Below are 288358 nucleotides of genomic sequence, written 5' to 3' on the forward strand. Positions count from 1 at the left end.
CAAACATCTTTTTTTAAATCAATACCTATATATTCAATTTCAAGGATTACTATAACTCACATAATTCTTTAAATGGTGCTAATCAATAGAAGAGCACCCGCCTTATAAGAAGTAGGTTCGTGGTTCGATTCCATTGTTCCCTAATAGGAATTAATTAATGATATTGTAGTTTATTTAATTAAATAATTTTTATATTCATTTATTTGAATAGTGAAATATTTTTCTAGATTGATTGTTTTATATCTCTCTATAGAGACAAAAGTGATATTGTATTGTATTTAAATAAAGAAAATTATTGTCTCTAGAGAGACAATAGCTAGGGTTAAAGACATATTGTCTCTATAAAGACAATAAGTCTTTACTCCAATCTATCGTCTCTAAAGAGACAAAAATGAAAGAAATGTCTCCCAAGAGACAATAATGTTTGTGTTATATATTGTGTTTATAAAGATTTTTTTAAGACAATAATTTGAGACACTCGCTTAAAGACAATACACAAGTTTTTTTTGGTCTCAAGTGAAGGCAATTCACCCAAAAATTGTCTCAAATATTGTCTTAAAATCCCCCTTTGTGTTGTAGTGCTCCATGATAGATAACCAATCTACTAACATACCAAGCGTTGAAGGCTCAGATACAGAAGGCAAGGCGATTGCTACACTACCTACAAAGGTTTGAACTAAAACTAGGTCACATCAATCTTGATGTCTCATTACTAAGCAATAGAACTCAACAAGTACTTGGAAATAAAATAAATAAAGTATATGTATCCGAGAAAAAGTGATTGTTTTTTTCTTTTGCCTATTTTGACAAACTAAAGAAAGATATTGAGAATGCCAAAATATAGACATAATATTAACACTTTAATTGAAAATGTATGTAGTTGTTAATGCTGATAATTTGAGATTATATGATCCTCCTTTGATTGATGATAATGGAGAGCATGTTCAAATTCCTTTAATAGAAGTTTTTTCTCCAGAATTTCTTAAAGAATTACAACAAGACACCATCCTTGATAGAAGAACAAGAATTTCAACACAACGGAATGTGGATTACATTTGTGTTGGACATTGTTGGGATAGGGTTCGTAGGGTTAGTTTTGGGGTTAGTTCACCCAAGTTTGTATATTTTTTTGTAAAAGATGTAAAGTCTCCACGAAATGTGGATGCAGAGCGCATAGGTAGATAAGAGTCAAAGGGTCTTAGCGCCTTGTTTGGTTTGGTTTTAACACCACAAAAGAAAAAAACTTAAACCCATAGGCAAGAAAACCTGAAACCCATAATTTCCAAAACCAACATGCAAGAAAATCCACATACATAAAAATGCAAAATATATTTCCATAAAAAATTTAACGTGTTTATAAGAACATATAGGTCCATAGGATGGTAGGCGTAAAATCCTAGCACTAAAAGAAGCTCTTATCAACCCATTTTTAACTTCAGATAGCATATTTTTTTTTTTAATATCATTATGACTAAACCCTCCATGGTTTCCATGTAAAATTTTGATGTTATTTATTAAAGTGGCTAAAATGGAGATAACAAAAATAATTTATGCTCAACTCACCTTTAGTTTGTTCCCACGTGTAGAGAATACAAAAAATCATCTCAAGGATTTAATTAGTTGCATGTAACAAATGGTTTGACACCATAGACTATCACAAACTAGAATGGCATTGACGAGAATGGCATTGTTTATTTCTCCTTATACAACTAAACAACGAAAACTGAAGGACAAAATCCAATACCAACATGGGAAACAAATAACTAGATAAATATGAGGGAGTGTGTTTCACAAGATATAACGATATAAGAAGCAGAAATAGGGGACACATAATGACAACTTCTTGAATAAGCTAACATGCTATGGGTGGAAGAAAGTGATTCCATCTATATATATGTGGAGCTAGTGTATATGTTAAGATGGTGTTCCAATGTTTTAATTATTTGCAGAGTTGACTAAGACCAATCAAGTTGTGAGCAAAGCAGGTAAGCGAATTGGTTTAATGGCAGGAGGGATGTATAGCAGGAATCAAGTGTAGGTAAAAGTTTAATATGGATGGTTGTCTAGTTAGTTTGACAATTATGGATCTAGGGAAGGATCCCTCATTTATTGAAGACGTGAGAGTAGCCTTTTGGTGAGGTTATGCGACATTTTTCAATGTTGTTTAGTAATTGACTCTGGAAAATCCATGATTTAGGGGTTCAAGTGTGGAATTCGGGACTATAACAATCATATAACATAAAATAATAAAAATTTCTTTCACTTAAAAGACACATAAAATACACAAACATATACATATCATTATAAATAAAAAATAATGTGGATGCATAAATATCAATGTCATGTCATCTAACAAATATATCATATTATAAAAATAATACAATTTATAGGTACATTTTAAAAAATAAAAATTTTGAAGCATCTTTTCACATTTAATTAAACAAACACATCCATTTCACATATCTTATAAAAATAAAACAATTCTACTCATCAATACATTATTTTATATCATCCAATTTCCAAAAGATAAATAATTACATATAATAAAATAATACAACATATCCTTTCAGATTATAAACAATTAGATGTAAATCAAAAAACTTCAATTCACAAAATTATTGCTTTCATTATTATATAATTTCAAATCAATAAATACTTATACAAACACAAATATAACTAAACAATTAAAATATAATAATTAACTAAAAAAATCCATTGAGTAATAACCATCTAAATATAAATAATTTAAATCAAATACTATAAAGTATAAAACAATAATTTTAATTATATGATATTAATTTATTTTACAATATATAAAATAATTTAATTAAGTCCATAGGCATCCCTCCTATTGGAATTTGTCACTTTAATCATTTTACTACTTAAAAAAATTGATCTGACAGTTTAAATTTAAATATGACAGTATATTCTAGTCATTGCCACAATATCAATGGATGGAATTCACACCACTAACTTCCCTGCATATATAAATCACATGATTAAACCTTGTTTAAATTAATTTTTTACAAACCTTGATTAAAAATTTACCATGCCATTTGTTAATTGACACCTATCAGGATTAATGAGAATGGGAAGACTACAAAATGTTACACTTGTCATAGTAGTGGAAAGGTGTATTTCGGAAAAAGATTATCTCTTTCAAAACATAGATAACCATTCCATCAATTTTAACCTTTCATGTCTTAATAATAATTTGTAAAGAGATAATGTGAAAAAAACAATTTTTTTATCCAAATAAATTCATTTTTTCATTCAGGCTTTATAGCTTTAAAATTAAAAGTGCAGTACTGTGCAAAATTTGTAAAACATTGTAATAAATGTGAAAAAATGTAATATTCTAATTTTTATTGGACTAATTATAATTTAGCATTTTGAAATTTATATAATGTAGTTATGCTTCTTAATTTGATTGTTATTAGTTATACAACATTTCCATTTCACAAATAAATTCATGAAAATTGATAATGTATTTCAATATAAATTATATTGATAATATATAGTTTTTTATTTTAATTTTTATATTTATAATTATTTGTTGAGATTAATTAAGGTGTTATTTTTAGCTTTTAATATTTAAATTTATTTTATGACTTTGAATTCTATATTTAAATTTGGAATATAATATTAATGTTTTCAATACTAAGATTACTTTAATATTAATATACATATTTTGCGTTCCATATATTGCCTTCCATATATTGCTTTTTAGTATGAGTAATGGTTCTTTTATTGTACATGTTTTCAATACTAATATTTATTGTGCCTGTTATGGTTCATTTGCAATGTTTTGCATGCTAAAATGTGGAGGAATATATGGCAACGTGGAGGAATAAGAGCAAGGTTTATTGGCTGAGCGTTTCAAATTGTCATTAAATATTTATTGTTATTCATCACCATGTCGTTAAATATTATGTTTTATGCTTTATTACTCTGCACTCCATGTAGGATTGTAACGTGGAGGAATAAGAGCAAGGTTTCTTAGCTGAGCATTTCAAATTGTCATTAAATATTTATTGTACATATTATTCATCACCACTCCATCTAATTAGTGTTCCCTCAAGGCATGCATTTCTTAGTGCTTGGGTTGTTGGAAATATTGAAGCAAATAAATATCCAATTATAATTTGCTCGAATGATTTGAAGGGGCTCTTCTCTACTTCTATATGCTAAGAAAGGTGCACAATCTTTCAGAGTCTTCCTTTTCTCGCCTACTAGAGTTGTATACAATAGTTTTTAGTCTTGTAGTTCGACATGTGATGCTTATAGACATAGTCTTAGAGAGAAAATAATTATTTTTCCTACTATTCTTCTAGGTTAAAATGGTAATGGTAGCAGTAAGAAGTAAAATTCCTTTATCATGAGATTTCTTGAATATATGTATTGATTGTCTTTGTTGGTATAGCCATTAGAGTATTTCAATTTTAAAAAATGACTTGTTAATATCTCTTATTCTTTCCCATTTTACAACATCATGCAATAGGGCAGGCCAGGGTTGCAAGAGAAGATGTTTAGCTAGCCATAATTTGCCTAGTTTCTAGACTATTCTTTGACAGACATCAATTGATAACAAGTGAGTACACAAACCATACCCTTCAATACTTTTGTGCATACTTTAAGCTTTCAACATTAAACCCAGATCAACTATTTCTGAGGTTCTCTATCTTTCCTCTAGCACCCATAATAAGGAAGACATTTTTTTACTTTTAAAGAAAATATCCTAGATATTTCCTATCATAATAAACATTGTTTAACTCTTTCCTTTTCTTGTTAAAAAAACTCCATTATCTCATTGCTATAACTTAAATGAATTTTCTTCTTTGTTTTGTACCAATGTTACTATCTCAACAATTTCCATTCCTTATTACTACACAAAAGACTTATGTAAAGAATTAAATTCCCTTTCTTCTTATGACACAAAGATTTACTTTAACATAATAACAATCCTTTTTCATTATAATGTAGAATTCTTCTATAAAGAAACCATAAAAGGAGTTAAACATCACACAAGTACTTATCTGTCCTATCTAGTCTCCCAGGAAGATTAATGGGGAAGGACAGTACCATGAGACTGGAAATCAGATCCAATTTTCTCCCAAGATTTCTCCCCTGAGATTTTTCTCTTTTAGACAGTTTAGAAATACAATTTTGATTTAGCTTGTTCATGATCCTCAAGACCATACCACTCTAGTCTAGAACTCTGTACTCAAGGATCTTTTTCCAAAAATTCCACTAGCTCTATATCCAAGGTTCCACTGGCTCTATGTCCATCTCAAAAACCAGTTAGCCTTAGCCTCTCAAAGTCTTGCCAACTTTCACAACTTCTTATGCAAGTTATAAGCCCAAATCTTATTTTCTCTCTATCCTCCAGCCATCATCTGCCACTCGTGGATATTTTCCAAATGACATGGGGTTTTCTTTCTAGAAGATTAAAAATATATTTTTAATTTTTCCTTTATTTTTATTTTTGGTTCACTTAATGTCGTTCCATTATATATCGTTGCTGCTCCAAACAATGATCAATACTGCTCCGAAAATGAGTTAACGCTCCTCAACAAAATATATATTAATGCTCATATTAACGTTGCATTGTATCCAATGCTCAATTCTATTGCCATATCAATGAACGCTCTCCAAAGTTGTTTATACAACCCTACTATTCTCCCCCCCAATGTAGTTTATTCATGTATACACTACATATATAAAATAATGTTGCTCCATATAAAAAATAATGTTACTCCATTAAAAATTGTCCATTAAAAATTGTGCGTATATCATGTTAGGGAACAAAACCCTAATTTATAAAAGTACGAGTAATATCTCCATGATTCCATTTCATACGCAATCCATGGCTTGAACGTTGCACACCATTGAAAGGTTCCAACACAAAAAAAATGCAATGGCATAGTAAAAGTTTCAGAATATAAATAACTAGCACCAATATATATGAAGAATGTTGTATTCACATTATATTGCATTGTAATGTGGTTGGAAGAGCGAATTGCATTGTAATGCAACTCAACTCAATTCAACACATTGCATTGTATTGAGTATATAACTGTATAATGTTGTTGGAACTCAATTCAACCCATTGCAAAAAAATGAGTATATAACTGTATAATGTTGTTGGAACTCAATTCAACCCATTGCAAAAAATTGTACTGCAAATATCATTGTCCTCAACGCACTCCAACGCTGCCATTAGAATGAAACCACCATTAAGTGAAAGCTGCCCATTAACTATTGAATATTATCCATTGGCTAACGCATTATGAAAGCAATATATATGAACACTGCTCTCCAAATGCATAATGCAACTCCAGTAACATTTAACGTTGCTCTAGTAACATTTAATGTTCCTCCAAAGTGTGTTGCTGCTAATGGATATTAACGTTGGTTCTGCAAGAATAATAATGTTAACTCTAGTTCATTTGCTTTGTAATGCAATTATATATATGAATATCTTCAACAGGTTTTGGCCAACACATTATAAGTGGAAGTTATATACGCTGCTCCAAATAATAACCAACGCTGCTCCAACATGTGATTACAATTATATTGTATGTAGTCACAACTTTGATTACAAATTTTGCTTGCTAGCTGGAAAATAAAAACTCTCTTGATTTTTATTATTGGCTGGATAGTAAAAACTCATTTGACTTTTATTGTTGGCTTGATAATAAAAAACCATTGGATACAATTTTTTTATTCCTAGCTAGACAGTAAATGTAACTAAAAAAATGTATTGCCAAGCAATAAATGTGTATTACTAATGTATTAATGTTCCAATAGCATTAATGCTCTAATTGTATTTGTAATATGTAATATATCAAACCATTATTTTTTTGGATCTTCAAGGTACTCATTCAAAATATAGGGTTGTCTTATTCTTTCTTGTGCCAATAGATTTGTACAATTTCTTTAGAGACAAGACAGTAAGATTAATATTGAATGATGATGAACAATATAACACTAAGAGTATTACAACACATAAAAAAAGATATAACCCCAATTAATGAGGGTACTAGCAATATTCATTGCCTATGTCACTATCATCTGCTTCTCTATCTCTTGTTATCTCTGCTCCTATCAATTTTGCATAGTAAAAATTATACTTATGTTCTCTGCATTACTTTCTACCTTAGCCTTTGTCTGTCACTGTCACCTCATACGTGACAACTATTCTTTGGGTTCCATCCTTGCTAATCCTTTTGTAGATTATATATGCACATTCTTCTGGTAATTTACTTCTCTTTAGGCCAAAGAATTTTTTCTTTTCTCTTTGTGTCCAGATGCATGTGGATGATTTGTTCTGAGACTTTTGTTTTAGTATTAGAAGCTTGCACCAAAATATCTGTGTCAAGGTCATTCAAAGTCTATTGGTCTCTATTTCTACACATTCAAATTTGATATTTTGCCATCTTTTCAAAAAAAAATCTCTTGTGGTCAATTCATACAAAGTGGATCTGGATCAATTCTTTATTTTTAGGGGTTAGCCTTATTTTCATTTGCATAGGTTATGGTATCCTATTATGCTAGTTTTTCTTTGCACTTCCTTTGCAATTGAAGTGTCTTTTGATAATTCTATTGCAATGTTAGTAATTGATAGATCATGAAACTTCCCACAAACCTTTGGATGTCACATTATCTAATTTTGAGCTCATTGGGTCTACAACTATGCACAAAAACCAATTGAATGGACAAATTTAGTCTAATTTCAATCTCAGGAGCTTCCCTCATCTTTTGAATCATCCACATCATCTGAATTAGTTATTGTGACTAAATGCTTTGTATTTTTTTTATTGTGTTTTCTTTGTTTTCAATTATATTATTTTTATATGGCATTTTTCAACTCCATAAAAAGTAGTGAAAAAAATATTTTTTCTCTTTACTTTCAATTACCTTATCTCTATATAAAGTGGTTGTAAATTAACGTGGAAATCTAAGTATTTTATTTATGATGTACCTTGATTTTTTTGTTATTCATCTCTATATAAACGGGTTGTAAATTAACTTGGAAACCTAAGTATTCTATTTATGATGTACCTTGATTTTTTTGTTATTAGAATATTTTGTTAATTAGTTATGGAATGTATTATTTTATTATTTTTAAATATAACATTACAATATCGAGCGTTCCTTATTTAAAATGGATATTGGAATGGTTTATTTGATTGATACCATATTTTTATCTTAATAACATATTTTTATTTTAAATATTACATGTTCACTAAACCTAGAATGAATATTTTATTTATGGATAACAATATTTGTTTTTTTGCTTTTAATATCAACATTATTTTATTATTTTTAAATCTATGATCTTGTAGTGCACCTCTCAACTAGAAATGTTCCTAAAAAATATTTATATAATAAGAATTATCTCATATAATAAGAATATCCCCTTATACAATATTTCATTTTTATAAAAAAAATTGTTATTAATATTTAAAATGTTACATATCAACTCCATATTAAGAAAAAAACATAACAAATCTAAGCTATTAATGGAATAAAAAAATTCTCTATAGATAAATTCGATATTAAACATTTTTGTATTATTAATATATCCTAAATGTTATATATCAGCTTGTTGCTAAGAATGGAATAAATTACATGTATTTCTTACAATAAAAAATGAATATATAAACTCCCGATCACGGTGGCTGCCCGAGGAAATAGGCCAGATATGGTTGTTGGGGAAATAACATGATGAGTACAACACATGGCATCCCACGCCCTCATGGTGATGGGTGTGGTGGCATCCAAGATGAGGAAGTACAGGCTAGTACGGAGAAGTGGCAGCCAATGCCAGGGTAGTGACAGAGGTTGGAAGGACACGACAGGAGTATCTGTGGGACAGAGGAGGAAGAAGGGGGAGTATGAAGGAAGGAAGAGTGATCGGAATAGTATTGTTGCGAAGGAGAGATGGGAGACTAACGAGGAAGATCAGCTCATCAACCTGCAATGGCACCTTCGAAGCAGCACCAGGTATGTAATCTGGCCATATTCATTAATTGAAATTCTCCGTGTGTGTTTACATGGAAGGGGAATGAGAGGTCCTAACAGAGAAGAAGGAATGCAGGGAGGGAAGGGGAGTGAGGTTGAACCTGTAAATGGTATCGCGAGGGACCACCAGGGACCGGAATATGAGGGAGGCTAGGCTAGTAATTTAGCCAACCAAACCTGTAAGGTGGAAGGAGAGAAGGGTGATAAGCAAATGAGAGGCAGGGCAATTGTGAGGAACAAAGAAGAGCAGAAGCACTCAGGCCAGAGGAGAGGGAGAAGGGAAAGGAATTGAGGGTAGTAATAGTAATTGTATGGTTTGAGGGATGGGAGGGTAAGGCTGTAAGCATCATGTGAATTGAGCACTAGGACTCTATCTGCGAGAACAAAGAAGAGAGGGGAAATTCCCAAAAAGACAGAGGGTATAGTGCATGGAAGGGTAGGGGTGTTGTTAACTCTAGCAGAGAGGCTATTACATGGCAGGGGAGTGGTGTTGTTAGCTCTGGAAGAGAGGCTATTGCATGGCATGGGGGTGGCATTATTATCTCTAGCAGATAGGCTATTGCATTGCAGGGGAGAGGCCATGCTACTTCAGACAAAAATGAGGCAACAAAGCAGTGGGCAAGGGGGCATCACACCAGAGACGGGAATGGTAGGAGATGTAAGGAGAGGGGCAGAGATAGAATGGTGTCAAGGCTGGCAAATGTAATTCATAAGCTAACTAGACTGTTGTGTGAATAGGTGAGCATAACAGGTGACATGGCTAGACCAACACGTGGTAGATGACGCAACAGAAGGGAAGGGAGGAGCCTCGAGGTGCTAACCTAGGTACCTCAAAACCAAAATGTGGAAGAAAGCCAGTAGAGAGACTAATCCATGAAGAGTGAAAATGTATAGAGTAGGGACGGATGAATGCATCAGGAAGATTTTAGAAGACTGGGAGGAACGGATAAAAGAGGAGGCAGACTCAGAAGAGGAAATAGAGGCCTGGTGAGAGGTAATCCTAGACCCAAGAAATACGAGGGGAAGACTAACACAATTTAAGTAGACTCTATACCTATACTAGCTCATGAAGAGCCTGATGGGGAAGGCCACGGACAAACTATCAATCGGGATGGCAATGACCCTCCACGACATGAAAAACTACAAGAAGGACCTGTAGGCCATATAGTTTTAGTTGTGCAAGCAAGAAATCTGCCTAGAACGAATCCAAAGGCATATCCCTTATATGATTGAGGTGGCGGATGCACCATGAGACTTCGCTGACGACCCTGATTGACTCAGCCTCAGAGGACCAAAAGGAATAATCAAGTTCCTGACTACTTTTAAGTTTTTAGCAGATAGCATATACTTTTATAATGTATGCTTATGGTAGAAAAAAACTCGGACTCGTATTATGATATAGATGTATATATAGCTTGGGTAGATCACCTGAAACTATATGATTTTTGGATGGCATATAACATGGATAGGTGTCCAATAGACCTAGTTTCCCACTGGGCAAGTTGAGGCCACCTATCTCATCTATGTAGTGTAAAATTGTTTTTCATAAATAGAAAATGGAGGTCCTACCAATCTTTACAAAAAAAAATGAATATATAAAAAATGTAAATAAATTGTTTTCTTCTTTTAATATAAACTTACATAAAACTATATTATTATTTTTTTTTTTATTTTTTTTTTCTCGGTAAAGGCTAAATCTATTAAGAAAATAAAAATATGTACAGAGAGGTTACATTTCGAGAGGAGGCCTCAGCCAGTCCTCAGCTGGAAAATCATGGTTTTTACCATATAGCACATCAGTCACGATTACATTGAGGTCCTGCATACTAGATATAGCATACCTGTGGAATTCTGGACCTATATTGACAACTAAAACCAAAAAGTCTCTGAAGTGGACAAAAACAGATGACAGGGTATGCCAGTATTTAGCATTTAACTTCCTATCCCAGACTTTGAAAACAAAAATACAAAACATGAGAGCAGGATGGCCACACAGCCAGAGATTACTGATCTGAACCAGCATGATTCGGGGATGATGGCGCTTTCTCCCTTTCTGGACTGGGCGATGCTAACCAGGTTACACCACCTTCTTCGTCTAGCACTGGCTCGCCGTTGGGATGAGTTACCAGGTGCAGGATTCGAGTGTATCCATGAGAAGGACCACCAGAAGGTCCCTCTATCCACGCTGGAGTCGAATTTGGGTTCTGATCCTGAACCAAGGCATTCTCCTTGGCGAAATGCGGTGGCTGAATTTGTTCAGAAGCCGGAGGGTCTTCATGCTGACGACCCGCGCGATACACATGCCCTGACAGATCCCCAAGCAGGATGCTGTCATCTTGAGAGGGGTCGTTGTCAGAGGGAGCCGAACTGGAGGAATTCCTTTCCTCTTCTACCACCGAAACAGTAAAATTGATAGTAATGATAGGCCTATTTACCTCACTCTGGAATGAAAAACTAGAAGTCTGAAGCGAGCTGTTTGGATGAGCCCCCTCGGCTTCCAGCGACAGAGGAGAAGGCGGAATTGCAGAAATCGGATTAACAGTCGAGGGAGCCGGATATGCTCGACCTCCTCTATTGCCATAGTTGCTGCCTCGCCGAGGAATGCCACGCCTGCGCATTATGATTGCGGGCACAGAGAGCTTGTACAGGCAGAAAGAACTCCAGTGGCGTAACAGGGAGGGAATTCTATGAAACTCCTGGAGCCTTCCGCACCAGACATACAACATACTGCGGCAAGACGGGAGCGGCATTGTATTAAAGAGCCAAGGGGCATTAATGCCATGACTTGATAACAGTACCCAGAGCCCATGCGCCTTCATTGTTACCATGCGTGAGGTGAAGTATAACTGGTTTCGAGACAGCTCCATAGTAAATGTGAATGCCTTGAGCGTATAAATGCTATCAACCCCCTGTACCTTGCAGCACGCCCGACTGCCAGCAAATAAGCCAGCTGTTGTTTCGGTGATGTATTGCATTGTTATCTGGAAAGAGCACCCGCATCCGGGTGGGTTCTTTTGAACTGAGCTATGTCACTGAGGACAATCTCCTGAATTTTGACTATCTGATCCTCTGTATCAAGGTTAGATATAGGACCTTCAAAATGACTGTTTTTGGCTTCCACTCCAAGATTGGCAAGAAGGTCGGCAAGCTTGTTGCCTTCCCTCCTGATGTGTTTGCAGGAGATTGCTTGATGCTGAACCGTCCAAGTGTAGATTAGCTCTAACCTTTGAGCCATTCGCCAACTTTTGCTTACTTTGTGAGCAGGAGAACCGTGCAGCATTTTAATGAGCATTCTGATTATGATTTGTGAATCCCCTTCGACAATGAGAGGAAAGAAACCATTTTTTTGAGCTAATTTCAGACCTCTCCATAGACCCTCCAATTCCGCTGAGTTATTTGTGTCCCAACCTATTGATCCCAGATAAATACATTGAGGAATGCCCATGTGATCCCTGATGACTCCTCCATATCCGGCCTTGCCTGGATTTCCTTTAGAAGCGCCATCAAAGTTGAGCTGGAACATGTTTATGGGAGGCGGGACCCAAGTATTTGGCTCTGAACCCTGCATTGCACTATTCTTTATCCCTGCTACTATTTGATTTATCTGAATCCCCCAGTTATCCCATATTGTTTTTTCCTGAGGTGTAGTAGGGAAGTCTTCTGCATGCCATTCTCTGGTTGAAAGAGTTTCCACTAGGTTTTGCTGAATTTTAGTCCATATTTGCTCTAGAGGCAAAGATTTATTTTTGAAAATTCTACTATTGCGCTCTTTCCATATATTCCACATTAAAAGTCCTGGTATTAGATGCCAGAGAGCATTGAGTAAGTTGCTTTGATAAGGCGGTTGTTCCCATTTGCACATAGTCGCTTTAATGTCTCCCTGAACTCTGCCTTCTTTTTGGCATCGAAATGCTGCCTTCTCCCAGAGTTTTCTTCCGATTTGGCAAGTCTGCATCAAATGTATAGCAGTTTCCTCCTCCTTCATGCACATTAGGCATATTGACGGTCCTGAGAAGCCTCTTTTCCTGAGATTATCCCAGGTCAGGATTCGGTTGTGACAGAGAAGCCATAAGAATGTAGAAACTTTCGGCCAGTTAGCTGAGCGCCAGATGACTTCCCAGATTTTATCTTTGTTGAGCCGATCTTGGATAATGATTTTGTATGCTTCCTTTGCAGTGAAGATTCCTTTCTCTTCATATCCCCACCTGAGGATGTCCATACCCTCTGAGGTTGTGACTTGTCTCTTTTGAAGTTCTGCATTGAGGTAATGTTTCGTTTGCTCAGGGCAGTTAGTTAAAAAATGAGCTGCATCTTGCCATTGCCTATGCTCTTGATTGGTATCTATTTTCCAGAACATTCTGACTGTGTCCTGTGGTATCATTTCTCGTTCTGGAATTTGATGATCTTGTAAAATATCCCTTAGCCTAGGTAATTGTTGCCATGAATCCTCCCAGAATCTCGCTGTGGTTCCACTTTTGATTTCCCAAAAACTGTGTTCTTGTATAAGGCTCCTTTGTTGTATTGCTGAGTTCCAAAATACCGAACCCGTGCTTATCTCAGTCATTCTTATTCTTTCTTCCATAGGATAGTTGCTTGTGTACTTGGCTGTCCAGAGAGTGGCCCATGGAGTGTTGGGATGAGCAAGCCATCTCCACCAGATCTTTGCTCCCATTGCTCTGTTGCTGTGCTCAGGGTCCCTTAACCCAATACCTCCTGCTATTTTGGGAAGACAGACTTTGTCCCACTTCACTAAAGCCCATTTTCTGTTTTGCCCCGAACTTCCCCATAGAAAATTGCGCTGCAGAGTCTTGATTTCTTTGAGTACCCATTTGGGGGCGGCAAGGATGGAGAAGAGATAAAGGGGCATGGATTGAAGGACCGCTTTAATAAGAACAATTCTACTGGCCATATTCAGAGCTCGATTGGTCCAAAGAGTGAGCCTCTCCTCAAGTTTTTCCAGGAGTTGCTTCCAGGAAGAGTGCTTAAGGGCAGAGTCCATTAGAGGGGCACCTAGATATTTGGATGGCAGAGAGGCAGTGGTGAAGCCCAAGATTCTTTCAATGGATCGCTGAGTGGCAGCAGGGGTGTTAAAGAAGAAGATTTGGGATTTAATTCGATTTATGAGAGCTCCTGAGGCATCAGAAAAGGTTGTCAGGATAGATTTGAGGATACGAGCTTCTTGCACTGAAGAATAGCCATAAAGCATATTGTCATCTACAAATTGCTGATGGGTATAGACGGGAGAGTTATTGAAGGAAAGGCCTCGTAATTGCTGGGTAAGTCTGGCTGAAGTGATGAATCTACCTAAACCCTCTGCCATGATGACAAAAATGAAGGGAGATAAGGGGTCACCTTGTCTTATGCCTCTGGAAGGCCGGTACGTAGCTGAAGGAATGCCATTTATTAAGACAGAGTAGAAGACTGAAGATAGAAGATTGAAGATCCACCTTACCCATGAATGAGCAAAACCAAAAGCAAGAAGGATTTTTTGAATATAAGCCCAGCTAAGACTATCAAATGCTTTGGATAAGTCTAGTTTGAGCAACATACCTGATTTCTTGGATTGCTTTAAGGAGTGAATTATCTCATGCGTTAGAATGATCCCATCTGTTATTTGGCGACCTTCAACATAGCCCGATTGCTCGGGCGATATGATCAGAGGGAGCAGCGGTTTTAATCTTGTCGCTATAACTTTGGAGATTACTTTGTATATGATATTACACAGCGCAATCGGTCTATATTTGTCTGGAGTGTTGGAATCTTCTCCTTTTGGGATTAAGGCTATGAAGGTAGCATTTAATCCAGGATACATCCATCTGAGTGCTCTAGATTCCTCTACCACCTGCCATACTTCCTCTTTTATCAAATCCCAGAACTTGTGAAAAAAATTGGAAGTAAAGCCATCCGGTCCTGGCGCTTTGCCTTCCTTCAGGTTCCGCATTGCTTCTTCAACTTCTTCTAAGTTAATGGGTTTGAGGAGAAGACTGTTGTGTTCCTCTGTAATTATCCTTGGTATGTTCTTGATCACCTTATTGATGGCTGGCATTCTATTGATATCGGGTTCCTGATGCGCCTTCTCAAAGTATTTCAGGAATTCCGCTTCAATACCTTCATGCGTTTCCACTTTATTCCCCTGTTCATTTTTGATATGAGAGATGTGATTGATCATTCTGCGCTGGACCGTCGTTTTGTGAAAGAATTTAGTATTCTTTTCTCCATTTTTTAGCCATCTGATCCTTGATTTCTGTCTCCATAGTATTTCCTCCTGTTTAGCTCTTTCTATGATTTTGGATTCTAAGACTTGCTCCTGCTTGGTTAATTCCTCTGTGCGCCCTTCAGAGATGATGATTTGCTGGATTTTTTTCATTTCTGTATTAAGGGAAGCTTGTTCCGTGAAGATGTTACCAAATGTATTGTGATTCCATCTTTTTATCACACTTTTAAGGTGTTTAAGCTTTTGTTGAAATCTCGCCATCCTGGTGCCTTCAGATGGATTGAAGTGGAGCCAAGTGGATCTTACTAACCTTTCAAAGTCCGGGTGAGTGAACCAGAATTCTTCAAAACGAAAGGGGCGTTTACTAATATTACCTGGCCTGTTCCATTGCAGTTCGATGGGCCAATGATCTGAACCTGAGACAGGAAGTATGGAGGCTGTGAATTCCCCCCCAAGATGAACTGCGTTGTCTGAGATAAGGAACCGGTCAAGGCGCGATGCAATCTGCTGCTCTCCCTCTCGTTTATTGCTCCATGTGAAGATTCCATTACCTGTTTGGATATCCATCAGCCAGTTATTTTGAATAAAGGTCTTTAGTAAATTTCCTTCATTATTTGCCTTGGTTCTGCCTCCACGTTTTTCTTCTATACTCGTTGTCATATTGTAATCACCTCCCGCAATCCATAGTGGATGGGGTCTGTTTGTGCTGAGATCTGAAAGTGTATTCAGGATCTGTGCTTTTTGAGCTGTATCCTGAGGAAAATAGACATTTGTTATTAACCCATGTGTATTAGAGCCTAAGAGGTGAAAGTTTGCCTGAATAAAATTTCTGTTAGCTTGAATATTATGTATCTGTATGACTCGCGCATCCCAGAGGATTGCAAGTCCACCCGAAGCGCCCTGAGCATCAACTGCTATTACATGTCCCCCTGGCCATGCTTTCACTGCTATTTTTTCCAAAAGATCTGAACCACATTTCGTTTCCTGTAAGAAAAGAATGCTTGGTTTTTCTTGCATCAGCATATTTTTTAATAATCTTCCTTTCCTGGGGCTGTTGAGCCCTCTGATATTCCATGATATTAACTTCATTGAGAACTTTGGGGGTGAGGATTAAAATACCTGGTCAGTTTAGCATACCTCCCTGACTCCACTAAAATCTCTCCAACCTTGATTGTTCTTTCCAGAGTGGATTTCCTACCTCTTTTCTTATTGTCCTTTGTGATAAATTTTCCATCCCATGGACTTCCTATTTGGACCCCTAGCGAATATTTCTTCTGTGCTTTGTGCAACACTTCAACTAGGTTATCCACTTGCTTTTCTGTTATTTTTTCAAAGTTCTTTGTCTTGCAAGCCTGTTCCAAGCCCAGGATATCCAGCTCCCCTATGTCTAAGGGTTCCGGATCTTCTTCCATAATTTGAGGTGCTTGCGAGGGATCCTCTCGCTCCTGTGAGGATTTCTCATGAGTCTGCGAGTATTCAACATCCATACCTTGCGTGTGCCATGGCAGGGTTTTTGCTGGGGTGATTAACTTATCTTGCTTTTGGTTTTTCTTTTCTCCTTGTCTCGATGTCTCGCCTGGCTGTTCTTGATGGGTCTCTTTGTCTTTCGCCTTTTCCTTCTCCTGTTCTTGCTCATCCTCCTTATCCAGTGCTTCGAATCTATTGCTAGTTGAGGGCTTGGTTTTGTTGACTGGATTTGCTTTATTGTTGCCTGTAGATTTCTTGTTTCCTCTTCTACGATTTGTTACCTTGGTATATCCATCGGTATCTTGATTATCAGAGCTATTTTGGGGAGCAGATTCTTTGTTTTGAGGACAGTCTCTGTAAAGATGCCCTATCTCATGGCATTTCCTACATCTGAAGGGCACATATTCATAATCTATAACTTGTGTCCATTCAGAGTCCTCATGAAAGAAGCTTACCGTATCCGGCAGTGGTTGCTTGAGATCCATATAGACACAAATCCGGGCATAGGATGTATAGCTGCATCGCTTTGTTTCTTCTGCGATCTTGACAAACTCGCCTATAGCGTTCCCTATTTCTTGCAGAGACTTTTCCTCCCAGTACTCCCACGGTAGTGAATAAAGCCTTATCCACACTGGCGCATAGGTCAGATCCTCCTTGTCTGGGTTAAATCTTTCAACCCAGCCTTTCAAGTATAGTCCCGCTGAATTAAAGAAATACGGACCCTGATCCAGAATCCTGTTGCGGTCCTCCAGGCAGTTAAAAACTACAGTGAAGAAACCTTTGGCTCCTAAATGGAGCGAAAGATGTCCTTTAGGATGCCATTTAGTATTTATCCAGCTTCTCAGCGCTCTCTCCGTTGGCCAGATTCCTATGAATTTTCCGATTAGCGCATGATCTCTCATGTATTGTATTCTGGCATTGATGCGTTCGCTTGGAAAGTCCACTCTTGGTTTATGGACTGCCACAGGTTTGCATGTTGATGAACTTGCCTTGCTTCTTTCATCGGCTTCTATATCCTTGCTTTTCTTCTGTCCATTGTCATTGGCATAACCTCTGCTGCCCTGTTCCCTTTCCCTGTCATCCGTTGTCCGTTCGCTGTATTCCGTATCGGGGGGAGGCCCCTGGCTCTCCCCCTGCGGGGCTTCCATTTTCCTTGAACCGTATGGTCTCCCCTGTTTGCTTGTCGGCGCTGCAATCTCTGCCCTCTGTGCGCAGTAAGTCAGTCCTGCCGTGAGCAGATTTGCAGGAACCCTAGGTTAGGTTTCAGCATCGCCCGCTCCCGTCTCCGCCTAGCCCCCATCCAAACTATCTTATTTAAAATGGTCATTAAAATACTTTATTTATGGCTCAGGCCAACACTTTTTCATTATAAATTGTCAAATGCCATAAATTACACACACACACACATATATTTCTTTATTTTCAATTAATTTATCCTTATACAAAGTCTATGCCAAATTAAAGTATATTATTTTTACATGTCATATATCATTTGGTATGAAGGGGTGAAGAATTAGATAGATATACATATATATTTCTTTATTCTCAATTATTTTATAAGTACTTTATCTTTATACAAAGTCTATGCCAAATTAAAGTATATTATTTTTACATGTCATATGTCATCTCATATAAAGTGGTGACCAATTATATATATATATATATATATACAAAGTAGATTCCAAATTAAAGTGAAAAATTGAAGTATTTTATTTATGGTACCAAATTTGGGGTTACATGGGAGTAAATATGCATATAATGAAACCCTATTGTTAACTAAAGCATTCAATACACCAAACTTTAATAGAAGTGTCATCTATTATATGTACTAGATTTATGTAAAACATTTTTTTATATATTTTAAATAATAAAATCTATTTTATGTAATCCAAAAATTAGAAGAAAAAAAAGGCATAGAAAAGCATTTAGAATTTAGTTCATTTAGATTTAAATACAAATATTAAGAATGGATGTCAAAATTGTGTTGATAGTAAACCACTAAAATTTCTTATTAATTTAATTTTGTGTTTTCAATATAAAATCTATTTTATGTAATAGATTTAAATAATACATTTGGTTCATTTTGATTTGATATAAAATATTTATATATTAAAATTTTGTTCATTTAGATTTAAATAAATAATTTGAGAAACCATGCAAAACATGTATTCAAAATAAATTATGTTAATCCTTATTAAGTCAATTCATTGTATTCAATATAAAATCTCTAGAATATATTAAACATCAATATATTAATATCTATTTTGTATTAATATTAAATATCAATATCTCTTTTAATGTTAATTATTATTATTATTATTATTATTTACACATTATTATTATTTTTATTATTATTAAATATAGATATTAATGTTAAACATAGAAATCTATGTAAAAATATATTTTGCATCTATACATTGATGTGAATATTTTTTTATGTAAATATTTTTATTAAACATTGCACTTAATAACTTTAGCTTTATTTGGGTTCATTGATGTTAGGATTAAAATATTTGGTAATTTTATATCATTTGGTTCATGTAGCATTGTGTTAATTTATAACATTAGGTTTTGAAGTTTGGGTTTTTTAACATTAGAAAAATTGGTTTAATGTTAATATTTATATTCAAAATGAAAAATTGATATTGATATTATAAATATATTTGTAGAAACATTATAACATAAATAATAAACATAGACCTTATAGGTTTACTAACATTAATAATCTTGGATTATAGAGATTAGGTTTAAAAAATTGTGGAATTTTGTTCGGTGTTGTAATAATGTTATGATCACTCATTTGATTTTATACAATCTGTATATGTGAAGTTTTTTTGTATGTGTAGATGGTAAATTATGTATGTATGTTAATTTTAATTTTATTCAACATTAAATTGTTTTGTTGATATCAAATGTGTTTTTCTTTTTTCTGTTAGGTGATTTCATTGTTTGATCATGGATCCATGTATTTCGAGTTGTCTTCCATTTGAAATTCTTGAAATTGCCTTCCTTTGGCCCCCTTTATTGGCTGTGATAAAGTTTAGCACTATTTGTAAGAAATGGAAGAATTTTTTGCAAACCCCTTCTTTCTTATTACGTTGCAAGCATGCATGTACAAATGAATTTGGATTTATGGTTCCTTTCCTCAATAATGAAGACAATTATTTTGTTGTTGAACACCTTAATTAGAATGGGCACATATCTTATTTTCATTTGCAATTCATAGATTCAAGATACACAATAGAGATTATTGTTGGACCAATGGTGGTTTTATCCTTACCAACAGAATTCTCCCATACACACAACTATTTTGTAATGAATCCATTTACAGAGGCCTTTAAAAACATAGGGCCAATACGAATTGGAGAATCGAGATTCTTTTCATTATTGGAAAATGTAAGCAAAAAGAAATATGAGGGGGTTGTTCTAAAACATATATATGACAGAATGTCGTATAAATTTTATGTTTGCAATAGTCTTGATAGGGTACAACAAATGGCTCATGTTCCATTTGGTGGCACTTCACCCCCTAAGAACGTAGTGTTATATAAAAGTAAATTCTTTTGGCTCTATCTGGACAAGGAGTATGAATATTGTCCTCGGTATATGTATACAATCTAATGGTTTGATGTAATAAAAAATGATGGGGTTTTTCATTTGCTCCAATCACTCAAATATGTTGTATGTCATTAGAAATATACATGGATCAGTTGAAATGCCTTGTTAATGATGGCTCCACTTCTATATGGTCAATTGAAGAATTAGATCATTTCCAATTTGGTCAACTGTGTGTTGAACAAAGAATTGACTACTTTGAGGATGATTGGGTTTCAGATGGAAGTTTTTGGAATAAATTTATACAAATATAAATAGCTAATGTCCTAGTTATCTTCTATTTCGAATAGTCCATGTTGTGGTTCTTATGTGCAACTACAGTGAAATTCCTTTCCTATTATATGACATGATGAGTAGCATTTTTTTTTCCAATAGATATTTATAATTCAACTAATGAACATATGTCTAGGTTTTGGTACCCAATGCTAGAGGATTGCAATGACTTGTTTGAGTATGGAAATGTTTTTGCAATTGCTCCCCGTATGGATTTTGTTGATGAGATTCCACCATTGGATATGGATAAGGATTCTTAGGATATTAGTATTCTTAGGAGTTCCTATAAATATTTTCATTCTATATAATATCTATGGTTGTGGAAAATATTTCCATTTTTGGCTTTATACATACTTTGGTTCTTTATGGTAATACTTTAAAATTATGCTTGTATCGATCTTTAGGATGTAAAATATTTCATATTGTTTCCCCTAAAGTTTTCTTAATTACATGTAAATGTGTCTAGATGCTATGTATTTTTCTTCGTTTGTATAATTATAATTTCTATGAGTTATGTTATACATGTTATTTGCATTGGTTTTGTCATTGATTCTTAAACAATGTTATATCATTATGTACATTTTAACATTTGCATTTATATTTTGATAGTATATAGTTCCAAATTTTTAGATACACTTCCTAGTCATATAATTCTTAGAGCATTGTGTCCCAATAGTAGTATGGGTTTTGGTTTGATTCTAATATGATACATGCAAATTTAGAAATTTTTGTTTAAACCATTTGGGAGAATTCATTTATGTTTTTAGCCATTTCAAAAAATTCATTTTTGTTTTTAGCCATTTGGAAAGAGCCTTATAAATTTTGATAAGTTTATATGATTCCATAATGAATATTTTATTTTTTATTGTAGACATGTCATCTGAAGGCACAAGCAAGCATACAATAAAAATAAATATGTCACCAACATCACGTGACAGGTCTAATGAAAGTCATCATTTACAGTATCAAAAAAATAAGGATGCCATAAATGAGCATAAGAGAGCTACATATCATAGAAGAACAAGTGAAGCCACTCTTGAAAATGATTTTATAATTCCTCGCAAGTATCGTACTATGGATGATATAATGGAAAGAACATTTCCTGTTGATAGTTCATTATCAAAATATGCTCCTCGTCAACATAATGTTGTTGTTCGATTATCTCCTAAAAATACTCATAACATTGGGGAAACATCTTGAAATTGGGAATAACATCATATCGATAATGTGGATGCAAATTTCCCCTAACCCTTTTGTGCGTCCAATTGCATGTTTTGACCAAGGCCAAAGGTTGCAAAACATCCATGGTGGAGGTAATGATGACATTGTGTGTGATGATTTGGATGATAATTTAATTGGCCATTTGTTTGATAATTTGGAGCCAGTTGCTCGAAACATCAGATCTTCCAATCCCGCTTCTCAAAGTAATGTGGTCCCACCAAGAGAATCAGTCATCCCTGATAGCATTTCATGTGGAACAATGGAGGTAACACAATGATATTTTTATTTTTGCTGCAATAGTGGTTGTTTTATTACATTCCTCTATTTACAAAGTTTTGTTTACTAAACTTATAAGTTATTTTATTCTCTTGGAATAGGATACAACTCGTTTTAATAGAGGTCTAGAAATTAATTCCCAAAGTGTTCCATCTACTAATCTGAGAAGTGAGGATGAATCATTTCATAACCTTCATGTGCATTCTCCCCAACAATGAAATTGTCAAACTAATTTAAGTTTTAAATGTTTTTTATTTTCTTTTCATTTTATAAGTTTCTAGTTGTTTGGACATTGAATTTTATGGCATATTTTATTTTCTTCAAACGTGACACAACTCATTTCAATAGAAACATACAAACTAACATCGTATATGTTCCATCTACTAATGTTAGAAGTGAAGAGGAACCATCTCATAGCATTCATCTACATCGCCAAACAAATCTAAATGTTGAGTGCATTTGATATTTTTCTCATTTTTTCATTTACAGTTGGTTGGACATTGGATTTTGTAAACATTTATGGAGAAACCCTGATTTCATCTCATTAGGTTGGAGAATTGTAATCCAAAACATCAAATTGTAAAACTAATGTAGATGTTCAATGTATTTCATTTCATTTCCATTTTTGAATCTTTATTTTTTGGAAATTTAGTTTTATAACGTATTTTAATTTTTTGAAACAAGAAACAACTCATTTGAATAGAAGCATAGAAACTACCTCCCAAGATGTTCCATCCACTGATGTTAGAAGCCAAGAGAAGCCATCTCATAACCCTCATCCACATCGACACAAATGTAAATTTTGAATGAATTTGATTCTTTTTCATTTTTTTCATTTATAATTAGTTGGAAACTAAATTTTAAAATCTTTTATGACAAAGAGACCTTTACATCCTCTCAGGTTCTTGAAATGTAGACCATAAAATATGAAATACCTTGTCATAGATCTATTCCACATGCTTCAAGTTTGGAAAGTGAATCTCATGTTCCTGAAGATGAAGTACATTTTAGAATAAATTTTACTCTTACAAATGGTTCTCAACATGGTTCGGCCAATAGAGATCATATTCATTTTTATGAAAACATGATTGCAGTGCATAAAAGATTTCGAGAAAAGATAGATAGCTTGTCAGTTGTCCAAATGTGTCACATTCTCCAAGAATCATACTCGGGAATCGAGGTTTTGAGACATTCTGAAGGACTTATCTGTAGTGTTAGCTATGGAGCCTAATTATCTTTTTTGTTCAGAGATATCTCTACATTGGACCCTAGTTCGTAATGTGGCGGCAACACTGCCCATAAAATGTGCACCGCCAGTGGGGTCTAGGGGGATCAGGGGTAGCACCCTTAAAGCTAAAAATAGATGTAAAATTGCCTTGTCAAATTTTGTAATTTTGTAGTTAATCTGAGTCATTCATTAGGTAGCGATCTGACGATAGAAGTTATGCTTAATTTAGGGGTTTTTTTCCCTAGAAGAAAACCCCTCACTATATATGAGGGAATTGTATTACATCTATGTAGATCTTTAGTCTAATTGAGAAAAAGAGAGGAGATTGTGTGAGAGCGAAAAGGGAATGACAACGGATCTATTGTAGGTTGTATCTCTTCATTTTTTTGGATAATATAAAAGGAATAACTAACTATTTCTCCACGGACGGAGCCCAAATTGGGTGAACCACGTATATCTATTTCTCTCTTGTTTTATGTCTTTTCTATGTTTATAATTTCTAAAATATATTTTAGGTGTTCCATTTCTCTATAATATATAATTTTCTAACAACTGGTATGAGAACCGAAGGTCTATTTGGCTTATAAACTCACGAGAGAGAAGGGTTCCTAGTTCGAGTGGGAGCAATGGTAGAAGATGGTAGGTTTAGGGTCGAAAAATTTAATGACCAAAACTACCAACTGTGGAAGATTTAGATGGAAGGTTATCTGTGTCAGAAATATTTGTACCTACCATTGAGTGGAAAGACAAAGAAGTCGACAAGTATGACAGACACAGAATGGGATATTCTAAGTAGAAAGGCACTTGGAACAATATGACTATGCCTAGTGGCATCAATAGCCTTTAATATTTCAAAGGAAATGACAACAGAGGGTTTAATGTCGCATTGGCGAAACAATATATGAAAAACACTCAACCTCAAATAAGGTATTCCTTATGAAGTGTTTATTTAACATGAAAATGTTAGAAGGTGGATCTATTGCTGATCATTTAAATGAATTTAATACAGTTACCAGTTAGTTAATTTTTGTAGGGGTAAATTTTTATGATGAACTTAGGGATCGGTTCTTTCTATGCTAATCTCTAGAAAGTTGGAATGGTTTAGTTATTTCCATTAGTAACTATGTCTCTGGTTCTAGTACTTTTAAAGTTTGATGATGTTGTTGGTGCAATCCTTAGCGAGGAAATGTGACAGGAAATCTTTGGTGAGACATCAGGTATTTCTTTGACTTCAGAGACTAGGGGAAGAGAAATGGAAAGAGGAAGAGCCTAGGATATCGCAGTAAGTCAAAGAAAGGTAAATCCAAGTCCAGATCGAGGATAGTGTAATGGAAATGTAGGAAGGAAGGATACCTGATGAAAGATTGGAAGTCTCAGAAGGGAAAAGAAGGAGAGGCGTAACAAGAAAACAATCATGACACAAATGTTACAGGTGATGTGTTACAAGATGATTTGATTCTTTCATTAGAAAATATTATTGATTCCTGGGTGGTAGATTTAGGGGCCTCATTCCATGCCACACTTGATAGGAAACATTTTCATGATTATGTTCAAGGAGATTTTGGACAGGTTCAATTGGGTGATGATAAACCATGTAAAATCATTGGAATGGGTACAGTTTTCATAAAATAATAGAATGGAAATAAATGGTTGTTGAAGGAGGTAAGGCATGTTTCAGATCTAAAGAAAAATATAGTTTCAATAGGGTAGTTGGGAGGTGAATTTTGTGTAACTACTTTTACAGATAAAACCTGGAAGGTCACTAAAGGAGCCTTGGTAATATAAAAAGGAGAAAAGATTGGTACATTGTATTTATGCAATGATATTTTTAATTATATTAATTCTTTAACCTCTATAGGAGAAGATACAACATTGTGGCATGATAGGCTCGGGCACATGAGTGAGAAGGGGATGCAGATTCTTCTCTCAAGAAATTTTTTGCCAGGTTTGAAGCATGTTGATTTAAAATTCTATGAGAATTTTGTTTGTGGAAAATACAAGATGCTCAGATTCGTCATAGTTGGGAAAGAAAAGAAGAGTGAAAAACTAGAGCTTGTGCATATAGATGTATGGGAGCCTGCTTAGGTATTATATCTCAATCGCTCTTGTTATTATGTTACTTTTATTGATGATGCAACTAGAAAAACATGGATTTATTGTATTCAAAATAAATATGATGTATTTGATACTTTCAAGAAATGGAAATATTTGGTTTAAAATGAGACAGGAAAAATGTTGAAGTGTCTCAGATCAAACAATGGAGCTGAATATTGTAGCAAAGAGTTTGATAGGTGTTGTTTACATAATGGAATTTGTAGAGAAAAGACAGTTCCAGGAACACTACAAGAAAATGGTGTGTCACAAATGATAAACAAGACAATCATGGAGTGTGCAAGGTGCATGAGATTGCATGGAAGACTGCCTTTAAAATTTTGGGCAAATGTTGTAGATACTATTGTTTATCTAATAAATACAGGGCCTTCGGGTTCCTTGGATGGTGGTATTCTAGAGGAGGTAGGGATAGGTAAAAAGGTAAACTAATCATTTTTAAAAACTTTTGGTTGTGAAGCCTTTGTCCACATTAATAAAGAAAACAAAACAAAACTTGAAGCAAAATCAAAGAGATGTACCTTTATTGGATATGGTGTTAATGATTTCGGTTATCGCTTTTATGATTATGAAAAAAAAATCATTAGGAGCAGCGATGTCATATTCAATGAAAAGGTTTTGTATAAGGATCAGATAAAGGAAAAGAAATAGGAAAAAGAAAATAGAGAATACACAGTGTTTGATGAGACCATAAAAAAGGTGAAGGTGCCTAAAAATCATAACGATCAACAACCAAAACAACAACAACATCCACAACAAAAAGCACCTCAAATGCCTGGAAGTGGTGTTAGAAGAACTACTAGGATAAGTAGACCCCATGAACAATACACTCCTTAATTATATTATGTATTGTTGACTCATTCTGGTGAACCAGAATTTTATGAAGAAGCAGTGCAGGTAGAAACCAGGAAGAAATGGGAGAAAACCATGAAAGGAGAGATGGACTCCTTAACACATAACCAGACTTGGCACTTAGTCAGGTTTCCTACAGGTAAAATAAAATTGCAGAATAAATGGGTTTACAGGTTGAAGGAAGAAGATGGAGGTAGTAAAAGGTATAAAGCTAGACTTGTGGTGAAGGTGTTTACACTGAAACATGGTAGAGACTTTGATGAGATATTTTCTCCTGTTGTTAAAATGACTTTAATAAGAACTATTTTAAGTCTAGTAGCAGTTGAAGATTTGCATCTTGAGTGGTTAGATATAAATACAATGTTTCTCCATGGGGATTTGGAGGAAGAGATATATATGCATCATCCGCAAGGATATGAGGTCAAAGGAAAAGAGAAACTAGTGTGCAGGTTGAAAAAGAGCTTGTATGGCTTAAAATGGGCTCCAAGGCAGCGGTATCTAAAATTTGAAAGTCTTATGTCTGAGCAAGGTTATACTAGATGTCACTCTAATCATTGAGTTTATCTCAAAAGGAAAAATGATGGCAGCTATATTATATTTTTATTGTATGTAGATGACACGCTTGTTGTAGGTTTTAACATGCAGGAAATAAATGTGATGAAAAGAAAATTGGCAAACTCATTTGCAATGAAGGATTTGGGTGTTGAAAAACAAATCCTTGGTATGAGAATAACTAGAGATATGAAGAATTGAAAATTAACATTGTCTCAAAGTGAGTACATAGAAAAAGTGGTGAAAAGATTTAATATGCAAAATGCAAAACTAGTTAGTATACCTTTGGCTAGCCATTTCAAACTAAGTAAGGAGGTGTGTCCCAAGACTCTGGAAGAAATGGCTTATATGTCTTAAGTTCCATAAGCATCAGTAGTTGGAAGCTTAATGTATGCAATGGTCCACACAAGGCTTGATATTTCACATGTAGTGGGATTTGTAAGCATGTATATGAACAATCCAAGAAAAGAACATTGGATGTCAGTGAAGTGGATTCTTAGGTATTTGAGAGGTACCACAAATCAAGCATTATGCTCTAGTGGTTCAAACATTTCTCTACAGGGATATGTTGATGTAGATATGGCGGGTGATAGAGATAATAGGAGGAGGACCACATGGTATTTGTTTATTGTAGGTGGAAAAACTATCAGTTGGGTTTCAAAACTGCAAAGTTTTGTTGCACTCTCAACAACAGACGAAGAGTATGTTACTGCTACAAAGGCTAGTAAAGAAATGATTTGTTTACAAAGGTTTCTTGATGAATTGGGTAAGAAGCAGGGGTTGGGCAGGTTATACAGTGATAGCCAGAGTGCTATACATCTTGCAAATAAATCTTCATTTCATTACAAGACAAAACATATACAACTCAAGTACTAGTTCATACGGTCGGTGTTCGAAGATGGACAATTGAAGCTAGAAAAGATTCACACTAGCTAGAATCCTGTAGATATGTTAACAAAAGTTGTAACCAGGGAGAAACTAAGATTCTACTTAGTTTCAATTGGTCTTCAAGTATGATGAAGAATATGAGAAAAATCCAGGTCCAAAGTGGAGTCATTTTCCAACAAATGGAGCACTGGTGGAGTTGTTATAATCAATCTCCAAGTGGGAGATTGTTGGGTGTCAAGCCTAATTATCTTCTTTATTCAGAGTTATTGCTGCATTGGACCTCAATTTGTAATGTGGCAACAACGCCGTCCATAAAATGTCCATCGCCAAGGGGGTCCAGAGGGGAGACAACAACTATTTGGAGCCCTCCCCTGGGGCGGGATCAAGGCAAATGCCCTCGAAGCTAAAATTAGATGTAAAATTACCTTGTAATGTTGTAATTTCGTAGTCAATATCGACCGTTCATTAGGCAAAGGTCTAACAGTAGAAGTTATGTTTAATTTAGGGTATTTTGTTTCCTAAAAGGCAAACCCTTGCCATGTATGAGGGAATTGTATTGCGTCTATGTAGATGTATATTCTGAGCGAGAAAGAGAGAGGAGATTGTGTGAGTGCAAAGAGGGAATTACAACAAATCTGTTGTAGGTTGTATCTCTTCATTTTGTTGGTTAATATAAAAGGAAGGACTAGTTGTTTCTCCATTGACATAGCCCAAATTAGGTGAACCACATATAGCTGTGTCTCTCTTGTTTTATGCATTTTCTGTGTTTATATTTCTGCAATATATTTTATGTGTTCCATTGCTCCGTAATATATAATTTTCTAACATGCAAACAATGTAAGAATGAAATAGGAGTCCATCGTTTTTGTTAGTATAATTACATGAATCTTGGTGAGAAACCTCATATTTTAAGAGTTCTTACTCTAGTAGAAGAAATACTAATAGCATGAGTGCATAGAAAATTTTAGGGGCGAATGTTCGCCCTTTGGCGAAATTAAGGGGTTTCAAATTTTTAGTGGGCGAATATTTTGTATCATAGCAAATTTTTACAAATCACCTCAAATAGCCCACCTTATTTTAAAGGAGAGGGTAAAAAAGGTAAATTTAACCCTTGAAACTAGGATTTACAGTCTTCCATTCGCCCATTTTCAAGAATAGGTTTTATTTAAGTGAATCCATTCGCCCATTTTCAAGAATAGGTTTTATTTAAGTGAATCCTATGGGCCAAATACCATATTTATAAAAGAGGTATGGTAAATTAATAAAAATATAAATAAATGAGAGGTATGGTAAATAAATAAACAATTTTTTATATTTACTCCATAAGTCACCTTATATACATGCAAGGGTGTAAACAAATAAAAATATAAGTAAAGTGGAGGTATGGTAAATAAATAAAACATCTTTTTATTACTCAAAAGGTATGGTAAATAAATAGAAATATAAATAAACCAGACGTATGGTAAATAAATAAAACCTCTTTTTATATTTAGTCCATAACCCTCATTCTATTTATGAAGGTTCAAGAAAGAGGTTTTATTTAAGTGAATCCTATGGGCCAAATACCATATTTGTAAAAGAGGTATGGTAAATTAATAAAAATATAAATAAACGAGAGGTATGGTAAACAAATAAAACATTTTTTTATATTTACTCCAAAAGTCACCTTATATTTACGAACACTCAAAAAATGCATTATATTTAGGTGAAACCTATGGGCAAAATACTATGGGACAAATACCATGGACTAGATTGTTATTAATATCATGTAAAAAAACATTATTAGCCCTAACATTGGTATTAATAAAAATAATAATGGCACATGGTATTGACCCATGGTATTCACCAAAATGGAACATGGTATTGACCCATGGTATTCACCTGAAATGTAGCCTATTTAAATGGGGGAATTAAACCAACGTAGATCCATCTTTACTCTGGATCTACTAACCCTCGAGAGGTATCAAATATCGTGATATGCAAACTAGCATAGAGTGAAAAAATATTTGATCCCTCTCGAGGCTTGGTGGATCAAGAGTAAACATGGATGTTGTAATTTAATGTATGTTAAACATTTTAGCTTGGTTAAAATGAAAAATAAAATAAAAGTCAACTATTAATTTTTATAAATTACTAATAGTAATTTTTAAGCTCCAGGTTTATGATAACCCATGGTATTGACCCATGGTAATACCATGGTATTATGTGAGCATAGACTATTTAAAGGGGAAATTCTATCATCTTAGGTCCATCTTAATTCTGGGTCTACCAAGTGCTCAGAGGGATAAATAGATTTCATTCCCCTAAGAGTGGTAGATGTGGAGTTAAGATGGATATAGGTTGGTTTTTATGATAATGAAGATATTAAATAGACTTAGGAAATTATATTGTAAAAACATTTTAAGGTGAATGGTTAAAGCATAGACATTGGACAAGTATATTTGTATACTTCTGTTTTAAACTGAAACAAATCTAGGGCTCAAAGGAATGGATTGATTGCACTAGTCATCCTTCTATAACTTTCCAACATATGCTGGAGTAACCAGATTGTAATTTGGGTAATTTTTCTAAGAGCAAAAAGGAACATACTTGTGTATTGGCAGGGTGGTTACGAGGTCCCTAGAAGTGATGAATTTGAATTTTCTTGGTTTTATATATAGTATTAGGTTTTTTCTCATGCTTTCTGTGAATGACACGGGTGAATTTTATCCTACACCCACTAGGTTATCGATATGTAATTTTAGTAATTTTGATTTCAAAAGATATTTTAAAGAAATGCAATGATTTCATTTGTGTATTCAATAAACACAATATTCTAATGGAACTTTGCATTTGTGGTTTACCTATATAGATTCCATGGAGAAGTGTTAGTGGTGTGACATCAATTGTCCTCAAGCAGAGGCCTTATTTTTACTCTTTTTCGAAGCAAATACTTTCCTCCAACATTTTTGAGTTCCATGAAAAATTTGAAAGTCCTAACAGTATTCAATTATGGGTTCAAGAGGGACATAGTATTCAATTATGGATTAAAGAGATCCACACTGAATGATCTATAGGCCTTATCTTCACTTAGTTTAAGACTATTCACTTGGAGAGCCTGCATGTGCCCCCACTTCAAGAGCATAGTAAAGTCATGTAGAACTTAGAGAAGCTATATTTAAGCTTTTAGTGAAGAATGGAAAAATGTTTGGGTTCAATAACAACCAGTCGAGCATTAAGCTTCCAATAATGCTAGATTTTAACCTGGAGCACTTTTGTGATTTGTAGGAGATGCCCCCTTGTATTTGTGACACATCTTCAGTTGTGAATTGGACTATTACTAACTGTCATTTCCTTCGAAAGTTACCTGATGACTTGGGGAACCTCAACTCTTTAAGAATGTTAAGGAAGGAAAGAAAGTACATTATGCTAAGTTCTCTTATGCTTTTCAAGTTTTTCTTGGATATCTACAACGTTACAGGTAGGAAAGTACATTCTGTTAATGAAAATTTCTCTTGATAGAAAGGCCCAATTTCAAATTCTAATGCTTTCAAAAAACATTGTATAACTGTAATGTTTCTAAAAGGAAAGCATATTTTTTCAATTTAAGTATCATGATCCCATATTCCAACTTATTTTTCAGTAACCCATTAGGCTTTGTAGCTTTGAATAAATCCATGTCTTTTGATAAGATCCTCTTCCAAATTAGAACGCAGTTTCCTTTTGGCAATAACCACATACAATGCCTTGATTTTGTGATTGAGAAAATAGAGGTTGTGAAACAAGCTTGTGCCATACAAGGACTTGAGTCATTGATTATGTACCAATTATGGCTCTTGATGTAACAATGTCTTGATTTTGTTGCTTGAAAATAGAGGTTACACTTTACTATTTCACAGATTTTTTTACAATATTTCCATAAGTATTGATTTGTAATCTCAGTCACTGAGGGATGATAGTAATGACAAAGGTAATATTCCATGGTTTGAAGTTACCCTCTTACTAAATATTTAAATATATCACCACAATTTAACTGTTAGTTAAAGGAATTGTATTTGATTTGTAAACAATTCATTGCTCGATTTATATATTTTGATTTTTTCCCATTTTTATTTTTTTCTCAGATTTGGTATGAGATATCTTCCAATATTTGGTTTCCCTAGTTTCCCCACCATAGCTATGAGGTTTAGATGCTATCATTAAATATTCTCAGAACGTTACAACGTTTCTAGTAAGTGTACTTTGAAACATTGTTGTTGCTTTTCCATGGTGTTAATGCAAATAAGCACTACAACTAGTGCCATTATTTAGATTAAGTGCCGATTTCTAGGTGGTCTTGTAATGATGGAGTGATTATTTTCTAGCTACTAAGGCCATATGCATTTTTATCTCTTTTGTTGTCCTGAGATATTCAAATTTAGAATAAAAATTGAGGTCTCGTTTCCATTGTAGATTGCAGTCAGTTTCTTACACATAATATATAGTAGATTATATTTTACTAATCAACTCTGGATGTGATCCCTTGCAGGAAAGGAAATTCAAAGTGACTTTGATTTCACATTGATTTGTCAAAACATCCAAACAAGAAAGGAGATTCAAAGTGACACTAATTTCACATTGATTTGTCAAAATGGAGGCAAGAGAAAAGGAAACTTTGTATTCAACAATGCTCTTAATTTCATATGTACATGCACAGACATATTAGTAGAAAATATTGAAGGGTTGCCTAAGTAATATTTTCCATTCCACTATATTATTTACAACTTGTAAATAAATAACTCGGAACAATTCACTACACTAGTTATTCTTTATTAATCAGTGGTTAAGATTTTGATATTGAATTGGCTAAGATTTTTCTTCCTTCTGTGAAATTGTGTGTTCTATAATGCTTCTTTTTCCATTCACTATGTATAGCATATAAAGTGTGTCTAATGGAGTAGGAAGATTGGAAATCCTTGTGATCCTTGAACTATGTTACGAGGCAGAAACCCAACGGGGTAGGGTAGGTGCATCCCCACAAAGGGGTCACAAATACCAAAGTTGGTATTGGCTAGTGCCTTGAGCTAGAAAATTTCCTTTACCCTTCTATTAATAGTGAATCCAGAGAGGATTCTAATATTATCTTTATAAGATTTATATTAGTTAAGGTTGACGAATAAAATTCATGAGACATGAGCTAGGATGTCCTTGCAAGGTGGTTGTTGATTATTGGAAGCTATGATGGTCATTATGTTAGGCTAGGTGGTTGCACTCCCTTTATCGTGAGAACGATTGTGATCAAGATGGAAGACTTCATAGTCTAGATTGATTGTTTAGCAGTGATAATTAGTGGGCTCATTCACAAAATCTTCTATTTCACTAATCCTTTTTATAGAGTTGTTAGATTCAATTTCCAGAGGTTTTAATTACACTATAGAGTTGAATTCTGAGAGAGTTGTGATTCACAGTGTTAAGTATAGCAGCTATGCCACTTGAATGAAGACAAGCATAGTAGATGTATCAGACTCTGTTATAAGCTTACCTGCATATTATAAGGGACTTGGTTGACTTTTTTATAATTTTATAAACAAGTTCCATTTCGTGGAAATGTGAAAAAAATAGTGATATTGCCACCATGTGGCTCTTGTCATATATGGTTTTATACTTTTTCAAAAAATTCTCTAAGAGTTCACAATGCTAAGATTCACTAGGACCTTACAAAGTTTTATTATTTAGTGAAAGACACAACAAGATCTTACAAGATTTTATAATTGAGTAAAATATTCGCCATGCCTAGTGAGAGATTTGTCAAAAAATTATATATACATATTATATTATTGATAAAATCGCCTTCCATTTTTCCTATATACCATGGAGATTCGCCCATTTATTATACATATAAATTTGGGGGGGTTCTTAAAATTTTCCTTGCATGAGTGAATCCTATTTTTCAAGTGACACATGATCAAGGTCGACATTATAAGTATAGTGGTCATACAAGTGACTTTCCTCAAGATATTTCTACAATTGTACAAAGTCTTCCCCAACATGTTGAAGATATTGACTTTCTAATTGTGAGGAGACATGCCTCTTGGTATAAATATTATTAATGTTATGTCAAAAGATCTCGAGTGATGGCTGCATTTCTTTTCAAAATCCAACATGATCAATATTATTGAGATGTTGTATTTCACTATGATTCAGTGAAAACTTTGCCCGAAATATCAACAGACGTCTCCTCCAGGATTAAATTTGTTGATTGTGATATTGAAGAATTTGAGATCAATGAAACAAATAATGAAGGGTTTTCTATTGAGCTTTTTCTGTCTCATCCTTCTTCTTTTGTTGCTCGCCTCCCAAATGAACAAAGGGAAGTGGAAGAAATTAGAGAATTTATTGATAATGTTGATTGTTCACATGTTTAAGACATGGATTGTCCTAGTATTGGAACCTCTCCAGTGAATGGATATAATACAGAGGGGTTATTAGATATGGAATTCCCAACATTGTTCCCCACTGGTGATGCTGATTGGTTGCAACCACATATTTGTAGTGTTGAAATTCATGAGTATGCATTGCATCTTCATAGGTACTATGATCAGAGATTTGCAAGCCATTCATGCTTTTGATATTACCTATTGAACATGATAATGCGTATCAGAGCCTTTTGTAAAGAAACATTTACATGATAACTCGCCTACAATAATTGAAGAGTTGTGTCACCAACTATCTTATTTACCAGATAATAAGTTGGTTGAGCATCTTATGCAGTTTGGTTCTTCTCTTAGAGGTACCAGGGCATACTGGACTAAGTGTTGAGCTGAATTGACTGACATGATTACTTAGTTGGGATGTCCATATTTATTTTTTACTTTGAGTACAACTGACACAAAGTGGCCAGAGTTGCATAACCTCATGCCCATACATTCGCGTTCTCATTCTTTGAATGAGCATCATACGAAAATTGATAATGTTATTGAGTACCCTCATATTGTTTCCAAATTTATGCACGATAGATTCAATATTTTTCGAGAGGAATTTATCCAAAAATATCTTAAAGCTAAGGACTTCTCGTACAGGTTTGTGTTGTTGAATTAATTTTCTATACTTTGTCAACTTTTATTATGATTGTATTTATATTGTTTGTAGTAACTATATGTTCATTTTCTTTAGATACGAGTGGCAACATAGAGTTTCAACATATGTCCATGGTTTCCTGTGGTTGGGAGACGCTCCTCACATGGAAATACTTGATTGCTCAAATGGTTCTGATGTACAACTTGCAAAGAGATTCTTTGACAAATATGTAACTACTTGGAATCCACGTGACATACATCATTGCAACATAATGGTTCCACGAAGCCTCAATGAGGACCCTTGCCTGTTTAATATTGGTCATATTTTCTCTTGTAATCCTCATAATGATTATGAAGAATTTTTAAACCGTGTCCAAAGGCAGAGAAAGTGTAGTGTAGAATCATGTTTGTGCAAAAAAGGCACTATTCTGACATATTGGTACAATGTCCATGGGATATTTGGGATGAATCAAGATTGTTCATAGATGATCGAGGAAGAAAAAAATATGAGCCAACAAGAAATGATGACAGGCTTAATGTACATAACATTGACCCTCTAACAATGTGACGTGCAAATGTTGAGTTCTAGCCAGTGCTTTATTGCTATGTTTTCTTGAAATATATTGTTAAGTATGCATCAAAAGTAGAAGAAAGGTCTAAAAGTTATCATCATATGTTAAATAGAATTTCAAATGCTATTGGCTCTAAGGATCATGCTTTATGTGCATATAAAAGGTTTCTTGCAGAAACGATTTTTGACCATGACAATGGAGCACAAGAAATGTGCCATATGTTGCTTAAGCTACCTCTTGTTGTTTTTAGTCAAAAATTTGTTTACTTAAATGTTGGAAGAAAGGATTTTAGGAAAATCTCAAAGGATGGCTTGCAATGTTCATCTAAGAATAATTTTGTTCAACATTATCAGAAGAGACCTTTTTTCCCTACGCATATATATTTGATAGAAACAACAAGATCTTGGACATTTGATAGCAAGTGTAAACAAGGTCCATGGAAGCCTAGAGATGTTCATGCTATTGTTCGGGTTTGGCCACGATTTTATTGTATTCCTGGTGAGGCTTCATATTAATTTGAAACCTTTTGGTTGACATAATTTCTCTTATACAAGCCAATTCGTGACATTCCTATAGAAATTGGCCTTTCAGCTGAAATTATTATTGAAAATTGGAGGAATTTCAGATATCCAACATGGCATGTTGATTGAAATCCATCAATTGTTGAAAATAGAGAAGATGATGAAGATGGTGATTTTTCTAACCAGGAAATGAATCTTGAATATGATTTTCAAGAATGGAAAATTTTCTCTCGCTTTGTTCGACTAAATGATGTGAAAGTTTATGATCTTCACACCCTTGGTCAAATGGACTTTGATATATCCTTTGTCTTGGAAAGTACAACTATTTATGATGATGTTGGAGAAGAAGCTATTAATTTTATAAGGAATACAAAATCAAGGGGCGATATTGTTGACCTTTTGAATAGAACATTTGCATCTCCAGATTCATTGTTGGAAAAACAACGACTTGCTTTTGAAAAAAAATTAAAGCACTTTGCTGAATTTGAGACTTGTGAAGCTCTTCTTATGATTTTTTAGGGCATTACAGGCACTGTGAAGTCCTTCCTTATCCATTTTATTTTTGAAGCTCTTTCTAATTTTTTAAGTAATGGAAGAAGCAATTTTCTTCTTCTTTCCCCAACAGGGATATTTTCTTTTAATATACATGCTAAAACAATACACTCAGCTCTAAAAATTCCAATTAAACATATGCAGCCATTATAGGGGTAGTCACTTGCAGTATTAAAAAAGAAATGCAACATGTTAGATATATATTCATTGATGAAATGAGCTTTCTAGGGTCAAGGTTGTTTATGAAAATAGATGCTCGATTATGAGAAGCATTTCCAGAGAGAAAGAATTTTCCTTTTGGTGGCAGATCCATCATCCTTGTGGGTGACCTTGGCCAACTTCCTCCTCTGAGATATAAGCCTTTATATGCAGGTAATACAACAGGGAAAATATTGTGCAACAAATTCAACATTGTTGTCACTCTTGACACAATCTTTCGCCAACAAGGGAATAATGATAAACCATTTTTTTCGTAGAGTCCTCAAAAACATAATAAATGTAAAACGTATTCTTGAATATTTGGAATATCTTATGTCACAGGCTGATATGAGGCTTCCTCTTAGAGAAAGAGATTTATTTAATGCAGTAGTTCACATGTTTCCAAAAAATAATTTGGTCTCCTTCCATAATAGGCATATGTTAAAATCACTAAATTATCCAGTTGCATGATGTATTGCTGATCATTTGAGGAATTCATAAATCATTGGTGTTGATGATGATCAATAGGATTGTGAAGTTTTGTTGTGTTGTGGTCAACATGTTATGCTGACATGTAATTTATAGGTTTAATTTGGCTTGGTAAATGGTGCACTTGGTTATGTTAAGGATATATTTTATACACCTACCTCTAAGCCACCTCAACTTCCAATGTTCACAACTGTTGTTTTTGATAAGTATGTTGGTGTTCCATTTGATGCAATCAATCCAAACATTGTGCCTATCACACCTGTGATAAGAGGAAATTGAAAACAAATTCCTTCGAAGAGGTCATGGGCTCTTACAATCCACATGTCACAGCGATTGACTTTAAAATTAACATTAGTTGATATCGAGAATAAAGAGTAGCAAGGCCTTACCTTCATAGCCATATCAAGAGTGAAATAAATAGATGGTTTATGCATTGCACCACCTTTCTCTTTTCAATTTTATGCCAAGATGAAGGATAGTGCATATGTTACAATTAGGAAGAAATAAGAGGAGAGATTGAGGTCCATATCGTTATGACACACAAATTATAACATTGTGACCTTCTTTATAGTATGTTTTTTGATCTACTTTTATTGTCCTCTTGAGAAATTTGTTTACATCATTTTTCATGTTGTTCAATTTACTTATTTCTTTTTAAGTGTCTATTGTTCTTTTCTTTGAAACATACCATTCAAACATAAACAACGAGTCATATGAACAAATCATTCAAAATCATTTTTATAACTAGTTCATATTGATATTAATATTGTGGATTCATATTACATCGTGCAATGCAAAAATGGAGGTTTTGAATATTGGCCATCACCATGGCCAATATTCATTTTTTCAATATTAGCCATGGTTTTATTTATTTCCATGGTTTTTTCTATTGTATTGTGAAATGAGGCTTATATTTGTATAAATGTTTATATCATTTGGTTCATGTAACATTATAACATTAAGTTTCTTAACATAAATACAAATGGGGTGTTTTGTTTTATGTATATACATATATGTGTGTGTGTGTGTGTGTGTGTGTGCTTATTTATTTGAGCATGTCTTTATTTATTTTGATTTTGTTTTTTTGTCTTTCAAATGTAGATATGGACAATAATGATGTCATCGATTATTCTAGAACAATGCGCAATATTGCTGGAGTGATAAGTTTTCTTTCATATCTTTGGAACAAATATGATAGAAAACATGGGTTCCATCATGCTTTTATTGATGATCATCTTCGTGTGCTAGATGAAACGAAAACACATGTAAAATACTTGTTACATGTGCACCAGAGGGAGTCTGAGAGGAGAACAAGAAGGAATTGGTTGGAAAGTGTTAAGTATTGTGATCATTATCCTGCTGACTTGAATTGGTGCTGCTTTTGTCATCGGTGTGGTTGTGTTTTGGAAGAGGCCACTCCATAGATGACTTTTGATGGAGTGTTTCAAGTTCAATTTTGTAGTGGAATTATTTTATGTAAAGAAAACAAAAAATATATATTAAGACTCAATGTTCTTTTTGTGGTTAGGCTATTGGTTAAATTGAATATTTTTTCTTGTTATTGTTGTTATGTAGAAAATTGTATATCCATGGTATTAAAATGTCCTATTATGTTGTTCTTCTTTAAATCCAATGTGTGCAATTTAGATGTGTTTTTTTCATTTATGTTCCTTTGCTCCAATGGGAGTGTTACTATTTTTTTTTTCTCTTGCATTTGTAATTGTTGTGGTCTCTTGTGTGGATCCCTTTATTTTTTTCATCTCTTTCATAAACGAAAATATTGTTTAACTTATAATATTATTGTTTGGCTTTCATGTTCTAGCTGTTTATATCAATATTTTTTATATTTATACTATTAATACATTCATGTGATGATATCAATGTATTTATGGCTTAAAATTTATTTAATGTTTATAATGTAGTAATATAAATGTGTTATTATTAATGTGGTGATGATTTATCATGTTTTAATGCTTTATGGTTTACAATGTGGTTCTTATATTGGTTGTGGTTTATGTTTTTTATTACTGTTTTGTGTTATAACATTATTTATGTTTATAATATTGATGCCATGGATTTACGGCATAGGAGTTTTAAAATATTTAATATGACATATATTCTCTCATCTTCAAAACCAATCTTTGTGAGTGTTTTCGAACATTGCATTATAACCAAGATTGTCTTGAGATGAAAACCATAATCAACCATCGTGAATAAGGGTCAACCATGGTTCAACATCGCATTGTAACAAAGATTGTATCAATATGAAAATCAAAGATTGGTAAGGATGGTCATTGATATTTATTTTTCGGTTTATAATATTTATCATGGGGTTTAAATAACTTAGATTTAAAATATTAATTCATTGGGGTTAAAATATCAATCCTTTACATTTTTAATATTGATCCCTTTCATTTTTTGATCCCCTAGGTTTATATATTTTTCTCTTGGGTTTATAAGATTAAACCCTTGGGTTTATTTGTTCTTTGAGTTTATAATACTAATAATTCCTTTCGTTTATCATTTTATCCCTTGGGTTTACTAATCCCTTGACTTTAAAATATTAATTGCTAGGGTTTATTAATCGTTTATGATTTTAATATTAGTTTGTTGGGTTTATTTATTCCTTGCGTCTATTGATTTCTTGGGTTTATTAATCATTTTTTATATAATATTAATGCCTTGGGTTTAGAAAATTAGAAATGCATTGGGTTTATTCATCCCTTTTATTTATAATATTAATAATCACTTTGATTAATAATAATAATAATCCCTTCAGTTTATGAAACCTAAATATTAAGGGTTTAATCCATTAGTTTTATAATTTTTATCCCTTTAGTTTATTTATTCTTTGGTTTTATAACACTAACAATGTCTAAGGTTTATTGATCGCTTGGGTTGATCATATTAATAATCATCCAACTTTATCAATCCTTTGTTTCTAGAATATTAATTCCTAGACTTTATGAATCTCTTGTGTCTCTAATATTGATCCCTTGTGCTTCTTGATCCCTTAGGTTTTTAATATTTATCCCTCTAGTTCACTAATTCATTGGGTTTATAATATTAAACGATTGGTTTTACTAGTTCCATGGGTTTATAAAATTAATAATCCCTTTGGCTATTAATCCCTTGAGTTTAAAATATTAATTATTAGGGTTTATTAATCTCTTCAATTCTTATATTGGTTTGTTGGGTTTATTAATTCCTTGGGTTTATTAATCCTTTGTGTTTATAATATTATTTTGTTGGGTTTAATATTTCCCTTCAATTTATTATTTCCTTGGTTTTATAATATTAAATGATTAGGTTTATTTGTTCTTTATGTTTGTAACATTAATAATTCCTTGGGTTTATCATTTATTCCCTTTGGTTTATTAATCCACAATATTAAGGTTTAAATAATAGTCCTAAGGTTTAATATTAATCCCTTACGTTTACAATGTTTATTCCTTCAATTTATTAACTTGTTGCTTTCATTACATTAACAATCCCTAGGGTTTATTGATCCCTTAGGTTTTATAATATTCGTAGTTATGTGGATTGATCAATCATTTGGGTTTAAAATATTAATTCCTATGTTTTATTAATCCGCTTTGCTTTTAATATTGATCCCTTGGAATTTTTTATTCTAATATTTTTCCCTTGGGTTTATTAATTCCTTAGGTTTATAAAATGAAATTCTTGGGTTTCTTCATTCTTCAAGTTTTTAATATTAATAGTTCCTTTGGTTTATCATTTAATCCCTTGGTTTTACTGATCTTGTGAGCTTAAAATATTAATTCCTAGGGTTGATTAATCGTTTGGGGTTTTAATATCAACACATTGGGTTTATTGATTCCTTGGGTATATTCATCCCTTGCATTTATTAATTATTTGTTTTTATAATATTAATGCCTTGGGCTTCTAATATTAATAATCCCTTGGTTTTATAAAACCCCAATACTAAGGGTCAAATATTTCTCCAACTATTTATGATTATGTCAATATCACAATAGACTAATCTAATATGGAAATCAACCATGGTCAACCATGTTTATTTTAGGGTTTATAATATGCATGTTAGGGTTTACCAATGTTGGGTTTATAATATTAGTCCCTTGGGTTTAATATTGTTTCCTTGGGTTCATCATCCCTTGGGGTTTTAGTATTAATCTTTTGCATTTATTATTACCTTGGGTCTATAATATCAGTCATTGTCACCTTTATTAATCTCTTGTGTTTGTAATATCAATCCCTTATGCTTCTTTATCCCTTAGGTTTTTAATATTTATCCCTTGGGTTCACTAATTCCTTGGGTTTATTAGTCCTTGGATTTATAATCTTAATAATCACTTTGGTTTATTATTCCTTTTATTTTAAAATATTAATTCTTAGGCTTTATTAATTAAACCATGTTTATTTAGTACTTTTAATATTTATCGTAGGGTCTTTATACCTTGGGTTTATAATATTAGTCCCTTTTGTTTAATATTATTCACTCAAGTTCATAATCTCTTAGATAATAATATATAATAATATTATTATAATAATAATATAATATATTTATTATATTATTGTTATAATAATAATATTATATTATTATTACCAAAGGGATTAATACTAAAATCCCAATGGATTATGAACCCGAGGAATAATATTAAATAAAATGGACTAATATTATAAACCCAAGGTATGCAAACCCTAAAATAAATATTAAGAATACTAAAATAAACATGGTTGAATTAATAAAGCCTAAAAGTTATAATATTATAATAATAATAATAATAATAATAATAATAATTATACCTGGATGCGAGTGGCAATCAAAGTACTTAATGAAGATTAGACTAGTAGGTGGCGAGAGGACGAGCAACATGGCCGTCAATATCCCATCCCATACTAGATTGAGTTGAATTCATGGCCATCTGAAAGCAACATTTAATGATTTCTTGGGCCAAGAATTGGCCATTATGCGCCTAGAAATGGACTCCCCTCGCCATATTGTTTTCCGTCCTCCCCTGCTCCATTGCAATTTCCCGCCCCATGCAGTTGAACCCTACTCTCGCACCATCACCACGCATCATTACTGGTTAGTGTGCTGCATTGATCTTGGCAATGGGTATCACTATTCCCATTCTAGACTTTGCAATTTAACCTCCGCCCCGCCATCCCTCATTCCTCCACTGCTCAATTCGTCTGCCAATTATCCCTCTGTAAACTTGGCTAGGCATTCCATCATGGTTCGTCATCACATGAGGAGCCGCAGAGGTGGTACTTAGGGTGGCAGTGCCTACCTTCAAGCGACGCTAAGTCCTAAACCTACCGCCTTCTCCTCCCCCTGAACTTTCTTAACCCCATAGCTCTGTTTTGAGTAGGTATCCTAATACCCACAGCAGACGGGGACGCGCACAATCTCTAGATGGAGGCTGAATCGATGTCATGGTTCACACTGCCAACTTCCCTTTGCCCCCTCACCTAGCTCCTCAGTCGACCTAATTCAGATTCCGCAACAAGCTGAACAGACCGGTGATTACTACCACCATCACCATCGTCTTCACTGAAGACAATGAGCAGCAAGCAGCCCCAGTGGGAGGTACTGAAGCACAGCAAGAGGAGGCTCGCAGACATAGAAATGATCGAGATACTGGAAAGCATCTGCTGGATGAGGGAATGGAAGCTCTACATGGCAGGGCCATGGGTGGTGGACAACATGCAGCGAGAGGAAGTTCTGGAGCCACGCAACCACCAGGTGGCAGCATGACTGATGCGTTGGCTCCGCTTGCACCTGCTGGCAACTCTGGTGGCATCCAACCGGCATGTGGACCACACAGTGGCGTGACAGAGGAGGATGATGATTGGGATTAGTATGCATGTCTAGTGGAAGAAATACCCATCCCTCATGAGTTCAAATGACAATGCATGACAACCAAGTGTTGCCAGTTGAGAACTCCTTTGCTGATTGGTATTTTTCTGTTATGTTTGTTCTGCTGGAGATTTTTTGTGTTTATGTTTATCCTGTTGGGACTTCTCTTGTTTTGGTTTCTCCTGTTTTAAAAATTGATATTCCACATCTCGGTATTTTTTGCTTTTGTGGACTGGTTTCCCCAACGATGTGGTAGTCAAGATATTCTCTGATAAACAATGTTCAGAACTGTTGAGGCTTGCACCTCATTGTACTCATATTTTGTTACATATTAATAGATTAACTTTACTTAGAAAAAAAAAATCTTTATTATTATTATTATTATTATTATTATTATTGTTATTATAATAATTATTATTATTATTATAAGTTTATATTATTATAATAATATTAATATAGTAATCATAAATATATAAATATATAAGAATATGGTTGTTATTATTTATATAGTTATTAATAATCATAAATAGTTGGTCTTTAAAAAAAAAGCACATAATAATTCCCTTATCAGAATTCTAACTATTATTGGATCATGGTTATTATTATTAGTTATTATTATTATTAATTGATATTACTAATATTATTATTAGTTTATATTATTATTATAATATTAATATAATAATCATATAATAATATATATAAATAATATGGTTGTTATTATTTATATAGTTATTAATAATCATAAATAGTTGGTGTTTAAAAAAATACACATAATAATTATTAATGTGTTTGATATAAGCCTATTGGCATATATCAACCACATTGGAAAATGGGTTGTATATATGTTTCATATATGCCTATCAGTGTATATCAACCACATTGGTAAATGTGGTTGGGGTTTTAGTATTAATCCCTTGGGTTCTATTGTAGCATTGTTGGGTTTTGGAGAGTTACAATTTATTAGTTCAAAAAATGAATGCTATGAAAAAATGAAAATATATTTTAAGAAAATGTTAAGTTAGGATATGGAGAAAAAAGAATAAAGAAACAAAATGTTAGGAATATTTTGATGAATAAGTCCATATCAAATAAAATGTTAGAATAGATGCCCTAAAAAAGGAAGGTAAAAATAAAATGTTAGATTAGAAGTAAAAGAAAAAATAGTAAATTTTGAAAGTGTTTCACATCCAAATGCCACTACCCTTAGTCAATTTTATTTTTGCAAATAGAGTTGTGTGCAGATTATTTAAATGCCACACTAGTTCATACAATCCAATTGTATAGTTTAATCATGATTGGATTAGATTTAAATTGTTTGTTAATAGGTAGCAAATGAAATTGGCTCAATAGTTTAATCTGAGCCAATGGAAGCAATAATGGATAGAAGTAGACTAATCATTAAAAGGAAAATGTTGAGTTGTTAGTCTAAATGCATTCGGGTGACTAAGATTGTAAAAAATGTTAGGAAATTTAAGGGTAGGTAGAGAAATAAAATAAAATTGGAGCATAATAGGATTTTTATCCTAAGTTAAAACATTGGATATATATGTATGTAACGAATGGTTTTAATTAACCATAATTTGCTAAAAAACAATGATATTCACGCTTTATCCATTGATTCGCCCCACACTTGTCACAACCACCATATATATTTCGACCCCACCATCACCTTCCACATCACTCCATTAAATTCCCTCCATTTTCCCTTCATCCCTCGCATCTCCCTCCGATCTAACGGCTTATATTGCTCCTCGGCCCTCCCTTATCATCCAAATGTTATCAGCGGAGGGGTCAAAAGTCAACAATTTTTGAAAACGCCTTGCAAAATTGCCAACCCCCACTCCAAGTTGTTAAGGACTTAAAGTCAAAAACTGCTTACCACCCAAACTCACCCCCAAACGTGGTTTTCAGCATTCTCCTTCACCGTCACTCCCATGTCACTTCTTCTGTCCCATCATCCTTACGTGGAGCAATCTTTCACTTGTCTACACGTTATCCATTTAATTCACCACCCCTTGCAAATCAATATTCCATCAATCTGTTTCTCAGTTCCGTTGGAGAATTAATACGAATTTAGCCATTGATTAACAGACCTGCTCCATTTTATGCCTTATAAACCCTATTCTTTTATAGAAGTTCTTACATAGTGCATTCCCATAACTCAATTGATCACTGGATACATGTAGCTTACAGTCAAAGGATAAATTCACCATTCAAGTGAATCTTTTGTCCTGTTCACAAGCAAGCCGACATCCAATTTTACTCAATCTATTTCAATTGTACTTTTTTTTCTGTTATCAATGTATTTCAGTGAATCCTTCCCATTTCTGTCACCTTTAGTTTGTAATCCAATCACCAGAATGCCTCCTAAGGGGAAGGAAGTTGCAGAAACCCCAAATCCTCTCATTCATCCACAAGTTGATTTCCATCATACTCATTTGGCTTACAGAGACTATAAAATCAATGAGTCCTTGCCCAAATGATGCGGGAGCATTCAGCCCAAAGGGAAATTATTGTAAATAATAGACATAGGGGTCATGATATTGTGGAATTAGTTTAATATTTAGGCTTTAATTAGATATTCTCAAAATAAATAAATTAAACTAGGAGAGATTTTAGGCATAAAAGGAATGGATAGGGACCATTAAGTGATAAGGAAAGCTTTTCTATTTTAGAACAGGGAAAAAGACGGAATAAAGCTGAAAAGATGCTTTTTCCATATGTATGCATTGCATGTAGAGTCTTAGAGCTTTAGTTGAGTGATTTTAGGATTTTTAGATCATGCTAAGTTTAATAAATTATGGCGCTCAAAGGCATTGAGAAGGAGTGAGTGTGAGAAGTGAGCAAGGATTCTCCTTGGGAGCCTTCGAGCAGTTTGTAAAAGGGCCATAGATTTGCGTATCTAGCCATGAAGAAAACTCTGTGTGAATGTTTGTTTTATTGTAAATATGAATATGATAAATTCAATTCGATACGAACATGTTGCGTTTGATAAATTCTGAGATGTGGTTCTGCACATGGTTGCAGAAATCGATGTTATATAATGTTGAAATCACATGGGTGCTGATGGTTCTATTTTTCTCAATGCGCAATTGTTGTATGTGTTAATTATTGAATACGCCTTAGCCTTTCGTTTCTCAATACGCTATTGCTGTGTGTGTTGATCATTAAATCTGCTTACCTTGCGTGTGATGATACATTGCCTTGGATACTAGAGTTACGCAGATGTTTTCTGAGGAAATACCGCGTTGAATTGAATCTTGCCCTCGCAGAATTCTTAAATCCCCATCTCTGTTTATACTTGAAGCTTTATCATTCCTGATTGAGACCTCAACCGGCGTCAAAGACTTCTTGAAGCTATCCATCGTGTGATAGAGTAATCAACGATCACTGGTTTGAACGCATGTATGTGCATTGATAAATTACTGTTAAAGGATAACAGGCTTCAAGTTAAGTAAGGCGAATATACACAGCGATTCCTCCTTGAAGCGTTGCGCCCCTACCAAAGATATACTGCGGATGAGCGTATCGGACCAGTTGTTTGTTAAGCAAGGAACATAGAGGCAGAGATATATAGCTGTAAGCCGATGCAATATACATATAAACGAGTCTTTGTACATGATAGCCGTCCAGCCTATATTTCCGACGCGATATCAAGGAGGAAGGGAGAGTATGCTGTGGCATATATAACATGAATGCACATGTGATCTGTGTGCGTAAGTCCACAAATCATATGGTTCTTTTAAAAGGATTTCATGAAGAGCACGAGAATGTTTATTATAGCACCGTGTGTTAAACAGGTATGGGTTTAAGCATTATGTGTTAAACAAGCATGTTATAAGTCATGAGATTACAACGATTTGAAGTAAGCTTCCGAAAATTCAAGTGTACACTCTGGCGTGTGTTGAAGTGCATGTTTTATATGCATGGTTGTCAGAGGATCCTGGTATTTGCGGCCTGGGCTGCATCAGGTGGTATCAGAGCGGGAATACCTTGTTGAAGAAGTTTGTTTTATTGAATGAGTACAGTCGAGAACTGAAGTGTGTTTCTTTGAATGTGTGATGAATGATTTTTAATCTGATATGCAAACTACACGAGTGAACAGGATTGCAGAAATAAAGGGAGGACGAGATCATGCAAGATCTTAAAGGTAAGATGATTTCCTGATTTGAAATTTGTGAATTGAAGTTTATGGTTGCAGAGAAGTGGCAGTGAACCTGAAGAATCCAATAAGGAATTGGATAAAGAAGACAACTGAAGTGTTCTCAGGAGAGAGAAGGAGATTGCAGAAGCCTAGAGGGAGCAAAGGTGTTGCTCAGGAGAAGGTTCCAGACAAAGGACTGTTCTTACCAAAAGACTAAGTAAGGAGAGCTTAGGAGGACTAGCTGTTGCAGAAGTTTGTTGCAAAGGAGAATCAACAGAGGTTGAAGAAAGTTGCAGATAAGAGAAGCCTGAAAGAGTAGTGGAGAACGCTCGAAAGGTTCGAGGAGAGGACCAATGATTACCAAAAGACCAGATCCGGAGGGAAGGATTGGTGAGGTAAGTGGTAGCAAGAGAGTTTGCTGTGGTAGAGGCTTCATGCAACTCATAGGTGAGGAACTCATGGCGAAGGAGAAGATGACTACTGATAGTCATAGCAGAGGTTCAGGAAAAAGCCACGGTAGAGGACATAAGAAAGAGGATGCCAAGGTAAATGGCAAGAATATAAGTCCAGAGGAAGTTGAAATGGAAGAATACATTTGTGAACCAGAACAAGGAGAATTTCTGGGAGATAGTGAAGATGAAGGCTTGAAGACTGAAACTTCAAGTAAGACCAAAGGGTCATATATTTTTAAATCTGACAATTTGTGGATGTTTGCAGGTGAAAGACAATTGGCTGATATTGTCATGAAGAAGGAAAAAGACCAGCAGAATCAAAATTCTATTCTGGAAAAGCAGAAGGTGGATGGGTCTTCTACACAGCTGGAGAAGTTGATCATGGAGAATTAGAGAAGAAGTCTATAGAAATGGCACAGAAATGGGATGACTACAGGAGTTCGAGAAAGAGATATTGCAGTAATGAGGGTATAATTGCAGGTACAGGAAGAATGGCTACAAGAGCAGAAAAATCAAAATAGAAAATGGATCTTTCCACTGAAGGGAAAGAGAGTGATTTGGCGACAGTTGCAGAGGAGGTTGAGGCAAATTGTGATTGCCTTGTTGAAAAAGGGACTTAGAGTTCTTACGCCAGAGTCGGAGTTTGAAATTCCCACATGCAGATATATTAAAAGAAAAATGTTGAAGCAAGCAATCAAGACTGAAAAGTCTCATGATTTAAAAACTAATGAGTTGCGCATGTTTGCAGGTACAGAATAGGAAGATAAACAAGCTTTAGAGTTTGTGCAAGAAGAATTGAACCTGAAGGCTATTCAGATCGATAATGAGTTAGAAAGATCTCAGAAGCAGATGGAGAAGAAGGAGTCTAATCAGGATGTTGATGCAGAAAGAGAAGGACCATATGATGATTGGTCAAACACTAGTGGAGGTATGGAAAATCATGTGAAATTTCCAAGGTCTACTCCTAATGAAGTTGTTGAATTGTATAGGAAACTAGATCTCCAAAGAAGAGAATTGGAGAGACAGAGGACTTATTGGATGAAGAAACAAGGGAAGAGAGTCTTTATGAATGACAGTCATAAAGCAGGAGATGGTACGAAGGAAGGACTAGCTAACAGTCTCATGGTGAGAGAGAATCAACATACTGATGTGCTGATTGGGATGGAACAACATACTGAGATGCTGGCAGAGGGAAGTAAGGCACTGATGCCTTGTGATTTTAATTTTAACATGTGTTCTGTGAATGCAGGAATTGTCGCCGGTGCTGAGAGACATTTGACTCAGCTGAACAATCAATTGAAGGGAAAAGAAGTTCTCTGTTCCAGAAGACAAGAGGGGGTGGATGATCGGGTGGCAGTCAGAACAGAGACCAGCATAGAAGCAAGAAATCAGCAGCTTGAAGATTTATTGGACAAGGAAATTGAATTAATCAGAAGAATCATGCTGAAAGTGTCTCAGAAAAAGACATCAGCAAAGAAGAGAAGTAGCAGAAGCAGCAAGAGGAAGACAACAGAAGATTGCAAGAGTACAACTAGTGGAGCAAAGCAGCATAAAGTGTGGAGACCTGGAGAAGAACAACAGACAAAAGCAGCAGCAAATGCAAAGTTACAGTACAAGATATGGGATCCAGGCAAACATAGATCTGAACACATGATCAGGAGATCATGAAATTTTTCTACCTTGGGAGTATGATGCGGGAGCATTCAGCCAAAAGGGAAATTATTGTAAATAATAGACATAGGGGTCATGAAATTGTGGAATTAGTTTAATATTTAGGCTTTAATTAGATATTCTCAAAATAAATAAATAAAACTAGGAGAGCTTTTAGGCATAAAAAGAATGGATAGGGACCATTAAGTGATAAGGAAAGCTTTTCTATTTTAGAACAGGGAAAAAGACGGAATAAAGCTGAAAAGATGCTTTTGCCATATGTATGCATTGCATGTAGAGTCTTAGAGCTTTAGTTGAGTGATTTTAGGATTTTTAGATCATGCTAAGTTTAATAAATTATGGAGCTCAAAGGCATTGAGAAGGAGTGAGTGTGAGAAGTGAGCAAGGATTCTCCTTGGGAGCCTTCAGGCAGTTTGTACAAGGGCCATAGATTTGCGTATCTGGTCATGAAGAAAACTCTATGTGAATGTTTGTTTTATTGTAAATATGAATATGACAAATTCAATTCGATACGAACATGTTTCGTTTGATAAATTCTGAGATGTGGTTCTGCACATGGTTGCAGAAATCGATGTTATATAATGTTGAAATAACATGGGTGCTGATGGTTCTATTTTTCTCAATGCGCAATTGTTGTATGTGTTAATTATTGAATATGCCTTAGCCTTTCATTTCTCAATACGCTATTGATGTGTGTGTTGATCATTAAATCCGCTTACCTTGCGTGTGATGATACATTGCCTTGGATACTACAGTTACGCAGGTGTTTTCTGAGGAAATACTGCGTTGAATTGAATATTTCCCTCGCAGAATTCTTAAATCCCCATCTCTGTTTATACTTGAAGCTTTATCATTCCTGATTGAGACCTCAACCAGCGTCGAAGACTTCTTGAAGTTGTCCATCGTGTGATAGAGTAATCAACGATCACTGGTTTGAACGCATGTATGTGCATTGATAAATTGCTGTTAAAGGATAACAGGCTTCAAGTTAAGTAAGGCGAATATACACAGCGATTCCTCCTTGAAGCGTTGCGCCCCTACCAAAGATATACTGCGGATGAGCGTATCGGACCAGTTGGTTGTTAAGCAAGCAACACAGAGGCAAAGATATATAGCTGTAAGCCAGTGAAATATACATATAAACGAGTCTTTGTACATGATAGCGGTCCAACCTATATTTCCGACGCGATATCAAGGAGGAAGGGAGCGTATGCTGTGGCGTATATAACATGAATGCACATGTGATCTATGTGCGTAAGTCCACAAATCATATGGTTCTTTTAAAAGGATTTCATGAAGAGCACGAGAATGGTTATTATAGCACCGTGTGTTAAACAGGTATGGGTTTAAGCATTATGTGTTAAACAAGCATGTTATAAATCATGAGATTACAACGATTTGAAGTAAGCTTCCGAAAATTCAAGTGTACACTCTAACGTGTATTGAGGTGCATGTTTTATATGCACGGATGTCGGAAGGATCCTGGTAGGAGCGGCCTGGGCTGCATCACCAAATTTGACTTGTTTGACATCTATTGGTGGATGGAGGACCAATTCATTGATCAAATAGACGAAATTGGACTTTGGGTCTCCCATCTTCCTCATTACATCTTCCCTCAAACCCATAGAGCACTTGAATTTTTTAGAAAATGTCAAGCATCTTATGACCCCAGTCAAAGAGCTATTATCTCACCTACAATAAAAATCGTGTGCTCATTAATGCTCAGTCCATTGACTAGATGTTGCAGGCCCCAACTATTGTGCCAAACACTCCTTTTTCTCATGATAGCCTAACAGAAGCCTATCAGAAATTGGATTTCACTAAAAGAGCTCAAACCCTAGAACTTTTCCTAGTCGTAGATAACCCTTTGCCTAAAATAAATGCTCCCTATGATTCATCTATATTCCCATACAGAACCAAGAAAATTACCACCATTCTCTCTTATCTCCTTCGTTACTATTCTGACCAATATGTAAATGAATCCATCATTGGTTTCTTGTCTATCTTTTCTGCTGGTTCCAAACCCACTTTTCTTTTTAACTTTAGTCAATTTCTAGCTAAGGCCATTCATGAAAAATTTATCTAGTTCAATACTCAAGAGGTAATCAAGTATGCTTCAATACTTGTATATCCTTTTATCTATTTTCACGGAGACAAGTTTCCATTCACTTTACAGAAGCTAGATGAAGAATGGAACCAATAATCAATTATCTTTTAGACTTCTATGGGAATGAAAGAGAAAGAATAATTTCCATATAAACAATTCATAGAATTGTTTGTTCATCAAGCCATTAATCTTGTGAGCAACAATCTAGAACCAAGAATTAGTGATGAAATTGTAAAAGTTTTGTAGCTAGTTGACCAAGCAACAATAGGAGATTGGTAACTTTACCAAAATTATTCAGAAATCAGAGTCTATGGTTGTGAGCTTCCACCTTATAAGCTGCCTAAGTACCTCCCTATGAGAATTTTTGCATTATAATATATTAGGCAGATGCTCAATGCAGATGAAGTGCATTTTGTGGCTGCAAAGAAGAAATCACAGTTTAAGCTAAGGACTCAGGTTGGTCCATTCATCTATAACACTAGAGTAGCAAGAGAAGAAGCAGGCAGGTTATTGAAAGATGTGAAGTTTGGCCTTGGCTTTACCTAGTCTTATGACCCAATGGGAGTGATTTCAAAACTTAGAATAGAAATTAAATTTACTCCATATCATCACACAGCTGAAGAACATGCAATATCTACTTCAAATATACAAACTCCAATTGCATAGGAAACGATAGACAAATCAGGAAGGGAAGAACAGTCATCCCCTACAATTGAAATAATTAAGTTTCTAAATTCTAAATACATCTATGAGCTTGAATAATTGGGTATTGATGACACGAAAACAGCCATACTCGAAGTGAAGAAAGTTATTACAAAGAAAAATCTCATTCTTTAGTTGAAGGAAAAGTGCAACAATGTCAATGTCATAGTTCAACATTTTTTCAGCAGGTTGGAATCCTTGACCAACAAGGGTTTGCCCTCCATATTTGTGATAAATGATAAGTTAATGCCTATTGAAGACTATGTCCGGAAGCTTAGAGAAGTTGCAGCCAATGCGGCTACAGTTTCAAATATAAAAGGTACAGTAACACCAAATCTTGTGTTGAACATACTATGAGATACCTTTTTCATCCTTAATGAAGTAAAACACATATTTTTAGTAAAACCTACTTTTACTAAATATATAGAAATGGATGAGTTTTATCGAAGGGTAATTAAGTTATCTATCCCAAATGAAAAATGTTGTGAACAATTAACTGATTTACTTTATTGAAAGAGAGATCAACAACATTCGGAATTTTGGGGAACAATCATCAACAATTCGACACCTAAATAGTGACAGATTGACTATTAGTTCACTTTTCTAATTTTGTTTTAAGCTATTTTTGTAAAAAATTTTAAGATATTTTCTTAACACTAAAACTTGTATAAATAACTCTCTTTCACGAGTTATTAAGGGTTGCACCCTTGAAGAAACATTTGTAAGCACTGAATGTACTCAGCTTTTTCTGAATCACTAATAGAAAAGCAAAGGATTCTAAATTTTGATTCATACAGTTTCGTATTCCTTGTAATTTTTTCCAGTTTTCATTCACTGTGTTTTCTTCATATTATTAAGTTTTACAAAGATAACCAAGTAGGAGCAGTTGTGTCTCAATTACTCCTAGAAACTCTTTGAAGTGATCAGATATAAAGATAATGAATTACATAAACTGTTTGTTTAAGTAATTCCCTCTAAATCGTAAAATTATCAGTCTCTTTGTAATCTTGGGCATATTTTGTTAAAACTTTATGAACATTGTTTGAAGGTTTTTCTTATGGTTATTTTATTTTCTATTTAAAAACTATAATAGCCATATCATCTTTCTATTTCTACTCATCACGAGATAAGCTTAATTACTGTGTGGATTTTAATAGAATCCATTTTTTTAAGTATTAGTATTATTAGAAAAGGTTGGCATCACTATTATAAATCTGTTTCATACATTGGTCCTCCAAAATTAACAAAACGTTCAAAACATTTTAGATGCTTTGGCATGATAGCTTACCATTATCATCTCAGAGATACAACAGGTTCATAATATCAATCCCTTGGGTTTATTATTAACTTGGGCTTATAATATCAATCATGGTCAACCATGGTCAACCATAACCAACCATGGTCAACTTGGGGGCACTCTAATTTTATAACTTAAATTCAAGTTGGATTTTATTTAAAACTAATCACAAAAAATGGGATGAAAAAGGCTATTAGGTCTAAAGAAATTTTATAGTTGAAAAAATAAAATAAGTAAATACACAATAGAATATTATTCCTCTAATTATAGATGTAATTGATATATTTATGCCAAAATGTGATTCCTCACATTATGGAGGTAATTGCTAGATATTCATGCCATGACTTTTCATTATTAATTGTAAAACTGTTTAAAATTAAAAATGTTGAAAATAGTCGTACTCACATAAATGACATACTTACCATCCATATCAAGGAAGCATTTGCATAAAAAATGGATAGGAATAAGATGTAAACAAATATACTTAACCACCATTAAATGTGCAAACTTACTACTTGGTACTACCCACCAAAATTTATGCAAGTCCTTATCCCTTAGTACGCAATTAATTTTTCCACTTCATAATATGTTATTTTATGTCAGTGCTTGGTAGATCTAAGCTGGTTTAATTTCCCCCATTAAATAGGCTATATTATGTATGAATACTATGGGTTAATACCATAGGTTCTCATACCATGCCCCAATATCCAGGGCGAATATCATGAATTTTTTTTAACATTATTTTTATTTTATTATGACCGAGTAAAAATGTTTTCACATTATTAATTTTATTTTATCTTATTTTTATTTTTGTAATTTGACCGAGTCAAAATGTTTACAGGATAAGATAGGACAAGACAAGACATTACAAAATATAATGAGCAATTTCAAATGAGTAAACCAATATATCAAGGACTTTAGGTTTTTTTACATAAAAGTTTATATGGAAGTTTAAATAAGAGGTTTTATATTTTTAAATTTTATATCGAATTGTAAATATGTAGAGTTGAATATAAGAAATATTTTTACATAAATGTAATATTTAAATTAAAGTTTTTTGAACTGGATTAATTTAGATGATTTAAAATTTAATATGAAAAATGATAATTATTTTTTCTTAAAAACTATAAAGATTTGAAAATATAATTACACACCAAAATTTACCACTTACATTATACTAAACACACATATAAACACATTAATCACTGGCTAAAGATAGAAATTCTATCTTAACCACACAATCACTTAGTTAGTTGAGTAAATATCTCAACCAAACACTAAACTACGAATCATCTAAACAACTCCTAAATAACAGGAGCAAAATCCTTTACTTAGAAACCAAGACAAGTAAGAATTATATTTTCCAAGTCACCCTCTTAATTCTAGGTGTTTTCAAACATGACAAAAGAATATGTCTACGCCCATATAAAGGAACAACCATCCACTAGAATGCATGAGTGCCCAACTGCTGCAACCGTCACAACCACTAGTCTACTAGGATGTCATGCGCATACATGATTCTGTCAACCATTATAATTTTCCATCATTATCAATTCGAAATATTCTATGCTACTAACTCCATGAATTTGTCTCTTAACCCTTGAAAAAATGTAGTAGGCAAATTGGATTCCCAAGTTCCACCCTTGAACTCCCGAATGATGGATCTTCCACAGTCAATTACTAAACAACATCCCAAATTGTCGCATAACCTCACCAGAACGCCACTCTCACATCTTCAACAAATGAGGGATCCTTCCCTAGATCCACAATTGTCAAACTAACTCGATAACCATCCATATTAAGATTTTACCTGCACTTGATTCTTTCTATAAATCCCTCCAGACCATTAAACCAATTTGCTTACTCGGTAATAATAGGAATTACTGCTTTGCTGACAACGTGATTGGTTTGGTCTTAGTCATTATGCCAACTCTGCAAACAATTAAAACAATGGAACACCATCTTAACGTATACACTAGCTCCACTTTGCTTTCCTCCAAGTTTAATAGATTTAAGAATCTCCTTGCTAGGTCCAATTCTATTCTAAGAATGAGGTCCTCATCAGCAGTCTCTTCTTCTAGGTTCGTGTTCTCCTATATCATTGATAAACACTGCTCGACAACAACTTCATTTATACCATGCCTCTATTGCACTAAGACAAAAGGGACTCATTCATACAAGTTTATGACTTTTCAAATGTATGATGTCCAACTTATGCCTCATGTGTACACATAAATTGTGAACACTCACGTAGATCTCATGCATGACTCACTCTTGCAACAGAAGAAACAACAACTATTTGCAACAATATCAATTCACAACAGGACCCTATCTTCAACTTCGTCAATCATATTGTTAGCTGTGTCAATGAATTATTGCAGTTGTAGGCCATGATTTCCTAGGCCAATTACTAGAATCCGATAAAAATTCTCTGTCATTGGTTACTTGTCCGCCGATCTAACTGCCAGAACAATTGGGCAGCAACTTCAACATATGATCCCCTGCCACCAATCATATTCCAAGTTTCGTAATCCCTATCTATGTTGAAGGATCCCTCTTGGCATATCATGGAGGGGAAACCATGCAACATTATAGGATGTGTATTACTGGAGCAGGATTTAAATTGTGAGGACTATAATCCTCGTACCAACAGCACAGTGATCAGTCTTACTTTATCGCTAGGCTTCAGTACTCACTAGTGCATTCAAATTCTAGACGCATCTCTTAAGAGAGTGCGACTGTTGTTTTCAATACTCTGCACACTTACACACCAAAAAGATAAAAAACTTCACAACATAAATTACATACAAAATAATTTATTTTAACACACCCCTTTTCTAATCAGATAGCAAATAACTCTCTCATTATGCTCGAATTTTCTTTTATGGAGTTATCGATAGAGTTACTCGCTTTTATACTAATTTGAAAATTTAATTGCACATTAGAATTTATCACTTACATTAGATTAAACACATATAAATACATGAGTTAAATATAGAAATTTTATCTTAACCATATAATCACTTAGTTGAGTAAATATCTCAACCAAACAGTAAATTAAAAATCATCTAAACAACTCCTCAAGAACAAGAACACGATCCTTTACCTAAAATCCAAGACAAATAAAAATTATATTTTCCAAGCTAAAATTTTATTAAAATATATTTATATAAAATAAGAAATAATCTAATTTTTTTTTTAAATTATAATAAAATATTTTAAAAAAATATTATAATAATTTTTTTTATTAATATCATTTGTGTACTCAAAATATATAATTCTCACGCATTGATTAGAAAAAATAAACCACACACACACACACACACACACACACACATATATATATATATAATTTTCCTACATTGATTCAAAAAACTAATAAACCCAAAAAAACTCTTAATTGAGATCAATATCAAATATCGAATTCTAAACCTAATCCCCATGATCCATGCATTTGCATATGCCTATACAAACTAGTGATCAAGAAAAGTCATGAGTCTTCATACGAGATTATTAAATTCTACAGTTATGAATGTGAATGGATTGTATTAAATTCTTGTAGGTATGAATATGGGCTGTATTATAATATGATTGGTATTTTTTAAGTAAAATATCTGAAGTTTTAGATGTTTTTTTATTAAAACCTTGTTTTCTTGCACATAGGTATTATAATTTACATCAAGTCCGATGCTATACAAGATCATGTAAAAGTGTCGTACATGTGATCTTTCACTATTAGAATAGCTTGCTAGGGTCAATGATTGAGCTCGAGGTCGAGGTCTCCTCCCCATGTGTTTTCAGTGATAAATTTTTGGACAACTCAATAGGTGAGCTATTTCTTATGTATATAGGTTCCATTATTCATAGAGAAAGAAGTCCCATAAATGCATGTGTTATTCATCTAAAAGTTGTACAAATTCTAGTTAAAATTAATAGCTTTTATATATGGTTCATATTCAATTGCAAATAATATCTAGATGGGTATTAAAATGTCTCAAAATGTATTGTTGTGATTTTATTTGATCAATAGTATTAGTTCTAATTAATCTCTTAGATCATCCCCATCAATACCGCATTTGGCTACTTTGGCTCTTGAGTTAGTGATTTTCCTCAACAAACATTGCCTCGCTTGGTATGGAAATGGTGTGGATTATTGTTCTCATCATGTGTATCATTACAATTGATGTTTCAAAAATGCAATGGACCATGGGGTTTTATTGATGTATTATGTCGAAAGTATAAATTTTAAGTGATTAGGGGATAAAGACAATAATGTTTGAGAGTATGTTGCATTACATTTATAGAGATATCCTTCCTAAAAAAAGTCATCCTCATCACTAGGTGCAAAAAATTAACGAGACATTAAATGCGAAGTTTCTCATTGCAACAAATATAAATTATTTTCTTCCATCAAGGTTACTTTCTAATTCAATATTATACAAATGCATTTCTATAATTATAGTTCCTCCATTGTTCCTTATTGAGAGTTACTGCACCACTGATTTGAAAGTCGTATCTCTCAATATTTTGGTACAAAATTTCGTGAGGGATCATATGTTCAAAGGGTTTTCAATATTCAAAGGAGAATTATCATTTACTCCAGTTAGAACTCCTAAAGATAGTTTTTAGCTCTGAGATTTGATATTTCAGTGTGAAAATTTGTTTGGCACACCAATACATCAAAAAATATAGTTAGTGTTTCATGTACATTGATGGTGTGAAGCAATTATTTGTGATTGGCTGTTGGAGAATGTTGCTAAGGATGTAAATGGTTATGGTATTTCCTTCACATATAAAATTTCTTCATAAGTTTCATACGTGTTGGGGAATACCTCATTGAGGTAGTGATAGACCTTTCTAAACTCAAGGGTGTTAAACTTTGGAGTAGATATTGAATGAAAACCAATTGGGAACACAGGGGACATTGCTATACCTTCTCACTATTAAATATAATTTACAATATACTATTTCTCTTATTTCTCTCAGAGTTTGTTGACATTTACTAAAGGAAGAACTAACTTCTTATTTCTGCTCAACAGAGGGACTTGCTATCTCAAATTTTCCACTTGTTCATTTACTAGGAGAGATGGAATACTACTATCTATTACTTCATTCTCTTTATCTCCTAGATATTTCTTATGAATTTTACATCCTTTCTCACCACATATTTCATATCGATTAGAGTGTATGGTTTATATTTATCTAGATTGTTCATTGTACCCAATGAAAATGTATTTTTCACTCTTATTGTCAAGTTTCTCTCTTAGTTAATTAGGGACATGTCCATAGGAAATACAACCAAAAATTATGAAAGGGGAAACACTTGATTCTATGCCACTCCATGCTTCTTGAGGAACTTTACTTTTCACATTATTTGTTGGAGTTCTGCTGACTATGTAGACTGAATGAACAATAGCCTTACCCAAAAAATAATTAGGAAAATTGATAGCTTTTATCACACTCCTTTCCATGTTCATAATGGTATAATACTTCCATTTATCCATTCTATTATGTTGTGGTGTATATATAGTGGTAAACTACCTTATAATTCCTTATTGTCTATGAAATTTTGTGAAAACCTTTGAGTCATACCCTTCTCCTCCATATGAGCTGAGCACTTTGACATATTAATTATGAATTTAATTAATTTTCTTTTAAGTAAATAAATCCAAAATTTCCTCATAAAATCATTAATAAATGTCAGAATAAAAAACTTCTAACATTGGAATGAGTTTGGATTGGTCCACATGGATTTATATGGAAACATTCTAGATATTACTTGGTTTTTTAGGAGGCTTTTTGAAAATCATCTCTTTTATGCTTTCAAATAATGCAACTTCCACAAGTGATGGTTTCCTCATTCAATATGGTAACTCCCTTAACTATTCATTTTTTCTACTAGAGACTAAGTCTCATAAAAGGTAGGAAACCATACATGAGATGTTCTCATATTTAATGGGAAAATTATGTTCTTATTCATTTAGACCTTTGCAATATGTCTTGTACAAGGTGATTTAACTAAGATTGTGAATGTGAAGTCCTTAGATATAATGTCATAACCATGTTGAATCAGTTATCCACTACCTAACCAATTATGTTAAGATTCGGTACATAAAAGACATCACAAATATATTTATTTGCATTTTTCTTAGTTAGGAAAATATTCACACCTTTACCTATGGCCTTGACATGATAGTCATCTCCTAAAGTAATTCTAGATTGAATAGGTCTACCAATACTAGAAAACAATGTTCTGTTACTTTATGTATGATCAACGCATATTATTACCAATAAATAAATGTCATCCTTGTTTTGATATTCATTAGAAATTTCGCATGTGATGAACATGGACTTAGATGTCTTATCTTTAATGTTGGACGCATTCACCCCGCCCTTATTCAAATATGATTTCTTCTTCCAACATTCACTTTCATAGTTTTCATGCTTTTTACAATAATAACATTGTACATTGGACTTGTTTTTCCATCTTGTACATTTTCCCCTCTGATTCCAAGAGTAACTAGGTTGATTTTGTTGCCTTGACTATTTTATGTAGTTCTTCTTTATACTTGGTAATTACCTCTACGTTCCTCTATATTTTCCTCTACTAATGGATGCATGAGTCTTGAAGGCATGATATAAGGACTCTGCCTCCATGTTGATTCTTGATTCATGGGAAAAGAGAGATCCTGCTAATTTTCCTACTTTTAATTTGGATAGATATTTGGACTCCTCTACATTAATAAAACCAATCTTGAATTTCTTCAGTAGTCTTTTGTGAAAATTTTCCACAATTTTTGATCTATAATCATCTCTCCATGAGTCCTGAGTTGATTCACTATCACTCTAGTCATGTACTGGTCAATGTTCTTTGTCTCCTTCCTCCTCAATGTTTCAAGCTCTCTCCTAATGGTTTGAAGCTTCATACTCTTCACTTTGTCATTACCCTGATATGCTAACTCCAAGATATTCTAGGCTTTCTTTGCACTAAATGTTCTCATTATTTTGGGAAAAATTAAGTAATCTACTAAACTATGGATCCAAGACCCCCTTTATTTTTTTTATTCATTTATGCAAGTTGTTTTTAGGGAATTAGACATGACCTACCGAATTTCTTGATTTAGCTTTGTGAATTTATATCCCACTACTTCCCAAAATTCCTATACCTACAAGAAATTATTCATTCTCATACATTAAAACTTAGTTCCTTCCATAAATTTTGCCTCAAATTACATGTAAAAGCCATAAAAATTTATTTTATAATGGCAAAGAGAATTCTTTTCTTTTATGTCTCAAATATTTTCGCAATCACACTCTTTTTTTTAACTAAAAAATAAACAAATATTTGAATAATGTAAAAATAAAAACAAACCCCTTCTCACAAATAAAGTAAAACTTTTCACCAATAAAATAAAACTTCCTTGAAAAGGAATATCCCCTTTTGCCACACATAATAAACAAAATACTAGAAATTTTAAAAGCTCATTTTGGAGTTAAGGAAGACTTGGAAATAATTCTTACATTAGTAAATTGATAGATTAGGTTAGTTGGTTGTTGGAATTTGTTAGAGATTTTCTCAACAAGCAATTCCTTGTTTGAAATCTGTTGGATCTCATTAACATTATTTATGTGGCTTGCTTTGATTGCAATATACAAATTATTTTGTGTGTAATCTATCCACCATGTATGCTCTACCAATTTCTTATGGAAGTTATGGGTCTAATACATCCATCGTAACCTTCCAATCTAAAGATTGTAAACTTGTAGGATTCTAAGTCTAAAATGTATTTGAATGGCTTTCCTCTTTTGTTCTAAGTCTAGAATGTATTTTGATGGATTTTCTCTTTTGTGCTAGTTGTGGGGGTTAGGACTTATGACCCTTTTCATCCAACCTATAGGGTGACCTTATTGATTAGTGATGACAATGGAAAATGGTAGTTGTGTTCCTGCATGACTACCTCCACTACCATTAGCAGTGGGTTTTCTTACTACTAGGTGGAAGCGACTTTTCTTACAAAAGAAGAACCTCTGCTCTTTCACGTAGAACTCATTCTCACGCCCTTGGATCTCCTCCATGAAAATATGATCTACAATCTTTGAATATTATTAAACCCATTTTGACACCATGTTAAACATTCAAGCTAACTCAAAAATGAAACCATCTCGAAACTTAGGGGTCATTCTCATTATTAAATAGAATATGATCTGCACTCTTTAAAGTTTATTAAACACATTTTGACACCATGTTAAACATTCAAGCTGACTCAAAAAGGAAACCATTTGGAAACTTAGGAGTCATTCTCATTATTAAATAGATTTTATAATTGACTTAAAAATTATTTTATAATATACTAAATTGAGTTTATTAAACCCATTTTGACACCATGTTAAACATTCAAGCTGACTCAAAAAAAGAAACCATTTGGAAACTTAAGAGTCATTCTCATTATTAAATATATTTTATAATAGATTTAAAAATGATTTTATAATATACTAAATTATTTCTAGAATTATTTAGGAATAACCATTTCTAGAGATATCCAAGAATACAAAAAACTTTCCAAAAATCTGGACTAGCAACTTCTAGAAATATTTTTCTAAGATTATCTTGGATTGGAAACTAATTTCTTAACTAACTCTGTTAATGAGATTGGCTATATTTTAACAAAGGTTTTTATTTGAGTGCGCATTATTTTTGTTAGAAGTTTTACCAAAGAGATATTTTCTTCTACTCTAAATATGGGATGCATGCTAGAAGATAATAGTATCATAAGCCTATGTGGCATCAGATATTATCCAAAGAGCATCCTATCTATAGATGATCATGCCATATTTTGGAGGTTTGGAGAAACCTTATGGAAGGAGAGGGAATACCCTCTATTAGAGTGGTGGAATTTCTAATTTGATGTTGGAATCCAATTATGATTTCCTAATCTTACCCTCTATTTTCATTTTCCTTTCCTATTTTGGTCATAGTGTTTTTTTTTACATAACTTAGAGTATCATTAACGTAGTTATTGACATAAGCAGTCCTTTCAAAAGTAAAGAGAGTTCTTTTTCTTTTCAAATGAAAATGCAGCTCTAGTCTTCAATGACACTAACTAATGTAACATATTGGTGCAACAAAATAGAATTGTGTACTTTTCATGAAATGAAAAATATAATTTTTTCATAAAACACTTCAATGAAAAAGTTTTCGAAACAATCAATCCTCAAACAAATGAAAAGACACAAAAATAACTTCTTCCAAACTAATGATGCAATGATTCTACCAAAAACAAGACAAGGAACATGATCTATGCCGAAAAAGAGACATTTAAACAATCAAACGAAACTTTTCAAACTTGAATGATGGAGATCAAAGTAATAAAAGGACTACAAACGAAATGCGAGTAAATTCACCAACAACTTGACTCACTGAGTTCAGAATCAACTGAACGGATGAAAATATAGATGTCCTAGAGCCATTAACCATCCAAAGACTCAATAAATCAAGCAAAAGAAAGCAAACCAATAAGCACATAAACCAAGCCAAATCAAGCTTCCTAGTTAGGGAGAAATAGTCTAAAATAAGCAGAGAGGCAGAAATCACGAGACCAAGACACACTAATTCATATATGGTGTAAACCCTAATCTCCACATACAAGCATCAGCATGACTGCCTAACTAACAACAAGCACCAAAAGGGGGTCGACGTGACTGTTTTTGAGAAACTTGATCCGATCGATGTGATTGTTTTAGAAAAAACCATGTTGGCTGAGGATTCAAAGGAAAAAATAAAAATTTCCTCAGGTAAAAACCAGACTTGCTATTGTAAATTTTAGACTCAGAGAAATAAACCAGGAAAAGTAGACAACACTAGAGGGAAATGGTGATATTAGAAAATTTCACCAAAACCATGAAATTACAATTAATTAAACAGAAGGATTGGCTCCCCAGTAGAGTCGCCAATTTGTGATGTAGGTGAATTATAAGTGTGGACACAAACAATTCCTCTAGCCTGAGAGAGCGGGTCTAGTCACAAACAAACAATCTATGGAAGATCTCCTAAGCTAAAATAAATTAAGAGGACCTACCTCTTAGAACACTATTCCACTTGGTGATGATCCTGCTTCCTCGCTCCAACTATCTTTTGTTTCCTTCCCTCAAACACATGAAACAAGCAAACAACAACAAAAAACAAACATAACATCATACAATATTGTATTCAACCTACTTAACAAATCAAGAAACATTAAGCCACAAATATGTAAAACGACACTTCATGTAGGGAAGCAATCAATAGTTTCATTTATATAAATTAGAAAGAGATTATAATCGGTGCCTTGACATTGCTGGTCTTCTTTGACATATCCGGGTTCCCACACTTCTGCTAGCACTTCATGGAAAACCCCAACAATAGAGGTTTTAATGCCTCTTTCCCTCTAGTCTCAAATCACACCAAAGCACACTATTCTCCCTCAAACATACACCAAAAAACTTCAAACTATAGATGTCTTGCTGATTATTCTAACTCCAAACTAAAAACTAGTTTTTGCTTGGGAAAAAGAGAGGTTTATATAGCTTGGATGGATGGGAGATGGTTCCTCTCTTCATGGGAGAAGGTCTTATCTCTTGAGTTTGTTCCATCCTAATAGGGGAATGGAGCCCAAACTGAGCTCCTCAGCTCCATCTGATCTAACCATTTACCAGACTTCCGTTACGAAGCTTCTAGAGCTAGAAGCTTTGGCCCCATATTTAAAAAACTTTCCAAAAGAGGATTGACTGAGAAAGGGCTCATTCGATATGATCGATGCTAGAGACAATTTTAATCCCTGCATATCGGCGTGAGGAGGACCCGGGTTGTTGTAGCATCTTTTGGTTTTGGTAAGTTAGTATCAATTACTCAAAAAATGAAAATATATTTTAAAAAATGTTAAGTTAGGATATGAAAAAAAAGAATATTAAATAAAAAATGTTAGGGATATTTGATGAATAAGTCCATATCAAATAAAATGTTAGAATAGATGCCCTAAAAAATGAAGGCAAAAATAAAATGTTAGGCTAGAAAGAAAAACAATAAACTTTGAAACTATTGCAAATTCAAATGCCACTACTCTTAGTAAATTTTATTTTTGCAAATAAAGGTTGTGTGCAAATTTTTTAAATTCAAAACTAGTTCATACAATCTAATTATATATTTTAATCATGATTGGATTTTATTTAAATCATTTGTCAATAGGTAGCAAATAAAATTGGCTCAACAGTTTAATCTGAGCCAATGGAGGAAATAAGGGATAGATGTAGATTAATCATTAGAAGGAAAATATTGAGTTGCTAGCCTAAATGCACTTGGAGAACTAAGTGAGAAAATGTTAGGAAAGAAAAAGGTAGGTAGACATATGAAAAATAATTGGAGCATGAAAGGATTTTATCCTAAGTTGTAACATTGGATAATGCATGCATACGATGTAGCATTTTAAATTAACTATGAATTCTAAGCACCAATGTTATTTGGTAAACACCCTAACTTCATTAATTTATTCCCCCATTACTCAAAATTGTCACATCCGCCAAAATCGTGACCCCACCATCACTTTCTGCTCACATGTTAAAACCTTTTCACCTTACCTTACATCCTGCATGCTCCCCCGAGATCTGATGGTCCACATCGCTCCTCGGCCCTCATTTGATGTCTGAACTTTATCGGCAAGGGGCTGGGGGGGGGGGGGTGGGTCCGAAGTGGGCCATTTCCGAAACCGCCTTCTTAAACCACCTTATCCTCATTTTCGTCTTTTAGGACTTAAAATCCCGAAACAACTTACCACCTCAAGTTACTACCAAACATTGTTTACTTGTGACTGTTTATCGTCGCTCCATGTTAATATCCACGTCTGCTCCATGTCACTTCTTCCATCCAACCAACTGCCGCCTATCCGTTATTCATTCAATTCATAAATCCCATGAATTTATGTCCCAAAGACCCGTTAATTAATCTCATTGGATAATTAATACAGATTTAACTGTTCATTCAACAACTTCGCTCCAATTTTTCCATTAAAAACCCTGTTCCTCCATGAAAATGTTTACACAGTGCATTTATGTAACCAAATTGATCACTCAAATATTTCCTCCTTACATCTCAAAGACGGTCCGACACTTAAGTAGCTATTCTATCCTCCTCAGAAGAAAGCTGACATCCAGATCCATTTTGTTTCTATTCAGTCATACTGTTTTTATTGTTATCACTCTGTTTCAGACCATTTTTTTCCATTTCCATCACTTTCAGTCTACAATACATTTGATAAGAAGCCTCCTAAGGGAAAAGAAATTGTAGAAATCCAAAATCCTCTTATTCATCCCCAACTTGACTTCCATCATACTCCCCTAGTCGACAGAGATTGTAAAATCATTGAGTCTTCATCTCAATTTGATTTATATGAAATTTACTGTTGGATGGAGGATCAATTAATTGATCAGACAGAAGACATAGAATTGTGGGTATCCCTCCTTTCCCACTACATTTTTTCTCAGATACACAGAGCACCTCAATTTGTTAGGAAATGCCATGAGTCCTATGATCCCATTCAAACAACAATAATTTCACCCACAGGGGAAATCCTCTATTTCATCAATGCTCAGTCCATTGAAAAGATGTTGCAAGCTCCAACTATTACACCAACCCATCCTTTTTCTCATGAAAGTCTGATAGAAGCTTATCAAAAGCTAGATTTTATTAAAAGATCTCAGACTCTCAAACTTTTCCTAGCTATAGATAGTCCTCTGCCTAAAAGAAACCCTCCCTATGATTCATCCATGTTCCCTGATAGAACCAAGCAAATAACCACTATTTTTTCCTATCTTCTTGGTTACAATTCTGATCAATATGTTAACGAAGCCATCCTAGGTTTCTTATCAATATTTTTTGCTAATTCCATACCTATTGTTCTCTATAACGTTATCCAATTCCTAGCTAAAGCCATACATGAGAAATTTGTCCAGTTTAACACTGAAGAAGTATTCAAGTATGCTTCAGTACTTGTATACCTTTTTATATATTTTCAGGGAGTAAAATTTCCATTCACCTTACATAAGCTAGATGACGAAGGCACCCAACAATCAATGATCTTTTAGACTATAATGGGAATGAAGGACAAAGAAGATTTTACCTATAAGCAATTCATAGAATTGTTTACTCATCAAGCTATTAGTCCTATGAGCAGCACTCGGGTACTAAGAATCAGTGATGAAATTGTGAAAGTGTTGCAGCTAGTTGATCAAGCCACAATAGGAGATTGGTATCTTTACCAAAACTACACAAAAATTATGGTTTATGGTTGTGAGCTTTGACCATAAAAACTTCCCAAGTACCTCCCCATCAGAATATTTGCACTGGAGTATATTAGGTAGAGGTTAAATGCACATGAAGTACACTTTCTAGCAGCAAAGAATAAATCTCAATTCAAGCTGAAATCTTAGGTTGGTCCATTCATCTACAATACCAGAGCAGCAAGAGAAGAAGTAGACAGGTTACTAAAGGAAATGAAGTTTGGTCTCAGTTTCACTTGGTCTTATGACCCAATGGGAGTGATTTCTAAAATCAGGGTTGAAAATAAGTTTACTACATATCACCACATAGCTAGGCTTGAGATAGAGTAGTACAAAAATCAGTTGGAATGGAAAGAGAATACCCTTCAAGAAGATAAAGAGCAGGAAGTTTCTACTTCAAATGTGCAAACTCCACTTGCACATTAAAAGACAGCTAAGAGATCAAGGGAAGAATAGCCATCCCCTACAACTGAAGAATCAAGCCAGGGATTTGGGATTGTTCATAGGAAAAAGAGACCTAAGATCTCTGTGATTGTTGGAGCAACACATGAGTCTCAAAAAACAAAATTCGATGGAATTGGAGAGACTGTGCTTTATACACAGTCTGGTGGACAGTCTAGCCAGTCCCCAACTCATTCCACTACTTTACATAAACAGCAAGTAATTCAGACCAATGGAAGTATTCAGAAGGACAAGGAGGAGTACATCTTTCATGTTTTTAGTGATATTTAAAAAAAGAATGAAGAGTTGAAATTGAAAACCTACACCACGTTCTAGAAATATTCCTCCAATTCTCAGGCCAGACTTCTTTCAGTCTTTGACTTTGAGAAAGGGAAAATGCAGATGGCTTTCCTACAAGATTAGATTCCATAGCCCAAGGCTCATGCACATTATTAGAAGCAATCCTCATTTGAGTTTAATGTAAAGGATGTGCCTCCAGTTGATCAGATTGAGATGCACAAATAAACTGGATAGATGATTTCTTCCACTTTAACTCATACTGCCATGAGTTTGTCAAATTTGCACATCACCTTGGCCAATACAAAGTCAAACCTTAAACAGGAAAATGTTTCCTCACTGGCAAAAGACACCAAGATCAAATCCTTGGAAGAACTTGTGCTAAAGATGGGATATGATCCCTCAAACATAAATGCAGCAGAAGAACTTGTTAAGAAGAAAAATGTTGAGCTCTCAGCATTAAGGAAGCAACTGAAATTGTTAACCTCTTAGGATCTAATGACTACGGAGATTGAAGAAAATGAGACTCAGAAATATTACATGACGAAGCCCATCATGGAACAGAATCTATAAATAAAATAGATGGAGGAGAAAATGGAAAAATTGGTCAAAGAGAAGGAAGAAGTTGTCAAGAAGGCTCAAATTCCAATGGATGTAGTTCCTCTTTCAACAGTCTCAATAACCAGGGTTTCTACTTCAGGAACAACATCAACTACAGGTACAACAGAAGGAGTTGAACAACTTGCAGAAGTTGTTCAAAATCTCTCCATTCAGACAGTTGAAATGAAGAAGTTGTAGGATGAATTGAAGGAATTAAAACATATGAAGGTAGTTGTAGACAGTTCACATGTAGCCGAGTTGCAGAGGACAAAGAGTCAAATTGAAGTTTTGCAGAAGGAAATCAAAGAGTCCTACCTTGGAAACAAATTAGGTTTGGTAAAGGAAATTCTATGCAAAGAAATTACAAAATCAGTCAAGGATATCTGGCCCTATATCAAGATAATATTTGATCAAAAAGACCTGTTCGAAAAATTTTAGGAAGCTGTTGAAATTATTCCTAAAGACATTGAGGACATGCCTAAAATTGCTTCTGAAATAATCAAGTTCCTCAATTCTAAAGATAGACATGAGCTTGAGGAATTGGGTATAAATGAGAGGACAACAACTATACTGGAAGTAAAGAAGATCATCACTAAGAAAAACCTCATCCTTTAGTTGGAGGAGAAGTGTAGCAGTGTGAATACTACAATTAAAAGGTTTTTCAGTAGTTTAGAACCCTTGACCAGCAAGGGTATGCCATTTATTCTTGTGATAACTTACAAATTAATGCACATTGAGGATTATGTTAGAAAGCTTATAGAGGTGGGTACCAATGTTGCTTCATTTTCAAATATAAGAGGTGCAACAACACCAAGGGTTGTGTTGAATGCACTCAGAGATTCCTTTTCCATCCTAGATGAAATTAGGCATATATTTCCAGTAAAACCCACTTTCACTAAGAATATAGAGATGGATAAAGTTTATAGGAGGGTAACTAAGTTATCTATCCTAGATAAAAAATGTTGGGAAGAATTATCTAATTTACTTGACTAAAATGGTGATCAAACAACATTCAATATTTATAGGGACAGTCATCACCATCTCAACAATTCTCAATTTTTCTAGCAACAATCATCAATAGCTCAGCGCTAAAATAGTGACATATCGACTATTAGTTTATATTCTTGATTTTCTAATTAGCTACTTTTGTAAAGAAGTTTAAGATATTTCTCAGTTCTATGATTGTATAAATAACTCTCTTTCACGAGTTATTAAGGGTTTCACCCTTGAAGGAGCATTTCTAAACATTGAATTTACTTCACTTTTCTGAATCGTTAATACAAAAGCAAATGGATTTTGAATTCGGATTCATAGAGTTTCATTTTTTTGTAAGTTTTTCTAGTTTTATTTCACAGTTTCTTCTTCCTATTCTTATGTTTTACAAATATAACCAGGTAGGAGTAATTGTTTTTCAATTATTCTTATAAGCTTCTGAAGTGATCATCTATAAATAGAATCATTTATATAAATTGTTTGTTTTATTAATTCCCTCTAAATCATAAAATCATCAGCATCTGTTGTAAGATTAAGCATACTTTATTAAACCTTCTGAACATGGTTTAAGGGTTTTCCTACTTATGATTATTTAATTTTTCAATTTGAATATTGTGATAGTGATACCATCTCTCTATTTCTGCTCACCACCATGCAAGCTATATCATTGTGTGAATTTTAATGGCAGACCTCTATTTAAATATTAATACTCTTCAAAGGGTTAGGCATCATTGTTTTAAATCTGTTTCATACATTGGTCCTCCAAATTAAAACAAAACCCCCAAAAAAATCATCTTAGATGCCTTGGCATAATAAATGGCCATTATCATCTTAGGGATACAACATAAAATTGGTGTCGTTGTTGGGGATTCAAATTTCATTAAGTTTTCCTGGGTCAATGATATTATTCCTATTCCTTTGAGGTGATTAAAGGTCTAGATAGGTCAAAATATTTCAACTTCCGACTCCACTGTACAAAATTGGCACCTTCTAATCACACTAGATCCCATTCTGAACCTGACGTAGTTAGTCCTCTATTAGATCCAGAAAGACTTGTGAGAAAGGCTAGTTCTAGAAGAAGACATCAAACATCTTCTTCTACTTTAGCCTTGCAGTCTGAAGATATATTACAATTTGATCCCTATACTAACATTCCATCCAATCCAGAGTACACTCACCTATCACCTAGGGTTGTTCAACTCTTAGACAGGGGAGGTCATTTCAAATAAACTTTCCTTATTCATTCACTTAAATCTCGTCTAGAACCCCCACTTCCACCATGATCACCTAAATCTAAGTCTGACCTGGGTGTTCATCTACCCCAATAAAAACCTACAAACTTTATATCCCTTACCATTTATTCATTTCATTCCACCTCTGAACCACCAAAATCTTCTACTTATAAAACAACCTGAAGGGTCCTTTTCTATATATTGAAATCCACTCTTTGAAACTATAGAGGATATTCATTCTTAGGTCCACAAGTTGGTTATTAAAACTCCTTTAAAATAATTTAGGAAATATCCACCTTCTTTATCTCCTCATTCTTCACCCCAACATAGTAATTCTCCCACTCTTTCACCATCTCCCTCTTCCTTATCATCATCTTCACAAACATCTCATTCATCATCCTCTACTATGGCATTTCAACCCATTGTACAGGAAAGATCTATAGCTTTAGTTTTACCTCTAGTCCTTGATGCTTTCCATAATGGATATTTAAAGCACCTTCCTAGATATAATGGAGAAATAGGTCCCTCAATTGAGGATCACCTTCAATCCTTTCTATAATTTACAGATAATATGAACATAGAACAAGAAAATGTTTACATGAGGTTGTTTGTTCAGTCTCTTGAGGGAAATATCAGGACTTGGTTTAGGCAGTTACTTGCCAATTCCATTATGAACTAGGAAGAATTAACAAATATATTCAAAAATCAATGGGGAGTGAAGAAAGATGCTCTTTAATTTTTGAATGAGTTTGAAGAAATTAAAAGAAACTTTCGTGAACATGTCTCTGATTTTATCAAATGGTTCAACAAACTTTATCGTAAGATGCCCCCTAATTGCAAACCACCTATAGTAGCAGCTAAATCTAGGGTATCAAAATATTTTGAAGATGAGTTTGTTGTGATGTTAAGAGAAAGAACTTCAAGGACTCTTTAAGACATGCAAAATAATGTTATAGAGGTGGAAGAAAATAGGTCTTCCTCAGCCACTTTAAAAGCTAAAGAGGAAAAAGGCCAAAGAAAACTTAAATCAAGTCAAGAGGCCTCAACTTCCTCTAAGACTAAAACTGAAGACTCTAAAATAGATGAAATAACTTCACTTCTTAGAAATACATCCAATATAATTTCCAAGATTGAGACTCAACCTAGAACATTTCAACAAACAATCACTCGACCCAAAAATCAAAATCAAGGTCAATACAAAAGAAATGCACCAGTACAAATTCTTGAAAGGCCTAGTAATGATCAACAGGTTCCAACTCCTTCACTAATAGATGATTAACAACCTGATGACAATACTATGACTATAACTAAAGAGATTAATAATATAGATACCTCTTTCAGTCAGACTGCTATTTTCCTCTCTCATAACAAAAGCAGGTTCAACAAGATCAAGACTCCTCACAGGCTTCCAAATACCATGCCTTCTCTGAATTCATAATTGCAGAACAAAACAAAAGATATGATCCTAGGCCTAAACCTAGTCCAGGAAGACCTCATAAGGAACCTACAACAATTGAACCTCGTACCAAAGTTGTTGAAACTCAAAAGCCTATTATTCGACCATTAAATTAGTCAATTGATACTACTCAAATTGAAAAACCTATTTTAAATGCATTTAATGTTGAAAATGAGTTAGAAAGAGTTAAAATCCCTATAACACTTTCAGAACTTTTCAAAAACCCTGGATATAAAAATAAAGTCTCCAAATGGATAAAAAACACCTCGGTTGATGCTGAAAGTGATATCATTAGTCTTCAAGATGAAAAACCAATAGTTGTTTTTGGTCCTAGCTCACATATGGTAGATGAAATAGTACCCCCTTTCTATGTGACTCTTAAAACAAAAGATTCTATGTTTAATTGTATGCTTGATTCTAGAGAATCACATAATCTTATGCCAAAACCTATCATGGATCATTTAAATCTTGACATAACTAGATCCTATCATGATTTTTACACCTTTGATTCCAAAAGGGTGCCTTGTCTAGGACTGATTAAGCATTCAGTAGTCACTCTCACCCAAATCCAAGTAAAAAGTGTAGTATTAAATATAGTTTTCATGGATATCCCTCCAAAATTTGGAATGTTCCTTTCAATGTCTTATTGTGCCAAATTAGGGGGAACTCTTCAAATGGACATGTCTTATGCCACTATTCCAGTTTATGGGGGAGAGAAACTAAGGCTATATAGAGAGGTCAGATTTGTGCACATTGTTTGCAAAACAGATCAGCCAAGAAACCATCCCATATATGCAATTGATCAAGATTTTGGTTGTTTCCAACTTTCTTCAAACCAAACACATGAAACTCAAGTAAAAATTGAAGATGTAATTGAAAGACCTGCACCAAATCAGACTGATGTCTGGAAGCTATTCTTTGATGGTTCTTATACAAAATATGGAGCAAGAGTTGGGGTAGTATTAATCTCATCGGAAAAAGAAAACATTACACAATCATGCAAACTTGATTTTGAAGTTACAAATAATGTAGTTGAATATGAAGCTTTCATTTTAGGACTACAGTTAGCCAAGAGCTTAAAAGTACAAAAACTGAGTGTTTTTACCGACTCAGAGCTCATTGTTAAACAAGTTAGAAATCTTTGCCAAATAAAACATCCTAGCCTTAGATCCTATCGAAATGAGGTTTGGGATTTAGTTGAAAATTTCTTTAATGCTTTAAATTTGACTTATATCCCAATGGATTAGAATATTCATGCAGATTCCCTAGCTGCTTTTGCTAGTTCATTTAAAATCCCTCATCAAACTAATATGTTATATAAAATACAAGTCAAATACATGCCATCCATCCTAGATAACCTAAAATATTGGCAGATATTTGAAGATGATGAAAATTTAAAATCTTTTCTACAGGTTATAGATGAATTTTCATTTTTACAAATTGATGAAAACACAACAGAAACAATTGAGAATTCAAATGAAAATGATAATTCAGATTTCAACTCAAAAATTTATAATCATGATATCATTCGTTTTTAGTTGTCCAATAATTTTACTCCCAAAGGTCTCGTTTCTTTAGAAAAATTGTTTGATAAAAATGATGCCCTTACAAACCCACAATAATTCTCTCCACAAGATGACATAGAGGAAGTAAACATTGGAATAAATGATTACATTAGGAGCCTCAAAATCTGTGCATCATTAGATCCCAAAATTAAAGCTCAATACCTAAATTTATTTGAAAAATACAATGATGATTTTTCATGGACCTATGCTGATCTAAAAACTTATGATACATCACTGGTACAACATAAGATTCCTTTAAAAACAAAAGCAAAACCTTGTCAACAAAATCTTAGAAGGATTAATCCAGCACTTCTACCAACTGTAGAAAAGGAAATTAAGAAATGCTAGATGCCCAAATTATTCTCCCTCTTAGATACTCTAATTAGGTTGCTAATTTAGTTCCTGTCAAAAAGAAGAATGGGGAAATCAGAGTTTGTGTGGACTTTAGGAATTTGGATAAAGCATCATTAAAAGATAACTATCCTTTACCCAAAAATGGACTAGTTACTTCAGATGGTTTCAGGAGCACAAAGACTTTCCGTGCTTGATGGTTTTTCAAGTCACAATTAGATAAATGTTGATCTGACAAACAGAGAGAAGACAACTTTTAATACACCTTGGGGTACATTTATGTACTCTAGAATTCCCTTTGGCTTGTCCAATGCTAGAGTGACGTTACAAAGAGCTATGGACATAGCTTTTGTGGGATAGGTAAACAAATTTGTAGTCATTTATCTTGATGACATAATTGTTTTTTCTAATTCTGATCAGAAACATCTAAAGCACTTGATGAAGGTTTTTGATAGGTGTAGGAAATTTGGAATATCCCTCAATCCTAAAAAGTCTATTTTTGTTATCAAAGAAGGAAAGAAGCTAGGCCATATAATCTCAAAAGGAGTGGTTATTGATCCTAAACGTGTTTCTGCAATAAAAACATTGTCATTACCTAGAAATAAGAAGGAGATCCAAGCTTTTATAGGCAAGACTAATTTTTCAAGGAGCTTCATCCCAAATTATGCTGAAATTGTCAAAGACATAATTCATATGCTCTAAAAGGATCATGAAGTTAAATGGACTGACTCTTCTAGGTATGCATTTGACCAATCAAGAAAGTTATCTTTGAAGCTCCAACCTTGGGTAGTCCTGATTTTACCAAGCCATTCAATATATTTTCCTTTGCCTCTGAAACAACCCTTGCTACTGTTTTATTACAAAAGAATGAAGATTACCATGACCAACTTATAGCCTTTTTTAGTAATGTTATGAGAGATGTCGAGCTTAAGTATGACATAATTGAAAAGTAAGCCTATGCCCTTATACAAGCCTTGAAATCATTCAAGATGTATATCCTACATTCACCTATTACTGCTTATGTTCCTAACTGTGTTGTGAAGATTGTTTTAACCCAACATAACACTGATGGGAAGAGAGTTGGATGGATCACTCAAGTACTAGAATTTAGTCTAACTATTGAAACTACAAAGCTAGTCAAGGGTCAAGGATTAGCTAAGATTCTCGCTGAATCAAACTGTAAAGTGCTTGGCATCAACTTTGTTTTGGAAATACAAGGGAAGAATCCACAAGAACCTTATCAAGGTTCAGATAAGAATAATCCACATGAACCTTATGTTCTTGCAGAAGGGGAGAATCCACAAGAACCTTCCCAAAACTTGAATGAGGAGAATCCACAAGAACCTTTACCTTTAGATCAGATCGCCCCTTTACACATTGATGACAAATTTCTCTTATCAAATTGGTATTAGGATATTGTAAATTTCTTGATCCATTTTGAATGTCTAGCATCATTTTCCAAAAGTCAATGTAAAGCTCTCAAATTGAAGGTAGTTAAATATTGTATCATAAATGCGAATCTTTACTCAAAGGACCCACTAAATATCTTGTTATTATGTTTGACAGAATCAGAAACTGAAGGAATCATTGATTAGTTTCTTACAGGATTTTGTGGAGGACATTATGTGTGGAGAGAAATAGTGTAGGTTTTAACCCCATACATAAATTACTTGCATACGAATTCTAAAACATAGAAAATAAATAATGCGAGAGAATAACACATAAAACACATACACACAGATATTTTCCCCTAGATCCCAAAACTAGGACTACTAGCTTTTTCATTATATTCCTTTCAATGTTACAATACATATTTATACATGTCGAAGCATCCAATACCATGGACCAAAAACCATCATGTCCAAATCCATGGACCGAAAACCATCACGTCCAAAAACATGTGTGAAAATCTCGCACAAAACAATAGGTGGGTCCGCCCAACCTAAGATAGGTTCCAAAACCAAAAAATTTTGGGGTGCTACCCCAGACCCCATAGAGTGGGGTTACCTACACCCCTCAAACCCCCTGTGACCCCCCTCTATGCAACCGGTGTAATTAAGGGGGGGGGGGCTTTGCCCCCCCTCTAACCCCCTCCAGTTAACTACGTGGGCTAGTCATGGAAAGAATATAACACAACCCAACATTCTCCCATGTTATAGATATTTTTGGGCACTACAACCCCAATCAAACATGTCCATAAACCAAGGGCTCCTGAGTCCCTAAAAGTGTTGTTCCATACCCTAAAGGAACAAGGTCAGTTGATTACATCAACTCCCAGAAGTTCTCCATAGGAAACTGCGCAGAACTGGTCAAAACTGGACCATCTCACCTGCTCCATGGTCAAAGTGCGATGCATCCCACCTAATGCACACGAGAGGTGCAATGCATACTGTAAATCCCTTCTATGGGGTGTGATGGGCGAGAGTGGACAAATGGCAGAGACAGTTTGCGAGGTGGATGATCATCGAATCTTCCAGAAACTTCTCCTGTGACACTTGCCTCTCTGAATTTGCCCAGGGATGAGTAAGAGATCATCAATATCCAAGTGGAATCAAGAACTATCAGAGAGAGGACACTAATCAAAATCCCAAAAGCTGACTCACCCCCCTGTAATCATCTATATATGGATCCCTCATCCCATAGATCTAGAGGCTGGAATTTTGTATCTTGTAAGGAAGTGCTGTTGGCTTCTTGTTGGGACATCATAGTATTGGGTGATCTAAGATTTTCATGAGGTGAAAGAATGGCTTTCATGCTCGAGGATGACTCTGGGTTAGAACAATTGGTTATAATCCTCTTTTCTATTCTTGATATTAATAAATCTATTCAAGTTTTCCTCCACATTCTTGTATGTTTGATGATATATGCATTTGTGTGGTCAATATACATCTGGTCCTATATTGTTTAAGATTGTGGATCTCTGTTCTTCGATAGTATTATGCTGCTTTGATTCCACAGGGGCTCTTTGAAGCTGGGTAGACGAAGGAGAAGCGGCAAGGATTTGTCAGAAGGGAGAGGAATCGAGCAAGGAACCAAGCGCAAGACTAAGGTTGGTGTCCTTCATTCGACTCTTATCTACTTCTCATAAAGGAAAATGAAAGTAGTCTTAGTTTGTTTGTTTCTAAGATAGCTACCAATCTTAGTGGGACTAGCAGCTCTGAGTGGACACTAGATTTCCCGATAACAAAATGGCAACTCCGTTGGGGAGCGAATATATTGTTTGTTTGTCTATATTTGTTTGTTTTATAAACTTACAGACGGAGCCTGAAGTCAAGCCAGCTAGCCTTCGAACTGCATTTGCTATGCAAGTGCAAAGTAGATCAATGCTACTTCAGTCTATCTCCAAGTTTTGTTTATAAACTGAATAATCGATTTGCAAACTTTCTAATTGCCCTAGTGGTGGCTCTAGTAACGTCATTATATCAGCCCCTGTGATTTCTATTTACTGTACATCACTTGCCCGGCTGAAATCCCTGAACTGAGCTGCAAAATGTGACTCGGAACCTAATTGAAGTCTCGTCCCTGGACCATCGCACCTTCTACTCTTGGGAATCTGGATGCATCGCACTTCCCATGTGCAGTAGGTGTGCTGCATCACACTTTCCCTGTGTTGCAGGTGCACTGATCAGACAAGACCTCTTCTGCTCTCAAATTTTGGTTTCTTTGTTCACTCTCTTCAGCTCTATTTAGGAGTTTTGCTATCTATGATCAGTATACCACTGTGGAAACCCCCTTCCTTTCCATTATTCCACCTCTATTGTGCAAATAATTGCGAATGTTTTTCTGTATTTTCCGCCATTTACAGTTCTATTTTACAAAGCAATAGCATAGTCGAACTGTCGTCTTTTGATTTGAAAGTGTCGCAAGTGTTGTTTTCAGTCAAAGAAAAGAATTCTATTGTTCTTGATGGTCCATTATATAGTTACTCTTGTATTTGATTTGAATTAGTAGTTTTTCAAGTGTCAAAAGCAGTTTTCAATACAAAATAGTAAAGTGTCGTCATTATCTTCCTTTCGTTTTTGAAGAGAAATTTGTTAGTACTGTCGCTTTGAAAAGATAATTCAGATTTGTAATTAGCATTCTTCTTGTCATTCACACATTAAGAAAGCTGAAAACAAATACATGCATGTTCATTTGCATTTAGACTGCTTGTTGGTTTGATTTAGGACAGTGCATCTAGTGTGTGCTCTTTGCTATATGTTGAAAGAATATCATCTCTCTTTCTTTAGTAGCTAGGATTTTCATTGCAAAAAGAATATTAAACGATTGTTTATCATCTTAGATTGCATTTTAGGAATTGTACATATACATCACGTGGTGAACCTGAAAGGAAAATTTCTTAAGAAATATAAATTGTAAAATAAATTTAATGAACCTAAAAACGCTTTGGAACCCAACGCACAACATCTAGAAGTCTAGGCTAGAGACGTATTCCGGTGTCGTAAAGCCTGGTAACTGTCACTTTCACTGCTGGTTGGGTGACTCCTCCTCTTTGAGATGACAAGTGCCAGTACAGACTTGTTCTCCCAGCTACCTTCGAGTATATATTGGGAGACCACAATAGGCTATATCCTTTATCCATAGGAAGCCGTGTCTGCCGCCCTATCGATCGCAATGCACTGAACACAACATTCGGGAAGATTGACCGTCGTACCGTAAAACGTATTCTGCACTTTTGCGATTGGTTTGGTAATCCCTCTGTCTAGATTTATAGAGTAGTCCCTTTTGTTCCTTTTTAGACTCCTTAAAGGAAAAGGTCCATCTGAGCACTTGTCACTTCAGGCTCATTAAAAATCGAAGGTGACTAGAGTCATCTTTTGTTTTTTCTCGACTCTTAAAAATTGAAAAAACAAGTTGTGTCAAAGCATCTAAAATTTATTTTAATCGGAATAATATCACCATTCCTGCGTTGGTCTTAGGTTGAGGAAAATGGAGTCCACCAACGAAGGAGTTCCCCTTGGAGCAAATCCTAGTCCTTTCTCCTCTTGGGGAGATGTTGGTGCACCTCATATGGCGACATTGTCACTTCCAGGATTGACGATTGGCTTGCCAATATGGCTCTTCTCGACCTCCGTCACTCAGAATACTGTGATTCCTGAACAATCAAGTCAGCAACAAGATGATACTAGAGTTAGCCCCCAACCTTCTACTTCGTCTGTTTCTCCCTCTCCTCCTTCCTCTTCACTTGATGAAGCTGGTAAAGCTCAAAACCAAGTAACTGAGAAGAATAAGGAGAAGAAGAAGAAAGAGAAGAAGAAGAAGGAGCCAAAGGCGAAAAGGGGCAACCATGCTCATCTAGAAAAAATCCACATACTGCACCGTTCGGGCCTAAATCTCCATGTGTCATTTGCAAAGGAGACCACTATCATCGAGATTGTCCTTGCATCCCTCAGATCTTAAGGGACTGGTCTCCTCGTTTGCACAACCCGGTGTCATCAACCTCTGAAGACCATGTTGAAAGTACACCATCAACTAGTGAAAGTGAAGCATTTGGAAAAAAAGGAAATACAAATTTCCTTGTAAATTGTGTGAAGGCGATCATGTCATCCACCATTGTCCCTTCCTAGACGAAGCTAAAAGATTTTTGGATGACCATCCGGCTTCACCGTTACGGCTTCCTCCTAGATATAAGAAACTCTCGCCGAGTCCGTCACTGGTTGAAAATCCGACTGACACACCATTGTGGTCGGTCGAAGCATCTGTCATTGAAGATAAACCCGCTGAACCCATACCAGATGAAAGTCAAAAGGTTGAGGTGGAAATCGACCTGGTCTTGTCTTCGAAAGGTCCATCTTCAGATGACACAATCACCGAAGAGAATGAGAACGACACCGTCCAAATTCTTTTTGTAAACATAGACTCTGATGAACATGGGGGCAGTCTACCCGTTCCTTTACCATAGGAAGAATGTTCGTCAGAATCATATCTGGCAGTATATTCGGTCCCACCTCCAAGTAACCTAGTCATTCCTTTCGATTGGAATATACTAGGAAAACCCTGGGTACCGGCCAATGTACCATTCTGAATCATTGTACAAGCTTACAAAATGATCATGGTTGGTACCATCGTAGATGAAGGGGCTTATGTGAGTATCCTTTCCTCAATTGCTTGGGAAGCACTTGGTTCACCATCACTTTTGCCTGAGATGAGAAATCTGATAGGCTTCGACAAAGGAACCAGTTGACCGTTAGGGATCCTTCCCAATGTGCCCATAATGTTGAGAAGGAAAACCGCTTACATGAACGTAATGGTAGTATGAGGACCTCTAGATTATAATCTACTCCTTGGACGTGACTATATTTATAGCATGGGAGCTATTGTCTCCTCACTCTTTAGAGTAATGTGTTTTCCGCATGAAGGCAGAGTGGTCAAGCTCGTAGACCACCTATCATTTCCCGGCTCACACATAGCTAATAGTCAAATACAATCCCTAAATGGTTTTTTCACACAAGGAATGTCTCATCAATCTCCAGTTCGTCCACCTGAAGAGCGTGAGTGATTCAGGAGGACATGACTAAAACCCAGTGGGCATGCACCCTGGTCTGTTTCGGCAGGAAAACCTTGGTTATAGGGTAGGTTTATGCGGAGGATATATGACTAGTCTGACACACCCGTCCATTTAGGAAAATGGGATTAGACTGGAATAAGATTCCCTCATCAAAGTTATGTGAGTGGAGGTGACCACGCCACTCACCTTTGTCTATTTCAGTAGACATCGCTAAGGAAGCATCTTGTCTGCAATGCAGATGGAGAGCTTTCATATGGTAGCCTAGAATTTTTTCGCTATACCTGGGGGCATGCAAACCTTTTTGCATGCAAGCGAAGAGCAACCATTTAAACTTGTAGGATTGGTCGTTCCTAACTTGCATAAAGAAAGGATCCAGGGCAAAGCTTTGAAAGGTGCAAGCTCCATAAAAAATGGCATCTTAGATGAGATATCCTTATTATACGACTAGCACGAACAATTTTTATGTGGAGTTCAAGCTCGTTAAAAATTAAACATTAGCAATAAGAAAACGTTCCCCCAGAGTTTAAGCTCATTAAAAAATGAACCAATTTCCGGTAAATAATCATTGTGAATGCATTATTATCATCTTTTGAGCCTTAGTCATGTTCTCATCATCACCTCCACTCTGTTTTAGCCGATCATTCACCTCCATTTGATTGTTTACCCTTTTGAGGAACAGCTACGAAGAGTGATCCCATTAGCCATCCTTGTGACACTTCCATGATTGTAAAATTCCAAACCTTACCTGGAATCAGCTGCTACTCGAAATTATCACTCGTTCCTCAAAAACGAGTCTCATTTAAGCTCTTTTCACATGACTCATAAAACATGAAAAGATTGCCAAGTGATTGGCCTCCCCAGCTCGTTAAAGTGACCAGAAGTGCTATCCCTCCTCTAGATTTTAATCTTTTTGGACCTAAGGGATTATTACACAAAAAGATCGAGCGCTTGTTTTATTCGGCTCGTTAAAATTACCGAAAAATTCATCCCTTTCATATTATTTTATACCTTTTTGGACTTAAGGGATTATATCATGAAAATGGATTATTGGAGTTTCCTTTACGTCCCTTTCAAACTCTCTATTTGAAAAGGACCGAGTTATCTTTGTCGTTAAACTCGTTAAAACCGAATAGCGACAAACTTGTCCATACAGAAAAGAATGAGTTTCACTATCCTTAGGCTCGTTAAAATATAGCGACAGGTTTGCCCGAAGGGAAAATTATAGAAAAGCATATGTTATCCTCCTCAAGCCTGACAAAAATAAAGAGGTACAGGTCAGCAATGACTGGGGAAAAATTGGGAAGAAAACTTGAAGAAACTTTATTGGTAGCAAGTCGCTCTTGAACATGACACTTTCACTCCACATCCAAGTCGGGTTGGGTTGTTCCGTTCACTGGTCATATCACCATTGGTCCATCACACCATCCATATTTGGGGTTAACGCTACCAATCCATGTCAGTGTCATTGGTATGTTCAAGAGAAGTCGCTCAGAGAATTCACCTGTGTCTCATCCGCTGCAATACATTCACGCTCCATTCTTTCATGACCGCCACCCTAAACCCTATATCATCAGATCGTTTTCACCTCCAAAATCATTTATTCTGTTACGTGTCGTAGATGTGGGATTCATTAAGGCCCTCCTACGGCGGGTCACTTCTTGTTGACATCAGCTCATTATCCAAGAAGTCGACTTAGGAACAACCCTTTTAGTAGTTTGAAGCTTGCATGCCTCAATGGCAAGTTTCTCACTTTCGGCAACAAGTTTACATCAATGGCCTTCGACCGAAAGATTTTGTGCAATGTTCGACGCCAAGTCCCTTATTCACACCACGCGAATTGTACTGTAGTACCTTGAGGGTCATCATCATTATCGGTGATTCCTCTCGCGCCTGTTAACAGCTTACATCATTGGCCCGTAATCAGGCGATGTCTTTCCATGTTCGACTCTGGAACATCTTTCACATGGATCGAGTTGTACTCCGAGTGAATATTGAACAAGTTTGAAGACCCCAGATCTAGTTTCATCCATCCGGGCTCCGATATATTTAGGAAAATAAAGACATCAAATGTACATTTTTGCTGCACATATGATCATCCGAATCAAAGGATGATGACTCTATCAGAATCATCAGTCTCCCGCACAGACGGTTGTCTATCTTATGTACATGAAAATGAATTTATAAAGCTGAGCATGGTAATGCCCGCCTCAGCTAGATCATGAAAAATACTATGAAGATAATGTATTCTATTGTATCTTATTACAGGTCACCTTCCAGCTCGAAAAAACTTCGGATCCTCATGATAAAGCTTTTCACCCGACATCAAAAGATTAACGACCTCATGCTTTAGGGGGCAACTGTTATAGATATTTTTGGACACTGCAACCCCAATCAAACATGTCCATAAACCAAGGGCTCCTAAGTCCCTAAAAGTGTTGTTCCATACCCTAAAGGAACAAGGTTAGCTGATTACATCATCTCCCAGAAGTTCTCCACAGGAAACTGCTCAGAACTGGTCAAAACGAGACCATCTCACCTGGTCCATGGTCAAAGTGCAATGCTTCCCACCTAATGCACATGGGAGGTGCGATGCATATTGAAAAGCCCTTCTATGGGGTGTGATGGGTGAGAGTAGACAAATGGCAGAGATAGTTTGTGGGGTGGATGATCATGGAATCTTCCAAAAACTTCTCCTATGATACTTGCCTCTCTGAATTCGCCCAGGGATGAGTAAGAGATCATCAATCTCCAAGTGGAATCAAGAACTATCAGAGAGAGGACACTAATCAAAATCCCAGAAGCTGACTCACTCCCCTGCAATCATCTATATATGGATCCCTCATCCCAGAGATCCAAAGGCTGGAATTTTGTATCTTGTAAGGAAGTGTTGTTGGCTTCTTGTTGGAATATCATAGTGTTGGGTGATATAAGCTTTTCATGAGGTGAAAGAAGGGATTTCATGCTTGAGGATGAAGTTGGGTCAGAACAATTGGTTGTAATCCTCTTTTCTATTCTTGATATTAATAAAACTATTCAAGTTTTCCTCCACATTCCTATATGTTTGATGATATATGCATTTGTGTGCTCAATATACATCTGGTCCTATATTTTTTATGATTGTCGATCTCTGTTCTTCGATAGTATTATGCTGCTTTGATTCCATAGGTGCTCTTTGAAGCTGGGTAGACGAAGGAGAAGCGGCAAGGATCTTTTAGAAGGGAGAGGAATCGAGCAAGGAACCAAGCGCAAGACTGAGGTTGGTGTCCTTCGTTCCACTCTTATATACTTCTCATAAAGGAAAACGAAAGTAGTTTTAGTTTGTTTGTTTCTAAGATAGCTACTAGTCTTAGTGGGACTAGCAGCTCCGAGTGGACACTAGATTTCCCGATAACATCCCACTTTTTGTTTTCTTTCCGTAGGGGTCCACAAGAGAGCTTAGGCATTTATCCAGCCCTGCAATGCCCATTGTTTCTCTACACCAAGAGAACTTCTCAAAGCTCACAGATTTTGTCAATGCATCTGCAGTATTCTTCAAAATGTCCACCTTTACCAGCAACACCTTTTTGTCTTGTATCATATCCCTCACAAACTAATACTGAAGATTAATATGCTTTGCCTTTGAATGATATGCAGGGTTCTTTACCAAGAAAATTTCACTTTGGCTATCACAGTCTATCCTTATAACTCCTTGTACTAACCCCATACTTGAGCACAATCTCTGCAACCAAACTGCTTCCTTGATTGTATGAGTGGTTGCCATGTATTCTATCTTTGTAGTTGGTAGTACCACTACATATTGTTTCTTACTCATCCAACTGACTGCACCTCCAAATAGGTTAAGCACATACCCACTTGTAGATCTTCTTTGATCTAGATCTCTAGCCCAGTTTGCATCAACAAAGACACAGATATCCAAAACTATGTCCAATCTTGGTCTTCCTTGGTAGCACAAACCATAATCACTAGTGCCACACAAATACTTGAAAACCCACTTCACTGTTGTCCAATGCTCCTTCCCTGGTTTTGACATAAACTTGCTCAATACTTCCACTTCATGTGCAATGTCTGGTCTAGTATAGACCATTGCATACATTAGGCTACCAACTACACTTGCATATGGAACATGGGACATGTCCTCTTCCTCTTCTTGTGTATTGGGACACTGTTCAACAGATAACTTTACACCTGCAGGAAAAGGAACCTTCACCGGTTTACTATCTTGTATATTAAACCTCTGCAGTATTGTCTTGAAATCCTTCCTCTGGTTTAACCAGAGCTTCCTCTTTGCCCGATCTCTTTTAATTTCCATGCCCAAAATATAGTTTGCAGTGCCAAGATCTTTCCTGTCAAATATGGAGGACAATTGGGTCTTCAAATCCTGGATAATTTCTTTTCCATTTCCAACCAGCAACATATCATCCACACACAAGACCAGATAAATAACATGGTCACCAATTAATTTAAAATACACACAGTGATCTACTTTGCTTCTGGTGAAGCCAAGTCCCTATATAAATGTAAAAAATTTATAATACCACATCCTTGGTGACTGTTTTAATCCATACAGACACTTCTTTAACTTGCATACCAGTTCTTTCTTACCCTTCACCACAAAGCTTTTAGGTTGCTTCATGTACATCTCCTATTCTAGATCCCCGTGAAGAAATGTTGTCTTCACATCCATCTGTTCTACCTCAAAATCAAAGGCAACAGCAATAGATAAAAGTAATCTAATAGAAGCTACCTTAGTAACAAGAGAAAAAATATCACCAAAATCAATTCCTGGCACCTAGGAATAACCTTTTGCTACCAACCGAGCTTTGTATTTCTCCACCTTTCCTTCTGCATTTGTCTTCCTCTCGAACACCCATTTGCTGCCAATGGGTTTCCTTCTAGCCGACAACTCCACCAGATCCCAAGCCTTATTTTTGTGCAAAGATGCCATTTCATCAACCGTTGCCTCTTTCCAGAGTTTTCTATCCTCTGAATCTACTACTTCGTTCACAGTTCTGGTACCATCATCAGTAATAGATAAAGCAAAATTTAAACAAAAAGTAGATGGAATATACCTTTATGGTTGCCTTATTTCTCAATCTGATCTTCTCACACCTGGAGTTTGTGGCTCTTCATCTTCTAATTCCTCCTCTGCTGTAGAGTCTGATTCCTCCTCCTTTAGCTCAAACTCTATCTTCTCAAGTTCCTTTGGTTGGACTTCATGTTTAATAACATCTTTAACCTCTCTGAACACCACATCTCGGGTATACACAACCTTCCTTGTTACTAGGTTCCAAAGCTTATAACCCTTTAAACCATCCTTATACCCAACAAAGACGCACTTTTCAGACTTACTATCCAACTTGGCTCATTTCTCCTTTGGAACATGTACATATGCATCACATCCAAATGCCCTCAAATGTGAAAGAGAGGGTTTCTTACCAGTCCATACCTCTTGTGGAGTTTTATCCTCCAATGCCGATGAAGGTGATCTATTGACTAGGTAACATGCTGTCTCCGCCACCTCTACCCAAAAATTCTTGTCCTGACCCGGCACCACTGAGCATGCTTCTTGCCCTTTCCATCAATGTCTTGTTCATTCTTTCTGCAACTCCATTTTTCTAAGGTGCATATGGAGTAGTCTTCTGCCATACTATTCCACACTTCTTACAGAATTCTTCAAATTCCTTACTGCAAGACTCTACACCATTATTTGTCCTTAGCACCTTTATGTTCTTCTCTATCTGGTTTTCCACCAGAGCCTTATATTATTTAAACCTATCAAAGACTTCAGATTTCTTCTTAAGGAAATATATCCATGTATTCCTTGAGAATTCATCTTCAAATGATATATAGTACATAGACTTACCCAGTGACGGAACCTTCACAGGTCCAAACACATCACTGTGCACAAGCTCTAATATTTGTTTTGCCATTTTACCACTAGAGGGGAAACTCACTCGATTCTGCTTCCCATATACACAATTTTCACAGAAATCAAAATCCAGAGAGATATTACTCATACCTTCTACCATACATTTACCATGAAGTATTTGAAGGCCCTTCTCTCCAATGTGTCCAAGCCTTTGATGCCACAGCATGGTCTTCTCTCCATAGACCATTATATTTTGTGCTCCACATTCAGGAACCACAGAACTGTTGCACCCATCAACAATAGTGCTACCTTACAGCTTGTACAGAGTTCCAATCCGAACTCCCCGCATCAATACCAGTGCTCCCCGAACCAACTTGCAGGTATCCTTCTCAAACACTATTTTCACACTTCCATCATCCATCTTGCTTACAAAAATTAGATTTCTGACCAATGGAGGAATATGTAGAACACCCAGAATTTTTCTAACCCTTCCACCTTGCAACTTCAACTTTACTTTTCCATGACCAACGATTCTAGCCTTCCTATCATCCCCTAAGAATACATCACCACCATTGTATTTCTCATACTCGCAGAACCACTCTTTATGGGGAGTGAAGTGAAAGGATGCACTTGAGTCAATCAACCATGCCTCATGATCTACATGTGTACTTGAAGAAACCAAGTACACATCCCCACCTTCATCTGAGGTGGTTTTTGCCTCTGTAGAAGGAGCATCATCATATCCCTTTCCTTTTCCAGGAGCTTTAGATTTATAGTCCCTTTTGTAGTGCCCTTCCTTTCTGCATTTATAGCACACCACCTTTACAAGTTTTCCTAAAGATTTAGATCTCCCTCTAGATTTAGATCTCCCACTCAATCACTTATTTTTGTTTTTGTTCTAGGACCGTCCTCGTACAGACAAGGCATCACCATTCTGGCTCTCCATATTTTTTCATCTCATCTCCTCCGTCAGCAATGATGAGACTATTTCATCAAACTACAAGGAAGTTGCATTTCTACTTATTACAATAACCAGACTATCCCACAAACCTGGTAGAGAAAAAAACAAACTGATCCACTTATCTTCATCTGAAATTTTAATATCAACAGATTCTAAGTAACTTACCACAGTATTAAATGCGTTCAGATGCTCTATACCAAGTCTCCATATTTCATCCTTAGGTTATAAATCTTTTTCTGCAGGAATAGTTTATTCACCAGAGACTTAGATTGGTACAAATTCCCTAACTTGTCTCACAAACGCTTCACCGTAGCTTCCCCTGATACATTCAACAATACTGAATCTAAGACACATAATCGTATTGTGCTCTTTGCCTTCCAATCCAACTTCTTCCATTCTTCATCAGACACTCTCGTTGGTTTAGCACCCAGATCTACCGCAATCCACTGATCTTTATCCACCAACACATCCTCCATCTTGAGTTTCCACAACTCAAAACTCTGACCATTAAATTTCTCGATCTCTAACTTTCCACTGTTCATCATCTTCTTTCACCACCAGAATCGATCTCACAAATCTCCCACTGAACAGGGTCTACCACAAGCCCGAGTGAAACCCCTCAACAATAAAGGCGTCCCCTTGAAGCCAAAATATCTCTGATACCAAATGTAGGTTTTAACCCCATACAGAAATTACCTGCATACCGATTCTAAAACACAGAAAATAAACAATGTGAGAGCATAACACATAAAACACATATACACAGATATTTTCCCCTGGATCCCAAAATCAGGACTACCAACTTTTTCATTATATTCCTTTCAATGTTACAATACACATTTATACATGCCGAAGCATCCAATACCATGGACTGAAAACCATCGCATCGAAAACCATGGACCGAAAACCATCACATCCAAAAACATATGCGAAAATATTGCACAAAACCATATGTGGGACTGCCCAACTTAACATAGGTTCCAAAACCAACATTTTCTAGGGCACTGCCCCGGACTCCATAGAGTGGCGTTACCTACACCCCTCAAACCCCCTCTGACCCCCCGCTACGCAATTGGCACAATGAAGGGGGGGGGGGGGGGGGCGGTGGAGGATCCACCCCCAATTAACTACGTGGGCTAGTCATGGAAAGAATATAACACAACCCAACAAATAGCATATAAGATATTGAGTGTAGGATTTTATTTGCCCAAATTTTTCTTAAAAGTAGGATAAAAGGTCGGAAGTTGTGTCCCTTGTCATATGTTTGCTGGTAAGCAAAAACTAGCAAATCTTCCACTGATCCCAACAATAGTCTTAGCACCTTTTCTCTGATGGGGACTAGATTTTATTGGAGAGATTCATCCTACTTCAAGAAATCAGCATAAATAGATTCTCACTACAATAGACTACTTTACCAAATGGGTGGAAGAAATTCTAGAAAGAAATGTTATTGATTCAGTAGTAATCGAATTCATTGAAGAAAATATCTTATCTAGGTTTGGTTTCCCAACACAAATTGTTATTGATAATGCAACAACATTTTCTAGTGTTAAAATTATTTAGTTTTGCCAAAAATATCATATTTTGTTATGTCATTCAACTCCATATTACCCTCAAGGTAACGGTCTTGTAAAAACCTTAAATAAAAGTTTGGTAAAGGTGATCAAAAATACTTTAGCAGATCATAAAAAGAGTCGGGACTCTCATCTCATTTATGCAGTTTGGGCAAACAGGATTACTCCAAAGAGATCTACTAGGAAATATCCTTTTCAGTTAGTCTATGGGAAAGATGCAATCTTCCCTACCAACTTGGCCTTCCATGTTTTAAAATTTCTACAGGATTCAACTGATGAACCTAATGATTTTTCAAGGAGAATAAATCAGATTATTGAGCTAAATGAAAACAGAGATGAAGTTCAATACAAATTGAAAACATATGAGAATAAAATGAAGAGCCTATTTGAGAGAAGAGCCAAGGAAAGGGACTTCAAGGAGGGTGATCTAGTACTAAGATGGGATTCCAGAAGAGAAGATAAGGGAAAACATGGCAAGTTTGATAACATGTGGTTTGGACCTTCAGCTATTGCTGAAGTAAAGGGAAACAACACTTTTGTGCTTCAAAATATTGAGGGACTATATTCCACTTATCATGTTAATGGAAGGTTTCTCAAACATTACATTCAGTACTGAGAAGTTGAAGTAGATTTCATTACTATCATTGTAAAAACTCTGGTTTATTTTACTTTTCAAGTTGTCAGTGTTATTTTTTACAGCAAAAACTCCATAGCCCGAGGAGAAGGCACATGGATATGTAGGTTCTTTGCATTCTCTAGGAGAAAGTAGTCCCCAGTTGTAGCCGATGTTGTAGCATTTGTTGGTTTTGGTAAGTTAGTATCAATTGGTTAAAAAATGAAAATATATATTAAAAAATGTTAAGTTAGAATATGGACAAAAAAAATATTAAATAAAAAATGTTAGGGATATTTGACGAATAATTCCATATCAAATAAAATGTTAGAATAGATGACATAAAACACGAAGGAAAGAAAAAAATGTTAGGATAGAAATAAAAACAATAAACTTTGAAAGTGTTGCAAATTCAAATGCCACTAATCTAGTCATTTTTATTTTTTCAAATAAAGGTTGTGGGAAGATTGTTTAAATGCCACACTAGTTCATACAATCCAATTATTCAGTTTAAACATGATTGGATTTGATTTAATTCATTTTTCAATAGGTAGCAAATAAAATTGGCTCAACATTTTAATCTCAGCCAATGGAGGGAATAAGGGAGAGATGTAGATTAATCATTAGAAGGAAAATATTGAGTTGCTAGCCTAAATGCACTTGGAGAACTATGTGAGAAAATGTTAGGAAAGAAAAGGGTAGGTAGACATATGAGAAATAATTGGAGCATGAAAGGATTTTATCCTAAGTTGTAACATTGCATAATGTGTGCATACAATGTTGCATTTTAAATTAACTATGAATTCTAAGCACTAATGTTATTTGGTAAACACCCTAACTTCATTCATTTATTCCCCCATTACTCAAAATTGTCACATCCACCAAAATCATGACCCCACCATCACTTGTTGCTCACATGTTAAAACCTTTTCACCTTACCTTACATCCTGCATGCTCCCCCGAGATCCGATGGTCCACATCGCTCCTCGACCCTCATTTGTTGTCCGAACTTTATCGGCGAGGGGGTGGGGGGGGTGTCCAAAGTGGGTAGTTTCCAAAACCACCTTCTTAAACCACCTTATCCTCATTTTAGTCTTTCAAGACTTAAAATCCTGAAACAACTTACCACCTCAAGTTACTCCCGAACGCGGTTTACATGTGACCATTTACCGCCGCTCCATGTTAATATCCATGTCTGCTCCATGTCACTTCTTCCATCCAATCAACTGCTACCTATCCGTTATTCATTCAATTCATAACTCTCGTAAATTTATGTCCCAAAGACTTGTTAATTAATCCCATTGGATAATTAATGCATATTTAACCATTCATTCAACAACTCTACTCCAATTTTTCCATTAAAAGCCTTGTTCCTCCACAAAAATGGTTACAAAGTGCATTTCTATAACCAAATTGACCAGTCAAATGTTTCCTCCTTACAACTCAAATACAATCCAACACTTAAGCAGATATTTCATCCTATTCAGAAGAAATCTGACATCCAAGTCCACTTGTATCTATTCAATCATACTATTTTTATAGTTATCACTCAGTTTCCAACCAATTTTTTCCATTTCCATAACTTTCATTCTGCAACTCATTTGATAAGATGCCTCTTAAGGGAAAAGAAATTACAGAAATCCAAAATCCTCTTATTCATCCCCAACTTGACTTCCATCATACTCCCCTGGTCGACAGAGATAGCAAAATCATTGAGTCTTCATCTCAATTTGATTTATATGAAATTTACTATTGGATGGAGGATCAATTAATTGATTAGACAGATGAAATAGGATTATGGGAATCCCTCCTTCCCAACTACATTTTCCCTCAGATACATAGAGCACCTAAATTTGTCAGGAAATTACTTGAGTCCTATGATCCCATTCAAAGAGCAATCATTTCACCCATAGGGGAAACCGTCTATTTCATCAATGTTGAGTCCATTGAAAAGATGTTGCAAGCTCCAGCTATAACAACAACCCATCCTTTTTCTCATGAAATCCTAATATAAGATTATCAAAAGCTAGATGTTAGTAAAAGATCCCAGACTCTTGAACTTTTCCTAGCTATAAATAGTCCTCTGCCTAAAAGAAACCTCCCTATGATTCATCCTTGTTCCATGATGGAACCAAGATAATCACCACTATTTTGTCCTATCTGCATGGTTACACTTCTTATCAATATGTTAATGAAGCCATCCTAGGTTTCTTATCAATATTTTATATTAATTCCAAACCTACTATTCTCTATAACTTTATCCAATTCCTAGCTGAAGCCATACATGAGAAATTTATCCAGTTTAACACTGAAGAAGTATTCAAGTATGCTTCAGTACTTGTATACCTTTTTATATATTTTCAGGGAGACAAATTTCCATTCACCTTACAGAAGCTAGATGAGGAAGGCAACCAGCAATCATTGATCTTTTGGACTACAATGGGAATGAAGGAGAAAGAAGAGTTTACCTATAAACAGTTTATAGAATTGTTTATTCATCCAACTATTAGTCTTATGAGAAACACTCCAGTACCAAGAATTAGTGATGAAATTGTGAAAGTTTTGCAATTAGTTGATCAAGCCACAACAGGAGATTGGTATATTTACCAAAACTACACAAAAATCAAGGTTTATGGTTGTGAGCTTCCACCCTACAAACTTCCCTAGTACCTCCCCATCAGAATCTTTGCACTGGAATATATTAGGTAGAGTTTAAATGCACATGAAGTACACTTTATGGCAGCAAAGAAGAAATCTCAATTCAAGCTAAAAGCTCAGGTTGGTCCATTCATCTGCAATACCAGAACATCGAGAGAAGAAGCATATAGGTTACTAAAGGAAATGAAGTTTGGTCTTAGTTTCACTTGGTCTTATGACCCAATGGGAGTGATTTCTAAACTCAAGGTTGAAAATAAGTTTACTGCATATCACCACATAGCTAGACCTGAGATAGAGCAGTACAAAAATCAGTTGGAATGGAAAGAGAACACCCTTCAAGAAGCTGAAGAGCAGGCAATTTCTACTTCAAATGTGCGAACTCCACTTGCATAGGAAAAGACAACTAAGAGAGCAAGGGAACAACAGTCATCCCCTACAACTGAAGCATCAAGCCAGGGCTTTAGGATTGTGCATAGGAAAAAGAGACCTAGGATCTCTATGATTTTTGGAGCAACACATGAGTCTCAAAAAACAAAATTTGATGGACTTGGAGAGACTGTGATTTATACATAGTCTGGTGGGTAGTCTACCAAGTCCCAAACTCATTCCACTACTTCTCATGGATAGTAGGTAATTTAGACCAGTGTAAGCATTTAGAAGGATAAGGATGAGGACATATTTCATGCTTTCAATGAGATTAAAAAGAAGAATGAAGAGTTGAAATTGAAAACCTACACCCAGTTCTGGAAACATTCTTCCATCTCTCAGGCCAGACTTTTTTCAATCTTTGACTATGAAAAAGGTAAAATGCAGATGGCTTTCCTGTAAGCTCAGATTTCACAGCCAGGACTCATGCACATTATTGGAAGCAATCCTCATTTGAGTTTAATGTAAAGGATGTGCATCCAGTTTATCAGATTGAGATGCACAAACAAACTGGACAGGTGATCTCTTCCACTTTAACTCATACTTCCATGAATTTGTCAAAGTTGCAAGTCACCTTGTCCAATACACAGTCACAGTTGAAACTGGAAAAGGTTTCCTCACTGGCAAAGGACACCAAGATCAAATCCTTGGAAGATCTGGTGCTAAATATGGGACATGATCCCTCAAACATAAATGCAGCAGAAGAACTTGTTAAGAACAAAAATGTTGAGCTCTCAACATTAAGGAAGCAGCTCAAACTACCAGCTTATGAGGATCCAATGACCAAGGAGATTGAAGAAACCGAGACTCAGAAATCTGACTGATGAAGCTCATTATGGAACAAAATCTGTAAATAAAATAGATGGAGGAGGAAATGGAAAATTTGGTCAAATAGAAGGAAGAAGTTATCAAGAAGGCTCAAATTCCAATGGATGTAGTTCCTCTTTTAGAGTCTCAATAACGAGGGTTTCTACTCCAGGAACAACATCAACTATAGGTACAGCAGAAGGAGTTGAACAACTTGTAGAAGCTATTCAAAATCTCACCATTCAGATAGTTGAAATGAAGAAGTTGCAGGATGAGCTGAAGGAATTGAAACATATGAAGGCAGTTGTAGACGAGTTACAGAGGACAAAGAGTTAAATTGAAGTTCTGCAGAAGGAAATCAAAGAGTCCTACCTTGGAAACAAAATAGTTTTCGCAAAGGAAATTCTATGGGAAGAAATTACAAAATCAGTCAAGGATATCTGGCCCTCTATCAAGATAATCCTTGATCAAAAAGACCTGTTGGAAAAAAATCAGGAAGCTATTGAAATCATTTCTAAAGAGCTTGAGGACATACCTAAAATTTCTTCTGAAATAATCAAGTTCCTCAATTCTAAAGACAAATATGAGCTTGAGGAATTGGGTATAAATGATAGGGCAACAACTAGACTGGAAGTAAAGAAGATCATCACCAAGGAAAACCTCATCCTTTAGTTGGAGGAGAAGTGCAGCAGTGTGAATACTATAGTTCAAAGGTTTTTCAGTGGGTTAGAACCCTTGACCAGAAAGGTTCTACCCTCTATGCTTGTGATAAATGACAAATTAATGCCCATTGAGGATTATGTTCGAAATCTTACAAAGGTGGGTACCAATGCTGCTTCACTTTCAAATATTAGAGGTGCAGCAACACCAAGGGTTGTGCTAAATGCACTTAGAGATTCCTTTTTCATCCTAGATGAAATTAGGCATATATTTCCAATAAAACCCACTTTCACTAAGTATACAAAGATGGATGAAGTTTATAGGAGGGTAACTAAGTTATCTATCCCAGATAAAAAACGCTGGGAAGAATTAACTAATTTACTTGACTAAAAGGGTGATCAAACAACATTCAATATTTATAGGGACAGTCATCACCAACTCAACAATTCTCAATTTTTCCAGCAACAGTCATCAACAACTGATCTAGGTGGCTTCAGAGACACACATAGGACAATTAGGGCTTATGAAAGCCCAAAAATCAAATTGATTGGAATACTTTCTAACTTGGACTAGAGTGAAGATCTCGTCATCCTAATCACGGCAGTGTGAATGATTCGTCAATCTGATCTCGTATGAGGGAGAATGAGCTAGTTAAAGTTCTATTCAAAGTTGGGTTGTGCACCAAGTTTAAGTGTCCTACAAATTGACCAAGTACTGAGCATGGAATTTGGCTCCCAAAGTAGATGAAATTGTTGCCTCTTTAATTTGTCTAATAACCCTTATGTTACACAAAATTTTTAGAAATGCCCTATTTTAATAGAAATTAAAAAATGGTATAAAATGTGGTGGCGGGCCACCTCCCCAACCACCCCTAAAACAATATAACAATTTTTTATTGAAACTAAGGATCGACGACCATGACCCCATCGATCCAACCACATAACCATATTAACATTAATATGGGGTGGGCATGGGCCACCTCTGGTGGACCCGACCCACACCCCCAAAACACATTATCATATGCCATTTTAGGTGAGGCCGGTGGGGATCGAACCCGCTCGGCCCACGTGGGCCAGCTCCCACTGGGTGACCCTATATGGAATAATGCCAACATACCATGAACCATGTTGAATCCATCGTGCCAACAAATTACAAAGGCCACTCCACGGCACCCACAGTCATTATCATGGTACCAACCACCATGCGCTCAGACCATTTAATGCACCTCCCAAAAATAAATTTTGTTATATATTATGGTTAAAGGGGAGGGGCAGGATTTGATCCCCCAACCCCTTCTCAACAACTTGTTATAATTACCAATGTGCCAAACAACATTCTCGTAAGCTTCACCCTAAATGTTTAATATAAACCTTCATTTTCCCAGTGCACCATAGATGGAGGAAACAGGAGCAGGCACAGAAAATGAGGTAGAGTTAATTTTTATTTAATTTTTAGTGCAGGTGGAAACACGACTGAGTGAAATTTCTAGGAGGGTGAAAATTTTGCAATGTTCAAATTGGACAAAATTTATGTCAATCTTACACTTCTCGTTGACATGAACCCGATGGCACAGTCAATTTCCTGATCTGAGCAGCTGATTTGGAGAGGACCCAGAGGAGGGAATCTTTGACGAATCTAGGGGAATCTAAAAGATTCCTTGAGCCCCAAATTTCCACTTTCTTAGAATTCAGAAATTTGACAATAAATTTTGCACTATTCAACACCACAAATCTGATGGAGTGTTCAGATTTTCCATTTGCTTATTTCATTTCTTGGCTACTTTTCAAAGTGGAGTGTAGGTGTCAGCATTCATGAGCAAGCAATGATTTCCGTGTGATTCGATGTTGTGGGATCGTTGGTCTGAATAGCTTCAGTAGTTTGACATCCACTTCTTCAGATGGCCCCTGGATGTGAGGTATATGCAGTGTGTTCATGTACTTCTTTTGCTATGCATTGTGCTGCATAGATCCTTGTTTGATGTTTGATGTGGGATCTTGTTTCTTACTCACTTTTATGATTCCTGCTTGATGTGATGCGGAATCATTTATGTGATGTACTTGTTGTGATGATTCGTCATGTTTTGTTTGAGATCCCTTTGTCATCATGTTGATGGGATACTCATATTGTTGCCATGTATGTTTGCATTGATATCCCCTTTATTCCATGTTGGCGGGATGATCATCATGCATGAGTTTTGTGTCATACTGCTAGGAGTCCTTTTGACTGATAGTTCCTATAGCAGAACATCTCTTGGAGCCACTCCTGTGTAAGGGCATTTTCCTTGTATGATAGCGACATCACCTCTTATGTACATCATCACGATTGATAGCACTTAATGCAGTGGCCTACACCATCTTGATATTAGGGCCCGGAGACATAGTCCCTCCTAGACGAACTCCATTATCAATGACTTATGTTTTCATGTGTTGATGAATGTCATGTTCCTCTTCTTTACAGCATGCAGATGTATTCATTTATGTTTCTTTTAAAAATGCAATTTAACACGTCACAAAAGTAAAAGGTCTTGGAAGGGTCCTTTGTCACACCCAAACCTGGATCAAGTGGTATTGGAGCGGTCTTTACGTGGATGTGAATTGCAAGTGTGAACAATGGAATGTGCAGCGACAGAGGATGAAAAATCGATGTATGAGACCATGCTCAAAATTTCCAAAAGGGTGAAAATAATGTATGAAACTCTATAGAAAGAGACAGAGGAAAAGGAGCGATTGCAGCTTTAGTTTCAAGCCACGAAAGCAGCCCTAGAATAATTGAAGCACAACAACCAAAATATTCAAACAAAGAATGTTGAATTAAAGATGCTTCTACATGAAGAGAAAGAGGAGAAACATAGTTTGCTATGACAGCTGAAAGCAAGGGACAAGGCCTTCAAAAAGCTACAGCATGACCCATGTGAGGTTAAATGTAATTCTCTAAATTCATGTATGTGTCCTAATGATGATTTCGTTATTTTTGAAAATCATACCACAAGAATTGGCTCCAAATTGTTGAAGAGAATGGGGTATGAAGGAAAAGGATTTGGTGTCAATGGCCAAGGCATTGTCAACCCCATCAAAGTAGAGGAATTACCATGTTGAATAATACTTGGGTATGTTAGAAAGGAAGTTGGGGAATGCGCTCAGAAAACTAGCAAACCACCAACAATAGAGGATGAGCATCCCTCATCAGTTCTTTCCAAATCGACAAAGGAGGTAAAATATTTTGATTTCCTTTCGGTTTTGTCTTCACATAGTATGATGTATGTTGGAGATTTGGAGATCCCAATTATAGGGACGAACAAGAGGCTCCTTACCAAGACGAGGCATGAGGAGGAAAGAGAACTTGGTGTTAATAACCAAGGCATAACTCAACCATTGGAGGTTATGCATAAACATCGATTTGCAGGCTTGAGATACAGCAAGGGAGAATGCTCAAAGGTGTTACACTCTTTCAAGACATCGTTGAAATTGTCAAGGAAATAAAATGATTGGAACACATCCCCATCATCCCATGGAAGTTTCCATTGTAGGGAAAGACCTAACGCAAGCTCTCCTCGCCATACTTGCACTAGAGACAGCAAGGAAAGGTATAACCACTCTCAACATTTGAATGTTATATTATCACTTAGAATTTTCTCAAGGTTAAAGAAATAAATTTCCGAGGTAACCACAAACCAACCTTTTAGGCTTAGCTTCTAGCCAACCTAAGTCTAGAGAGGGCTCTCTCTTTATAAGTTAGCTTTGTTTTTATGAGATTTTAGGCTAATTCTTAGTGCTCATAAGGTTTTCATTTTCGTTGGGTAGTGGAATTCTGGGAGAAAATGGACAGAATGAGGCCTTCAAGCCATTGGGATATGGAATCAATCAAATGATGGCTTAACTAGATGAGATCAATCACTAAAGTAAGAGTTCACAGGGCAGGTTAGCAAAGAAAAAGGAAAATCTACAGGTTCAAATGGGTGAGGAAATCATAACTAGGGTGAAAGGGCAATTAAGAATCCTTAGACCAGTATCAAGGTGAAAAGTAGGAGGAGATCAGTAGCAAAGGGGAACTAAGAATCCTTTACTATGTACCTAAGGGGGGAAGCAATAGAAGTAAGGGAGTAATTAAGAATTCCCAGACTAAGATAGTTTAGCAGAAAACATTGAGAATGTAAAAAGTTAGGACAGAGAGCATTAAAGCTAATTCTGAAACTTAGTTCCTAGTTTACCATTCATATTTCATAGAGACACACATGATTATTCTTAAACATGAAGAGAAAATAATATTAAACATGAGACATAATACTTATTTGATTTCTGCTTTACACAAGAATCTTGTAAAATGTCTGCAACTTTATTCCTTGATCCAGCAAGCCAATCCAATCTTGATTAAAATAGCTCCTTATCTTAATGAGAAAATGTCTATAGAAATGTCTTTGAATCCGCACCCAAATACTTCAAATGAAGAAGTATTTATACAAATTCTAAACTAAAATATCTTGAAAAAATATCAAGATTGGTTTTACAAATATCTCAAATTGCTTTACATTAATAGAACTTAAATAAAGGACATTCAAAACTAATGAATCTATTTGGAACTAATCTAATGGATTTATGGTGACAAAGAAGAGAAAGTCGAATTTGATAGCAACACTTGATTGATGATGAGGCATCCTAGTCACTAACTGCATCCTTTCTTTGTGCATTCTGCTCTAGCAATTCTGCAAACTTAGGGTCCAATGATACGCTTGTATATCTCAATAAGAAATAGATATGTAAACATTGAAAGAGGTTATTTTAGATAAGTATATTATTATTATAAACCTCTCCTAGTTTCCAAAAATTAAGTACCATATGTTCAAAATATTCTCTGCAAAAATATGTCAAAAACAGGACGTTTGACAATCCAAAAAATAGGTTGTGAAGACATACACTTATCTCCATTTTGGTAATACCTGTGTAAAAAGTGAGATAGGTTTTTGTATATTAGAATTTTAGGAACAAAAACCTCCTTGAGTACCTCAAAATAAATCTTTCATTGGTGAAAATAGTTTCTGCAAAACTATGACTTAAACAAGAAATTTATGAAGAATGTACCATTTCTACTCTGATTTCATCTTTTAACTGGTTTTCACTTTTACTTTGGATAAACTTCATTTTTGCTAGTGAAAGTGTTTTCATCTTTGTTTAACACTTATTGCCTCCATGTTTACTTTTACTGTTTACTTTTATTGTTTATTTTTACCGCTCTGTTTTTTCATGTGTCTTCACTTTGACATGAATTTGTATGCTCTGTAACTGTCTTCCTTGTTGTTTATCTTCATACTAGCTTATTTACTTGACTTGGTCTTCAATCTGATACTCTTTAATCTTGATATAGTTTGATTTTTATTTACTATGTCCTTTTACCTTCACTGTATATTTTAGGTTTTTTATTGTCTATTTCAATAGTAAATCATTTAATTTCATGTTTTCTTTGCTTGTCTTTTAACTGTATGTTTTTTTTTCCATCTTTGTTTGAATAGATTTGATAAAAATATCGAAAAATAGGTCTTATGACTAGTATTAAGACTATTTATCAAAGGCTACAGTCTTCTGATTTCCTATAAAATAAAAAAAACTATTAGGAAAATGTTGGGTTGACAGGGAGGGTCATTAATGGATTTATCGAGCTTTAAAGGTATATGGAGTGAGTCCAAAGTGATTTTGTGAGTTAAAACATGCTTTAATTGGTTAGCAAAGGGTTTAGGTGGAGCAGAAGGGTTTCATAAGTTTACACATTAGAATGGGCAAAGGGTGAGAAAACCTGGGTTCTTGGGGTTTGAACTTTAACGGGAAAACTTTTAAAATATGGTGCGAACTGAATAGTAGACAGTTTGTCGCATAGTGAGCAGGAGGTAAGCAGTTTGTTTCACACAACTTTTGGGCACTTGGTGGTATTAGGGGGAGGCGGCCTGATGCCATTCATCGGGCACTACGTAGCATTGGGGCCCAACAGGAAACCACTGATATTGGGCGGGTAAAGGTTGGTCTTCAGAGGCCTTGCAAAATCAAAAAGGATCATTAGATTTGATGGGGGAAGATTGGGTGGTGTTCGGTTCATGAAGATGCACAAACAGTAGTTGGGGGGGGCTGACGAGGGTTTAAAAGTGGCAGGTTTTAATTAATCGCTAATTATGGTGGATTAAGGGCATTGGGGGTGATTTCATTGGTGGATGGTTTGACCTGTAATTAACCATGGATTGATTAATTATGTCGGGTTTTATTCATAAAGTTTATATTTAAAACTTTTAAGGGCGGGGTATTAATATAAGGGTTTTATTGATATATATACGGGAAGGATTTATATTTATTTTTGGGATTTTAATATATAAAGTTTAAGTTAATATGAATTGAAAGTGGAAAATAACTTAGCGCCAAGTTAAATGTGTTTTTATAATTTATTTGATTTTATAAACACATTATAACCTAGGCTTAGTGTTATTTTTGGGGGTTTTTTCAGAAAAGGGGTTTTTATGGGGGTAATGGCTTTTCCTTGGGAAAAATAGTGTTTAAACCTTAGGAAAAGGGGTTTTGTCAGGGAAAATGAGGTGAAGTGAAGAAGGGTAATGTTTATGAGGGGTATTTTAGTACTTAGGATCTATAAGTCATTAGGCCGAGGGTCCAGTCCCTCCAGAAGTCAGAGAAATGCTCTGAGCCCCTTTAACTTAATATTTTAGGTACTTTAAGACTTCCCTTGGAAATTAGTTAAGTAAAAATGTAATGAATGAGGAAGGTTAATCAATTGACTTTGTGTACTTTGGTAAATGCTCAATTTTTATCCATACTTTAGAAATTTGATAATGAAGGTAAATGATATGATCTTATCTAATCAATCATCACAATTCTGCAACCATTCAACTACTTACCCATCTACTCATCCTACCATTTTTCTTCTCTTTATTAGGGTGCACTTAAGCTAGAAAACCCTTATCAAAACCTTTTTCTTTTCTTTTACAATGGTATTCTAACTAAGTCTATCCTTATTACATCCAAGGGCTCAGATTAAACAGTTGAACTCCTTTTATTCACTCTACCTAATCTAATTATCTACCAAGGTTAAACAGTTTTGTCATATTTTCATTCTCTATCTATAAACATGAAATTCAAAATGTGGAATAACCAAGATTAAACTGTTTGATTATCATGGATTGCGGCATGAATAACAAGTTGCACACATTCATTATTATGCATAAAAAGTAAATAGCAGTGGCATTTTGACTTGCACACTTTCCTGGTATTTTTGTTTTTCGAGGTTCATATTCTTTCATTTCTTTTGACCTTTTTATTCTTTTTTTCCTTTGATTTTTCTTTTAGGACATACCCTCTTTACATTTTTTAATTTTTATAATATGGAAAACATTTGCAGAAAGCAAAGGTATGTACATATTACAGTTTTAATCTTAGTCATTCAAAAATTTTGATTCCTATTGGTATAGGAACCTAACATGTTCATTTCCATTATAATCATGTTCTTAATGATGAACGTCAAACATGGAATCGAAAGACATTTACCTTTTGTGGATTACATAACCATACATTTTCTAAGTGTTGGAAAGGAATGGCAGCACAAAAAAGGATGAGGTGTGAAAGACCATCTCAACAACAAGTAAAGAAACATGTTAAATAGATCTAGAGGAAGAAAAGCTATTGCAATCATTGCAAACGAAGTGGCCATCAAAGAGCCACTTGTTGGAGGCTCCATCCAGAACAACGCCTTAAAGACAGAGTGTCAGTGAAAAATGGTTTCTAGATATGTTGTCTTGTCATGGTCGTGCTTTTGTAAGTCATTTGTTGCATTTCAAAATGTAAAAGTGATGATGTGTTTTCCATCACTTGTTCAGCAACAATGATGTCTGGTCTTATTTTGAGTTGCATGATAAACTGCGAAAGTGATGTCGTGTTTCCATCACTTGTCAAAACAAATAGTGTTTGGCCTTATCTTTGTAAATCATGTGTTGCAGTGATGATGTGTTTTCCATCACTTGTTGAAGAAATAATGATATGTTGGCCTTATTTTCATAGCTGGGGTATTGTTTCCATTTTGATGTAAACTTGACCACTGAGTACGTGTTATAAACTTGTGGCAAGTATGGGATGCTTGGGTCATTAGTTGGTCATGAAAAGTAAAGCATATAATTTGCAAAACAATATCCTACAAGTTGTAGAGGTTGAAAGTGTTGGCTCATCACTTAAGGCTCCAGGTGAAGGACATGGAAGCGAGACCTTTCAGGATGCTTATGATGCAGACAAGGTACAAAGAAGTTGCAGATTATTTTTCATGCTTTTGGAGGACCAAAAGCTCCTATGTGGGGAGGATTGATCCAGGTGGCTCCAGAGACATTCACAGGACAAATAGAGCTTATGAAAGCTCGAAAATCAAAGTGATTAGAATACTTTCGAACCAGGACCAGAGCGAAGATTTCATCATCCTAATCGTGGCGATGCAAATGGTTCATCAATCCAAGATTGTATGGGAGAACAAGCCAATCAAATTTCTGGTCAAAGTTGGGTTGTGGGCCATGTTTAAGTGTCCTACAAATTGACTGAGTCCTAAGCATTGAAGCTGGCTCCCGAAGCGGGCGAAATTGTTGCCTTTCTAATTTGTCCAATAACCCTTATGTTAGGCAAAATTTTAAAAAAATGACCTATTTTAATAGAAATTTAAAAATATATAAAATGTGGTGGTGGACCACCACCCCCGCCACCCCCAAAACAATATAACAATTTTTTATTAAAACGAAGCACCAACAACCATCACACCACTGATCCAACCACATAACCATATTAACATTAATATGGTGTGGGCACAGGTGAACTCTGGTGGACCCAGCCCACACCCCAAAAACACATTATCATATGCCATTTTAGGTGAGGCCAGAGGGGATCAAACTTGCCCAGCCCACGTGGGCCAGCTCCCATCGGGTGGCCTCGTATGGCATAATGCCAATGTACCATGAACCACATTGAACCCATCGTGCTAACAAATTACAACGACCACTCCACAGAACCCGCATTCATTATCATGAGACCAATCACCATGCTCTTAGACCATTGAATGCAACTCCCAAAAATAATTTTTGTTAGATATTATGGTTAAAAGGGGAGGGGCAGGATTTGATCCTCCAACCCCTCATCAACAACCTGTTATAATTACAAATGTGCCAAACAACATTCTTGTAAACTTTTCCCTAAAAATTAAATATAAACCTTCATTTTCCCATTGCGTCAGAGATGGAGGAACCAAGGGAGGGCACAAAAAACAAGGAAGAGTTAATTTTTAATTAATTTGTAATACATGTGGAACCATGACTGAGTGAAATTTCTAGGAGGGTGAAAATTTTGCAATGTCCAAATTGGACAAACTTTATGTTTATCTTACACCTCTCGGCGACACAAACCTGATGGTGCAGACAGTTTTCTAATTTGATTAGCCAATTTGCAGAGGACCCAGAGGAGGGAATATTTGAGGAATCTAGGGGGAACCTAAAAGATTCCTTGAGCCCCATATTTCCACTTTCTCAGAATTCAGAAATTTGATAGTCGATTTTGCACTATTTGACGCCCAAAATCTGATGGTGTGTTCAGATTTTCCATTTTCTCATTTCATTTCTTGACCACTTTCCAAAGTGGAGTGTAGGTGTCAACATTCATGAGCGAGCAGTCATTTCCATCCAATTCGATGCCGTGAGATCGATGGTCTGAACAACGTCAGCAGTTTGACATCAACTTCTTCATATGGCCCCTAGCTGTGAGGTATATGCAGTGTGTTCATGTACTTCTTTTGCTATGCATTGTGTTGCACAGATCCCTGTTTGATGTTTGATGTGGGATCCTATTTCTTACTCGCTTTTATGATTACTACTTGATAGTATACACAGGTTATAGTATTCTGCTTTTATTTATATTGCATTATCGGGTTAACCTGCACCATATTTTCTACACACCGTCACTATTGACAACACTTAATGCAGCAACCTACACCATCTTGATATTGGGGCCTAGAGACATAGTCCCTCCTGGACGAACTCCATTATCAATGACTTATGTGTTCATGTGTTAATGAATGTCATGTTCCTCTTCTTTACAACATGTATATGTATTCATTTATGTTTCTTTTAAAAATGAAATTTAACACATCATGAAAGTAAAAGGTCTTGGGAAGGTCCTTTGACACTCCCGGACCTGGATCAACAGCTCAGCACTAAAATAGTGACATATCGACTATCAGTTTATATTCTTGATTTTGTAATTATCTATTTTTGTAAAGAAGTTTAAGATATTTTCTCAGTTCTCAGATTGTATAAATAACTCTCTTTCACGAGTTATTAAGGGTTTCACCCTTGAAGAAGCATTTCTAAACATTGAATGTACTTGACTTTTCTGAATCATTAATACAAAAGCAAATGGATTCTGAGTTCTGATTCATACAATTTCGTTTTTCTATAACTTTTTCCAGTTTTATTTCACAGTGTTTTCTTCATATTCTTATTTTTTACAAAGATAACTAGGTAGGAGTAATTGTGTTTCAATTATTCTTATAATCTTATGAAGTGATCATCTATAAAGAGAATGAATTATATAAACTATTTGTTTTATTAATTCCCTCTAAATCATAAAATCATCAGCATCTATTGTAAGCTTAAGCATATTTTTTTAAACCTTATGAACATGGTTTAAGGGTTTTCTTACTTATGATTATTTAATTTTCAATTTGAAGACTGTGATAGTGATACCATCTCTCTATTTCTGCTCACCACCATGCAAGCTATATCATTGTGTGAATTTTAATAGCAACCCTCTATTTAAATATTAATACAATTTAAAGAGTTAGGCATCACTGTTTTAAATTTGTTTCATACATTGTCCTCCAAATTAAAACAAAACCCCTAAAACAATCAACTTAGATGTTGTGGCATGATAGTTGACCATTATCATCTCATAGATACAACACGGGTCATTAGCACCGGTCTTGTAAAGTAGGGTAAACAGAAGATTTTTGGGAAATGATACAAAAGGGAATTGTTCTGCTCATGAAAAGGGACATAATGGGAGTTTCTTCATGAGAGGAAATCATGTGGGGTTCACTGGAGAGGTCCTCCAGAATCATGGACAGGGAGTACAGGGACAGTGACAAAATGTTGTGTAACAATTATGTCCCTAGATTCCCACGCGATGATAAGAGGTCTAGTAGTGCTACGGAATCTAGAGGATATAGTCTTCTTAAATTGGCTCGTAGCTCCAAGAATACTAGAATGATGTTTTTAACCACTGGTTTGAAATTTTACTCTCTAATAGTGATACATGAACCTCATCTCCCCATAGAGAAGGCCATCCTCATTAACAATCTTCACCAACTTCAAAATTTTCACTAGGAATAAATTTGTATTATTTGAAGGGAATTAAATATGATCACTTCTTTATAGGGAAAAAATGGTAGCTCAAGAAAACTGGATGTAGATGCACAGTGTTGAAGTCCAAAATTGTTCTCTTTTTTACTATCCTTTTTCCCTCTCCTTTATCTTTTTGTAACCATCTTGTTGTAGTTTCAACCTAATCAAGTTCATCTTAGACTTTCTCAAGCATATAAAAATTATTAATTTTCCATGTTTTACAATCTATTATTTCTTTTTGAATTATAATTTAAACACCTCTACAACTATAGAATATTTCTCATTCCACAACTCATATTGGATTTTGTAGCCATCTCCATGGTTAGATAGGTTTCAATGCACTGACGAAGAAATCAAAGGTACCTATAGATGATATATGTTCCCCACATGGATTTCCACCTATCATCATGACCTGGCAAGATAAGAGATCAATAGATCTAGAGGTAATATCAAAATTCAAACTCCAGTTATGATGTTTCAACATTCAAGCATAGTTCAGCAAGAAATCAAGTGAGATCAAGTGAATGTGGAGAAGAATTGTATGATTGTGAAGACATGTTCGAGAAGAATACCTCATGATTTTATTTTCTAGTTTAAAATCATGAGGAGATAGACTCTTAATTTTAATTTACTTGTTATATGGTAGAGTAGTTTAATTACCTATTGGCATAGGACTCATAAGGAAAAACCAAAAACACAATTAGTCCTTAGTTTATTTCAGTAAATGAAAACTCTGTTTTAAGAACTTATGCGAATTAATATAATACTCTATCCTTTTTTCCATTGTGGGGTTAAGTAGTTGTTTGATTAGTGGCAGGATTATGCTCATGGGAGGGTGCCCTAGAGAGTTGTAAGGGTAGTTAATTTTTGTTTATATTGATAGATAATTTGCATTTAGTTCATAATTTCATATAGTTTTTTTTCTTTCTTTCAATTAGAATCGTTACATTTCATATGTGTTTTAATCATCTGTTGTTTTGTTTTCATAGTGCTCATAAAAGAAAATACCAAAAAAGACCTATTTCTAGCATGCATTAAATTTAAGAAAATTAGTTTTATAATTCAGTTAATTTTGTGGATAATAAAGAGATGGTTTTTCATATCTATTATTGAACATTATTAATCACTTGAAGTTAGAAGTTTTTTTTTTTATTTACTTTCCTTCTGCAAGCAATTAGAATTAGCATTTCTTTTTATAAATAGAGTTAAATTTCCCTTTGTATGATTTACAGTTTAGTTTCCCTTTTCTAGAAATAGTGTTAAAAATTTCCTTTTGCAAAAGTGTTAAAATTTCAATTTTGCAATTAGTATTAAGATCTCTTTTCTGTAATCTGGAATTAATATCTCATTTTTTCAATTAGAGGAGACTTTCTATTTTGCAATTAGAATAAATTAAGATTTCAAGTCTTAGATTAATTTTTAATTCAATTTAACATTTAGTTTTGATGTATCTTTAATGGAATAACATGTGCATGACAAATCTTTAATTTCATTTAACGTTTATCCACACTTAGATCAATTTCATTTAAAGATAGAATTCCTAGCATATATGGTGAACATACACCTCATAAGTACACAAACCTTGGTTGAAAATTAATGAAGTAATTCAAGGACAATTAAATTACCCAACATTTTACCATTTTTTCCAGGGAGGTGTATATATGATTCCATTCTTAGTTTGAATATCATTTTAGGTGCACTCAACTTTCTAGATTCATAATTAAAGCATGGTAAAATAATTTATTCATAGAGAAAGGGATTCTAAGGGTATATTTGTAAGTAGAGGTAGAAGTTCAATTCCAACATCGCCACTCACCCCTACTAGACCTCATAGTTCCACACCATCCACTAACACTTGCATCCTATCATTTGCTAGTAGACATAGACTTCATGAGGTGCATAGCTCTGAAATCAAACCAAGAGATTCACAAAATTCTTCTACTAAAATTGTAGTTGAAGAACCTACATCCCTAATAGATGGAGAATATTTCTCTCTTTGACAAGAGAACAACTTTTAAGACAAGAATTAGAGGTTCCTAGCAAAGAGGAAGAAGAAACTTATATTAATATACCATTAGTAGGGGAACCATAAGAAGATATAGATAACCTTATTATAGAACCTTATATTAGCTTTGAGGAATATACAACGGAAGGGGAAAGATAAGGAGAAGTACACAATGTAAATGGTGAACTTAGGATTAGAGGTGGAAGAGGCAGAGGAGGAAATAGAGGAGGAGGTGGATGATGAGGTGGTAGGTTGGAAAAGGAGAGCTAGATCCTTATGTATTTCCTATTTTTGATGAAGATACCATAGCCACAATGAAAAAAAAATCACCATCTATCCTCCCTAATTTCCATGGTTTAATAAATGAGGATCCATAAATGTTTCTTTTTGAGTTTGATGTTTTTATGTATATCTTATGACTACTTACTTGATCCTCCAAATTTGAAATTATTTCCAGATACTCTTAAATATGGAGCACTTAGATGGTTCATGGGACTAGGAACACATATGATTAGAACATGGAAACAAATGAAAAATGTGTTCTTAGGAAAATATAAAGATTATTGCATACCCCATAACCTTATGGATGAAATCTTTAATATTATGCAAAAAGAGGATGAAAACTTTGAAGACCTAGTTGAAATATTTTCCTACAATGTTAAAAGGGCTATGATGCATGACTTAGATTATGAAACATTAAAATATTTTTTTTTTAAATCCATTAGAGATGAATGGATTGATATTCTCAATTTAATGGGAAAAGGATATGTTTTTCAACATTCATTTGGTGAAATCCATGATTTTTGTAAACATATCTCAAGGGGAAGGCTAGAACTGGTAAAGTCCAAGAGACCCTGTCATGTCAAGAATTAGTAAATCTGCAACTGGAACAATAAGTATAGCTTAAATAAGAAATTTTCTTAATAATTTCAAAACATATATCCTTGGGAGTCTTAGTGAGCAACTAGAGACTCTTAAAATATAAAACAAGCAAAAAGTTGAGAATGTTGCATTATCTATGGTTTGTCCCAGTTGTAGAAAAAAACATGCCTTGAGAGTGTGTCCCCTTGATAGTATAGAAATTTGTGTCATATGTGTTTAAAATCATAATACAAAGGAATTCCACTCAATACCTCATCTTAAAGTTATTTTTCAAGATGAGGTTGGAACAAGCCAAGTTGAATCACTTTGTTTTATTGCTAAAAGGCCATGGAAAAATCAACAGCCAAATATGACTCAAGGTTTCAATACTCCATCATATGAACAACCACAGAATAACTAGACTGCACCTATGCCCTGGAAACCTTGGCCCCCACAACTTCAAAATCCATCTTGGGAACAAATTTAGAAAAATCCTTATGCCAGAAATCCTCAATATCCTTAATTCTAACAACCTTATTATTTTCCACCATAGTATTATTCTCCTAAACCAAACCAACTTCTTCAATTCCAAAATCCAAATCAACAATTTTCATTACCATTTCCTCAAAAATCCAATCAACTACATGCACAACCGCTCTCGAATCAAAATAGTAAGAAGCAACAAGTTGTTAATAATGTTGAGGGACAAAATGTTCAAACTTGTATGATAATGCCATTAGGTATAAATGATGTTCAACTTAGATATGGTAGGTTTTGCAAAAGAAGTCACCAAGAATTTCCATTCAATAATATAAAGAGGATGAAGTTCATGAAAAAAATGCAATTATTGATGAAGAAAGTTCTCCTCTAAAGGAAGATGTTCATGTACAATCAAAGGATGAGAAAATAAAACAAGCTCCTATAATTCCTCTACTAGAACAACCTTCTATTTCCTTACAGGATCCACCTTTTCCTGAAAGGCTCAAAACTGATAAAGGAATAGAAAGGAAAATTGTTTTACCAAATTATGATACGCTAGATGAACTTAAAAATATTTACATCAAAATCATTTTACTTCAAGCTATAAAGGAAATACCAATATTTGCAAAAAATACTAAGGAGTAATGCATTAGAAAACCAGGAAGAAAAATAAAAGATGTAAAAAAATCCAATTGGTAAGCAAAAAAATTGATATTATGATGGGGAAACTAATTGCTCAAAAATATCTAGATCCAGGAAGCCCTATTGTAAAAATTCATATCAATGGTATTGAGATTCCAAATAGTTTGATTTATTTAGGAGCAACCATCAATACTATGAGTAAACAAACAATGGAGTAATTAAAACTTCCTAATATTTAATGTAGTCCTACATTGTTACAATTAGTATATAGATATGTTATCAAACTACATGGTGTATTAGAAGTCGTGTCTATTTCTCTAGATTCATGGGAATATTCCCAAGAATAATTTAGGAGGTCATCCATTGATCCTTGGTAGACCTTGTCTAGCTACAACCGATGCATTTATAAGTTGTAGATCTGGTGATATGTATATTTCTGATGGGAACTCCAGTAATAAGCTCACATTGTATCCACCTGCAAAATAAATAACTGAAGTAGAAAGTCAAATTTGGAGAGATGATGATAATGAAGACTTTGATTATATGCAACCAGTTTATACTCTTTCATAATTAGACGAGGAAGATCAATTGATAAATTTAATGAATAATAATTATCCTTCCTCATACTATGAGCAAGGTCAAAGTTTTCAAGAACATTGCAATATTGAATATTTATCATCTCATCAAATGGCTTTACATTCTATGGAAAAGTTTGGCAATTATCAAGTAGAAATTTTTCCACGAAAAACATTGAATATTAATAATAAGTTGGAAGAATTTCAAAAGAATAAATTAATAAAAATTATGTAAAAACACTCTTATGCTTATGCATGGGAGTATACTGATATGAAAGGGATTGATCCTAAAACTTGTGTGCATTATATTTATATCCAGGAAAATGTTAAACCAGTTAGACAACCTCAGAGAAGAATGAACCCTAATATGAGAGAAATTGTTAAGGAGGAATTATAAAAGTTACTCAATGTGAATTTCATTTATCCGATATCAGATAGTCAATGGGTGTCACCTTTGGTCATTGTTCCAAAGAAGAATGGGAAATGGAGAGAGTGTATTGACTACAGAGAATTAAACAAAGCTACTTTCAAATTTCATTTTCCACTGCCTTTTATAGATCAGTTATTTGATACCTTGACAGGGAATAAATATTTTTCATTTCTAGATAATTTTAGTGGATATAACCAAATCCAACAAGCACCGGAAGATCAAGATAAAATACTTTAACATGCCCATAGGGAAAATATGCCTATAAGGTACTTCCCTTTGGATTATGTGATGCACTTGCAACATTTCATAGAGTCATTTTAGGTATCTTTTCTGATCTAATTCATGATTATGTGGAAGTTTACATGGATGACTTTACTATATATGGAGATACTTTTGAAGAAGCTATTGAAAATTTGGAAAAAATTCTCATTAGATATAAAGAGCCAAGCCTTTAATTAAGCCATGAGAAATTTATTATGATGTTCAATGAAGGGATTGTTTTAGGCCACCATATTTCAGTGGATACATCTAAAGTAGAAATAATTTCGAAAATCTCAATTCCTATTTGTCAAAGAGATGTAAGAATTTTTCTTAGATTTATAGGTTATTATAGAAGATTCATAGAAAATTTCACATAAATATCTTCTCCACTTTTCAAACTTCTTACAAAATATTGTGAATTTTTTTGGAATTCCAATTGTCAAAAATCATTTGAGACATTGAAACAAAAGATTACTAAAGCACTAATTTTTAGAGGACCTAATTCATCTCTTCCTTTCCACATTTCTAGTGATGCTTCAGATACAGCTCTAGGAGCTATGTTGGGAAAAAATCTTTAACTCCTTATGCTATTTACTATACAAGCAAAACTTTAACTCCGGCAGAGTTAAATTACACTATAACAGAAAAGGAGTTTTTAGCTGTTGTGCATGCCATTAATAAGTTTCGTCATTATATCACTCGTTATGAAACTTTCATTCATACAAATCATTTTGCTATTAGATATTTAATGAAAAAACCAATTACTAATGGTAGAATTACAAGATGGTTTTTATTATTACAAGAATTCAATATTACTATTCTTGAAAGACCAGGAAAATAAAATACAGTTGTTGACTTTGTTTCTAGAATGCAGAATAATAATGATGATGTTCTTGTAAAAAATAACTTTCTTGATGAATATGTTTTTATAGTATCTATTAAAACACCTTCCTTTGAATATATTGCTAATTATTTGGCTATAGGAAAATTACCTCCACAACTATCAACGAGGGAAAAGAAAATAGGTATCAAAACCAATGCACCTTATTCTTGGATAGATGAAGAGTTATACAAAATTGTACCTGATTTGATCATTTGAATGTGTGTTTGAGAAGATGAGGTACCAAAAATCTTAAAATCTTGTCATGATGAGCCATGTGGAGGACACTTCGCTGACAAAAGAACTGCCTACAAGATCCTTCTTTTGGGATATTATTGGCCATATATTTTTAAGGATGTCATATAATATGTCAAAAGATGTGATAGTTATAAAAGAATGGGCTTGTAAAGCCTTTTGAAAATGGGCTCTAGATTTTGTTGGGCCAATAAATCATCCATCTGAACAGAAAAGGTATATATTTGTTTGTATAGATTATGTTACAAAATGGATAGAAGCTAAACCTATTTTGTTTGTAGCTGAAATTTTGTATTTACATTTCTTTTTGAGGATATATTTACTTGTTTTGGTGTTCCAAAAGAAATTGTAATAGATCAGGGTACTCAATTCACATCCAAGTTGGTGCATAAGATCATGGAGTAATATAAAATCAAGCATTGAAAGTCTACTCCATATCATCCATAAACTAATTGATAAATGGAATCCACCAACAAGGTACTTGAAGAAATTCTAACCAAGACTGTGCATTTGCATAGAAAAGATTGGGTAGAAAATCTTCAAGAAGAACTATGGGCATATCAAACCACATGGAGAAATACAGCTGGACATTCTCCATATGAGCTTGTCTATGGTTATAAATTTTTTCTTCCAATTGAGTTCCAAGTGGAGACCTTTGGAACAACTACTAATTGTGCCTTACTCTATAAAAAGATAAAAAATAAATACTAGCACGATTGAATGAGCTACATGAGATCCGACAAGATGTTATCCAAAGAACTAGCATAGTTCAACAACAAAGATCAAAATGGCATGAAAAAATTATCAAAGTTAAAAAGTTCAAGCAAGGTGTCTTAGCTCTTGTTTTTTATTCCTAATTCAAAGACTTTCAAGGGAAATTTCAAACTCATTGGCTTAGTCCTTATGAGATTGATACTATTTTTATAATGGAGCAGTCAAAATCAAAGATATTAACAATGAACAAGTTACTTTCCTTGTTAAGGGTCATAGATTAAGATTGTATCATAAACAAATAACAAAGGAAGAATTTGTCAAATATTTACAAGATAATTTTTAGTTCAAGTTGGTCAAGAAAGGAGATTTTTCTCCCCATTCTCCAACTTCATTGTAATTTGATTATCATATAAAATCAAATCAAATTAATAATAATAATAATAATAATTAATTAATTAATTAAATAAATTAAAAATTAAAATAACAATAATAATAATAATAAAGGTATAATAAAGTCAAGTCGCACTAGCACAACCATTTTAGGATGGGCCTCATCATTAAGGCGAACCAGGATCAAACCTTATGGGGAGTGGTTGTGTCATGTGATAGAGGGAGGAGACATGTTCAAATCCAATTAGCAAAGGGCTGGTGTGGCCCAGGACGAGTGCGATCCCTAGGTGAATTTGATGGCTTAGATGCCCCTAGGTCACAACTTCTCAAGCCACAAGTTAATCCTAGAGGATCACAGACAACTTGAAAATCAAAAAATAAAATAAAGGTATAAGTATGAAAACCAAATATGTTGGCATGCTTATGCAGAAAATCTTAACTGAAAACCAAGAATTCTTGGTTGTTTAGACTTTCATAATTCCCTTGTCTTTTCCCTATTTATTTTTATCCCTCGTTTTCTAATAAATTTTCAGGTGGTAAGAAAAACTTCTTAAGATCAGCCTCATCATCAGAGAAGCAATAGCAATAAAGAATCCTCCTCTTTTCAAGCAAGAAATCTCAAGGAATAAGAAGCAACTAAATAAATGTCATCCTGCAGCTAACCTTCAATTTTCTAGCTGAGTTTAATTTCTATAGTCAGAACAACATCAACACCTCACATGCAAAGAATCCACAGCAAAGGTGCATTAAAGATATCCATAACAAAGGTATGTAGAATGTTAAATTATTTTCATACAAGAACATTATATTTTAATTCATAGGATGATTTCATTAAAAAAACTTGAGTTATTAAAAGATATTAGGAACTGCCTAAAAATTATGTTCCACTACCATAGTCGTTATAACCTTATTTCCTCATCATGACTTAACGTGTCACATCAAATCTATATGAAATTACATAAATATTATCAATCATATGAAAATGTATCTAAAATCATGGGAAATCATGTAAAAATGTTTTTTCCTATCATGAATCAAATACCCCGCGAGCACCTCACTACATAATCATCCCACTAAATTTAAATTAATTCCATATCCCTTGCCATTCATTTTTCTCACCTATTTCCTATCAACCCTCCATTTCCTTTTTCAGAAGGAAACAATTTAGGACTAATACTTCTCTCCACCATGGGTATCAACGTTTGATCAAAACCAATAGAGTCAAGTTCCTTCAAGCAAACGCATGAGTCAGAGAAAATTTACAAAGAGTAAAGTCTTAGGTTCTTTACAAAGTTTGATGGGCATGAGAAAGAGGTGAGTAAATATTTTTCTTGGGCTTTTGATGGGGCGGAGGCAATAAGCTTATATTGACAGGGACCATCATGGCACAAGCTACAAAATTTCCCAGAAATGGAGAGATTTGGTTTAAGAATAAAAAAATAAAGGACAAAGAATCGATAAACTTACTTAGAGAACCAGGTATGTACATTTCTATCTTTAAAAAGGGAATTTTAGTAACGTTGAAAGGAAAATGAAGTAATTTACTATTTGTTATTCAGAAGTTTTTAACTTGTGAAGTTTTGACCGTCGATTTTGATCAAATTTTTCTTATTAGAATACACCTAATTTCCATCATTCTCAACCATATACCATTCATATACACCTTATTTTGACCAATTTATCGATATTCAGGTATATATATTATTTTTTTTAATTTTTACATATTTTGCAATATTTGGGTTTTAAGCGTATTTTTATACATAAATGAAAGTTTGCGCAATGGCTCCATTCAAGGCATACTTGCAGGAGACCTGGGCACGAGATGAGCATAGATATGGAAAGATTGGGAACCAAGGATGGACATGTACCTATTTTTCGGTCAAACAGAGCTAAAACAGGCCCGATCAACACCGGTTAAACATGACCTTTCTTTCAAGAAATCCCTGGGAAATAGGTCAAATTTAGTATTTTTTAGAATTTTCCAAATTTTGTGTAAATGAATGGATGGATTCGACCAAGATAGATGGGATTAGGATAGAGAATAATTTTAGAGACATTTTAGTAAAGTTTGTTTATTATTTCTCTATTTAAGCGAAGACCATTGAAGGCTTGAGGGGGGAGAATTTGTATAATCTAATATTGAGACTCTTTGAAGACTGAAAGTTAATTGAAGAACCTGTTTCATTTTCATTTTTTGTTCATTCTTGGTGATTGAATGAATTTTTTGTAGCTAAGATTTCTTCAACTATGCAAGGAAAAAGTGGAGGGCCCCCACACCAACCTAAGTGAACTTCTTAGTTTAGCATAAATTTTCATAAACTAGTTTTTGCTTCAGATGTATTTAGATGTGTAAAGATTTACTATGATTGCTAGATGAGTATTGGTTTAATTCTAATATTCATATAAAGGGACAGAGAAGAATTTAAGTTAAATTATCCTTCTATTTAATCAGGAACTATAATTGAAATTCATCCTCTTTTCCTTGTTTAAAAATATTTTTAAATTTCTAGTTTTAAAGCAATGGTGACAATGATAGAATAGAAGTGTGAACAAGGATAGCCTGGATATCCTTAGTTAGGAGCCTCTTCTCTTACATATTCTATATCATAAACTGTTGCTAATTAGTGATTTGGGATTTCTCTTCATGGAAGTAATATTCTAGGAAAGGACAACCCAGTTTTCCTAAGTTAAGAGCATCATCCCGCACATATTACATAAACTGAGTCAGAAATTAATTAATTAGATTTTATATTTGTAATATTCATTTCCTCCAATATTTATATTTTATCTTCTAAAATTTACTATAACTAAAATCCATATACTTTGGACATACTTCCAAGCTTACAAGCCCGGATTGATAATTAAATACTTGTGTTAATTTGCATAATAAATTGACCCAACATGAAGGAAGGTTTAGGACCATTTTTTTCTATCATGCTAGATTCCTAATGCATTTTATTGATGGAAATGAAACCAATTTGCCCTATTCTTTCTTTGTAGTCCTAGAAAAATGGCCTCTAGTGTCCAAAGAGAGATGAAATCCCTTGATAATTCCTTCTATCATCACATAATTATTAAAATCCTCATAGAGACACACTTAGAAGCTAAGGGAGATAATTGGCAATATTTTCAAGTCTGCAACCACTTTGTATAAGCTTAGGAGGAAGAAACTAGCAAAATAGTTAAAAGAAGTCGACGCATGTCATTCCCAAACCCTCACCCTGAATAAGAAATTGGGAAGTTCGGGGCAGAATGAAACAAAGGAACTAGAAGACCCATTTTAAGATCACACTCCTCTCTCTCATTGATTGGAAAAATATAAATAGGAAAATGGAAAACAAATTGTTAGAAGAAATAAATCCAACCCAAATACTAAACTACCTAGAGAAAATGAAGAACTAGAAAAGAAGAAACATGAAAAAACTAGAAAAAAGAGGTAAAACCAAAACATTAAAGAGTCGAGGGTAAAGCTAAAAAGAAGAAAAATAATTTCCAAACTCTCAAATGAAAAATCTCTAGAATTGGTCGATCTCGAAGAAGTAGGATATAGGACACTACCTCAAATAATGAGCCTACCAAGGAAGACACCATACATTGACCTGATACAACAAGAAATTTATGACTATGTGGAGTCTTTGAAGCAAAGAGTGCAACATAAGGTAATGTCCTCTCAGAATCAAGAGAATGTGTTTAATGAAACTCCTTTACGAGACCATCCTCCTGAAAAAGAACATAGAAATGAGGATGCTCTAAAACAATATATATATATGAGTTAGAGGTATTACTAAACACCTTATATAGGAACAAGAAGAAAACAACATACAAAATGAAATATTAATGACTCGGAATGATAATATACTCTTGCATCTATGCCATTAGTACAAGAAAAATAGGAAGCTCAAAGAAAACAAAGGATTCCTTGAAAACAAAATCAGTGATTGCAGAGTAAAATTATGATGAAGAAACCAAGGGAAATCTTCAGCATCAAAAAGAGAAAGGAAAGAAATAGTCTTGATGTTGTTGCACAATCTTATGAGATCATACACTAAAGAAGAAGAAGGAACAAATTTCGAATTTTTGATGCATGGGTACATGAAAAACCTTTGTGTGGGGGAATGTTGAAGTCTGAAATTGTTTTCTTTTTTACTATCATTTATCCCTCTCCTTTGTCTTTTTGTAACCATCTTGTTGCAGTTCCAACCTAATCAAGGTCATCTCAGACTTACTAAAGCATATAAAAGGTATTAATCATCCATGTTTTAGAATCTATTGTTTCTTTGTGAATTATAATTTAAACATCTCTATAACTACATAATCTTGCTCATTCTGCAACTAATATTGGATTATGTAACCATCTCCATGGTTAGACAGGTTTCAATGAACCAATGAGGGAATGAAAGGTACTTGTAGATGAAATATGTTACCCACATGGATGTCCACCTATCGTCATGATCTATAAGGATAGAAAGATTGAAATATCTATAGGTCAGATCAAAAGTCAAAATCTGGTTATGACATTTCAACACTCAACCGCAATTCAACATGAAATCAAGCGAGATAAAGCGAGTGCTGAGAAGAATTTTTCGATCATGAAGACATGTTCTAGAATAATCCCTCATGATTTTCTCTTGTAATAGAAAATCATGAAGAGATGGACTCTTAATTTTAATTTATTTCTTAGATGATAGATTAGTTTAATTTCCTATCAACATAGGACTCTTAGAACAATTCGATGAAGAATTGTATAAAAGTCATAAGGAAAAACCAAAAACACAGTTAGTGCTTGTTTTATTTCAGTGTTTGTAAACTATGTTTTAAGAATTTGTGTGAATTAATATAATACTCAATAGTCATTTGACCAGTGATGGACTTATGCTCACGGGAGGGCCCCTTGGAGAGTTGTAAGGGTAGTTAGTTGTTGTTTACATTGATAGATATTTTGTATTCAGTTCGTAATTTCATATAGTTTTTTTACTTCTTTCTATCAATTAGAATCGTTACATTTCAGTTTTGTTATAATCACATGTTTTTTTTCATAGCGCTCGTAAAAGAAAATACCAAAAAGACCTATTTCTAGCATGCATTTCGTTCAAGAAAATTAATTTTATAATTCAATTAATTTCATGGATAACGAAGAGATGGTTTTTAAAAGTTGTTAGTGCACATTAGTAATCACTTGAAGTTACAAGTTTTTATTTGATTTACTTTCCTTATGCAAGAAATTAGCATTACAGTTTCATTTTGCAAATAGAGTTAAATTTCCTTTTGTGCAATTTAGAGTTTAGTTTCCCTTTTTTGAAAAAAGTGTTAAATATTTCCTTTTGCAGAGCGTTAAACTTTAAACTATACAACTAGTATTAATATCTCTTTTCTGAAATCTAGCATTAATATTTCCTTTTTGCAATTAGAGATAGACTTTCAGTTTTGAAATTAGAATAAATTGAGATTTATAGTTTTAAATTAATTTTTAATTCAGTTTGGCATTTAGTTTTGATGTAGCTTTAATTGAAAGAACACGTGTGTGAAAACTATTTAATTTCATTTAACATTTATCCACACTTTGATCAATTTCATTTAAAGATAGAATTCCTATCATATATGGTGCACAAACACCTCATAAGTACACAAGCCTTGGTTGACAATTAAATTACCCAACACACAACTTTTCAAGGATACAATCAAGGGAATGCACACTATAGGAGTAGATACAATTAATGGTGCCTACACATGGAACAACAATAAGGCACATAAGATTCAACTAGCATGCCATTTCAATATATTTTTAGCCTGTAATTCTCCTCTATAAAAATACATCTTTATGGAGGTATATATTCTTCCAAACACTAGTACGGATCACTGGCCCATATTATTTGTGATTAGCATCAAATAAAGTCCAAACAAATATTCATTTAGATTTGACAATCTTTTGTGTTCAAACCCTTCAATTCTCAAGAAATCAAAGCAATGTTGGTAGGAGATCAAACCACCAAACTTTTATTCAATGTATAACTTCAAATCGAAGCTCAAAATTCTCAAGGTGCAAATAAAAAGTGGAATCAAGAGGAGTTTGGTAAGATATTTGAAGACAAAATCCAATTAGAAGTGAAAATGGAGATGGTTCAACAAAAAATAATGTTAAGAAATGGAAACAAGAAATTCCAGTTTAATTTATCCTTCAATTAGATTGTGAATTAAAATCAAATTATATTCTCAAAGCAAGTAGTAAATAGTTAATTAAGTTTAATTGACTTAATTAACTTAGGAAATTTGAGTTGGAAGTATTTTTGTAGTCATGTATGTGTAATTCCTAACTTTTAGGGGTCCAAGATGAGTTTATTTGAGTTGTAATTAGATAACTCAGATTGACTGAGTTATGGTCAGTTAAACTGGTTCTAACTGTTGGAGAAACTAGTTGAGGTCTAGTAGTGAGTTGGTGCACTCGTGCATCCTTAGTACTACTCCAGCTAACTAGAGATTCACTCAAGAGAAACTCATGCATGTCAGTTTAGAGAAAGACCCAGTTGAGTCTAGAGTGCAGGGAAAATGTACTATCAGTTGTATGATTTTCTGAGTGGTACAGATCATTCATGTAATCAATTATGGACCTAAGTTTGGATTGTGCAGTTTTGGAAGAAGGATTTCCCAATTAAATATGGGATGATCCTCTTAAGAATTACGCAAGGAAATAGGTGTTGTAGGGAAAAGTATCCGACTCGGATGACCCTATCCCACTCTAAGGGTGACAGTTCCTTAGCAACAACTGTAAAACAAACTACTTAAGGTTTACTTCTTTATGAAAGCAAAAGAGAATGGAGAAAGCACTAACCGTTGCCTTGCGCTTAATGTCGAATCCAAACTCTTCTCTTTGGCCGCTTGCTCCTAGCTCTTTGTTCTTCTGCTCGCCCAGCTACGATTAGATCCTGCAAAATAACAAAGAAGGAAACTACAAGAGGCATGCAATCATAACTGGTTCATGGATTAGTGTAAACCAAACATGCAATCATCACAATATATAATTGAAACAAGAGCACATAGAAGAACCTCAATAGCTTTTATTAATGAAGAAATAAAGGTTCTGAGAGTATTACAACCATTGAAGGCTCCAACCCAGCAACACCTCCCAGCAGAAAGAATTGCTCTTCTTCACCTCTCTCAAACAATCACCCAATAACTCAATAGTGAAACCAACAGCATATCATTACTTTGCACAAAATTCCAGCCTCCTGAGCTCATAGGAGAGAGCTCAATATATAGATGAATTGAGAAAGGATGAGTCAGCTTGCAACTGATGTGTAGCTGCCTTGTGTCCTCTCTCTCTTCAGTTAATCTTTAGTTGATCTTCAGTTCTTGAGTCCACTTGGAGAACTTTGCTTCCACTTGGAGAAACAGAGCCTCTGACTCATCACAAGGCGAAATACCTGATCCAAGTGTCATTTTTGGAAGATTCCAAAGCAATGACTCACTGTGCCACTTGTCCGTTTTCATTCAGCGCAGGTGGCCTTTGTCCCACTTGCTTTGCAACGCAGGTACACCATGGAGCAACTGAGTTTCAGCGCAGAAACCTAGTGGAGCACCTGCTTTGATTTCAGGATTGCTTGTTTTTGAGTGTTTTCAGGTGGAGAACTGATCTGAGAGCTGTTGGTTTGCTGACCTTGTTCCTCTAGGGGTAGGAACATCATGTTTAGGGAACTTTGGATCCCTTGGATTATTGACAATTCATGCTTGTTGCTGTAAGGCACAAAATTGTCTATAACAGATGCCCCCTAAAGTATGAGGTCGTTTATCGGGTGAAATGCTTTATTGAGAGGATCCGAAGTTCATTCAATCTGCTGAGAAGTGTCCTGTAATAAGATACAATACAATACATTATTTTTTCATACATTTTCATGATCTAGCTGAGGTGGGCATTCCCATGCTCAGCTTTATAAATACATTTTGGTACATAGAACAGACGATCGTCTGATTGTAGACTGATAATTCTCTGCTGAAATTATCATCCTTTGAGAAGGATGATCATCTGTTGTAATGGTGTACATATCAAATGTCTTTATGTCCTGAATATATATCGCAGCCGGGATGGATGAAACTAGATCCGGGGTCTTCAATCTCTTCCGATCTTCACTCGATGTACCAGTCGATCCATGTGAGAATTTCTTGAAGTCGAACATGGAAAGACATCGCTTGATTACCGGTCAATGATGTAAACCATTAACAAGCGCGAGAGGAGTCACCGATAAGGATGATGACCCTCAAGGTACGGCAGTACAATCCACATGGTGGGAATAAAGGACTTGGCGTCGACCACCATGCAAAATCTTCTGGTCGGAGGTCATTGATGTATACCTGTCGCCGGAAGTGAGAAACTTGCCATTGAGGCATGCAAGCTTCAAAGTACTGAGGGGGGTGTTCCTAGATCAACTCCTTGGATAATGAGCTGATGTCGACAAGGAGCGATCCGTCAAAGGAGGGACTTAATGAATCCCACATCAGTGACACGGAACGGAGCTAGTGATTGTCATGAGGTGAAAACAAACTGTGATGTATGATTCAGGGTGGCGGTCATGAAGTGGATGAAGGATAATGTATGGCAGTGGGTGGAACACGGTTGACTCTTTACAGAACCACATCTCTTGAACATATAACGACACTGATGTGATGGATTGGTAGCATTACCCCAATTGTGGATGGTGTGGCGAAGACCATGGTTATGAGACCGGTGAATGAAACAACCCAACCCGATGTGATACGGAGGACAAAGTGTCATGTTCAAGAGCGACTTGCTACCATTAATGCTGTGAGGTTCTCCCAATTTTTCCCCAGTCATTGCTGACCAGTACCTCTTTATTTTTGTCAAGCTTGAGGAGGATAACATATGCTTGTTCTATAACCTGCCCTTCGGGCAAGCCCATCGCTATGTTTTAACGCGCCTAGCGATAGGGAAACTCGTTCTCGTCTAAAGACAAGTTTGTCGCTATTTAATCATTTTAACGAGTCTAACGACAAAGAAAACTCGGTCCTTTTCATTTTTAGAGAGTCTGAAAAGGTACGAAAAGTTAACTCCAAAATTCCTTTTTCGTCTTCTAATCCCTTAAGTCCGAAAAAGTATAAAACAATACAGAAGGGATGAATTTTCGATTTCTTTAACGAGCCGAACAAAACAAGCGCTCGATCTTTTTGTGTAATAATCCCTCAGGTCCAAAAAAGATTAAAATCTAGAGGAGGGATAGCTCTTCTTGTCCTTTAACGAGCTGGAAGGCCAAAACTCGGCAAACTTTTCATATTTTACGAGTCAGTGAAAAGAGCTCAAAGAAGACTCGTCTTTTGAGGAACGAGTGATGAACAGGGATAGCTGCAGATTCCAGGTACAGGTTGGAATTCTCCAATCATGGCAGTGTCACAAGGATGGCTAAGTGAAATCACTCTTCGCAGCTGTTCCTCAAAATGGGTAAACAAACATATGGAGGTGAACGATTGGCCAAATGAACGGATGGAGGTGATGGCATATAAACACGACCAAGGGATTTTAATATGGCTTTCAAAGGTTACATTTCTCGAGGTTGTTTACCGGTTCATTTTTTCTGGATGAGCTTGAACTGTAGGGAAAGATTGCTCACAACTTGTGTTTATTTTTTAACGAGCATGAACTCTGTACAAAACTGCTCGATTCTTGCATTTATTTTTTAACGAGCATGAACATTGCTAAAACTGCTCGATTATACCAGTCTTAATACAAGGAATGCTTTAGGTGAGGTAATCTTATTTAAGGAGCGATACCTCACTAATTACTCCAATTTGGTAGGTTTTAACTTTTGCCCTTCATCCTTTCTTTATGCAAGCTGGAAACGGCTAATCCTACGAGTTTAACGGGTTAGACCTACAGGTTTAAAGGGAGGACCTAAAAATTTAAAAAATAAATAGTCGTCTCGTGCTTGCACTCCAAAAGGTTTGCATGCCCCCAGGTATAAAGTATAATTTCGAGATTCTGTCCTCTTACTTATTATCCGAAAAATGGTTTTGTTTGCTGCCGCAAACCAAACTCTCTTTTCGGCGATGTCTATCATTAGGTTGCTAAGGATGGTGACTACTTGTTGCAGCAATTTCCTCTCTTTCTTTGAAGACTGCCCCTACTTCTCTTTTAAAACATATTGTTTTAATGGGTGAGGCTTGACATTCAAAGATGGTGCCTTCTTGCTGCCACAAATAGACCCCCTCCTTAGGAGATCCCACCTCTTTAGACAAAGGGAGCGATTATTCCGCTTCAACATAACTTTGACAAAAGAATTTTATCCTAGAACAACCCTCTCTTCCTTTTTTGGACGGGGTATGGACTAGTCCATTCTTCTGCGGAAATTAACTTTATACCTAAGGTTTTCTCTGCCCGAGGCAGGCCAGGGTGCATGCCCCCTGGGTCCCAGTTCTTTTCTTTCCGAATTACTCCCATTCATCGGGAAGTAGAACCGGGGGCGGTGGCATTCCTTGAGTGAATAAACCATTAAGGGATGGTATTTGACTATTTGCAATGCGTGATCCTGGAAATGAAAGTTGGTCTACGAGCTTGACCATTCTTCCTTCGTGCGGAAAACACATGACTCTAAAGAGCGAGGACACTATTGCCTCCATGCAATATATATAGTCTCGTCCAAGGAGTAAGTTATATGCCAAGGGTCCCTGGATGACCATGATGTTCATATGAACTGTCTTCCCTTTCAATGTAACTGGAACATTGGGGAGAATCCCTAACGGGTGACTGGTTCCTTTATCAAAACCTGATAGATTTCTCATCTCAGGTAAAAGCGCCGGGCAACCCAGTGCTTTCCAAGAAACAGAGGAAAGGATACTCACAGATGCCCCTTCATCAATGATAGTTCCAGCCATCACCATTCTGTAGATTTGGACTATGATTCTGAATGGGATACTGGCTGGTAACCGGGGTCTGCCTAGTTGATTCCAATCAAAGGATACAACTAGGTTGCTTGGTGGTGGGACCGAATATATGGCCGGATACGACCCTGACGATGTTCCTTCCTGCGATAAAGGAATGGGCGCATTGCCCTGATGCTCATCAGAGTCTGTGTTGATGAAAAGGATATGGACGGTATCATCTTTATCCTCTTCAGTGAGGGTGTCATTTGAAGATGGGTCTTCAATGACGGAGTCATTGGATGATGAAACCTCTGAAGGAAGAACCGGGTCAACTGCCGTTTCGACCTTTAGACTTTCGCCTGTTCTGGATCCAGTAGGTTCATTTTCAATGACCGACACTTCAGCTGACCGCTTGAGCGGGTCAGCTGGATTTTCAACTATCGAGGGATTAGGCGTGAGTTTTTGGTATCCAGGAGGAAGTCGTAACGGTGAAACCGGACGATCTTCCAAAACTCTCTTTGCCTCATCTAAGAATGGACATTTGTGGATGGTGTGATCGCCTTCACACAATATACAGGGTGATCTTGGTCTCCCTCTTCGTCCTTCACTCTCGCTAGTTGACGGACTGCAATCAACATGACTACCAGAGGTTGATGCTACCGGATTGTGCAACCTTGGGGACCAGTCCCTTAGTATTCGGGGAATACAAGGACAATCACGATGGAAGTGGGCCCCTTTGCAAATGACACATGGCGATTTAGGCCCGGTGGGTGCAGTGTGTGGGTTTTTGTCAGCTGTCTTTTGCTTGCCCCCAGTCGCCTTCACCATGGGCCCCTTCTGCTTCTTTTCTCTCTTCTTCTTTTCCTTCTTCTCCATGGGAGGCTGACTTTTGCCGGCTCTACCTTGTGAAGATGAAGGATCAGAGGAAGAATTGTAAGAAGTGGAAGGCTGGTGGGTAGTTCTAGATTGGTCTGACTGTTGATTCGACTGCTCAGGATTAGTGGCGATCTGGACTACATTAGTTGAAAAGAGCCATACAGGTAGGCCAATTGTCAATCCTGGAAGTGACAATGTGGCCATATGAGGTGCACCAACATCTCCCCAAGAGGAGAAGGGATTTGGACTTCCGCCAAGGTTACTTCCTTGGTTGGTGGGCTCCATACTTTTCAACTGAAAGATCAACGTGGGAATAACAGGTGATTTTGTTCCGTTTAAAATAAATTTTATTAATGACGCTTTTAGACACAAACTTGCTTTTTCATGTTTTAAGAGTCGAGAAAAAGCTAAAGATGACTCTAGTCGCCTTCGATGTTTTAACGAGCCCAAAGTGACAAATGCTCGGATGGACTTTTTCAGTTATCGAGTTTGAAAAAAGCCAAAAGAAACTTCTCTGGAGATCTAGGCAGAGGGTGTGCCAAACTTTTCGCGAAACCACAGAATACGTTTTACGGTACGGGTGGTCGATCTTCGTGAATGCTGTGTTCACTGCATCGCGATCAGTAGGGCGGTCGACACGGCTTCCTATGGATAAAGGATAATTGCCTATAGGGGTCTCCCAATATATACGCGACGGTACGTGGGAGCACAAGTCCGTATTAGTGCCACCGACTCTTAGGAGGAATCACCCACCTTCGTAGAGATCGACAGTCACTATGTTTAACGACGCCGGAACACGTCTCTACCTAGACCTCTATGTGTTTGCGTTATGTTACAAAGCGTTGTTATGTAAATTGGATTTATTTTAATGTTGATCTTGCTTATCAGTTTGCCTTTAAGGATCACCACGAGATGTATATAACAAATTCCTGAATGCAGTCTAAGATGAGAAGCAAACTTTTCAATCTTTCAACTTTGAAAACCTTAACTACTGAGGGAAAAGAAAGGCAAATCTTTTCACACAGATCATAGAGCACACACTAAAATGAAAATCTTTCCTAAATCGTTAAGCACACAGTCAAATAAAAAATGCACAATGCATGTATTTTCTTTTCCCTTTCTTAATGTGGATGGATTACAAAAAGAAAGTGGTTATATAACTTTGATTTCGATTTAAAGCGAAAGTAAACAAGTTTGTCCAAAATCAAAAGACACCTTAAGATTCACTTGCTTAATCACTGAAAATACATGAAATCAAACCATACTAACGAAAGTAAAATGACTAATCAGCTATGGACAGCAAACAAGCTAACTCTTTAGACCAGCAAAATGCCTAACACGGGTTTAGATCTAAGAGGCCAAAAGCAAGACTAGTTTACTCTTCGTTATGGGAAATTGTAAATGAGTAAGAAATACAAAGAACAAGTACAATTTCGTTATATAACAGAGGCAGAATGATGGCAAGTAATATTGGTTTCAAAACAGGCACAAGACTGACACCTAGCAGCAAAACTAAGTGAAAACAGGCAAGAGAAAGGAGGAAACCCGAAATGCACTAGGCAAATTTGGGCCAACGTAGGCTCTGCACAGCCAAACTGGCTCTCAGAGCAGGTAGCCCCTTCAGGACCTGCGTTGCAAAGCAGGTAGCCTGTGTACTACCTGCTTTGGAAAATGAGAATTGCGTTTTCACAGTTTCCGGGTCATAATTTTCTCAAAAATGCACGGTTTTTGCTCAAATCAGAAGCAATCAGTCAAGCACACTCAAAGGGATGATTAAGAAGGTGCAAAGCTATCACTAAGAGCTTACAAGGATCCTTGTAGATCAGCTCTTCAAATCATGAATTTACTCAGAAAATGAGCAAGAGTAGCTGCCCTCTACTTCGCTTTTGATATAGTCAAAATCTTTTCGATTTGGTACTCTTTTGTTCAGGAAATGAATAGCAAAATACTACAAACACAATCAAACGGATACGATCCCCAGCGGAGTCGCCAGTTTGTTGTAGGGAAAAGTATCCGACTCGGATGACCCTATCCCACTCTAAGGGTGACAGTTCCTTAGCAACAACTGTAAAACAAACTACTTAAGGTTTACTTCTTTATGAAAGCAAAAGAGAATGGAGAAAGCACTAACCGTTGCCTTGCGCTTAATGTCGAATCCAAACTTTTCTCTTTGGCCGCTTGCTCCTAGCTCTTTGTTCTTCTGCTCGCCCAGCTACGATGAGATCCTGCAAAATAACAAAGAAGGAAACTACAAGAGGCATGCAATCATAACTGGTTCATGGATTAGTGTAAACCAAACATGCAATCATCACAATATATAATTGAAACAAGAGAACATAGAAGAACCTCAATAGCTTTTATTAATGAAGAAATAAAGGTTCTGAGAGTATTACAACCATTGAAGGCTCCAACCCAGCAACACCTCCCAGCAGAAAGAATTGCTCTTCTTCACCTCTCTCAAACAATCACCCAATAACTCAATAGTGAAACCAACAGCATATCATTACTTTGCACAAAATTCCAGCCTCCTGAGCTCATAGGAGAGAGCTCAATATATAGATGAATTGAGAAAGGATGAGTCAGCTTGCAACTGATGTGTAGCTGCCTTGTGTCCTCTCTCTCTTCAGTTAATCTTTAGTTGATCTTCAGTTCTTGAGTCCACTTGGAGAAATTTGCTTCCACTTGGAGAAACAGAGCCTCTGACTCATCACAAGGCGAAATACCTGATCCAAGTGTCATTTTTGGAAGATTCCAAAGCAATGACTCACTGTGCCACTTGTCCCTTTTCGTTCAGCGCAGGTGGCCTTTGTCCCACTTGCTTTGCAACGCAGGTACACCATGGAGCAACTGAGTTTCAGCGCAGAAACCTAGTGGAGCACCTGCTTTGATTTCAGGATTGCTTGTTTTTGAGTGTTTTCAGGTGGAGAACTGATCTGAGAGCTGTTGGTTTGCTGACCTTGTTCCTCTAGGGGTAGGAACATCATGTTTAGGGAACTTTGGATCCCTTGGATTATTGACAATTCATGCTTGTTGCTGTAAGGCACAAAATTGTCTATAACAGATGCCCCCTAAAGTATGAGGTCGTTTATCGGGTGAAATGCTTTATTGAGAGGATCCGAAGTTCATTCAATCTGCTGAGAAGTGTCCTGTAATAAGATACAATACAATACATTATTTTTTCATACATTTTTCATGATCTAGCTGAGGTGGGCATTCCCATGCTCAGCTTTATAAATACATTTTGGTACATAGAACAGACGATCGTCTGATTGTAGACTGATAATTCTCTGCTGAAATTATCATCCTTTGAGAAGGATGATCATCTGTTGTAATGGTGTACATATCAAATGTCTTTATGTCCTGAATATATATCGCAGCCCGGATGGATGAAACTAGATCCGGGGTCTTCAATCTCTTCCAATCTTCACTCGATGTACCAGTCGATCCATGTGAGAATTTCTTGAAGTCGAACATGGAAAGACATCGCTTGATTACCGGTCAATGATGTAAACCGTTAACAAGCGCGAGAGGAGTCACCGATAAGGATGATGACCCTCAAGGTACGGCAGTACAATCCACATGGTGGGAATAAAGGACTTGGCGTCGACCACCATGCAAAATCTTCTGGTCGAAGGTCATTGATGTATACCTGTCGCCGGAAGTGAGAAACTTGCCATTGAGGCATGCAAGCTTCAAAGTACTGAGGGGGGTGTTCCTAGATGAACTCCTTGGATAATGAGCTGATGTCGACAAGGAGTGATCCGTCAAAGGAGGGCCTTAATGAATCCCACATCAGTGACACGGAACGGAGCTAGTGATTGTGATGAGGTGAAAACAAACTGTGATGTATGATTCAGGGTGGCGGTCATGAAGTGGATGAAGGATAATGTATGGCAGTGGGTGGAACACGGTTGACTCTTTACAGAACCACATCTCTTGAACATATAATGACACTGACGTGATGGATTGGTAGCATTACCCCAATTGTGGATGGTGTGGCGAAGACCATGGTTATGAGACCGGTGAATGAAACAACCCAACCCGATGTGATACGGAGGAAAAAGTGTCATGTTCAAGAGCGACTTGCTACCATTAATGCTGTGAGGTTCTCCCAATTTTTCCCCAGTCATTGCTGACCAGTACCTCTTTATTTTTGTCAAGCTTGAGGAGGATAACATATGCTTGTTCTATAACCTGCCCTTCGGGCAAGCCCATCGCTATGTTTTAACGAGCCTAGCGATAGGGAAACTCGTTCTCGTCTAAAGACAAGTTTGTCGCTATTTAATCATTTTAACGAGTCTAACGACAAAGAAAACTCGGTCCTTTTCATTTTTAGAGAGTCTGAAAAGGTACGAAAAGTTAACTCCAAAATTCCTTTTTCGTCTTCTAATCCCTTAAGTCCGAAAAAGTATAAAACAATACAGAAGGGATGAATTTTCGATTTCTTTAACGAGCCGAACAAAACAAGCGCTCGATCTTTTTGTGTAATAATCCCTCAGGTCCAAAAAAGATTAAAATCTAGAGGAGGGATAGCTCTTCTTGTCCTTTAACGAGCTGGAAGGCCAAAACTCGGCAAACTTTTCATATTTTACGAGTCAGTGAAAAGAGCTCAAAGAAGACTCGTCTTTTGAGGAACGAGTGATGAACAGGGATAGCTGCAGATTCCAGGTACAGGTTGGAATTCTCCAATCATGGCAGTGTCACAAGGATGGCTAAGTGAAATCACTCTTCGCAGCTGTTCCTCAAAATGGGTAAACAAACATATGGAGGTGAACGATTGGCCAAATGAACGGATGGAGGTGATGGCATATAAACACGACCAAGGGCTTTTAATATGGCTTTCAAAGGTTACATTTCTCGAGGTTGTTTACCGGTTCATTTTTTCTGGATGAGCTTGAATTGTAGGGAAAGATTGCTCACAACTTGTGTTTATTTTTTAACGAGCATGAACTCTGTACAAAACTGCTCGATTCTTGCGTTTATTTTTTAACGAGCATGAACATTGCTAAAACTGCTCGATTATACCAGTCTTAATACAAGGAATGCTTTAGGTGAGGTAATCTTATTTAAGGAGCGATACCTCACTAATTACTCCAATTTGGTAGGTTTTAACTTTTGCCCTTCATCCTTTCTTTATGCAAGCTGGAAACGGCTAATCCTACGAGTTTAACGGGTTAGACCTACAGGTTTAAAGGGAGGACCTAAAAATTTAAAAAATAAATAGTCATCCCGTGCTTGCACTCCAAAAGGTTTGCATGCCCCCAGGTATAAAGTATAATTTCGAGATTCTGTCCTCTTACTTATTATCCGAAAAATGGTTTTGTTTGCTGCCGCAAACCAAACTCTCTTTTCGGCGATGTCTATCATTAGGTTGCTAAGGATGGTGACTACTTGTTGCAGCAATTTCCTCTCTTTCTTTGAAGACTGCCCCTACTTCTCTTTTAAAACATATTGTTTTAATGGGTGAGGCTTGACATTCAAAGATGGTGCCTTCTTGCTGCCACAAATAGACCCCCTCCTTAGGAGAGCCCACCTCTTTAGACAAAGGGAGCGATTCTTCCGCTTCAACATAACTTTGACAAAAGAATTTTATCCTAGAACAACCCTCTCTTCCTTTTTTGGACGGGGTACGGACTAGTCCATTCTTCTGCGGAAATTAACTTTATACCTAAGGTTTTCTCTGCCCGAGGCAGGCCAGGGTGCATGCCCCCTGGGTCCCAGTTCTTTTCTTTCCGAATTACTCGCATTCATCGGGAAGTAGAACCGGGGGCGGTGGCATTCCTTGAGTGAATAAACCGTTAAGGGATGGTATTTGACTATTTGCAATGCGTGATCCTGGAAATGAAAGTTGGTCTACGAGCTTGACCATTCTTCCTTCGTGTGGAAAACACATGACTCTAAAGAGCGAGGACACTATTGCCTCCATGCAATATATATAGTCTCGTCCAAGGAGTAAGTTATATGCCAAGGGTCCCTGGACGACCATGATGTTCATATGAACTGTCTTCCCTTTCAATGTAACTGGAACATTGGGGAGAATCCCTAACGGGTGACTGGTTCCTTTATCAAAACCTGATAGATTTCTCATCTCAGGTAAAAGCGCCGGGAAACCCAGTGCTTTCCAAGCAACAGAGGAAAGGATACTCACAGATGCCCCTTCATCAATGATAGTTCCAGCCATCACCATTCTGTAGATTTGGACTATGATTCTGAATGGGATACTGGCTGGTAACTGGGGTCTGCCTAGTTGATTCCAATCAAAGGATACAACTAGGTTGCTTGGTGGTGGGACCGAATATACGGCCGGATACGACCCTGACGATGTTCCTTCCTGCGATAAAGGAATGGGCGCATTGCCCTGATGCTCATCAGAGTCTGTGTTGATGAAAAGGATATGCACGGTGTCATCTTTATCCTCTTCAGTGAGGGTGTCATTTGAAGATGGGTCTCCAATGACGGAGTCATTGGATGATGAAACCTCTGAAGGAAGAACCGGGTCAACTATCGTTTCGACCTTTAGACTTTCGCCTGTTCTGGATCCAGTAGGTTCATTTTCAATGATCGACACTTCAGCTGACCACTTGAGCGGGTCAGCTGGATTTTCAACTATCGAGGGATTAGGCGTGAGTTTTTGGTATCCAGGAGGAAGTCGTAACGGTGAAACCGGACGATCTTCCAAAACTCTCTTTGCCTCATCTAAGAATGGACATTTGTGGATGGCGTGATCGCCTTCACACAATATACAGGGTGATCTTGGTCTCCCTCTTCGTCCTTCACTCTCGCTAGTTGACGGACTGCAATCAACATGACTACCAGAGGTTGATGCTACCGGATTGTGCAACCTTGGGGACCAGTCCCTTAGTATCCGGGGAATACAAGGACAATCACGATGGAAGTGGGCCCCTTTGCAAATGACACATGGCAATTTAGGCCCGGTGGGTGCAGTGTGTGTGTTTTTGTCAGCTGTCTTTTGCTTGCCCCCAGTCGCCTTCGCCATAGGCCCCTTCTGCTTCTTTTCTCTCTTCTTCTTTTCCTTCTTCTCCATGGGAGGCTGACTTTTGCCGGCTCTACCTTGTGAAGATGAAGGATCAGAGGAAGAATTGTAAGAAGTGGAAGGCTGGTGGGTAGTTCTAGATTGGTCTGACTGTTGATTCGACTGCTCAGGATTAGTGGCGATCTGGACTACATTAGTTGAAAAGAGCCATACAGGTAGGCCAATTGTCAATCCTAGAAGTGACAATGTGGCCATATGAGGCGCACCAACATCTCCCCAAGAGGAGAAGGGATTTGGACTTCCGCCAAGGTTACTTCCTTGGTTGGTGGGCTCCATACTTTTCAACTGAAAGATCAACGTGGGAATAACAGGTGATTTTGTTCCGTTTAAAATAAATTTTATTAACGACGCTTTTAGACACAAACTTGCTTTTTCATGTTTTAAGAGTCGAGAAAAAGCTAAAGATGACTCTAGTCGCCTTCGATGTTTTAACGAGCCCGAAGTGACAAATGCTCGGATGGACTTTTTCAGTTATAGAGTTTGAAAAAAGCCAAAAGAAACTTCTTTGGAGATCTAGGCAGAGGGTGTGCCAAACTTTTCGCGAAACCACAGAATACGTTTTACGGTACGGGTGGTCGATCTTCATGAATGCTGTGTTCACTGCATCGCGATCAGTAGGGCGGTCGACACGGCTTCCTATGGATAAAGGATAATTGCTTATAGGGGTCTCCCAATATATACGCGACGGTACGTGGGAGCACAAGTCCGTATTAGTGCCACCGACTCTCAGGAGGAATCACCCACCTTCGTAGAGATCGACAGTCACTATGTTTAACGACGCCGGAACACGTCTCTACCTAGACCTCTATGTGTTTGCGTTATGTTACAAAGCGTTGTTATGTAAATTGGATTTATTTTAATGTTGATCTTGCTTATCAGTTTGCCTTTAAGGATCACCACGAGATGTATATAACAAATTCCTGAATGCAGTCTAAGATGAGAAGCAAACTTTTCAATCTTTCAACTTTGAAAACCTTAACTACTGAGGGAAAAGAAAGGCAAATCTTTTCACACAGATCATAGAGCACACACTAAAATGCAAATCTTTCCTAAATCGTTAAGCACACAGTCAAATGCAAAATGCACAATGCATGTATTTTCTTTTCCCTTTCTTAATGTGGATGGATTTCTAAAAGAAAGTGGTTATATAACTTTGATTTCGATTTAAAGCGAAAGTAAACAAGTTTGTCCAAAATCAAAAGACACCTTAAGATTCACTTGCTTAATCACTGGAAATACATGAAATCAAACCATACTAACGAAAGTAAAATGACTAATCAGCTATGGACAGCAAACAAGCTAACTCTTTAGACCAGCAAAATGCCTAACACAGGTTTAGATCTAAGAGGCCAAAAGCAAGACTAGTTTACTCTTCGTTATGGGAAATTGTAAATGAGTAAGAAATACAAAGAACAAGTACAATTTCGTTATATAACAGAGGCAGAATGATGGCAAGTAATATTGGTTTCAAAACAGGCACAAGACTGACACCTAGCAGCAAAACTAAGTGAAAACAGGCAAGAGAAAGGAGGAAACCCGAAATGCACTAGGCAAATTTGGGCCAACGCAGGCTCTGCACAGCCAAACTGGCTCTCAGCGCAGGTAGCCCCTTCGGGACCTGCGTTGCAAAGCAGGTAGCCTGTGTACTACCTGCTTTGGAAAACGAGAATTGCGTTTTCACAGTTTCCGGGTCATAATTTTCTCAAAAATGCACGGTTTTTGCTCAAATCAGAAGCAATCAGTCAAGCACACTCAAAGGGATGATTAAGAAGGTGCAAAGCTATCACTAAGAGCTTACAAGGATCCTTGTAGATCAGCTCTTCAAATCATGAATTTACTCAGAAAATGAGCAAGAGTAGCTGCCCTCTACTTCGCTTTTGATATAGTCAAAAGCTTTTCGATTTGGTACTCTTTTGTTCAGGAAATGAATAGAAAAATACTACAAACACAATCAAACGGATACGATCCCCAGCGGAGTCGCCAGTTCGTTGTAGGGAAAAGTATCCGACTCGGATGACCCTATCCCACTCTAAGGGTGACAGTTCCTTAGCAACAACTGTAAAACAAACTACTTAAGGTTTACTTCTTTATGAAAGCAAAAGAGAATGGAGAAAGCACTAACCGTTGCCTTGCGCTTAATGTCGAATCCAAACTCTTCTCTTTGGCCACTTGCTCCTAGCTCTTTGTTCTTCTGCTCGCCCAGCTACGATGAGATCCTGCAAAATAACAAAGAAGGAAACTACAAGAGGCATGCAATCATAACTGGTTCATGGATTAGTGTAAACCAAACATGCAATCATCACAATATATAATTGAAACAAGAGCACATAGAAGAACCTCAATAGCTTTTATTAATGAAGAAATAAAGGTTCTGAGAGTATTACAACCATTGAAGGCTCCAACCCAGCAACACCTCCCAGCAGAAAGAATTGCTCTTCTTCACCTCTCTCAAACAATCACCCAATAACTCAATAGTGAAACCAACAACATATCATTACTTTGCACAAAATTCCAGCCTCCTGAGCTCATAGGAGAGAGCTCAATATATAGATGAATTGAGAAAGGATGAGTCAGCTTGCAACTGATGTGTAGCTGCCTTGTGTCCTCTCTCTCTTCAGTTAATCTTTAGTTGATCTTCAGTTCTTGAGTCCACTTGGAGAACTTTGCTTCCACTTGGAGAAACAGAGCCTCTGACTCATCACAAGGCGAAATACCTGATCCAAGTGTCATTTTTGGAAGATTCCAAAGCAATGACTCACTGTGCCACTTGTCCCTTTTCCTTCAGCGCAGGTGGCCTTTGTCCCACTTGCTTTGCAACGCAGGTACACCATGGAGCAACTGATTTTCAGCGCAGAAACCTAGTGGAGCACCTGCTTTGATTTCAGGCTTGCTTGTTTTTGAGTGTTTTTAGGTGGAGAACTGATCATAGAGCTGTTGGTTTGCTGACCTTGTTCCTCTAGGGGTAGGAACATCATGTTTAGGGAACTTTGGATCCCTTGGATTATTGACAATTCATGCTTGTTGCTGTAAGGCACAAAATTGTCTATAACAATAGGGGCTTGGAAGGTAGTGGAATTGGCTAAGTGTTGGCTAGAGCGGGATTTTGCAGTAGATAGTTGATTATACTTGTGCAGAGATTGTTCTAGTGAGAACAATGATTGTATTTTCTTCTTGGATTTATTATTAATGAAATATATATATTCAGGATTTTGAATAGTTCCTTTCCCTAGATAAATATTGTGTTATGTGTGATTTTTATTCTTCGTCTTGTTTATTATTGTTTTCATTGATCATTATTGGTTTCTATTGTTAAGAGTAGAGTAGGTTCTTGTCTTGTGCTTTAGAAATTACATGAGTTGTTGAATCTATAGAAAAATCTAAATGGTATCAGAGCTGAAGATGGTATGCTAGAGGAGATTTTGAGTTTGAGGTTACAGGTGAAATGAAAATTTGCAATTCATACTTCAGGATCAGCAAATGGCTTTCTACAGTTTGAGACTTGAGTATGCCTTGGAAGGAAACTCAAATTACATATCCTGGAAGGATAGGATGGACGTAGCGTTGGAGGACAATGGCCTCAAGGAATTCATTGATCAAGTCATTCCTAAGCCACCAACATCGGATACTAATGATCTGGCTGAATAGAAGAATTATTTGGAAAATGCGATTCATATTATTCTTGAGGGAGTTTGAGACCACATTTTCTTGAGTCTCCATGGAAAGGAAACTCTGTATGTTATGTGGAAAGAATTGACGAACTTGTTTTAGAATAATAATGACCATAGGAAGTTGGCACTAAAGGACAAATTGAGAAATATCAATATGAAGAAGGGAAGCTCAATTCCGAAATACTTGACCAAGTTCACTCATTGTCGAGATGATCTTGGAAGTATTGGGATTACTGTTTCTGAGGATGATATGGTGAGCCTAGCTCTTTTAGGACTCCCTACGAGTTGGAACAGTTATTAGGACTCTATTAATGGAAGGTAGAATCTACTAGATTGGGAATGATTGTGGTTAGATTTGGTACAAGAAGAGATTTGGAGGAGCACTAGGGACATATCCTCATCAAAGACTGATGATGAGGAAAATTGTGCCTTATCAAGGAAAAGAAAGGGAAGGGGAAGGAATCCCATTCCAAATTAGATTCTTATCATGGAGACAAGAAGAAGGACATTTTAAAAGTCAACGTGAAAGTCAAGTGCTTTCATTATCCCGAGTCGGGACATTTTGCTACAAATTCTCCTCTCAAGAAGTCCAAGAAGAAGTCCTCACGTGGAGCGGTGGGTGAGGCTCTTGCCTCTCAATTCGAATTGTACTTTAACTTCATTTCATGCATGGTGTCATTAATGATGGGTAGTGTATGGTACTATTGAAGCCTCAAAAATCCCTACAACAACAATGGGGGATGACCACCTAGTCCGGACCTTAAAGCAACTCCTTTTTTGTTTGGAATGGTGGTTCTGACTGGTTCAACTAGGTACAATTACCTTCTCTTAATCTCCAAAATGGCTTACAATATGAATTTCATTCACTAATGGGGATGAGACATCAGACCAGCCCTCTTATTGATCTAGAAAGAAAGTGATCCTTAAGCTGATCTAGGTCTCAGCCAAGCCACAACTAAAGTTTTCCTCTTTGGGAAGAGAATTTATAAGTGAAAAATTAAATCTAATGCAAACTTATTCTATAATGCAAAAAAAAAGGAACTAAATCCTAATCGTATCTCAATTAAGTAGAGATAGATCTACCCCAACTGAGGGCAAGATATTTAAATTATTGGGATTTAAATATGTCTGGCTTATAATGAATATCAAGCTAACGAAGTAGTTCAATTAATTGACATTATTTTTACCAAAACATATTCTATTCAGAGACCTCTTAACTGAAATAATAAACCACCAACATTTAGGAAGAAGTTCACAAAATGATATTGATTGTTTAATCAACAATTCGAATAATTAAACAATAATATGAGGAAGTAGTTCACACCATATCACTATTTGTTAAACCAGTATTAAAAGACATATTTCTGAGTATATAGTTATCTAGAAATCAGAATTCAACCCATAAGAGTAGAGATAAATAACATATGATTGAGACAAATTACTCATACAGACAATAGTGCAAAAATATGAATAACATGACACATTCCTGCCATCATAAAATGAAACTAGTACTTAAAACAGTAGTATTAGAAATATCAATTTATTAAATCCATTTCTCTGGCTCTGGTCTCCAACGATACTTTACATTGTTTGAACTTCGATTTTTACAACAAGAGTTGCGAAAGTGCAAACTCTGCCCATCATACATAATTCAGAATGCAAAAGAAAAATCCTCAATAATCCCCAGATCTGAGATTTTCTCTCCTCCCACCTACAATTCTAAATTCCTATTACATAAATGCTTTTATAATTCCATAATTTTAAAGGAGATAATCCCTTATTACATTCTGCAATCTTCTATTTATAATAGTTTCAAAAGAATTCTTAACAAGAAAGTTTGTTGAAGAAGAAATATGTTTAATCAATTTTCATTGGCTCAAAATTCCATTCTTCTATTACTGGAGCCTTCTCATTGATTGAGATTCGTTTCTCTTCATCTCTTCAATTTTTTTTCCACAAAACAAATCAAAACAAAATTAAAATACAAAAATAAAATCAAAATGCTAAATCTAGAGTTTAAAAGAAATCCAATCAAATTCAATTAAATAAATAATTGAAAAGTAAATATGAGCTTTCTATTGATTCATGTGATGATTTAATTAGCCAAGGATATTATTGACGAATGCGTCTGCACTCAGAAGAAGTTGTGGGCAAATAAGAATGCAGAAAATAGAACTCAAAAAATTGATTTTGATAAAAACTTGAAGCCTGGTCTTCTACTCGAGCGTAGACCCAATATATGATCAAATATGGAAATGAAACCACTTCATAAATATTATGCACAACTTTATCTTTCCAATGAGATGTCCTGGGCCTCATTTGGCCAAGTAAAGCTCCATTTATGAGCTTCTAAAGTTGGTATATTAAAATTTGTAGAATTCTAGAAATTTTGTTGCCTAGGCTAAAAATAAAATTTTTTAATAAATTTCTAATCCTAAATTAAATTATAGTTATTTATGTAATTAATGCTAATTAATTTTAGTAATTATATTAATCTGAATTATTTACAAATTTAATTAAAAAACATAATTAAATAAAATTTAATAACTAATTAAATTATTATTATATTATATTTATATTATAATTTAAATTTAAATTATAATATAAATATAAAATTTTAACAAACCATTAGAATCAATCTTATTCAAACTAACATTCACGTTGTGGTGCAGTTAAATCCTTAGTGTGGACACAAACAATTCCTCTAGCCTGAGAGAGGAGGTCTAGCCACAAACAAACAATCTATGGAAAATCTCCTTAAGCTAGAATAAATTAAGAGGGCCTACCTCTTAGAACACTATTATGCTTGGTGATGATCTTGCTTCCTCACTACAACTATCTTCTGTTTCCTTCCTTCAAATACTTGAAACAAGAAAATAAACAACAACAACAACAAACATGAAAGCATACAATATTGTATTCAACCTACTTAACAAGTCAAGGAACATTAAGCCGTAAAGATTTAAAATAACACTTCATGTAGGAAATAAATCAATAGTTGTATCCATATAAATGAGAAAGAGATTACAACCAATGCCTTGATGTTGCTGGTCTCCTCCGACATATCCAGGTTCCCACACTTCTACTAGCACCTCATGGATAGCCTTAACAATGGAAGTTTTAAGGCCTCTTCCCTCTAGTCTCAAATCAAACCAAAACACACTATTTTCTCTCAAACATACACTAGGAAGCTACAAATTATAGATGTCTTTCTGATCATTCAAACTCACTCCAAAAACTAGTTTAGCTTGAGAAAAGAGAGGTTTATATAGCTTGGATGGATGGGAGATGGTTCCTCTCTTCATGGGAGAAGGTCTTATCTCTTGAGTTTGTTCCATCCTAAGAGGGGAAAGGAGCCCAAACCGAATTCCTCAGCTCCATTCAGCCTAACCATCTATTAGACTTCCATTATGAAGATTATAAAGTTGGAAGCTTCGACTCCATATTTAAAAAACTTGCCAAAAGAGGATCGGCACGACTGGAAAAGGGCTCAATCAATCCATATGGCGCTAGGGCTAGTTTTAATCTTTGCAAATTAGCATGAGGTGGAAATGGGTCAAAAGCACTGGTCTTGTAAACTGGGATGAAAGGAAGATTCTTGGGAAATGAAGAAGGACATACTGGGAGTTTCTTCATGAAGGGAAGGCATGCCAAGTTCACTATAGAGGTCCTCCAGGATCGTGGATGGGGAGTACAGGGACAGTGACAAAACGTTGTGTAATAGATGTCCCCTCAAGTGTGAAGGACGAACTAGAGTGGGGTGAAATGATTTACAAGTGGATGCGGGGAACTAAAGTCCATCGTCGGAAAACCTACAAGCAAGCATAGATACATATACATCACTGAAAAATCTATCGAATGATACATGAATCATGGTATGGAGGTAGCCATCTAGAGAACAATCATATAAGTGGATCCAAGGCATGGGTACAACGATCTAGTAGAAAGGATTATAACGAAAGCAAGGTATGGTCACAACCATCCAATAATGAGGAGGATCACATATAATAACTCATGGTATGGTCGTAGCCATCCATCCGAAAGAGACATGTATATTAACATGATCATTTCACATCACCTCTCAACCTAGACAGGTATGATTTGAGCCTAGGGTCTTCTGCTCCAAATGACCCGATCAAAGTATAAATCCTAACATGTGAATGAATGTATTGAAGTCAAACATGCTAGAATGTCACTTTATTACTGGTCAATGATGTGAACCGTTAACAAGCATGATAGAAACCACCAATAATGACAATGGATCTCAAGGTACTAGCATCACAGTTCACGAAATGTGAATAATGGAACTGATGTTGAACACCCCTGAAATCACCCGATCGAAAGCCAATGATGTGAGCTTGTTGTCGAGTGCGAAGAACTTGCCATTAGGGCATGCAAGCTCTAAGTTACTGGAAGGGAGTCTCTTGGCCAACTTCCTGGATAATGAGCTGAAGTCGACAGGAAGGGACCATGTCGAAGGAGGGCCATTATGTATCCCACATCATCGACATGAGACAAAGTGATACAAATGATTTTAGATGATACAAAGAATCAGGAGTAAGTGTAACTGCGGAAGGACTAACTCTTGAACATATCGACGACACAATTCTGGATTTTGGCGGCCCAACCCAGGAAAGTCATTGATGGAAAGGAGTATATCCCAAACCAACACAAAGCAGAAAGTGCCATGTTCAAGAGTGAGCTACCGAAACAACTGATAAAATTTCCAATTTTCCCCCACCATTTCTAATAAGTACCCCAATTATTTTTTATCGCAATCTTGAAGGGGATAGCATGTGCTTGCAGTATAAGTTCATCCTTCAGATGAATCTGACCTAGTAAGTTTAATGAGCCCTAGGAAGGAGAAGCTCATGTTTGTCATGGTGAAAAATCTAATGTCGTTTTATGTTTTAATGAGTCCAACAAAGGTAACTTGGTATATTTTTCATGTTTAGAGAGTTTGAAAAAGACACGGAAAAGAAAACTCTCCATGGTCCCTTTTCGTACATTTGTGTCTCTCAAGCCTAGAAACGTAGAAAAAAAACTTGAGAGAACCACTTGACAATTTTAGTCAAGGAGTACCTTTTTCGTAAATAATTCAACCCAACTCAAAAAAAGGGGTAAACGTATACTAGGTAAATGAGATTTTGCAGCCTTTAACGAGTTTAAAATTGACAAGATCTCAGCAATATTTTCGTGTTTTAAGAGTTAAAAAAGAGCTCAAAGAAGACCCCACATTTTTATTCTCTTTAACAAGTCAAAAAAGGGGAAAAAACTTAACAATCTTTCCATCTTTTACGAATCAGAAAAGAGCTTAAAGGTGAATCGTACTGGAAGAACGAGTCATATAAAGGGAAACAACCATTTCTTGAAATGGTGGAACTACTCAAAACATGTAAAGGTCAAGAGGCTGGCTAATAAAACCACTCATCATTGCAGTCCCTCAGGAAAGGAAAAGCAATCAAGTGAAAGCATATGATCAGCCAATGAGATGGTGGCGATGGAATGAAACAACCAAGGCTCATCTAGTAGAAATTAGCTAATAAAAATGGCAATCACGAGATGTAAATTGGGCATGGTTTCATTTTTACACAAGCTTGAACCATGGAGAACTTTGCTTGGATTTGGTTTCATGTTTACACAAGATTGAAATGAAAATCTATGCCTTCTATAATTTTTCATGCCCCTAGCATAATGACTCAATTGAGGTACATGCCCCCCAAGCTTCATTTCAGTCAACTAGGTGGATGGAATGAAAGTTCACTTTCAAGATTTTGGAAAGACTCAACTGGGATTTTATGAGATCTTAATCAAAGACTTGATTTGGAAAAGGGAGTTGCATTTTTTAATGAGGATGACATAGTAAAATAACTATCTTCGAGACCCTTATTTCATTTTTTAATGAGCTTGACACAAGACAAAGAACTATGCTCACACCCTTTGTTTCATTTTTTAACGAGGTTGACACAAGACCAAGAACTATCCTCATGACCCTTGTTTCATTTTTTAACGAGCTTGACACAAGACAAGGAACTATTCTCACGATGTTTGTTCATGACCCATAAGAGAACATGGGTCCCAAAAGGTCTTCACTAGACAGAATAACCACACTCTGGGAGAAATACATGTCACTTGGTACCAAAGACAAATTAGGTTCCAATGCCCCTAGTACATAATGTACAATACCATCTGTGTGATCATCAACAGATGAAGAAAGGAATGGGTAGCCACAAAGTTTACCTGTAACAGGGAAGGTACTTCTTGCAAACAAGAGTCGATAGGGGACGATCGTTGCAAAGGAGGCGCCTGGTGACCAATGAACAAGAGTTGATCAATGGTCACAATTCTCCCCAACGAAGTTGCCAATTTGTGGTGCAGGTAAATTCTCAGTGCGAACAAGAACAATTCCTCTAGCCTGAGAGAGCGAGTCTAGCCACAAACAAACAATCTTTGGAAAATCTGCTTAATCTAGAATCAATTAAGAGGGCCTACCTCCTACAACACTATTCTTCTTGGTGATGATCCTGCTTCCTGACTCCAGCTATCTTCCATTTCCTTCCTTCGAATACCTAAAACAATCAAATAAACAACAACAACAAACGTGAAAGCATACAATATTGTACTCAGCCTACTTAACATGTCAAGGAACATTAATCCATAAAGTTATAAAATAACATTTCATGTAGGAAATCAATCAATAGTTGTATTCATATAAAACAGAAAGAGATTACAACGAATGCCTTGACGTTGCTGGTCTCCTCCAACATATCTGGGTTCCCACACTTCTACTAGCACTTCATGGATAGCCCCAACAATGGAATTTTTAAGGCCTCTTCCCTCTAGTCTCAAACGAAACCAAAACACACTATTCTCCCTCAAACATACACTAGAAAGCTACAAGCTATATATGTGTTGTTGATCATTGAAACTCGCTCCAAAAACTAGTTTAGCTTGGGAAAAAAGAGGTTTATATAGCTTGGATGGATGGGAAATGGTTCCTCTCATCATGGGAGAAGGTCTTATCTCTTGAGTTTGTTCCATCCTAATAGGGGAAAGGAGCCAAAACTTACTTCCTTGACTCCATCTAGCCTAACCATCTACCAGACTTTCGTTACGAAGCTTCTAGAGCTGGAAGCTTCGACTCTATATTTAAAAAACATGCCAAAAGAGGAGGGGCCATTGGAAAAGGGCTCAGTCAGACTATACGATGCTAGGGCTAGTTTTAATCTCTGCAAATTGGTGTGAGGGGGAAATAGGTCAATAGTGCCAGTCTTGTAAACAGGGATAAAAGGAAGATTCTTGGGAAATGATGTAAAGAGGAATTATTTTGCTCATGAACAAGGAAATACTGGGAGTTTCTTCATGTGGGAAAGCATGTCGGGTTCATTGTAGAGGTCCTCCAAGATCGTGAACGGGGAGTACAGGGACAGTGATGAAATGCTATGTAACACACATAGCCATGGATGAGGAGGGTGAGTGGAGGAGTTAATGAAGAGAGGTTGGAGTGATAAGGAAGGTGAGTGGAATAGTGAGGTGGAGGGTGAGTGAGGTCACGATGATGTGAAGGTGAGTGAGGTGGAGCAGTTGGGAGGCATAAGGAGTGAAAACTTTATGTTAAAACTTTTTAACCCCTTGCATAGTTCCAAAATCGTGAAATCGGAGTTCGGAGCTTTTTAAAAATGAGCAACTTAATACTTTTTTTTGTGATATATCACAATTACACTATCGCATTGCAAAATTTATTTCCGAAATTTTAAAATTTCGGGATTTTGGAAAGGAAGGGAGGTGAAGTGGGGCCCACGTTAATTAACCATCCTACAAATTGGACTATAGTCACTTTGCAATTTTGGGTTTTGGGTTTGACAATTTATTTTAAAATAATAAATTGGAGTAAATTACCAAGATCCTGAAACATGCTTTCATTTATTGTACAACTTAGCTAGGTCATTTTGTAAGATCGCCAGTGAAAAATGAAAGAAGTAGTAAAAATTAACTAAGAGTTAATATTTACAATAAATGACTATTTTAATTGCAAAAATGAAATATCATACATTTATTTACATTTTTAGTCCACACGAGAAAATGATCAAACTTCAAAGGAGTGCCATTTATAAACCGTTTGACCAAATGAGTCGAAACAAGTATAAATGGAAAGCTAGTGAAAAGTTAGATTCAGTGAAACAATTAAAATAGAAATTCGATGACAACTACAAATGAAAAAATTGTAAGACAATTAACATAAATGAAAATCATAAAAGATGCTTAGCGAAAAATTAATGGAAAGGATCCCCATTACTTCAAGTAATGGGGGGTGTTAGGTTTTCCCTACAACAGGTACCTAGATAGTGGAGCTTCATTCCACATGACTGGAAATAAGGAGCACTTCAATGACCTGGTGCAAAAGGATATCCATATGCATATCGATATGGGTGACGACAGGAGGTATAGTGCTACTGGATTGGGTACGGTTACCTCTCAGAGGGAGTCAGATGCTACTCTCACCTTGAGAGATGATATGCATGTTCCCGTGTTGAAGAAGAACTTGGTATCCATTGCCATGTTGGAGGATAAATGCTATGATGTGATATTTAGTAAGGAAAAAATGTTCCTTTGTCACATAGCCATGGGACAGGTAAAGAGGATAGGTATTCAGGTGAAGAATCTCTACAAGTTGGAGGTAAAATATTTTGTTTCTTTGAGCACGAAAAAAGAAAAGGTGTGGATCCGAGACATCTATGAGTTGTCGAATAGGTGATTGTTTCGCTTGCATCATGGCGCTTTGAAAATCATGCCACAAATTTGTACCGGTCTTCCCAACGGTACACTAGAGAAATTTGACACATGAAAAGGGTGTACTTTAGGAAAATTCACCAAAGATTCCTTTCACGACAAAGATAGTCAAGCAAAGGTGATTCTAGAGAAATTCCATTCATCTGTGTGGGGACCATTCTTAACAATATCCACAGAAAAACACAGGTATTATATTATATTTGTTGACAATTTTTCTCATAAATGCTAGATTTTTTCATGGAGAAGAAAGATCAAACTTTCACAAAGTCTTGTGAGTTTAAAGCTTGGATGAGAAAGATTTTGGAAGAATTTTAAAGCTCTAAGGAGTGATAACAGTGGTGAATATGTCTCAAATGAGTTTAAGAACTCCTATGCAATAGAAGGGATAAAACGGGAGTTGATGACACCCCATAACCTAGAACAAAATGGGGTAGTCGAAAGGAAGAACAGGAGAATTGTAGGGTAGCACGGGTGATGCGCATGATCGGGGCCTACCACTACACTTATTGGATGAGGCATGTAACATAGTTGTTTATTTGTAGAACAAAAGCCCGCATCAGATTCTTGGGATGAGTACACTAGAGGAGGCTTTCTTAGGGAAGAGACTAGATGTTGGTCACTTCAGGATTTTTGGGTCATCAATACATTTCCATGTGACCATGTTATGAAACCAGCTCAAGAAAAGATAGAAAAGATAGATCAACAATTTAGAATTTAGCCTCTTCGAGGGGGCTACCTCCTTTACATTACATAAATAAACAATTCTTGGATGATTCAAATGAAGAAACCTCCTTTCTAATATAGGAGTCTAAGGAGTCTCAATATAACCCAGCCAACCTAAAAATAATAATATAAAGCCACACAAATAACAATAGAGGGATTCTATGGGGCACAATAATAACAATATGGGGATAATAGGGGCACAAAAATATTAATAAGGGATGCAACTACAATAGTAATGGGGTAATTACTAGTATTATAGGGACCCAACATGCCCCTCTCCTTCAAAATAAGCGTTTTCCTCAAAACTTGAGTAGTTATGGATGTTTCTGTATAAAATTCTCATCCTCCCATGTGGAATCTTCAGCGTATAAGTTCTTCCACTTGATAAGATACTCTGAAATTGATCAATTTCGTAGCTATCGAGTTCTTGTTTCTGTGACTGCTTCCGGTTCCAATATAATTTTTCCTTCCTTGTCAAGTTCTGGAAATATTGTTTGAACTGGGAGCTTGTCACCTATAACCTTCTTTAAACATGAAACATGGAAAACTGGGTGCAATTAAGAAGTTGCAGGAAGCTCCAATTTGTATGCCATAGTACCAATCTTTTACAACACCTTGTACGGACCATAATACTTTGGTTATAATTTATTATCCTTCTTATCTTGCTTGATGGACATTTGCTTATATGGTTGTAGCCGTAGGAACACCCAATCACCTACATCAAACTTCCTTCGCTGCGATGTTGATCTACCTGTTGTTTCATTCTATTTTGTGCCAACACGAGGTTATCCTTTAAGAATTGGAGGACTTCTTGTTGATGTTCGATGTGATGTTCCACTGCTTGAACCTTAGAAATCTCTCCTAAATATGATGTGATGGATGGTGGCTGATATCCATAAAGTTCCATAAATGGGGTCATTTTTGTTGCTGTATGGAAGGAAGTGTTATACCACCATTCAGCCAGAGGCAACCATTTGACCCATTGTGTTTGTTTATCCGATACAAAGCAACGAAGATATCCTTCCAAACATCTATTTACTATCTCAATTTGCCCATCAGATTGAGGATGATAAGATGAGCTATGAGCTAACTGAGTACCAAGACAAGAAAATAATTTTGTCCAAACATTTCCAATGAAAATGGGATCCCTATCACTTACAATAATCTTTGGGTTTCCATGTAGCTTTTCAATTGTTTCCATAAATGCAGTAGAAACCGTACTCGCTTTAAATGGATGTGATAATGCACAAAAGTGTGCATACTTGGTAAGTCTATCAACTACCACCATGATGACACTCTTTCCCTCAGACTTGGGTAAATCTATGATAAAATCCATTGAAACCTCCTCCCAACGTTGGCTTGGAATGGATAAAGGTTGTAATAGACCCGGTGTCTTAATTGTTTCAACTTTATTTTATTGGCAAACCAAACATTCTGCCACAAATTCTTGAATATCTGATTTAAGGCCATCCCAAAAAAATTCCTTCTTAACCTTGTGGTAAGTTTTTAAAAATCCTGAGTGCCCTCCTAAGGGAGAAGTGTACAATTCCATAAGAATCGTTTGTTTTAGTTGGCAATTCTTACAGAGGTATAAGCAATCTTTGTACCATAAAGAATCATTTTGCTATCTAAGTGTATCAGACGTACTGGAATCTTGTTGTAACTTTCGAATAAGTGCCCATACTTCTTCATCATTCTTCCATTACTCCCTTGCTTTGTTTATCCAATCTGGTTGGATAATAGAAATGACGCACAACAATGCCTCCACATCCTCATCGTTTCTTGAGAGTGCATCTACCACCACATTTTGCTTCCCTTTTTTGTAGATGATATCAAAGTCATAACCCAACATCTTTGTGATCCACTTTTGTTGCTCTTCAGAGGATAATCTTTGTTCTAAAAAGTATTTAAGGCTATCATGATCCGTTTTTACCTTGAAGTGTCTTCCCATTAGGTAGGATCGCCATTTCTTAAGTGCATGGAGTATTGCCAACATTTCCTTCTCATAAATAGCTTTGTGTAAAAACTTTCCCTTTATTGGACGACTTTCAAAAGCAATGGGTCTTTCATCTTGCATTAAAACAGCACCAATTCCATTTGCTGAAGCATCGCATTCCACAATAAAGGTTTTTGTGAAGTCCGGTGTAGCTAAGACCGGTGCTTGGCACATTGCCTCTTTAAGATGTTCGAAGGCCTTTGTTGCTTCTGGAGTCCATGAAAATGCATCTTTCTTCAATAATGTTGTTAGAGGTGCTGCTATTCTCCTATCATTCTTAACAAACTTGCGATAATACCCTGCTAACCCGAGAAATCCTCGCAGATGCTTTATGGATGTGGGGATTTTCCATTCCTTAATGGCTTTAATTTTGCTAGGGTCTACCTTAAATCCTTCATGAGATACAATATGACCCAGATATTCCACCTCTTGTAATCCAAAGAAACATTTGTATCTTTTTGCATATAATTGTTTCTCCTCCAATAGTTGTAGCACCCTGTCAACATGTTCAACATGATCCTTCCAAGACTTGTTGTAGATTAGTATATCATCAAAAAAGACTAACACAAATTTTCTAAGGAATGGTTTGAAAATGGAATTCATCAAACCTTGAAATGTTGAAGGTGCATTGGTAAGGCCAAAAGGCATGACCAAAAATTCATAATGACCCTCATGAGTTCTAAATGTTGTTTTCAGAATGTCTTCAGTCTTCATTCTGATTTGATGATATCCTGAACGAAGATCCAACTTGGTGAAGTAAATTGATCGATGCAATTCATCCAGTAATTCATTAATGACGGGAATGGGAAACTTATCTTTAATAGTGAGCTTGTTGAGCTCCCTATAATCCGAACACATGCACCATGATCCATCCTTCTTGTGCACTAATACTACTGGAGCAGAGAAAGAACTTTGACTCAGTTGAATTATACCAACCTCTAGTATTTCTGCAACCATACATTCAATTTCACTCTTTTGGGCATATGGATATTTGTATGGCCTGATGTTTGGAGAAACACTTCCTAGAATCAAATAAATAGCATGATCATGATCACGAATAGGTGGGAGACCTTTGGGAGTCAAATACCTTGGAATGATTGTCCAAGACTTTTTGGAGATCTAGAGAAATAGATGATTGCAATGTGGAAACATCTAGTGAACATAATTGTGCAATTACACCCCTTTGTTCCTTTTTTAGAAGCTTTGTCATACCATTAGAGCTAATTATCTTTCCCGGTTTCCCTGCAATACCCCTTAATTCAACCTCCTTTCCTTCCATGGAAAATTTCATGAAAATTTCTTTAAAATTGAAAGCTATTGTACCCAAGGATTGTAGCCATTGTACTCCTAGTACAACATCAGCACCTCCCATTGGAATGGAAATCATTGGGCTAGTCAATACATATTCTCCCATTGATAGCGTGATATTATGGCACTTTCCAGAGCAATTTATTGTTCCTCCATTTGTAACCATCACTTGACACTCTGGTGCTGGGTATAAGAAGCAATTCAATTCTTTTGCTACCTTACAATGAATAAAATTATGGGTACTTCCTGAATCAATCAACACTAGTACCTTTTTCTTCTTGATTTGTCCTTCTATCTTGATGGTTTGAGGAGTGGTAATTCCCACCAATGCATTACAAGATATGGTCAGATTCATTTCTTCTTTATCTAGGCTTTGTTCCTAGAGTATATCCTCTTCTTTTGACCTTTCTTTCTCTATTTCTTCTTCCTCTTCACAATCTACGTAGAATAATTTCTTCTCAACACACTTATGACCTTTAGTGTATTTTCTATCACAACTGTAACAAAGCCATTTTGATCCTTTTTCTTCCAATTTTTGTGGTGTCAACCTTATAGGTTGTGGAAGACTAGGAGCAACCACACTTCCATCTTTATAGTTGTGAGTGGTATGCTTCCTGGTTGCCATAATTTTGCTTTCCATTTTTCTTGCTAACCTGAATGCCTTCTCTAATGAATCAGGTTCCCAAAGGTGAAAATCATGTTGGATATTATCCTTTAAATTCCCTATGAACACATCAATCCTATGCTCCTCTGGAATATCTTTTACCCTTATGTTCAATTTTTGGAACTCCTCAATGTGCTCCATTATTGAGCCCTTTTGTTTGAGACTTATCAATTGGCTAAAACAAGTGTTTCTTTTTGTATCCTCATAATGTGCTATCAATTGTTCCGTAAAAATTGCCCAAGTGATAATTTTTTTATGAGAGCAAAGCCATTGATACCATACAAACTGATTTGGTTCCAAATATAAAGTTGCAATACATACCTTTTGTGTGTTTTGCACATTATTGAGATCGAAAAATTGCTCCATTTGTAATATCCATGTTGCGAGATCATTGCCATCAAACTTCCTCATATCGATTTTTGGGCTATGGTGGGTTTTTGATCCCACATTAGAGTCTAAGAAATCATGATTAACATTTCTTTTGTTCACATCATGAGTTTCCTTTACTACCTTTTCACCATTGGTAAGTATTTCTTGTAGAAAATTTGTCAAATCTGTCTTCAAATCTACCATGCTTGTCTTCAAATTTGTGTTCAAATCTATCTTCAAGTTGTCCATATTAGCTTCCATGCAATTCATCTTAGCTTCCACGCCATTTATCTTAGCTTCTGTTAGCTTTTGTGACAGTGACATTTGTTGCACTTGTTCTTGTAATTTTGATATATCATGTAGCATTTCTTCCTCTTCTTCATGAGTCACGGTAGAGCTTTCAGGTTGCTTGCTAGGTGTTTGAATTTTATTCCCTCGGGGCCTCAGTTACCGATAATAATGCTCTACTATGCACTTTGAATTCCTTCAAAATAAATTTTCAAACCACTCTTAAGTAAAAATTTAAGAAAATCTACACACCTTTTTTCACTTTGTAGGAGCTCGATATTGCCTCTAATTTATCTCTGTACTTTCCAATCATCTAGTTCTGAATTTTTGACCTATAGTAGACCTCTATGTCCTCTTTCCAATGCCATAAGTCTGACCCAAATTGGATTCTCCAAGGTAGAGTTATGCGAAATCTCCCACATTGACTTGATTATAGACTAGTTCAGTAGAGCGAACTTGTACGATGTGCCACGAGTCATTGTTTCGACCTTTGGATCTGAAAAATGCATACAAGAAACTACAATACATCCTCTTTCTATACCTTCTGACAATATTTCAATCCGATCCCCAGAGAGAAAGTTATGACGATTTTCCCTAGGTCACCTGTTTGGAATGTAATTCAGGAGTCTGCAAAAGGACCAACTTCCTCAAATCATATCTCTGCAAATATAGCGCAAAAAGCTCTGAAATTCGGACCCGAGGTTCAGCGTGATTTCTTCTCAAATGGTTTTTTTTTGTAACTTTTGAAACATCACAGAAAAAAGGTTATAGCGAAAATTCCACGATGACCTATTTGGAGCAGCGAAACCCTAGAATCCAAAGCTCTAATACCAAATGTTATGATACCAGCTCAAGAAAAGATAGAAAAGATAGATAAACGCCTTATAATTTAGCCTCTTAAAGGGGGAAACCTCCTTTACATTACATAAATGTACAATTCTTGGATGATTCAAATGAGAAAACCTCCTTTCTATATATAGGAGTCTAAGGAATCTCAATATAACCCAGTCGAACTAACAATAATAATATAAAGCCACAAAAATAACAATAGAGGGATTCTATGGGGCACAGTAATAACAATATGGGGATAATAGGGGCACAAAATATTAATAAGGGATGCAACTACAATAGTAATGGGGTAATTACTAGTATTATAGGAACCCAACAGACCATATATGCATGGAAGATTCTTGAGCTAACAATAGAGCTAGGGATATTTGTGGGGTACACTGATACACCTCACAACTATCGGATGTACCTTCTGACCAACAAGATGACAATGGTTTGTAGGGATGTTAGATTCAATGAGGTGAAGGCCATGCAATGTTCCCTTGAGAGGGAGCTTCAACTACATGCGGTTGAGGAGCTTTTAGCTCCTAAGGTTGAGGAGCCTCATATTGATGTGGATCAGCCACATGCAGAGGATCCAGAAGTGGAGACATCCACTCACGCAGAGTCTTTCGTAGATGGGAGAAAGTGCACTAGATATTTTGACAAGTTATTGTAGGATGTGAGAGAGAATTTGGGAGCACCCACATCATAACATATGCAAAAGAGGTCACATGAGAGGTACACTGGATACATGGATCTTATGACTGGAAGTGTTGAGACAGAGCCATCTTCCTTTGAGGAGGTAGTGTAGAAACCAATTTGGGTAGATGCCATGGTGGAAGAGTATGACTCAATTGTTCGTAACAATGTTTGGGAAGTGGTCGCAAGACCAGTAGACATGTTAGTGGTGAGCTCCCATTTCATTTACAAAGGAAATAAAGTAGCGAATGGTAGTGTGGAGAAACATAAGGTCAGGTTTGTGGCCCAAGGATTTTCTTAGGAAGAGGGGATTAACTATGATGAGACATTTTCTCCTGTTGTAAGGTACTCATCGATCAAATCCATATTGGCACTATCATAGTAGATGGCTTGGAAGATACATCAAAGGGATGTAAAGACAACCTTCCTTAATGGAAAGATTGAGGAAGAGGTGTCTATTGAGCAGCTTGAAGGTTTTTACACCTTTGACTATGAGTCGCATGTGTTCCGACTGAAGCGAGCATTGTATGGGTTGAAGCAAGCACCCTGTGCTCAGTAGACCAGGATCTATAGCTACTTCACTGGGTTGGGCTTCAAAAAAAGTGAAGTGGTTCTGAGCCTCTATGACATTGTGATGGAAGGTAAATTGTTGATCTTTTCTTTATATGTCGACAATTTCATTCTGATAGGTGATGATAATCTGATCAAGTCTTTCAATGAGGATCTTGTAAGAAAGTTTGAAATGAAGGACTTGGGGCTCATGCCCTACTTTATCGGCACGAAAGTATGGCAAGGTGATGGGAACTTTTTGTCTCTTAGGGAAAGTATGACAATGAGATACTGAAAAGGTTCCACATGTAGAGTAGTAAACCTATGGAGACTACTCTAGTGGGTCCTTGGAGGAAAGAGGATACTACTTAGGATAAAGTAGTGGAAGCTACCATTTACAGACAGCTTGTGGTTTCACTCATGTATTTTGTGAACACATGACAAGACATGTGATATGCAATTAACCAAATTAGTTAAGCGATGGTTAGGGCTACCACATTGTATTATAAGGTGGCCAATCATGTGTTGAGATACCTTAGAGGCCCTATTCACTATGGATTATGGTACATATGGACAAAGGGAGTGAATCATCAAGGCTTCACTATTGCAGATTGGGTAGGGAGTCCATCCAACAAGAAGAGCACATCAGGAGGGATCCTTAGTATTGGGTCAGCAACTATTTCTTGGTACATAAAGAAACAGAGATCGGTTGCACTGTGTTCGGCAGAGGTAGAGTACATGGCTACAAGTTAACTAGCATGTGAGGCCATCTGGATGATGAAGATTTTAGTTGGTTTGTTTATTCAGTAGATGGATCCATCTATTATTTATTGTGATAATCATAGTTGACATATCAAACTCTATGAAAATACAGTTTTTCATGATCGGTCCAACAATATTGATATCCGATATCATCATCTTCGAGATTGTGTATTGAGGCGAATTATGTTGTTGGAATACTTTCCCACAAAGGACCAAGATGATGACATTTTGACAAAGGCATTGTCAAGATGTAAATTTGAGTTTCACAGAGACAGCATCGGAGTAGTCGATAATCCCTTTCTTGTTGAGCGGGACTATTGATAAATGGTAACAAAAAATTCCAGTTTAATTTGTTCTTGAATTAAATTGTGAATTAAAATCAAATTCTATTCTCATAACAAGTTGTAAATAGTTAATTAAGATTAACTGACTTAATTAACTTAGGAATTTATAGTTGGAAGTATTTTTGTAGCCATGTATGTGTGATCCCTAAATTTTAGGGGTCAAGGATGAGTTTATTTGAGTAGTATTTAGATAACTCAGTTTGACTAAGTTATGGTCAGTTAAACTGGTTCTAACTGTTGGAGGAACTAGTAGAGGTCTAGTAGTGAGTTGATGCACTGATGTATCCTTGGTGCTACTCCAAATAATTAGAGATCCACTGAAGTGAAACTTGTTCATGTTAGTTCAGAGAAAGACCCAATTAAATCTAGAGTGTAGGGACAATGTACTATCAGTTGTATGATTTTCCGAGTTGTACAGATCATGAATGCAATCAATTATGGACCTAAGTTTCGATTGCATAGTTTTCAAAGAAGGATCTATGAATTAAATATGGTTTGATCCTCTTAGGAATTGTGCAAGGAAATAGGTGCTTGATAGGCAGCATAATTGGCTAAGTGTTTTCTAGAGCGGACTTGTGAGGTAGAGAGTTGATTATTCTTGTGCAGGGATTGTTCAAGTGAGAAAAAGCATTGTACTTTCTTCTTGTATTTCTAATTAATGCAATATAGATAGTCGAGTTTTTGATCAGTTTCTTTCCTAAGAGAAATATTGTGTTATGTGTGGTTGATATTCTTCCTCTTTCTTATTATTCTTTTCATTGATCATTATTGGTTTCTGTTGTTAAGAGGAGAGTAGATTGTTGTCTTGTGCTTTATAAAATTACAAGAGTTGTTGAATCTACAAAAAAATCTATAAATAATAACAAAGGGATACTCCAAACCCCTAGAGATAAAGGAGAGAAAAATATTAACTAAGTTGAAGGAAGAAATGAAGCAATAAGAAATAATTTGGAAGCAAAAATCTAGGATCAATTCGCTTAGCAAAGTGGAAACAAATACTCATTTCTTTCACAAGTTGATACTAAAGAATTGTCACAAAAATCATTTTTCCCCTCATAAATTTTATGGGAAGAACATAACATATCACAATTATATAGAAATAAAAATTACATCATTCTATCTAAATCTTATAAAAGATTCCTCCCCCAACCATCTACCAACTATTGGGAAAATCCTGGATCACATTTTGTGAATGGTTACAAAATATCGGAATGACCTGGTCATGAAATAGATCACCTTATACGAATTCGATGAATAATTCATGGGATTTCCCTAGACTAAAGCTCTGAGACCGACAAATTCACCTCTGAATTCTAGTAAACTTGTTTCCCTACTTAGGAAACGAAACCTTAACTTTGGTTGAGGAATCAAGGAAATTACACTCAGTCCTCTTGGCACTCAATGTTGCTTTTTCTACTTTGGCTCCTAATTCGTCTCATATGTTTGATCCCAATGGTTTCAAACCAATCATTCTATGCAATGTGATATACATTATACTATCTAAAATTATTGCTAATAGACTCAAGACCCTACTCCCCTCGCTCATCTCCAAGGAACAATATGGCTGTGGAGGAAGATAGATTTTGGATGGTGTAGTGGTCACACATTAATTCATTCATTCCATGAAGAAGTACAAAAAGGTAGGTGTTAGTGTCGATATATTCATCCCTCCGTCAGAGATCAAATCCTCTTGTTGCATTGCATATTAGGTGTCCCACCCAGTCAGCTGCATTCCATTAGGCGCATGGATCACCTGACGATAGTGGCTTCTCCTACAGTTTCCCTCATGTAATTTACCTGCCAGCTCATGTTTATTCATCAAAAATTGTATACAGTCACCTTTTTGTCTTAAAAATTACAAAAGTCTTTCCTAGGGTTTCATTGTCATTTAGGTCTAGGGTTTCATTAGGGTTTCATCAAAAATGGTTTCAAAAAGTCCAATAATAACCAGCTAGCACATGAGGAGGTTCCAATATCAATAAATTTCATGATCAAATGTTCAGAGATGTGTTTTTCCTCAAAACTCTGTTTTGAGGAAAAACAGGGTATTTTTAGATTTTATTGTATAAATTCATGTAATTTTATTCCCTTCATATGTAAATTACTTCACCTGCAACCCTGGTCACTTTTCTTAGCCTCAATAGCTCCAACCCCCTGCAAAACAAACAAAACATAAGTCATTCAAGTCATCACATGTTCTAATAAAGTGAAAAAGCCCAAAATAGAGTTAAAATAAAGTCATCTTCAAAACATTGTAAAAGTGGGTTTTGCAAACCAAAAATTTAAAGGCTCCTTGTATATAAGTCATTTCTCCAATTTTAAAAGCTCATTTGCACTCAAAGACAAAGTTGGGAAAAGCAAAGTCATGTTGGTGAGCAAGTAAGAAAAAGTTAGTGAAAAATCGCCCCAAGACAGAGGCGCGACACATTGGGCAACTGGCATGGTACACATAACAGGCGTGGCGCATAGGGCCGCAATCTCCAGTTCAAATTTACACTAGTGCGGCGCATACACAGGGCGCGGTGCGTTGGGTTTGATGCACGGCGCATATGGCTGGTGTTGGGACTCAGAAATGTCATATTTTCATCCACCTTTTTCTTCACTATTCCTTACATTTCATCATCCCATTAATCTTTTATCATATCATTTTCATACATACATTTGGGTTTCACCTTCTTATTTTCCATTTTATTCATTTTTGTATTATAAGTGAATTTGTGACTAAATATTAGAAAATGTACATATTTATATATATATCTCAAGAATATGTGAGTTTTGTGATGTGTAGGAAATATGTGAAAGAGACTTATCCATATCGCCTCCACCATATTAAGGAGATAATTATGCAAGCCAATTCCTAAGGAGAAAATCATGGAGGATTTGGTTGGCATATCTCATCCAATTCCCAAGGAGAAAAGCATGGAGGATTTGGTTGGCATATCTCATCCAATTCCCAAGGAGAAAAGCATGGAGGATTTGGTTGGCATATCTTATCCAAGATATGTGAGAGATTTGTGTGGGATTCAAAGGGATCATATTTTGTAATAATGGGAAACTAGTTAAAAATGCTTGAGAGATTTGTGGGATCATATCTTGTAATAATGGAAATTAGTTGAGAGTGCTTGATAGAATATTGGATATGTAATTATGAGAAGGTTATCTTCCTCATGTATATAAGAGAGTTCTCTCTCTTCATTTTGATGGAGAATAATGGAAAGGAATTCTTAGTTTTTCATTTTTATGCTTTCATGATTTGTAACTTGGTTCTTGTAATATAATTTGACATAGTTTTATTTTTGTGAGCTCACATATGTTGTTTATCATTCAATTATTCACATGTTGTATTGTTTTTCCTTTATGCAATTTCCTGCTTTCATAGTTAATGTTTCAATGCCTTCTTAGATTAATGTGATTTCAGTAATTTAGATTAATTTGATTTCAGTAATTTAGATTAGAGTAGATTAGTTCCACTTTAGTCCTGCATATATAGTGCATGTGTCTCGTAAGTCTACGGACCTTGGATTGACAAATTAAATAGTTGGGCAAGTACTACAACAGAATTAAACGAACATAGTTTCACCCAACATTTTGGCTCCGTTGCCGGGGAGGCACGATGGATTGAAGTTTAGTTTGATTTTTCATGCAAGTGTGTTTAGACATGTTCCTAACTCTGAGGTGTTAAAGCGGTAAGATGTGGGGAACAGCCTACGCATCGCATTCAAGATACCGTAACGGGCTCGACCTCTTATGGATCAGAGCATGTAGGGCGTGTTTACATTTATGCAAGTGTGAATTTCAATTTCTGCAAGTGTGTTTGATTTTCACAACTGTGAAGAATGTTTGATGAATTCATGGTTCATGGTTATAATTGAAGCATTCAATTACTCAATTAATGAGCAGTCCTTGTAAGAGGGTTTAATTGAGTATTGAATTCAATATTATTTTTATGGTCCTTTTGTTTTTAATTCAATTTTTAGTGTGCTGTTTTTTTTTGTTTTTTTTTTCAACATGATTTAACAATGAGTTTCAGCTTGGAACTACTCACTCAGATCCTAGCAGAAGTCAGGATCTCTTCTTCCTTGGAAGAGGAGATCTTGACAAGAATTAAAGGTTCAACTACTCCCCAAGAAATAAATGAAGATTCAACATCTGAAGAATCCTGTGTATCTGATGGCAAACAACCATTCGAACAGGAGATCGAGGAAGAAGAGCAGCAGATCAGAGAAGAAGAACAGGAGTTACAACATGATCTGAGTGAGAGAAACTGTGCTTATCAAAGCTTTATCGAACAATGGTTCCAGGTAAGTATTAGATTAGATTCATCTTTTTATTTTTATTTAGTTGATTTACAGATACAGCCACTAGACTCATTCACTTTCGAATATTTTCATTTTTCATTTGAAAACTTGCTACTGAATCTATTGTTGTCACTGCTACGTGAATGGCTTCATTGGAAGTTTAACTACACGTAACTAATTTGTAAATTCTAATTAGTATAGAGTAGGTAGGCTTTCAGTTTTAGTTTTTTCTTTCATTTTCAGTTTTTTTTTTACCTAGAATAAGTATGCTCTCCTCCTGCGTCTTTGTACGATCTCGAGGATCAGAAAATAGGGATGATTTAGACTAATTTCAAGAATAAATTCATGTTTTGCAATATGCTTCATCACCAACATCTTTCGATATGCAAATTATTATGTCCATTTGTTAAAAAAAATTAAGAGAAAGTTTAGTTTCTTTCTCAACTTTAGTTTTTTATTGATTAAAAAAAAAAATTTAACAACTAACCATTTTTGTTTTTAAAGATAGGATTACCATTTTTGTTTTTCAAAGATAGGATTAATTCCATTTTTTTTAGACCTTTAATAATTAAAAAAAAAAAACCAGCGAAATCAAAAACAACTCTGCATCATTCATTGTATATACAAAACATCAAACAAAACCAAGTTGAGTAGCTGATAAACCGAGCCCGGTTCAGTATCTGAGTATCCCATCCGAGCCCAGTCAATGAGCCCATCCGAGCTTTGACTGGCAATGAATGTCATTATGCCTATGTCTTGTCATTATACCTATGTGAGGTGCTGTAGTAACGTTGTGTTCTGTATGGCGGTTCCCTTACATTCTATATGAGCATGTGGTTTCACAAGCAGGTCACTTTTCGATCAAATCCTTCATTTGGCCCAGTGCCCCTTTGGTGTGGTCATTGTAAGCATCTTGCTCCTGAGTATGAGAAAGCTGCAGCTAGTCTTAATACCACATGCACTTCAAGGTAACATATTTCTCTTTACCAAATGGCACCCATTTCAGAGACATGACTGCAGGTTGTAATCCTTTTTTCCTGTCAAATAGCTCTTCAGATGAATTTTTTTCATGTATGATTTCCATTCAATACTAGTAAGGGACCAGGGTAGGCATCGCTTTGTAATCCAAATCATACGACTTTTGGAGTACATGATCTGATAAACAAGTCAAGTTGCATAAAATCAGCCAAGATTGTCGTGTTTGCTATGAGCCTTCAAGAGGTACAGTCTGTGGAGGCTTCTTTACAAAACTGAGTCTCATTTGTTTTCCTTTCTTTTCAAGTCTTGTGGCTTTAAATGTTTCATTTGATGCAAGGACTTAAGATTTCCATTCCTCGTAAGCATGTTTTTGCATTTTCTTGGGTCTCTTCAAACTAGACACCTCTAGTCCATCTTTTCTTTGGAAATTCCAACAATATCAAAGCAAAGGTCATTCATGGATGCTGCAACACTTGAGAATTCTGAATCGGATGTACCACAAATCTCAATCAATCTTGTCCTGTCCACTTTTAGCTTGTTCCTTCTTGCACACAAGTAAAATGCCACTGCAGTAAATACAGGACGACTAAAATCAGCACTTGAACGCCGAGACTCAGGAAATGCAGCTACAAATCTATCCTTGTATAAAGACAATGCTCTTTGGGCAGACCCAATTAATCTAAGACACCCAAATTGGATTGCCAGTTCTCTTATGTCTAGTTTTGGCCTGACACCGAGAGCATTCTGCATCGCATTCAAGGATCTTGTGTAGGCCTTCTTTGACATGCCACTGAGCTTAATGGCCTTCTGTCTATCAAAAGGAACCTGTCATTTGGCAGCGGCTAACTCAAAGCAGAGCACAGATTTGCAGACCTCGCCCACACCAAATGTTGAGGAATCAAAATGAACATTGCTAAGGCGCCTCAGCTCCTCGGCTTTTCTAATAGATGTCTTGTCCTCTGCAAGACCCAACTTCCTTCCCAAAGCTTCCATATCCATCCTTGATCCTTCCTTGCTACCTGCAATGTATTATTAAGGGACTTTGTTCTGAGGAGTAATACCACTCCTCTTCGCGGGTCCATTGTCTTGGATAAAGTTGATACTAATGAAGAAACGAATAAAGCTTTGGCTAGTGAATATGATGTAAAGGGATTTCCAACTCTGAAGATCATTAGGAAGGGAGGGTCAAGTGTTCAGGAGTATAAAAGTCCTCGTGTCCCGCATCTGTGGAAATCAAATCTTCCGACGAGGCCACTAGCCTTATTGGTGACCAGAAAGTATTCATAGTTGGAGTGTTCTCAAACTTTGAGGGTGAGGAATATACCAATTTCACTACTGTCACTGAGACAATGCATTCCGAATATGATTTTGGTCATACATCCGATCCTACATTCCTTCCTTTGAAGGATTCTCCAATAAACCCACCATTCGTTCGGCTGTTTCAGCCTTTTGATGAGCGATATTCTGACTCTCAGGATTTCAATGTTGATTCATTCGAGAAGTTTGTTGAAGAAGCCAGTATTCCCCTTGTAGCAGTTCTGACTAAGGACCCTGAAAGTCATTCTCATGTTATCAAATTCTTCAACAGCCCAGATGCCAAGGCCTTGTTTTTTTTAATTTTACTGCAGACAAAGCAGAGGAATTCAAAGTTACATATCAAGAGTTAGAAAAATCTAAACGAATGATGATCCTGTAAAAGTTGTTGTGGCAGATACTCTGCAAGAAATGGTCATCTATTCTGACAAAAATGTACTTGTGGAGTTCTATGCACCTTGGTTTGGACATTGCAAGAAACTGGCAAGGTTGGAAACTACGAGGGAGATAGGTCAAAGGAGGACATCATCGATTTCATTAATCAAAACAGAGATTCTGTAAGCCAAAATGATAACAGAAAGGATGGAATTACTCATATTTTTGTTTTGCCTAGTTAAATTTCACATGGATTTTCTATAATCTATTGAACATCACATGACAAAAAAAAATAAAATTAAAAAATAATAAAAATAATAATAATAGTAATAATAATAAACAAAAATTAAAAATTAAAAAAGTTAAAAAAAAAAATTGCCCTCATTCATTTACATCAAACTTCATAACACCAACTACTTCCCCAAAAAGATACAAAAGCCTTTTCAAATGTTTTAAATCAATTTTCCTGCAAACCAATAAAAACATTTTGAAAAAGTATTGCACAATCAATGAATACATTGCATGGGGACATGCAATATTTCTAGTTGGGGGGAAATCAAAGTATGTTGGATTTTTTGTGAATTTATGGGCAAAAGTTAGGATGCATATACTAACAAGATAAATGAGATTGGTGTTGTGTAGGTCAACGAGAAGCTTATGCAGAAAGCTCAACATTACGATACGACACCCTTTTCATCCACAATTAGTGTAACTTCGAAAAATAATTTACAAATGGACATTTCATAAATTCTTGAAAATGCGCTAATTTGTTTTTGAGTCACTTCATACAGGAATGATCAATGGAGATGGCACACAAAGGTGACAATTTTTATGCAGGGATGGTGCTCAAAGTTGAAGACAATCTCATGCAAAAGTGATTTTTCGAAATCACAATGAAACATGCATCATTGGATGCTTGAAGGAACAAATTCTTCACTACACATATCATGACATTTTCCACTACACAAAAATCCTTTTGCGTCATGATTACTTCCCTTTTTCCTTCCAAACACCTATACCATCCTTGTGTTGCAGCCCATCTTCCATTTCCTTATCTTTCACGACTTCATACACGCCTGTTTTTCTGAATCGCATACATCCCTTTATCATTTTCAGTTTATTTTTGCCTTCTAGTTTGTCTTCTGAATAAAATGCATTCCCTTTCCATGATTACATTACCTTGATTTCCTTGCCATGCTGATCCACACTGCTTTTCCATGAGTTCTTTCCATTTATAGTCCTACCAAATCTTTTTGTACAAACTCGCGTTGACTGGTGTGGGATTCCTTAAGGCCCACCTTTCAACAAGTCTTGCCCCATCGACATCAGCACCTTATCTGGGAAATAGACTAGAGTTCCTTTTGAGTACCTAGAGGCTTGCATGCCTTAATGGCAAGTTCTCTCGTTGGTGATCATGGGAATACATCAATGTCATTTGATCTTCAGATCTTACAAGTGGCTTGACCTCGACACATCCATTCGCACTTCGCAAGATGTGCTCCGGTACCTTGGCACTCATTGACATCAATGGTGAGTTGCCTCGAATTGGTTAACGACATACATCAATGGCTGGTAATCCAATGATTTCTATTCATGCTCGACATCGACACATTCATTCACATGTTTATAATTGTACCATCGGGTTTGTAGCGGGTGAAGACTATACACTCTTTTTCACGACTCCCTCAGCAGTTACAGCAGCATGCATTCTGATCTATGAGAGAGTACCACAGTTCCACTTTCAGCATTTATCTTTTCTATGATTGAGCATCAGCAGTTCAGATTCCTTCATTTCCCAGGATCCAGTTACAACAACATCAGTCACATTTTCCTGATCCAGCAGCAGCAGCAGCTACATTCCTATTGCATAGTTCATCATTCTTGGGTAAGTAGAGGTATGTTGTTTTCTAATCTTTAATCATGCAATTCCTTATATGCTAAATTGAAAATTGTGGAAAATTCCCTCACCATGCTACATTTCCTTTCGTGAGCCATGTTAGGTTGCATGAGGACATGCAACCCATTCAGTTGAGGGGGGGAGAACTATATTCACTACATATTCGCTTCCATGATTCCATTTCTTCACCACTATCACTCCATTTTTCTCATTTACCATTCACCAACATTTATTTTCCAATAATACTTTGTTGCAGTTTGCTTCATACGTAATATTGGCATGCTTCATTAATATTACAAAAGGGCTTTCTTATGAACATTATGATTTCCAGTGAGTGTTTACATTATTATTGAAGAAAAGAGAACAGAAAATGAAATGAATGTTGTTAACACACGAACCAACATTATTTGTATTTATGGTTGTCACACAAGAACCAACCATATTCATTGTTGTCACACAAGAACCAACAATAAGAACATGTAAATTGTTACTCATGTCTCTCACATATCCTGGAAACATTCATTATTAAAGACATCATCATGTAAAGCCAAATTTAAATATGCCAAATGTTCTTAAAAGATACCCGTGCATGGTTGCATGAGGACATGCAACAAATTTAGTTGGGGAGGATGTTGGGACTCAAAAATGTCATATTTTCATCCACCTTTTTCTTCACTATTCCTTACATTTCATCATCCCATTAACCTTTTATCATATCATTTTCATACATACATTTGGGTTTCACCTTCTTATTTTCCATTTTATTCATTTTTGTATTATAAGTGAATTTATGACTAAATATTAGAAAATGTACATATTTTTATATATATCTCAAGAATATGTGAGTTTTGTGATGTGTAGGAAATATGTGAAAGAGACTTATCCATATCTCCTCCACCATATTAAGGAGATAATTACGCAAGCCAATTCCTAAGGAGAAAATCATGGAGGATTTGGTTGGCATATCTCATCCAATTCCTAAGGAGAAAAGCATGGAGGATTTGGTTGGCATATCTCATCCAATTCCTAAGGAGAAAAGCATGGAGGATTTGGTTGGCATATCTTATCCAAGATATGTGAGAGATTTGTGGGGGATTCAAAGGCATCATATTTTGTAATAATGGGAAAGTAGTTAAAAATGCTTGAGAGATTTGTGGGATCATATCTTTTAATAATGGAAATTAGTTGAGAGTGCTTGAGAGAATATTGGATATGTAATTATGAGAAGGTTATCTTCCTCATGTATATAAGAGAGTGCTCTCTCTTCATTTTGATGGAGAATAATGGAAAGGAATTCTTAGCTTTTCATTTTTATGCTTTCATGATTTGTAACTTGGTTCTTGTAATATAATTTGACATAGTTTTATTGTTGTGAGCTCACATATGTTGTTTGTCATTCAATTCTTCACATCTTGTATTGCTTTTCCTTTATGCAATTTCTTGCTTTCATAGTTAATGTTTCAATGCCTTCTTGGATTAATTTGATTTCAGTAATTTAGATTAGAGTAGATTAGTTCCACTTCAGTCCTGCATATATAGTGCATGTGTCTCATAAGTCTACGGACCTCATATTGACAAATTAAATAGTTGTGAAGTACTACAACAGAATTAAACGAACATAGTTTCACCCAACAGCCGGCAGGCCCAAAATCTTCAGCAACTTCTCCAAAATGCCAAAATCACCCAAATCTTCCAGTGTATAAGTAAGTACAGTCCTCCTCTTGGCTAGTGAAATATTTTTCTACAAATTTTATGGTGGTTGTCTTATGGTGATTGTTTAAAAAGAAATCAAACCCTATCCCTTGAAATCTCTCAAAGGAAACTACTGCCTAGGGTTTGAAACTGTTGTTTTGGCTGCCAAGTCAATTTTGTTATTCCCTCACCTTTCCACTCCCTCACTCATTTTCCTTGATTCCCCTATTCCCTAAATTCATACATTCCTAAAACATCATTTATTCCTACCCCAATTCCCATTTCCCAAAATCCCAAATACAAATTCCCAAACCCTAGTCCTATACCAAAAGCTCCCAAATTACTCTCTAATTCCCTATTCCCTTAACTAAAACCTATCCCAACAGTCCCTAAATCCCTCATTTTTCCCTCCCTCTACAGTCCCTCATATCACTTTTCCCCTTGGTGGCAGAAATCAAAAACATCATAAATCACCTACTTCTCATCAAGACAGCTCATCCACCTAGCAGAGATGGAATCTGATCCCTCATATGCTTATGAAGAGGAGACACACAGTGACTCACCTACAGAGGTACATGCACCCTGAGGCCTCATAGAGGTGGCAAGCATATTCGAGAAGAAACAACCACTCTTGCTGAGTTACAGGCCTGCCCTCTTGCCATCACTTGTTTTTAGCACCAGTCCTACTATGAATTTTGTGAGAAGGTTGCTAGCATTCAGTTTCACCATGAGTTGGCTCATTTGTTTGTGTTGCATTTACATGATGGTCAAGCCACTCTAGCTGGTGTCACTTTCACATTAACACCAAAATATATTTCACTAGCAACTGGTATTCCTAAAATTGGAGAGCAGTTGAACAAGAGGCAACAAATTGACCGATAGCATTATGAACCATACATCAAACCCATTGATTTGAGACATCTCAGGAGATTTTTTCCTTTTTGGTACCTCAAAGATTCATATGCTCCTTTAATGAAACTGATCGTGAAGTATTTCAGCTGTGAGGGCCGGTTTTCCTGTTTATATGCTTATCATATCAAATTGCTGATGCATTTTACCAGGGTGAGGATGATGAACCTCCCCTACTTCATGTGCCAAAACATTGAGAAGATGACCACCCTAGTACAGCACAAGACTCCTCAGCAACAGTTCAATGGTATATATCATTTTTCTGTCATTAAAATTGTGGTCATCCATCAGCTTGGCTTACAAGGCATCACTTGGGAGGACTTCATTTCTCGTGAGTTTTTCACAGCTCCTCAGGGACCTTCAGAGACTATACATGAGATAGGTGGACCTTCATATTAGCATGAGGGTCATGAGACACAGACCGCTAGTATGCCGATGTTTATCACTTATCAAAAGGGCACTAGATGGTTGTTCGCAACAGCTAAGCGAGTATTATCTCCACCCGAGGTGGAAAGGGTCCCGCTTTTGTCATCAGCACAATAGGTTCAGGACAAAGGCAAGAGGCCACTACAGGATGAAGGATGATCAGGTGATTGGGAGACTGATTTCATTCTCATTGAGGGTGATGATACGAATATGGGCCCGCAAAGCACAAATCTCAAAGAAGTCATTCAAGAGCAGCAGGCGGACATCAATGCCTTGTCCCTCAACTTGGAAAGGGCTAAATGGACAATACAGTACTTGGAGCAAAGAAATAAGTAGCTTTGAAGATCAGCAAGTGATTATGGAGTTGCAAAACATTCGGGAGAATCACCAAGCTGCCCAAAGGAGGGGGGTGGAGATCACTTCACTTGAGCAAGAGACTAATGCCGATCGGGAGTCATGGCTTGAAAGAGCCAATATCCACTTGGAGAGGAGGTTATAAAAGGTTATCAATGAGAATAATACGTTGAGAAACATGACATATCGTTATTTGTCAAGAATATGGTGTGCCAAGCTAGAATCAGGAGCTTGAAGGCAAAATTGAAGAGAGCATCAAGGAGGCAAAAGGAGCATGGAGGACTTTAGATATTGGTTGAGGCTTCCTTGGCCCAACATAATGCTTGATGAAGAAGACTCAGCCCAAATTTCAAAAAATTTGGGGCAAATTTTGCATTTTTGGAATTTTTGGCACAAAAAAAAAGGATTTTCTGCTCTATGCGTCGCGCCACCTGCCGCTCGCTTTTGATAGGAGCCTCCAAATGACAAAAACTCAGAATTTTTGGATTTGGCATGAAAAAGCATGCTCTCCTCCCAATGGCCAAGAAATTTGGACAGGTTTTGAGCCCTCAAAAAGGTCAAAACACTCAAAAAATGATCTCACTGCCCCTATTTTGACACACATGAAGCAGTGTTGGGAGAATTGAATTTTGGAGGGTCGAATGGAGGCCAAATTGGAAAATTATACTTGGGTTGGAAAGTAGATAGGTAGACCTTTCCAACAAGAACACTTGGAGTGAATTTGGACATTGGGAAGGCCTTCAAAAGTGGCTCCAAACAGGCACTATGCATAGAGAATCAGGCGTGGCGCATAGAGGAAATTTGGCCCAGTTTGACCAAGAATGCTCTGTTTTTCGCCTATCTTTTGCCAGTTTGACTTTTTCACCTTATTAATGTCAAATTTGTGATGTAATTCAATGTACATGGATGGATCATGATGTAAATATGTCAAATTTTCACTTATGGAGGTAGATTCATCTGTTAAAAAGTTGTTTGAAACTGAATGAATCAGTTCCCTTGTTTCTAGAGGCGTGTTGTTCTATTGCCTGATTTCTAGTTCTCACTTTAGAATTAGTTGAAACAGCTCCTAAACATGTCAGCTCGACCCCTAGAGGCCAGGATGAGCTATTTCTTGTCTATGTTATGTAGTTTTTCAGTCATTAGCATGGTTGGACTTTTGAGAAAACCTTGAGCTCCATTGTACACTCATATCAGCATTTTGGCTAAGGAATTGAGACCAGGATTTGCAGCACTCTTTGGGATCCCTGTGGCATTTTGTTTTGGTACAGTGCTTTTTTTTGTAATTGTGAATTTACTTATGTGTTGTGTATGACATTATCTATCTTGTTTCTTCCTAACTAAATCAAACAAGAGTGTAAGTAGAACCCATTGAAATTGCAATGCTCTACTTGAGGTTTGCTTTAGTTTCTTGATGTTTTCAGCTGTTTGGAGAGGATCCATGGTTTCTCTTACCCTCTTCAACTCCTCATCTATTTAATCCTTCCACCTCATGCAATTTTAAGTGTCAAAATCAGTTGCCTACCTTTCCCCATTGAGATCTTTGCAAAGCTGAGCCTCATTCCCCACACCAAAAATCTGCTTTCCCATTTGAGCCAGCAAAAACATCATTTTATTCAATAAAACTCTTTTGCACACATACCTAGCCCAAGATCAATAGTTATATCAGTCATCTCAAGCTTTTAGTGATCATATTTTGTTGAGATTGACCTAGAGAGATCCCTCTCCTGACTTGGTAGGGCTAGCTACCAGGTTAAGCGTGGTTTGATGTTGGCCCTGGATCCTACCTTTATCAGCCTAAGGTAAATCTAGGCTCTAACAGTAGGCATGGTCCTCAAGTTGGAGTTTTCAAAAGAATTTTATGAGCTTAATTGGACTTATCTTTTTTATGTGTTGAAAGCATTCAACTTCTCTGATGAATGGATTGAGTGGTTAGTTTCTTTATTCTCTTCTCCCTTTTTCTCTATATTGATCAATATACCCCCCTCCACTACTTTCAACATGTCTCAGTGAATTAGGGAAGGGTATATTCTATTACCCTACCTCTTTGTTTTAGATATCAATGGTTTAGGTCTCTAAATATAAGTAGTTATGCACAAAGGAGAAATAAGGGGAATGAGGCTTCACAGTCATTGTCAGGCCTAAGAATTATCCTTAAAATACATCCACTTTCACACCATTCAACATCAACTTTCTCTCCATCCATACGTTTTCTCACCGCTATTCCACCACCATGTCATCACATTAGCTTCACTTTCATCATTAAATGGGTTATCATTGTGTTTTCCAAAACATTATTAATTATTAGTATTTTTAAGAGAATTTGTGGTTAAACTTTAGAAAATAATATCCATATACTTATACCTAACAATTAGAATGAGTTTGTTGACATGTGTAGGTACAAAGGAAGCTTCTAAGGCACCCTTATGTGGCACTCTATGTTCAAATTCGAATTTGAGGAGATCATGGACCTCATGGATAAGATCATGGACCTCATGGAGAAGATCATGGAGGATAGGGTTATGTGTCACCATTGGTTGAGAAATATGTGGATCAAAGGAGGGAATAGTGGATCATCATTATGAGTTTGTTATCTCATCTTGTTGTATAAATAGGAGTGTTATCTCCTTCATTTGTAATCTTGATTTTTAGAATTTAGAAACTTAGTCCTGCATTTGTAATTTTAGATTTTAGAATCATTGTAATAGAGAGTTTAGAACCTCTTGGAATGTAGAACTTGGAGCTTGTAATTGCAATTTGAAATTGACGATAAATAAAGTGGATTAGATTTTCTTCTACATTTGACTTCTTTCTAGGTGTGCTTGTGGAGCTATGGAGGGCCCCCATTGCCTCACTTGCATACTTGTTTTGGTATAGTAAGCTTTCATTTATGTTTTTAATTTCATTAGTTTAAAGATCTTGATGCTGGAAATATAAATGAATAGTATCATGTAAGAGATCTTTAATATTTCCTATAATCAATTTAAATTATGTTTAAATGCCTTCATTTCTTAGTTTATTGATTAAGATGGTTAGAAATATTAATGGATAGCCTCCTGTGAGGGAGTTTCAATATTTCTTACCCTTGTCATTAATGTCTTTTAATTTTTAGATTTCATTTTGTTAAATGACTAAATAGGTGTTGGAGATCCCAATGAAAGACCTCATGTAAGGGAGCTTTGGCATTTCTTCACCTAGGTTAGTTTAGTTTGTCTCTAAGTCCTTATATATTGGATGATCCTCGAACTTTACTTACCCAAATTGATAGTAAATGAAACTCTAATTTGCATTAGGATTTTAGAACCAACATTTTGGCACCATTGCCAAGAATGATCATTTAGAGATAGACTTAGGAAGTTATTTTTATTGCAATTTTCTTTTATGGACTAACTTGTGAAACCTGGTGACAACAGGATCTTCATAAACGTGTTCAAGTTGAGATTTTTTATTTTTCATACTTAGTTTGATTTTAAATTCATTTTTTTATCAAACCACCCGTTCCTTACTAGTTCATCTATGGATAAGAAATTTGAAGATGTTAAACAGGTACTTCTTGGAGAGCAAGGACAATACTGAAAACTGGTTTCAAAAGAACCTTGTGCCAACTCCAAGAATAAGACAGGTTACTCACATGTTTGCAAATCATAAGGTAAAAAATTTAAATCTTGATGTGAGAATTTTTGAATTCTTAGTCCATAGGTGGCTTCACTGGAATCATTCTTTTACCTAGGAAATAAAAATTCTTTCAATCATGTTAAGGTAGAATAGATTAGAAAAATAGAACGAGATCTCACTAGAGATTTTAGTCTTGTTTTTCTTTAAAAAATAAACATCCACACTTCTCATGAATAAATTTAGGTAAGAGGCACTTCATCCATGCTAACCTACAAAAGAAAAAAAAACAAACAAAACACAAAAACAAACAAGAAAATCAATAGGTTAGTATGCTCTCTTCCTGTGCTTCGAGCGATCGAGAAAATCAGAAAATCTCTTGATTTATTTTCAAAATTATATAAAACTCTCTTGCTAGGAATTTGCACAAATCATTAAAACTACAAGCATTACAAGAAATCGAAATCATTTTCTTTTAAGAAATTCTTTATTTTTTATTTCAAAATTAAATTTGTAGTTTCATGATTTGATAATTGTGTTAAAACTTCTTTGCATCACGAACATTTGAAACATCTAGTTGTTGCATCAAGAGATCTTAAGGTAACGCCTTTGTAGTCTCTGCCAATGTTAACACTATTAGCTGCTTCAATTTGAGCACTGAGCAGAACAAGTGAACAATGATGAATGCACAGTTTCATTTTGGATTAATTTGATGACTGCATCTGCTCCTCTGCATCTCTCGTAAATATTTAGATACTTGGTGCTACATACATTTCCATTTAATAACAAAGACCCCGGCGGATGATAAGAGAGATTATATCAGAATCAAAATCAAACTTAGCAGTTGAATCATTTGTTGCTGCTCTTGCTTCCTGAATTGAACAGAGGCAAGCGAAATATATACAATAGTTCTTAAAGGAAGCAGAGAATGCGAGAGAAGCGATTTGAGCATGCAGATTTTGGGGCACGATTTGAGTGATTTGATGATTTGAGGATTACATCCCGATTTTGTGAAGCTATTAATGATTTTGTGATTGCATGCAGATTTTCTTCCATTTCACCAGAATAGAGATTCGATCTGCATACCTTGATCTTAAGAAAAAGGAAAGGAGCCACCATCTACTCCAGTGTTTCCTACATAATCGGTCAATCTAATATTGAAAGGAGCATTTTATCAAATCAATGCAGCTTTAATGTACATTTGTTGAGGCGTTTACTCTTGGGAGTCTATACATTGACATGTTTACTCAACAGAGATTTGTTGTTGCCCTTCCCATGCTTTGGTTAAGTGACGGGCCTCTGCCGAGACTACTAAAAAAAGACGAGCATAACTCCGCCAGTTTTCTTTGAATTTGGTACCATTCCAAAAATGTCCTCCACCTACTCAGCCTTGTTCGTAATCACTTCAGCAATACTAATCCTCATTTCCTTCACTTGAGCTACTTCATGTCTGCGTCCAGGTTCAGATGTCTTATCTATGAATTGATGGACAGGTTTGACAAGCACTTGCATGTGATTCAAGGTCTAGCAATCCTCCCATGGTTGTCGTTTAACTCCATTATACTATTTATCCCTGTTGTGATTCGTCTCTCCATTATGCTCCTCATATGCTTGTGCCTTTATCTCAAACACTTCTTCTCTCATCAGTATATAAAGAAAGCATGGGCTAGCAACATCTATCTCTCTACTCTTTTTGATATATTGCTGGGTGGCTTAGATTCGACATCTATAGTGATAGGGTGGGAAATGGCAGAAATGCTGAGAAATCCGCTAGTGATGAAGAAGCTTCAGGAGGAGCTAGAATGCGTTGTACGATTGGATTGCATGGTATGTGAATCTGATCTACCCCACCTCGTTTCTTTACAAGCTATGGTCAAAGAAACGATTCACTTCCATCCACTGAGACCTTTCTTGTACCGTCACTTATCTGCCGAGTCCTGCAATGAATTGGGCTATGAAATCCCAAAGGATACTCATGTTCACGTGAATATTTGGGCGAATGGGAAAAACCCAAAGTCATGGGAGGACCACCATGTTTTCAAGCCAGAACCCCTAAATGTTCATTAGGATTTAACACCGTGGCATTGCTTTTACACACATGGATAATATCGGGCATACAGAAAAAGAAATTATCGAGCTTGCAAATGAAGTGAGGAGAATTCTTGGAGGGGTTTATCTTTCGTTGTAAAAGATATCCATATTAATCACTCTAGTTTTTGAATGGAAAAAACGGGGATAAGCAATGCTAGGATCTATGGAAAGGCTAGCCACTTTCTGGAGCATGGTGAAGGTAAGGTCCTGGTCTTACTTGAGCCGGGCTCTAATGTTTATGCTCAACGAGTATGCAACCTTATTCCCTTCATTCAATGGAGTTCAATTTTTGTGAGACACTTGCCTAAATTTTTTTTGTTGACTTTACAAGGAAAAGTCAAGGAACTCGATACTCTCATCTAAATATCTGGCAAAAGGTAAGGCTTATGAGCTTGTTTATTCAAATTTATGGACCATTGTTTTCCTCGTTGAAGTAACTCAAAAACAGAGAATATGATTTCTTTTGAAATGGCAGTCTAACTTGATTGAATTATGTACATTCCTCATGTTGTACCAGTTGGCCCTTCTACACTTATACACTGCTTTTGTGCAATGAAATGTTTATCCATAATAAGTGATTATCATTTAAGTACCTTTGATATCAAGGTTTAATTCTATCTCAAGGTTTTCTAGTTCTGAAGGTAAAAATCAGAGGTTTTGTAGCAAAGATATCATTACTCGAGTCAAAAGCCGGTTTCTTTTCATATCATTACTCAAGAGTCAAAACAAAAAGCTAGTTTCTTTTCATCAATGAAAGTAATGGCATCATACCAGACATGATTTTAGGTGCAAGGAAACAAGGAAATTACCAACATGCATGAGAATATGTTGGGCGTAAGTGTTTTAATATGCCACTTTATTGTTTGAAAACAACCAAACTAAATAGCTTATCTCAACAGACATTATAGTTGAAGTTTAGCTTTAAGGAGACTAGAATAATTTTGTGATCAAATAATACCTCAACCCAAGACTTATGTAAAATTCTAATTATGAATAATTTGTCATGCATTAACACAATCAACATAAGTAACTACTCCCTTGGTTCAAATTCAAATAGTAAAACTGAGAAGAGCTGGAACAAACTTGTTAATGATGTGGGTTGAAATATGTTTCTTTTTTAACATAAGCAAAGCAAGTACTCCCCTTGTTCAAATTAAAATAGTACAGCTAGAAAGAGTTGGAACAAACCTGTCAATTCTATGGTTTGAAATATGTTTTTTTGGTCATACTATTGTAAACAATTAAAATTCTGAATTATTATCCAAATAAACAGGGAATGGAAAGAGATAAGAAAATTATTGACTTCAGGGATAATAATACGGAACAAAACTCAATGATATCACTTGGAAGCAAATTAGGAGGATTCATTTATAGAACATTTAGAGGATTATAGATGGCATTAAAATCTATGCTTGTATTCTTGTTGTATGCTTTTATGTAATGTACTAATCTACAGGACACAACAAATCTCTAATGCCAAGCTTTTTGCCATGCACATTCCATGAACCATCTGACACAAACTAGAGGTAATTTATTTTTCATGGATATTTATTAAAAATGGACTGTTATCAACATCAGGAATTGGACTAAAATTACACTTTTGATTCTCCTTAATCTGTTTCATTTGGCATTAATTTTTGCATAAGAATCATCAAGGAATTGGCCATTTCATTTTTAATACACTTACGTTCTTTATGCCATTTGTTTTTCTTTTTTTTCTTTTTTTTCTTTTTTTTTTCAGATTTAGAATGGTCAACTGATCATTCAGGAAACTAATTTTGCACACAATTGGTCTTAAAAATACTAATTTCGTGAGAAATTCTAAATAACAAGTCCATGATCATAAACGAAATTTCCAGGAAATTACAAGTTCTTGCAACTTCCTATAATAGCTTAATGGTTTGACATGTTGCATGACAAATTAGAAAATTCGAAGATCTAGGGTTTGTTCCTAAATGTCCAAGGATGGTGAAATACCTATCCACTTTTTAATTCTAAGTCTACAGGTGGCTGGTCAACGTTGGTCAAACTCCACTATTTTAGTAGAAATTCTAGAATTAATGAGCAGATTTGCTATATTTGAGATTTTGCATGCCAAAATTCACCTTTTCCCAGAAAGAGTCATTAACCATTTCTCATTATCCACATACAATTCATTACATTACCATCAAATCTAACCCACCAATCAAAGCAATGAAGCTCATTTACAAGCTTTTAGTTCCACGTTACTTATTCATTGTGAGTTTCCTTTTCCCTACCCTTGCAAATAAAACCTTGCTTCCATACACCATTGAGTCCATAGTCCTTGAGTCTAAATATTTTTCTAAAAACACCTTGAAGCTTGCATGCCTTAAGGGAAAGCTATCATGCTGATAAACAATGGAATACATCAATGTCCCTTGTTTGTCAGATCGTCTAAGTATTCGACAACAACAAATTCATTCATACTTAGAAAGATGTGTTCGGGGCATCTTGACTCTCATCCATATCAAAGATGGGAGAACTCGTGTTGACTAGTGGCATCCATCAATGGCCACTAATTTAACAATTTCTTGTTATGTTTGACGCTCAAGCATTTATTCACATGACAAGAATTGTGCCAAAGAGCACTGAAGACTTGAAGATCAAGCATTTTGTAGCAAAGGAAGTAGATTTACTTTCATTAATTTTCATTTTTTGATGTAAACAACTTGAGGACAAGTCAATAAATAAGGCTGGGGGGGAGTGTAAATTCTAAATTTTGTATACCTTCCAAGACTTATACATTTTTAGCCGCATTCAACAGAGGATTCCAAACATTCAGCAAAAGATCTAGTATCATATTCAAATTAACAGAATCCTCTCCCTCTCCTATGTTCAAAGTCTCAGTTATTTGTGACCTATAAGATTCATTCTTTACCAATTCGTTCAAAGGAACTAATGTATTCAATTTAAATATTTCATTTTTAATATTGAAAGGGAGCTGAGGTTTGTTTGTTTGATTCAGATCTTCCTTAATGTGTGCAGTTTGAGTGTCTTTATCCTGTTTCTCAGTGGTAGGCATTCCAGTCTGTGTTTCTACTGTTTTTCCTTGATTTCTTTTGTTTTTTTTGTTTTCAGTAATTGACTTTGTTTGGGTTTCAATGGAGGTTATATCTGCAATCCTAGGGGTTGAAGTTTCAGGTGTTCCCCTAGTGAGAATTTGCAATACTTTGTTAACTGGAGCTTCTTTTATTAACTTAGTCTGGGTTTGGATGGATCTTTTAATGGGAGTCTCATTATTATTCTTACTTCTCAAGCTATATTGTTTATGTACCTCATATATAGCTGACTCATATCCCTACATAAAATCAAAATATTCACCAAATTCTAACTATAACTACTGAAGCATATATAACTCTTGTTCTTCTTGAGTAAGAAAACAGTGTCGTCCTCTATGGCTTCTAGTGAGTTAATCTAGGTATCATCCTCTGCTTCTTGGTTTTGTGAATCCTCAACATAGTTTTCTTGGAAGGGGGACCTAATTTGTTGGTCTCTTGTAGCATTTTTTGCAGTATTAGGGTTCTTTCTAAAATTTGGGTTTCTTATTGGGGGTTGTTGCTGTTGATTCTCCCATTGGTTTTTCCCCTCCATGTTATCTAACCTATCCATGATTCTTTCTAAAATTTTAGCTAAGACATCTACTTTTCCATCTGAAGCTGAAGCTTCTTCTTTAAATACAACTTTCTTTTCATTCCCCATTCGTGCTTTCTTAGCTAACAGGTTGGCCTCTACATTCACAACATTACTCTGCATTTGTTCAAGTGTTTCAAGATTTCTCTCCCTTAGTTGGTATGACATGTTAGCATAAAAAACATCAGGGAACTTAATTAATGCTAGGTCAGTTGGAGGCTTAATGTTGGCTGGAATTGCATTATAGATATTATTAAACCTAGTGCAATAGTCCTAAACTGACTCGTTGGGGCCTCTCCTAATATTTTCATATTCAGAAAGTATCTGCAATGGGCTCTTCTTTCTTTCCCATCTGTCAATGAATAACCTTTGAAAATTTTCTAAGTCTGCAATATGGTTGGCAGGAAAGGCTTTGAACCATTTCTTGACATCACCAGTTAAAGTTTGGGCAAATAATCTCATCTGGACATCTGCTTCATCTATTTCATGCAATTCAAAAAACTCAGACATCTTGTTTACATACTGTTAGGCAGTGTAATGACCGGTAGCATCAAACAAGAAGATCTTACTATGATAATCTACAGGCATGGGATGGAGTTGAACAGGTAAAGCAAGAGGAGCATATTTATTTGCCATTGTTTTGATTCTAATTTGACTAGGGGGTAAAGTTGTGGTGGTTGAAGAAGGGCTTGAAACTGATGGAGGTGAACTAGATGATGATGAAGATGATTGATTAATAAGTTGTTTGGGTGATTGAATTGTGCTAGATATAATTGATGAAGATGTGGTAAAGGAAGGTGGATTTACAATGATTGAATTTTGTGAAGAAACTCCAAGGGCATCGGTAGTAAGGGCAACTAGTTCAGTAGATTGTTGAATGTAAGAATCACCTACAATACTTATCAATTTAGTGGCCCAAGATTCTAATTTTTCAAAACTCTCAACAACTAATTTATCTAAATCTAAATGAATAACCCTTTTTGATTCAATGAGTTGAACAAAATCAGGATATAAGATTGTTTCATGGATTGAATTCTCAGATACACTTCTGAATAACGAGAGTTCAAATGACAAATCGAAAGGGATGTCCTCTAAAGTTGACAACTCCTCAGGGAGTGAATTGGATCTAACTAACCTGCTACTACTAGCTTGAGTTTCCATTGTTTTAGGTTGTCTTAAAATCCTCTCTGGGTCATCCACTATAGTTGCAGGGTTTGGATTTGGGTTGGCCCTGGTATAGTGAATCTTTTTAGGAGCCATAATTTTAAGTTTTAAACTATTTTTATAAAATTTTCTGAAAACTTACTTCAGGTACTGACCTTAAGGGGCTCAAGATTTAATTTTAGGTTTCCTTAAAGTTTTTATGAGACTGAGGATCAAAGTCCCCAATATGGTCTCCATAAATGTTATCACTCTGATAATTCCTTTGAAGTAATAAGAAGGAAAAACCAAAGGTAACCACAATCCGATTTTGGAGATCAGGACCTAGCCTTCCTGATGCTCAGAGAGGGCTCTCTCTTTAAAATTTAACTTTGTTTTAGTTAAGATGTTTTTAGGCTAGCTATGATTGTTCTAAGGGTGTTTGATTTGTGTTTGAGATTGGGTGGTGGGATCTACTTAGACAGATGGATAAATTGATGTCTTTTAGACCATTGGGCTATGCAGTCAACTAATAAGGAAGCAAATCTGGATTAATTCACTAAAGGGGATGTTCCAAGGGCAAGATAGAAGGGTGTGTTTCAAATGTTTGAGACAAAGGGTTGAAAGGGTTTCACTTGGGGTGAGAGAGCAATTAAGGGTTCTCAGACCACGATAATGAATTAGGAAGGAAGGGGTAATCGAGATCAAAGGGAAGTTAAGAATCCTTTAACCTGGATTATTCATGAAATAAATCTAAACCAAAGAGCAATAAAGAATTCTTTAATTTAAATATCAAAAGAAAACATTCAAATGCTTAACTGTTAAGACAGAGTGTGATTAAACAAGTTATGCAATATTATTCGACTTATAACATTTAGATTGAGAAACACATATAAGATTATGAATAACTTCGAGAAAAATGACAATAGCACATGAAAATATTTGTCTGAAATTCACTCAACACATGAATCCTTGGAAAAATCTAATCTTTATTAATCAATCCAACTTGCTGGCTCATCGACTAATACAATAACCTTCTGGGTCTTCTTGATCAAAAAGTCTATAGAAATGTCTAATAGAATCCACCCTACACACTTTGAATTGTGAAGTGTTTATACAAAAGTTTATTACAAAATATCTCAAACTAATTTGAGATTTAATCTAGGAAATAAAAATATCTTCTTGGTACTACTGGCTTTTATGCTTTGCTTTTTAGCCCTTTATGCTACGTTATTTTTTGATCTTTCATGATGGAAGATTTATTTACTTTAGGCTTTCATCTGATACACTTTGACCATGCTGATCTGTCTTCAGCCTTTTACCACGTTGTTTTACTTTTACTGTACATTAACCTTTTTACTACATATTTCTACAGTAAATTAGTTAATTTTTCCCATGCTTTAGCATCAAGTAATTGGATTTCTAGCATCCTCCTATATATTTCATCTGCTTGGGTGTATTTGGAAAAAGTAGGCTTATTAATAAACAAGTGTTTTACCTCATGCTAGAGGTAAAAAAAGTTTTCAAATGTCTGGTAGAGTACTTTGCATATTGGTAATGTTTTTATAGATGATGTATTAACCTGATCCTTGTCTACCTCTTTGATTTTCTTGTTGTAATACTCTTGTGTCATGAGCTTTTCAGTTATCAATAAGGGATTGGGTAATCCCTTCTCTCTCAAAATTTGGAACTTAGCCATAAATCTGTCTACTAATAGCTGCATATTCTAACACTTATCCTCCAAGTTTTGCATTAAGTTCCTCTTGGAGAGGACCTTTCTGACCTCCAAAATTGTCTCTGTTCCGTCATCTATTTCCAATTCCTGAAGTTCATACTTATTCTTCCTATTAAGGAATTGGATAATTTTGGTAGCCTCTTCTGGAATTTGTCCTAATTCTTCTCTTACTTTCTAGATGGCCTCTGTAGCTAGCTTTATCAAATCTATTTGCTCAAAAATTACCTGAATAGATGGCCAAATATCATTGACAGAGTCAATGATATTGGCCCATAGTTGTTTCTTAGCCTACCCAAGGGGTTCTTTCAATGTCATGTACTTTTCCATGGTTTTCAATCTTTCACTCAACCTGGTAGCCTTTTGCACGTTTTCTTTGTGCATTATTTTGGCAAGCTTGTAATCAGTTTCCAAGCTTGTCACTTTCTCTTTGAGCTTATTCATCTCTGTTGTCTGTATGGACATTTCTTCCATTGCTTTAACCAACTTTGCTGCTTCTTCACTTGATGTACCTTTTGCTAATGTGGATGCTGTAGAAACCAATTGTGCTGTGGCCATTGGATATGTGGGAGCCATGAGGCTTCCAATGTAGAAGGAACAACTGTGGTAACTGCTAGGATGAAATTCACTGAGGTAGTGCCAATTTCATTTTTCTTTAATTGGATTAGACTATCCAATTCCTTTTCTATCTCCCTCAACTAATTGTTTAGTTTAAGGACTAAGTCCATCAACTCTTCATGTCTTGTTTGGATTTCCAATACTTCTTGTGTCTGGGGATGTTGTAGTTGATGTATCTTCAACTTCTTCTTAAGGGTTGCAATGTCATCATTCTTTCTTTGGATTAATTGTTGAGTAGCTTTGATATCTTTGGGGTCATGTCGCAATTCAATCACCAAGTCTTCCAAAGACTTGATTCTGGTGTCTTTGGCCTGTGAGGAGGACTTTTCCAACTGATACTAGGCTAAAATGTTATTCAATGTATGCAACTGATGGGCAGATATGGATTTCCTGTAATGGTGGAGTAAATCATTTCTCCAGCCTGCTTGTGAAATTCAATCTGGTCAATGGGATGAATATCCCTTGCTAATACTTCAAAGTCTATCTTCTTGAAATCTTGTAATGTTCTTGGTTGTTGTACAGTTGGATTTATGAAGGACATTTGCATCTTTCCTTCCTTGATGTCAAAAGCTAACATCAACCTAGATTGATTGGTGGGTGTAATTTTGAGATACTATGCATAGGATTGTTCCTTCAATTTCTCATTTCTCATTTTTATTTCCTTGAACTTGTCCTTAATGTCCCTATCTCTATCAATATGCTTATTGAATGAGGAGACTTCTACACTGAGCTTCCTTTCTAACATTTGAGTTTGTGAAGTAGATGGCTCCTCTGTTTCTCCAAATGGAGTTGTGCCCCTACTCATGTCTAACTCAGTATTAGTTATTTCTACTGAGCCTTCTTTGTCTTTCTGTTCTGAAACAGGATTGAGCCTAGGCCTTTTTCTCTGACCAGCTTTATATTGTACATTGGAAGTGCCCATACCCCAATTGGAGGCTCCCTCTCTATTCCTTTTGGGATTATTTTCCTCATTCTAAGGAGCCTGCAAATTAGTAGGGATACTCATGGTTTGTTCTTGCTATGGTACCTACAGGAATGAGCTTTCATCACACTGTCTCTCTAGATCAAACAAGGTATTTTCAACATCTACCTTTGTATTATCCATGTCTATGAGAATGTTTTCCAACCACTCAGATTGATTGGCATATCTCTCTATTTCTGGTATGGGGTGATGAATGTAAGGTCCCAATTTGGCCTTTTTTCTTAGTTTTGTCATAAACCCTTGAGGGTCATACCTCCACATGAAACTGTTCTGAAACTTCATCTGTTGCAGAATTTGATCTGCTTCCTATAGTGCTTCTCTAGAATTGCAAATGAAAGGGCCTAACTGATTTTTTACCTTTGAACTAACTTCTTTTTTTGGATAAGACAAAGTTGACATTATCTAAGTTCATTATCTGCCTATAATAGTCTAGAGAAAATAACCTCATGGGGAGGTATTTGGGCAGTTTGTATGGGAAAAGATGGCAACCATAGATTCTTATTTCGGTGTGATTTTGGTAAAGGTACCAATCTCCCACCTTACTTTTCTTGGACAATTGGAGAACTCTTTTGATTTCTTGGCATATCTTGGGTGGAGGGCTTCCTGTCAACATGGTCATGACTAGATGGACCAAAGAGTTAATGAAGTTTGTGTAGGTGTATGGTGATGAATACCTATGGAATAATGGTGTCCAAAATATGACAGACCTGGGCTGGCCTTTAGTATCTAGCTTTTGGATGGTGAAGGGAAATATGTCTTACTGATAATATAAAAACATGTGGTAAAGTATAGATAACCTCATGGGCAGGTATTTGGGCAGTTTGCATGGGGAAAGTTGGCAACAATAGATTCTTATTTCGGTGTGATTTTGGTAAAGGTACCAATCTCCCACCTTACTTTTCTTGGACAATTGGAGAACTCTTTTGATTTCTTGGCATATCCTGGGTGGAGGGCTTCCTCTCAACATGGTCATGACTAGATGGACAAAAGAGTCAATGAAGTTTGTGTAGGTGTATGGTGATGAATACCTATGGAATAATGGTGTCCAAAATATGGCAGACCTGGGCTGGCCTTTAGTATCCAGCTTTTGGATGGTGAAGGGAAATCTGTCTTACTGATAATATAAAAACATGTGGTAAAGTATAGATGAGTATTTTAATACTCTCTCATTGTGAATTCTGGTAAATTTTTCGTGCATCCTTTCAGCTGTGAACTGGGCATAATTGTACAAACTAGCAGGAGGTTTTCTTGGGGTGAAAATAGACATGAAGGCCAGGATGAGCTCATTAATTCATCTATGGTATAGCCCAGAATACATGATGTTATAGACAATTTTGTGCCTTACAGCAACAGGCATGAATTTTCGATAATCCAAGGGATCCAAAGTTCCCTAAACATGATGTTCCTACCCCTAGAGGAACAAGGTCAGCAAACCAACAGCTCTCAGATCAGTTCTCCACCTGGAAACACTCAAAAACAAGCAATCCTGAAATCAAAGCAGGTGCTCCACTAGGTTTCTGCGCTGAAACTCAGTTGCTCCATGGTGTACCTGCGTTGCAAAGCAAGTGGAATAAAGGCCACCTGCGCTGAGCGAGATGGGACAAGTGGCACAATGAGTCATTGCTCTGGAATCTTCCAAAAATGACACTTGGATCAGGGATTTCGCCTTGTGATGAGTCAGAGGCTCTGTTTCTCCAAGTGGACTCAAGAACTGAAGATCAACTAAAGATTAACTGAAGAGAGAGAGGACACAAGGCAGCTACACATCAGTTGCAAGCTGACTCATCCTTTCTCAATTCATCTATATATTGAGCTCTCTCCTATGAGCTCAGGAGGCTGGAATTTGGTGCAAAGTAATGATATGCTGTTGGTTTCACTATAGAGCTATTGGGTGATTGTTTGAGAGAGGTGAAGAGGAGAAATTCTTTCTGCTGGGAGGTGTTGCTGGATTGGAGCCTTCAATGGTTGTAATACTCTCAGAACCTTTACTTCTTCATTAATAAAAGCTATTGAGGTTCTTCTATGTGCTCTTGTTTCAATAATATATTGTGATAATTGCATGTTTGGTTTACACTAATCCTTGAACCAGTTATGATTGCATGCTTCTTGTAGTTTCCTTCTTTGTTATTTTGCAGGATCTCATTGTAGTTGGGCCAGCAAAAGAGCAAGGAACTGGGAGCAAGCAAGCAAAGAGAAGAGTTTGGATTCGACATTAAGCGCAAGGCAACGGTTAGTGCATTTCTTCATTCTCTCTTGCTTTCATAAAGAAGTAAACCTTAAGTAGTTTTCTTTACAGTTGTTGCTGAGGTACTATCACCCTTAGAGTGGGATAGGGTCATCCGAATCGGATACTTTTCCCTACAACAAACTGGCAACTCCGCTGGGGATCGTATCTATTTGATTGTTTGTAGTATTTTGCTATTCATTTCCTGAACAAAAGAGTACCAAATCGAAAAGCTTTTGACTATATCAAAAGCGAAGTAGAGGGCGGCTACTCTAGCTCATTTCTGAGCATGTTCATGATTTGAAGAGCTGATCTACAAGGATCCTTGTAAGCTCTTAGTGATAGCTTTTCATACTCCTAATCATCCCTTTGAGTGTGCTTGACTGATTGTTTCTGATTTGAGCAAAAACTGTGCATTTTTGAGAAAATTATGACCCGGAAACTGTGAAAACGCAATTCTCGTTTTCCAAAGCAGGTAGTACACAGGCTACCTGCTTTGCAACGCAGGTCCCGAAGGGGCTACCTGCGCTGAGAGCCAGACTGGCTATGCAGCACCTGCGTTGGCCCAATTTTGCCTAGTGCTGTTGGGGTTTCCTCCTTTTCTCTTGCCTGTTTTCACTATTGATTTGGCTACCAGTTACCAGTCTTGCACCTGTTCTGAAACCAATATTACTTGCCATCATTCTGCCTCTGTTATATAACGAAATTGTACTTGTTCTTTGTATTTCTTACTCATTTACAATTTCCCATAACGAAGAGTAAACTAGTCTTGCTTTTGGCCTCTTAGATCTGAACCTGTGTTAGGCATTTTGCTGGTCTAAAGAGTTAGCTTGTTTGCTGTCCATAGCTGATTAGTCATTTTTACTTTCGTCATTATGGTTTGATTTCATGTATTTCCAGTGATTAAACAAGTAAATCTTAAGGTGTCTTTTGATTTTGGACAAGCTTGTTTGTTTTCACTTTAAATCGAAATCAAAGTTATATAACAACTTTCTTTTTGTAACCCATCTACATTAAGAAAGGGAAAAGAAAATACATGCATTGTGCATTTTGCATTTGACTGTTTGCTTGACGATTTAGGAAAAATTTGCATTTAGTGTGTGCTCTATGATCTGTGTGAAAAGATTTTCCTTTCTTTTCCCTCAGTAGTTAAGGTTTTCAAAGTTGAAAGATTGAAAAGTTTGCTTCTCATCTTAGACTGCATTCAGGAATTTGTTACATACATCTCGTGGTGATCCTTAAAGGCAAACTGCTAAGCAAGATCAACATTAAAATAAATCCAATTTACATAACAACGCCTTGTAACATAACGCAAACACATAGAGGTCTAGGTAGAGACGTGTTCCGGCGTCATTAAACATAGTGACTGTCGATCTCTACGAAGGTGGGTGATTCCTCCTGAGAGTCGGTGGCACTAATACGGACTTGTGCTCCCATGTACCGTCGCGTATATATTGGGAGACCCCTATAGGCAATTATCCTTTATCCATAGGAAGTCGTGTTGGCCGCCCTACTGATCGCGATGCAGTGAACACAGCATTCACGAAGATCGACCACCCGTACCGTAAAACGTATTCTGTGGTTTCGCGAAAAGTTTGGCACACCCTCTGCCTAGAACTCCAGAGAAGTTTCTTTTGGCCTTTTTCAAACTCTATAACTGAAAAAGTCCATCCGAGCATTTGTCACTTCGGGCTCGTTAAAACATCGAAGGCGACTAGAGTCATCTTTAGCTTTTTCTCGACTCTTAAAACATGAAAAAGCAAGTTTGTGTCTAAAAGCGTCGTTAATAAAATTTATTTTAAACGGAACATAATCACCTGTTATTCCCACGTTTATCTTTCAGTTGAAAAGTATGGAGCCCACCAACCAAGGAAGTAACCTTGGTGGAAGTCCAAATCCCTTCTCCTCTTGGGGAGATATTGGTGCGCCTCATATGGCCACATTGTCACTTCCAGGATTGGCAATTGGCCTACCTGTATGGCTCTTTTCAACTAATGTAGTCCAGATCGCCACTAATCCTGAGCAGTCGAATCAACAGTCAGACCAGTCTAGAACTACCCACCAGCCTTCCACTTCTTACAATACTTCCTCTGATCCTTCATCTTCGCAAGGTAGAGCCGGCAAAAGTCAGCCTCCCATGGAGAAGAAGGAAAAGAAGAAGAAAATAGAAAAGAAGCAGAAGGGGCCTATGGCGAAGGCGACTGGGGGCAAGCAAAAGACAGCTGACAAAAACCCACACACTGCACCGACCGGGCCTAAATCGCCATGTGTCATTTGCAAAGGGGCCCACTTCCATCGTGATTGTCCTTGTATTCCCCGGATACTAAGGGACTGGTCCCCAAGGTTGCACAATCCGGTAGCATCAACCTCTGGTAGTCATGTTGATTGCAGTCCGTCAACTAGCGAGAGTGAAGGACGAAGAGGGAGACCAAGATCACCCTGTATGTTGTGTGAAGGTGATCATGCCATCCACCGATGTCCATTCTTAGATGAGGCAAAGAGAGTTTTAGAAGATCGTCCGGTTTCACCGTTACGACTTCCTCCTGGATACCAAAAACTCGCGCCTAATCCCTCGATAGTTGAAAATTCAGCTGACCCGCTCAAGTGGTCGGCTGAAGTGTCGATCATTGAGAATGAACCTACTGAATCCAGACCAGACGAAAGTCTAAAGGTCGAAACGGCAGTTGACCCGGTTCTTCCTTCAGAGGTTTCATCCTCCAATGACTCCGTCATTGAAGACCCATCTTCAAATGACACCCTCACTGAAGAGGATAAAGATGACACCGTCAATATCCTTTTCATCAACACAGACTCTGATAAGCATCAGGGCAATGCGCCCATTCCTTTATCGCAGGAAGGAACATCGTCAGGGTCGTATCCGGCCGTATATTCGGTCCCACCACCAAGCAACCTAGTTGTATCCTTTGATTGGAATCAACTAGGCAGACCCCGGTTACCAGCCAGTATCCCATTCAGAATCATAGTCCAAATCTACAGAATGGTGATGGCTGGAAGTATCATTGATGAAGGGGCATCTGTGAGTATCCTTTCCTCTATTGCTTGGAAAGCACTGGGTTGCCCGGCGCTTTTACCTGAGATAAGAAATCTATTAGGTTTTGATAAAGGAACCAGTCACCCGTTAGGGATTCTCCCCAATGTTCCAGTTACATTGAAAGGGAAGACAGTTCATATGAACATCATGGTCGTCCAGGGACCCTTGGTTTATAACTTACTCCTTGGACGAGACTATATATATTACATGGAGGCAATAGTGTCCTCGCTCTTTAGAGTCATGTGTTTTCCGCACGAAGGAAGAATGGTCAAGCTCGTAGACCAACTTTCATTTCCAGGATCACGCATCGCAAATAGTCAAATACTATCCCTTAACGGTTTATTCACTCAAGGAATGCCACCACCCCCGGTTCTACATCCCGATGAATGCGAGTAATTCGGAAAGAAAGAACTGGGACCCAGGGGGCATGCACCCTAGCCTGCCTTGGGCAGAGAAAACCTTGGGTATAAAGTTAATTTCCGCAGAAGAATGGACTAGTCCGTACCCCGTCCGAAAAAGGAAGAGAGGGTTGTTCTAGAATAAAATTCTTTTGTCAAAGTTATGTGAAGCGGAAGAATCGCTCCCTTTGTCTAAAAAAGTAGGCTCTCCTAAGGAGGAGATCCATTTGTGGCAGCAAGTAGCCACCATCTTTGAATGTCAAGCCTCACCCATTAAAACAATATGTTTTGAAAGAGAGTAGGGGCAGTCTCCAAAGAAAGAGATGAAATTGCTGAAACAAGTAGTCACCATCCTTAGCAACCTAATGATAGACATCGCCGAAAAGAGAATTTAGTTTGCGGCAGCGAACAAAACCATTTTTCGGATAATAAGTAAGAGGACAGAATCTCGAAATTATACTTTATACCTGGGGGCATGCAAACCTTTTGGAGTGCAAGCACGGGACGACTATTTATTTTTTAAATTTTTAGGTCCTCCCTTTAAACCCGTAGGTCTAACCCGTTAAACTCGTAGGATTAGCCGTTTCCAGGTTGCATAAAGAAAGGATGAAAGGCAAAAGTTAAAACCTGCCAAATTGGAGTAATTAGTGAGGTATCGCTCCTTAAATAAGATTACCTCACCTAAGGCATTCCTTGTATTAAGACTGGTATAATTGAGCAGTTTTAGCAATGTTCATGCTCGTTAAAAAATAAATGCAAGAATCGAGCAGATTTTGTGCAGAGTTCATGCTCGTTAAAAAATAAACATAAATTGTGAGCAATCTTTCCCTAGCAGTTCAAGCTCACTCAGAAAAAATGAACCGGTAAATAACCATTGAGAAAAGTAACCTTTGAAAGCCATATTAAAAGCCCTTGGTCGTGTTTATATGCCATCACCTCCATCCATTCATTTTGGCCAATCGTTCATCTCCATATGTGTGTTTACCCATTTTGAGGAACAGCTGCGAAGAGTGATTTCACTTAGCCATCCTTGTGACACTGCCGTGATTGGAAAATTCCAACCTGTACCTGGAATCTGCTGCTATCCACGTTTATCACTCGTTCCTCAAAAGACGAGTCTTCTTTGAGCTCTTTTCACTGACTCGTAAAATATGAAAAGTTTGCCGAGTTTTGGCCTTCCAGCTCGTTAAAAGGACCGGAAGAGCTATCCCTCCTCTAGATTTTAATCTTTTTGGACCTGAGGGATTATTGCACAAAAAGATCGAGCGCTTGTTTTGTTCGGCTCGTTAAAGAAATCGAAAATTCATCCCTTCTGTATGGTTTTATACTTTTTCGGACTTAAGGGATTAGAAGACGAAAAAGGAATTTTGGAGTTAAATTTCCGTACCTTTTCAGACTCTCTAAAAATGAAAAGGACCGAGTTTTCCTTGTCGTTAGACTCGTTAAAATGATTAAATAGCGACAAACTTGTCTTTAGACGAGAACGAGTTTCCCTATCGCTAGGCTCGTTAAAACATAGCGATGGGCTTGCCTGAAGGGCAGGTTATAGAACAAGCATATGTTATCCTCCTCAAGCTTGACAAAAATAAAGAGGTACTGGTCAGCAATGACTGGGGAAAAATTGGGAGAACCTCACAGCATTAATGGTAGCAAGTCACTCTTGAACATGACACTTTGTCCTCCGTATCACATCGGGTTGGGTTGTTTCATTCACCGGTCTCATAACCATGGTCCTCGCCACACCATCCACAATTGGGGTAATGCTACCAATCCATCACATCAGTGTCGTTATATGTTCAAGAGATGTGGTTCTGCAAAGATTCAACCGTGTCCCATCCACTGCCATACATTATCCTTCATCCACTTCATGACCGCCACCCTGAATCATACATCACAGTTTGTTTTCACCTCATCACAATCACTAGCTCCGTCCCGTGTCACTGATGTGGGATTCATTAAGGCCCTCCTTTGACGGATCGCTCCTTGTCGACATCAGCTCATTATCCAAGGAGTTGATCTAGGAACACCCCCTTCAGTACTTTGAAGCTTGCATGCCTCAATGGCAAGTTTCTCAGTTCCGGCGACAGGTATACGTCAATGACCTTCGACCAGAAGATTTTGCATGGTGGTCGACGCCAAGTCCTTTATTCCCACCATGTGAATTGTACTGCCGTACCTTGAGGGTCATCATCCTTATCGGTGATTCCTCTCGCGCTTGTTAACGGTTTACATCACTGACCGGTAATCAAGCGATGTCTTTCCATGTTCGACTTCAAGAAATTCTCACATGGATCGACTTGTACATCGAGTGAAGATCGGAAGAGATTGAAGACCCCAGATCTAGTTTCATCCATCCGGGCTGCAATATATATTCAGGACATAAAGACATTTGATATGTACATCATTACAGCAGATGATCATCCTTCTCAAAGGATGATAATTTCAGCAGAGAATTATCAGTCTACAATCAGACGATCGTCTATTCTATGTACCAAAATGTATTTATAAAGCTGAGCATGGGAATGCCCGCCTCAGCTAGATCATGAAAATGTATGAAAAATAATGTATTTTATTGTATCTTATTACAGGACACTTCTCAGCAGATTGAATGAACTTCGGATCCTCTCAATAAAGCATTTCACCCGATAAACGACCTCATACTTTAGGGGGCATCTATTATAGACAATTTTATGCCTTACAGCAACAGGCATGAATTGTCGATAATCCAAGGGATCCAAAGTTCCCTAAACATGATGTTCCTACCCCTAGAGGAACAAGGTCAGCAAACTAACAGCTCTCAGATCAGTTCTCCACCTGGAAACACTAAAAAACAAGCAATCCTGAAATCAAAGCAGGTGCTCCACTAGGTTTCTGCGCTGAAACTCAGTTGCTCCATGGTGTACCTGCGTTGCAAAGCAAGTGGAACAAAGGCCACCTGCGCTGAGCGAGATGGGACAAGTGGCACAATGAGTCATTGCTCTGGAATCTTCCAAAAATGACACTTGGATCAGGGATTTCGCCTTGTGATGAGTCAGAGGCTCTGGTTCTCCAAGTGGACTCAAGAACTGAAGATCAACTAAAGATTAACTGAAGAGAGAGAGGACACAAGGCAGCTACACATCAGTTGCAAGCTGACTCATCCTTTCTCAATTCATCTATATATTGAGCTCTCTCCTATGAGCTCAGGAGGCTGGAATTTGGTGCAAAGTAATGATATGCTGTTGGTTTCACTATAGAGCTATTGGGTGATTGTTTGAGAGAGGTGAAGAGGAGAAATTCTTTCTGCTGGGAGGTGTTGCTGGATTGGAGCCTTCAATGGTTGTAATACTCTCAGAACCTTTACTTCTTCATTAATAAAAGCTATTGAGGTTCTTCTATGTGCTCTTGTTTCAATAATATATTGTGGTAATTGCATGTTTGGTTTACACTAATCCTTTAACCAGTTATGATTGCATGCTTCTTGTAGTTTCCTTCTTTGTTATTTTGCAGGATCTCATTGTAGTTGGGCCAGCAAAAGAGCAAGGAACTGGGAGCAAGCAAGCAAAGAGAAGAGTTTGGATTCGACATTAAGCGCAAGGCAACGGTTAGTGCATTTCTTCATTCTCTCTTGCTTTCATAAAGAAGTAAACCTTAAGTAGTTTTCTTTACAGTTGTTGCTGAGGTACTATCACCCTTAGAGTGGGATAGGGTCATCCGAATCGGATACTTTTCCCTACAACACATGATATCATGGTTACAATTTTCTTGCCCCTTTAAGAGAAAATGGCAGAAACATATGGAGGGGCATCTTTAGGAATGTGCTGCTCCTCTACAATGAAAGTTTGTAATATTTGGGGCAGTCTAGATGGACTCAATTTGGTGTATTGGTCTAACAAATCCCCAATGGAGACTGGGGTCAAGTTTGGACCAGGTTGGAATTATAACATTTCATTGATTGATTCAGCTATAATAATAAACAAGACTTTTTGGTCAGGAGACATTATAGCTCTCTCGCTGGGAATGTAATAGGAATGGCACATATGGACAATCTCAGGAAATATATGTACTTGTGGAAACTGGTATTTGGGAAAATTGGAGTCCCAAAGGCCAATTTCATAAGTATGGTTTAGAAATTTGTCCTTACTCAAACAATGAATTTTGAGCAAGAGTGTATAGGCACTTGTATCTTTGATTTGAAAATCCCTATCTACTAGGGGAAGGTGGTCAAGGTCCAAATGAGGGGTCATGACAGGTCTGACATCCATGGCAATGGGGGAAGCCATAATTCAGTTCTTGTGGATTTGAATTTGACAATACAGGTTTATTCAGAGGTTTTGAAGGAAACTTGGAAGCTTTCAGAAGGGTTTGGACACACAATTTAATTTTTAAAGTAATTTCAATTAATTTTACTTAATTAAAACACTTTAAAGACTGAAATTTTTCAAATTGAAAGGGGGTTTGGTAGTTTGTCTTCAAATCCCTGGAATTTGGGTGAATTAGCTTCAAACGCGGTGTTCTCGGCAACTGCAGAAGTTTGAATGGGCTCTGGTACGGACTGAGAGCTTGATTCGGGTGTCTGCACCTTCTTCAAGAGTGAAATTGAGGTTAATTGGTGATTTTATCATTTGCAAGTGTCGCAATGGTTTGCAAAGGTTCACAAAGAAAATGAGTGAAAAAGGAAAAATAGGGCTTCTCGGCCTTTTTATTGAACAACGATCACATTTTTGTGGGTAAATTACAAATGAACAGTGGCAGTTTTTCAGGTTGGGCAGGGAGGTGGTTTCCCAAGCCATCGCACCACTTTTATGGAGGAGGTGGTATTTTGGAGGGGTCACCCAATCTATGTTAGCACATGAAACGTAGCAGATGTGGGCCCAGGAAAAACCACTTTATCAGACGGGTAAATTTTGGACATCAGGTGAACTCGATATGGCTATGAACCGTTGGATTTGGGCGCTAATGATCAGATAGAAATCGGGTGACATATGTGCACAGATGAAATGGGGAAAGGTTTCGGGGGGGCGAGGCTTTAATCCTTGTTGGTTGGGATTATTTAGGAGTTAATCATGGGATTAATTAATCGGGCGGGGTTTAATGAAGGGATTATCTTAACTTTACTTAGAAGTGGTGAGTTAAGAGGGTTTTGTCGGGGATATGGGATAAAAGTATAGTTTATAACTAAACTAAGGGTTGGGGTATTTACATAAGGGATTTATTTATATATTGGAAAAGGTATATTGGGAGCTATAACATTATGTTTAAAAATTAATATGAAATGAAATGAGTGGAGTGAACATACCACTAAGCATAATGTAATATTTGTGCATTTTATTCACATACACTTTATACTTAGGATAAAAGCTTTTTGTTGGTATTTTGAATGAAATGGAATTTTAACTTGGGGTTGTTTACTTTTCATAGGCAAATGGAGTTTAACCTTATGAAAAGGGGTTTTATTAGGGTAATTAAGGGAAATGACTTTTATGAAGGGAATTCTAACACTTGATATCCATAATTCATTAAGCCGAGGGTTTGGTCCCACCAAAAGTGAGAGAAATGCTCTGAGCCTTTATGACTTGAACGATTTTTAGTACTAGAAAATAGTTGTAGATGGTGAAATTAGTAAGTATAGGGATGAAATGAAAGAGGGGGAGTTCATTAAATCAACTTGTAAACCATTGTTTTTTCTTTCTTAACTGCTCATGCACATTGAAAGATATGATTAGGCATGATAAATGTGATTTTATCCAATCAACTTTATACTTAAACAACCTTTCTTCAACTTACCCATTACTTACCTTAACATTTTTTCCTCATTTTATTTGAGTACATTTAGGCTAGCAGACCCTTATCATTCATTTTTCTTTTATAAATTAAACTATCTAATTCTAACCTTATATCTTCCAAGGACTCAAATTAAATTGAGGAGCTCCTTGTATTTTCTTTACCTATCTAATGATCTGCCAAGATTAAGTTGTCTGGTCAGATTTTATTCTCTAACTATAAACATAAAATTCAAAGCATGAAATAGTCAAGATTAAGCAGTTTGACTACCATGGGTTGTGGCATGTATGACAAGCTACACACAACCCTTATATAAGAAAATAAAGCAATAAAATAGTAGTGGCATTTAGACTTGCACACTTTCATGATTTGTTTTTGTTTTTGGGTTTCATATATTTTCATTTTTTTATCTTTTCTTATTCTTTTTGTCCTTTGATATTTCTTTTAGGACATACCCTCTTTACATTTTTTAATTTTTAATATGGAAAACATTTTCATAAAGCAAAGGTATGTACAATATTACAAGGCTTAACCTTAGCCAATTCAAAATTACGAATCCTATCACTATTGGACTCTAACAGTACCTAACAATTAGAATGAGTTTGTTGACATGTGTAGGTGCAAAGGAAGCTTCTAAGGCACCCTTATGTGGCACTCTATGTTCAAATTCGAATTTGAGGATATCATGGACCTCATGGATAAGATCATGGACCTCATGGAGAAGATCATGGAGGATAGGGTTATGTGACACCATTGGTTGAGAAATATGTGGATCAAATGAGGGAATAGTGGATCATCATTATGAGTTTGTTATCTCATCTTGTTGTATAAATAAGAGTGTTATCTCCTTCATTTGTAATCTTAATTTTTAGAATTTAGAAACTTAGTCCTGCATTTGTAATTTTAGATTTTAGAATCATTGTAATGGAGAGTATAGAACCTCTTGGAATGTAGAACCTGAAGCTTGTAATTGCAAATTGCAATTGATGATAAATAAAGTGGATTGTATTTTCTTCTACATTTGACTTCTTTCTAGGTGTGCTTGTGGAGCTATGGAGAGCCCCCATTGCCTCACTTGCATACTTGTTTTCGTATAGTAAGCTTTCATTTCTGTTTTTAATTTCATTAGTTTAAAGGTCTTGATGCTATAAATATAAGTGAATAGTCTATTGTAAGAAATCTTTAATATTTCTTGTAATGAATTTGAATTATGTTTAAATGCCTTCGTTTCTTATTTTATTGATTAATATGGTTATAAATATTAATGAATAGTCTCATGTAAGGGAGATCCAATATTTCTTACATTTGTCATAATGTCTTTTAATTTCTAGATTTCATTTTGTTAAATGACTAAATAGTTATTGGAGATCCTAATGAAAGACCTCCTGTAAGGGAGCTTTGGCATTTCTTTACCTAGCTTAGTTTAGTTGGTCTCTAATTCCTTATATATTGGATGATCCTCGAAGTTTACTTACCCGGATTGATAGTAAATGAAACTCTAATTTGCATCTGCATTTTTGAACCAACAGTCATACTACCTCCATCAACCACCAACAATTCATGGATGACAGCATTTTGATGGGTGTACCAATAGATAAGGAAGCCCAAGCTTTTAAAATCATTTTGGATGACTTAGTCCTATCTTCAGACACTACAATCAAACCTTCCAAGTCTCATGTTTTCTTCTTCAACACTTATACTAGTATTCAAGCCCACCTAGCATGTATAATGGTTTTCTAGTGCTACTCACTCCCTATGAACTATCTTGGAGACCCTCTAATGCATAAATCCCTAAATATTATCCATTAGCAATATATTCTTTACAAGACCTCAACCAAATTAGACAACTAGAGCCTTTGAGGCCTCATCCTATCTAGGAGGCCAATCCTTCTTAAATCTATTTTATAGGCTCTTCTATTTCATAGGATATCAATGGTGGTAAAGCCAAAAGTATTCGTGTGCTCCATTCATAACTTATATCACTCCTTTCTATGGGGTGGCTCTACTCAAGAATGAAAGTGGGCATTAGTAGCATGGAATAAACTTTGCTTGGTCAAGCAGAGAGTATGACTTTGGATTACGATCCAAAAGTTCTCAGTAATGTCTTGGGAGCCAAGATCTGGTGGATATGAGTCCAAGTGGGTGCATGCATTTGTAAAAAGATTTGGGATGAAAAAAAAAATGATGGATTATGCATGGCCTCCAAGTTTGATAGACACCATATCATCCCTTGCTTTGTTGTCTAGAATCTTACTGATAAAACAAAGAATTAATTCTATGTCATTTCTTCTAAGAAATTTCCAATCGTGGTGTAGCCAAATTTCACGAGGAATCATGGTAGAAACTACCAAAATTGGACTCACCGGAATAGTTTTCTTAGTTAATGGAGTTAATGGAAACCAAGAGCTTTACTCAAGTTTCCCACTATTGGAAATCCTAAGCATTCAACATTAATTGGTTCATATGGAAAGGAAAATGAGGATGCAACTTTGAAATTTCCCAAGAGGAATGGTCTCTTTTAGAAAAAGTATTCCAATTTACAACAACAAAAAATCCCAGTCCTATATGGATAAGGCAAGATAAGTTGGGGCTATACTCTACTAGGAATTTCTTAGTGAAGGAAGCCTACTCCCTAGCATCAAACTTTAACCAACACCCCAAAGACACCATCTAGAAGCATATATAGAAACAAAACCTTGGCAAAAAGTAGTGACTTTCCTATGGATGCACATAAGAAAAAACAAACTAAAATGATATTGCATTCAACGTAGAGGCTTTGAAGAAATGTCATACTACTACTTGTGTAAAACCATCAAGAAAACGAAAATTATATATTTAATTGATTATTTGTAGAGGAATAGTGGATCAATGTTAGATCCATATTTAGGCATTATGATTGAAATTGCAATGTAGAAGTTTATGAGTTAATATACCCATGGAAACCCTTAGATTTTCATAATCCCATACTTAATATAACATTAACACTCACACCAAGATTTGTGTTCTAGCCAATCTAGAAAGAAAGAAAACAAAGTTTTCAAAGAAACTTTCATGGACATGGAAGAAGTTTGGGAAAGAGCTCTAAAGAATATAAGAGAAATCACTATATTGAAAAAATGATCTACAGAGGATTGGTATTCCTCCCATGATTAGACCCTTATCCTCCACTCTTTATCTCTTTCCCCTCCCTCTTCACTCCCTAACATCTCAGGTCATCATGTTGGTCCCTCTTCCCCTAACTCTTGGTCCTCCCCACCACCAGGATTCCTAAAGTTCAATTTTGATGAGTCATCAAAAGGAAACCTAGCCGATGCAAGGTATGAAGTTATCTTTTTAGATCATTTGGAATACCCCCATTTTTTGATAGAGGCTCGATGGGGAATAACAATAATAACAGAGTAGATATCCATGCATTAGAAATAGGGATTCAAGTAGTCAAATCTAAAGGATATCAAAAGCTACTAGTGGAAGGGGTCTCGAACATTGTCATCACTATTTTAAATAGGATTTTGAATGGCACCATCTCAGATAAGGTATCCTATAGAAGGAAACTTGAATATTTTATCTCTAGAATATAGAAGATATTTCCAAATTTAGAAGACATTATAACATTGAATGTTAAACGCTTAGGAAATAAGGTGGAAAGTTACTTAGCTAATTTGGGTTGTGAAGAATCCACCCTATCACTTTCCCCTCCATGGGAGTTGATACAAGCTCTATCTCTAGAAGATGACTGTAGATCTCTAATAGAACAAGATATGGAATTCTCATCTTCTTCTATGAAGAATCCAAATCAAGTACCTGATCGGTGTGTATTAAAGGAAAAGCATGCCAAGGGGGAAAGTGGACAACCTCTCCAGTATCCCCCTAGTCTCTTGAGGGGGAACGTAGGGTAGTCCCACCATCCACCTAGTAGAAACAATTAAAACATAATGCAAATTGTAACTCACAATATCCTCTACATAGACAACCACATAGTGATTATGAATAGAGATGATTGGGTGACTACAATGACACGAGATTTATACTATAGAGAGTTATACATGGTGGAATATCAGTATGATAAGAAACTAGTTGCCCGGGCTCTAAATTTTTTATCTAGGAGAGTTGTTTCTATTCTAAAATGTAGGGAAAGAAAAGGCCCCCTTGACCTAGCCTCCCCATGTTTGTACACAGTGAGTGTTGGAATCATTTATGAGTGGAAAAATGAAACTATAGTGTGTTGTTGTGAGAATAATCTACATACAATAATGGGAGCAACATTTAGCTAACATCTAATGGTAGGGAGACTGAGGATTTAAGAAATTCGGGTTTGAATGATTTCCTCAAAGAAAGCATAAGGAGTCAATTGACTCCCTTCAATTCTCCTCCTCCCTGATTTATCTTTCTCATGCATAATTCAATAGTCCCTTATCTAATTTATGAAGGAACAAAATGAAATATATATTTAAAATAGAAACAAGGAGGTAAAACTAAACTAAACTTTGTTTAATAAATCGAAATTATGAAATTATTTACATGAAGAAAGAAAACAAACTAACTCATATGGTGGTAGATTATCTCTAAGAAAAGATGTGAAAATTGCGCCCCTTATATACTATGTTACAATGAGGCTCTAAGGACTTTTTACCATGGATACATTATGGGAAACCTTAAACATCGAAAACCATAATCCTAGGAGATGAAGCACCAAAGGCTTATGGGCGGTGATGGGGTAATTTGGAATGTCAACTTCTCGAGGTCATAACTTTAGCATATGATATTCATTTGTTGCACATGATAACCCATTAGAAAGGTCTATCTAAGGAAAAAAAATTGAATAAAACCTAGAATTCATCGTATGTTTTACCATTTCCAAAAAAATGTCATTAGGGCCTCCAAAAGACATAGAATTTCAAGACTCGAAAACTACCAAAAATAGAAAACTATTGAAATATGAAAATGTGTTGAAAAATAGGAAACTGCTAAGAAATTATGTTGTGAGCTAAGAGGAATAGGTAAGTGGCCACTAATATCCACCTGGCTTAGTCTCTGTGGATAATTTGTTAAAGGTTACATGTTTACGACCTTCTCTAACACTTGGTGACCCAAAACCATTGTCTTTATTATACTTGTATTTTGACTTTATTGGATCTGCTCCTAGTAATGTGACCCAACCCTTAAAGGAATCCTCAGTAAACCCTCTCAATGACCACCATGTACTAGTCTACTTGGGAATTCATTCACTTATTCCCCTTCTAATTCAACTACATTTTCCCCTAAGTATATCCATCGTCAACAGGTTAACTAGGTAATCATTGGGTTCATTGGGTGCTCTCTCACAACCTGTAGTTTCATAAAAGATTCCACCTAGCCACCTAGAATGTCATGCCAAATAATATGACAGTGAAGAGGATTAGCTAGAAGGGGTGAGGGGTGTTCTGAGGATTGATCTCGAGCATAATCAACTATACATAGATATAAGGATTCAACTCCAACACACATTTAGTCTATAATGGATAGATCTACTTTGGAAGCTATGAATGAGAGGAGTAATTACACTAATGAGGTAATTATTTTATATATAGTAGATTTCATCCCTAATTCAAGCCATACATGTGGTTATTAAATTCTATATCTATGCAATCTCAAGCTTTACTATCACCTCAAAGCACTCATTTGCAAAGTTTTGGAGGAGAAGGATGATAACAAAAGTAAAATTCATTTACAACTCATCATTCTCCATGCACAGAATTTCTAGATATCTCTCGAGCATAGGGATATTGCAATGGAGTTGGCTAGTATTAAGGCACTAATTTCCAAGGGCAAGGGGCTGCTATCCCCTAGCACCCCATCTATGCCAATTGACGTGTCAACTTCAACCTAGCTTACTCTATGGCTCACTCTTTCTTCTAAAGTAATATTTTTTATTAGATATGGATTTCTGCAGCTAACTTATCATAACAGTAGTATAGTTGTAGTTTTATTTCTCCCATCCATGAATACTCCATAAAAAACATTATCACTTGGCTAACGCTTGGTATATCAGTGGTATTTTTTAGTATTATGTAACTTTTTGGACAAAAGATTTATTTTCCTATTGTTAGTCCTACTTCGCTAGTGGTAGATTATGGTAGGAAAAGGACTTATGTCTGCTCCCTTTTAGATATTAAATATATTTTAAAGTTAAAAACAAATTAATATATATATATATATATATATATATATATATATATATATATATATATATATATATATATATATATATAGAATAATTAACTAAAATTTATGTAAAAAAATAAAGTTAAAAAATATTTAATATATTTTTTCTAAATGAAAAAATAATCTTTGTGTGCCTGGGGCAATGCTCATCATCACCTCTTTGCCCATGAGGTCGACCAAGTAGTAGGCCACACCGATTGGCTCGGCTAGTGTGGTCAAATGCCTAGTTGGCCTTGTGGACAGAGACTTGATTCCAGGTGTTGCCCCATGCCCCCGAACACATAGAGCACAATAAAACTTTTTTAATATGTTTTTTTAAATTAATTTTTGTTAGTTATAACTTTCGGCATTTTTTATTTTTTTCATTTTTTATATTTTCTTTAATTAAATAAGTTTTATGTTTTATTTTTTCTAAAAGTTAATTTATTTACTATTATATATATATATATATATATATATATATATATATATATATATATATATATATATATATATATATATATATATATATATATATATATATATATAATTTTCTTTTAATTTTTAAATTATTATTTTTTAGTATTTTTACAATTTATTTGTTTTTCCAAAATTTGTTCTTTTAAGGTTCATATGTGTGTGAGAGAGAGAGAATTTTTATTTTTACAATATAGGTATATTTTTAGGTTTTCTGTGTTTTAATAATTCTAGATATATTTTTTAAATATTGTTTATTCTTTTAAATAGTTTTTCTTAATTCATTACATTTTAGTTATTTTTTTTAATTACTTTTTTAATCTTTTTTTTGAGGATATATTTTTTAATTATTTAATTTGTTTAAAAAAAGTTTTTCATACTTTTAATTAAAAAATAAAAAATAAACTGTGTTACATATTTTTAAGAGCATTTTCATGATTTTATAAACCACAGTTTAAAAAATAATCCAATCTTAGTGCCCCATTGAAAATAGATCAAATTGTCTTAGCCCTAAAGAAAAAAAAATCTCATTGTAGAATTACTCTTTGATTTAGGTGCTAATTTTTAAGGTTTTTATAGTCATGATATTTGGTTTATAATGCCATGTTTGGTAATTTATGAAACTTTAAGGGTTTCCATACTCTTTTGATCCTTAATTACATGGTTGAAATTTGTTGGAATTTAAGGTTTTCAATGATCATGATTTCAGTTTTAATGTCATTACCGAAAGATGTTGAAATTTTAACCCTAAAAAATGAGTGGTGCAACATCACCTCTTTTCATTTTTGGGTTGTTTTCTCATGTTCTTTGTGCAAAAAAAGAGGTTTTTTTTTGCTTGGGTTCTCTTTTGGAGGTTATAGTTCTCATTAAGTTGGTAACGTTGTTTATGGTCCACATCAAAGCTAGACCTTAAGTTTCCAATATTTCCTTTAGTCAATGCTAAGAACAAAGAGTCATGAAATTTTTCAAACTGCTCTTTATTCCACCTACTCTCATCTTTGTATTTGTAGATCGATTTATGTTTCGTTTCAGTTCATTTCTTGCAACTAAGATAGGTCTCAACTATCTAGACATATTTTTCCAAGAAGTTAATTTACATCCAAACCAAATATTTTCAATCCACCCAACTTTTCAAGTTTCGCTCTAGAGAAGTTTGTGGCTTCATGAAAATCCATATATGTGTTTGGAGTTTTAGGAGAAATATTGGATTTTGTGTCAATGTTGCCAACAAAACTAGTGTTAGCCTCTATATAATGCAAGTTATCCTCCCATCATTGATCCCATCATAGTATTTTCATTTAGATACTTCTTTCCCTAAAACAAATGCACATTTTATTCTATAATCTACTATAGCTCACACAATTTTGGTGGTAAAAAGGCATCTGACCTATCTATATGAATAAGAGATGCATCTTCATTGAATAGGAACATGTTTCACCATTATAAATGATAGTATTTTTGATAGATAATGAGGAAGGATTACAAATATTTTAATAATATCTAATTCCCAAGATTGTTTGAAGTAAGACATCTTATAGGATGAATGATTTTGGTAGAAGTTTTGAAGATTTGATCTGCAATTTCTTGGTTTGAATGACCAAGATATGGATCCACATATTTATATTTTTTTTTGAAAAACACTATAATAGAGTTGGGATTTTTTATATACATTGGGTTCCATTCCTCCCCTGTTATATCATTGAACTCTAGATTCAATTGCTTCATCCATTTGAGCATGTGGTCGAACAACCAATTCTCCTGGATGAGCACCACGATATTTTTAATTGAATTGGATATCTTCATCTCTCAATCTCTACTCTAGTTACAGGATATATCACTATCCTATAGAAAATATAAGTCAAAGAAAGTTGATTTTTTAATTTTTAAATGATGGTGGGAAAATTTACAAATTCGTAGAGTCTAGAATTTTAGCAGATTTCTATTTTGGATACCATTTTCCAAAGGTTATTGTAAAGTAGCGTGATTTCAAAGGAAAAATTGTATCCTAGCTCATCACATTTAGAAAGAGTTATATTATCAATTTTTATTGGAAGGTTTTAATGTAAATAATTCAAATCCAAAGCATCTTGAATGAGTAAAACTTTTGGCTTTAGACTTGGAAATTTTCATTGTAAGAAGAATATCATAATAACATCAAAATTCTATTTTTCATTTTGTTGTAGATCTACCCAAAATTGAATAAATGGATCTAAGGACAATTTTCACTATGTTTTATGGTGAATATTATCTTGATTGCCTTATGATGTTTTGTGTATATTTTTGACACAATTGCAATTTAGCATTCAAATACAACCCATAAGAAGTTCAAGCATAATTAATTTCATTCAAGCAATGCCAAGCATATATAATCAAAAAATTATCATGTGTATTTAATCAATCAAATTGGAAATCATCAACATCAAAATTTAATGACATCAAAATCAATTTCTTATCTTTTCTATGTAACTTGCAAAGAAACTGTGGCCTACCTAGAGGTAAAATTAGTCATCCAAAAATAAATAATTGTAATCACACCTTCAATTCCATAATTGGTAGGACCTAATACCCTAATGTGACACAAAAATCAAGCAATACTAAGAAAAAGGAAGAAAGTGAAAGAAAGAAAGCACAAATGAGTGTGACAAGAGGGTATAAGAAAAATGGGTAAAGGAGGAAAGTGTGTACACAACACACCTCAAGACTTTAAGGATTTATGGGACTATAACCATGAATTGTGAAAATAAAATTAAAACACTTGAGTGATAATTACAAGAGAAAAAAAACATCATTAGTCACATGGTTGATATACTATAATCGACAAATAATATTCAAGGTAATATAGATATGAGAGATCAATTGGTTGAATCGCTTCAAACAAATTTAAGGGAAATGCACAATCAACCTGATGATATAATATCTATGGCTGAGATAAATGAAATTTATGACATAAAGAACCTCATACAAAAACTGTAATGCAATTTTTCATATATATTTACTCATCTAAACTATTGATGCAAGTTGGGACACAAAGGAGGTATTACAGAATATTGATGCAACAAATAATATAGAGGACCTTAACCAAGAATTTGATGAAACATGTGATACATATTAAATCATACAAATGGTTGATGTGCATTATGGTGCAAAGACCCTAATGGAATCATACAATGAACTGATGAATGAAGATGAATCACAAGAAGAAACACAATGATGACAACAACAATAGCAACAAATGTATAGGAGAAAAGGAACAAACAAATGGTATTTCTATAATGTTTATTAAACCTTGTGAAGATATATCATGCGACAAAAATTGACATGGCTTAACGTGACAAAGGAATAGTACTATTTCATATTACTCCAAATTAGTTCATTTTTGTGAGTGGAGGACATTGTCAAAGAGTTGGTCACATCCAAAGTTAGTGTTTTGATCTCCATCCTTGTCTTCATTGTGGAAATATAAATCACTTCTTAAAAATATTCCAAAGGTATAATTAGGTTAAGGATATACTAAATTATGGATGGAATCATACCCTATCATTCTTTGTTGCCCAACTCTTGATGGAAACATTTGTAATCAATGTCATAGAGAAACAAATATCCATTGATTCTCTAAATGGACTAATATGGATCCTGTTAACCAACCCTTAGTCCTATCAATACTTACTCAAGTTGAGGAAATGCTCATTGCTCAAGTTAGCCCCATCTTGCAAGTTAGGCATGCTCTAGGTGGTCAATACAAATATAGTGGCCATATTATCAGTTTCCCACAACAAAGTTTTCAAATACCAACTTACCTTCCATGTCTTCTTTCAGATATTAACATCTTGCTTGTCAAAAGGTCCAGAGGAAGGGGAAAATGTTATGATTATAATGTCACAAAATATCATGTCATGAATGCATTGTTCTATAAGATGCAACATGACAAATACCAAAATGATATCCAACTAGATCTAAACACAATTTCATCTCTTCCAAACACTTGCACTAATTTCTCTTCTTGCCTCAACTTTGTGTCAGTAGAAACTTACAGTTCTTCTACCAAAGGGTCAAATACCACAGATAAAACACACCGTGTTCTTAGCCATGTGGAGAAACCGATGTCTTCCTTTGCATTTATATTGCCTAATACACAACGAGAAATGGAAAAAATAAAAGTAATTGCTCACACATCAAACAATGCTCCATTAGATATGATTGCATGGCCAACAATTAGTCTATCACCAATCAATGAGTACAACACAGAGGGTTTATTTGACATGGAATTTCCAACTCTTTTCCCAAATGGGGATGCCATTCGTCACCAACCATGCATGAAGAACATCCCACTTGATAGCTATGTTTTACACTTAATGAGATACCATGACAATAGGTTCAGTAGTCATCCTCGATTTAGATATTACCTCTATAATTTTACTACGCACCATCGAAGTTAAGCAATAGCGACCTTCTTTTTCAAGCAAAGGAAAGAGCATAATACACCAACCACAATTGAAGAGTTGTGTTCCCATCTCAAAGAATTTCCTACAAACAAACTACCATAACATGTCATGCATTTCAGAGCACACCTTCATGGGACTAGATCATACTGCACTGTATGAAGACTGAGCTAATAGTAATGATCATGCAACTTCAATGCTCGACATTTTTTTTCACTCTTAGTGCAACATATATAAAATGGCCAAACTTGCATTCAGTTATGCACGAGGGAAAACCTGCTGATCCAATGCTTCACCAATAGTGGCGTACCAAGAATGTGATTGAACACCCCCACATTTTTGTTGCATACATTTACAAAAGGTTTTCAATATTCCAGGAAGAGATACTACACAAATGTATGCATGCTATAGACTACGGGTATAGGTGCATAGTCTATAATACTTCATACTACCTCTACTTAACCTCAAAAAATTATCCTTTCTACTACTAATTTCATATTCTTTTTGTAGGTATGAATGGAAAAATCGAGGCTATGCACATACATATGGTTTCCTATGGCTTGTTGATGCTCCAAACATGGAAACAATGGGAAGACCCAAACGAAATCAATAGTGAAAAGAGTGATAATTGTGTTACCTCTTGGAATCCTAGAAAAAACCATGACACACACATGGATATTCATGAATCCATTGAATATGACCCTTGCTTGCTAGATACACAAGAGATATTTATAGTCAACCCACTTCAAGACTATGATTAACTCTTCAATAGATTTCAAAGACATATAAAATGCACTAACAAAACATGTCTACGCAAAAAAGTGGCTACCTTTGAATGTAGGTATAAGTTCCATTGAAAGGTGAAAATGGAATAATCACTCTACATTGATGAAATAGGCCAAAAGATATATCATCCATCATGCAATGACGAGTTCCCGAACATCCATAATCCTAACATACTTCAAATATGGAGATAAAATGTTGACTGCTAACTTGTTCTCTCCCTTGATGCAGTTTTGAAATACATTTCCAAATACACTTCCAAAGCAGAGGGGAGATCTAAGACATACCACCATATGTTAACCAGAATTGCAGCTACATCACATCCAGATGATTCTGCCTCAAATTCCTATCTACACTTTCACTCAGAAGAAATTGTAGATCATGACATAAGCACCCAGTAAAATTTCCATATGTCCCAAACGTTTCCCCTTGTCACATGTAGCCGCACCTTCACCAAATTAAATTTTGGTTGCCAAATATTTGGTTGAGCATTTCATGAGTTTTTTGACTGCTTATCAACATCTACCTTCATCTATGCATATTTGACTCGTCCTACTTTCATGGATGTTATATGTTTGCTTGACCTTGCAAAATATTGGACATATAACCATGCACGAAAATATGAAAAGTGGAGAAAAAGGCACATCCCCACAATTATCCATGTATGACCACTTTTTACTACAATACCAAACAAATATTCCAATGCCTCTGTTGATTTTGGTTGGAGTGAGCTACTCTTATATAAACCCTTCTTCTCTTTCTCTAAAGACATAGGTCTTTCGGAAGAATAAATTTTGGCTAACTGAGAGAGCATAATAAATAAATACCATGCATGACATGTTAATCACATCCCTATTCTCACTCCTAATGACCAACCATCTGAAGAAGAACCTACCAATATTAGCATACAATCAGATATGGAGAGGAATGAATGGCAAGATTTATCAAGATTTGTCCCTACATGGAATATCCAATTATGTTCTCTTGACATGCTAGGCCTCTAAGGAATAGAAACTTCCCACCCATGGGATCAACTAAAAGTATAAAAAGATACAATTGTTTTTGCACGTAACTTTGTCAACTACAACAGAAGGAATGGGAAAGTAATACAAGAACACAATCCCCTATGTTCTTTTATAAATACACTATTTGTACATCAATAACATGCATTGGACATAGTCATACAACACCCATAAACAACAGAGCCAAAAGGGTCATTAAAGATGATCATCCAGTGAACTGCATGCACCAGAAAATCCTACTTGATAAGCCACATCAAAGAGGAATTATCTTCTCAAGAAACAACTAGCCATAGCCTAATACTTCTTCTTGTTCCTATGAGTGTTGCAACATTTAACATACATGCAACCATTATACATTCATGGCTTCGAATTCCTATCAAAGACATGAAGCCTTTAAGTGGTCAATCCCTTTCAGTGCTCCAAGAAGATATGAAGAATATTCAATACATTCTAATCGATGAGATGAGTTGAATAGGCTCTGAATTATTTATGAAGATAGAGAGTCATTTGTGTGAGGCATTTCCAGAAATGAATCACTTCTCATTTGGTCACTACTCAATAATTCTTGTTAGGGACCTGGGCTAGCTTCCACTAGTAACGGGCAAACCTCTTTATGTAGGTAAAACTCCAGGGAAGAATTCATGGACAATCTTTACCACTATAATCAATTTACAAATAGTGTTTCGATAACGAGGACATATCGACACCCAGGGTCTCTTTTGCTAGTTGTTAACTAACATTCAAAGAGCTAAATCAACAATAGATAATTGGAACCTCCTTCATTCAAGGACTACCAGATTCTTATACATCGAAGAACGTCATATATTTGACACTACAATCCACCTCTTTGCAATAAATATTCTTGTTTATAACCATAACAAATCCATGATCGAATCATTGCATATTCCAATTTCACAGAGTATTGCAGAATTCACAAATGGCTTGGAAGCACACCAACAATATGATAACCAATTGGAAAAATGGATAGTTCTATGTGTAGGAAAACGAGTTATGCTATCTTGCAATTTATGGGTCCAAGAAGGATTAGTGAATGGTGTTCTCAAAAAAGTCATGCAACTTGTATATGCACTAGGACGTAGCCATTCAAGTTTACCAGTGTATGTTCTTGTGGAATTTGATAAATACATTGGCCCTCCATGGGAAAATACACAACCAAAGTATGTCCCAATTCCACCCATACAACGAAGTAACAGGAAACAAATCCCCCTTAAGATGACTTGGGCACTAACTATACATAAATCTCAAGGAATCACCTTAATCAAGGCTACCATTGACATTGGTAACATTGAACGTCAATGCTTGACCTTCACAACAATGTCATGCAATACTACTCTAGAAGGAATGCAAATAGCACCATGGTTCTCCTTTGAAGGATATTACCTATGTCTCACTACAAAAGAAAGAAGAGGCATGCTTACATTATTTGTCACTCTCACCACTACCATGTGTGGACACAACATCCTAGATTCTTCTATATTGTGATTGTAATTATGTACATGAAATCATTGCTCTTTTATATTATTCCATATGTAATAGTGTTTGGCGATGTGCTTAAAAAGGGGAATTTTACTCTGATATATATTTTATAGAAAAAAAAAAAGACCTAACTTATTACAAATTAACTATTAAACATACCTTGCCTTGAATATTTTGCACATTTTCTATCTTCCTTTTCTCCTTTTGGCATTCCCTACCCCCGTTTTGGGGGGGCATGCTAGTCATAGTTTACTATGATATATTATGATTGACTATAATTGAACATGGTTTTGCATGGGTAATATATCATGGAGATATTGACCATGGGTGAACATGGTTGGACCAATTTAACCATAATTCACCATCGTTCTCCATTATTTAAAATATATTTTTAAATATAAATAACATTTTTTAATTGAGATCATATGTCATTTTAACAAATTTTAATTATATTTTATTCAATTCATTAAAAATTATATTTTTTTAATATACTTAATAAAAAAATTAAATTTAAAAAATTTAAAATATGATTTTAGTGTTAGATTAAAGACTTTTGTGATCCATATTGTAAACAAATGTCTTTTGACCGAATCTCAATGATGTGATTAGTTCGAAAGACATTTGTTTATGCTTTTAGTTTTTATTATATTTTAAGTTCAAAATTTAAAGAGCAGATAAGGATGGAAACAATGCCAAGGAGCACTGGAGCTCAATAAAAATGTAATCCCTCTAAAAAAACCCTTTTTTTTTTAGAACAAAACATTGAGAAGTATTTTGATCTCCAAAAATTTGATGCCTCTAACAACTTGATAAGTATAAAATTAAGAAAAATATCTATTATTTCTTTTAAATATTTTTTACGTTATACGTCAATTTACATATATATATATATATATATGTATATATATATGTATATATATATGTATATATATATGTATATATATATGTATATATATATATATATATATATATATATATATATATATATATATATATATATATATATATATATATATATATATATATATATATATATATATATATATATATGTATGTATATATATATATATATATATATATATGTATATATATATATATCTATGTATATATATATATATATATATATATATATATATATATATATATATATATATATATATATATATATATATATATATATATATATATATATATATATATATATATATATATATATATATATATGACATGTTTTATAATCTCCTCTCTTTTTTCATATGTATATCACCATGATGGGGTGATTGATTCGACAACCCTGACAGTACTGAATGTCAGAAGGAATGAAGTTTACAATTAATATGGAACGTGGCAAGGACTTGAGCTACAACCAAACCAAGTGGAGGAACTGAGACAGAACAATCGAGAAGGTTAAGGCATTTTATAAAAATGGGAAGGCTAGTGTTCTCCATGTCGCTCGACATTCTGGTATGGGAGGGAAGGTAAATGAGGTTACCCTGACTAAGTGTGAAAAAGCTCCTTCCCTTTGCATATCCTCCGATATTAGTGTGACTGCACTCTGGTTTGGTGAAAGGGAGTATGAGTTTAAGGAGTTGGTGCTTGCAGTGAAGAGTTGGGCAGTGTGGGATCCAGGTGTTTGGCCTAAGGGTTGCTTGTTGCCCAGGAAAGTAGTGTAAAGGGTTCACTCTGTCTCAAAGAATTCGGAATCCTCTTCCAATCTTGGTCGCATTTGTTTAGGAGGGGGGGAAATTTGGGTAAGTATTTGTTTATGTTATTTCTTTGTGCGTGGTTTTGTTCTTAAGCGCTATTTGGAAGTTCTGGTCCTAGTTTTCTCTATGGGTGGAGTCTATGATTGTGGTTTTCCCCAGTGGGTTAAGTGTGGAGTTTTGGTGGACTTGTTTAAGGTATTGCAGGTTCAGGGTGTTCACATTGTGTTTTATTGCAATAGAAAAGGGAGTTGTTTGCCACTATGGTAGGGAGCTTGGTGGCATAGTTCTCTTTATGGAAGAGTGCTACAGTGGGGTTCTATTGTGGCCCTCTTTGGTGGCAAGCTTGGTTAGCTAGGCAACTGTTGAAAGAGTGTGTGGCTATGCCTTTGTGTAGAAATCATAAAATATGTGGTTTTTTGTGCACCTTTGTGGATGATTTGGGATGGCTTACCCTTGGTGTTGCACTATTTCATTGAAAATGAATCGACAGCAGAGCCATGCCCGACAGGGAGTTGGCTCGAGAGGAATGCAGGGTGAGCAATCCAATCCAGGGGTGTGACAAGATGAGTCACGAAGCAGCGCCAAAGAGGAGGAAGAGGTCACAGTCCCATAGTACCTTGGAAGGGTGGTGCAACCACCCTCACTTGTCAAATTGAAGAAAAATTGTGGGTTATTGTAGACAGACTGGATGTCTTGCAAGAGCAGATATATGAGGATTGAAACAAGATTGTTTCCTACATTAATGATATTCAGTTCAACCAAGGAGAAATCCTTGGTTGTCTTGCCTCTATGCATCAGATCCATCGTCAAACCAGTGAGAGGTTGGACGAATTTGAATTGTGGTTGGTTCACATTTATTTCCATGTTCATCAAGGCTCAAGCCACACTATGGGACAAGGTGTGGTTGATGCACCACTTCCTCGTCTGTAAATGCTCTTTGCAGGTTGTTTATGGTTTTGTTGGTGTTTTGGGTGATTATTACTCTTTATATATGTAAACCTTGTAACTATTATCAGTACATTTTAAGTTTCCACATCGCTCTCCTCGCTAACAAATCCAGTTAGAGTGAAGCCAGGAGAGCGAAGACAAATCGACATGCTGAATGTAATACTTTTTTAGGAATTAATTAAATTATGTTGATTCACACACATGCACACACACACATATATTGTAAATATTAAGGTTTATATGTTTATTTACTAAATTTAAATAAAATATTTTAATCATAACTATCAATATGAAATAATTTATATGATAAAATGAATTTATAATTTTAATTATTATATATATTTCTATTTCTATTTCTACCAAAATTTTTGAATATAGAGGATAATATTTTTTTGGAAGGCTATAATCACACCCACAAGCCTTCATGCATGCGATTATAACAATAATCTCTTTATTCTATGCTAGTGGTTGTGAGATCTGTGCCACCTTTTTCAAGGATGGCCTACAGGCCACTGCCTAGAAATGCCCAAAACTCTCCAGAATACAATCAAAGATGATGGCAAGTTTGTGCACTCAATAATTAAGCTAGGTCTTGCTCAAAACTTGCTAGGACATAATAGAAATTCTGGCAAATAGATGGTAAACATAGTATTTACATGTCATGAATGCATATTTGATCATGATCATCTTAAATTCATCTAAAAATCATCAAGAAGGCTCCATGCCCTCTCAAAATAATCGCAACAACACTTGTTAACCTATGCATTCATCAATCATTCAATAACTCGTTAAATCGTGAAAGAGATCCATAGTAAGAGCACATCATATAACTGTGCATATAACCAACATATAACCAAGATAGAGTCCATGAAAAACTAGTGATAAAATCAACACATTAACCAGTACAAGTGCTCATAGATCATAAAAGGAAAATAACTCATATTTGTAACAACCCTGGTGAAAATTCTTATAATAAAAGTTAATAAAGGAAAATGAGACCACGATTAAGGGACACTTATTCCAAGCTTAATGTTGGGAAAGGATATCCTAGTGGGAATCAATGGATGTGTGTTTTGGCTAATGAAAATTGGCAAAGGTTAAGGAAAAGACATTAAAAGGCAAAAAATCATTTTTGGCACATTTATTTATGAAAATAAAGAAAATTACAAGAAAATTAAGGTGAAAGGTCACAGGTTGCATGTGAGGAGGAAAATGAAAGAAAATAATATAAAATGAAGAAATTAGAGGCCTCATTAATAAAAAGGCTTCTGAGGATCAGTTGGTAACCTTTTCTCAGTTCAAGTTTGGAGCTCTCTCATTATTCTCTCTCTCTCTCTCTCTCACTCTTGGTCACTTAGAGTTTTCTTGGAGCACTCTAGTATTGGAGCAAGCAAGGAAAAGAAAGCAAAGGGAAAGGAAGGAAAGCAAGGATCAAGGAAGGAAAAGCAGGATCAAGAAGCTTTACTAGGAATACTTGCAGCTAACCTTTTTCATGTGTCATTTCCTAGCTAGTTTGGACATGCATGGATTTGCATGTTGGTGTATGGTTCTCTTGTTGTCGGTGGCATGGTTTTGTCGGGTTATGATAGTGGTTTTCAGCCTAGCCTTTCCTTTTTTTAGATGCCATTGTATGTTGGGATGTTTAACTTGGTTTTGAGCTTTAGTTTTCTAGATGGATTTCAAAATACGGGGCAGAGGTGGTTTGAAGGTTCATTCCCAAAGGCCTGGGAATCCCTTCACCGGCTTTGGTGAGATACAAGGTAAATCCTAAGGAAGAAGTCTCAGTTTAGGGCCTAGTGATCCAGGTTTGGATTGGGGTAAAGCCTGAGAGACAAGTCTCAAATTAGGGCTTAGTGATGCGAGATTGGATTGCAGTAAATATTGAGAGACAACGAGATGGGAAATTCCTCAAGGATAGTTATGGATTCTGGATGGCATTCCAAGTTCGGTTTTGGTTCTGATTAGAGCACCAATTTTGGTGTGATCACGGTTTGATGAGGGTGGAGGTGGTTTAACCTCTAGATTCCCTTGGTTGTTCTATGAGATCCCATGTTCATGCTTGGAATATGGCACAGGGGTGCTGGCTGAAAGAGAGATTTGGTTAAGCCATGTCTATGGTCAAGTGGTACGTGGAAGTCTCGAACCTGGTCAGATTTGTATATGATTAATAAAAGCTAAGTTTTCTTACTTTTGAACTTGTTTATATGTGGATTTAACAGTTTTCATATCTCTAATATTTATTAGGTTTTATGGTTGTTATAAGCATGGTTACATGACTTGTTCATGTCATGGTTATTTCATGTATTTACTTATAATTGTTAAATGGATGGATGCAAGACCTAATTGATGTTGCTACAGTTCAATGGAGAATGAGGTGAACCTTCTGGTTATGCTTCATAAGTTCTTTCAGTCATTCATGCTCTGCCTTGTATCCTAGACCTGTAGGTTGCATTGATGCTAAGTGTTTGACAGAATTCCAGTCCTAGTTGGGGAAGCTCAATCCTAGTCCTGAGGTTGAATTTTGATTTTTTTATATTTTCATCATGTCTTTGATGGATTCTGAAGGTTATAACAAGTTTTTGGAAGAGGCCAGGATTTTGGGCTGGAAAAGTGGCTCAAATCTTAAGGACGCTAGCACAGGTCTACTGAAAAGAGTCAAAAGACGTTGACACATAGACCTGTAAGAGCGACTTCAGCTTTTGGACATTGTCTTGCCTACAGCATGAGAACGACCAAGGGTTAAAAGGCTTGAATCATCAGTGGGACTTAGGGACAGGATGTCTAAGTTCCTGACAAGTCTCCTGAGGGTGTTTTTGCTGATGTGAATGGGTTTTTTTAATATATTTCATTAGTTCCATTTCCTTAAAGTCACCAAGGAAGTTGAATCCCTTATAGCAACCTCTCTTGTCGCATTTTTAGCCTAGCTGGTTGGTTTCTTGGGTGAACCTAAGGGGAGGGGGTTTTACAGATTGGTATCAGAGCATGGTTGCACTCTCCTTGGGTGAAGGTGCTTGGTCATGTCATCTAGCAAGGGCACTGACTAACATAACCACACAATTTTTAGAGACAGTGCAGTGATAGGAAGTGGGTGCTTGTCCCTCTTGTTTTCGCAATTTCTTTAGTCAGTAGAGGCAGGCATGCTGACAACTTCTACACGATTTTTGGGAGGAGTGAAGCCCGGGCTCACTACCCAGTCAAAATATTCGGGTGACCAGTAGGAGGCTTGATGGATTGGCTTTCAGGAAGCACAAATCGAGATGGATTCATGGGAAAATTCTACAATGTTTTGGGTGACATTCATCAAGGTTGATTCTAGGATTGAGCAATACAGACTGCTGGGGAGGCAGCCTCAAGATCTACACATTTGTGGGTAGCAGTACTTAGTCTTTGAGGGTTGATACTGTGCAGTGCAGCTTAGCGGAGGTTAGTCTGATTGAGTGTGGTCTGGTCGACAGATCTTCAGAACAATGGTTGTGTGTGTGAGCTAGTGAACTCATGTATACATGACCTTGTGAACACACACTCAACATGACTTGACGACAAGACATCTCAAACTAAGAAGACAACATATGCTCAGTGTAACTGACTGTGGGATTGTCTGATGGTGAAAGCGACAAGTGCAACACTTTGGATAGACCTTCGGATGACCATGACGACACTTGCGTGATAGTTCTTACAACATCATGTGTGAGTGCGATAGATGTTTACATAGCGAACACAACTCAAACACAAACCTTCAACCTCACTAGAACAAGGTCGTAAAAATGACATAGAAATCAACATGTTGAAGATGACAGTTGGTCAAACAAGAGAAAAGGAAGCAATACATGTAGAGGAAACATATGAAATGACTTTTTTTGTTTGCGCACATGCATGTTACTGAGGACAGGATGATATGACAATGACAAGCATTCCTACAAACTCAACTAAGAGGTGTACTTCGAAAGGTGTTCTTTACTTACCATACTTACCCTCGAGATGATCATGCATCTAAAAGAGTTTACATGCGGTCATGATCATTTTCAATTACTTGGTCTCTTGGTCCTTCTCCTCGACTCCTTGAGAGTGATCTCAGCATGTCACATTTTCCTGTAGTCACTGAGCAATGGATCAACATGGTTTCAACGAGAAGTTACTACTGCCGAGATGAGGCCATGGGAGGCCCATTTGTGTAGTTTATGAATGCAAGACAAATAGGGCAGCTTGGACAACACTGCACATTTTTTAGGCATGGGACACTACTGCAGGATGGGGGTCCTGGGAGGACACCTCTACGCAATTTCTGAGTGTAGTGCAGTTGAGAGGCAATATTGCATAGTTTCTGGGTACAAGAAAAACTGAGAAACTGAGGGACAATACTGCGCAATTTGTGTTGATAGTATGTTTTGGCTAGGAAGGACACTCGAGGAAACCACTATGCAATTTTGGATGCCAAAAGATGTTGGAGTCTTTGCACACCGCAGGGTTTCAGTAGGCAAGGGAGGAAGCTTGATGGTTTTAGAAGCAAAGTGAAAAGTTCCGGGAAGTTGGGTGAGGCTAGGTTGCTTGGGAAATGGCTAAGTGTGAGATCAGTGACACATATGTAAACAGTGATAGGACTCGACTGTAATTTCACACAAACACTAGTGACACAACATAGACCATCTAAAATGCATAAGACATACTTTTCTTGATGCAACAACCTTCGTGAAAAGAGTGTGTGAAGTGAGTGTGAAACATTTCTATGTGATGAAAACCACTCATAAGCACACAATTCCCTGGAAGCAAAAAAACATTCCCTTCATATGCCAAACAACAACCCCTATGCCGAAATATGACACATGCTTGTTATCAGGAAAACTAGTGTCTATGCAGAGCTGCTAGTCCCACTAAGGCTGGTAGCTACCTTAGAAACAAACACACTAAAAACTACTTTCGTTTTCCTTTATGAGCAACAGATAAGAGAACAATAAGGAGACCAACCTTTGTCTTGCGCTTGGTTCCTTGCTTGATTCCTCTCTCTTTTGGTAGGTCTTTGCCACTTGCTTCCTTGTCTACGCAGCTTCAAGGAGTACCTGTAGAATCAAAGCAGCATAACACTATCCAAGAACATAGATCTATTATCATAAACAATATAGGATCAGATGTACATTGACCACACAAATGCATAAATCGCCAATCATACAAGAATGTGGAGGAAAACTTGAATAGCTTTACTGATAATCAAGAAAGAGCAAAGAGGATTACAACCAATTGTTCTGACCCAGCATCATCCTCTCAGCAAGAAAGCCCTTCTTCACCTCATGGAAAGCTTAGATCACCCAACACTATGATATTGCACCAAGAAACCAACAGCACTTCCTTACAAGATACAAAATTCCAGCCCCTGGATCTCTGGGATGAGGGATCCATATATAGATGTCTGCAAGGGAGGTGAGTCGGCTTTTGAGATTTGATTAGTCTCTTCTCTCTGATAGTTCTTGATTCCACTTGGAGATTGATGATCTCTTACTCATCCCTGGTCGAATTCAGAGAGGCAAGTATCACAGAAGAGGTTTCTGGAAGATTCCATGCTCCTCCACCTTGCGGATTGACCCTGCCATTTGTCCCTTCTCACCCATCGCACCCCATAGAAGGGCTTTTTGACATGCATCACACCTACTGTGTGTATTCAGGTGGGATACAATGCACTTTGCCTATGGAGCAGGTGAAATGGTCCAGTTTTGACCAGTTCTGAGTAGTTTTTCATGGAGAACTTCTGGGAGATGCTGTAATCAGTTGACCTTTCTCTTTTATGGGTTGGAACAACACCTTTAGGGACTTAGGAGCCTTGGTTTATGGAAATTTATGCTTGGGGTTGCAGTGCCCAAAAATGTCTATAACAGTTGCCCCCTAAAGCATGAGGTCGTTAATCTTTTGATGTCGGGTGAAATGCTATATCATGAGGATCCGAAGTTTTTTCAAGCTGGAAGGTGACCTATAATAAGATACAATACAATACATTATCTTCATATTATTTTCATGATCTAGCTGAGGCGGGCATTCCCATGCTTAGCTTTATAAATTCATTTTCATGTACATAGGACAGACAATCGTCTGAGTGTAGACTGATGATTCTGGTAGAGCCATCATCCATTAGATTGGATGATTATCTGTGCAGCAATGATGTACATTTGATGTCTTTATTTTCCTGAATATATATCGTAGCCTGGATGGATGAAAATAGATCCGGGGTCTTCAATCTCGTTGGATCTTCACTCTAAGTACAAGTTGATCCATGTGAGAGATGTTCTAGAGTCGAACATGGAAAGACATTGCCTGATTACCAGCCAATGATGTAAGTTGTTAACAGGCACGAGAGGAATCACCGATAATGATAATGATCCTCAAGGTACTGCAGTACAATTCACGTGGTGTGAATAAGGGACTTGGCGTTGAACACCACGCAAAACCTTTCAGTCGAAGGCCATTGATGTAAACCTGTCGCCAGAAGTGAGAAACTTTCCATTGAGGCATGCAAGCTTCAAAGTACTGAAAGGGTTGTTCCTAGATCGACTTCTTGGATAATGACCTGATGTCGACAAGAAGCGATCTGTCATAGGAGGGCCTTAGTGAATCCCACAACAATGACATGGAACGAAGCAAATGATTTTAATGGAGGTGAAAAATATCTGGTGATATACGGTTCAGGGTGGCGGTCATGAAAGAATGGAGCGAAAATGTATTATAGTGGGTGAGACACAGGTGAATTCTCTGAGCGACTTCTCTTGAACATATCAGCGACACTGACATGATGGATTGGTAGCATTAACCCCAAATGTGGATGGTCTGATGGAACCATGGTGACGTGACCAGTGAATGGAAAAACCCAACCCGACTCGGATGCGGAGTGAAAGTGTCATGTTCAAGAGCGACTTGCTACCAACAAAGTTTCTTCGAGTTTTCTTCCCAACTTTTCCCCAGTCATTGCTGACCAGTACCTCTTTACTTTTGTCAAGCTTGAGGAGGATAACATATGCTTCTTCTATAATTTGCCCTTCGGGCAAACCCATCGCCATGTTTTAATGAGCCTAGTGATAGTGAAGCTCATTCTTGTCTGTTATGGACAAGTTTGTCGCTATTAGGTTTTAACGAGTTTAACGACAAAGATAACTCGGTCCTTTTCAATTTTAGAGAGTCTGAAAAGGGACGTAAAGGAAACTCCAAAAATCCTTTTTCGTCATCTAATCCCTTAAGTCCGAAAAAGTATAAAATAATACAAAAGGGATGAATCTTCGGTAATTTTAACGAGGCGAACAAAACAAGCGCTCGATATTTTTGTGTAATAATCCCTCAGGTCCAAAAAGATTAAAATCTAAAGGAGGGATAGCACTTCCAGTCACTTTAACGAGCTGGAGAGGCCAATGGCTCGGCAATCTTTTCATATTTTACGAGTCAGTTGAAAAGAGCTTAAAGGAGACTCGTTTTTTGAGGAACGAGTGATAGATTCAGGTAGCAGCTGATTCCAGGTAAGGTTTGGAATTTTCCAATCACGGCAGTGTCACAAGGATGGCTATTAAGATCACTCTTCGCAGTTGTTCCTCAAAAGGGGTAAACAATCAAGTGGAGGTGAATGATCGGCCAATACAGAGTGGAGGTGATGATGAGAACACGACCAAGGCTTCAAAGGCTGAAGTAATACATTCACGATGGTTATTTACCAGAAATTGGTTCATTTTTTAATGAGCTTAAACGCTGGGGGAAACACTTGCTCATTGCTTATGTTTATTTTTTAACGAGCTTGAATTCCGTGTTAAAACTACTCGATTAATCCAGTCGCATAATAAGGATGTCTCATATACAAAAATGGCATTATTTCAAAGCTTTTCCCCACATCCTTTCTTTATGCAAGTTAGGAAACGACCAATCCTACTAGTTTAAAGGGTTAGAGGGCCTATAAATTTAAAAAAATAAATGGTCGCTCTTCGCTTGCATGCCAAAAGGTTTGCATGCCCCCAAGTATAGTGAAATAGAGTTTTGAGGTTACCCCTCAATTTGCAGACAAAAAATTTGTTTTATCGGGAAAGGCCTACCTTTTCAGGTTACCCCTCAATTTTCAGACAAAACATTTGTTTTATCGGGAAAGGCCTACCTTTTTCAGGTTACCAAAGATTGCTCTATCTGTACCACAAACAAAACACTTCTTTGGCGATGTCTACCGAAATAGACAAAGGTGAGTGGCGCAGACACCTCCACTCACATAACTTTGACGAGGGAATATTATTCTAGCCTAATCCCATTTTCCTAAATGGACAGGTGTGTCATACTAGTCATATATCCTTCATGGAAACCTACCCTATACCTGAAGTTTTCCTGCTAAAGCAGACCAGGGTGCATGCCCCCTGGGTTTCAGTCATGCCCTCCGAATCACTCGCGCTCATCAGGAGGACGGACTGGGGATTGATGAGACATTCCTTGCATGAAAAGACCATTCAGGGTTGGTATATGACTATTTGCTATGTGTGAACCGGGGAATGAAAGCTGGTCTACGAGCTTGACCACTCTTCCTTTGTGCGGAAAACACATTACTCTAAAGAGTGAGGAGACAATGGCTCCCATGCAATAAATATAGTCTCGTCCAAGGAGTAGATTATAATCCAGGGGTCCTTAGACTACCATTACGTTCATGTGAACAATTTTCCTTCTCAATGTTATCAGCACATTGGGAAGGATCCCTAACGGTCGACTAGTTCCTTCTTCAAAGCCTGTTAGATTTCTCATCTCAGGCAAAAGCGATGGCGAACCAAGCGCTTTCCAAGCAGTTGAGGAAAGGATACTCACAGAAGCCTCCTCATCTATGATGGTACTGGACATAACCATTCTATATACTTGAGCGATGATTCGGAATGGTACACAAGCCGGTAAACGGGGTCTACCTAGTAGATTCCAGTCAAAGGAAACAACCAGGTTGCTTGGAGGTGGGACCGAATAGACGGCCAGGTATGACTCTAATGAACTTCCTTCCTACGGTAAAGGAACGGGTAGACTACCCCCATGTTCATCGGAGTCTGTGCTTATGAAGAGAATTTGAATGGTGTCGTTCTTGTTTTCTTTGGTGACTGTATCATCTGAAGATGGACCTTCTGAAGGCAAGACAGGGTCAACTGCCGCCTCGACCTTTTGACTTTCGTCTAGTATGGATTAAGATGGCTTATCTTCAATGATAGATGCTTCGACTGACCACAAGGGCATGTCAGCCGGATTTTCAACTAGTGACGAACTCGGCAAGAGTTTCTTGTATCCAGGAGGAAGCCGTAACGGTGAAACCAGACAGTCGTCCAAAACTCTTTTAGCTTCGTCTAAGAAGGGACAACAGTGGACGGTGTGATCGCCTTCACACAATTTACAAGGAAATTTATATTTTCCTTTTTGTCCAGGGGCTTCACTTTCACTAGTTGACAGTGTATGCTCAACATGATCGTCAGAGGTTGATGACACAGGATTGTGCAAATGAGGAGACCAGTCCCTTAAGATCCAAGGGATGCAAGGACAATCTCGATGATAGTGGTCTCCTTTGCAAATGACACATGGCGATTTAGGCTTGGTCGGTGCAGTGTGTGGATTTTCGCTAGATGATGCTTGGTTTCCCCTTTTCGCCTTTGGCTCCTTCTTCTTCTTCTCTTTCTTCTTCTCAATTACATGATTTTGGGCTTTACCAGCTTCATCAAGCGAAGAGGAAGGAGGAGAGGAAGAATTGGACGAAGTAGAGGTTTGGGGCGTAACTCTAATATCGTTTAGTTGCTAACTTGATTGTTCAGGAATTACAGTGTTCTAAACGATAGAAGTTGAGAAGAGCCATACGGGCAAGCCGATTGTCAATCCTGGAAGGGACAATGTGGCCATATGGGGTGCACCAACATCTCCCCAAGAGGAGAAGGGACTAGGATTTCCTCCAAGGGGAACTCCTTGGTTGGTGGACTCCATTTTTCTCAATTTAAGATCAACGTAGGAAAGGTGATGATTATTCCGTTTAAAATAAATTTTTAGACGCTTTGACACAACTTGTTTTTTCAATTTTTAAGATTCGAGAAAAAACAAAAGATGACTCTAGTCGCCTTCGATTTTTAATGAGCCTAAAGTGACAAGTGCTCAGATGGACCTTTTCCATTAAGGAGTCTGAAAAGGAACGAAAGGGACTGCTCTGGAAATATAGACAGAGGGATTACTAAACCAATTGCAAAACTGCAGAATACTTTTTACGATACGACAATCAATCTTCCTGAATGCTGTGTTCAGTGCATTGTGATCGATAGGGCGGCAGACACGGCTTCCTATGGATAAAGGATAAAGCCTATTGTGGTCTCCCAAAATATACTCGACAGTAAGTGGGAGAACAAGTCCGTACTGGCACTTATCATCTCAAAGTGGAGGAATCACCCAACCAACAGTGAAAACAACAGTTACCAGGCTTTACGATGCCAGAATACATCTCTAGCCTAGACTTCTAGATGTTGTGCGTTAGGTTCCAAAGCGTTTTTAGATTCATTAAATTTATTTTATGGTTGATCTTTCTTAAGAAATTTGCCTTTCAGGTTCACCATGTGATGTAGATGTACAATTCCTAAAATGCAATCTAGGATGATAAACAGTCGTTTAATCTTCTTTCTGCAATGAAAATCCTAGCTACTAAGGAAAGAGAGATGGCGTTCTTTCAACAAAGAGCATAGAGCAGACACTATATGCACTGTCCTAAATCAAGCCAACAAACAGTATAAATGCAAATGCACATGCATGTATTTGTTTTCAGCCTTCTTAATGTGTGAATGATAAAAAGAAAGCTAAGCGCAAATCTGAATTATTTTCCAAAGCGACAATTAATAACAAGTTTCTTTTCAAAACAAAATGAGGACAATGACAACACTTTGTTATTTGGAATTGAAAACTTGCCTTCGACACTTGGAAAACTACTAACTCAAATCAAATACAAGAGTAACAGTGTAATCAACTATTAAGAACAATCAAATTCTCTTCTATGACTGAAAATGACACTTGCGACACTTTCAAATCAAGAAACGACAGTACAATTACGCTACTTCTTTGTAAAGGAGAACTGAAAATGACTCAAAAATATGTAAAAACATTTACAGTTCTTTGCACAATGGAGGTGGAATAACAGCAAGAAAAGGGGTTTCAAACATAGGTGTATTGACTACAAGCAGCAAAACTCCTGAATAGAGCTGAAAAGAGTGAACATAGAAACCAAAATTTAGGAACAAGACCTTGTCTGATCAGCACACCTGTAACACAGTGAAACTGAAATGCAACGCACCTACTACACTCGGGAAGTGCGATGCATTTGAAGTTCCCAGAACAGAAAGTGCGCTGGACGAGGGACGAGACTTTGATTGGATTCCGGGTCACAGTTTGCAGTTCAGTTCAGGTATTTAGGCAGAGTAAGTGGTAATCAGTAAATCAATCATAGGGGTAGATCTAAGGAGGTTACTAGAGCCACCACAAGGGCAATTAGAGAGCTTGTAAATCAATCGTTTAATTCATAAACAAAACCGGGAGATTGACTGAAGCAGCGTTGATCTACTTTTCACTTGCATAGCAAATGCAGTTCGAAGGCTAGCTCGCTTGACTTCAGGCTCCATCTGTAAGTTTATAAAGGAAACAAATGTAGATGAACAAACAATCTACTCGTTCCCCAGCGGAGTCGCCATTTTGTTATCGGGAAAACTAGTGTCTATGCAGAGCTACTAGTCCCACTAAGGCTAGTAGCTACCTTAGAAACAAACACACTAAAAACTACTTTCGTTTTCCTTTATGAGCAACAGATAAGAGAAGAATAAGGAAACCAACCTTTGTCTTGCGCTTGGTTCCTTGCTTGATTCCTCTCTCTTCTGGTAGGTCTTTGCCACTCGCTTCCTTGTCTACCCAGCTTCAAGGAGTACCTGTAGAATCAAAGCAGCATAACACTATCCAAGAACATAGGTCTATTATCATAAACAATATAGGATCAGATGTACATTGACCACACAAATGCATAAATCATCAATCATACAAGAATGTGGATGAAAACTTGAATAGCTTTATTGATAATCAAGAAAGAGCAAAGAGGATTAAAACCAATTGTTCTGACCCAACATCATCCTCTCAACAAGAAAGCCCTTCTTCACCTCATGAAAAGCTTAGATCACCCAACATTATGATATTGCACCAAGAAACCAACAACACTTCCTTACAAGATACAAAATTCCAGCCCCTGGATCTCTGGGATGAGGGATCCATATATAGATGTCTGCAAGGGAGGTGAGTCAGCTTTTGAGATTTGATTAGTGTCTTCTCTCTGATAGTTCTTGATTCCACTTGCAGATTGATGATCTCTTACTCATCCCTGGTCGAATTCAGAGAGGCAAGTGTCACAGGTGAGGTTTCTGGAAGATTCCATGCTCCTCCACCTTGCGGATTGACCCTGCCATTTCTCCCTTCTCGCCCATTGCACCCCATAGAAGGGCTTTTTGACATGCATCGCACCTACTGCGTGTATTCAGGTGGGATGCAACACACTTTGCCTATGGAGCAGGTTAAATGGTCTAGTTTTGATCAGTTCTGAGCAGTTTTTCATGGAGAACTTCTGGGAGATGCTGTAATCAGTTGACCTTGCTCTTTTAGGGGTTGGAACAAAACCTTTAGGGACTTAGGAGCCCTTGGTTTATGGACATTTATGCTTGGGGTTGCAGTGCCCAAAAATGTCTATAACAATACTACATAAAGATGAGAACATGAGAAGTTCTTAAGATCAAGGAGGGGAAGTTTGAGATCATTGGCTTACCAATAAGTGACCAAGGACAATCAATCGTAGGATCCAAGTTAGGCTCTGAAATTTTCATGCGAGCCAAAATTTTAGAGGGTGCTTGTAGCCGCTACAACAGGTGGATAGTCTATAATACTTCATACTACCTCTACTTAACCTCAAAAAATTATCCTTTCTCCTATTAATTTCATATTCATTTTGTAGGTATGAATGGAAACATCGAGGCTATGCACATATACATGGCTTCTTATGGCTTATTGATGCCCCAAACATGGAAACAATGGATTGGGAAGACCCAAACCAAATCAATAGTGAAAAGAGTTTCTTTGATAATTGTGTTACCTCTTGGAAACCTAGAAAAGACCATGACACGCACATGGCTATTCATGAATCCATTGAAGATGACCCTTGCTTGCTAGATACACAAGAGATATTTACAGTCAACCCACTTCAGGATTATGATCAACTCTTCAATAGAGCTCAAAGACATATAAAATGCACTAACAAAACATGTCTATGCAAAAAAGGGGTTACCTTTGAATGTAGATATAAGTTCCCTTGAAAGGTGAAAATGGAATCAACACTCTGCATTGATGAAATAGGCCAAAAGATATATCATCTAGCACGCAATGACAAGTTCCTAAACATCCATAATCCTAACATACTTCAAACACGGAGAGAAAATGTTGATTGCTAACTCGTTCTCTCCCTTAATGCAATTTTGAAATACATTGTCAAATATGCTTCCAAATGAGAGGGGAGATCTAATACATACCACCATATGTTAACAAGAATTGCAGCTACATCACGTCTAGATGATTTTACCTCAAATTCCTATCTACACTTTCACTCAAAATAAATTGTAGATTGTGACATAACCGCCCAGTAAACTTGCCATATGCTCCAAAAGTTTCCCCTTATCACATGTAGTCGCACCTTCACCAAATTAAATTTTGGTTGCCAAATATTTGGTTGATTGTCTCATGAGTTTTTTGACTATTTATCAGGATCTACCTTCATCGATGCATATTTGACTCGTCCTACTTTCATGGATGCTATATGTTCGCTTGACCTTACAAAAGATTGGATATATAACCATGCATGAAAATATGAAAATTGGAAAAAAAGTCACATCCCCACAATTATCCATGTATGGCCACTTTTTAATACAATACCAAACAAATATTTCAATTCCTTTGTTTCTTTCGGTTGGAATGAGCTACTCTTATATAAACCATTATGCTCTTTCTCTAAATACATAGGTCTTTCCGAAGAAGAAATTTTGGCTAACTAGGAGAGCATAAGAAATGAGTACCATGCATGGCATGTTAATCACATCCCTATTCTCACTCCTGATGACCAACCATCTGAAGAAGAACCTACCGATATTAGCATACACTCATATATGGAGATGAATGAATGGAAAGATTTATCAATATTGGTCCCTACATGGAATATCCAATTATTTTCTCTTGACATGCTAGGCCTTTGAGGAATCAATACTTCCCAACCATGGGATCAACTAAAAGTATCAAAAGATACAATTGATTTTGCACCTAACTTGATCAACTACAATCGAAGGAATGGGGAAGTAATACAAGAACACAATCCCCTATGTTCTTTCATAAATACATTGTCTACACATCAACAACATGCATTGGAAATAGTCATACAACACTCATAAGCAGCAGAGCCAAAATCGTCATTAAAGATGATCATCCAAGGAACTTCATGCACTAGAAAAGACTACTTGATAAGCCACATCAAAGAGGCATTATCTTCTCAAGAAATAACTAGCCATAGCCCAATACTTCTTCTTGTCCCTACCAATGTTGCAACATTTAACATACATGCAACCACTATACATTCAGGGCTTCGGATTCCTATCAAAGACATGAAGACTTTAAGTGGTCAATCCCTTATATTATTCCAAGAAGATATGAAATATATTCAATACATTCTAATCAATGAGATGCATTTCATAGGCTCCAAATTATTTGTGCAGATAGAGAGTCTTTTTCGTGAGGCATTTCTAGAAACAAACCACTGATCATTTGGTCACCACTCAATAATTCTTGTCGGGGACTAGGGCTAGCTTCCACTAGTAATGGAAAAACCCCTTTATGCAAGTAAAACTCTAACGAAGAATTCATGGACAACCTTTACCACTGTAATCAATTTACAAAAATGTTGGCATTTTGGCACAGGGGTGGCGCTATGATACAGGTGTTGTCCATGATGGCAACTCTCTTTGATGACAGATCTCCAGACTACAGAATGAAGAGAAAATCTCATATACGCAGGTTAATTAAGTCCAAGTTGCGTATACACGCTGGTGATCTGCATACTAAGTCGCGTATACGCAGGAGAGCTATATACGAAGGCGCGTATACACGAAGATGCATGAACAGAAAAGGGCGTATATGTCGGGAAACTTCCTTTCGGTCCGTGGTAGTTAGTCCTCGGTACTTGAGCCTATGAATTTGGACCAAAGTATCTCAACGGACGTGTTGATCCCTAGTTTTTAAGTTGATGGTATTTCTATGGTTTTGGCTCTTGGTATTGAGCAAGGCCTAAGGCTATATAAGGAAAAGAAGATCATTAGGGAAAGATATCTTTTGAAAAGGCTTGAATATCTGAAAAAGAAAGAGATCTGATATGCAGGTTCTGGGTTGCTTGATCCAAGCTAAGGAGAGATCATATCGGTTGATGGAAGACTAGATCTAAGGATAGATCGGGATCTAATGGTTTGAAATGCACTATTATGATATGGTTGATTATGCGTATTTCTAGATCTGCATACTGACGCAATGTTATGTTCTGGGTCTAACTGATGTCTGGTACAGCTGCAAGTTAAGAGAATTTATTTTTAGATCTGTACGCTGGTTGTCTTCGGTAAAAGCGCGTGTATACGCGGGTTTCTCTCATTGAAGTAGCGTATATCTTTTGAAGTTTGATTTTTGGGGTTGCAGTTGGATCTGACTGCTATTGCAGAGTTCTGTAGTCTACTCTGATTTCTTGTGACTGGTGTTGACAGGGTTTCAGTGGTTCAGTGATTCAAAGATTGATGATACTTGTATTGGTTGTTTTGTGCTTCAATGATCTGTTGTGAAAGTTGAATGAATTGTGGTCTTCAGATTGTAATGTTGTGCTTCAGGAATATCCAGTCTGAAAATGTATGAAAGGTGGTACCTGAAAGAAAGAAGATTGTAGGTCAGCACCTACGTACTAGTATCTTAGCTAGTACAAGAGCAAAGGGGGTTGGAGCTCCCTTCCAAGGGAGTTTGGAGAACGAGAGAAGGTTGAATCCTTCAACAGGTTGTAGCCTGCATACTGGTATAAGGCTGCACCAGTACAAAAGGATTGTAAACTGAAGTTTCATATTAAAGAAAGATAGAGACGACTTGCAGCAGGTGGTTTTCACCCACATTGGGTTTCCACCTTATATCATGGTGTTCATGTGTGTGGTTTTTGTGTGATCTGTTCTACTGCATCTGTTTACTCTTAATATGGTGAATAATGTCCTTATGCACTTAACTGAAGATAAACTAACTGAATTATAAGATTTCTGGCTATACGTTGTTTTCTTTAGACACAGTTGCGTGTACACGCTGGTTCACTTAACGAAAGTAGCGTATATGTTTCTGAGCATTGAAAAAGTTTTATAGTTCTGATAATACTGATTCACCCCCCCTCTCAGTATTATTTTCAACAATTGGTATCAGAGCAGGTCCTTCAGAGAAGCTTGACCGCTTGAAGGTAGATCGTTCATCATGAGCAACTACGAGAAAGAAGCATCAATCAGGCCACCGGTTTTTGATGGGACAAACTTCAATTATTGGAAGGTAAGAGTTACTGCCTATCTTCAATCTCTTGGTACAGAAGTTTGGAACATCGTAGAGACAGGCTACACTTTTCCTTCAGCTACTCCTACAGATGCAGCCGAGAAAAAGAAATATGAAACAAATGCGAAAGCAGTCAATACTCTATTGGGATGCATCTCTCAATCAGAATTCATGAAGGTAATGCACTATAAATCTGCAAAAGAAATATGGGATAAAATGGTCACGAGCTATGAAGGAGACGATCAGGTAAAGCGTGCTAAACTTCAAACTCTCAGGATTAAGTATGAGACTCTCAGAATGTATAATGATGAAAGTGTGGCTAACTACTTCCTTAGGGTAGATGAGATTGTCAATTGCATGCAAAACTTGGGTGAAGAAATAAAAGAGGCTATTGTGGTTGAAAAGGTTCTAAGATCTTTGTCCCCCAAGTTTGAATCTAAAGTGTCTGCCATAGAAGAAAAAGAAAATTTGCAAATTCTTACTATGTCTCAGCTTCACGGAATTCTAACCGCTTATGAAATGAGAAAGGGAGGTCCATCAGACAGAAGAGAAGCTGCCTTCAAGGCTTCAGGCAAAGAAGATTATTATGAAGCAAGTCACCTGCCAGAAGATGAAGAAGAGGAATCAAATTTTGTCAGAAATCTTCAAAGGGGTTCTGGAAGGTTCAGAGGTAAGTTACCTTTTAAATGCTTTGCTTGTGGAAGAGTAGGTCATTATGCTGCCAAATGTCCTCACAAAGATAAGAATGACAAGGGAAAGGAACCTGTTAAATGGAACAAGAAACAATATGAAAATAAGAAAAGCTATTACACTCATGAAGATAGTGATGGACTTTCAAATAGTGATGAAGATGAACAAGGTAATAGATATAAACTTTTGATGGCTTTTGAAGATGATGACTACATGGATGTTATAGATGTAGAAGGCTTTTATGAAGAAATGAAAGATCTCAAAGTTTGTTTAGAAGAGAAGAGTGCTATTATTGATTCTCTATAATGTCAACTAGCTGAAAAGGAAAAACATCTTGAAAAATTGGAATGTGAGATTGTTTGTCTTAGAAAGGAGATTGAGAAAACCAAAGCAATTAATCTTAAGTTTGTTAAAGGATCTAAAACCTTGGATGAGATTATCAATGTGCAGCGATCTCCTCTGATCAAGACAGGTCTTGGATATAATGGAGAAACATCTCAAGCCTCTACCTCTAAAAGTTATCTTGATGCAGCAAGGAGAAGCGAGCAAAGGCCAAATAAAAGCCATCAGGTGAATCAGGGACAGTTTACCCCAAGAACAAATAAAGACCATCAAGAAATTCGGGGACAAACTGCCTTAAGGACAAACAGAAGCTACAATCAGCCACAGGTAAAATCTTCCCAATTTGCTCCAAGAATGAATGTGAATAGAAGCTACAATCGGTTGGATGATAGATCTGATTATCGCAGAAGTTTCTTTAATGGCCAATGCTTTTCTTGCCATAATTTCGGTCACAAAGCAGCTCAATGTGTTGCCTACAAGACAATCATGACTAGAGAAGCTCAAAAGCAAGGGAGAATGACTGGAACCGTGAAAAGGACTTATAACAATTTTTCGGTTCTTGAAAATGAAGTTGAATGCTCTATTTGCAATAACTTTGGTCATGAAGACTCTGAATGCAGGAGCAGGTTCCGGAAGACAACTCAGAAGGAACAAACCTCAAATGTTAGAACATGGAGAATAAAAGAATCACAACCAGAAAGATGTGGGATAGCCTTTTATACAGAAGGTCAAGAAAGTCTATGGTACATTGACAGCGGATGTTCGAAGCATATGACAGGGGACAAAGAAAAGCTTGAGTCATATACTGCATTAGAAAAGGGGAAGAAAGTTTCTTTTGGGAACGATATCTCTGCAGCCATAAAAGGAAAAGGTGTTGCTCCGTTGAAAGAGAAGGTCAAAGCAGGAAATGTTTTATATGTTGATGGATTGAAGCATAATCTTCTGAGTGTCAGTCAGATGTGCGATCAAGGAACCGAGGTAATATTTAGATCAAATGGATGTTGTGTTCACGATCTTGATATAGGTAAGACAGTGATCAAAGGAAGAAGGACTCCAAATAATCTATATATCTTTGAGGAAAGACAACAATGCTACTTAAGCAAGGATGATGAACATTGGCTATGGCATCGGAGGTTGGGGAATCTAAGCTTTTCACAAATAAGGAAAGCATGCAGATATCAGGCAGTTCGTGGTCTTCCAGATATCAAAATTCCAGACAATACCATATGCAAATCTTGTCAGTTTGGAAAGCAAACCAGAACTAACTTTCCAGAGAAGGAAGGATCAGCTAGCATGCCTCTCGAGCTAGTCCATACAGATGTATGTGGTCCATTTAGGAAGAGGACACCTCGAGGAGAAGAATATCTGATATTATTCATTGATGATTTCTCCAGATTTGTTTGGTTAGGGCTCATGAAGCACAAAGATGAAGCATTCGAAAAATTCAAATCCTTCAAAGCCTTGGTTGAAAATGAATCAGGACACAAAATTAAGTGCCTCAGATCTGACAGAGGTGGGGAGTTTACCTCAAACGAATTTTTCGATTTCTGTGAAGAACATGGGATAAGAAGAGAATTCTCTACAGCTAGAACTCCTCAGCAAAATGGGGTTGTAGAAAGAATGAACAGAACAATCCAACAAATGGCTCGTGCTATGCTTGATGAATTAGGTACTCCCGCAACCTTCTGGGGTGAAGTTTCACATGCTGCGGTTATTATTCTTAACAAAACAAATGTCCGAGTAAACAACACTCAAACACCTCATGAGCTCTGGAGTGGTGAGACTCCTTCGGTGAAGCACTTCAAAATCTTTGGGAGCAAATGTTATATTAAGAATACTGATGAGCAACTTGGCAAACTTGAACCAAGAGCAGATGAGGGCATTCTTCTTGGTTATTCTCCACATAGCAAAGCATACAAGTGCTACAATAAAAGACTTGGCAGAATTGTTGACATCATTGATGTAGTGGTTGATGAGAAGGGATATATTCCTAGGCAAGTTCATCATGAAGACATTGAAGAAGATGAAGGCTACCCTCAAAGGCGGAATGATGAAGAAGAAGAACCTCAAGAAGAACCAGAGGAGCAGACAAGAATAGAAGAGAAGACTCCATCCAGATATGTTCAAAAGAATCATCCAGAATCTCAGATTGTGGGGCAGAAAGAAGCAGGAGTACAAACAAGAAGGACACTTGCAGAAGCTTCAAGCTATTTGGCATTACTCTCCTCCACTGAACCACAAAATGTGAAAGAGGCATGCAAAGATGAATGTTGGGTCAAAGCAATGGATGAAAAACTTGAGCAGATCGAAAAGAACAACACTTGGGAATTAGTTCCTAGACCAAAAGATAAGAATGTAATAGGAACAAAATGGGTCTTCAAGAATAAATTGAATGAAAATGGAGAAGTAATTAGAAACAAGGCCAGACTTGTTTGTAAAGGGTATGCGCAGCAAGAAGGAATAGATTTTGAAGAGACCTTTGCTCCTGTGGCAAGACTTGAGGCCATCCGAATGTTCCTTGCTCTCTCAAGCTTTCAAAACTTCAAGGTGTTTCAAATGGACGTGAAATCAGCCTTTCTGAATGGGGACTTAGAAGAAGAAGTATATATTGAGCAGCCAGATGGTTTCATTCTTGGAAATGATCCAAACCTTGTATGCAGATTGAAAAAGGCTCTCTATGGACTCAAACAAGCTCCAAGGGCTTGGTATTATTGGTTGGACAAATATCTTCACCAACAAGGCTTTTCAAAAGGATCAGCAGATAGCAATCTCTATATAAAAGTTGAAAATAACAAATTGCTAATACTTGTTGTCTATGTAGATGATATTATCTTTGGCAGCAATGAAGAGACTATGAGTCAAAACTTTGCCTTGGTTATGCAGAAAGAATTCGAAATGTCACTACTTGGAGAATTGACATACTTTCTTGGGTTGCAAATCCAACAAAATGAAGGAGGTATCTTCTTGTCTCAAACCAAGTACCTCAAGCAGATCTTGAAGAAGTATGGCATGGAAGACTCAAAGCCAGTATGTACACCCATGGTTACAGGATGCAGCCTCAGTGCAAATGATGAATCAGCAGCAGTTCATCAACCAACTTATAGATCCATGATTGGGAGTTTGCTTTATTTGACAGGTACCCGACCAGACATCATGCATGCAGTCGGAATAGTTGGAAGATTTCAGGCAAATCCAAAGGAGACTCATCTTCAGGCAGTGAAGAGAATTTTCAAATATCTTCAAGGGACACAAAATTATGGCTTATGGTATCCTAGAGATACAGATCTCACACTTCATGCTTATACAGATGCAGATTGGGCCGGAAGCGTGGATGACAGGAAGAGCACAAGTGGTGGTGCATTCTTTATGGGCTCCAGATTAGTATCTTGGTTCAGCAAGAAACAAAGTTCGATTGCCTTATCTACAGCTGAAGCAGAATATGTGGCTGCGGCATCTTGTTGCACACAAATTCTTTGGATGATGCAGACCTTGCAGGACTTTCAAATCACTTGCACTCCACCAGTCTCTATCTTATGTGATAATACAAGTGCAATCAGCATTTCAAAGAATCCAGTCATGCACTCAAAAACCAAGCACATACCAATCAAGTACCATTTTCTTCGGGAACAAGTGCTTGAGCAGAAGGTCAAGTTGGAGTATGTTCCCTCTAAGGAACAAATTGCTGATATTCTCACAAAACCACTGCCCAGGGAAACTTTTGAATATCTCAGACAAAAGCTGGGAGTAGTTGATGCTTCATCCTGCTGTTGAAGCTTGTCTGTTCTACAGAAAAGTTGGTATACGCAAGTTACGTAAGGGATATCCGCGTATACACGCCGATTTATGGTGGGAAAGTCGCGTGTATGATGTACGCGTGCTGCAGTAAGTATATCCGCGTACATACGCAGGTTTATGCAGGAGAAATCGCGTATATGGAGTTCTGAACAGCAAGGTCAGACTCTGGTTGGAAAAGGTCTGAGATGGGTATGCCAGAATTCTTCAGGCACAGTTTCAGGGGGTGCAGCAGGCACAGGTTCAGGGGGAGCAGCTTAAAGTCTCATAAAGCATTGTTGGCATTTTTGATGTTTGACTGATGTTGGTTTCAGGAGAAGGAGCTCAGAAAGAAATCTTGGTTGCTGATCTAAAAGATGTTTATCAGATGCTGCTGGTGACTTTCATAAGTCTTGGTCTAGATTTGTTGTCTCTATGTCATGTATCTCTTGTGTGATATCTCTTTTATGGTGTCAAGGTCATGTAACGGCCTATGTTGGTTTCCCCACTATGCCTGGGATGAATGATGTACTATAATTGATTGTTTCTGATGTGTCCCCTCTTGGTAGGGAGTATGGATGTATGTATTGAGTCTTTTGGTGATAGGAAGGTCCCTTATGGTGTATAAGTCTTGGTTCTCTTTGAAGAACATCGTTTGCAGATCTTGCCTACAGTCAGGGGGAGCATGATTCAGCACAGCCCAGCAGAGGTATCAGCATGTACTCAGGGGGAGCACAGCCCTTTGCCCTTGATGACAAAGGGGGAGAATGATTCTAAGGAGCTTGAGGTTGCCATCAAGTCCAAAGGGGGAGATTGTTGGCATTTTGGCACAGGGGTGGCGTTATGATACAGGTGTTGTCCTTGATGGCAACTCTCTTTGATCAGACTACAGAATGAAGAGAAAATCTCATATACGCAGGTTAATTAAGTCCAAGTTGCGTATACACGCTGGTGATCTGCATACTAAGTCGCGTATACGCAGGAGAGCTATATACGAAGGCGTGTATACACGCAGATGCATGAACAGAAAAGGGCGTATATGTCGAGAAACTTCCTTTTGGTCCGTGGTAGTTAGTCCTCGGTACTTGAGCCTATGAATTTGGACCAAAGTATCTCGACAGACGTGTTGATCCCTAGTTTTTAAGTTGATGGTATTGGATTTCTATGGTTTTGGCTCTTGGTATTGAGCAAGGCCTAAGGCTATATAAGGAAAAGAAGATCATTAGGGAAAGATATCTTTTGAAAAGGCTTGAATATCTGAAAAAGAAAGAGATCTGATATGCAGGTTCTGGGTTGCTTGATCCAAGCTAAGGAGAGATCATATCGGTTGATGGAAGACTAGATCTAAGGATAGATCGGGATCTAATGGTTTGAAATGCACTATTATGATATGGTTGATTATGCGTATTTCTAGATCTGCATACTGACGCAATGTTATGTTCTGGGTCTAACTGATGTCTGGTACAGCTCCAAGTTAAGAGAATTTATTTTTAGATCTGTACGCTGGTTGTCTTCAGTAAAAGCGCGTGTATACGCGGGTTTCTCTCATTGAAGTAGCGTATATCTTTTGAAGTTTGATTTTTGGGGTTGCAGTTGGATCTGACTGCTATTGCAGAGTTCTGTAGTCTGCTCTGATTTCTTATGACTGGTGTTGACAGGGTTTCAGTGGTTCAGTGATTCAAAGATTGATGATACTTGTATTGGTTGTTTTGTGCTTCAATGATCTGTTGTGAAAGTTGAATGAATTGTGGTCTTCAGACTGTAATGTTGTGCTTCAGGAATATCCAGTCTGAAAATGTATGAAAGGTGGTACCTGAAAGAAAGAAGATTGTAGGTCAGCACCTGCGTACTAGTATCTTAGCTAGTACAAGAGCAAAGGGGGTTGGAGCTCCCTTCCAAGGGAGTTTGGAGAACGAGAGAAGGTTGAATCCTTCAGCAGGTTGTAGCCTGCGTACTGGTATAAGGCTGCACCAGTACAAAAAGATTGTAAACTGAAGTTTCATATTAAAGAAAGATAGAGACGACTTGCAGCAGGTGGTTTTCACCCACATTGGGTTTCCACCTTATATCATGGTGTTCATGTGTGTGGTTTTTGTGTGATCTGTTCTACTGCATCTGTTTACTCTTAATATGGTGAATAATGTCCTTATGCACTTAACTGAAGATAAACTAACTGAATTATAAGATTTCTGGCTATACGCTGTTTTCTTTAGACACAGTTGCGTGTACACGCTGGTTCACTTAACGAAAGTAGCGTATATGTTTCTGAGCATTGAAAAAGTTTTATAGTTCTGATAATACTGATTCACCCCCCCTCTCAGTATTATTTTCAACAAAAAAGTGTTTGAACAACGAGGAGTTATCGGCACCTAGTCTCTCTTCCACTAGCTATTAACTAACATTCACAATGCTAAACCAACAATATATGACTGGAACCTCCTTCATTCAAGAACTAATAGATTCTTATCCATTGAAGAACGTCATATATTTGACACTTCAATCCACCTCTTTCCAATAAATATTCTTGTTGATAACCATAACAAATCCCATGATCGAATCATTGCATATACCAATTTCATAGAGTATTGCAGAATTCACAAATAGCTTAGAAGCACACCAACAAGATGATGACCAATTGGAAAAATGGATATTGATATGCGTAGGAAAATGAGTTATTTTATCTTGCAATTTATGGGTCCAAGCAGGATTAGTCAATGGTGCTCTCAGAAAATTCATGCAATTGTATATGCACCAGGACATAGCCATCCAATTTTACCAGCATATGTTGTTGTGGAATTTGATAAATACATTGGCTCTCCATGGGACAATACATAATCAAAGTATGTCCCAATTCAGCCCATACAACGAAGTAACAAGAAAAAAAACCCCCTTGAGATGGCTTTGGCACTGACAATACATAAATCTCAAGGAATGACCATGATCAAGGCTACAATTGACATTGATAACACTAAACATCAAGGTTTGACCTTTAGAGAAATGTCATGCACTACTACTCTACAAGGAATGTGAATAGCACAATCCTTCTCCTTTGAAGGATATTTATTATGTTTCACTATGAAAGACAGAAGAGGCATGCTTACATGATTTGTCACTCTCACCACTACCATGTGTGGACACAACATCCTAGTTTCTTTTATGTTGTGATTGTAATTATATACATGAAATCATTGCTCTTGTCTATTATTCCATATGTAATAGTGTTTGGTGATGTGCTTAAAAAAAACGGAATTTTACTCTAATATATATTTTATAGAAAACAAAAATCCTAACTTATTACAAATTAACTATTAAACATACCTTGCCTTGAATATTTTGCACATTTTCTATCTTCCTTTCTCCTTTCGGCATTCCCTACCCCCGATTGGGGGACATGCTAGTTATAGTTTACTATGATATATTATGATTGACTATAATTGAACATGGTTTTGCATCGGTAATATATCATGGAGATATTGACCGTGGGTGAACATGGTTGGACCAATTTAACCATAATTCACCATAATTTTCTATGATAAATTAAAATTGGATAAAACATACTATGATAATATGGCTTTGCTCATGGTATACTCCAATTTTTTTATCTGTATGGAAGCTCAATGCAAATTGAAAGATGCAAAATGCATTTCTCTGAACATTTGGTTATATGGAAATTATATCCATCAACCGTGTCTCTATAAATCACAACAACAACAGTAAAATTTGGTTAAAATATCTAATCTGTAAAAAATATATCCCCACGAAGCTCGTTGTTATTTTTCGGAGGAGACCAAGATCTTCAAGCCGTAATGTTTGTCATTGTGTCCTCCAATTTGTAACCACAATCGCTGAATGTATATTTTATATCCTCGTGAGTGAATCGCATACATTGACTCAATTGGAACTCATGAGCTCGAATTTCCCATGATTATTTACAACATAAAAAATAGAAAATGCGTAGCCTAAAAAACCCACATATTAGCTTGGAAAAGAATGGAAATTCTGGCAAGATTATGACAAAATCCGGCAAATGTTTTTGAAAATTTGGGTTACAACTATCAAAATTTCAGGATTTTTGGTGCCCCAATGGATATTGATGGTGTTGAATCTGTTTCCACCATAAACAAATGATTCAAACACTTTAGTATTCTAATTTTTTGAATTTTTTTTAATGAATTATGGTAAGAAATCTACCATCCGGGCAAATTTGTGGCATCAGTAGACAACGACGAATAGAAAGGGTGAATTGAAGCGACGAAGAATGAATAGCAGTGATGAAGGAAAAGAAAGGGTGGAGGAATGAAAGAAAGAAACATGTATTTAAATTGCACGTTAAATTTTTTAAGAGTAGAAACGACGAACATTATGGTTTGATTTGAGATAAATCTAAACTCTCCATATTGCATATGAATATTGCATTATGGTTTGATTTGAGAATATTATGTGCATGTGAATCTTCACCATCCACTTAATTTGTTTTTTTAACAAAAAACTCAAAGGCTGATTCAAATATAGAATGTGTTTCCACGAATTATAGATATCCTGAGTTATATTTAATTTAATAGAAGAGCAAAGTGACATTCAATTGAATCAATTTGGATAGACAACAAAATTCCAACGTACAATTTAACACCCAAAAAATGATACATAGAAAATCATAACAATTTCATGGTTATGTTATGTTAGAGTGGCAGTATCAAGAAGATTAACTTGTTACACCTAGAGGCCATGTGGAAGAGATGTTATAATGTCTTGTCGTTTGACTCTTTCAAATTACATTAAAAAAAAAAAAAAAAAAAACAAAACAAAACAAAAAACAACAATATTGTGAAAAATTAGTTAGTCAAAATAAAATAAAAATAATAAAAAGAAACCTTAAAATAAAAATAATTTCATGGTATTCACCCATAGTATTTATGTGGAATATAGTCTATATAAAAGGGTAAATTAAATCAACATAAATCCATCTTAACTCCATTACCAAGCGACATGAGGGGTCAAATTTCCTGAGATGCAAACCTCTTTTAAAGTGAAAAGAGATTTGATTTCTCTCTACACTCCCAAGATGCAAACCTCTTTTAAAGTAAAAAGAGATTTGATCCCTTATGACACTTAGTAGATCTAGAGTTAAGATAAATCTATGTTGGTATATTAATTCGGCCCAAATCTTTTTCTATCTAGTATGACAACCATTTTACACGTTAGTTACCTAATGTTGACTTAGTCACCATTAAAAATAAAAAACAATAATTATAATTTTTAATTATATATAATAGAATTAAAAATTAATTTTAGATTTAATCACACTTGATAAACATGTTGTCTATATGTGAGACCTTTTGAAAAGTTTTCTTGTTTATTTTCCGATCAAGCAGGTATTCATTGAAATCGCAAGTTTGATGGGTGAACTTTGCACAATCAAAGTGCCCTAGGGGTTTTTCAAGGTGTTGAATCCATATATAGTCAAAAAATCAGTTTAAACAACACAAATTAAATTTTAACCACATATTTTTTAGTTAGCGAAAAATCCTAAAACTCCAAAAAAATCTCACATAAAAACAACTCTTTTAATAAACTTAGATTTAAAATGAATTTCATTGATGTAAAAATTGTTGGGAAAAAAATTAAGATTTTGAGGGGCACACAGCTATATAGTATCGATTTAATCATTGTTATTGTTGTCCTCCCTATGCCAGAGGAACTCGTGCCTTCCTAATGACTAATCTATAATAAATTTATCTGTCAGCAATCGCGATTATATTAAAGTTCTATATTGGTGGAATAGCGTTCAAATGGGACGAGTGCCCTGCATTGCTAAATCATCTCGCATTCGTCGCCCATGTCCAAAGTGTTCCATTTATTTTTTAATTTGTTGTGTTCTAATATTTGCGATACATTCTAAATATTTGTATAAGTTAGCACATTCGCATTTACTATCATATATTTGTGGCCCGTTTATTTTTCACTTCTACGTATTATATAAGTTGGCTCATAGTGATTTGGTACACTTATTTTTTAATAACTTCGTATAACTCTGTGATGTATTTCTTTTTATTGGTATTTGTTTTTGTGTTAATTTTGTTTAAAATTAAGGAATAATTTTTTATGCGTTCAATTTTTATTTTTTTAATAAAAAATTGCCATTTAATCAAATAATTATATAACCGTATTTGGATGAATAAGCAAAAATTTTGAATAAATAGTTAATTTTTTTTTGTATTCTATATGTTTAGTCTCATTGGGTATTAGAATAGGTATTAAATAAATGCGTTGGATTTGAAATGCTTTTTGTTAGAGATAATGGAGAATATTTTAGAATAGTGAGTTGGTTAACGAGACTTCAAGATAGGAATTAGTTTCTATTTCTTAGGCTATGGTTCTAACTTCCCTAAATCTGTGATTACTATATAATGTGTGATGTACATGGACAATGTAGAGCGTTCTGCAGAGCCAGACTCTCCTTGTTCAAACTCTCTTTCGTAGAGCTGACCAGTGGGTTTCATTTTATTTAATACAGAACATTGCATTTTAACATGGTATCAGAGCGTCAAGGCTGAGGAACCTGTACGCTGAGTGGAGGATTTGATAGGTGTGACTGAGGTGAAATCGTCGCATGGATTGGAGGGCTAATCGTGCCGATCCCACTGTAGCACATTGCGTGTTTTTATTTTGTCAACTGTCGCAGATCTGGAGTGTATAGTCGCGAAGACCTTCGCGAGTCCGTGGTGCTAACTCGCGCCCACTGTGCAAACAAGAGAGGGACAGCATGGAGGCCGAGAGAAGGCTGCGTCCTGGCAGTAGCTGCTGACTAGAGGTTGAGGTTTTCCGAGGAGGCCATGGTAGAGGCCGTGAAGGAAGCCACAGTGATCTGCGTGTGTGCTGCGAGATCAAAAGATATTGGAGATCAACGATTTCTGTCTTTGACACAGATTTGGGGTAAATCTAACATTTTTTTTTTACCTGTCAATTTTTTTTTAATTGCCAACATGAATAATCAAATGTTTGAAGCATGCTTGAATGAGCATAACAAGCTCGATGGCTCCAATTATGCGAATTGGAAATTCAAGATGCAGACTCTACTAAAAGTGCAGAGTGCTTGGATGATTGCAAATGGGGATTAGTAGAACCCAACAGCTAGATCAACATCAGTCCCAGATAGGGAGAAGCAAGAAGGTAGAGCAAGGACATTGCTGAAGATGTCAGTGAGAGACTGCATCATACCACATATCAGAGAATGTAAATCAGCAAGCAAACTTTGGGGAATTTTGAAGGTTCTGTATGAGATCAGGAATACAAAGCACCTTATGTTCCTGAAGAGCAAGATCTTATCCCTAAAGATGGAGGAGAATGAAACAGTTGCTACCTTCATAGCGAGGATCAAATATTTGAAGAACAAATTGTTAGACATTGGTGATACAGTTGCAGATACAGATCTTGTAACTGTTACCATGAATGGTGTGACCGATGACTACCAAATGTTCATCACTGGGATAAATGCGAGAGAGAAATTCCCAAAGTTTGAAGAACTAACAGGAATACATATGCAAGAAGAAGAAAGAAGATTGACTTTGAAGCCCCAGAGTGTCAATCTTGCATTGATGGCGAAAAAGAACTTCTTCAAAGGAAAAGGAAATCCGCAACAGAAAAACGGAGAAAGCTCACAAAAAAGACCAAATTCGACCCAAGGTATGAATTCGAATAGAAACAACTCTGTAATTAAATGTTTTTATTATGTAAAACTTGGTCATATAGCTAAGGAGTGCAGGAAGAAGAAATATCATGAAGAACAGAAGAGGCAGAAACGACATGCAGGTCATCTCGGGAATGATAATCATGAGTAAAACTTCAGATTGTTCATGACAGACTTTGATGAGAATGTTGATGCAGACATATGGTATGTAGATTCGGGAGCATCAACACATATGACAGGGAACAAGCAATGGTTCGAAGATTTTAAAGAAATCAACGACGGAGCACAAATCTACCTAGGTGATGATAGAAGTCATCAGATCAAAGGGTGTGGGAAAGTTTCTGTCATTTTACCTAATGGTACTGTAAGACAAATTCATAATGTCATGTATGTGCCCGGTGTAACAAAGAACTTGATTTCATTATCCATAATTACAGATCAAGATCTTAAAGTTGAACTTTTAAAATCTAATTGTTATATTAAAGATCTGCTAGATGGCATGAAGACTATTGCTACAGGAATTCGAACAAAAGGTTTGTACAAATTGGATGTAAGACCAACACAACTTCAAGATTTAACAACAGCGAGTTTCACTACAGAAGAGCTGTGGTATCAAAGATTTGGTCATATCAACTACAATGATTTGTTGTTACTTCAGAAAAAGGAAATGGTAAGAGATCTTCCTATGTTAAAACAAGTGCATAATGATTGTGATTCCTATACATTAGGAAAGATGCATAGAGAAGAATTCCATTTTTGAAGTAGAGAAGAAACAAAGAGATATACTTGAATTAGTGCACACAGATATTTGTGGACCCATGCAAACAAAATCATTAGGAGGTGCACTGTATTTTTATTGTTTATTGATGACTGCACAAAGTTTTCTTGGGTATATTTTTTGAGTAAGAATATTCACACATTTGAATAATTTAAGAAGTTCGGAAACATGATTGAAACAACGAATCATATCAAAATTCTCCGCTCTGATCAAGGGCGAGAATACAGGAAGGATGAGCTTATCAAGTATTGTAAAGACCATGGGATATTACAACAATTCACAGTACCCCATACTCCTCAGCAGAATGGAGTAACGGAAAGAAAGAACAGAACATTGGTGGAATGTGCTAGAAGCATGTTGAAAGGTAAGAATCTTTCGAATGGTTTTTGGGCTGAAGCATTGAATACTGCAGTTTATTTGAAAAATAGGAGTCCTACAAAGAGTCTTGAGTTTAAAACTCCTTATGAATCATTATATGGGTTTAAGCCTGCATAAAAAATTTAAGAGTATTTTGGTCTAAAGCAATTTCCCATATTCCAAAGAAAGATAGAAGAAAACTAGATCCAAAAGCCATCAGATGTACCTTTATAGAGTATTGTTCACAATATAAAGCTTATAGATTATTTAATCCCTCTGCTCACAAAATTTTTGTTAGTAGAGATGTCATATTCCATGAGTAGGATCATGAAGAATCTGATAAGCACAATGAGGAACGAGATATTTTGTTCTTGGTGGAAGAAAGCGAAGAAACAATAAGCAATCAGGATCAACAACATACAAAGGCAAAATATGAACAATAGTAGATACAGCAGCAGCAACAACAGGAAGAAAAAGAAAATGATGATCAGACAAGGTTTGAAGCTACCCCACCACTCAGGAGATCTGGTAGGAAAGTTCAAGTTCCTGTAAGATATAGGGAACATGATTTTATAACTAGTATGATGAATGTTGTTGAACCTTCTAGTTATAAGGAAGAAAATGAATGTAGTGAATGGAAAATAGCTATGGAACAGGAATATGAATCTATAATCAGGAACAATACTTGGGAACTATTTGAAATTCCTAGAGGGAAACAAACCATAGGTTGTAAATGGTTGTATAAACCAAAAATTAATGCAGATGGAACTATAGAAAAATTAAAATATAGATTGGTAGCGAAGGGGTATTCACAAAAGAAGGCATAGACTATGAAGAAACTTTTTCCCCTGTAGCTAAACTAAATACCATGAGAACGTTTATTGCTTTATCTACTAAGAAGCATTGGATGATTCACCAACTAGATGTAAAGTTTGCATTTTTAAATGGATAATTGAAAGAGGAGGTTTATTTAGAGCAACCTGAGGGGTTTTTCCAGAAAGGGAAAGAACATTTAGTCTATAGATTAAAGAAATCTCTTTATGGACTAAAACAAGCACTCAGGTCTTGGTATGAAAAGATTTATTCAATTTTTTTACAATTTAGCTACAACAGAAGTAAAAACAACGCTAATTTGTATACCATGCAAGATGAACAAGGGTGCACAGTGTTGATTTCTTTGTATGTAGATGATTTAATTATTACATTGATGTTATTTCTCTAATCAAAGAAATCAAGTAACAAATGTCACAAGTGTTCGAAATGAAACACCTTGGTGAATTAAGATACTATTTGGGTCTTGAGATCTAGAGAGATTCAGGACAAACATTTCTGTCTCAGGGTAAGTATGTCAAAGGTCTACTAGAAAGATTTAGGATGGATCAGTGTAAGCCTGCAACAGTACCACTATAGCAGAACATCAAACTGCAGAGTGAGGATGGCTCTAAAGAGGCATATGTGACACTTTACAAATAGCTGGTTGGGTGCCTAATCTACCTAACTAATACTAGATCAGATTCGGCTTATGCAGTCAATGTGATAAGTCAACACATGTCCAAGCCACTTGAAAGTCATTGGAATGCAGCGAAATTCGTTTTGAGATATCTACAAGGTACTGTAGATTATGGTATTATTTATATCAATTCCTCTGATGTTAGATTCACAGGATTTACAGATTTAGATTGGGCTAGAAATGTAGACGACCGCAAATCCATAACAGGCTATGCATTCAACATTGGATCTGGGGTGATTACATGGAGCAGCTAGAAACAGAACACAGTTTCCTTGTCTTCAGCGGAAGCAGAGTATCAAGCCATGTGCACAGCAACGTGTGAGGTAGTTTGGTTGTGGAGACTTCTCTAGGATGTCGGGGAAGAACAAAAAGAAGCAACAACAATCAAATGCGACAATCAGAGTTCAATCAAACTTGCTAATAATCAAGTGTTTCACAAAAACACTAAACACATTGATACACAATTCCACTTTGTCAAGGAGAAAGTGAAATCAAAAGAAGGTATATTGTAATACATGTGACAATGTTACAGACATTTTCACTAAGCCTCTTGGCAGGATTAAGTTTGAAATGTTTAGGGAGATGTTAGGCATATTTGTAAACCCCTTCTCCATTAAGGGGGAGTGTTAGAGATAATGGAGAATATCTTAGAATAGTGAGTTGGTTCACGAGACCTCAGGATAGGAATTAGTTTCTATTTCTTAAGTTATGGTTCTAAATTCCCTAAATATGTGATTACTATATAATGTGTGATGTACATGGACAATGTAGAGCGTTCTGTAGAGCCAGACTCTCCTGGTTCAGACTCTCTTTCGTAGAGCTGACCAGTGGGTTTCATTTTATTTAATACAGAACATTCCATTTTAACACTTTTCTGGTTACTTCATTTTAATTTATTGTATTGTATAAGTTTATTTTGATGGGGTGTCAAGACCAGTTTTATATCTTTGTGGATTTGACGGGTTTTTTATTTATTTATTTTTACACATGCCACCACTTTGTGGTGAATTTATGGGATCTTGCTTTCTAAGGAGAATGGTAGAGGTACCTTGGCACATTTTGTCTATTCATATACATGAATTGAATTCATTCCACCCTGTTCTTCATCCCATGCCACTAGTTAGAGCTTTGGTTAATCCTTCGACACCTTTACCTAGTGTTGCCCTTGACGGCCATGCACTATGAGTTTTGTTTGATTACTTGGCGTGTTTCCTTCCATCTGCTTCACTGACTTTCCCTCCTATCTTTGCAGCTTTTATTTTATGTTGAAGGCTTGACACCGAGCTCGTCATCGATACAACTTTCCTAGGAAGTTATCAAGGCCTCTCTCTTTCACAGTGGCCTCTTGCAGATTCCCTCTCATTTTTGTCCTAGTCTCTATGACACCTTGTTTCCTTTAGTAGCCATGACTCGTCAGCAAGCTTGTTGCCAATATGGAAGTGGTGGTAGTGGTGCTTTAGGGGGCTCTCTAGAAAAACTGAGAGCTAAATCTTTAACCCTTAACTACCATGCACATCTACCTCCACACATTCATGAGGAAATCCATCTCATGGAAGAGGAAGTTTGAGAAGAACGATTAATCACTCTAAATTCAGAAGTCATGGCTGACATAGCCCCTTGGGTTTCGCATACACGCAACTCTTGGGGTCGCTAAAATCACTATCTTGATACAATAGAATTGTAATGCCATGTTAAGCTGCCAAGGAAGATTCTAGTTAATTGGAGACAAACTCAGGTCAACTTAATGCACAAACTAGATGAGCTCAGAGATCTTATGCTATGCTTAGGAACAACCCATTAGCCTCAATACTTCATTATCCTACTAATGTTCATGCGCCCTATATTTTATCATTTCAGTTCTTGATCTTCATGCTAGCCCATCTAGGCTATTAATTTGTTATGTTTAGAGTTTATGTTTACTGTCTTTTTCTATTGTCTCGAACTCCTCAGTCTCTAAAGGTTTCCCATTTTGGTTTATGTTGTTGGTTTCCCATGGTGGGGAAAAACTATCTTTTGGAATTCTCAAGTTTTGGATATTTAATTGAAGCTAATTTTGTTAGCCATTGAGTATATATTTTATTGTCTTTGGTCTTCTTTACAAGGTGGCATATAGGAGACATTAAAACTAACATATATAATGTAAATATTTGATATTTTAATACAAAATTAGCTAAAAAGTAAAAATATATTGTATAAATTTGATCATTCTATGTTATCATTATATATTTTTGTGTAATAAATTCTCTAAAAAAGGATGGGAGATGCTAATTTGGTCTCTATTGCAATTTCAAATTTATATCAATTTTCAAGTAAAAAAATGGCCTTGTTTTTAAGGCCTCTATACTAGGTTTTGTGTCAAATTGTTGAGCCTTTGTCCTATCCTTCTTGTTTTTCATTTTTAGTACGATAGATTTTGCAACTCTACTCGTCTTTCCTTTTTAGGATTCAAGATTTTGTAGACTTACTTATCATTTTAAATATTAAGGATATTTTATCATGTTTTTCATTGATAATCAAAAGCAAGTTCCTATGAACCCTTATCCTACATATTTTTTTGAACTTATAATATCTTTGGTTTTGATGTCATTGTGCCAAGAAATGCTCTCAATCTAGTATGGTAGAGATATTGTAATATTTTAGTTAACATTTTGACTCAATCAAAATAAAACAAAATTAATTAAATTAAAAATAAAATAAAATAAAAACATAAAATTAATAATTGTAAATATAATTATAATTAATTAATAATTAAACTAGTATAAATTTATCTTAACGTCCATCTTAATTCAAGATCTACTAAATGAATGGATAAAAACATTTTTTTTCAAAAACATTGCCTAATTCGCTAGGTGGCCCATGCATACGCTATTTACATTTTATTTTTTAAATTCACTTTCTTCTATGAGCTCTGATTTTCTCCTCCGATTTCACAGTATTATAAAAATACTACATCAGATACTGAATGAGTTAATTGTCTACGTTGATTTCAAGGATTAATGGAACCTGTTTTAGGTTTAAGTGAAAGGATACTGCCATACTCAAGAGTAAAGATGATCCAACGACAGCAATTACGTGTGCTCGAAGGAGATAAGGACGCCGATTTTGATGAAATAGATTCAAGGTGACAAGGACATTAAAAAGAAAAAGACTAAGTTGACAAAGACGTTAAGGTGTGATAAAGTATAATTTATTTTAAAATTAAGAGAAAGTATTGAGCAAATATATTCCATCGTTTTCACTTGCAATTCCGAGTCATGTCGACATTCCGTGCAAGAAGCCAACTGATTTTATTATAATTTGGATGATTCTTTAAAACATATAATTATGACATTAACGTTAAACAGCCAAACGTCATACAGATGACACTACAAATTCCAAATTTGGCTGAAGGCGTTTAGAAAGATTTAGGACATGGATCACGGCAGAATACTTTTGACCATTTGAGTGAGGGAGGTGAGAATCTAGTGGTAGCCTAGCTGGATACTGGCGAGAGAGTAACATGGATTGCCTTTTCCTTTGCTCATGAGATACGAATGACTTCCCTGCTCAATCACTTTCCCATCTTCAATCACAACAATCGAATCTGCATTTTGAATGGTTGTCAGTCTATGAGCTATCACAATACTCGTTCTTCCCACCATTATTCTGTCCAGGGCCTCTTGAACCATCTTCTCCGATTGGCTGTCCAGCGCACTGGTGGCCTCGTCCAACAGTAATATGCTCGGATTCTTTATGATCGCCCTCGCTATAGCAATGCGTTGCTTTTTCCCTCCCGATAATTGCACTCCTCTGTCTCCACAATTTTTTTCGTATCCCTTCTCCAAAGAGCTACACAAATCCAAGTTAAATCACTGCCATGTTCAGTCCGTCCTAATTTATTCCAGAAACAATCTGCTTAATCACAGCTGATTGAATATATGTATTATTGCATAAAGATTCCGTTTCAATTGAAAATTTGCAGCATTTACCTGATGAAGTCATGAGCATTTGCAGTTTCCGTAGAGAATGTTGTCTCGAATGCTTCCTCCAAACAGTGTGGGCTCTTGACCTACCAGAGCTATGTGATTCCTCGAACTCTTCAAATTGAACCTCCTAATGTCACTGCCATCGATATTGACCGATCCTTTTAGGGGATCGTAAAACCTTTCAACTAATCCAATGATAGTCGATTTTCGGGATCCGCTTTGTCCTACCAGAGCCATGCTTTTGCCTGCTTTTATCCTCAACCAGAAGTTCGTGAAGATCATAACACCTGGACGAGATGGATAACCGAAGTCCACGTTTCTCAGCTCCACGTTTCCTTCTATCATATCCGCTTTCTCGCCTCTCTCATCGTCTTGGTTTATTGATGGAAATTTCTGTTGATTTCAAACACAAAAGAAATTTGGACAAAGAACAACGCTCTGGTTTTCTACAGGATCTTAATAATATAAAATAATAATAAAAACTGTTACAGAATTTGTCTTCGTCAACTCAGAGGGATTTACAACAGGAACTTCAGTTCCAGAATCTGATTCCACTATCTCAGAAAATTATATCTTCAACACTACTGTGCGTTGCGGAGAAGAAAGAACTCTTCTTGCTAATACTCTCCACACGTCCCTCTACTCTTGCATTTTTCTTTTTTTATATATAATGAACAACAAAAAATATCTTTACAATATGTGTTGCTTTTCCCCACTTCCGTGAAAATAAAAAATAATAAAATTTAAAATTTCACCTACATTTACCAACCCTAGTAAATATCATTAATTACACGCCTCAAAATATCTTGCTGGAATTTAATGCATGGCTTATCACACCATCGCATCGCAAGAAGAGAAAGGATGTTCCACCGCTCTTATAACCTTTAAATCATGCGATTTGCGATATGCGATCAGATCGCATCGCAAGATCGCAATCGCAGACAATCAAAGGACACGGTGAAGGTTGACAAGAAGGGAAGTGCGATATGCGATCTGCGATCGCATCGCAGAGGAAAAATCTGCAAGTTGAAATTACCATTCCAACACTCCCCTTTAATTTTAACTGCTGGGTTTTTTCTGCATACCCAGGCATTTCCTGAAATGATCAAAGCTTTTCTTTGCCAATGGTTTTGTCAAGATATCAGCTAGCTGATCCTCTGTTCTGCAGTGCTGCAAAACAATCTCACCATTGTTAACCAATTCACGTATGAAGTGAAATTTGGTGTCTATGTGCTTTGTCCTTTTATGAAAAACAGAATTTTTAGACAATGCTATTGCCGAGCTATTGTCGCAGTAAATGGTTGTGCCATTTTCCTGTTCATGACACAAATCTCTGAGAACTCTTCTCAGCCACACTGCTTGGCATGCTGCTGCTGTTGCTGCCACATACTCTGCCTCTGCTATTGACAAAGCCACAACTGGTTGCTTCTTGGAAGCCCATGAGATGGCTCCCGATCCCATATGAAACACATATCCCGATGTGCTTTTCCTATCATCAACACTTCCAGCCCAATCACTGTCAGTGTATCCTGTCAACATGAAACTTTCAGAAGAGGAGTATAAAATACCAAACCCCTTCGTTCCATTCACATACCTTAGAATCCTCTTGGCTGCCTGCCAATGAGTCTCTTTCGGTCTTTCCATAAATCTGGAGATTAAACTCACAGCGTGCATAATGTCTGGCCTAGTTGCAGTCAAGTACATAAGGCTGCCAACTATGCTCTTGTACAATTTTGGATCAAAATATTTACTGTTGTCTTCTTTGGTTAATTTCAGCCCCACTACAGTTGGAGTCACAGCTGCTTTGCTGTTCTGCATGTTAAATCTCTTTAACACTGCTTCTACATATTTATCTTGAGAAATGAAAACACCATTTTCACTTTGGTCTACTTCAATTCCAAGAAAATATCTTAAGAAGCCCAAGTGAGTCATTTCAAATTCACTCTTCATGACTGCTTTAAAATCAGCAATGAGAGAAGCATCATTGCTAGTAAAAATTAAATCATCTACATATAAAACAACAATAAGAATCTTACCGTCATTATCCTTTATGTAGAGTGTGGGTTCACCATCACACTTATCAAACCCATTGTCAATCAGATAAGCATTTATTCTGCTGTACCATGCTCTTGGAGCTTGCTTCAGCCCATAAAGAGCCTTCTTCAGTTTGCAGACTTTATGCTCTTGGCCTTCAACTTCATAGCCTGGAGGTTTTTCAACATAAACCTCTTCTTTTAACACCCCATTCAGGAATGCAGATTTAACATCCATCTGATAAATCTTCCACTTGTGTTGTGCCACAATAGACAACACTGTTCTGACTGTTTCCATCCTTGCTACTGGCGCAAAGGTTTCATCATAGTCTTTGCCTTGTTGTTGCTTGTAGCCTTTCACAACAAGTCTTGCTTTGTGCCTGTCAATCTTGCCTTCAGCATTGCTTTTGGTCTTATAGACCCACTTAACTCCAATAGCATCTTTGCCTTCACAGAGGTCCACTAACTCCCATGTTTTACTCTTATCACATATTTCATTAAATTTGGAATTAAATGATGAATCTAGAATTTCAAAATAACCAAAAACCTCAATTCTATTGATGTCATTGTAATAAAAAAATTCCAAATTTAATGAAATATGTGTTTCTTTTCAATTGCACCAATTTCTTCATTCATTGCTTCAATCCATTTATCTTCATTTACAGCATCTTCAAAATGAACTGGGTCATCAACATGACAATACAAAGTGAATAATGAATTGAGACCGGTATTGTTACTTACCTCTCCTTGTTCATAAATCTCATTCAGATCTCTGAATCTTGGTCTTCTCGGTGTGCTAGGAGTTCCATCCGAACTTGAGGGTATTTCTGATCCCTGTGATGTTCTTGGAGAAGCACTTCCTTGACTTCTCAAGGCTGTTCGAATTCCATCTTGTGGTGTGGTTTGTTGTACTTGTTGTGGTGGAGGAGGAGCCATCAAGGAAGGATTATTTGTTGCTGTCCCTTCCTCTTCTTCTTCATGAGACACAATTGTCTTCACATTCACTATCTTCTCTAAGCTTCCATCCCAAGCTTCATCTTCAATGAACTGCACATCTCTGCTTACTATCAATTTCTTGGTGGATGGATTATAGAGTTTGTATGCTTTTGACTCATCACAATAGCCAATAAAGACACACTTCTCCCCCTTACTGTCAAGCTTCTTTCTTAGCTGATCCGGTACATGTGCATATGCCACACAACCGAATACTCTCATGTGAGTGACAGTTTGCTTTTGACCACTCCATGCTTCTTCTGGTATTCTGTTCATGACAGCTTTAGTTGGGCATCTATTCAAGATGTAAACTGTGCAAGTGACAGCTTCTGCCCAATACTCATGCGACAAGTGTTTTGCCTTTAACATACTTCTGACCATGTCAAGAATGTTCCTATTCTTCCTTTCAGCAACTCCGTTTTGCTGAGGTGTATACCTCACGGTGAACTGCTTTTGTATGCCATTCTCTCTGCAAAAACGCAAAAAGTCTTGGGAGATGTACTCTCCTCCTCTATCTGTTCTGAGCACTTTGATATAATGCCCACACTGCTTCTCAACAAGAGTTTTGAAGTGGCGGAATTTCTCAAACACTTCACTCTTCTGTTTCAGCATATACACCCATGTCTTTCTGGTGTAATCATCAATGAAAGTTAAAACATATTTATTTCCGGCAAATGATGGTGTTTGCATCGGTCCACACACATCGGAGTGAACAATTTCCAATGGTGCTTTTGCCCTTATACTCTTTCCTGCTGGAAAGCTTTCTTTGTGTTGCTTGCCCAAGATGCAGCCTTCACAAAGGCTACCTGGTTTCTCAATCAATGGCAATCCCTTTACCATTCCCTTTCTGTGCAACAGATTCAGGCCTCCGAAATTGAGATGTCCAAATCTCAAATGCCACAACCAATTCACATCTTTCAGTTGTTCTTGAAGGACTTCTTGTGTTACAGCCGCAATAGTTCTGCCTTCCTTCAAATCTGCCCTGAGTTTGAGAGGAAACATTCTATTGCTGGTCATCTGCACCTGTGCAATGATCTTCTTACTTGGAGGTATGTCTCTGATTGTACACAAATCATCTTTGAAGAACACATTGTAACCTTTGTTAATGAGTTGTCCAATGCTCAAAAGATTACATTTCAGACCAGGTACATAGTATACATCTGGCACAATCATCTGTTCTCCATTTTTTTCTCGGATACTGACTCTGCCCTTACCCTTGCAGTTATTTTATCATCAGTCCCTGTTGTTACCTCAGATTTCACATTTTCATCTAGATTGGCAAACATTGCAATATTTCCAGTCATGTGATTACTACAACCTGAGTCTAAGAACCAAAAATCTTCTTGTTTGTCTTGTGCTATGTTACATGTTAACAGCATGTTCTTTGGGTTCTTATCTTCTTCATTTGCAAAATTAGAATTTTGCCTATTATTCATGTCACTTTGCTTTTTCCTACATTCATTTGCATAGTGCCCATATTTCTTACAATAATGACATTGGACTTGGGATTTGTCATACCTTTGTCCATGAGCTTGCTGTTTGCTTGAACCTTCATCTTGGTTCTGATTGCAGCTCCTTCCGCTTGTGCTTGCAGGATAATTTTTGCCTCTGTTTTGGCTTCTTCCACGACCTCTATTATTTGCTCTGCCTCGACCTCTTCCTTGGCCAAAAGACATCTGAGTCTTGAATGCTTGCTCAAAAGAGGAATTTGTTCCTCTGCTCAGTCTGTGTTCATGAGACAAAAGAGAAGCACTCAGTTCATCTACCGTGAACTGTGAGAGATCTTTTGTTTCTTCTATTGCTACCACAATAGATTCAAACCTTGAGGGTAAACATCTCAAGATTTTCTCTACAATCCTTCTTTCTTCAAGAATCTCACCATGGGATCTTATCTGGGTTATCAAGCCAATAACCTGAGTGAAGAATGAATCTATTGTATCAGATTCCTTCATGCTGAGATTTTCAAAGTCTTTTCTCAACATCTGCAACTTTGCAGTCTTCACCTTCTCCATGCCTTGATAGGCAGTTTTGAGAATATCCCAGGCCTCCTTAGACTTTGTTACTGCTGCAATACGTGGAAAAACACTTTCATGTACTGATTGGAAGAGAAAAAAGAGGGCTTTGGCATCCTTCTTTCTGTAACTCTTCAACTGGTCTCTTTCTGCTGCTGTTAAAGTAGCCAACACTGTTGCATCTGCCGGTTCAGCATAGCCAGTTTCAACCAGCTCCCATATTCCTTGAGAAGCAAACAATGCTTTCATTGTTATGGACCAATAACTGTAATTTTTCCCATTAAACTGTGGCAGTTGGGAATTTGTCAAACCAGTTCCAGCATCTGCCATCTTAACCTGTATAAATAAAGAAGAGATACTGACTGTATAATAAAAAAGCAAAAAAAAACTTTCTCTACTTAATAAGCTTCTTACAGCTCCTACAGTGAAAAAACAAACTCTGTGTTTTTGAATCACTGAGTGCCTAGACTAGCTCTGATACCATGATGGAAATTTCTGTTGATTTCAAACACAAAAGAAATTTGCACAGAGAACAACGCTCTGGTTTTCTACAGGATCTTAATCATATAAAATAATAATAAAAACTGTTACAGAATTTGTCTTCCTCAACTCAGAGGGATTTACAACAGGAACTTCAGTTCCAGAATCTGATTCCACTATCTCAGAAAATTATATCTTCAGCACTGCTGTGCGTTGCAGAGAAGAAAGAACTCTTCTTGCTAATACTCTCCACACGTCCCTCTACTCTTGCATTTTTTTTTATATATAATGAACAACACAAAATATCTTTACAATATGTGTTGCTTTTCCCCACTTCCGTGAAAATAAAAAATAATAAAATTTAAAATTTCACGTACATTTACCAACCCTAGTAAATATCATTAATTACATGCCTCAAAATATCTTGCTGGAATTTAATGCATGGCTTATCACACCATCGCATCACAAGAAGAGAAAGGATGTTCCACCGCTCTTATAACCTTTAAATCATGCGATTTGTGATATGCGATAAGATCGCATCGCAAGATCGCAATCGCAGACAATCAAAGGACACGGTGAAGGTTGATAAGAAGGGAAGTGTGATATGCGATCTGCGATCGCATCGTAGAGGAAAAATCTGCAAGTTGAAATTACCATTCCAACATTTATGCGGCTTTCTCTGTCCAGTATCCAAAACACAGATTTGACTGCATCGGATCCTTTAGCAATGTCGCTGCTCATAGTTCCTACTTCTGCTCTACCTTTTCCTGTTGATATCAAAATGAAGAAAATTTGGAAAAAAGCTTTGGATGTGATTTTTCCTTTCGATACAAGTTGTCCTCCATACCAAAAGTTCAAAGCCGTATTGCATAGGGTGATGCATTGCGATGTTCCAAGAGCGAATCCCGCAAACAAAGATTGTTTGATAATCTCTCTGCGAGGTTCTTCTTGACTCCTTTCAAAGAGAGAGAGGATCTTCTCCTGTAAGGAGAAGGCACTAATAGTGTGATGGTTAGCCACAGCCTCTGCTGCGAGTTGACTACCTTGATCTTGAGCTTTTATAGCCTTTTGAGACATGGCCTTGAGGAGAACCCTTTTAGTGTAGAAACATAATACAATAATGGGTTGCACTACGATTACTACAACTGCAAGACGCCATGCTATTATCAAAGCCATCGAGAAGGCTATTGCAACAGCTGCCGAAGTTTCTACAAGTAACGATATACGATCTCCGACCAGAGATCTCACCTGTATCACAAATTGCATATTCGAATAATTAGAATACTGTAACACAATTCGCAATTTTATTGGAAATATTAAAACTTTATGTTCAGATACTTGCCACATTAGCATGTGTTGCTAGTCTGGAGCAAACAGCTCCACTAGAATTCTCCTCATTATCGAACCACCCAATCTCAAATGTAAGGATTTTGGACAGCATCCGCTCTCGAACCCTTTTAGTAAGATATTCCCCCATAGCTGCAAAATTGTAATGCTGTAAAATGTTTGCTGAAAACGATATTACTCCCACAGCCACAATCATGATGGAGTAATATTCGATACTAGATTTGATCTGGTCATGGCCCTGAAGGAAAAATACAGATACAGTTGACCCAAGTAATAAGGGAAAAACAGGTTGAACTGCTCCGGAACCTAAGGCTCCTGAACAGCCCAATAGAGCATGCCTCCATTCTGGGGCATTTAATAGAAACAGTGGACGGAATGAAGCGGTGGAAGGAAGCTTGTCTTCCTGTACCAGTTCTCGATCGGTCGATACAGAGGAATTCGAACTCGATTAAGTATATATGCTAGAACTCCTTGTTACCAAAGACTGGTCTAGCATAGTAGTGCCTTCGAATCTATCATCTGGCTTATCTGCCGCAGCCTGTTGTAGTTTCACCAAAGCAGCGTATGCTCCATTGGGTTTATAGATCAGATCTTCATGCATACCTGTCTCCATCACCTGACCACTTTGAACGACCGCAATCATGTCTGCGTTGCGGATGGTGGAGAGGCAATGAGCTACTACAATAGTTGTGCGTCCAACTGAAGCTTTCTCTAGAGCATCCTGAACGATTTTCTCAGACTCTGCATCTAGAGCACTTGTGGCCTCGTCTAGAAGAAGTAGACGAGGACCCTTGAGCATAACTCTTGCAATAGCTATACGTTGCTTTTATCAGAGAGCAGAGACTCAAACTCAGAAACACAGAACTTAACAACTTGGAACTTAGAACTTCTACCTTCATTCGCTGATTAAACTGGTATTTATACATGACAGAGAAGGTTCTGGAGTTCGATGGGGCGGTGGCTTCTTCAGGAAGCTTTCCCATTTGTCAATGGATTCTAGAATCTGCATTTAAAGCTTCTGTTGAATTCTAGCCTCTGTAATAATGTGGGTAGTTGGAATTAGTTCCTTCCAACACTCCCCCTTAATTCCAACTATATAACAAACATACTCTTAATTGATATGCCTGCTGGTCTAAGTCTCAGCTAGGCTTACAACAAAACATTTCATTTTTGCCTTCTTATTAAAGGGTCCATGTTTGTTCATTTGTTGATGCAGTTTCATCTTCACCTTTCTGGCTTTCCTAAAAGAATTCCTCTGCTCCTTGCTTATGTACTTAACATCAGCAACCTTTTCCGGATTGGGATGCAATGCAAGACCCCGAACAAGGTAATCTAATTCAAGTTCTTGGGACTTATACTTGTCCTTAATGCTTGCAATTTCTTCAAGTTTTGTTGCTTCTTCCTGATTGTCAATATCTACACACTAAAAAACAATGTTAGATTCATAAACAGAACCATATTGATTTTTGTCATCATGCTCTTTGGAAAGAGCTTTGCTTCCTTCATTTTTCTTCGCTGACATAGTTGATTGATTCATGTATTCAACCTCTTTTGTCAATTCTATTGCTTCAAACACGTTGTCCTGCATTTGATTTGTGTATGGAGATTAGAAACTCTTCTCACCAAACAACAACTCATCAATAAGATGCTTTTCATGCATCATATTTAACCACTCATCATGGGATACATAATTGTCATCAAATTTGACTTCATAAATCTCTGCATCACAGGGTGTTTCCTTAATATCACATACTACTTTATTGTCAGCTAAAGACATACTTTCAGCCTTAATCCCAGCTATGATGCTTTCAACACAATCACCTTTAGCAACAACTCCTTCATCAACTTCAGCTTTCTCACTACCCTCCATATTGTATTTCATTTCAAGAATATCCCAAAATATTTTTGCATCACATATTTCACCAAATTCATACAAAATATTAGACAAAATATTTTCATCTAAAGCTGATATGATGAGAAACAATGCTACTGCACCTTTACTTTTATCAATGGCATTTATGGAAATTCCTTGAATAAATTGCCATAAATTTATTGAACCAAACAATCCCTCCATTTTTATTGCACAAAGTTTAAAATTTGTACTTGAGAAAATTGGCAGAACTAGCATTAATCATTTCAGTATTGCATCAGCGTCTTCAAATTCTTCTATCTGATTTAGATATATTGTTGGTTGAAGCATTTCATATTCTTCTGCAACTATTGCCTTTTCAATATTTCTATTCACCTGTTTTAATTCTCTCTGAGACTGTCTCCTCTGTTGACCCATCACTCTACCATAGGTGACTCAACGCTCTTATGCGCCCTCACACACCACTCCACGGCACCGCGCACCACCAAGAATCTGTGCACGGCCAAGAATCTTAACACATTCACAACAGGCATAAACAACCTCACTAATCTTCAGTCTCGGCCCTCCAACTCTGGCAATTCAATAACACATGCACATTCTACAACTTCAGCACCAACACGCTCCAACAATCTCATGGTTGCAGATAAGGTGCCCCCATTAGCAATTAGATCAGACAATCAAGCAGAAAATCATAATTCAGATCCACACAACCTATAATGCAAACATCAAAGCATAAGACAGTCCTTCTCCGGAGCACACAACTCTTCTCCTGGTGCGCAGCGCCTATCTGGTCATTGCTCGCACCATAAATTTCCAAAACACTCGGCTGCAAGCACAAAACAAAAAGATTTCCCAACAGCCAGTAAACAAAACGCACAAAAACAGCCTTACCAATATACCAGACACTTCAGGAAGTTGTAGAATGCACCCAATGCTCGCAGGTGGCACACAATCCACCACTCTTCACACACATATCATTTCCTGAGACCTTCACAGGTGTCTCCACTCCTCGGCCTGAACCGCTCGACTTCCTCAGGCGCACTCGACAACCAACGGGCAGGAAATTATCCCAAGTGCAGTCGATTTCCTCAGGCTTTATGCAGACTGCACGTTCTCAACATACTCAGACTTTACACAGACTGCACGTTCTCAGCAGCTCCAATTGTAGCAAAACTCTCACAACGGTTCCAACACGGTCCTTCATCCAGATCACCCTTCCACACAACAACGTATTGCAACTTTACAGCGAAACTCACACATAGTCCTCCTACGCAGCAATCTCTTACAAAGAATCTCCACGCTCTTAAATGACTTCTCCACGCAAGTTCACGGCAACTGCAGAAGGAAAACAACTAACTGCACTACACCCAGACTTCCCTTAAAGCTTAACACGGTTGTCTCAAGAGTTCACACAACTCTCTCTCACAGAAGAGCCTTAAGCTCTCAACTCTCAACCAGGCAACACTCGAACTTACACCAATGAACTATCACCCAGCGTGCGCTCACACTCTCTGCACAACAATATCTCCAGGACTTCACTTAAACACTCAACACTACAATTGGCCTCACGCAGTGATTCACCACTCGGCCTCCTCCAAGTAGCTCACCTGAGCTCTATCTTCTCACAGCTAACTTGGCTCCGATACCATATCAGAGAGCAGAGACTCAAACTCAAAAACACAGAACTTAACAACTTGGAACCTAGAACTTCTACCTTCATTCGCTGATTAAATTGGTATTTATACATGACAGAGAAGGTTCTAAAGTTCGATGGGGCAGTCGCTGTTGAAATGTTCCCCTGCTACATACTATTTCCAGAAAACCAGCGGACTTCCCCACACCGCTTTTCAAGAGACAGTGGTATTTCTCAAATGGCAGCGATTACAATCATCGATTGACACGTGGCTGAGTGGTTTTGTTAGAACAGTTTTCCCCGGAGCATAGAGATTGGCAAGAAGGTCCGCGTGATATGGTTTCACAAACATCCGATTGATATCAAGGCTGACAACCGTCCGATTGAAACCAAAGTTGTTGTACAGGTCTGCACCACATTGCGTGAAGTGAAATGGAATTTTTGTTTGACCTCCGTATGACTGACAAAACCGTATGCAAGGCTGACTGAGTCAATTTACCGCCATGCTGAAGTAATTAAAGAAATTAAGTGAAATGTACTGGGGTCAGTAAATGTAGGTGAAGTTTTTATTCACGGGAGTAAATTTTTTTCAAAGTAATATGTATGTATTTTTCTGTTGTGTTGTTAAAAAAAAAAGGAATGCGCAGCAGCGCGAGCTCATATGAATGAAACTTTTATGCACAACAATGCAGAGATTGAAATGTAATGTTTCTGTTTGTTGAAGAAAACGAAAGGGAGCACGCAGCAGCGTGAATATAATGTTTGTTGTTGTCCGTTGAGAAATGTAAGTGAAGCGCAACTGAGCGTGAATGAAAAAGAGGGCAAAATGCAGCAGAGCGTGAATGCATTGGAATGGAAAAACTCGCAGCAGTGAATGTATGAGGAATTTTTTCCAGCAGGTTGAATGCAAGGAATACGCAACAGCGTAGAACGGTGAATGTAAGTTTTTTTGTTGACTATGTAATATAATATGCAGCACGCAGCAGTGTATGCAAGAAGTTTTTTTTATACACAATAGTGTTGGTTTTCAGCAGAAAAACTGAGTTTTTTTACACACAGCAATGCAGAGACAGTGTGTTAATTTTTCAGCAGAAACAGAGTATTTTGTAATGCACAGCAGTGCAGACACAACAATATCAATTTGCAAGTAGAGACAGCATGAAATCTTTGGAACTGCATCTGAAGCGTTCCTACTGTAATCCCTCCGTGAGAGGAAGAATTTTGTAACAGCAGTCTTGTTAATTAATACAAGTTTTTTTTTTCGTGCATTGCTGAAACACCGTATTCAGAAAATAGTTTCTCGACGTCAAAACAGAGTGTTGTTGAAACTCTGTTTTTAGCAAACAATACGTTGTTGAAACTCCGTTGCTGAAACTCTGTTGACGAAATTGCGTTGCTGAAACACTGCATTCAGCAAATGATTTTTAATTTTCTGTGTTAAAACAGAGTGTTAAAAATAGAGCATTATTCTATGTTTTTCTATTCTGGAATTATCAGAAATTCCCAACATGGTATCAGAGCTTGTCCAGGCTCTTTGAAGGTGTCAAAGAAGCTGAATGAAGGATTTTTTGCTACAGCAGCTTCTCCAGCAGAGTGAAGACTCAGTCAAGAAAAAATCCAAGGTATTTCTCAAGTTAGTTTTTTTTGTTACTGTTGAGGACAGTGAGCTATTTTAAATACACAGTCAAGTATTTTGAAGCACAGTTAAGAGTGCAAGAATGGTTGGAGCCCGGTTCCTTCATTCAAAGCTTAACAGCTTGAAGGTCGACATTTAGAACACAAATGGCGAGGTCAAGGAAGAAAGTCTCCAATCCTCCTAAGGATGTGTCTCCCGCTACTACTAAAATAGAATACAATCAATTTGATGAGGCTCCAAGGTTCAATGGGAACTTTAATATATGGGAAGCAAGAATGAGGACTTTCTTACAATCTCAAGGGATTGAAATTTGGGAATCAGTGATTGATGATAGTAGGATGGATAGAGAATCCAAGGAGTACAATGCAAAAGCAGCAAAGACAATCTTGAATGGGCTACCTGATTCTGTAAAGAAGAATCTAGGAAAACATTCATCAGCAAAGGATATATGGGACAAACTTCATGACCTTCACTCAAAAGGAGCACTGACCATGACCATCAATCAAGAAGGAGATCCTGAACCCATCATAGAAGCTGAAAATGAGAATGATGACATCAAGGCTGAAGCAGACCTAGAAGATGAAAAGAATGAAAAGGACTTTGTAGAAGAACTCCTCGCTCAACTTATGACTGCCATGGAAGAGATTAACAATTTGAAAAAGGAAAATGAGGCACTTAAGAAGATAGCTCCAGTTGGTAACCAAGATCAAGCAAGGAAGAAAGTTGACCTCATCAAGCTTCAAGTACAAGAAAGGGATGAAGAGCTTGCCAAGCTTAAGAAGGCTTTTCATCAAAGCAAAAGGAAGCATCATGAAGAAGTCATATCCATGACAAATCAATTGAATAAAACAAAGAAGCAGGAAAATACCTTGTCAAGTCAACTTGAACAAAGGCACAAGAGCGTGAACAAACTTGAAGAAGAGATTGGTCAGTACAAGGTAGAGGTCTCCTCCCTTAAGTCTCAATTACAAGAAGCCAGGAAACAGGCACAAGTAGCTGACAAGAGAATGGAGAGCAGTCAAGCAAAGAATGAAGAAATCTTTAAAATGAAGTTAGATATCATCTCCCTTAAAATAGTAGCAGCTGAAGCTACTCGTAGCACGGAAGAAACTAAGGAACAACTTGCAAAGAAGAATAATGAGTGTGAAAGATTGGAAGAAGAGATTGTCCTCCTCAGAAAAAAGGTTGAAGGGATGAACAAATTCTTGAAGAGATCTCAAGCCTTGGATGACATGCTCAGCTATCACAGATGTCCATCTGATAAATCGAGACTCAGGTATGCAGGCGAACCCTCAAACAAGAATGAAAATGCTTTAAGCAAAAGAGATGTGAAGAAGCCAGAAAGAAATTGTGATGCTCCTAGTTCCAGCAAAGGCAAGGAGAAAAATCAAGGCTACATTAGAATAAATACTATTCCAAGAAGAAATCTTGCTCCAAGTAGAAAACCAGCTCCAAAAAGAAATGTAGATGATGTCAAAGAGGCAAGAGGCAATGGTTATCATCAAAGGATCTCAAGGCAGAAAGGCTTCAGAAGTACATCAAGGAAACCTCCATCTCCCAGGTACCAAAGTTCATTTTTTGGTTATTGTTATTCTTGTTCAAACTTTGGTCATATGGCAAAAGACTGTAAAGCATCTCATAGAGATAGATGTTATAGTCTCCGACAACCTCCAAGAAACAATTTTACAGGAAGAAATCATGAAATCTTATTCATGAACAATGTAGAATGCTTCAAGTGTCATAACATTGGTCATATGGCACGTGATTGTAACTTAACATGGGCTCTTACACAAGCTAGAACCATGCAAAAGAAGAAAGTTACACAAGTATGGAGAAGGAAGGAAATACAGTCCGAAAGTCCCTTGAGCTCTCCAGCCAATCTAAGCTTTTTTTGAGAAGACTCTGCCAAAAGGAGACGATGCATATAGTTAGGGGGAGCCTATAATTCTTGATCATTATCGCTAAAGCTATTAGTGAACAGGTTCTTATGAAATCCTTGCTGAACTATATTAACAGTCATTCTTTGAATTTTTGAGGAAATGTCTGGGTATGACTGATAACCCAGCAGTTGAAATTAAAGGGGAGTGTTGAAATGTTAATTTCCCCTGCTGCGTACTGTTTCCAGAAAACCAGCCAGACTTCCCCGCACCACTTTTCAAGAGACGGTGGTATTTCTCAAATGGCAGCGATTACAATCATCGATTGACACGTGGCTGAGTGGTTTTGTCAGAGCAGTTTTCCCTGGAGCATAGAGATTGGCAAGAAGGTCCGCGCGATATGGTTTCACAATTGTCCGATTGATATCAAGGCTGACAACCATCCGATTGAAACCAAAGTTGCTGTACAGGTCTGCACCACATTCCGTGAAGTGAAATGGAATTTTTGTTTGACCTCCGTATGACTGACAAAACCGTATGCAAGGCTGACTGAATCAATTTACCGCCATGCTGAAGTAATTAAAGAAATTAAGTGAAATGTACTGGGGTCAGTAAATGTAGGTGAAGTTTTAATTCACGGGAGTAAATTTTTTTTCAAAGTAATATGTATGTAGTTTTCTGTTGTGTTGTTAAAAAAAAAAGGAATTCGCAGCAGCGTGAGCTCATATGAATGAAACTTTTATGCACAGCAGTGCAGAGATTGAAATGTAATGTTTCTATTTGTTGAAGAAAACGAAAGGGAGCACGCAGCAGCGTGAATATAATGTTTGTTGTTGTCCGTTGAGAAATGTAAGTGAAGCGCAACTGAGCGTGAATGAAAAATAGGGCGAAATGCAGCAGAGCGTGAATGTATTGGAATGGAAAAACTAGCAGCAGCGAATGTAAGAGGAATTTTTTCCAGCAGGTTGAATGCAAGGAATACGTAGCAGCGTAGAAGGGCGAATGTAAGTTTTTTTTTGTTGACTATGTAATGTAATATGCAGCATGCAGCAGTGTATGCAAGAAGTTTTTTTTATACACAGCAGTGTTGATTTTCAGCAGAAAAACAGAGTTTTTTTACACACAGCAGTGCAGAGACAGTGTGTTAATTTTTCAGCAGAAACAGAGTATTTTGTAATGCACAGCAGTGCAGACACAACAATATCAATTTGCAAGCAGAGACAGCGTGAAATCTTTGGAACTGCATCTGAAGCGTTCCTACTGTAATCCCTCCGTGAGAGGAAGAATTTTGTAACAGCAGTCTTGTTAATTAATACAAGTTTTTTTTTCGTGCATTGCTGAAACACCGTATTCAGAAAATAGTTTCTCGGCATCAAAACAGAGTGTTGCTGAAACTCTGTCTTCAGCAAACAATACGTTGCTGAAACTCCGTTGCTAAAACTCTGTTGACGAAACTGCGTTGCTGAAACACTGCATTCAACAAACGATTTTTAATTTCCTGTGTTAAAACAGAGTGTTAAAAACAGAGCATTATTCTTTGTTTGTCTGTTCTGGAATTATCAGAAATTCCCAACACTTCTTCAGGAAGCTTGCCCATTTGTCAATGGATTCTAGAATCTACATTTAAAGCTTCTGTTGAATTCTAGCCTCTGTAATAATGTGGGTAGTTGGAATTAGTTCCTTCCAACAGCTTTTGCCCTCCCGACATCTGGACTCCGCGTTCACCCACCTGTATTGCCCAAAAGAAGTAAACTCAAATTGACTGCACTTTAGAAATGAAGAATGAGAGTAAAAAGCTAAATATTACCTGTGTGTCATAACCATCTGGTAGTTGACTGATGAAATCATGAGCGTTTGAAGATTTGGCGGCAGCGATAACCTGATCCATGTTGGCTCCCTCTTTTCCGAACAAGATGTTCTCCTTGATCGATGTAGTGAAGAGTGCAGGTTCTTGACTTACTAGTCCAGTTTGAGAACACAACCATTTTAATTGTAGTGTTTTAGTGTTCACTCCATCCAGCAAAATCTCTCCAGCCAGGGGATCGTAGAACCTCTCTATCAACGCCACAGCCGTAGACTTGCCGGACCCGCTTCTCCCCACCAGCGCAACAGTCTTGTTTGCGGGAATGGTTAGACAAAAATTGCGAAATATCTTGGATTATGGTCGAGATGGATATGCAAACTCAACGTTTCTAAATTCAACTTCACCGCTGACGTCTTTCAATATCTGTCCTTTTGCATCTTCCCCATCAATGATCGGGTCTCTGTCAACCATCTCTTTACAAGCAACACGTGCTTCTGAAAAGTATCTGATATTGGGAAGGGCAGTCCTGAGAGCTCTGTAAACACAACAGTGCTTTCAGATATTTTGCTTGAAATTCAAAAATGTTGTAAATTTCGCGTTGTAAGATCAATTATAGAAGTACACGAGAAAGAGAGATGAATAGAAAGAGAACACTTACAAGCCACCTATAAGTATGCAAATTGAAGCCGCGAAAATCCTTCCTCCTCTAGCGCCATGATACATAACCAATCTGCTACCATACCAAGAGTTGAACGCCCAGATACCGAAGGTCACTCCTCCGCTTCCTACTGCCAAGCCTTTGACAAGACCTTGTTTAAGCCCAAGCTTTACAGTCCCATTGAGCGCATCGGAGAACTTAGCCATTGTCCTCTCCTCTCCAACGAAGGCAAAGACTGTCATAATGGATGAAAGAGCTTGCGCTGCAATATTACCGGCTATATTATATGCTTGGGTGAACTTGCGAGAAGTCCCCACCAAAATCTGTCCATACATTATGCCAGGAATGATCAGCACGATCATGAAAGGAAATGATGCTAATGCCAGTCTCCATGTCATGTAGAATGCCACAAAATAACTACTGAAGAATAAAGAAGTATTCATGACGAAGTTGGGTAGCTGAGGATGGACATTCTCCCAAGAGTAGTATTAAAATTAGAAAACTTAGTAAAGAGTTCAAACGTTGATAAATTAGATGAACTTAATGAAGGGTCTGAACATTGATAAATTAAATGACAGAAAAGATTAATAGGATCGCACCTTTTCTGCTAAAACGTCCTGTATAACGAGAGTATCATTAGTAACACTGGTAACCACTTCTGTTGTGGTAGTTCTTTGGGTGTCGAAGAATCCCTCGCCCTGCCTCAATATGGCTTTCAAATAATTTATACGCATCCGAGATGCCTGCCTTTCGCTGGTCCTCGCCCAACAGAAAGCCTCTGATCAAAGAAAGCAAAGAAAAGCATTAGTCATAGATAAGATCATCAAAAACCATTTAACTATAGAAGGTGTGAAAGAAATAGGAAGATGTTATACCCACCGAGAAACGCAACAAAAAACGCAGTGATTGATATATAGAGCAGACGTAAAGTATACTGTGCAAGTAATCATCACCGACACGTTCATCAATATGTAATATGAATATCATGCAAAGTTTTGCTGTAAAGGAAATGATTATTACCATGTTGATAATACGACGGAAATCTCCTGTGGATGTCGAACCAAAATTTCCTACCGTGTCTATCAAATTGCTTAATACAAGTAGGCACATCAAAGGCATGGTCATTCCATCTGTAATGGCTCCTACAGTGCCGAATGCCATTAGCCACAGATCAAATGAATCGGCATACTTAAAAAGTTTCCATATTGAGATGCTTTCCACATGATCATGCGGTTTAAGCAAGTTTGGTTGTTCTTCCAGATTTGACATCTCTATTTGTTCCCTTGCCATATTCTTTAGTGCTGGAAAAACACGGGACTCCTTCACCTTTGTGGATCATCCAGCGAAACAATGTATTTATGTATAATAATTGCAATCTGCAACCAGAGGTCTTTCATCATCCCGGTCCTTAATCACTGACTCCTCAGGTCACATCTTGATATGAAAAAGTCCTATAGGATCAGATTTGGGAGCAGGGGACGTTAATTGAGAATTAAAAATTGGAATCAAAATGACTTATTAATAAATTTGTAATGAATTACGTTGCGAAGGCCTTTCATGATTGTTCAGGTCACAGGTCACATCTTAATAAAAAAAGTCCTAGAAGATCATCTGATTGTTCAGGTCACACTTCACATCTTAATAAAAAAAAGTCCTAGAAGGTCATATTTGGGAGATGGAGCCCTTAATTGGCAATTAAAAAATGAATTCAAATTGAGTTATGAATAAACTTGTAATGAGGAAGTTGGTTTTTATTTTTATTTTTAGTGAACTAATTTAGAATATGGGAGATGGAGCCCTTAATTGGCAATTAAAAAATAAAATCAAATTGAGTTATGAATAAACTTGTAATGAGGAAGTTAGTTTTTATTTTTACTTTTTAGTGAACTAATTTAGTTGTGAAATTAATTAATTGTGAGAGAATTATTATTGACTAATTCATTATTATTATTTAAGGAAAATTACATCATCTGAAACTATCTCATAATCTGTAAAGAGCAAATTTTCTCTCCTAAAACATATTACTAATTCATTATTATTATTTAAGGAAAATTACATCATCTAAAATTATCTCATAATCCATAAAGAGAAAACTTTCTCTCCTAAAACATATCTCTAGATCTTAACCATTAGCTTGTTTTCTATTAACTAATTTAGTTATGAAATTAATTAATTGTGAGACAATTATTATTGATTGATTCATCATTATCATTTAAAGAAAATTACATTTTCTAAAATTATCTCATAATCCGTAAAAGCAAACTTTCCCTCCTAAAACATATCTCTAGATCTTAACCATTAACTTATTTTCTCTTAACTTATTTCCTTCCGTCCAAAAAAGCACCCTCTCTGTAACACTCCTCACTCCTTGAAAGGATTTAGTGTGGATATTAATTTGGTTTATGTTTTACTACATTTACTTTCTGTTATGTATACCTAATTGTGAATGATTAGAAATGGAAACATGATTAATTAAAAGAAATTGTTTACTATAGTTAACAAGAAACAGTTATACCCCTGCCCTGGAAAAGGGAGATATAGGGGAAAAAGAGAACATAGAAGAACTATCCTAGAGCTGGAGAGGAAACCAGTGGGAAGTTGCTCATGAGCAGTAAATGAAGTGCATGAAGTGCAGGACTTGAGGTTGGACAGTGGAGTCCGGAGGCCCAAGGCACTGACTGTAACTGGATATTATTCTAGCAGAGAAAGTGCTCGAGGGAGGACCTCGACGTAATTTCCAGGTTCATGGCTGAGAGGAGAGACTTTTTGGAATTATTGGAAACTGCAGGTGAAATAGATAAGTATTCTAGTTAGTTTCTTTCTATATTTAGTGATAGCATATAGAGATTAACATTTAATGACAGAATAGAACTGTTATGCTTGAACTGTCATAGAATAAATTCTGGTATGACAAATTATATTATAAGTCATAAGGAAAAGTGTAACTATAGGAGATAAAACAACTTTTCTGGAATCATATGGTAGACAGTGTATTCTAATAACCATAGAATTACTAAGTAACACAACAAAAAGGAAAGAGAATGCTCATATAGTAATTACGGTACACTATCCATTATAATCAAATTTAAACTGGTAAGATATAGAAATAAATTATTTATCTGAGAATCTGTGGAATGACCTGAGTAGTTTTACACACTTTGTACAAATGACTACAATAGAAAGACAATCAATAAACAGATGTTGGAACGCAGATTTAAATACAGATATTATGTAACTATTAATTGCAGATTTAAAGAAAGAATTCATAAAATTGTTTGAATGCAGGTGCTACATCATATCTTGACTACGCAATTACGAAAATTTCGACAGAGTAATTGTTTAACCTAGCAATATCTTGAATAAAAACTAAACCGAATTCCAATCATCCTAGCTAATATTTGCATGAAGAAGAGAAGGGTCCTCTCGGCCCGGATTACAACTACGATAGAAATTAACTTAATTCAGTGCCATTTTTCAAACATATGAACAGTTCAGATAAAGTCCTGTAAATGATAATGCATAAATTAAACATTTTAAATAACAGAACATAGGTCGGTTCACTTAAGTGGCCGCTTGACAAAATAATCCTCCGCGGGAAAGAGCTTAAACTCTCTGTCGATTACAGAGCGGGAGTATTCTCCCAAAAAATTACCAAATGAGCCTACAGAGAGTTCCCTTAACTATTCATGTGTGTTTAATTAATTACATAATCAACAAAACGATAAAACTTGAACCAGTTCGACACGGAGTCTCTATCATTGACCATATGGGAAATGTTCCATAACTTAATTCATGCCAGAGGTAAGATTCCAACCTAGAAGGGCCAACAATGACGTTGTGAGCAATTTAAGCTCTGATGAGGAACGACCTTCACCAACACTAATACCATTAAGCACTGTATAGTTACCTGTCAGGCAACCGAAACCTTAAGTTAGAAAAACCTTATGAACAAGTCGAACAAACTTGGTAAATAAACAAAGGGAAGATTTTGTTACCTAGAGGTGGTCGATTCTCGCGGGAGGCAGCTTCCCTATCCACAGAGAGCAAACAATATGAAAAATATTAAGAAAATCAAAGGATTTAAAACATTCAAGTTCAGAAGTGCTCAGAAGTTACCTTCTGCAGCTAAATCCTAGAATCGACTGTCGCCCGGAGTGTTGGAAGTACCATGGGGATTTTCTGAGCAGCAGAGACCAAGTGTTAGCACGGCTCCAAAACCTCAGTCCAACTTTACGGTAAACACCACCATACAATCTAAGAAGACCACAGAGCAACGGTCTGAGGGGTTTACCTGGCCCTCCGTTGGCAACGGCTACCACCTTCGTCATTTTCAGAGGATGCCCAGATGGACAAGAACCCTAATCAAGACATCGAGCCCTTGCAGAACAGTAAACCCTTGCAGAACGACAAACCCACATGGAGCAACAAGAAACCACAGGAGCAACGACAACAATGAGCCACACGGAGGTCGAGGACAAGCAATTAGTTAAGGTTTGAAACCCTAAGTGATCTCCACCGTTCGATCGCATGAGCCCGATCAACAGCATCAGCACCAAACATATGGCGCGAGCAGCATGACCCATCTGGCCAGTGCACACAACCTTACTCAATGTCTCCCTGTCGCGTGGCTTCAGGTACAGAGGGCAGCAGGTCAACCCAGGCATAAGGACGGGGAAATCACATGGTAGATCATTCGCATTTAAACTCAAACCTTTCAACTTAAATACCATCTGTGGGATTCATTAGATCTGGTGCATGTCAAGTCTACAGACTCATGATTTAAAATAATCAAATTTATGTGATGCATATAATGAACCAATTACCAAGTCTCGGATGGGCTTTTTTATATAGTAATTAATTTTATTTTTTTAGTAAGTGGTAAGTTAACTTTAAATGTTACACTCTCAAACCAACAAAAATTAGAGTATCATGACTGGCAACTTCTAAATGACTTGCGACTTCTGAATGTCAGTTGATGTTTGAGCAAATATAAAATACTAAACCACAGATACCGATGCCAATGAACTGTGAACATAGAATATCAAATCCATCCAAACGTTTCATAATGTAAATGAGATGTATGTTTTCATAAATTTAATTGTTATATAGTTATTTATGTTAATCTTAATACTTCTTCATTAACAAGTTACATAATAAATTTATAATTATGTTGGAGGATAGGGGCGAAATTTATTTTTTTATTGTTGTTATTATTATTATTATTAATTATATATATATCTATATATATATATATATATATATATATATATATATATATATATATATATATATATATGTGGATGGCAATATAATTTTGAGAAAAAAAAATATTTTTGATTATTTAAAATATATTTTTAAATATAAATAATAATTTTTGAAAATTGAGATATGTTATTTTAACAAATTTTAATTATATTTTATCAAATTCATTAAAAAATTGATTTTTTAAATATATTTAATAAAAAATTTAAATTATGTTTTTAGTGTTAGATCAAAGATTTTTTTGATTTATATTGTAAACAAATGTTTTTCGAATTAATCACATCATTAAGATTTAATCAAATTCTAATGGTGTGATTAATCCGAAAGACATTTGTTTATGTTTTTAGTTTTTATTATATTTTAAGTTCAAAATTTAAAGAGAAGTTAAAGATGGGAGCCAACTACAGAAAACCTATGCCAAGGAGCATTGGAGCTCAATAAAAATGCAATCCCTCTTAAAAAACCTTTCTTTTTAAGTACAAAATTTTGAAAAGTATTTTTATCTCCAAAAATTTGACCCCTCTAACAACTTGATAAGTTTAAAGTTGAAAGAATCTATATTATTTCTTTAAAATATGTTTTAGGTTATATGTAAATTTACATTTATAAATATATACATATTTTTTTAATTATAAAAATGATATATATATATATATGATATCTTTATATGACATGTTTTATAATCTCCTCTCTTTTTTCATATGTATATCACCCTGATGGGGTGATTGATTCGACAACCTTGACAATACGAGATGTCAGAAGGAATGAAGTTTACAATTAATATGGAACGTGGCAAGGGCTTGGGCAACAACCAAGCCAAGTGGAGGAAGCAGGACAGAACAATCGAGAAGGTTAAGGAAATTTATAAAAATGGGAAGGCTGGTGTTCTCCATGTCGTTTGACATTCTGGTATGGGAGGGAAGGTAAATGAGGTTACCCCAAATTAGTGTGAACATGCTCCTTCCCTTTGCATCTCCTCTGGTATTGGTGGTGTGACTACGCTCTGGTTTGGTGGAAGGGAGTATGAGTTTAATGAGCTGGTGGTTGCAGTGAAGAGTTGAGCAGTGTGGGATCTAGATGCTTGGCCTAAGGGTTTCTGGTTGCCCGAGAAAGCAGTGTAAAGGGTTGGCTTTGTCTCAAAGAATATGGAATCCTCTTCCAATCCTGGTCGCATTTGTTTAGGATGTTGAAAATAGCAACAAGAAATGATAAAAATAGAATCCAGAAATTCCAGTTTAATTTGTCCTTGAATTAAACTGAGAATTAAAATCGAATTCTATTCTCATAGCAACTTGTAATAGTTAAGTAGAGTGAGTTGACTTAGTTAACTTAGGAATTTCAAGTTGGAAGTCTTTTTGAAGTCATGTATATGTTCTCCCTATATTATAGGGGTCCAAGATGAGTTAAGTATGAGTGGTAATTAGTTAACTGAGTTTATTGAGTTAATTCCAGTTAAATTAATTCCAAATTGTTTGAAGAAATAATAGTGAGTTAACAGTTAGTTGACGCATTAGTGCACTCAACTAGTGCTACTCTAGTTAATTGAAGATTCCCTCATCAAAAACTCATGCATGTCGATTCTGAGAAAGACCCAGTTGAGACTAGAGTGTAGGGACAATGTACTATTTGTTATATAATTTTCTGAGTTGTACAAATGGTGCATGCAATTAGAAACTAGACTTAATTTTGGATTGTGCAGTTATGGATGAGGAATTTCCCTTTAAATACGGGCTAATTCTCTTAGGAATTGTTCAAAAAATTAGAAGCTTAGAGGCTTGGAAACTTGGATAAGTATTGGGAAAAGGAAGTCATTAGGTGGAGGATAGGAAATACTTATGCAAGTTAAGCTCAAGGTTGAGCAAAGCATATTGTATTCATCCAAATTCTTTGACCAAGGGCACAAGGAAATAAGGACTTGGAGAGTTGGTGAATTGGCTAAGTATTGGTCTACTGCTTGCTTGTGAGTTGGAGATTGATTTGAATGAGTGATGGGATTGTTCTTGTGAGAACAAGCATTGTATTATCATCTTGGATTTCTGATTTATGCAATACATATAGTGGGGTTTTGATTTATGGCTTTCCCTGGATATTTATTGTGTTATGTGACATTAATGCTCTTCCTCTTATCGATTATTATTTTGCTCAATCTTTATGTGTTGCTGTTGTAAAGAGTAGAAGTAGATCCTTGTCTCTTATTTTAGTAGATTACATGAGCTTGTGAATCTATAGGATTTTTTACACAGGAGTGGGTGAAATTTGGGCAAGTATTTGTTTACATTATTTCTTTGTGCGTGGTTTTGTTTATTGTGTTATGTGACATTAATGCTCTTCCTCTTATCGATTATTATTTTGCTCAATCTTTATGTGTTGATGTTGTAAAGAGTAGAAGTAGATCCTTGTCTCTTATTTTAGTAGATTACATGAGCTTGTGAATCAATAGGATTTTTTACACAGGAGGGGGTGAAATTTGGGCAAGTATTTGTTTACATTATTTCTTTGTGCGTGGTTTTGTTCTTGAGCGCTAATTGGAAGTTTTGGTCCTAGTTTTCTCTGTGGGAGGAGTCCCTACCTGTGGTTTACCCTAGTGGGTTAAGTGTGGAGGTTCAGTGAACCTGGTTAAGGTATTGCAGGTGGAGGGTGGTGACATTGTGTTGTGTTGCTGGAAAAAAGGGGAGTTGCTTGCCACTTTGGAAGGGAGCTTGGTGGCATAATTCTATGTTTATGGAAGAGTTCCACTGTGGGGTTCTATTGTGGCCCTCTTGGGTGGTAGGGTTAGCCAGCTAGGTAGCTTTCAAAACAGGCTAAAAGATATATCATCCATCATGTAATGACAAGTTCCTTAACATCCATAATCCTAACGTATTTCAAACATGGAGAGAAAATGTATACTGCTAACATGTTCTCTCCCATCATGCAGTTCTGAAATACATTTCCAAATAATCTTCCAAAGTAGAGGGGAAATCTGAGACCTACTACCATATGTTAACCAAAATTGCAGCTACATCACATCCACATAATTCTGCCTCAAATTCCTATTGACACTTTCAATCAAAAGCAATTGTAGATCGTGACATAAATGCCCAGGAAATTTTCCATAGGCTCCAAAATTTGCCCCTTGTCACATGTAGTCACACCTTCACCAAATTAAATGTTGGTCACCAAATATTTCATCAAGTCTCTCATGAGTTGTTTGACAGTTTTCCAGGATCTACCTTCATCGATGCATATTTGACTTGTCCTACTTTCATGGATGTTATCTGTTTGCATGAATTTTCAAAATATTGGACATATAACCATGCATGAAGATATGAAAAGTGGAAAAAAGGGCACATCCCCACAATTGTCCATGTATGGCCAGTTTTTACTAAAATACTAAACAAAGATTCTAATGCCTTTGTTAATTTCTGTTGAAGTGAGCTACTCTTATATAAAGCCTTCTGCTCTGTCTATAAAGACATAGGTCTTTCTGAAGAAGACATTGGGCTAACTGGGAGAGTATAAGAAATGACTACCATGCATGGCATGTTAATCGCATCCCTATTATCACTCTTGATGACCAACCATCTGAAGAATAACCTACCGATATTAGCATAGAATCAGATATGGATATGAATGAATGCAAAGCTTTATCAAGATTGGTCCCTACATGGAATATCTAATTATGTTCTCTTGACAAGTTTGGCCTCTGAGGAATCGACTCTTCCCATCCATGGGATCAACTAAAAGTATCAAAAGATACAAATGATGTTGCACCTAACTTCATCAACTACAATTGAAGGAATGGGGAAGTAATACAAGAACACAATCCCTTATGTTCTTTCAAAAATACTCTTTCTACACATCAACAACATGGATTGGACATAGTTATACAACACCCACAAGAAGCAGAGCCAAAAGGACCATTAAAGATTATCATCCAAGGAACTGCAGGTGCCAGAAAATCCTACTTGATAAGCTGAATAAAAGAGGCACTATCTTCTCAAGAAACAACTAGCTATAGCCTAATACTTCTTCTTTCCCCTATTGGTCTTGTAGCATTTAACATACAGGAAACCACTGTACATTCAAGGTTTTCGATTCCTATCAAAGACATGAAGCCTTTAAGTGGTCAATCTCTTACAATGATCCAAGAAGAGATGAAACATATTTAATACATTCTAATCAATTCGATGAGTTTCATAGGCTCTAACTTATTTTTGCAAATAGAAAGTCGTTTGTGTGAGGCATTTCTAGAAACAAACCACTGCTCATTTGGTCACCGCTCAATAATTCTTATCAAGGACCTGGGCCATCTTCCACCAGTAACAGACAAACATCTTTATGCAGGTGCAACTACAGGGAGGAATTCATGGACAACCTTTACCACTATAATTAATTTACAAACAGTTTTTCGACAACGAGAACTTCTCATCACCCAGGCTCGCTTCCACTAGCTCTTAACAAACAATCACAATGCTAAACCCACAATGGATGACTAGAACCTCCGTCATTCAAGGACTAAAAGATTCTTGTCCATCAAAGAATGTCATATATTTGACACTTCAATCCAACTCTTTGCAATAAATATTCTTGTTGATAACCTTAACAAATCCATGATTGAATCATTACATATGCCAATTGCACGAAGTATTGTAGAATTCACAAATGGATTAGAAGCACACCAACAAGATGATGACCAATTGGAAAAATAGATATATCTATGTGTAGGCCAACGAGTTATTCTATCTTGCAATTTATGGGTCCAAGTAGGATTAGTTAATGGTTCTCTCGGAAAAATCATGCAAATTGTATTTGCACTAGGACGTAGCCCTCCAAGTTCACTAGCATATCTTGTTGTGGAATTTGATAAATACATTAGCCCTCAATGGGACAATACACAACCAAAGCATGTCCCAATTCCACCGATACAATGAAGTAACAAGAAACAAATCCCCCTTAAGATGACTTGGGTGCTGACTATACATAAATCTCAAGGAATGATCTTGACAAGGGATATCATTAACATTGGTAACACTAAACGTCAAGGCTTGACCTTCACAACAATGCCATGCACTACTACTCTAGAAGGAATGTGAATAGCACCATGGTTCTCCTTTGAACACTATGAAAAGATGAAGGATATTTCCTATGTCTCACTACGAAAGAAAGAAGAGGCATGCTTACATGCTTTGTCACTCTCACCACTACCATGTGTTGTCACAACATCCTAGATTTTTCTATGTTGTGATTGTAATTATATACATGAAATATTTTCTCTTGTCTATTATTCCATATGTAATAGTGTTTGGTGATGTCCTTAGAAAAAGGAACTCTACTCTGATATATATATTTTATCGAAAACAAAAAGCCTAATTTATTACAAATTAACTATTAAACACACTTTGCCTTGCATATTTTGCACATTTTCTATCTTCCTTTTCTCCTTTCAACATTCACTACCCCCATTTCGGGGTATGCTAGTTATAGTTTACTATGATATATTATGATTCACTATAATTAAACATGGTTGTGCATGGCTAATATATAATCATGATTATATTGACCATGGGTGAACATGGTTGGACCAATTTAACCGTAATTCACCATAATTTCCTATGATAAATTAAAATTGGATAAAACATACTATAATAATATGGCTTTGCTCATGGTATACTCTAATTTTTTTTATCTTCATGGAAGCTCAATGTAAATTAAAAGGTGAAAAATGCATTTCTTCGAACATTTTCTTATGTGGAAATTACATCCATTAACCACGTCTCTAGAAATCACAACAACAACAGTAAAATTTGGTTAAAATATCTAATTTCTATAAAATAGACCCCCATGAAACTCGTTGTTAGTTTTTGGAGGAGACCAAGATCTTCAAGCCGTGATGTTTTCAGTTGTGTCCTCCAATTTGTAGCCATGGTCGCTGAATGTTGATTTTACATCCTTGTGAGTGAATCACATAGATTGACTCAATTGCACTCTTGAGCTCCAATTTCCCATGAGTATGTACAATGTAGCAAACATAAAGCACGTAATATAAAGAACCCACATATTATCTCGGAAAAGAATGGAAATTCTAGTAAGATTATGACAAAATCTAGCATAAATTTTTGAAAATCTGGGTTACAACTGTCAAATTTCAGGAATGTCGGGTGTCGTAGGGGTTCTTGATGGTGTTGAATCTATTTCCACCATCAAAAAAATTATTCAAACACTCTAGCATTCTAATTTTTTGAATTTTTTTTTACTGGATTCCAATAAGAAATCTCTCATTCGAACAAATTTGTGGTGTCAGTAGACAACACCGAAAGTGTGAATCGAAGCAACAAAAAATTTGGAATTCATGAGCTCCAATTTCCCATGAGTATGTACAACGTAGCAAACATAAAGCGCGTAATCTAAAGAACCCACATATTAGCTCGGAAAAGAATGGAAATTCCGGCAAGATTATGACAAAATCCAACATAATTTTTTGAAAATCTAGGTTACAACTGTCAAATTTTAGGAATTTTGGGTATCGTAGGGGTTCTTGATGGTGCTGAATCTATTTCCACCATCAGAAAAATGATTCAAACACTCTAGCATTCTAATTAAAAAATAATAATAATAAAAATAATAAATAAATAAAAAATAAAAATAAAAATAATATAAAAAAATTACTGGATTCCAATAAAAAAATCTTCCATCCCAACAAACTTGTGGCCTCGTTGGTAGACAACGCCGAAACAGTGAATCGAAGCAACACAAAATAAATAGCAACAATGAAGGACAAGAAAGGGTGGAGGAATGAAAAGAACAAACATGTATTTAAATTGTACATTAAATTTTTTAAGAATAGAAACATCAAACATTATGGTTTGATTTGAAATAAATCTCAACTCTCCATATTTCATATGAATATTGCATTGTGGTTTGATTTGAGAATATTATGTGCATGTGAATCTTCACCATCCACTTAATTTTTTTTTAAACTAAAATTTTGAAGGTTATAGAATGCCTTTGGGTGAATTATAGATATTTCGAGTTATATTTAATTTAATAGAAGAGCAAAGTGATATTCAATTGAATCAATTTGGATAGATGACAAAATTCCAATGTATAGTTTAACACTCACAGAATGATACGTGGAAAATCATTACAATTTCATGGTTATGTTATGTTAGAGTGGTAATATCAAAAAGATTAACTTGTTACATCTAGAGGCCCCGTGGAAGAAATGTTGTAATGTCTTTTTTTTAGTTTCCAAATTAAATAAAATAAAATTTAAAAAAAATAATAATATTGTGAAATATTATTTAGTCAAAACAAAATAAAATTAATAAAAGGAAACTTTAAAGTAAAAATATTTTCGTGGTATTCACCCATAGTATTCATGTGGAATATAGCCTATTTAAAGGGGCAAATTAAACCAACATAGATCCATCTTAACTCAATTTACCAACGGACGTGAGGGATCAAATCACCTGAGATGCAAACCTCTTTTAAAATAAAAAGAGATTTGATTTCTCCCGGCACTCCCAAGATGCAAACCTCTTTTAAAGTAAAAAGAGATTTGATCCCTTCCCACACTTTGTAGATCTAGAGTTAAGATAGATATATGCTAGTATATTAATTCGACCCAAAGCTTTTTACATCTAGTATGACAACCATGTTACAAGTTAGTTACTTAATGTTGACTTAGTCAATATTAAAAGTTAAAAATAATAATTATAATTTTTAATTATATATAATAAAATAAAAAATTAATTTTAGATTTAATCACACTTAATCACAAGTTTGATGGATGAACTTTGCACAATCAAAGTGCCCTAAGTGTTTTTCAGGGTGTTGAATTGATATATGCAATCAAAAAACCAGTTAAACAACATAAATCAAGTTTTAATTATAAATTTTTTAGTCAAATTCCAACCAAAAATCTAAAATCTCGAAGAAGAAAAAAAATAAATAAATAAAAAAAAATCTCATTTGGTAACAACTCTTTTTAATAAAATCAAATTTAGAATAAATATGACCCTCTTTTAATAAAATCAGATTTAGAATAAATCTGACTGACGTAGAAATTGCTGAAAAAAAGATTTTGAGGGCCTTCCAGCTACATAGTATCGCTATGAAAGAAAAACTTGTGCTCTTGTGCCTTCCTAATGACTAATCTAAAATAAATTTATCTGTTAGCCGTCGCGATTCGCGAATATAATAAAGTTCAATATTGGTGGAATAGCGTTCAAATGGGAGGAGTGTCGTACATTGTTAAATGATCTCGCATTCCTCGCCCATGTCCAAAGTGCGTGTTCCAAATATTTGCGCTAATATTTATTTTTAATTATTGCATTCTAAATATTTGTATAGGTTACTCATTCGCATTTATCATCGTATTTTTGTGGTCCATTTTTTTTTATTTCTCTGTATTATATAAGTTGGTTCATCGGTAGTTGGTACACTTATTTTTTAATAACTTCGTCCAACTCTTTGATATATTTGCTTTTTATTGGTATTCTTTTGGTTAATTTTATTTAAAAATGAGCAATAATTTTTGTAGGTTTTTTTTCCTAAATAAAAATTTGCAATTTAATCAATAATTATATAATTGTATTTAGATCAATAAGCAGAAATTTTGAATAAATTGTTTTTTTTTAACTTTATTGTATTGTATATGTTTATTTTGATGGGTATTATAAGAGGCATTAAATAAATGCTTTGGATTTGAAGCATTTTTTTTGTTATTTCATTTTAATTTATTGTATTGTATAAGTTTATTTTCATCGGGTGTTATGATAAGCATTAAATCTTTATGGATTTGACGCGCTCTCCATTTACCTCCTTTCTACACATGCCACCTATTTTATGGTTAATTTATGGGACCTCACCTTCCAAGGAGGGTGGTAGAGGTCTCTTGGCACGTTTTATCTATTCATATACATGAATTGAATTCATTCCACCATGTTCTTCATCTCGGGCCACTACTTAGAGCTCTGGTTGATCCTTTGACACCTCCACCTATTGTTTCCCGTGATGGCCATGCACTTCGAGTCTGGTTTGATTACTTGGTGTGTTTCCTTCCCTCTGCTTCACTAGATTTCCCTCCTATATTTGTGGCTTTTTTAAATGGTGAAGGCTTGACCCCAAGCTCCTCATCGATACAACTTTCCTAGGAAGTTATCAAGGCCTCTCTCTTTCACAATGGCCTCTTGCAGCTTCCCTCTCATTTTTGTCCTAGTCTTTATGACACCTTGGTGCCTTTAGTAGCCATGACTCGTCAACAAGGTTGTTGCCAATATGGAAGTGGTGGTAGTGGCACTTCAGGGGGCTCTCCAGAAAAACTGAGTTATGAATCTTTAACCCTTAACTGTCATGAACATGTGCCTCCACACGTTCATGGGGAAATCCATCTTGTGGAAGAGGAAGTTTGAGAAGAACGATTAGTCAATCTTAATTAAGAAGTCATGGAAGACATAGTCCCTTGGGTTTCAGATACATGCAACTCTTAGGGCCGTTAAAATCACTATCTCGATACAGTGCAATTGTAATGCCATGTTAAGTTGTTGCCAAAGAATATTCTAGTTGATTGGAGACAAACTCAAATCAACTTAATGCACAAACTAGATGAGCTTAGAGATCTTATGCTACAATGCAATTGTAATGCCATGTTAAGTTGTTGCCAAAGAAGATTCTAGTTGATTGGAGACAAACTCAAATCAACTTAATGCACAAACTAGATGAGCTCAGAGATCTTATGCTACGCTTAGGAACAACCCATCAACCTCAATACTTCATTGTCCTTCTAATGCTCATGCTCCCTATATTTTATCATCTCAATTCTTGATCTTCATGCTAGCCCATCTAGGCTATTGATTTGTTATGTTTAGAGTTTATGTTTAGTGTCTTTTTCTGTTGTCTCAAACTCTTCAATCTCTAAAGGTTTCCTATTTTGCTTTTTGTTGTTGGTTTCCCCATGGTGAGGCAAAACTATATTTTGGAATTCTCAAGTTTTGGATATTTAGTTGAAGCTAATTTTGTTAGCCACTGAGTAAATATTTTATTGTCTTGGATCTTCGAAACAATAAAACTAACATATCTAATGTAAATATTTGATATTTTAATACAAAATTAGCTAAAAAGTAAAAATATATGGTATAAATTTGATCATTCTATGTTATCATATATTTTTATGTAATAAATTCTCTAAAAAAGGTTGAGAAATGCTCATTTGATATCCATTGCAATTTCTAATTTATCTCAATTTTCAAGTAAAAAATGGCCTTGTTTTTAGGGCGTCCAATACTAGGTTTTGTGTCAAATTGTTCAGCCTCGCCTATCCTACTTTTCTCTTTTTTAGTATTTTAAATTTTGCAAACTCTAACTTGTCTTTTTTTTAGGATTGAAGATTTTGTAGACTTATTTATCATTTCAAATATTAAGGATATTTTATCATGTTTTTCATTGATAATGAAAAACAAGTTCTTATGACCCCTTATTCTACACATTTACAACTTTACATTTTTTAAACTTATAATATCTTTGGTTTTAATGTTATTGTGCCAAGAGGCGCTCTCAATCTAGTATGGCAGAGATATTGTAATATTTTATTTAACATTTTGACTCGATCAAAATAAAACAAAATTAATTAAATTAAAAATAAAATAAAATAAAAGCATAAAATTAATAATTATAAGTATAATTATAATTAATTAATAATTAAACTAGTATAGATCTATCTTAACATCCATCTAAACTCCTGATCTACTAAGTGTCAAAAGGCATCAAATCTCTTGACATGTAAAATTTTTTTAGAGTGAAAAGATATTTGATCCCTTTGGTCCCTTGATAAATCCGAGTTAAAATAAATCTCTTGAAATACAAATGTGGTTTAGAGTTTAGAGTGAAAAGATATTTAATCCCTATAAACTCTTGATAAATCTTAATTAAAATAAATATAAACTCTTGATAAATCTTAGTTAAAATAAATCTAGATTAGTATTATAATATTCCCCTTATGTTATACTTTTGTCTTTAAATTTGTAAAATAAACTTTTAATTATTCAATTAAATGTTAAATTACAAATTACACTATGAAAAAATTATTTTAAATCCTTTAAATTTAAAATAATAAACACTAAACCACTATAAAACTATTTATTTTATTAAAAAATAATTTATTTTAAATCTCAAACAACATTCTTGTACAAACCTCTTGTCCGTAAACCCGCCATCAAAAGTAACTTAAATGCTTGCACATCAAATTTACAGTTTCATATATATATATGCGTGGCCAGGTTTATACAAACAATATTAGGTTATCAAATTGATGGTTATCAGTTTTTGATGGTCTGTTATATTAGGTTTTGAAATACAATGTATTCTGCTCAACCTACTTCTATATCCCGAGGCTTCACCGTGGGAATCCTATTAATCTACATTGTTTCTCTGGTTAGAACTTGGATGCCTTCCTCTACGTACAAATATGAAAAGAGTGAACTCAGCTTACTCCAGCCATTACTCTGGTGAATCCAGAAGGACATTTTTTTTCAAAAGCATTGCATAATTACCTAGCTGGCCCATGTATACGCTGTCTTCATTTTATTTTTTAAATTCACTTTCTTCTGGCTACATTAAACATTGCATGAGCTCTGATTTTCTCCTCAGATTTCACAGTAATATAAAAATACTACATCAGATACTGAACGAGTTAATTGTCTACGTGGATTTCAAAGATTAATTGTCTACGTGGATTTCAAAGATTAAGTGAAAGGAGACGGCCATACTCGAGAGAAGATGATCCAACGACAGCAATTAGGTGTCATCGACGGAGATAAGGACGCCGATTTTGATGAAATAGATTCAAGGTGACAAGGACATTAAAAAGAAAAAGACTAAGTTGACAAAGACGTTAATGTGTGATAAAGTATAATTTATTTTAAAATTAAGAGACTATTGAGCAAATATATTCCATCGTTTTCACTTGAAATTCCGAGTCATGTCGAGATTCCGTGCAAGAAGCTAACTGATTTTATTATAATTTGGATGATTCGTTACAACATATAATTATGACATCAACGTTAAACGGCCAAACGTCATACAGATGACACTACAAATTCCAAATTTGGCCGACGACATTTTGAATGATTTAGGGCGTGGACAAATAACGAAATTAAATTCAACTTCAAAATTTGGCTGAAGGCATTTGGAAAGATTTAGGACATGGATCACGCCAGAATACTTTTGACCCTTTGAATGAGGGAGGTGAGAATCTAGTGGTAGCCTAGCTGGATACTGACGAGAGAGTAATATGGATTGCCTTTTCCTTTGCTCATCAGATACGAATGACTTCCCTGCTCAATCACTTTCCCATCTTCAATCACAGCAATCGAATCAGCATTTTGAATGGTTGTCAGTCTATGAGCTATCACAATACTCGTTCTTCCCACCATTATTCTGTCCAGGGCCTCTTGAACCATCTTCTCCGATTGGCTGTCCAACGCACTGGTGGCCTCGTCCAGCAGTAATATGCTCGGATTCTTTATGATCGCCCTGGCTATAGCAATGCGTTGCTTTTGCCCTCCCGATAATTGCACTCCTCTGTCTCCACAATTTGTTTCGTATCCTTTCTCCAAAGAGCTACACAAATCCAAGTTAAATTCACTGCCATATTCAGTCCGTCCTAATTTATTCCAGAAACAATCTGCTTAACCACAGCTGATTGAATATATGTATTATTGCATAAACATTCTGTTTCAATTGGAAAATTGCAGTATTTACCTAATGAAGTCATGAGCATTCGCAGCCTTTGCAGCTTCGATTATCTCTACCTCGCTTGCATTCTCTTTTCCGTAGAGAATGTTGTCTCGAATGCTTCCTCCAAACAGCGTGGGCTCTTGACCTACCAGAGCTATGTGGTTCCTCAAACTCTTCAAATTGAACCTCCTGATGTCGCTGCCATCGATTTTCACCGATCCTTTTAGGGGATCGTAAAACCTTTCAATTAATCCAATGATAGTCGATTTTCCGGATCCACTTTGTCCTACCAGAGCCATGCTTTTGCCTGCTTTTATGCTCAAGCAGAAGTTCTTGAAGATCATAACACCTGGACGAGATGGATAAGCGAAGTCCACGTTTCTCAGGTCCACGTTTCCTTCTATCTTATCCGCTTTCTCGCCTCTCTCATCCTCTGGGTTTATGCGGCTTTCTCTGTCCAGTATGCCAAACACAGATTTGACTGCATCGGATCCTTTAGCAATGTCGCTGCTCATAGTTCCTGCTTCTGCTATACCTTTTCCTGTGGTTATCAGAATGAAGAAAATTTGGAAAAAATCTTTGGATGTGATTTGTCCTTTTGATACAAGATGTCCTCCATACCAAAAGTTCAAAGCCGTATTGCATAGCGTGATGCATTGCGATGTTCCAAGAGCAAATCCCGCAAACAAAGATTGTTTGATAATCTCTCTGCGAGGTTCTTCTTGACTCTTTTGGAAGAGAGAGAGGATCTTCTCCTGTAAAGAGAAGGCACTAATAGTGCGATGATTAGCCACAGCCTCTGCTGCGAGTTGACTACCTTGATCTTGAGCTTTTATAGCCTTTTGAGACATGGCCTTGAGGAGAACCCTTTTAGTGTAGAAACATAATACAATAATGGGTTGCACTACGATTATTACAACTGCAAGACGCCATGCTATTATCAAAGCCATCGAGAAGGCTATTACAACAGCTGCCGAAGTTTCTACAAGTAACGATATACGATCTCCGACCAGAGATCTCACCTGTATCACAAATTGCATATTCGAATAATTAGAATACTGTAACACAATTCACAATTTTATTGGAAATATTAAAACTTTAAGGTCAGATACTTGCCACATTAGCATCTGTTGCTAGTCTGGAGCAAACAGCTCCACTAGAATTCTCCTCATTATCGAACCACCCAATCTCAAATGTAAGGATTTTGGACAGCATCCGCTCTCGAACCCTTTTAGTAAGATATTCCCCCATAGCTGCAAAATTGTAATGCTGTAACATGTTTGCTGAAAACGATATTACTCCCACAGCCACAAACATGAAGGAGTAATATTCGATACTGGATTTGATCTGGTCATGGTCCTGAAGGAAAAATACAGATACAACTGCCCCAAGGAATAAGGGAAAAACAGGTTGAACTGCTCCGGAGCCTAAGGCTCCTGAACAACCCAATAGAGCATGCCTCCATTCTGGGGCATTTAAAAGAAACAGTTGACGGAATGAAGCGGCGGAAGGGAGCTTGTCTTCATGTACCAGTTCTGGATGGGTTGATACAGACGCGTTCGAACTCGATCTACAATATATGCTAGAACTCCTTGTTACCAAAGACTGGTCTAGCATAGTAGTGCCTTCGAATCTATCATCTGGCTTATCTGCCGCAGCCTGTTGTAGTTTCACCAAAGCAGCGTATGCTCCATTGGGTTTACAGATCAGATCTTCATGCAGCATACTTGTCTCGATCACATGACCACTTTGAACCACCGCAATCATGTCTGCGTTGCGGATGGTGGAGAGGCAATGAGCTACTACAATAGTTGTGCGTCCAACTGAAGCTTTGTCTAGAGCATCCTGAACGATTCTCTCTGACTCTGCATCTAGAGCACTTGTGGCCTCGTCTAGAAGAAGTAGACGAGGACCCTTGAGCATAACTCTTGCAATAGCTATACGTTGCTTTTGCCCTCCCGACAACTGGACTCCGCGCTCACCCACCTGTATTGCCCAAATGAAGAAAGTAAACTCAAATTGACTGCACTTTAGAAATGAAGAATGAGAGTAAAAACCTAAATATTACCTGTGTGTCATAACCATCTGGTAGTTGACTAATGAAATCGTGAGCGTTTGAAGATTTGGCGGCAGCAATAACCTGATCCATGCTGGCTCCCTCTTTTCCGAACAAGATGTTCTCCTTGATCGATGTAGCGAAGAGTGCAGGTTCTTGACTTACTAGTCCAATTTGGGAACGCAACCATTTCAATTGTAGCGTTTTAGTGTTCACTCCATCCAGCAAAATCTCTCCAGCCAGGGGATCGTAGAACCTCTCTATCAACGCCACAGCCGTAGACTTGCCGGACCCGCTTCTCCCCACCAACGCAACAGTCTTGTTTGCGGGAATGGTTAGACAGAAATTGCGAAATATCTTGGATTCTGGTCGAGATGGATATGCAAACTCAACGTTTCTAAATTCAACTTTACCGCTGACCTCTTTCAATATTTCTCCTTTTGCATCTTCCCAATCAATGATCGGTTCTCTGTCAACCATCTCAAAGATGCGTTTACAAGCAACACGTGCTTCTGAAAAGTATCTGATATTCGGAAGCGCAGTCCCTAGAGCTCTGTAAACGCAACAGTGCTTTCAGAGATTTTGCTTGAACTTCAAAAATGTGGTAAATTTCCCGTTGTAGGATCAATTATAGAAGTACATGAGAAAGAGAGATGAATAGAGCGAGAACGCTTACAAGCCACCCATAAGTATGCAACTTGAAGCCGCGAAAATCCTTCCTCCGCTAGCGCCATGATACATTACCAATCTGCTACCGTACCAAGAGTTGAACGCCCAGATACCGAAGGTCACTCCTCCGCTTCCTACTGCCAAGCCTTTGACAAGACCTTGTTTAAGCCCAAGCTTTACAGTCCCATTGAGCGCATCGGAGAACTTAGCCATTGTCCTCTCCTCTCCAACGAAGGCAAAGACTGTCCTAATGGATGAAAGAGCTTGCTCTGCAATATTACCGGCTATATTATATGCTTCGGTGAACTTGCGAGAAGTCCCCACCAGAATCCGTCCATACATTATGCCGGGAATGATCAGCATGATCACGAAAGGAAATGACGCTAATGCCAGTCTCCATGTCAAGTAGAATGCCACAAAATAACTACTGAAGAATAAAGAAGTATTCATGACGAAGTTGGGTAGCTGAGGATGGACATTCTCCCAAGAGAATTAGCAATATTAAAATTAGAAAACTTAGTAAAGAGTCCAAACGTTGATAAATTAGATGAACTTAATGAAGAGTCTCAACATTGATAAATTAAATGACAGAATAGAGTAATAAGATCACACATTTTCTGCTAAAACGTCCTGTATAACAGAGTATCATTACGCCATAAGGCGTTTCCCTCTGAAATGAACTCTCCCAAATGCCTTTCTGTCCTAATCGTAGCCATTAGATCTTTTGTTAGACGATTGAACAAAAATCAGCCATCTCATTTAATAAAAAATGTTTTAAAACATTAAAAAACCTTTAAAAACGTTTCACTTTCCACTTGACATCTTTGCGCCCAGCTTCCGGGAGAGTTCTTGGAGTTTATTGTTGTTTCCGTTTACAATTTCCGGGAGTTTATCACTGTTTCAGTTTACGGGCTCCAATTTTTGTTTGTATGGTCGAATCGGCATTGGCAATGGCATCCCCTGTATCCTCATGCCCCCAAAACTCTTCTGAAACTGAAATCGGGATAGAAATTGAAAGTTCGCCTCCTCGTTCTCACAATCTTCATCCCGCAGTTTCAGCGATTGACGCCTCGTCCTTCGTGGCTGCAACGATAGCCTTCACCTCATGTAATTCCCACAGCAATCACAACTTCTATTGTGATGTATTTATCAATCACAGAGGGCCGGATGTTAAGAAAACCTTGGCTAGCTTAGAGATATGGGAAGAGAAATTGCGGAGGCTTCAGGATTGGCCCGTCGTATTTGGCGTTGGACAGAGAACATTAATGATCTGTTGGAGCATTTCTCATACGTAAGTGCCCACATCAATCAAATCTTTATAAATTGTTTGATATAAATGTTTGTAAATTCTCTTGTCCTTGTATTTCACCAATAAACAGGTATTTCACCAATAAACAGGAAACCACAAAAGTGCATGGAATTAGGGCGGCTGGTGTTCATAACCCAGATAGCGATGACAAGAGCTCTCAAATATCATGCTACAAAAGCTGGAGTCACCAGCTGCTTCAGCACTGCGTGAAGAAGCTTTGCCACAATACAACTACGAAGAAGTTGCAACTTCTTGATAGTAAAGGTGATCTGGTGGAGCTATTTTTGAGGAGGGTGCGATTACCAAACCTTAAATGGCTTCGCTAGAATAAATGCCCCTGGTTTTCTCTGCCTTCTTGGATACCTATGAAGAACCTTAGGGTTTTAGAAGTGCGGGGGAAGAAATTGAAATCTTCCAGGGCCTTACATTAATCCATCACCTGCTAATCAATACATAATCCATCCTTTGTTGTACCCAAAACATGTTGCCCTAATTCCCAATTGTACTTGTAAAGCTGCTTGCTTTGGATCCCCAACGGCTTTCCTTCCCCATTTCATCGGCTATCTTCTATAGCAGAGGGCTCTGTTTCAGCATAAATAATACTTAAAGCCCGTTTGAAACAGATAATCTTTGTGACATCTGAAACAGCGACTGGGCTATAGAGGTAAGTTGAAAGGCTTCGTCTTTTTTCAAATGAAATATCGGTGTTTTTCTGAATATATAACATATGTGTGAGAGAGAGATTCAATGCAACTGTTGCTTCGGATCAGGGGAATGGAATGTGAGGGTTTTGATGTTTTTCATGTCAGCTGTGTATTTTTCGGTCTGTATGAACGAAATTTTAAGGAATAGTAGGAATTTGTTGTTCAATAGTGCCATGTTTTTATTGATGTGCATAATTTATGTGCTTCTTGATTAAAAGAAATCAAGGTTTTATGGCTTGGAAAAGGATGCGATCAGAGCGGTATATTGATTGGATGAGATCAGTGAATAGTTTGTATTTCTAACAGTAATTCTCTTGTTGGGGGCAGTTATGGGTTTTCTGAGGATGATTGTTCCTTGTTCATCAACAGAAGAAGACATTTTGGTTTGTTAGGGAAAGGAATTCATGTCAGCTGTGTATTTTTCAGTCTGTATGAACGAAATTTTAAGGAATAGTAGGAATTTGTTGTTCAATAGTGCCATGTTTTTATTGATGTGCATAATTTATGTGCTTCTTGATTAAAAGAAATCAAGGTTTTATGGCTTGGAAAAGGATGCGATCAGAGCGGTATATTGATTGGATGAGATCAGTGAATAGTTTGTATTTCTAACAGTAATTCTCTTGTTGGGGGCAGTTATGGGTTTTCTGAGGATGATTGTTCCTTGTTCATCAACAGAAGAAGACATTTTGGTTTGTTAGGGAAAGGAATTATGTGAATTTAGTATTGTTGCTGGGTTTTTTTGAAATGTTGATTTCCTGATCAGGGAGGGTTGTGTTTATTAAATAAAATCTAAGAATAAAAGCGAAGGACAAAAGTATGCTCCCTTGAGGAGGGAATTGCATGGATATAAGATTGTTGCTGGATTTTCTTTTGCAGGGTTCGTTGTCGGAGAGGGTGTTCACTAAATATATCATAGTATTTTATTTATTGTTCATTAAATATATCATAGTATTTATTTATTCTTTAAAAGCCCTGTTTGAATTGCTCAGGGTAAATTGGGGAAAAAACGCCCAGGTCGTTTGAGTACTCTTGAGTTAATCTGCTCATGCTGTGCTGTGGTTTTTCTGGTGAGTTTTTTCCAGGCAAAGTAAAGTGTGGCATTGATCTGTTCTTTTTTTTGAAAATTCTAATGATCTGAGTTCTTTTCAAATGTATCCAACCCCTGGGGTCAAAGTTTCAAGTTTTAGCCAGTCATACTAACCAACACCAAGACGGACCGACAAAAAAATTCAGGTCAGACCTTGACCACAATTAACTTGCTGGTTATTCAACTCACAGGGCAATGGACACACTCATCGCGTTAAATACAAATGCCAAAATAAAAGCTCTCCCTTCGAGTGATTTCTTTTGCAGAGGTTTCTTCGTTTTGATTGTTATGTGTGAGCAGTTTCCTTCTATCCCAGTGCAGCAAGTTCTCCCTTCCGAATCTGGGAGTATTGCAATTGTTGTAGCTAGCTTGTAACATTCAAATTGGGATTTTTTTATCTAAGAAGCTGCCAGTGACTCGTGAGGGGTTACGTATTCCACCAAAGTTTCCCAAGACTTGCACCTGAATCCAACCTCAAACACAAATACAAGGTACCCAAGGAGGAAAGACGTTGCCATGGACACTTGAAACCTGGTGGGGCATAACGGCACCTTACTTTTACCAACCAGGCAAGCCTCTGTTGACCTGTGTTGCCAAGTTTTTGCTCAACTTTTTCTGAGTTTTCACCAAGTCCAAGTCCAACTCTTACACTCTAGGCAAGCCTCTTTTGACCTGTTGCCAATATTTGCTAAACTTTTCAGTTTCCACGAAGTCCAATTCCAACTCTTACACTCCTTTTTTAGGGGGGAGGGGAGAGGAAGGGGGATCTGATAGTTATATTGCTGAAGGGGATTCAGTTGTCATCCATTCAAAGACTACAAGCTGCCATAATTACATGAAAATAGCATTCCCCTTACCTTATTCTATTCATACATCTAGCTTTTCACAGCCATTTCTTAAGTGAATCTAATGAGCTGTTGTTGAATAACTATGGATTCTAGAATGGAGAATTCATGAATCTTAGTTACCCCTTATTTGGGTAAATCTTCAGGCATTCTGGTAATCTCTGTCACCACAGGAAGTGGGGAGTCGATATCTGGTTAGGCACTCTAGACAGATTTGAAATGCTCACGACTGCCCTTCAGTAGAGTTGTGACAAGAAATAGCTGTAAAATGGCCTTGTATCTTAATCTGGACCTCCTTTGCCTCATAAAAACATGAATAAAGGAATTGTATGATGTAAGGTTCTTGCAGGAATTTTTTTATTCGCTGAATGGAATAGATCATGTTTAAAAATATGAAGCGAAAAAAAGGAAAAATGTAGAGTCTTATGGAAGGAAGAAATTGTATGTGTGCAAGATTATTGGGTTTTCGTTTGAATAGTTTCTTGCCTTTCTAGGGAATATGGTTGTTCATGGGAATAATCTTTTCACAAGATTATTGGCTGATTGGAGAGGATCATGTTTTATGTTCATTGATTGGGATAAATATGCTAGCAGTTTTTTGCAGTAAGGTCTTATTAATCTTGTTGGATTGTGTAGGGAAGGGAGAACACTCGTAAACGAGATACAATTATATATTCAAGTTTTTCTCAGCTGCATCTTCTTTATGGCTTTCACTTTGGTGATCTCCATCCCATTTTTCATTCTTGTTATTGCCATTTGTGTGTGCTGTTACTTTCTTGGCAGAGCGAGGGGTCGTCAAGATATCCGAACACAACCACAAGTATTTGGAGTACCAATACCTCCTCCAAGCGTTTCACCTTCAGGTCCTTCACCTCCTCATTCCCCCAAGCAGGACAAATCAATGAATGTATGAGACCTTTCTTTTGAAACACACATATATTTGTTCATACTATCACACCAAGACAAGTGCCATTCTTTCCTGTCTATTTGTTTAGATGAGATCGATCTTCATCTGGAAAAATATGCTAGTATTATGCATTCTGCCTTTTGTTTAGATGAGATTGATTCCTCGTCTAGAAAGCATGAATAGTATTATTGTATTTCATTGATGGGGTCTGTAAATTAGGTCACCAGAAGATTAAAAATGTCTGTACAGGGTGTTGTGCAGATGAATAGATGTGTTTTCAGTATTATGTAGATAGTTACATATTCATTTGCCTCTATGAGTCATATTGTATTCTTCACATAAACAACCTGGATTGCAGGTACATTAATACGATAAGAGCAGTAACTCTTTTCTAATAGTTGGGAATTATAAGCAACATTCCATCTTTGTTTCTTGTGCGTGTTCACTTTCTCTTTCAGAAATGAACATATAACTTTCCACATTAGATTCATCATTGTATAATCCCATATTTGTGTATTCAAAATGTTCCCTATTATTTGAAAGTGTATATAAATCTTTTACTTAATTAATTCCACATGGATATGAAATATTTGTTTATTATCCCAGTGAAATACTGTGAAATATTATGCAATTTTTGTTTATTATCTGTTCAGATAAGCCTTTAGCCTAATTTGCATGTGATAATTGTATGTTAAAGATGATACACCAGGGATTAGGGCAACATATAACTATCATATGGATTAGGGCATTCATCTCTGTAGTAGATAAATAGTACGTTGTACTATTTGTAACTTATTATATTCATCATTATCATTAGTATTTCACATGACATGGACATGTGTAAGATGGGATTTGCATGCCCTTTGTATTAAGCTATGTATTTCTCGTGCCTGGGATTCTTATTTTTGTTATTTGTAGATAAGTAGTACGTTGTACTATTTGTAACTTCTTATATTCATCATTATCATTAGTATTTCACATGATATGATGGGATTTGCATGCCCTTTGTATTAAGCTATGTATTTCTGGTGCCTGGGATTCTTATTTTTGCTTCCCATGAACTACATTAACTGGCGATCTGAACTTGTGATGTGTCGTAATGCATTTACATGCTTGTGAGCTCTTTTCCTCTTTCTTGAAAGGAAGTGTCAAAGCCATTCTCTAGAACATTCATGTGTATTTTGCATGTCATTTGATTCAAAGCACGAAAATTAAATAACATTGTATTCTTAACAAATTGGATGATTCTAGGGAGTTGGAGAAAGGAACATCATTAACAGGAAGGAACGTCATTGATGACTTGAGTCTGAAAGACTGTCCACCTGTTAAATCTATTCAAACTGTTGTCAGTGTGATGATAGTTTATGTATTTTTTTTAATAGTTTACCTTAGCTCTGATAGTTCGTTTATAGTTTCTTGCTTTTTGTCATTAGGTATCTGCCTTGATATGCATGCTTTTTGGCATCTTCTTACTGGTTGTTTTCTCACTACTGCATTGTACTGTTTTGTGAGCATTTCTTGAACATTAATATGTTTATCTTATCTTAACTTGATATGTTTTATGTTTTTGTGGTTATTTGTTGAACATTAATAAGTTTAATGTGTTGGCTCAAAAATATTTTATACAGTAAAAACCACATATTCAATGTCAATAGGTATAATTGTGAGAATATCCATTCTAATACATGTTATCACGCAAATCTGCATGATGCTTTTAGACAGTCAACCATGTCATGGTTGAAAGTCTCTCCATTTAGAATGTTGTTTTCCACAAATCTGCATGACACTTTTAGACAATCAACCTGAAAGACTGTCCACTTGTTAAATCTATTCAAACTGTTGTCAGTGTGATGATAGTTCATGTATTTTTTTTAATAGTTTACCTTAACTCTGATAGTTCGTTTATAGTTTCTAGCTTTTTGTCATTAGGTATCTGCCTTGATATGCATGCTTTTTGGCATATTCTTACTGGTTGTTTTCTCACTACTGCATTGTATTGTTTTGTGAGCATTTCTTGAACATTAATATGTTTATCTTATCTTAACTTGATATGTTTTATGTTTTTGTGGTTATTTGTTGAACATTAATAAGTTTTAATGTGTTGGCTCAAAAATATTTTATACAGTAAAAACCACAAATTCAATGTCAATAGGTATAATTGTGAGAATATCCATTCTAATACATGTTATCACGCAAATCTGCATGATGCTTTTAGACAGTCAACCATGTCATGGTTGAAAGTCTCTCCATTTAGAATGTTGTTTTCCACAAACCTGCATGACACTTTTAGACAATCAACCCTGTCATGGTTGAAAGTATTTTCATTTAGAATATTGTTTTCCACAAACTTGCATGACACTTTTCGATAGTCAACCTTGTCATGGTTGAAAGTCTCTCCATTTAGAATTTTGTTTTCCACAAACTTGCATGACACTTTCCGATAGTCAACCTTGTCATGGTTGAAAGTCTCTCCATTTAGAATTTTGTTTTCCAGTCTCATGGGGGTGCCTCAATCAACTAAATGTTCCTACATAAAACTTCAATTTCATTAGCCTGCAATACAAACTAATTAAATATCTAAAGATAATAGCAATAACAAAATTAAATATCATGTAAGAAATAAGTGTACAAACATTAACAAAAGTAAATTCAAAACAAGTGCACTCTAATTACCATACCACAAACATAATTTAATTAAATCATGGATTAATCAAGAAGTTGACTGCACCATAATGAGTCCTAGGTGACAAGTTGCCATGAGTTCCTTCACATGCAGTGGACGTGGTGGTTGGAAAACAACAACATGGAAAGGTGAGGAGTGGTCGAGAAACTAGATCAGGGAAAGGTGAGGAGTTTGCTATACAAAAATGTCTAGAAAAATGAAACGCCCAACACCTCAATTGTTGATCCAATGTGCCTATTACAAGAAATACTTTCCCTCAAATTAGTAAACCCAATTGCTAGAAGTGACGAAAAGTTGAGAAGACCTAAAACTTTGTATGTGTAATTGGTATTTATCCTTTTTCCTTTGTAGTAGTGCTTTTTGTATTTTTCTAAGTTCACTATGTTCTTTTCATGGTTGAATCTCTCTCCATTTAAAATGTTGTTTTTGAGCCTCGTGGGGGTGTCCCTATGAACTAATTGTCCCTGTATAAAACTTCAATTTGATTAGCACACAATGAAATTTCATTTTTGATTTGTCGATGATAATAGCAAATAAATTTGGAATGGTTGGGATTAGATATCTAAAGATAATAGAAATAACAAAATTAAATGTCATGTAAGAAATTAGTGTGTGCAATTTAATAGAAATAAATTCAAAACAAGTGCACTCTAAACCACCATCCCACTACATAAAAAATTATTCAATGGTTTCCAATACTTTCAAAAAGTTTAGATCAAACATAATTGAATAAAGCATGGATTACCCAAGAAGTTGGCTTCACCATGAGTCCTAGGTGACAAGTTGCCATGAGTTCCTTCACTTGTGGTGGAAGTAGTGGTCTGAAAACTAGAACATGGAAAGGTGAGGAGTTGTTCTCTACAACCAAAATGTCTGGAAAAATGAAATGTCCAACACTTGAATTGTTGGTCGAATGTTGTTAAAATTGGAAACTAGGGCCAAATTCCATGTGGGTCATCTTATTCATGGTTGATAATGTTTTTTTTAGATTCCTCTCATCGAGAGGTGTAGGATTGATCTAAAGATCATTTGATTCCGATAAGTATTTATGGAGATATGAATTTATTTTGATTATGGAATAATTATCAAGTCGACCTACAACTCATGTAGGCTCAGAAGCTCAATAGTCGCATCTATTCAATCATCAACAGTTGTGTATAAATATAGGAGGTCTTTTCTTCATTTGGAC

General features: G+C 36.3%; 2 protein-coding genes, 1 long non-coding RNA gene and 3 pseudogenes across 3 annotated transcripts in view; 2 read left to right on the forward strand and 4 right to left on the reverse strand.

Annotated features, from left to right (window-relative positions):
- Positions 1 to 12004: 12004 nt before the first annotated feature.
- Positions 12005 to 17856, reverse strand: LOC149207120 (uncharacterized). Its single transcript, XM_089397933.1, has 3 exons — positions 16408 to 17856; positions 12888 to 16225; positions 12005 to 12701 (listed from the first exon to the last, which is right to left on the reverse strand). Exons 1-3 carry the CDS (start codon positions 17854 to 17856, stop codon positions 12005 to 12007), a joined length of 5484 nt encoding a protein of 1827 aa, XP_089254059.1.
- A 30083-nt stretch (positions 17857 to 47939) lies between these two features.
- Positions 47940 to 159284, forward strand: LOC149207121 (protein disulfide-isomerase-like; annotated as a pseudogene).
- Positions 157815 to 158587, reverse strand: LOC149207122 (origin of replication complex subunit 6 pseudogene; annotated as a pseudogene).
- An 82799-nt stretch (positions 159285 to 242083) lies between the features above and the next one.
- Positions 242084 to 260220, reverse strand: LOC149207123 (ABC transporter B family member 15-like; annotated as a pseudogene).
- Positions 260221 to 276425: 16205 nt separating this feature from the next.
- LOC149207124 (ABC transporter B family member 15-like) overlaps positions 276426 to 288358 on the reverse strand; it is a 17614-nt gene continuing 5681 nt past the window's right edge. Inside the window, exons 2-7 of the mRNA XM_089393847.1 lie at positions 280247 to 280273; positions 279642 to 280099; positions 278978 to 279518; positions 278026 to 278895; positions 276934 to 277931; positions 276426 to 276792 (exon numbers count right to left, since the gene is read on the reverse strand). Coding sequence (XP_089249973.1) covers positions 276426 to 276792; positions 276934 to 277931; positions 278026 to 278895; positions 278978 to 279518; positions 279642 to 280084 — 3219 coding nt within the window. The 5' untranslated portion in view covers positions 280085 to 280099; positions 280247 to 280273. The remainder of the gene's footprint in view (positions 276793 to 276933; positions 277932 to 278025; positions 278896 to 278977; positions 279519 to 279641; positions 280100 to 280246; positions 280274 to 288358) is intronic.
- On the forward strand, positions 281267 to 284801 carry LOC149207125 (uncharacterized). The gene is made up of 2 exons (XR_016251982.1): positions 281267 to 281607; positions 284216 to 284801. It is a non-coding gene; the product is annotated as an uncharacterized LOC149207125 (long non-coding RNA).

The sequence above is a fragment of the Pinus tabuliformis genome, chromosome 1_2 (genome assembly GCF_031772625.1).
Source record: "Pinus tabuliformis cultivar Carrire ecotype Pingquan chromosome 1_2, CPIR1, whole genome shotgun sequence".
In the NCBI taxonomy this organism is placed as follows: Eukaryota; Viridiplantae; Streptophyta; class Pinopsida; order Pinales; family Pinaceae; genus Pinus; species Pinus tabuliformis.

Bases quoted from the DNA above. Each gene is read 5' to 3' on its own strand.
- LOC149207120 (XM_089397933.1), bottom strand. From the start codon at position 17,856: ATGGAAGCCCCGCAGGGGGAGAGCCAGGGGCCTCCCCCCGATACGGAA. The intron at 16,226-16,407 runs GTTGGAGAGATT...CTTTTCTTACAG, and splicing joins CTCTGGAAAGAACAATCAAG to GAAACGAAATGTGGTTCAGA. The intron at 12,702-12,887 runs GTGCAAATGGGA...TCTTTCAACCAG, and splicing joins GGAGACATTAAAGCGACTAT to AGAATGGCATGCAGAAGACT.